The sequence below is a fragment of the Acanthopagrus latus genome, chromosome 7, assembly GCF_904848185.1.
Source record: "Acanthopagrus latus isolate v.2019 chromosome 7, fAcaLat1.1, whole genome shotgun sequence".
In the NCBI taxonomy this organism is placed as follows: Eukaryota; Metazoa; Chordata; class Actinopteri; order Spariformes; family Sparidae; genus Acanthopagrus; species Acanthopagrus latus.
Genome location: NC_051045.1, coordinates 4,853,356 through 5,087,045, shown reverse-complemented (window position 1 = coordinate 5,087,045; position 233,690 = coordinate 4,853,356). Strand labels below are relative to the sequence as shown.

General features: G+C 42.1%; 11 protein-coding genes, 1 long non-coding RNA gene and 2 other non-coding genes across 26 annotated transcripts; 4 read left to right on the top strand and 10 right to left on the bottom strand.

Moving 5' to 3' along the window:
* Positions 1–1,271: 1,271 nt before the first annotated feature.
* cbln4 (cerebellin 4 precursor) lies at positions 1,272–12,898 on the bottom strand. Its single transcript, XM_037102962.1, has 3 exons — positions 11,924–12,898; positions 10,648–10,764; positions 1,272–9,168 (listed from the first exon to the last, which is right to left on the bottom strand). The coding sequence occupies exons 1-3, from the start codon at positions 12,188–12,190 to the stop codon at positions 8,971–8,973; spliced, it is 582 nt and encodes a 193-aa protein (XP_036958857.1). The 5' UTR covers positions 12,191–12,898; the 3' UTR covers positions 1,272–8,970.
* An 8,447-nt stretch (positions 12,899–21,345) lies between these two features.
* Positions 21,346–58,426, bottom strand: LOC119022270 (formin-like protein 13). The gene is made up of 11 exons (XM_037102954.1): positions 57,832–58,426; positions 57,391–57,556; positions 48,950–49,061; positions 45,809–45,899; positions 43,245–43,331; positions 38,223–38,375; positions 34,352–34,481; positions 34,190–34,222; positions 33,704–33,801; positions 31,656–31,739; positions 21,346–23,274 (listed from the first exon to the last, which is right to left on the bottom strand). The coding sequence occupies exons 1-11, from the start codon at positions 58,318–58,320 to the stop codon at positions 23,173–23,175; spliced, it is 1,545 nt and encodes a 514-aa protein (XP_036958849.1). The 5' UTR covers positions 58,321–58,426; the 3' UTR covers positions 21,346–23,172.
* LOC119022276 lies at positions 45,959–47,420 on the top strand. Its single transcript, XR_005075874.1, has 3 exons — positions 45,959–46,214; positions 46,868–46,954; positions 47,337–47,420. It is a non-coding gene; the product is annotated as an uncharacterized LOC119022276 (long non-coding RNA).
* On the bottom strand, positions 58,292–63,225 carry LOC119022273. The gene is made up of 7 exons (XM_037102961.1): positions 62,925–63,225; positions 61,585–61,713; positions 60,317–60,391; positions 59,718–59,891; positions 59,352–59,509; positions 58,555–58,743; positions 58,292–58,432 (listed from the first exon to the last, which is right to left on the bottom strand). Exons 1-6 carry the CDS (start codon positions 62,994–62,996, stop codon positions 58,608–58,610), a joined length of 744 nt encoding a protein of 247 aa, XP_036958856.1. The 5' UTR covers positions 62,997–63,225; the 3' UTR covers positions 58,292–58,432; positions 58,555–58,607.
* A 3,302-nt stretch (positions 63,226–66,527) lies between these two features.
* cd40 (CD40 molecule, TNF receptor superfamily member 5) lies at positions 66,528–72,803 on the top strand. 2 transcript variants are annotated; one of them, XM_037105506.1, is made up of 9 exons: positions 66,528–66,712; positions 67,295–67,376; positions 68,877–68,999; positions 69,099–69,245; positions 69,339–69,432; positions 70,780–70,838; positions 71,331–71,423; positions 71,516–71,535; positions 72,155–72,803. In XM_037105506.1, the coding sequence occupies exons 1-9, from the start codon at positions 66,632–66,634 to the stop codon at positions 72,452–72,454; spliced, it is 999 nt and encodes a 332-aa protein (XP_036961401.1). In that variant the 5' UTR covers positions 66,528–66,631; the 3' UTR covers positions 72,455–72,803. The 2 variants fall into 2 exon arrangements, with proteins under 2 accessions (XP_036961401.1, XP_036961400.1); XM_037105505.1 differs by having other exon boundaries at positions 66,539–66,712; positions 71,516–71,541.
* A 127-nt stretch (positions 72,804–72,930) lies between these two features.
* Positions 72,931–99,746, top strand: LOC119022808 (tripartite motif-containing protein 16-like). Of its 2 annotated transcripts, none has more exons than XR_005076077.1 (3): positions 72,931–73,231; positions 73,776–73,856; positions 82,649–83,123. XR_005076077.1 is itself a non-coding variant. In XM_037104130.1 (3 exons), exon 3 carries the CDS (start codon positions 97,624–97,626, stop codon positions 99,292–99,294), a length of 1,671 nt encoding a protein of 556 aa, XP_036960025.1. In that variant the 5' UTR covers positions 72,931–73,231; positions 73,776–73,856; positions 97,459–97,623; the 3' UTR covers positions 99,295–99,746. The 2 variants fall into 2 exon arrangements, 1 of the variants encoding a protein (XP_036960025.1); XM_037104130.1 differs by lacking the exon at positions 82,649–83,123 and adding an exon at positions 97,459–99,746.
* Positions 74,910–76,515, bottom strand: irx7 (iroquois homeobox 7). Its single transcript, XM_037104135.1, has 2 exons — positions 76,233–76,515; positions 74,910–75,905 (listed from the first exon to the last, which is right to left on the bottom strand). Exons 1-2 carry the CDS (start codon positions 76,461–76,463, stop codon positions 75,156–75,158), a joined length of 981 nt encoding a protein of 326 aa, XP_036960030.1. The 5' UTR covers positions 76,464–76,515; the 3' UTR covers positions 74,910–75,155.
* On the bottom strand, positions 84,431–111,796 carry LOC119022809 (ankyrin repeat domain-containing protein SOWAHB). Of its 3 annotated transcripts, none has more exons than XM_037104131.1 (14): positions 111,495–111,796; positions 107,472–107,533; positions 106,770–106,982; positions 105,931–106,041; positions 101,720–101,776; positions 101,197–101,298; positions 95,912–95,923; positions 93,705–93,707; positions 90,430–90,516; positions 89,149–89,151; positions 88,741–88,743; positions 88,517–88,589; positions 88,057–88,152; positions 84,431–86,943 (listed from the first exon to the last, which is right to left on the bottom strand). In XM_037104131.1, the coding sequence occupies exons 1-14, from the start codon at positions 111,625–111,627 to the stop codon at positions 86,771–86,773; spliced, it is 1,128 nt and encodes a 375-aa protein (XP_036960026.1). In that variant the 5' UTR covers positions 111,628–111,796; the 3' UTR covers positions 84,431–86,770. The 3 variants fall into 3 exon arrangements, with proteins under 3 accessions (XP_036960026.1, XP_036960027.1, XP_036960029.1); XM_037104132.1 differs by lacking the exon at positions 111,495–111,796 and adding an exon at positions 110,955–111,328; XM_037104134.1 differs by lacking the exon at positions 105,931–106,041.
* A 9,790-nt stretch (positions 111,797–121,586) lies between these two features.
* Positions 121,587–194,548, bottom strand: plekhg5b (pleckstrin homology domain containing, family G (with RhoGef domain) member 5b). 5 transcript variants are annotated; one of them, XM_037104639.1, is made up of 22 exons: positions 194,411–194,548; positions 192,719–193,704; positions 175,131–175,207; positions 149,021–149,162; positions 148,021–148,120; positions 147,724–147,784; positions 147,252–147,343; positions 147,024–147,160; positions 144,438–144,604; positions 131,266–131,457; positions 129,839–130,012; positions 128,574–128,669; positions 128,139–128,339; positions 127,494–127,604; positions 127,227–127,376; positions 126,993–127,130; positions 126,769–126,888; positions 126,480–126,612; positions 125,846–125,961; positions 125,597–125,754; positions 123,860–124,939; positions 121,587–123,166 (listed from the first exon to the last, which is right to left on the bottom strand). In XM_037104639.1, exons 2-22 carry the CDS (start codon positions 192,798–192,800, stop codon positions 123,157–123,159), a joined length of 3,537 nt encoding a protein of 1,178 aa, XP_036960534.1. In that variant the 5' UTR covers positions 192,801–193,704; positions 194,411–194,548; the 3' UTR covers positions 121,587–123,156. The 5 variants fall into 5 exon arrangements, with proteins under 5 accessions (XP_036960534.1, XP_036960533.1, XP_036960536.1 ...); XM_037104638.1 differs by having other exon boundaries at positions 194,193–194,532; XM_037104641.1 differs by lacking the exons at positions 192,719–193,704; positions 194,411–194,548 and adding an exon at positions 190,946–190,964.
* Positions 194,549–196,560: 2,012 nt separating this feature from the next.
* nol9 (nucleolar protein 9) lies at positions 196,561–203,170 on the bottom strand. Its single transcript, XM_037104648.1, has 13 exons — positions 202,848–203,170; positions 201,904–202,431; positions 201,598–201,808; positions 201,356–201,486; positions 201,051–201,186; positions 200,330–200,426; positions 200,106–200,203; positions 199,505–199,672; positions 199,160–199,412; positions 198,948–199,062; positions 198,330–198,504; positions 197,766–197,899; positions 196,561–197,662 (listed from the first exon to the last, which is right to left on the bottom strand). Exons 2-13 carry the CDS (start codon positions 202,372–202,374, stop codon positions 197,546–197,548), a joined length of 2,106 nt encoding a protein of 701 aa, XP_036960543.1. The 5' UTR covers positions 202,375–202,431; positions 202,848–203,170; the 3' UTR covers positions 196,561–197,545.
* Positions 203,171–203,266: 96 nt separating this feature from the next.
* zbtb48 (zinc finger and BTB domain containing 48) lies at positions 203,267–211,929 on the top strand. Of its 4 annotated transcripts, none has more exons than XM_037104645.1 (11): positions 203,267–203,451; positions 204,727–205,493; positions 205,607–205,911; positions 205,981–206,086; positions 206,181–206,273; positions 206,344–206,430; positions 206,577–206,731; positions 206,848–206,984; positions 207,570–207,734; positions 207,813–207,901; positions 209,862–211,929. In XM_037104645.1, the coding sequence occupies exons 1-11, from the start codon at positions 203,439–203,441 to the stop codon at positions 210,270–210,272; spliced, it is 2,328 nt and encodes a 775-aa protein (XP_036960540.1). In that variant the 5' UTR covers positions 203,267–203,438; the 3' UTR covers positions 210,273–211,929. The 4 variants fall into 4 exon arrangements, with proteins under 4 accessions (XP_036960540.1, XP_036960539.1, XP_036960542.1 ...); XM_037104644.1 differs by having other exon boundaries at positions 203,267–203,454; XM_037104647.1 differs by having other exon boundaries at positions 203,268–203,451; positions 204,733–205,493.
* Positions 208,009–208,080, bottom strand: trnam-cau. The gene has a single exon. It is a non-coding gene; the product is annotated as a tRNA-Met (tRNA).
* On the bottom strand, positions 208,089–208,161 carry trnar-ccu. Its single transcript has one exon. It is a non-coding gene; the product is annotated as a tRNA-Arg (tRNA).
* A 55-nt stretch (positions 211,930–211,984) lies between the features above and the next one.
* On the bottom strand, positions 211,985–224,454 carry klhl21 (kelch-like family member 21). Of its 2 annotated transcripts, none has more exons than XM_037104649.1 (5): positions 224,316–224,454; positions 216,951–218,035; positions 215,127–215,532; positions 214,477–214,549; positions 211,985–214,355 (listed from the first exon to the last, which is right to left on the bottom strand). In XM_037104649.1, exons 2-5 carry the CDS (start codon positions 217,975–217,977, stop codon positions 214,020–214,022), a joined length of 1,842 nt encoding a protein of 613 aa, XP_036960544.1. In that variant the 5' UTR covers positions 217,978–218,035; positions 224,316–224,454; the 3' UTR covers positions 211,985–214,019. The 2 variants fall into 2 exon arrangements, with proteins under 2 accessions (XP_036960544.1, XP_036960545.1); XM_037104650.1 differs by lacking the exon at positions 224,316–224,454 and adding an exon at positions 218,879–219,034.
* Between the last annotated feature and the right edge of the window lie 9,236 nt (positions 224,455–233,690).

Genomic DNA, 233,690 nt, shown 5'->3' with positions numbered 1-233,690 from the left:
CTCTGGTCATACAAGAGAGGAGACGATTATGAGGACCTTTTAAAAAAAAAACACTGCTGGCATTGTCCTTGTTGTATTCCGTCATTGTCCCTAGATGTGTTGTTACCTAAATGGAAAGAAACTGCCACCATGCCAACGTGTGATCAGTGAACACATCTCAATGCCAACTTGTCAGCCACTATAAAGATTAAAATGTGCTTTATCGTAACAAAGTAGAAGAGTGATGAAGTGAAACAATGGGTTTTACGTTTTAAAAATAAGTGAACAAAAGCCCGCTCCTCATTTGTGGCCCACAGTGGAAGATTTTGTTGCCAGATTTAATCATCCTCCAGCTAATGTAAGCTAATACTAACAGTGTAATTTGAGTTCAGGAGCAGCAATGTTTTAGTTTTGCAGGGTGGCTAGTAGTCCTAACATTGTACTGTAAATAGAGTAGGGTAGTGTTACTTTCGAAAGTAACGTTAACTTTTTACATTACAAGATTACTGCCATTTAAAGTCACTTGTTACAACACTTGTCTTACCAGCAATGAAGACCCTTTTGTGATTCCTTGTGAAAGTTGTTGCTTATATTATCCAGAGGATGCAAGTCTACCTTTCAAATGTATTGACTCATGCATGACATTCACAGCTCTTTAATAATCTTTTTTTGTTTAATGCAGACCGTAAGATCAAGAGTGCACTTCGAGCGCATATAGCTCATACATTGTGCGTTTTCTTGAATTTAGTCTTAATGTTCTGCTTAGTAAGTAACGTAAGTGAAATAATTCTTCTCTTGTGACCTTTTTATGAGTTAATTTTTCACACTAAAAGCTAAAGAACTTGTAAAACATAGCCACTTGCTTACATCTACCAAATGAAACTACTGGGGCTGTCAGACTCTTGCCAATACGAAGCGGTATAATGAGAGACGACATGTTTCGGGCTAGCTGCTTAACAAGCTAACTTCAGTATAGACATCTCCGCAACACTGTATATAAAAATCTTTAACATAATGTCAACACTGTTGCTTCCTCACACGCTGCTCATAATGCTGATTCATTTTTTAAACATTGTAAGCTAAATTTCTGATGTGATTCTAATGTGTTACATATTGTCCCTTTTTAAATAACGTGTGCAGCTCGTTAGAGCTGCATAGCGTTTCTGTGTGTGACAGCTCTGCTGTGCCTAGTTATAGTTGCTGAGCCGTGATTGGACGAGTGCTTTAAGGGACCGAGTTCAGCAAACTGTCACTCGTTATTTATTTAGACATACAGTCAAACACCTGTGCCAGTGTAAAGCTCAGAAACAGCTTTACAATGTCCTTATTTTCACTTTTTTTAAAAAGAAACAATGTTTTCTTGTTGTTTGTATGAGTGTTTTTGGGTGTACATGACATGTTCAACGTTTTGTAAAGCAATGTGAGCAGAAATGCACCGAACCAACACAGCATGCAATATTCATTTCAGCAGATTTTTAAAAAACGAACTGCGGAAACCCACAATGTAATCCGACACTTGTGCTTGTGTTACTTAAAAGTGGGTATTGTTGACACCTTTTACCACACCTGGGATGAATGTTGTTTTTCTCTGTTGAGAGAAGGCTTATGTTTTGTTTTACTTGGATTAATGCTGAGTTATAATTCAGTTCAGGGGTTATGTGTCCCAGCGGATGCTCATCAAAGTGAACGGCACTCTGCATATCTCAGAATCGAGCGCTGGAATCAGTCCTTGTGAAGTGCTACACTGTTTAGAGAAAATATATTCAATCACACCTCAATATTCTCCTCTGAAATGCCAGTAGAAAGGTCAGAATTAAGTTTGAAATTCATCGCAGCACACCTGCCACCATATAGCTTTTATGCAGCAGAGTTTGTTCCCAAAAATACACGACCATAAAACCAAAGAGTATAAAAGTTCTCCGAATGACCTTCTGTTGGCTGTCTAATGAAATTCATGTAAAGTCGAGAGATATGCAGTTTACTTAAAATGACTTTCTAGCTGGATCTTTTCTTATCTCGTAAACAGTCAATCTGACAGCACGAACACAGCCGGGGAACAGATCAAGCTGCACCGGCAGATAATCTCCCAGCAAATGATTTTTGGATCAGATTCATTAACAGAGGGTATTACTGCTCTTTTCAAGATGTAACACACACATCAGAAAAACAGGCTTCAACACAGTTACCGCCACTTTTAATTCCAAATGAATACAACATGTTAGATAAAAGGCCATTGGAAACCTCTGTTCGTCCACTAATGATACCATGTAACAATTACTAATGAGACGGGTCGCATGTCTTTTTGAATTCAAAATGTACGACATGTTTGTTATTCGTGGAAGTGTAGCACCACAGTATATTCTGCACCAATCCACGCGACTGGTTATTGAGTTAAGACCGTGTTATGATGTAATTATAGATAGATTCGTCAATATATAGTTCTCATTTCTGAACCATTGTACAAACCAAAAGCGGAATATTTAGAGTGGTGATACAATTTCACGCATAACCAGCAGTCAGCTGTGTTAAACATCATCAGTTCAGCCTGTTTGCTCTGAACTTCACATCTGGCTTTTAATGGGTTTTTTGCTTTTTTTGTGTGCTTACAATTCTCCAAATATGCTTTAGATGATCGTACTTTCAATAAGTTGATGTCCACATCGTTTAGGAATCACAACATACAACAGTGAACATTTGATGTTTACTTTATATTTACACCATCCTGTGCGTTTCAAATATGACATGAAATTTATCTCCCGATGAGAAAAGAACTGCACAAAAGAAAAGCCATCAACAGCTTTAGGCGTCTGTTTTTAAGGCCTTTCGTACGATGATGAAATCGAGATAAGTGCACTGTTTTAAATTCCACAAAGGCTGAGTTCTCACACAGTAAAGTCTGAATTTATTTTAGGAAATCTTTTTTGCAGAGCCCCACCCCGACTCATCCTCTGTTGATGTGGAAGGACACAGAAATCAGAGAAGCAAAAAAGGAAATAAATTAAATTGGATTTCATGTGTTAAAGTGCTGATATCCAAACTGAAAACACAAAAACAGACACGATTATGTATTAGTTTGGTATGAATTTAAAAAAGGCTGGAAAATTAAGTTTGACATCTTTTTAACACATAATGACAGAAGAAATGTTGTGGTGTTAAAATGTGTTTTTTTTTTTAAAGTTCATGTAAATGTAAACCAACTCCTTTCAAGAATTTTCCAGCATCAGATATCTGTGATACTTCAGAGATAATCCTGTAATAATTGAGTTGAGTTATTGAGTAATGAATAGCTGTATATTGAGGACTATACAGTAGATAATGTTGAGTTATTACAGAACCCAATGGGGGAAACTATATTAATTAATCATTAGGTTTTAATTAGTTCGTAAGTATCTGTGAATCGACACACCAACCTTTTCTTGATTAACTGTGAGTGGAATCAGCTGCTAATGTCTCAATTAATTAGTTAATCATTAGTTACTGATTATGTAGCGAGTTGACATTTTTTGTAACTACTCGATATTATGTATCACTTTACTGGAGGCATCACTAAAAGAGTAACTAATGATTAATTAATTTGTAATTATAGAGTGCATGTGGTAAGTACTCAGTATCATGTATCATTTTACTTAAGAGTATAAAAAGAGTAACATATGATTAAGTTATTAATATATAATGAGTTGTCGTAGTAAAGAACTGGGTCAGTATGTTGAATCAAAGATATTTGTTAACTAATCATTACCTAATGATTCATAACTGCAGTACCTCCCAGTCTGTTCTGACTCGTTAATCGTCGTGTTTTTATTTAGTATACTTAGTAGTTACTCATTATCATTAAATTAGCAAGTCTTCTCCTCAGTAACTTCTCAATTTCTGTGTATCTTACGGCAAAGTGTTGCCAGTAATCTTGTCATAAATGAACCTGCACAAGGTGGATTGTTAGTTGAAATGAAGGTTCAGCTCAACTGTTCTGATTAGTTATTGTGCCTTCTCCATCATCTTCCACAAACTCCCAAACTGAAAATAATTTAAGCATATGAAATCATCTTTTTTTGTCTTGATTGGTTTCTACACACATTTTTAAAACACAAAACTTTTGAGTGATTCTTTAGATCGTTCCAATGAAAAGAAAAGACATCCCATCACCAACTGGCACATATTTCATATGACTTACTGTGGCGTAGCAGCATTTAAGAAATAAGGACAAACACACAATATATTCCAAACATTAAATATTACACACACATAGAAGAAGAAGAAGAAGAAGAAGAAGAAGAAGAAGAAGAGGTGGAAAAGGAAGAAAAAAAAAAACTAATTTGCTGTGAAAACAGACTGATCATACTGGCTCTGTTTCAGCTCTTTGATGATGCTGGAAAAGATCTTGAGTTCTACAGTCACAGACATTAATCCAAACTGCTGAAGTTCCTTTTCTGTTATGGACTAAATGAATTATGCATACACATACACCAAACTGAAGAGCATTGAAAATGAGGATGTAAAATAAGTGACCCAGAATTAGACGACTGCAACTTGTGGATCAATGTTGACATGTTAAATAAAAACTGGCATCTGCATGGAGGCTGGAGTGAGCCAGAAAGATTACAAATCATATTCATTCTCACATTTAAATAACCATTTATAAAGTTATTAATTCAATTTGCAATTAATTTATACAATAAGATAACTATCCAGGGCAAATATTAATCACATCTAAAGTGAATGAATGATGTATGCATTATTTTTTTCTTTAGTTGTTGGTAATTTGTGCTCGTATTTGTATCTTTAAATTAAAGAAAATTGTCAAAGCTTATGATGACACATTTTAAAAAAAAAAAAAAAAACCCTACTTTTTGGAATACATTTTAAAATATCACGATTTTATTCATCATTTATAGCCTGACTTCATTACATTAATTAATTTGAATATTTAATGATCACATTAAACAGCCCATTTGCCAGGATAAAACATTGATACGTACACATTTGCTTGTGTCAAAGGCTACAAACCACATTGACATTCATACAAAACGTGTCATATCAAAGGCATGGGGTGCGGGGATGGTGGTGGTGGAGTTTCAGGATAGGCAAGAAGGCTGGGAAGCCACTGACCACAGTCCGAGACTGTGTGTCAACATTTGAAAGCGTGAAACCAGTGGATATTTTTGACGACAGACCATCTCAAAGGACTAACAAGAAAGACATCTCCGGCCATGTTTGTGGCGAGAAAACCAGGTGTTTAAGCCAAAACATGGTCTTTTTACGAACTCAACCAGGTGGGTTTTTGTTCCTAAACCCCACAAGACCATCAGCACAGTGTTGTCAGAAGATAAAATGGGAAATGAATCTGAATAAATATAAAGTTGCAACATAAAAAGGCATGGAAAGTTTGAACTTATTACCGGTTTGAATAAACAGACATTGCCAATACTGCATTAGAACAATCTTAACCCACTGATTCACAAATGCATCATTTACAAAAATAGGTAATAGTGTAATTAAACCCACTTGAGCTTTAATCATTTCAGTGACACAATCCAGCCTCCTCAGTCATTCTGTGTCAAACCAAGCAAGACCAAATGTAACGGAATGTCAACCCAAAATATGTTTCAGTTTAGCAAAAAAGATTTGAAAGAAAGAAAAAATAGCAGGATGATTCAGGGAACGCCACCGTTTTCTGTCCCGCTATGTGTCCGTGAACATGTTTTCAGTGTTGGTTCTGAGTGAGAACATTTTCAGCCCTGTTTGAATTGAAACGCAGCTGTAAAACCTTCAAGCGGCTTTTTAATCTGCACGTTGCTTTCATTCTCACATTTGCCTCTTTTCAAACACCGGGAAGAACTAAAGAATCACTTCCATCAAGCAATTTCCCGTTCACAAAAAAATTATATCTGCGGTGCCATGGGCAACATATCAATCACCGACGAAAAAACGTCAGCAAACGGCACACAACGAAAATCTGATTGTGAAAGTGAGCGTCCCAAATAACACTTCAGAGAGGTTGGACCTGACGAGTGTGCAGATTATTATCTCAGGCTGAAATGATGATTAAAATAAGCTCTCCAGAAAAGCCTCTGCGAGCTTTAAGGTTGATTTTTCACAATGCAGCTGCAGACTGCAGCACCACACTGCAGTAAGGCAGACAGCAACTCTGCTGAAGACATGAAGGGGGAGAGCCATCACATACTGTAAGCGTGCGCTGAGCTCAAGAGCAACAATTAAGGAGTTTATTAATTCATCAGTTATCCCAGCTGCCCAGTGGAAGCTGTTTACGCTCACAGACTGTGACAGGAATCTGTCTATTATCAGCGTGTTAACCAATTATTGTTCTCAGATGCCCATTAAACTTAATCAAGGTCCATAAACCACAAACTGACTTGTGCAAGTCAATAAATAGACAGGGAGAAACTACATTTATACACTCCTAATTTTCGACAGCAAATTCATTTGGGGAGAAACGCTGCCTGGATCTCGTTTGTTTTTGTGAAACCGAGGTTTTTAATTAACTTATCTGACGAGTCACAAAATGAGATAGATTTACCCAAGTTTACCTACTGTAGCAGACTTTTGTGATGACGATTAAGCCGCAAAGCGTTTAGTGAAAAAAAATGTATCCAGGTTTTGGTTTGAACCTGAAAAACATAAATAACCAAACCTGTAACATTTCCCCAACTTTCAAGCTTAAAACCAGATTTTTGTGGCGTCTTGGTGTTGACAAGAAACAACCTATAATCTCTGACATATTATTGTGATTTAAGTTAATGTGGCTAATTTAGCAAGAAACAGTTGCCTTGTTACACGTCCAGGCAACATTAGCATTTATTCAGAGGCATCTTTGTGTCCAGCTGATGAATATTACTCAATATTTTGTATTTCTATGAGTCTCTATCTGGCTCTGTAGCTGCTAAATGCTCCATTATGCTCACCTGCCACTTGCTTAAATTGTCTGTCCGTCACTCGGTAGCTGGGAAAGTAGCGTACTATATGTTTATCGGAGCTCATTTGCTGAAAACAGCTGCTGCTACAGATAAAAACAACGTGATAAAAGCTGTGAGAGTGAAGCAAAACACAGCTGTTGTGAGCTGTAACACTACAACACACTCTGTAGAACTGAAGGGGAGCTGCAGAGAGACAGGCGATGAATCTGTATGCGTCTATCACCGCGAGCAACACAGGTCACATACAGATAGTCAAATGATTCATTATTGATATAGAAATATTGATTCTAGCCATTTCTATTGCTTAAACTCAACTCAGACATGGAACTTGGGATGCTAACTTAAGTCTCCAGAGGCAAAAGAGTCACAGTCTTGTACCAAAGTGCAAAATAACAATCCAGGCAAGTTTCCCTCAAAACATATTCAGCAAAACAAGTGGGTGGAATATAGGTGTAATTTCTGGGAGAAAAGGTTGACAGATAAAAATAAATAAATAAATAAATTGACCACAGTAATTCAACAAAAGTCAAAATGCCAGCATGAAGAAGCTTTACAAACTCTGATCATGGACACAATGGTCCTCTGGGCACAAACAGGTGATGTTAGCAGGACTTTAAACAGCAGATCACAATCACAATCAAATCTTTATTTGTCTATTCATGTTCAATTTGTTGTCAATTTTAATCTTTTTGTGGTTGATTTGTCATCGTTACCACAGAAAAGTTCATCAGGCAAATCAAAGCCCATCCTCGTCAGAAAAGACGACCAGATGAGTATGAAAGGAGGATATAACCACCTGAATTTACGTTTCTTGTTACGCAGCGACATCTAGTGGCTGTTCTAAGTATTACAGCTGCAAAGGAGGAAGCGAGGAGAAGTAATATAAAGTCTTGACGTGGAGGAAGTCGGGGAAAGACAGTCCAGTTAAACAGGCACAAGACGTTCGTTCAGGATGTTTGTGTCCAGTGTAAAACCAGAAGTTAACAGTGAGTTCTTTTAACTCATTATTTCGAACATAAGTTAAATGTAGTTTTCCTGAAACCAACACAGTAGTTTAAGTGCCGAAACCCGACCGAAGTTCAACCGTATGATGATTCCATTACATCTGTCGCTGGTACACTGCAGCGGTCGTGTTGTTTTGGGAACAGTGTCTAATTTTGGAAGTCACAGGCAAGTAGAGACAAAACAATGTTTTTGCATCTCGGTAGCTGTTTGTGGTCACTTAGCAACTTTGAGGTTATTTTACATCTCTTTGTTGTGGTTTTGGGGTCACTTTGCATTTTTTAAGGGGGTTTGTTTTGCACCTCTTTCAGTGGATATGCCCAGAGGCCCGATTGATCAGGGGGGCGCTTTACCCAGAGGACCTATTCAGTGATACATCCAGGCCTCTGCTCACTTAACACACTTTGCAAATTGCAGTAATTGCCTTTTTTTAATCAGCTTCAAAGTAATTTGCTCCATCAAGTAACTCCCGCAGACACTGCGTTGGTCATCAGTGACCTTCACCACTAATCACCCCTCTCATTGGACCAACACTCGGCCCGGAAACAATTAGACCAACAGAAGAAGCTCCCCCAACACTTCACAATGGGAATACTTTGGTGATGACAAGTCACACGAGTAACACAAGCATATACAGTTTACACGCAAGAAGGCAGATGTACTTGAATGCAACAGTTGCCATGATAAAAATCAGTATGCTAAGTATATTCCGACAAGTCAGAGTTTGAAAAGTACATCTGGGATGTTTGAGCGTTCCTCTCCGAAGCTGCTTGAGTGACGGGAACATACAGTAGCGATAGGGAACATTTTCAGGTCTCTCTCGTCTGGACGGGGACTCGGCACTTCCAGAGAATGAGAATGATTCGTGAAGTCTTTATGTCCTCTCTCCGTTCTGATCCAGCTCCATCTAAACTCTTTCAACCACTTGGCAAGATCCAACGGACGCAACAGCAGCAATGTTTTGATTATACAGTGACGACACAGTATGAAGAAGTCAGTGAGCCTTACAATCTTCTTTTTTTTTTTTTCCTTTTTCTTTTTTTTTTCTTTTTTCTTTTTACAGAGGGAACACGAGAAAGCCGGAGAATGTTGAATATTGCCATCCGCCAACTAGGTTCCCCTTCTCCAGCTTCAGGTAGACTTTGTCCTCTTTTTCGAGAAAGAGCAGAACTCCGTTGGTAGCCGCCTCGCGAGTTACGTCTTTGTCGCCGGCAAAGGCCGAGATGACCGGTTTCCCATTCAACATCAAGTTCACCTGGACGACAGAGATAACAGTTAGCAACGTGGAGAGGAACTGATACGTTTTGAGAACATAGTAACAGAGTTCATCCCGAATTTGTAACTTGACCTTGATAAAATAACTACCCATGAGGTATTTCAGGTTTAGTCTGCATCTTGCAATCAAGCATTTATTCTCATTCATGAATAATTTAAGCAAGCAGAAGGAAAAAAAGTAAATCCAACAGCTGCTTCTCAACAGTCAGTGAGTTCATATCAATGGTCTGTACGTTAATTATGAGAGAGAGGAAACTTTCTTTTTTGTTCTGAAATGAGGCTTGGCTGACTTTTTGGAAAAGCAGGGGGAGGGGATTCATCATCATCATCCCAGATTTCTATTTTATATTAATATTGATAAAAAATAAACTCTATTCACGCGGCACGTTTCTAAACAGCGTTAGATTAGGTTTTGACAAACTTTAAATTTAAGCAAAGTGCTTATTTAGTGAGCTGAAGTAGTCCAGTTTTCTTTGTGCGTGCCGGTCTTTCCCCAGTCAGTCGTCTGACATTTATGTATCTTGTGTTTATTTTTAAACATATACTTATTATTTTGTCTATTTTTTTCCGTTGCAGCCGAGACGTGTTCATCTACCCTTTTCTTTCTTTGTCTTTTTTTTTTTTAAAAATCTATTACTTTAATGCATAATGAGATATTTTGTGTGTCTTGTTATTTGTGCAAATATATCAGATCAACAAAATCAGTTTAGCACTACAATTTTCTTTTCTAATTCGATGACTAGTATCAACCAAAACTCAAGTGGAACAAACAGAACAAAAAAAAAACTGGAAAAATAATACTTGGGGATAATATTTGTAAAAGGCCTTTTTGAGAAATTGATTTGGAGAGTTAATTTCCCCTTTTTCATTGATTATAAAGATCGATCAAATAAGAAAACCTATGAAAACTGTTACTCCATGGACATTAACATGTCTGTGTGACACCAGGTCGGTTGTCTCAGGCCCTCACAAGTCATCCTCCAGTAGATCCACTGTGGTCTCTCTTTACAGCGGCCTTGGTAATGAACGCTGAAGCTCGGGGCAAGAAATGCCTCGTCGTATTTCCTCGTCTTTGTTTTGCTTGTTGACGTGTTCGGTGTAGAGTCGTCGCCCACGCCTGCCTCGACACACCCTGTTTCAACTCTGGGCCTTCCCTCGGGGGCGCTCCCCATCACTTTGGGAACCTCTGTGGTTCACCATCTTAAATAGTTTATCCTTTGCCTCTTTTAGTATTTAATGCTGAGGAGACAATGCTGTAATATTACTTTGCTGGAGGGTTTTGCAGTTGGTTTTCTAATGGGAGTGTCTAAATAGAATGAAAAGTAATGCTGTGTTCTATTTTAGTTTTTTTACCCCCAACAATAATTTCCCTACAGTCTCTGAAGTGAGACGTTTTGTTCCAACACTGAAACAGTTTTTACAACTCAATCAGCTGTGAAAGAAACGAAGCACTGATTACCTGTATGGTTTGGCTCTGGTACACTTTAATGACATGGAAGTTAAAACTGTAGACTCCTTTTCTCGGGGACAAAAAAACGGATTCCAACGTGAAGTAGTTTCCTATATTCACGAGAATCTACGAGAGAGGAAAAGGAAGAAGAAGCAGAGAAAGGCACCGTGAAAAGGTGTTTATATAGCCGGAGCCTCAACAAAGGCTTCCACTTCAATGGGGATTAAATATATAAATATTAAAATCAGGAGTCCCTATTGTGTCGACCAGACTCGTCCCTGCTCACACACAAACAGGGTGTGCGACACAATTTTTTTCCTGCAGTCAAACTTCCTCCATCACAGGAGACTGAAAATGATGCTTGATGACACAATTTAATCCACAGCACCCTCACTTTCCCTTTTCTTTTTTTTTTTTTCCTCCACATGTGAGTCCTCCACCTCTCCAACAGAATCACCTGATGAATGTCAAAATAATAAATTGAGTGTCACCCTCCTGTGATGTCAGACTTACTGTATTTACAGTAGCACATGAACATGGACTTCCTCCTGGCTGATGGAGGCAGCAGAGCCTCCGACACCTCAGGCTCCACCTGTTCAAGACCGAGGCTGAGCCGGGACCTTTGACAAAAACCACCTTTTTTTTTTTTTTGGCTTTCATAGCAACAGCGTGCACCAGATCCACACCAATCAGATCAGCTGTTATGACTGCGAGCGATCACGTTATGTAATTGAAACGAGAGTTCAGCGCATCAGCTGAGGGCTGTTGTTGTGAGCACCTTTGCGCTGCCCACCGCTGTATGACTAATCACAGTCTTCTTCTGATTTGTGTGTGTGGAGGTGAGGGTGGTGCGCGCGTGTCCGTGCTCGCGCGTGCACGGGGGGTTGGCTCGAGGGCAGAAAAAAACGAAAAAACAAAAAACAAAAAAAAAGCCAGATGAGTGCGTGTGCAGGCACCGCAGGATCGCAGCCAACTCTCCACAATCCCGCCTGCGCGCCAGAGGCCAGATGCGCGCCTGTAGCCGACTCCACATGCCAGCTGCAAACTAGGGCTCACACCGAAAACTCTGATGCACTTTAATGTACCTGCACCACAACAAGTCACAACTGAAGCGTCACGGATCAAACACAAACAGAGAGGACGGGGGATGACTTAGAAACTGACAGGTTTGGCAGGGGAGGAAAAGAACAGAATCATTAGGAAAAGTGCGATTAAGAGCGATTTTAACCTCTTTTTGACCTCATTAGCTCATTATATATTTAAAAAAAAAAAAAAATGTCTTCACCTGATCGAAGTAGATTATTCTCGTTTTGTTGCTCATCTCCGACGGCTCGTGGTTGTTGCTCCGGACTGCAGAGAAAGCCACCTTGGAGTTGGCGGCGCGCACCGAGATGCCGAGCGGAGAGGACGAAGCCTTCCAGTCCGTGGTCGGGTTCGAGTCGCACACCACGAGGCATTTCCCCTCCAGGACGATGGGCTCCGTGTCATTCTGAGCTCTCGCCACCTCAGAGATCACAGTCCAGCTGAGCACCAGTATGAGGGAGTTCACCATGGTTTTTTTTCCCCCTCTCTCTCTCACACTCTCTCTCTCTCCCTCTTTTTCTTTCTTTCTCTCCCCTCTCTGTCCCTCTCTGTGTGACAGCTGTGGCAGCGCCGACCGTCTCCTGCGCCACACCAAGTTTCCGAGTCCCTCCACTGGTCTCCCCCGCCTGCAGACGCCCTCTGACGCTCTGAGATTCTCTTACTGGGTCCAGAAATGTGCCATATCCGAGCGAGACGTGCACCCAAAAGAGGAAAAAAAAAAGGAAAGAAAGGAGAATCAAAACCCTCTAAAGAAAATTCAACGCGGAGATCTCCGATTGTTGTCTGCGCGCCTTATTTTCCGTCATACTTCATTCAAAACGCTGAAATCACACACAAGCAGAACATGTGGAGTGTTTGAGGGGAAGCGGTTCCAGTCCTCCAGTCGATGAATCGTCCATAGCCCTCACTGCCACTCCGAGCAGCGCGTCTGGCAGCAGATGTTCCCGCAGTGATGGTGCTGCGTGTGTGTGCGCGCCCCGGCATCCACTTTACGCACGCACAGAAGTTATAATTAACTTTCCCTGCGTAATTTGCCCAAAGCTTATGTTTCTCTAATTCCCTATAAAATATCTCCAAACTTAAACACACATTCATTATTGGACCGTGTTAATGACGCAGAGAGGATTCACTGAATCTACAGTTTCCAGCGGTCATTTTCTCCGATCTGAGGGGAACAAATAGGTAAAAGAATTATCTCCAGACACATTTTTCTGATGATTTTTTTTCCCTTCTACTTTTTGAAGGACTGGGATGTAGAAGTACAGAGCTGGAAATGCCCTCCAGCAAGAGTTTTTTTTACTGTGTTTCTCGCACTGCCTGAGCTCCTCTGACCGCCCGGCTGCAGGTTTCACAGTAATGCAGTGACTCATCATAATCTCATTGCACAGGTGGGCTGAAAATCTTTCAGGCTTCACTTTGAAAGAAAGTCAGAGATGGGACCTTTAGTCTCTATATGGTGTCATGTCTGCAGTCTGTGCCTCTCTCTCAGAGTTTGGCCTAACTTCACATGCATTAATCAAACCAATCTCCTCCCCGATCATGTGAGGAGGACACAAAAAGACGATGGATCCTGGGTTTAATGCATTTATATCGCTCAGCGTCAGCGGCTGTGGTCTGCACTTGTTTTGTCACCTCCTGCTGCACTAAATCAACAAGTCATTCCAAAGTGTCCTGTGAGAGTATTGACAAGAGATTAGAGATGAGAGCACATCAGTCCGTCCTTGTGTCACCACGGGCTCCCCACAAAGCAGCAGATCAATTTTAACGTCCTTCCTCTGACTTACAAAGTGCTACATGAGCTGGCAGCAGCACAGTTTAACCCACAGGACACCACTGCAGCTTCACAGAGCAGATGGATGGAAAGACATAGATAGATAGATAGATAGATAGATAGATAGATAGATAGATCAGTCAAAGCACAACACCTCAGCTGAATGTTGGTCTTGAATTAGACTGATGATTATCGCAGCATCAACAACTGTCTCTCCTCCTTTTCAGGGTCATGGGAGCTGATCCCAGCAGACACTGGGGCGATGGCGGGGTGCTCCCTGGATGAGTTGACACTTCATCACAGGCCTGTGACACACAGGTACAAACAACCGGTCACACTCGCAAACATTTGCAGATAAAGTTTAAAATGATTGATGAATGAAATCATATTGTTCAATCTCATTTTCCACGCTGGTCATTTAGCTCATCCACATCCCTTCTCACAGCACATGTTGCTTGTTTATGTGCCAAATAAACCTTTGAATACTTCAAAAGCTTCAATGAATAATGTAAACGACACTTGATGTAGTTTAAGGACACAAAGTGTTTTTTTCTTGTAGACATTTGTCAACAGTTATAACTCCTCAGGTCTTTACTCGCCTAGAAATACTTGCTGTTGCTGAAGGCCACGAGAAGAAATCCTTGGGTTAAGAAAAATCCACTTACTACAAACTACAATTTCTAACAACCTTCCACATCCACATCACATTCAGTTTTACACCCAATTAATTACAACCTGTGTAAAGTAACAAAAACTAGATTAAATCTGTTAAAAACTGTGTCCTCACTGCCTTTAAATATTAAGTTGAATGCATTTTAGAGGACAAGTTGAGATAATTATTTAGTGATTCAAAATAAATCAACTTTTATAGTTGTGTTGTTATTTTTTACTCAAAAACAGACCCAAACACGGGAGCCATTTGCAGGATTTTATTGGTTCTTGTAGCACAGGTGAACTGTCAAACAATGCATGATGGGAAGTCTGCTAATAGAAGCATTCTGGATGTTTTCTTTCGCAAACTTCACCCCCCAAACGAACGAATGATGAGATTCAGTGGTGTGTCATGCCCTGAGTTTGTTGGGATACGTATGACACACTACAAGATACAGCCAGTTTATATGTTTTACATCGTTTGGATGACACATGGAAGCTGTAAAGCCGATGTTTTTATTTAAAGGTTGTGTCATTTCTGTGGATGGACTCTTCTGCCGTGTGGCCGTTTTCCTCCAGGGCTGGTGTAACCTGACAGATTGAATACTCATGTCACAGATAATCACTGAGAGACGCTCCCACTGGAGGAGCTGACCTACACCCGAACACAATAAATGAGCGCAGAATTTTCCATTTAAGATCATTGTTGTCGGAATTGTTTGAAATATCTTGAGGAAGGTCCAGAGGGACCCAGAATTTAATGAATAAATTGTGTCGCGGGGTAAGAGCAGGGAGCGGACTCTTGTTTTTTTTTGTTTTTTTTTGAGACTGAATAGACTCACAAGTTAAAATATTCAAGGCAGTGCAAAGGTTTCACCACAACGATGAATGCTGAATGGGGTTTGTAATAAAATAGAGACAGACAGACCTCAGAAACCTGTTTTAATTCTTGGATTTATAAAGTTTCTATGTCCAGTGACATTAAAATGGATCCAAAAACAAATCCACGTACGGTGATGGGGATTTTTTGATCTCTGTGGCTGAACAACAACAAATCATTAGGTCACACTGCTGAGAGCGATGAAACGGTAGAATTTTAAACAACCCAGCAAGTAAATGGACCTGAACCCTGACACGAATCAGCCTGTGCCAACACACGAAGCGCTGAGAAGTGTTTGACAGATAAATGTTTGAAAACAGAACGTAGTGAGCAGTCAAGTGGAGCTTGTCATCAGCAGATTACAGGTGGTGGTCCGCAAGGAGAAAAAAAAAAAAAAAGAAAGACTGATATCGGTGAAATCAGAGCCGTGTTTATGTAACCACAGTCGCTGCCAGCACCGTTCGACAGGAATTTAAATCACGAAACAAATTTGTCACTCTATTTTCTCCATCTATTGGGTATCTGATACATTCCTTTGACTTCTTGAATGATACAAATGAATGACTGTTTGCTCTCTGGAATGGAAGCCCTCTGATCCTCGAATGCAAAATTGTACCGAACTGACTCCAATTATCGGAGGCTGTGTTGTTTTGGGCGCCGATCCATCTGTAAATGGAAGACAATCTGAGAGTATCACAACGACAGCCCTGAATAGCTGCCATTTTGTGAGATTTGTGTCATCACCCAGCTCTGACAAATGGTTTGTCGTGCCTAATGTGCATGTCAATATGTTTCCATGGCAATGGAGTTGTCAGGGATGAGAGGCGATGGCTCGCAATGTGCCAAGAAAACTCTTTTGGAATTGTGTCAGGGGGAAAAAAAAAAAAAAGTAACTTTAATTTGAAGGGATGCCTGTCTGACCCAGTGTTCCTGTACTGAGGAAACTTCAGCTGTTGATACGTCAGGTCGTGTGATTATCCAAATAATCCTGCACTGATAGCAAACAGCAGGTTTTCACATTTAGCTCTCAGTACTGGAGCCATGCTTTTGCAATGCATGATGGGTAATTATTTGGAATATTACAATACGATGTAAAGAAAATGGTACATTACAAGGAAATATTGTAATGATGCAATACAAATACTGTCGTTTTTACAACAAGATAAACATGCTGACAGGCAAAATATGGTTAGGTCAATGTGAAAACATAGTATTGCTGTAATATTACTGTGAATTTACTGTAAATTTGTACATTTATAAAAACTGCATATGCTCATTACAGTATCATATACAGTGTATTTTCACAGTAAAACGGTGTCTGAGTTAATGTAGAAACAGAATTCCTGTGATTTTCATCTTTATTACTGTTAGATAATTACAAATTGTCAAATTACAGTCATTTTTTTATAGTGTGGGAGTATCAGGTGACATTATGCAGATTTAAAGATGATCCCAGAAATACAAATCTAATGTACCAACCTGTGAAGATAGCAATGTAGGAAAAACATTTTGCCAGAATAGTACATTTCTAGAAAACCACTTGATTATGGTTTGGAAAATATCAGGTTTTTGCTTAAAATACCGCTTTTAGTCACAGCAAACAGTGCTGGAAATGTCCAGAAATGTCATTAAATACACCCAGATTTGTCAGGACAAACACAGCTGCAAATCATCCCAAGTTCTCCTAAAAAATATCTACAAATGTTGAAACGCAGACTCGAACTGCAGTCACCTGTTTGGCAGCCTGTAACTCCACCACCATCCTCTCCACCTCCCTCTGCCGACGTCAGCTCACGAGCATGTAACGCGAATGTGATGGCAGGTTTCATATGAACTTCATCAGGGTACGTGACGCGTACAAGTTTGGATGTAACTGCGGTTTGCAGAAATGTAACTGCTAACATAATAATCCTGTCAACTGGCCTGATGTTTCCATATAAGACAACTGAAACACATTTCTTTGATAACGTTTATTGTTGTTGTCACAGATCAAGTCAGTTGCTTCAATACAAAGTTAGGGGTAGACAGTCATAAATCTGTTTCTTTCAAGTAGCTTACTGCTCTTTATTTCCATTAAAAACTACTTGATTCTTCTACACGGCTGCATTTCAGAGGAAAACTTCACCTGACAGCCAGTTACTGTTTCCTTTTAGCTTCAGAAGCCGAGTAAAGTTATTCCCATCTGACGCTCTGCACTAACATGAGATTGTGACAGATCAGAGAAGTGGAGTGTTCTCTTTCAGTAGAGCTCCAAAATTGTAGTGTCATGAATGAAGCTCCTGATTAATATAAAAAAAAAAAAATGTGTTGGTTTCTTAGAATTGATAGAATTTGTAAATGGTTGGTCATTTTTTGCTGGAGGCGCACTGAGAGAACTGTCAAGCTACACCACCAAGACCTCAAAGGTCAAGAGACTCGCCGCCTTTCGTCTTTTTCGCAGCAACTTGTTATTTTCATTGAATAATTACTCCAGGATTTGAAATGCGGTGGAAAAACTTTCATTTCAAGGTGATATCGTCACAGTCTTTGTCTTCTCGAAGGACCTTGGAAACCTCGTTGAAAACTACTTCACCGTGAAACATACAAACATTATCTCCAGCACTCATGTGTCACCGTGTCAGGCGGAGTCAAAGTTCAATCATTAAATAACTAGAAAACCAGTTAAAGCAAAAAAAAAAATCCTTTCATCAGTTTGTGTGTGTGTGTGTGTGTGTACATCAATTTATGTCGCTGCCAACTCCGCCATCACGGTGAGACGACATCAGATAGCAGACGAAGCACATTAATATTTTACCTGCTCCCTCCAGCAATTACTTCCTTTTTAGACAAATTAATTCTATAGGGGACTCGTTTTATCATCTGAACGGGACAAATAAAAAAAAAAAAAGGGAAGAAAATAACTTCACACCCATCACTGGGTCTTGATAAAAAAAAGTATAAAAAAAAAAAGAACAAGTCTCTGAGGAATTTAATTAGTAGTCAAAAGGAGAGTATGTACTCTGCATATAACACACTGATCATGGCGGACAAGCCGTAATGAGCTGCGCTGGTAATCTTCAAAAAGGCACAGGCCTTTTTTTTGTATGAAGTCACTGTATATAGTTTTTACACTAATTAAACATACATCCAAAGTGGTGCTTTTTCAATGCAACAGGCCAGAGGCAACCGGAGATACGAGCTGCCAGTCACCGGCAGAGGCAGCGGCTATCCATCACATTTCAATGTTTTGTCTTAGAGAAAAGATAGAATGAGCTGGAATCAGCAGTAAAGTATATTTGTCTAAACTTCTTGGCCTGCAGTGCAAACAAGCTGTAAACACAGTATCGACACATTAACACCACTTAAACACACAAGATGCCATTTCATGTGTTTCTCAATCAAAAGAAAACAAATAATCTGGACCGCTCAGCTGATCAGAGTCGAGCAGAGCCAGAACCTTCTGGAGGAGGAAACACCCGAGTCACATCAGATCCTGCTCTGATCCGGATACTCTGCGGAGTATCCGTTTCAAAGGGAGAGAAAGAACAAGTCGAGTGTTGAGTGCTGAGTTTAGTGTGAGATTGACTTAAATTTAAACATACAAACTTGCGTTGCTGTTGCTCACAAGTTTACGGCAGATGTGCAATAAGATCGCTCTGATTGTTTGGGGTGAAAAAACACTCAAAAAAACACAAACGATCCCACTGTCTTGCACGAGTAATACGAGGCAAACGTGCTTTGCTGGTTGTGAACACACCATTAAATCATTTGACATTAAATGTTCATGGACGACTTTGAAAGTTTGACTCTCTGGACGCGACTAAATACACCGCATAGCTTGTGGATTTCTCTGGTCTTGTCATTTTTAGAGATTTCAATGCGGACATTTTACTTATTTACATATCTTATATCAAAGTTGATGCAGCAAAAGAGTTATCCTGGTTCTTTGAATAAGCAGCAGACATGTCGCAGGATTAACGCTCATTTGGAGGCGAGTTTCTGCCGATCTGATTAATCCATCTCAAAGTCCAATATTCCCTCTCATTTATAGAGTCAGTCCCCTCAAGTTATCTTAATTTTCAAAGCTCCGCTGTGTTCATCCGTTTGTTGTTTGGGGCTGAGCAGGTACCATACGGGGGATTTAACAGAGCTTATTTGCTGCGTGCCGCTGGAAACCGGGTTGACAAGAGCGGCGAGACTGAACCACAACACTGAATAAGCTGCTGACTGTAAAACAACAGCGAAACACAATCTGTAGTGCCGAGGTGAGCTGCAGTGTCTGTAGATGATTCCCTGCGGTTTGACTTCGAGCATACATCACAGAAGTCATTGAATCTTTGGCAACAGATTTGATCTGAGCGGCTTTGAATTAATAGGCAGGAACATCGACGCTGTTGAAACACGCGCGCTCTGATTAAATGTGAATTTGTTTAATTCCCTCAGCTGTCAGTTAAGCCGTATTCTTCTCGGGACGAGCTTGCACGTACACATTTACACATTTGGAGGGAGCTGTGACCCTGACAGCCGAACAATACAATACAATCTTTTCAGTGGCGGTGACGCGACGTCTCACAGTCAGAAAAGCCGCGGTGTGAACAAGAAAATGGTATTTTAGCTGCTTCAGTTTTAGTTTCCTGCTTTTGTTCACGCAGGCTTGTCGACACGCAGTCACAGCTGCCAGCCTGAAACTTGAATAAAACATTGTTAATGTTGTTAGTAACACCTCTGCGTTATAAGACCAGATAAGCCTTCAGTAATCCCCAGAGGGAGGAAAACTACGATGTCAACAGTGGAGGAAGAATTTCTCGGATCTTTCCCTCGATCAGAAGTACCAACGGACTGCTCTCCCTCCACACCTGCCCAGCGTCAGCCTCATTAGCCCTGTTCCCATAGTTCCTCAGCTTCAGCCCTGCTCACCTGTGTTCCTCCACCGCCTGCACCTCATCCTCTCACTGAAGCCCAGTCATTACTTCTTCGGTCTTGGTCGAGTCGTCTTGTTCTGTTTTCCCCTTCCTGCTGTTCTGGTGTGTTTGTTCGATCCCGCTGTTCAGGCATCTCGTTCCCGCGGTTTATTTGGAATAAGCATCCTCCAACTTGTGCCCGCCCGCCGTCTCCTGCGTTTGGGTCCAGCTCTTGTGAATCCGGAGAGGGATTTTTTCTTTTAATAGTTTATGTGGTTTAAGAAGTGGGAGAATTTTCTCAGCGCATGAAGGAACACTTGATCCTTCAGTGAATCACAAACATTACAGATCAGCACATTTGAAGAACATGAAGAAACTCACGCTGCACACTGTTCACCTCTCTTGCAATAAAGAATTGATTTTCATAACGTTGCCGTACAAAGACCTTCGTCGGGTGACAACCTGACTAACAATGTGATGAAGCCCTCTCCACCAAAACATTGTTATGAAGATCCAGTCTTGATTGTAAATGAGGTGATCAGTGTGTGTTGTGAGTTTGTGTCCTAAATTTGTCGGCACTTGGTCTTTTTCCTTCGTACCTGCCGATTCACAGGGGTCCATAAGTTTTACTCAAAGAACATGGCTAGAAATTTTGTTTTTCTGCTTCTATCAAAGCAGTGAAACAAATGTAGTCCAGTACAAGTATAGAGTATACACTGTGTTTGGAGTAAATGTACTTGGACATCATGATTACTTTTGTTCATAATGTGAAACCATGAGGCAGCTTGGAAGAAGTTGGTGAGCAATAATAACAAAAAGAGGCAACAGGAAAGCAGCATTTAAGACCACTGAGGGCCGAGATATAAACACTCCCAGCTGTCCGTACTGCAGATACTGGAAATATGAATCTTTGTTTCCAAGATGTTGTTCTCGCAGTCGGAGCCTCCTGCTGCGGCTGCTGGTCGATGAACTTTCTCACTGGGGCACTTAGAGGAAACCATCCCACCGGCGTTGCAAATACTTGTAAGCCTGGCAGATTTGAGTGTGTCACTGTCAGTCTGAATGAGTTGGAAACGTCATAGCTTTGAAAATTCACCCAAAATTGAATGGAAATATCCTGACGTGTGAAAAGAGAAACTGAAGTTAAAATGTATTATCTGTCTTAACCAGCAGTAAAGAAGGGCACAACACAGCCCAGACAAACTGAGGTTTCATTCTTCCGGAAAGAGAAATGTCGCACTTCAGACTGTGTCTTGTAAAGATGAGAAAATAAACGCTTAGATTTATCTCTGTCTCTTAAAACGTGAATCACAAAGTAAGAGAGACGCTGAAACCTCTTGTTAGTTTCAAAAGCGGTACAAAGACTCTACGTCGTCCCTTTTAATGAACCATCCGGCTACAATTTTTACAAATTAAAAAAAAATAATATAAAGACAAATCTCAGTGAGGGAATGAATGGGTTTCACACTTTTCCTGCTAATGAAACAAGTTTTTTGCAGATGTAAATTTTAATTAATATGAGTGTTTTCCTCTTTTACAAAGATGTGAAAGTGTGACTTATCCTGCTCGTCGTGAGGTTTCGTTCATCCTACTTCATTTCATAGTTACTAACTATCTACAGATAGTGTTGTTGCTGTCAACCAATTAAAATGTCAGACACATGACCTGTTTACCACATGAATCATTGCTAACCACTGACTAAGAATACCTTTCAACCTTTGGCAGGGGAATTCTCTGCTTTTCATCATGTCATTGCCACACTGCAGATGTGGTCCTTAATCAGAGGCGACCTTGGAGCTCGTCGTGGAGAGCAGGAGGGGAGGAAACGTCCCCGACCCACAGCAGGGTCGCATGTTCGAAATAATCAGACACTTCAGCCTCAGCTGCCCTCTGAAGTGATGTCTCCTCTGTTCCTCTGCCAGCGCCGAGCCGTTGGGTATTAGCGGCACACTTCAGCATCCGAGTGTTTCTTACAACCGAGAGCTTTCAAATCCTTCATTAGCGATTCATCTTTAAACAAGCATCCAGGAGTCATGGAGTCAACACAAATCACAACAACCTCTGACATGAAAAAGATGCCACAAGGATCAGTTTTTTTTTTATTCACAAAATTGATTTCCGCTGCCATTGTTGTCCTGTGCTCCAGGTGCATCACTTTACATTTCACACCGTACGTCTATACAATGAAGCACATCCAATGACTGAAATAAAATATCTGTACAACAAAACAGGGAGAAAAATACAGACAGTCACTGAAAATACAAATCCACACAACATTTTACTCTCTTAAACATAAAATGCTGCCTTTAAAAATACATATTTTTTTTGTATCTTAAAAGATAAGTACACGATTGAAAGTCAGGTCAAGTGTCATGGTCCAAAAAACATTTCTGACGCTTGAGCTGAAGTTGATTAAGACTGAAAAGACAAATCTCCAGAAGCCCAGAGATCCCAAATTGATTGAGAAGTCATTGTTTGCAACCTTTTTTAAACCGAAATCTTCCCTGCAGCTGCTGAGAGCTTGTCCTCATCAGAAAAAAACAGCATGAAGGTAAAAGAGGAAAGCAGTTTATTATGACCCATATTTATCTTGTCCTTCATTTAATTTTGTATTTCTAAATCAAGCCAGCTGACGAACAATTAGCATTGTATGACTAATATGACTTTTTGATGGGTATAAACTTTATTAAATGGTCTCGTTTCAGTTGAAATTGGGAAAATATCCGACTTTGGGTTAAAATAACCTCATTCAGTCTTGTAACGGACGTGACGTCGCTCTGATCTCGTATGTTACATCTATTCGGTTAAATTTATACATAAACTGACTTACTTTACATAAATGAAAATCAGTCTGGACTCTTGGTCACAACGAGGGGCGAACTCCAGTCCCTGAGGTCGCTACAGCTTCAAACTTTGAAGCGTAGGGCGACTGACCAGGCGGATGTATTAGACACGTTGGCTGCTAAGCTAACAGCATCTATGTGAAGTGGTTGAACAAGCTCGACTGTGCACAGAGGGTATAAATCCCGTTTTTTTAATTCTAGAGACAAGCTATATGAAGCCCTGTTCGGCTGTGAAGCTCCACAAATGTTTTGTGGATTTAAAAGAAAACACCTCACTGTCCGTCAGCATGAGGGGGGCTTGAGTTTCATTTTTGGGTGAACTTACCCTTTAATCTTCCCCAACTCTGACAAAGAACTTAGGATCAGTTCGGTTTGTTTCATAAGCACAGCTGCAGTATCACCGGTTACCAATATGTGCCCCGCAACTCATATGATTTCAGTGTGGGCCCTCTTGAAGTCGTGGATGAACTGGCAGATGAGCCCAAAGAGCTCCTCAGAGTCCTGATCCGCCGCCTCTCCGAATTTAACCTTGACAAGAGGGGGGAAAAAAACAAAAAAAAAAAAAAACACAGGATGAGCTGCTTGTGAATCAGAAACTTCAGCCTCACAGCAATTACATTCCTGGGACCTCGAACACATCTCACAATTAACAGCTGCATTCAGTTTCATTAGAGAACTGCTGCCGAGGTCATTCACATCCTTCTTAACGACGGACTTTTGATATAATCACCTCATATACTTTCTCAGCATGCGCTTCATTCCTTCAGTCTACTTAGACAGACTGCCGAATTAATGCTTATGCCGCGGTGGTGGTGAAGGGTCACTGGGCATATAAATGTTTGTAATTCTCAAGTCAGGCTTTATAGGGAGGGGTCGCAGTGGTTAAGCGCTGTAATTGAATGATTGCAATGCCGCTGACTGTGCAGGTTGAAGTTCAGGCTCAGACTGTGCCGCTGTCGCTCGCTCTTCATTTTCTTTACTTCTCACTTAAAGAGATTTAAACATTGTAGCTATACGTCCTAATTCTCTGAAGAACGGCTATCGATCTCGCGGCAGTCAAAGCGAGCTGCACTCCTTGAACTCTTGAGGATGTGTTCACTAATATGATGAAGTGGAGATTTGGGCTCCTTTTGCCTCAGTAACATGTCTTCTTTCAGGCTAGTGGGAGGAAAATGTTAAAAACACACATTTCAAGGTTTAATTTAGTTCAGATTTCTGGTTTTGGACATTTATGTAAATGTCACCGGCTTAAGTTACATTATTATCTGATTGTTGGAGTGATAGAAGAGAATTTTGAACTTTGGTTCATCCACTGTTCAGATTTCTATTCTGAGAATGCAAATTAGTTGTTTTTTAAATAGGTAACACTTCATTTGAATGTTTAAACATAACACCCTCACATAACTTGTAATGCAAATCATGAGTGTCTTAATGTAAATCAATCAACTGGATAAGTTCTGTGGTGATATCTCTTAATTAAACATTTGACCCTGTTCATCCACACTGTAACATCAGACCACGTGACTTTACCAATTACCTCAAGTCAAGCAGACAATTAAATATATGTTGTTAAAGCTTTCAAGCTCTTTAAACTTAAATTCTAATTGTCTACTTTACATATAATAATTCTGAGGTAATTAGTTTTCTGACTTTTTCAAAGTAAACAGTGTGTGGTGTCAAATCTTAAACAGCCTTTAGCTCAACTGGACTTCATTAACATCTGATTAGATTCACTTAAAGAAAAATGTTTTAAAGGAATATTGACACTTTGGGATAGATGTTTGTTTGCTTCCAAAATAGAGGAAGTTAGATTTTTACATTTACAAGTGATGTCCCCCCAACACATAGACATTACCTTCACTACCTTTGTTGGCCACTGACTGAATTTAATGTGGGTGATTATCTTCTCTCATCTCACCTGGTTGCTTTCTTTACTTTTGCTTTTCTTTTACTTCTTAACTATGTAGCTAGCAGACTGTTAGCTCAGCCAGCAGAAACCCCAGGAAGTCACTGCTCCCATCTAAGACATAATTTAGCACTTAAAATGTATGAATTGTTATTGTCTAAAAAGAGGAGATATAATGTGTTAGTTAGCAAGCTGTAGAGCTGCTGGAAGTCAGGTTTGTTACCTTTTGGACACAACCAGGCTAGCTGTTTTTGCCAGTTTCCCGTCTTTATGCTAAGCTAATCTATCTGGATGTGGGCTGCAGCTTAACATTTACCATTTAGGTGTCAAAGGGATAGAAAATATTCTCATCTGACTCTCAGCAAGAAAATGAATACGTTTAGTAATGTCAAATTATTCTTTTGTGTAATATTCATAGAAACAGCAGCTGGTTCTCGTTTGGTTTGGGGCAGATTGAGGTTTTCCGGAGGCAGAAATATTGTCAGTGGTCAATGACAGAGACGCACAGCTACAGTTTCAAGGTTTCTGAGTTTCAATGGGCCTGATCACATCAGCCAAATGTCTCTTCACGATGATGTTTCAGCTTTGATTACGAATTCAGCATCAGCCAATGTGCTGCTGTTAGCATGGTAACAGCCAGGAGGTGATTTCTATCATCGGGACTGAAGCGCTGAGGTCGAGCTTCATCCAGGCTCCGCAATCACTGGCTCGTCTTCAGCTCTACGGCTGTGAGCTGACTAATTAAACCCAATCACATGGATGCAGGTGTACAACACATCCATCTCAACGCTTCTTCTACCACCCAAACTTCCTCCATATTTATTATTCTATGTGTTTTCGATATTTAATTGATTTAATTAAGATTTAATGTACATAAATGTGTTCATAAAGGTGGGATACGTTCTCCACAACAGAGGCCTTGCTCCTGTTTTGGATTTTAGAGCTTTTTTTAAAAAAGCAGAACCTTTTCCGCCAACAGTCTATTTCTTAACATGCAGCAGAGAAATCTGTTTATTTTAAAAAAGATGAATAAATGGAAGACGGCACAAACAAATTCCTGCTGAGTAAAAAAACACACCTTGATTGAAAACTGCAATAGAAGAGATCCACCAGCGCCCACATTGGTATCTTTGTATTTTCTTATCACTCTGCAACTTATTTGAGTTATGTACATATTTGAGTTTTTGAGTACAAAGGTTTTGGTAGTTTCATCTGCAATAGAAATCCAGTTTTCCCACAGTGCCTACTTTGATATTTTTGCTTTTTGTCGTGTTATTTCATAGAGAATCTCACAACTACAACATACACTGTGCTCAAAGCTACTATCTCTGACAGCCATCAGCTCTCTGCACTCACTGGCACCATCAAACGCTGTCACCAAATATTACAATGCACGTCATGTGGTGCGATGACATCATCCCATGCGTGCGGCGTGATAGGCTAAAGACTTAAATCTGCTGCAGAGAGGGTGACGGCTCCAGCCACTGTGACGTTTAGATCGATTTAAACAGAATCACATGGCGACTACAGTCTTGTTTCCGTAAGATTAAAGGTCCAGTGTGTAGGATTTACTGACATCTAGCAGTGAGGTCACAGTTTGCGACCAACTGAACACCCCTCGTCTCACCCTTCCCTTCAATGGAAGCTAAAAATATTCCCGCTCTGTAGTCCGTGTTCGGTTTGTCCATCTTGGGCTACATGGTGGTGCAACTTCACTCCCTCTGTGGATAAAGGAGGCTCATTCTAAGTTAATCAAAAACACAATTATTCTCATTTTCAGGTTATTATGCTAATGAAAACATAACTATGATAAATCCTACAAACTTGACCTTTAAAACAGACCCGGGAGAAGATAACCATTTGCAAAATGATAAAAAATAAACAGGTATAATTGACTGAAAAGGTTTGAAGCTATTATTCAGAAGTGACTTGCATTATTTAATCTAATATGTACAAAGGGATTAAGTGATGATAAGTAATCACTTGACGAGTCCATGAGAGATTACACTGGCAGGGTGACACCTGCTGTATTGTAAGTAAAAAGTCTGTTAGTGTGTTCAAAGCCTCAGTTTGTCATTGCTGACAGTGAGTGTGTTTGTGTCAGTGTGTCCTTCTCGAAGGTTTACACAGCTGCAAGATGTCTGCTCTCAAAAAGTCCCTGAAAGCGAGACGGGGATGTCATCCGATTATTAACACCTGTTCGCTCTGTAATATATTACATACACTCTCGCATCAGATGTGCAAATCAGGCCATTTGCATTCTTTCCACCAAATATCTGCCAGGAATGTCCGATGTTACTCTTCGGGCGAGGCTCTTGAGTTCTCGTTTCACTCGGTTTGAGTGATGGAAGCTTGTGCAAAGCCTCTCAGTTGATCAGCAGGGTTGTTTTTTTTCTTTCTGTGCATGGTAAATATTTGCATACATTTTTACAAACACATGCCGTTCCCAGTAAAGTCAACAAATCCACAGCTGTGCTTCAAAATGGTTCAAGGAGAATGAAGGGATTCTGTCAGTCAGTGTTTCAGATGCTCCTTTATCTCCACACTGCCGTCAAAATGTATAACTGGTGATCAGAATCCACCAACGACAATATTGTAAAGTATTTCATTTAAAATATACGTTGGTAATTACACCACTATATAAAAGCACTATACAGTATAAACACTTAAAGGTGCAATGTGTAAGAATTGTCCACCAGTCCATACTGAAGACAAACAGGAGGCAATATTTCATCAGAGTAAAAGCTAACTGCTGCTGACTGTAACTACCACGAGCTAGTTAGCTCAGTTAGCCGTACAGCTAGTGGTTCAGAGCAGGAGCTCGGGAAGTGTTAGTGTTCACATCGCTGTGGACTGGGACGGGCCAAGGCTATCGATGTACATGTCGTGTAATTTGTTAGAAATGGCTAACATTCAAAAGTAGCTCCAAAAGTATACAGTGCTCACTGTACTGGACTTGCTACTCTTTGGCGGAAGCATCTCGCTGCCGTTAGCAAACGCCTCAGCTAGCCGTGGAGCTACTCGGCCCTTATTAGCCGACTGGCGTCTGATGCAACTCAACCTCCGCCCAGTTCGTCTTAGCACGTTTCAGGGGAGAAGTTGCAGCAGTGTGAACCGACATGTTGCAGCTGGACTCGGGGTGGTTGTCTGCGACTCAGCCTGTCAGGTCGCTGATGGCTGCTTTAACAGCATAATGCATGTAATCAATGTAATTAGCGCCTACCACTTAATTGGCAACTCTATATCTTTTCCTCCGCTCACATTCACAGCCACTCTGCACCTCTCCACTGTTCTTTCTCTTTCCCTCTCACACACTCGCTTCGAGACACACACGCCTCGTTTCCGCCTTTTCATCATTGCTAGTGAATGCGACTGTAGCATGCAACTCGCTATCACAGTGCTCATTCATATTTTAAGGCGCTACAAGTTATATCCAGCTGTAAAAAAAAAAAAAAAAAAAAGCCAGCGGTGAAGAGACACTGCAATTGAGATGATGCATCGTCTCGTCCAGTCACGTAGACTGTAGATGCAAGTTAAACTTGTCTCGTTGTGAATCTTTAGTCTTCTTTAGTGAATTCAGGATTTATTTCAAACAAGAAATCCAGACTGTTTTGCTGAGTTTATGTCGAGCTTGAATAGAGTCTGTTTCATGATGAGTTAACAAGGCAATTTAAGCTCATTTTATTTCACTAAAAGAGAGAAACTCATAGAGAACTCACTGTTTTTATATCTCCCAGCTGAAACTACACCTATCAGTTCTACCGGCTATCGGACTACCCAGTAGATATCTCTGGAACAACTCTGGTCGCATCTTATAAATCACCCCTTTACAATATTTATACCTCCTTATATTGGAGGCGAAGCTGGTGCACAAACAGACTACATGAACCATTTATTATTTATAAATGCTAAATAGTGAAAAGAAAAACACCTGTTAACATTATAGATAGAAAAACAAGTTACAAGACTAGATACTGAAATGACTGAAATGTTCAGAGCGCCCAACATCTGCATCATCTCTAATCTGCAGGTTTGAGCTCTTTGCTTGAAATGCAGGATTAAAAGCGGCTTATCGTGCAGACGCAGAGGTGGAATCAATTCTTCCTAACTAAAGATATGTGTTGAGGAGAAACTTCTGGCAGCGTGTCTTAGCTGTCAGCTGTTAGCGTTCGGTCGAGGCGTTAGACTTGTTATTTTTTCGGATATGTTACAGCAGAGCACGTTACATAAAACGTCTCCTTCTGTTTAACACTTTTTTTTTTTTTTTTGAAATCATGCCTCCAGAGTACCAAGAAAAAAATAAAATAAATAAAACGGCCTCTCCAAAATCAACCCACCAAAAATTTAATGAGCTCCTTCTATGTATAATAAATTAGCATGTTGGCTATTCGAGGACATCGTTATGAATTCTCCTCCCCCGCGACAGGATGGGACAAAATATGATGCCTTCTCCGCAACCTGCTGCTTCCATGCACAGCAACACAGCACGGTCAGTCTCAATCACATTTTTCCAGTGCCTCCAGAAAGGGTTCGTTACATGTGCTGGAGGGTTTTATGGACACAATATTCAGGAATCAGGGGAGCAGGTGAATCTGGAGACTCGGGACTGGGCTGCGTTCATCTGTACAAATCCCTCTGCTTTGATTCTGACTACATTTGTGATGCTTGAAAATACTGAAGAGGACACAGACTGGACCGATAAGGATGCTACCATTAAAAAAAAAAAAAAGAAAAAAAAACACTTCAAAGCTAATTATTAAAATCTAAAATAAATATATATATAAATATGTCTTGATTCCACTGGTCTAACTTTGATAAAAACACACAGGGATGATTCCTGGTGATTAAAAATAATCCCCAGCCTGAAGGTGACGCTACAGTTAAAAGGTCAAATTGTTTAAACTCTGAAAAAGGTCACAGCTGCTACACCACTAGACCCATTTTCTATAACATTTGGGATTATTCATCTATGCAGTCAGAAATAATTAAATGTGCTATCGGAATGTACAGCATGAAGCAAATGTGTGAGAAATTATGCAGTTGTTTCACTAAAAATAATCTCAAAAATTAAAAATAAACCTGTCTGGGGGGGGAAGAGATGCTCCCTGAAGTAATTTAGCTTCTCCGTATCTACAAATGATATCATTTACATAACAACTACTGTCTCATCTTGTTATTGATTTCTCAGTTGCTCTGAGTAAAAATAAGCTTTTGATTTAAACAGTCTTCTTTAATGAGTTTTAAAACTTCATACAAAAAATAACAATGCTGCAGTTCCCTCAACATTTTGACTTTATATATTTTTTTAAATGTATGGTAAGCAACTCGACAAACAGCCTTTGTCCAACTGGACTGTAACTTTATTTATCTAGCCTTTGAATAAACGAAGAAGGACGAAGATGAAGAATGTGCTTTCTTGCCCAATGCTGCACAGGTTACCCGTTTTCCAGTCTGTATGCTAAGCTAAGCTAAGCTAACCAACTAACATCTTCATTTTTACAGACGTGTGTGTCAGTTTTCTCATTTCTCATCTTACTTTTTGCAAGAAATCAGCAGTTTTTAACCAACATGTTGCCTTTTTCCTTTACTTGTGAAATAATTACCTCTTAGATAGATCTATTAAATCCACAGTCACAAAAGAAGAGAAGTAAATAAAGACTGTTAGAGAACAGACTGAGCATCAGAACGATTTCCTCACTCTTTCCATGGCGCTCACTTTATAGCACATTATCCCCCAGCCTCCCTTTTTTGCTCGCTTGTGTGCAAGTTGTGGGGAGAAAAAAGCCAAAACTCTGCAGTTCACAGGAATCTAATTGAGGGTCTAATATAACACAATTCCCCACCAGGCCTAAAGCTCATAGCTCAACACTGTAATATCTCAGGAAGGGTGAGGTGGACTCACTCTCCGATGATGGATCGTCCATAGAGATATGGGAGGGGTGAGAAAAATAAGCACTACTTTTGTATTGACTGTTTTTTCAGCGGGGAGTCCATAAGAAAAAAAAAGATGTAGCACCTGTTAAGATGTCAGAAGTGGGCTTGAGTTCAACAAACCTAATCTAACCAGGTTGGCGAGCAAAGAAAACGTCTCATCGTTATAGACGATGCGATAAAACAATACACAGGGACCAGTGGCACCAATAAATCTGATGATATGTGAGACGGAGGACTTTCCTATATGAGAGATCTGACGCTGAAGGCGAGTACAGCTCTCTGACTCATTAAACAATATCATCATTTTGGTCCCAGATTCCAGTCAACAGCGGCGAGAGCTTAAATCAGAAATAGCTCAAGTATGAATGAGGGGCGGTATATTTAAAAATGAGCTGTCAAGTACAACAAAAAAAAGCTTCCTCCGACTACTTTTTCTACTCAAGCACATAGAACTTCTCTGTATGTGTCCTTGTGTTAATACGCAGCTGTTTTACAAAGACGACATCAGAAACCCAGCGGGGTTCTCCTCCTGCTCCTCGTTTTTTAATCATGTCTAGACCATTCATTCATTCATTCATTCATTCATTCATTCATTCATTCATTCTTTCATTCATTCATTCATTCTTTCATTCATTCATTCGCTGATGTGAGATCGCACATCAAGGGTCAGCATGAACTTGTCTCTCACACTCTCTGGCGACATGAGACGGCGGCAATTGCTCACCAAATCCTGCAAAAAAAAATAGTAATAAATTATCCGCAGGAGTAAGTACGGCATCTCTCAAAGCTGCAAATCCCCGACGCTCGTCTGTTAAATGATGCGGAAGCCGCGGCCACACACACTATATATAAGATGCACTGTGTCCTTGTGTTAAAAAAATAAAAAAATAAAAAAGGAAGTAACCTTGGGGACTTCTCCGTTTGAATTATATGTTCTCACCCGGCGCAGGGTGGGGAGATACGATGACAAATAATTGAAGAGGGGCCATCTATACGCTACTGAGGGCTGAGGACGATCCATCTCTGAGGCTGTACAAAAGAGATATTGAAATAATAACTCAAGGATTACCAGCGTGACAGAGTAGAGTTTCTTCATCTCCTCACACGTCTTCGTCAATGCCGAGAGATCCGTGTTGTATTTCTCAATTGTCATCTGGGGGATAGAAAAAAAGAGAGAGCACAAGGAGCTCCTGTTGAGTTTGTTCAGTCATTTAACTTCACATTTGTCGCTGAGGGGTTAAACTCCACAGAGCCTCCCGAAGGGCCAGCACACACTTTATATAGTGGATTAAAAAAAAAAAAATCTTAAAAGTTTAGAATAAAAGGGAATCTCTGAACTGTAGATGGCCAACTGCAATAAAAAAAATAAAAAAAAAACCACTTACACGCTCATTTGTATGCTACAGCTGCGTCTGAGTAATTTAAAGGAGTAGTTTGACATTTTGGGATTTATTTTTTAATTTCCTGCCAATAAACTCTCTAACTCCGACTTCCACCAATCAAGTTCTGGTCGCGGTCAGTGGTGGAACACAACGGAGGTTGTAAAAACATATCAGAAGTGCACCGGGCTAAAGATAAACTGGAGGCTGTGATTACAATAGAAGAAGGCCCAGGGTCAAACTTTACAACAACATCATTAATAGAGCAAGTCTTAAACATTTATATACTATTAACCATTTGTTAAGCAACTGTAAAGGTTGATTAACATAAGACGGAACTTCATAATAACCATCCAAATAATGTTTATAGACACTACACAGTGTTTATTGACCATATAATTGCATAATAATCAGATTTTAAAGTGGCATATTGGTGTATTTCTGGACCTCACTGCTTTCCGTAGATCCAGTGTCACCTGCGTGATGCCACGCCTCCATAACATCATCACATGAAAGCTATTTACACCTTTTTTTATAAAGTTTAATCGCCCACTGTTATCTGTCTTTTTTTTGTTGGCTCATTCATGATCGTTAACAGCAACGTTAGCCGTTTACTCCCGTCGCTAGCAGAGACCAGGACAAACAAAACTGTTACGTCACATGTGAGTCGCCGACGCTCTCTGGCCGGCCGACCACTGCTGGGTGACTTGCTGCATCACTGGCTGTGCGCCACTTATGATATTGTCTGGGAAAATCGCCATCGACACCCAGTGGACGTCTTTGGTATTACAGCAGATGCAGGGGCTTATCGTAAGTGTTGTCCTCGCCATTTTGCATCCACTTTGGAGACGGCCCTTAACTTCAGCTCCTGAGTTTTCCATTTTCACATTCAGTCACCAGAGTGCAAGTCTGCACTCCAGAGATCATGAGGGTAAAATACTGACTCCCACCACATGGCTTTTCTGTAATTACCTCCACCATGAGGTTATGTTTTCCCCAGTGTCTGCTTGCTGGTTTGTTGGTTTGTCAGCGGGACAGAAACTACCAAACAGATTTCCACCAAACCTGTATGGAGGAAGGTTCACGGCCCAGAATGGACCCCATTAACTTGTGGTGCAGATCCAGATAAAGGGACAGAGGCGGGAACTCTTTCTCCAATTTCTTTTACCTCACAAGATAAGGTTTTTTTTCCAACATTGTCATTAATTTCTCAGGGATTAAGACATGAATCTTGATTAAAAAAAATATCTGGAATATTAAGGTGGTGGGTATCTTTGAGTGAGTACAGTTTGATGGAGGGGAGGGGACAGTTTTAAGGAGATTTAAGGACAGTTTTCCTCAATAGACATCAGCGCTCCTTTCAACATTGTTAAGAGTGCGTTATCAGCGTATGTGAGGCCTGTGTGAATGGAAGCGGCGTGAAGATTGTGTCAGTCCCAGACACGTCGGCTCACGGGGAGTGAAGGGTGTGACAAATGTTGCTGCAAGAATGCGGATGCTGCTCAGAGGACATTACCTGAGCACATCCAAATAATGCATTTGTTTACACGATGCTTCATGAAGCGGTGTGTGCCAATTAAAAGAAGAGAAAAAGACCACGAAGCAGATAGTTAGCAGATCCATTTGTGCAGGAAACAACGAGCGCAGTCGATACTGTGAGTGTTCACGAGAGGACGCATCGCTCCTTTTTAAATCAACGCATAAATAAATAACAAACGAGGAGGATTCGCCCGCTCACCTTCAGGTCTTTGGAGAAGTTCGGGTGTTGAACGCCAGCATTTCTCTTCTTGGATGTTTTTCTGTACTGAATGACTTTCTGCAGCTCATTCTTCAGCACTGAAACAGCACACACACACACACACACACGCACCTTGATTAACATCCATCACATTTGACCACTGAAGCAAATAGCTGCTTTAAATCGGAGGCTGTCTCCTGTGTGATGGCGGTGATCTGCGGTATTTGCGCTTGTGGCAACTGCTTGTAAGTCATCACACAGACAATATATTGGATTGAGGCCGTATGTTCCCTAGACAATGAGATCAGGGTGTTTTTCAGTGGAGTACACTGACACTACGACCACAGAAGGATCTAGTAAATGTTATCATCGCACTTCCCCCTCTTGAATAACTGCCGTTGCCGTGAAAGAGTGGGGTCGGTATTACAGCGGTCTCAGCAAACCGACTGAGTCGCTGGACTTGGTAGTAAAATGTGATCTACTCACCATCCACTTCTGCGGTCAGGCCTTTGATGGACGCTATCCAAGAAAACAGAAGTAAAAAAATAAAGTGACTCACAGAAAATGCACGTTTCACTTAGCAGACCACAACCGAACGGCACCACACAGATTTTTTACAGCTTTGATCAAATCTTGATTAGCGAATACCTCCAGGGACAGTTTCAAATTCTGCCAGCTCCTCGGTAAAAGCGGCCAGGCACGGTTCATGCAACATGATCTGCTCCACAAGGGCATGGAGCAAGGTGAACTTCCTGTCCCTCCCACGTAACTGGGAGAGCTGTGGACGGAGAGAAAAGATGGAGAAATAAACGGAGGTTTGACAAAAGGCGGCCACTACCCTGTAGTCTCCTGCTACACAGCTCAAGGACTTAAGAGTCGGACATAAAGGAAACAAGACAGATGTGTGTTGTGCTATCTGAAGGCCAAGGAGAGATAATGTGTAGAATCTGTTTCTGGCTCCTCCGGGGTTCCTTATTTATATTATCAACCTTGGGATTCCTATTTGAAAACCTTTTCTGTCAGCGTGAATACCGATGTAAACTCTAAACTACGTGTGTGACGGCTTGTTAACTGTTTGTATATGTTGTGTGACGGCTTGTTAACTGTTTGTATATGTTGTGTGACGGCTTGTTAACTGTTTGTATATGTTGTGTGACGGCTTGTTAACTGTTTGTATATGTTGTGTGACGGCTTGTTAACTGTTTGTATATGTTGTGTTTTAAGTGTTAAACTTACCTGAGTACTGTACTTAAGTGCGATTCTGAGGCACTTACATTATCATTTCCATTTTTCACGACTTGGAGTGTAACTTGCAGGTGAAATTCCTTTAGAAATGTATTCTTAACCTTGAAAATAGTTATTTCAAATATGAATGCCGGATTTTATGTTAAACTAGATTGAAGTACACAGAACCAGAGGTTTATTTAGAGGGAGTCTGAAAATCTGTAATTTAGTCTTTTTCTGTCGTTTTACATCACGTATCATTGTTTTAACATCATGTTGAATTATTGAGGTTGTTGCAGATTAGTTCGCTCGTTATGTTTGGTGCCTGCTGTGTTCTGTGCAGGTGAGAAGTCAAGACTTTCACAGCTGCATCTGCGACAAAGTGATGAGATTTTAATTTAAAAAATTGAATCTGATAGTCTGATGAAAGTTGAATATCTGATCCAATAATCTGTTGACCCGAAGACAGTTTATACATGTACATACTTAGACGTAGACATACGTATGATTTACTTTTACTTTTGATACTTAAGTAGATTAAATATCAGATACAATACTTCTACTCAAGTACTTTTCACAATGGTGACTGTCACCTTTACCAGAGTAACATTTTAACTTGATAACTTGATTTGTTCTGCTTCTAGTTGAGTATTTTAATTTTCTGCTTCTTTATACTTCTACTCTGATACAGTTCCGAGGCTTTTATGACACTATTAGTCGGTCGCTACACAACTTGAGTCAGTTGTAGTTATTTACAATTCATTTTATAACTGCAAAATATAAAACAGTGAAGAAATGTTGTGTGATCAGTGACTGAAGTTCTATCTTGCCGACCAGCTGCTCTTTTTTTTTTTTGCCCTCTACATTTTCTACTTGCCCTTTTTCTTTTTGCTTCTGGTGCCAAATCTACAGTAAACATCTATAATTATCTCAGTGGTTTTTCATACATACTTTTGTTAAAATACTTGTCTATTCACAGTTCGCTTGGTTCATATTATTAATAGATTACTGTCTGATTTGTACATAGAAAATTCAGTTAAAAACAGATTCATCTGAGTGACAGCTGACATCTTTTTCATCATGACTCATAGTTAGTCACAGCAGCAGTATCTGTGCTTTAATGTACTTGTATTAAAGGGCAATTGTGACTTTACAATTCAAGCCATGTTGCGCTATATAATTGACATGCGAGAAGGACCTCTCTCTCATCCAGTGATAAACACTCATGGTCTTTTTCTAGGTTAGGTTGTTTACCAATTTAAGGCCGCGGACGTCTCTGAGGATCGTAAGTATGCGCAAGACATGCACCGAGTATTGATGCGCGAGGGGAAGAAAAAAAGAAGCAAGAATCAAAAACTGAGACAAATTCGATAATTTTTTCTTGGAGGCAGCCGGCTATTAATTTGATGAGAGTCTGTCTGAAGCCGCAACAGTTTACTTCTCTCAATTAGACCTGGAAACACCTCTGAGGGGAGCGCGAGGCCTCGGCTTCATTAACGGAGCAGAGGACGTTTTACTTCAGTGCCGAGAGCACACTGCCCCTTAAAGCCTTCCCAGCAGACAGAGGAGTGGTTCAAACTTAATTCAGGGAAAGGGAAGAAAATACTCGCACGAACCTCAGACGACACTTAAAACAATACATCCAACGGCTGCTGAGCATTTAAAGGGACAGTTTGTAACATTTTTAGGGAACATGCTCATTCGCTTCCTCTTCGAGAGTTAGATGAAAAGACTGAGACTGTGATCTGTTCATATGGAGCATATGAAGCTTCATCCAGCAGCTTGAGGTGAGAACAAAGACCAGAAACAGGGTAAAACAGCTGGCCTGGCTCTGTCAGAGAGAAACAGATTCACCTCTGAAGCGCGCTCATTAACACTCTGGATCTTGTTTGACTCTGTATAAAAAGACGGGGTGTGAAAACAACACGCTGTGGTTTGACGAGCATTATTTTCCAATTTCACTGCTCCTCCGTGTTGTCTTGTTACCCTCTTCTTACCAATTTATAGGTGCGTTACCACCACCGTCGTCCCACCCCTGCCGGCGGGTCACCAAGGAACCTGTAGCCAGATCATATATGTGCAGTAAACTGACGGAGAAAGGCAAATGATTTCATGAGTCTGTGTATGTGACGTATGAAGTCCGTACACCGCACATCTATTTCACTGAAGGCCTTTGCACACCGAGTCCACTGCACGTTTAAAAATGAACACGACCTGATGTTCTGTGTCTGTACTCCCTACCTAGACGTTCAGGATCAACTGGGTTTGGAGAAATTGGTGAAGTTTTTGACATCCTGAAAAACACCCAGAAATGAGCGGGATAAATCCACAGCTTTGTTTTACAGCAGGTTGAAACTCTCCCCCGCTCTTGTCTTGCTTTCAGGATTGGATGGACCTAGTAGGCGATTGTCTTTTCCTTTATTCTCCCCTTCGCTGTTTGATGACTCTGTCTGGTCTTGTTTTTTATCCAATGACAGGCTTAAAAAAAAAAGTGTACAAAAAAAAAGCGGACTTGGTGTGCCAAGGCCTTAAAGGGTAGCTCCTGCTCCAGCTCCTGCTCCTGCTCCTAGACAGATATATATATATAGCGCCAATAACGCCTAACCCAGCTTTGGACGGAGTCTGGCAAACTGTTTCCCAGCATACTCTGCATTCTGGGCTAACCATTGCTGATTCCAGTTGCATGATGACTCGACTTGACCTAAAGGAGTCGAGGGAAATACTGTATATTGACAAAGGGATGTGAAATAAATGGATACATACAGGATGTGCAGTTTGCTACTCATTTTCATGCACTTTACATGTCTGACCGGGCTGTGATGACACTGATGATGGCTGCTACAGATGTTTAGCTACTGCTGTTTAATTGTGTTTTTAAGGTGCCCGTAGGCCTTTTGAGAGGGACATTAAAATATGAGAAAGGTATTAATCCTCTCATCCAACTCTTGGCCAGAAGTGTGTTTCTTTAAAGGTCAAACCGCTCCTTTAAATAAACCAGAAAACAGGCTCAGGCGTTTTGCTCCGACTGACTGCACTTAATGATGTTCATTTCTAAGAGATTCACCCACGAGTGGCCACGCTTTTTGTGCGAAGTTTAATTCCTCCGGTGACAGCAGGTAGCGACGCCATCACATCTGTCAGGAGGACTGTGTCAAGGATCTGAGCAGAACCTGAGCGGCCGACACAGGAAGCGGCTTGAAAGACGAGGAGCCCTCGCTGTGAATATCAGTGAGTCGTCTTATTAGCCTCGTGCCGCAACTCTATCAAAGGTCAGGCAACAGTGGTGGAGTCGTACTTTAGCTAAGGAGGAGAGGCGGAATCCCTTGGCCTTTTCCTTCCTGGCGTTCTCGTTGAGGTAATTGCCGATGGCGAGGAGGTACTCCAGCACGGATACAAATGACCTGCAGTTGTTGAGCTGTGTGCACATCCTGATCTTCTGGTTAATCAGCTGGAAGACAAACACAGGGGCACAGAGCAAAGTCATTTTTGATGTGTGAGCCAGTCGCACGGAGGCTGTGGCATTCATTTCTTCAGACAGCAACTGTGGAATTCAAGTGGAATGAGGGCTGAGGCGTGTGCTGACGGACTGGAGACCAAAAATAACTCAAGGCTTTTGTGTTTTACATTATAAAAGATAAACAGCCATCTCACAACACAACACCTTGTTTAACCTCATAAAATGAATAATCAGGGCTCGGATGTTTGGCAGGATTATTATCTGGTATGTAATTGTGTCAGGAACGAATATCCCTCTAGAATATCGCACCATTTCCTTGTTTAACCGGTTCTGATCCGGCACTGTTGGATATGGAAATTGTACTGATTTTTAGGCTTTGCCAAATGGTGTGCAGGAGGAAAAAGGAGTTGAAGCCGTGGGAATCATAAGTTAGCTATTTCCAAAATAAGGTCCACGCCAACCTGCAACAACACACCCACCATATGCTCCCGTTTTAAGAGGAGCTGTGTGCGGGAACCATCTGCACAGTGATGGAAAGCCACTGTGGTTTGTGTGAAAGATAATTGAAACAGCTCAGCTCGAGGCATCTGATTTCAGTACGGATGTTTAAAGCATCAAAATGTGAAGTCCTGGAGAGAGAGATGATGGTTGACTCTCGTCCACAGCTCGTCAAATACCAACGCGTCAGTATCTGACTGTGCGGGGACGAGACTCAACGATCAGCTGCGTCTCTGTTGGACTGTCACGTTAAAATAATGTCACATTAAAATAGTCAATTATTATCTACGTTATCTCCAAATGGAAAGTCTGATGTTCTTTCTCCTTCCTTCAAAGACAGTTACAAACTTTGTTTGCATGTCCCTAATAGCATGGTTCTGCTCTAATTTAATAATTCAAAACTAGTGTGGGTGTCCTTCTTCCACCACTTCCTGATCTAACAGTGTGGGTGGAGGCGAGACGTATTCAGGCCGTCAGAGACGTCCCTGGATGGCGGAGGCTGTGCACGGCGGTGAGGAAGTTAACCAGACTAAAAACAGAGCATGCCCGTCCAAATTATCAGCATAAATCTAGACTTTTCATCTGTGTGCTGCAACTTTTGTGCGTTTGTTTTTAGTTTCCATTTTCTGTTTTGTGTTGTGACAACGCTGTGCTGATGATCTGGTTCTGTTTAGGAACAAGTTCCACTTGGTTAGAGTCTGAAAAATATCATGTTTTGGCTCAAAATATTGGATTTTGCCTCCACAAACGTGGCTAGAAATTGTCTCACAGTCTCAGAAATATCCGGCGGTGTCACACTTTTGTCTCATCACAATTTCGAACTGTTGTCATGTCCACACCACCATCCCCTCCACCTCCCGAACAAAACAGTCATGCCCATAGCAGCCCGTGACACGTACAAATGTGAATCTAACAGTGGTTTGCACTGACGTTAACTGGCGATATTTTTATCTTGACCACTCGGCTGCGTTAGCTCTCCTGCTAGCTGCCAACAGCTGGCTGTGTTGCGAGACTCAACTCATTTCTGTGCAGGAAACATGAGAGAAAGTTTTTAGTTTGTTTTATCTCACTGTATTTGACTGCAAGTTACTGCTGGTGCAAATCCATCATTTCTTGATTTTGCTTATTATTCAAAGCTTTCAAATGATGGAGGAGTTTTATTGTGAATATTTGCCACCAAATCACCGGAACGGCTTTTCCCGATAGTGCTGCGGGGAGGAAGAGTGTTTACAGTCGCTTGTCTGACCGCTACACAAGCCAAGCACGTCATCAGCTAGAAACACACCTTCAAGCGGTTAGCCTCGTTCAGATGGAAATGCAAATCTCTGCGGCGGCGGCGGGCTGATGCGCTGAGGGCCCAACGATGAGCCCATTCCACACTCGAGAACACAGGTGAGGCTTTATGCTTTCTCAGAATTGTTTTCAAACAGTATTTTTTGTTTTGTTTTGCAGACGGAAAAACTTGAAGACAGGTCGATTCAGCAAATGCATGTCTGTCAGAGGCTTTCTTAAGGGACCCTCAGGGACGTAAACAGGACGAGAACAAATCTGCAGCCCAGTATCTCGCTACATATCGCTCTGTATTTGCATCCACGCTCATCTTTGAGCAATCAGATCTGAGGGACTTGACTTAAATCTCCTCTTGTGTACCAGCAACATTTTCTGTTCCACCTCTGTCAAAGCTGCAGAAGCTAAAGATGTTCTAACTTGAGTTTCGTCGCGACTTAATTGGAAAGCGAAGGTGTGATCGACAAAAAAACGCTGAAAAAGCTATGTTTAGTTTTTTTTCCATGCAGCACATCACAGCGTCAGCGGGTCCTGAGCACTTCCTCCTGTCTGCCGCATCACTGACTTCGCCGCTGTGTGTCTGCCTCGTATTTATATTTTCAAATGGCTTCACACCGAGTGCGGTAAACAGTCGATAATGCGGCGTAAAACCTGTCTGTGTCACCAGCGGTGCACATTGTAGGTGAGAAACATCTCCCAGTTGGTGACTTCTCCATTTTCTCTACCTCGAGCCCTGTCTGTCAGGTGGCAGGTAAATCCTCCTTAATGTTCGGGGCTTTACGGGAGTCTGCGGTGTCAGAGAATCAAAGGATTTAGAGTATTGTCCGACAGAGAGGACCCCGACCTCTCCATGTTTGAACATATTTCACTGTGAGACGGGGCCACACTCTGCTGTTGACAGTAGATTAGAAAGCAAAGTGCTTCTTGTACCTGCACAAAAATACCAAAGTTTGATCTAAAAGTGCCCTTTTTTTCCTAATAAATCTTGAGTAACAAGTAGGAAGGGAAACAACACCAGGGAGGGGGGAAAAAAAAGCCCAGAGTAAATTGAAACTTAATGAAATTGCTAATCTTTCTTGTCTTGTCATCTCGCTGGCACACGATATGTTTCCCTCCGCGGTTTAGACAAAGAAAAATTGCTGTCACAATCAATGGATTACAGTGCCATCATTCTTATCCATTGTTTCTCCTCATTCCCAGACAGTCAGCAGACAGGAGATTAGGGCTGAAGCACTGATGCTGAAAGGAACAGAAGCTTGAGAGAATCACATGAAAAAAAGAGCAGAAGAGCTGGGAGGTATTCTCGTCTGACTGCAATATCTTCGCACCCTGCGGTCCTCCATGCCAATAAACTGCAGCCGTCTATAGGAGAGCCAGCGATTAGTCTGACTCATGATGAACCTGCGACATCCGCTGCGCCGCCGAGCCTTAAACATACACGTGTAAGGGTTAAGAAAATGAAATATAAGCCAATCGATAAATTATATTCATCTTGTATCTATGTGTATTTTTTTTGTTGTTGTTGCGACAAAAGCAGTTGTTTTTGGCGACATTTTTCCAGAGATGTTTATGGTGAGCGACTGGCTATTTTTAATGAGACGGAAGGACATTTTCAATATTTATATTTACATATATTCATATTTTTAACAAGATGTCCCAACATTTTAAAGCCATCTTTGAGGCAACAAACTGCGTCATTGTACAGAACGTTTGTGTTTGGCAACAAACCAAATCATTTTTAAAAAGATGTTGGAACATTTAAAGCAGTTCTGGTCAAAACAACACCAAGTATTTTTAACAGGATGTTGGTAGCTGTGTTGATGAGATGTCTGAACATTTTCAAGCCATCTTCGTTGGCATAAAACAGGATATTGTAGATGAAATGTCAGGACATTTGTCAGGCATGTGTTTGGCAACAACACCAACCATCTTTAACGAGACATCGGGACATTTTCAAGCCGTCCTCTTGGATACGACACCTGGTATTTTTAATGAGACCTCAGGAAAGTGTTGAGGTGAAAAAAACATGAGATTTCAGCCAAAACATAAATTCCTAATAAACCAAGTGGTTTCTCTAGCGCAACCTAACCACAATTGAAGCACAGCGCCATTGCAACATAAAATTGGAAATGTACACTTAAGGAAATTCAAAGAAACATAAACTTCAGCATATCCAGAGTTTACAGAAACAACAAGAATCAATGACAATGTTTATTCTGGCTGCTGGGTTGAATCTTACTCAAGGTAACAGCTTGGACACCTCTCAGCGGTGATAAGATAACACCAGACAATACAGAGAGTGAAGAAGAAAGTCAGCAAACGTTACTGAACATAACGTCAAGAAATCTTTGATAGATTCCTTCAACCAAAACTTCTGCCTGACTCACCTCACATAGATCTCAATCTGCAATGGTGACTCTTTAACAATGAAGAAAACAACTCCCACGATCCCATGATACATCATGACATCATCAAACTCTCTCTCTTTTGTTTTCAGTGTTTTGTTAGATAGTGGGAGGAGTGATGTACGGTGCATTTAAGAGTGTTTGTCTTTTGCCAAAAGTTTTTATGGAGTTGAATTGATGAATATTTTCCACTCCGAAGTGAAAAACCCCCAAAGTGGGTTTCTGATAAATGTAAAATCTTTGTACAGAAAAATGGAACCTGATTTGATTAAGAAACATATTTTCTTGCCTCATCAAACGGTGAGCGACGTCTTAAAGTGCCTCTCATGCCTGTCTGTTTCCAAGACTCTTAAGCATCAGGAAAATAGAATAGAAACTACTTCACCAACCACTTCAAACACAAAGCTCGAAGCGAAGGGAGGAAAGCTTTTATGTATTAACGTCGGTTTGTTTCCAGATTGTCTTTTCATTTACGTCTCATGTCCGGATGTCACTGAACATTAGCATTTGCATTATGGAATAAATTTGCATGTTCGTGCTCGGCCGTGTGCTGTGGAGGCTGCAGGTTTCACCCATTTTGCAGGTCGTAGGAACGGAACAAACTTTTAAAAAAAACACTCTGATTCGACCTTTGATTGGACTCCATAGGTGGTCGAGGAACAGAACTCACCGGCTGCAGGTCGTTGATGCCGGTCGGGAGCTCCCTCAGCGTCAGCAGCAGGTCCAGTTGTGAGCTCAGGTAGGGCACGTTGCACATCTGTAGCGGAGAGAGAGGATGTGAGCGTAATGGGCTGTGTGTATACAGAAGAGAGCGCGATTATCACATCATTACACAACCTATTTCCATGTGATTATTCGGAATTATTTTTAAAAAAGCAGCAGTGCTGCAGGGAGATGCCGCAATAAGACACAGTCATCGGATGGCTGCGGTTTGTTCTCGCATTGGCTCAAGATCTTTGGCGAGAGAACCTCAGGCAGTAGTGGAGTGCTTCAGGCCCGTCGACTGGGCTGATTTAATAGAGAAACTGAAGGCTTGACACCTCGAAACGATTGGCTGAGCTGCCTAGTCGACCTTTGAGTCGGGGTAACCTCTAATAAATCACTCCACATTGTCAGACCGTCTCGCTCGTGCCCAGGTGCCATCTCCCAAAAAGCCAAAGGGCACTCGGTCTGACGGATGGTTAGGGCAAGATATTAGGATTAGCGATAGAAATCAAGGCCGTGTAATCATTTGGCTATTTATGAAAATAAATGTACCAGTATGTGTCATCCTCCGCACTCAGAAGATCCATTTTTCTTCATCTTATCACATTTTCTGACACATTTATGTTTGGTAATGGGGCGAGGAGGAGGTTAACAGATCACACTGATTCCACGCCAAGGTAACTCTGTTATAATTTTACTCGTCCTCGGCTAAAACTGTGTTCAGACGTTAGTCAGCGCGTTTAAAGTAAACACATTCTCTGACATTTCACCTGCCTTTTCTCAGATCCTTAACTGGAAACTGTCTTTAAATTTAAGATATGAAAAAGAATTCTTCGTGCTGTGGTACAGAGCAGGTGAAAAGCGTGACAGACATGATTTAAGAACATGCACAGACCTCATGTACAGCGCAGCGTAACAGAATGAAGCCTCCCGAAGCGTGATTATGATTTGTTTAATCTGGAGGAAAAGGTCAGAGCTTCACCGCTAATATATCAAGTGATCCTCTTTAATGATGGAAAATCTGTTCTCAGATGCCTCCACAGACAGTCTGAGAAAAGTGATTATTCAGAGGTGTTACACAGATAATAGGACACAATCACAGGCACAGGGGTGCTAAAGAAAGCATGCTAGCTTGCTCACAACTATAATGCAAACACAGATGCTAGCAGCTATAATGTTGACAACCCATCCTTGTCAGAAAAACAGCCATAAAGGTTGATTGTAAAAGCAGGTTATTAGGACCCATATTTACATTTCTTGTTAGGCGGCGCCCTCCAGTGGCTGCAGTAATTAATACAGCTGCAAAGGAGGAAGTCAGGTGCAGTCGTAGAAAGAAGGAAAATTGGAAAAGTAAGAATGTTGGTGTAAAATAGTCCAAAAATATGTTAAATTAACAACAGAGTTAAACGGTTTTCACGTTCCCCACTCAGGCATCCAAAGCTCCAGTGCTTGCAGTGTAAAACAACACCAACGCTCCCCCAGATCTCCAAGCCCCCAGACTGGGTTTTGTTGTGCAGATACCTATGATGGGACTGCTAGCTGCACAGCTAACTGTGCCAACTAGCCAACTGCAGCTACAGTTAGCAGCAGTTAGTAGTTACTCTGGTGATATGCTTAAATATTTTACAGGGTATTTTAAAATTGAGAAAACTATAGCAGTTTATATCGTGGATCATAATCGTGATTAATTTGATCATGGTGTTATTTTTTTGGCCCTAACAGCCACTCATACATCGTGGACATCTATTAAGCAATTTCTCAACCTAAGTTGTGGATCAACCGTCAACTTGCATGTTGGGATACACAATGCAGTGCAGACAGCAGCAGAGACAGACGAACCCGTGCAGCTCATGGAGGAAACACTCCGCTCTGAGTCATAACGACGCCACAGATTGTTAAACTGGGAGACGATTCAAAAATGAAATGTGTCAGCCTGTTCATTTTCTTTAATAATTTAATGTTTTTTTCTGGGGGGATATGTGTGAAATGACAATGTAATTGCCGAACATCACTCTTAACAGAAAAAAAAACCCTCGAAGGGTGAACCATCACCTCTAATCTTAAGAGTTTCAATTTCAGCCATTTCAGCTCCTATTAAGCGCAGCATTTGAATACCTGCTTGACTTTAGTGGCATTAAAGAGGACGGATTGTGTTGTGTGTTCAGCAGCATTCAGGGCGACTCAAGGTTACAGGAGAAGAGAAGCCGCCTTGTCTCATACATATGAAATCTTTAATCTGGAGTTAAATATTCCTGAATGGTACTGTAGAGTGATCCTGCTCCTCATCTGCTCCCCCTCCTGCAGCCTTTATCCAACCACACACTGGTCATCCGACTGCAGGCGTGCTGTGAGAGTGATAACCGCATGAATGCTAAGAGCTCGTCATGACAACCACAGTGTGTGAATGAGGAGGAGGAAGAGGCAGGTGAGCGGAAACTCAGCACACATGAGGACGAGCTGCATTAAGTTGTGCCGAGGTCACGGTCAAATCCTAAACTGTCTTGATTCTGGTGAGAAAACAAACTGTACCTCCATCATGTAGCGGTCCACTATGTGCAGTTCCTCCACAGGTCCTTTGTGGGATTTGTACATTTCCACATCGTCCATGGTCGGGACGTACCTGAAACATAAAAACATGCATAAAAATGTGACTTTTGTAGAGGCTAGGTTTGTTTTTAAAATGCCTTAAGGTCTTGAAAATCAGATTGTTCACATGAAAGGTTAATGTGATTTGAATCAGAGCAGATCAAACCCCACCCACACAGTTTCACTTGTGTTTTACAGTTTCACTTACAGCCCAACCACAGATCAGTTCACATTTGTATGTGTCATTGGCTGAAGTCCCACACTGACTTTCATATCAGGTGATCGTGACGGAATTACAGGCAAGAAGGCTGCCAAGCCAGTGACCACTGTTCAAGACTGTGTGACGTTTGTAAGTGTGAACGCAGAGACGGCTCCAGTCGTGTTTGTAGCGACCCAACACGTGTTTCTTTAAAGCAACAATATGTAACTTTTTGACCTTAAAATGACTTCAAAATCATTCTGTTTCCATATGGACAGATATCGTAACTTGTCGCTAATATAACTGCTAACTGAGCAAGTTACCTTATCTGACATTACAGCCAATAATATTGTCACAGAAACCCTGGATTTGCATTTACAGCTGTGGTGTTGTACTGAGAAACTGAGGGGTATAAAATCACACTGTACCAATTCCTACATACTGCTGCTTTAAACCAAAACATGATCTTTTTCCTAACACGAACCAAGTGTTTTCATTCATTTTCATCCTTTAATGGTCTTCCATTACGTCCGCATTTCAATAAAACTACTAGAAGGTAGTTGCATCATATCATGAGGAGGAAATCTCATCCAACCAGTGAGCCTTTTCTTTCCCGGCACCTCGAGGGGTGGCGCACAACTCGCATCTGCTAAATCTGGCATATAGATTAAGTCAAGTTAATGTTTTTACGGTGTGTAATCACTAAATCAGTGTCAGAGGTCTTCATCTGAACACTACTTGAAAATCTTGTCTTTGCTGCTCTCCAGTGGTTTAACTTCTCACCCTGCTGCACTCATGCACAGGTGTAAACCCTGAGTCCAGTGACATCACTTGTCGGTCGTCTCCGAGGTGACGGCGAGGTGAAGCAGACCGCTGTTGGACAGAACTGGGTAACTAAAGCAACTGTTGGAACATTTCCCGTCGTCTTTGTAGAAACAAAAGTGCGTATTTTAAGCCAAAAACACAATCTGTCTCCAACTCTGATCAAGTGTTTCTTAACCAGACCTCAAATTCAACATGTCTGTGGTTAAGGTGGTTAAATGGTGCCACTAAGTGCTAAGTTGTTAGCGATTATCTGCTTATTTGCAAACTCAGCAGTCACAGAGCAGTAGATGTGTCAATTTGAGGTCATGTTTGTGTCCAGAAAACAAAAAAAGAAACCTTTTAAGCTTGCAGATCTCAGAGACTTCACCTTTGCGCGTGACCCCTTTCACATTACACATGGCCACTGATACACTGTCATTATGAAATATTGATTGTATTTGCTCCAAGGCGCCGCATCAGACGGGAAACAAGCGGTGGTTAAGAATAAACACTGAGACAGAAACCTCAGCAGACAGAATACAGGAGAGCTTGACAACAATCGCAGAGAGCAGAAACTTTCGCTTCCATCTGCCGAATCTGTAGGTGCCACGCTGAATATTTTATCGCTGAGGGGGAAGAGTGCACGCTGGCAGGGTATATTGTCTGTACAGTCGACTGTATGTGCAGGGATGAGTTGGATTTCTGCTGCTGGAACACATTTATAGGCTTTCTGGCAAATAAATGACCCTTCAGCTTTATATTCTGAACTGATTGATTGATTGATGTTTATACTATTGACAGTGCTGCAACCAGTGTGCAAGAATTGCATTCATCTATATTGTATAGTTTATTGATTTTCATGTCATGTGGTGTTGGAAGGTGAGGAGCAGCGTAGACATGAAGCCACTGACGGTTCGCAGCTGCTGCGTCTGGCATCACTGCTGGGCCGACGATACATTAAGGCAAATGAATACGTTTAAACTATACGGTTGTTTTCCTCGTCTGCGCTATTGAACCAGCTAATCTCCCTCTGAAAGACCTATTAAACATAGATGAGACTAAATGTAAAAAAACTGTGCTTGTTTATCAGGCATGATCTATAGATCTGTTTAAAAATGTATGTGACGACTCTTTTCCACTCTATCAGAAAACACTTTCTCATTTTGACCTTTGCCTCTTTATGTCATCACGTGTATTTGTTTTTTAACCTCCCTCCCTCGGGTCTGATGCCATTACATGGATTTCCAATGGCCCGGAGGATGGCGAGTGATTAAAAGCCAAATATCGCTGATGGTCCTCGTCAGCGTCTATAAAGCAGCGAGACGCTGATGGGAGCCGCTGTTTACTCGCTCGCACTGAATTTGAACCCCCTGCTCGTCTTAAATCGGACTTCCTGCGTCTGTCATTTCTGACCTCAAACCCGAGGCGTTCACTTTTTCATGAGCCGGGCCGCGTGCCGCCGGAGGAGCACCGGTCATTAATATTGCAGCACCTGTTGGGAGTGGTTCTTTTCAAGATTGTATTCCTCAGGCCTACACCACAGTGCATTAAAATATATATTATGTTTTCATGGAATAAATAAAAATCCTCCACACAGCACATTAGATCACTCTCTCCTTCCAGGAGGTCAGCCTCCGAGGCCGCTGAGTAAATTGCAGGTAAGAATCAGGAAGCATTTTACCCGCTTTCAGTCTCATATTCCTGAGGGCATGTCGATAGTTTCCATCTCCGTAAATAACTGCAGATAAAACTTTTATTAGTGAGCTGCTCTGGTAAAAGGTTCTGGCATCTGCTCTTTAGTGTTAGCGCACCGTGAAAGACTGCGTGTCTTCCTCACATGAACTAGCCGCGGTTTCCCCTGTTTCACCTCGTCCTGTATTCACATCTGTTGTTGACGATTTGCTAAGCCGCTGGTTTCCAAAGGGTTTTTTTTTGTTGTTTTTTTTTTGGAGCCTCTGCCAATTCAAACACACATGAACCGCCCGCAGACTCCAGCTATGGAAAGTCATTCACCTCTCAGCTTCACTTGTCACAGCATCAGGAATGAATGCAAATCAGCGCTTTTTGGCACAAGTTCCTACCTCCTCAGAGAGGTGATGTGCTCATCAGACAGGCCTCCGTCTTCCTCATTAATGATGAACAGTTTGTCCTTCAGCTCTCCTGGTTGCACCGGAAAACTTTTGAGGAAAATGTCTGGAAGAACAAAAGATTAGGGGAAAAAAGTTAACACACTCAAAAGGACGTGAAAGCTTTCCTTTAGACAGATCTTCCTCTTATCCTGCGATGAAATGACTTTAAAAAAAGCATTCTGAAGACAAAGGGTCCTTTGCTTAATTACTTTCCTCCAAATGCCTAAGGGAAATGCACAAATTTGCATTCCATCAAGTCAAAGCTGATGGGACTTTCTTTTCTTTTCTTTTTTTTTTTTTTTGTTTTACAGAAAATTCCTCTGCATAATTCAGGAGCGCTGCAAAGCTTTCATTAGGATCCAGCTTCAGGAGTTGTTGACACGTATGTAAAATACCTGGAGAACGGGACAAAACTTCAGCCAGACAGACGCTCAGGCGCTGATTTGGAAATCGTCACATCTAAACTTCCTTTTCGTTAAAGTTGTGCGCTTTTCAGCCGGGCCTGTGGTCGAAACTTTTCCTGACGCGAAACTCTCTGTTCTTCCCCGCGTAATTTTTAAAAGCTGAAAGCTCTTTGTCAGACATGTGGAAGGAATTCTTTGACATGTTGTAAAATAAACTGTCTGGAGGAGATCGATGCTGCTGTCCATTAAATATTAAGCTGCAGCCAGGAGACGTTAGCCTCTGTTACACAGCCTCGCCTTTTCCTCAATATGGCAGGTTTTCTCGTCACTCGAATCGAGCGTTTAAGGACAAAGGATGTTGGAAATGTGATTGTGATTTTGGGCTATTTGATTTATTAAAATGTTTCTGGATGTTTTGGGAGGTCAGTGTTTTGACTCTGAGCTGGCGGTGGATGTACGAATCAACGTCTGTGTGAAAAGAGTGATCTGGATGAGACCATGAAGCTACTTTGCAGACCTGGATGTGAGGATGCTGCTCAGCTGTACTGTGAATTTCACCCAGTGGTGACTCGTGGTACTGCAGTGAAAAATGTCCCTTTGGCCCAAACAGCATCTTGCCCATACAGCAGCATTATAAGTCTGTAAAACTGTTGACGGGACACCTCAAACTGCAAGCAAGGTCATTTGTTGATACATGGAGGTTTCACATTTGTAAAGTTTCGTAGAGTTTCTGGGCTGAGCTGGAAGACAGAGACACTGCTGAGTATATTCAGTGGGCTTTATAACCAGGAAGTAAACCCAGAAAATAGAAAACCGTGCAATTCTCATTGGACAGAACAGACGCCATCTTTGCCTTCGTCGTCTGGTTGGAGGTGTGTGACATTTTGTGGGCGACTTAAAAGTGGCTATAAGCAGTTAGCAGCTAATTCATAGAAGAGGATCAGCAAATGAAATTTGTCTGCAAACTGAGGAGGCAACGTGGTCTGAGAGGAGAGCAGCAGAGGAGGAGATAACAGGAACGGTAAATTATGTTATTTCCATGGTGTGCTGCAGTTCAGAAAGGCACTGCCCACTGCATATATTTTTATTTCTTAGCTTAGCATAAACACTGGAAACAGAATGCCTGGTTCTGTCCAGACCAAGTAAAGAAAACTTCACACGCTGGTTGTTGTACAGATGGAAACAAACAAGACAAACACATTGGCGAGCATTTCAGGTGCTTGTTTCCTTCCAGCTGAGCAAGGCTAGCTTCTGCCACTCTTTATGCTAAGCTAAGATAACTGGCTGCTGACTGAAGCTTCAAACTGAATGGACTGATATGAGAGTGGTATTGATCCTCTCATCTAACTCTCAGCAGCAAAGCCGATAAGTACATTTCTCCAGATGTCAAACTTCTCCTTTAACTATCCTTTAAGGCTGACTTCCAAAATAAGGATTAAAATGTTCTAATCCCAATCACCAAACTGATTGAAAATCTGCTCATGACAAAGTGAATAGAATAATCAGGTGAAAGGAGAAGCATAGCCGTAATCAACACGTCTCTAAATCCTTGACATTAAAGACTTGAGACAGTTATTCCCCCGTCAGCACCAACAGAGGCCGTCGTGTCACATTTTTAAATGAGGATTCACGACATCAAACACCCGAATAATGCTGAGCGCTACAAGCGTCCTCGGGAGAGAAAGGGTTACGGCTTCTGGCTGGCAAAAAAAACAAAACAAAACACACAAGTACAAGTCGAGCCCTTTGTTGATTTGCACTCAGACTAACTGTGCATTGGCCGAGCAAATTAGAGTATAGAGGTGTAGAGAGTCTCCCACTGGGTGCCGGAAGCCACAGGTGGACTTTTAATTAGCAGTGCGACATTTCCAGACATTAAACAGGCAGCGTGCAACGGGGGCTCTCGATGAAGAACCGCATCAGTCGGACACACAGTCTCAACAGAAATGCACCGTGATCGTGCAAACCCACAGCGGCTCTCAGCGAGTGGGGGAAAGATTTACTCAAGCACCGAGCTTCAGTGCACTTTTGAGGTACTTGAATGTTTATGCTGCACAGTACTTCAGATCCAGAACACTGTAGAGGGAACATTATGTTTTGTTTTGTTTTTAAAAAAAATCCACTTCAATTATATGACATTTTATGAAATTAATCCAACTTGAGACCCAACACAAAGAAAGCTTGTTTGGGTTCTTGTAAGACACCCAGCTTTACAAATACGCCACATTCCCACCCAAACGACGCAGAACATTTAGTCCCAGTGTGATTGTTTTCAACAGACTAGTTAAAGTCCAAATCCTGCTGATGTGTGAAGAAGCATTTTTGCGCTAGATTATCCAACAGCGATGAAATGGTTCCATCGGTCATGTACTTTCTTCTGTAACCCTCGTCAGTAAGTTAATTGATTTGCAGCTGTATTTTCTTTTTTTGATTGGTGGTTAAGATGCAATGCTGGAAGTACTTTTGACCAATTGGAAATGTTCAGCCCCTCCCCCAAAGTTCCTGTTCTTTTGAGAGGTTCTTCCTTTTTTGGGAGGGGGGTAAAAGAAATTTGCTCCAGAGGTTCTTGCTCTCTGGGGAAAGTTCATACAGTTCAAACAGAGCTACAGTTGCATTTAAATAGCTGTTTGCCCGAAAAGGTCAGAATGTCACACATCCCCAAAAATCGGGCGGCTGAACTGAGCTGTTATTTCTTATTTCCTGCATCATTAATCATTCCTTATGGGTCGTAGGGGCGGAGCTACAACACACCAACATCACAACATCATTTGATAACATTCAACAGGGTGGATATACATGCTGTGTCTCAGGGTCTGCATCCTTCTAAGGACCCGACCTTTGCGGTCTTCGAAGGTGACTCCTTCAGCCGTTGTTAAATTGGACGGTCTAGCCTTTGGAGCATTTCCTGGTTGCGTCGCCAGATGTTTTACCCTTAGGTCACGATTTCTGCCATCCAGGCCCGCGAAAGTGACAATCTACGCCACGCGATGGCACCATTTTCTCTCTTTCTTTCTTCTTTTTCGGGCTTGCAAAGAATCTTGGGATATGTGAGGCCACGAAGTATAGTAGCAATGCATCCTCCAAAAACAGGGAAAAGAAGGCCGCTGCATTTGGAGGAGGCTTCGGATTGGGACAGCCTTCGTGCGGCGTTGTGACTTAAGTGACCTTCAAATGCGACCTCTGAAGGATACAGACCCTGAATTGAGACACAGCAACAGACTGTTGTAATGGCTGTTGTGCACCAGTCTCACTAACGTCTAATCGAGAATATGTCTGGTTAAAAAGTTGCAAATGACTCAGGCGTGTGTTGACCGCCATCCGATGTGATCTGTCTTTCTGTTGGGGGAACAAAGACAGGCGCCGACCCGAGTCCTTCAAAAAGACATCCACAGTCCAGATGTGTTCAACGTTCCTCAGGCATGTATAGGCAACAGAGAGACACGGGGAAGGTCTAATTTTGCATGTGGGCAATGAAAAAAGTGATTAATGCATTTAAACTTCTTCAACTTCAACTGTAGGAGCACTCAGCTCCACCTTGACCAGCTGCAACAGGATCTGAATTCGTCTTTCACCGCTGATCTCAACGAAGGTGACTCACACTCAGACATACTGCAGCAGCGCGTCTGTGTGAAGACATTTCATTTGATCAGGCTCTATTAAAACTTAAACTGATTTAAATGTGTGGTGGCGTGCAGAGAGGAGACACACACACACACACACACACAAGCTTCTCTATCTGTCTTTCATCTGCTCTGCTGGTAGTTTCTTTTTTAAAGAATCCAATCAGAAAAATCAATATGAGCTACAATCTCTTTGCCAAAGGTCTTTTCGGATTCTTGTCGAGCACTTAACATACAACGCTATAAATAAGCACACGGATCATTACCGCGTTGTCCTGTGCACTGTTGATGCACCAGAGGAAACCACTGAACAAACGCACAGCACGGCAGTAACACAACCACCCGCTCAACTCGTCCAACTCCATCTGCCTCAGCAAGCAGCAGCCAAACAACATGATGTTTTTAAAGTGAGACTCTCGCCAAAATGCAACCAAGTCAAACCTTTGTGTAAACGCATAATTACGACAAAAGAGGCACTCTTAAGATTTACCGTTTTTTCGTTTTCAGGTCAAACTCATTTTCAGTGCTCATGGGAGTGCTACGGGCACTTTTACAATAGCATCAAAATCTCTATTTTTAAAACAGTAAGAAGTCTCGACACAACAGGAAACTTTGCTGGTAGCATCACCAGGGTCTCTACACATGAACACCAGCATTGAGAACATTGTTTGTGTACACAGAGTTTACTAAAAAGAAAGTTTTTGAACAACTCATGTTAGCAGTAGCTTGTTCTGCTCGCCGCCGTCCTGTCGATCTCAGAATGTGACGTAACCTGGAGGACAGTTAAGGTGGAACTACTGTCTTTCAGCAACAACTATCCACACGAGATCTCACGTGACTTTTCCAGCTTTTGATTTTAGTATTGTTTCTTATGTGAGGCTCCTTTTTCAACCTCAAGGTCAATATTGTTTTTTGCTAATGACAAAACAACAAATTATCTGTGCATTTATATGGAACTAAGCTTCAGGAGCGTTCCACCTTAACATGTTACGTCACATTCAAAGATCATCACTTCACTGGCAGGAAGGCGTCTAGCAGAACAAGCAACTGCTAATGTGAATTGTTCAGAAACTTTCTTTTTAGTAAACTCTGTGTACACAAACAATGTTCTCGATGCTGGTGTTCATGTGAAGAGACCCGAGACCAGACAGAGTTCCCCCCCCCCACTTTAAACCTGACGCTAATCAACAGTTCTGACCTTGCGTATTAAATGACTGATCACACACGTGCGTCACATGTTATCTGACGGAGGTGTGGTCTTTACTGTCTGCTGAGGTTTCTCATGCTTACTGGCTCCAGGTGTAACGGGATCAAGATGAATTAATAGTGTGGCGACAAACGAGATACGAGCTGAATAAACAGCACAAATTTAGGCAGGTATGTGGTGATAAACAGGCAAACAGGTGCGGGGAGTGTGTGTGTGTGTGTGTGTGTGTGTGTGTGTGTGTGTGTGTGTGTGTGTGTGTGTGTGTGTGTGTGTGTGTGTGTGTGTGAGGGAGTGTAATCGTGTGGAGGATGCCAAGAGGGAAGTGGAGACCTATTAACAGATTTTATTCATAGATGATTTTATTCAGAGTGAGCTGAATCCTGATGGACTTGCTTGTGTTTTCTTAAAACGATCGTATTTTATTTATAGGTGGGTCATAACTGTAGGCCAATATCGTCAATACAGATGCAGCAATTTAATATAACTGGGCTTTTTATTTTCAGTCCAAAATGTAGATACTTTTCTTGGATATTAGCATTTACGCCCACAATGCTAGAATTCTTCTAATGTCTTCTGACAGTTTGGATACAAGTACATTAGATTTTACATATAAAACATAAGAGATTATAAAATATAATGAATGTAAACACTAAACCTAACAATAGGTGAGCACACATTAGACCAAAGACCCCAAAATTAGGAGGATTTTGTCTTAAGGAGCCCGCTCCTGTATTTTTAGTAACACTTTTAAACCAACATAATTAAATGGCAAATGTACTGTTAATTAAACTTTAGTTAATTATTTCACTGTTAACACATAATGCAATCTGTTATAAACCATTCATGAATCTGTTTTTTTATTGAAAAGTTGTGTTACCATATTTTTGTATTTCAAATTTTGCAGTAAAATAAAAAAAAAAATCTTCACAGTCAATCAACAATCAAACTAGAATCACTGTAATCTAAATTCTCGCTCCTGTTTTCTTTCCTCGAAGTTGTTCTGACTTTTACAAAATGTGAGAAAGGTAAAATATTCTCTTCCTCCTTTTGCCGCTGCACTGAACTACCCAGTAACTGTTGAAATCAGCTTCACCTTGAACAGAATCTAGAAGATGTGATAGATCATAGTAAAACACTCACAGGTGACTTTTCTCTGGATGATGAGAACTTCTACTCGGTTTAGTTTAGACGATAGTAAAAAAAACTCTTTTGCTTTAACTTGTCATTTGGAGTTAAACACTGACTGCACAGTGTAATGGTGTTCAAAAAATGACTCCATGGACCTACAGATTGGTTCCCTGCAAACCTCACTTTCACAAACAGGGCTGGATGTATCGCTTCTGCAGCCGAAACAGGAAGAGGCGTTGTTTGCCCCCGTTCACGATCCTCACGTGAGTCTACACCGCAAAAGAAAAACAACCCCATCGGTGGAGGAGGAGGGAAAGAAGGTGAAGAGGGAGCGTGATAGAAACGGAGGTGAAACAGGGGTGAACTTGATGGAGAGCGCACCGTGTGTTGTGTCAAAATCTGTCCCCTCGGCGATGCGCGTTTCCCCCTGATCGCCGGGATCTGAGAAGGTGTAACACCGTCTTTCCTCCCTCTGGATCAGTAACAAAACCTGCCCACTTATTAATACTGTCAAGGTGTTTTCACTCTGCCTGCTCATAGCACTGACATCACAGTTTCTGCTGCTAACGCTGCCTTTGTGACAGCAGTGCCAACGGTAACACTACAGGGAAACACTCGGAGGGAAGGACGCTGAAATGTTGTCTGCATCCACTTTAGGTGACATCTTCTATTTTCGTCATGGAGTTGTTGTTTTTTGTCATACATGAGTGTATCGTACATCTGATCCTTGCACGTCCGCTGTTGTTGGATTTAATTATCGGTCGCACGTGTCACCCGGTGTTCTCCTCACATCTCACGTCTTTCCTCCGTAGCACCGTCCGTTCGGATCTCATCTCAAGCTGATGTAATTCTATTATGTATTTCAATTTCCAGGGCACATTATCTGTGTGGTTGCACACTACAAAAAAACTCTGATCCTGCAACTTTATTAAGTTACAGATCTGAAGTCTTTCCTCCTCCACTGCTCTTCTCTGTGTCAGTGTTGATATGACCAGAGGAAGAGACGCAGCCTGACAGAGAGTTCCCCTTGTTTTTCAGATGTCTACAATTTTTCTAAAGCATGCAGCAGAAGGATGCCTGGCCTCGGGTTGCCTGCAGGCTGTCATCACTCAGCTGCTGCTCCCTGACACAACCAAAGTTTCCAGGTCAGGGGAGGAGCAGCAACTCCGACTGCTGAGGTATTCTGTATCAAGACGGGGGAAATCGCTGTCGCCGTCCCTCACATTTCCCATCTCCCATCTCCCATCCATATTTCATGACCAAGTGAACTCTAATTAAGTCGCCGGTCCGCGCGCTCACACTGATTCCATTTAGCAGCCCCGCCAACCAGCGCCGCGTCAGTATCGCCCTCACAGTTGGAGGAGCTCGCGAGGACGGAGGCTTCTGAAATGCCCCCCCGCCCTCCTCCTCCTCCCGGATTCTTGAAATATACAAAGCACGTACGCTCAGTTAATCAAAAGTGAAAAGCCATTAGGTGAGACGTAGAGTATGTTCCACTTCACAATAGCTCTTGTGGATTGTTTGGGCAGTTATGGCTTCTGCAGGACCGGTGACACACTGCCCCCTGCAGACACAGAGCGGGAACATCCATCTGCTCGCTCTGCAGCTGCTGCGGCATCGTTACACTGCCAATCGTCTTAAAAGAGCAAAGTGGCAACGTTTATAAGGTCCTCCTTAAAAGACCTCTCAGGTCAGCCTCTCTTTAACTGGGCATTTAAAGCCTGATTTATGAAAATTAATGAGGCTGATATTAACACCGCCTCTGCAGAGATCCTTCCATGTGGTGCCTCCCTCTGGTGGAGGTGCTTCTCTTCACACCACGGCCTCCAATCCACAGACGGATCGAGCTCCTTCTACTCGAGTTCATCCGGAAGAATGCTTTTTCATCACCACACGGAAATTAGACTTATTATTTTGCCGAGAAAATCCAATCTCCGTTGTAAAAGAGCTGAAAATGATCTGCTGCGGGGGACAGTATTTTATAAGCAACCTCACCTCGACACTCAGCAACACATCTATTGTCGGGCTACTCACTGAAGTTGTGTGCAATCTTCTGGTTGAGCATAATGTGCTGGGTATTACTCGGCTCCGGCGCGCCCGGCGTCCCCAGATCTTTAACGGCAAATTGCTCATATAAGCGGGATGTGTCGATTTCAATCCTCCTGGTGCTTCCTTGTTGTATCCAAAATGATTTTGCAATCTGCCGAGACACAAATTAATTCAGCAGTGTTTTATGAGGAAATCAATGTTAACATTACCAAAGAGCAACACCGGGGAAGCAATAACTGACAGACACAGCAAAGAATCATTCTCAGCAATGATGCAATGAGGAATAATGAACTGAAACCAAGCTGGAACTATCTTTTCTGTGTTGGCTCCTCAAAAAAACAAAAAACGCCTCATTAGAATATGACTAATTCCCACTGATGAGATCCTTTTCTTTGCTTTACACTGAACTGCAATCAAAAGTTTTACCTTCTCTCCGGCGACCACATCCCAGTGGAAAGCCTTGGTGCGTGCTTTTTTGAAAGGTGACTTCATTCTGAAGGGTAAAGGTGGGGCGGGTGGTGGTGGTACGATGGGCGGGGGTGGAGGCGCTCTCATGGAGGATGGGCTCTGGTACTGAGCCTCGGGGACCGTGGGGGAGGGTGTGAGGGCGGCGTGAGCAGGTGAGGGCCGAGGGGAGGCAGGTGAAGGAGAGGGTAATGACAGGACGGAAGGCAGAATATCAGAGGTCTTCCTGGGGCTGCGAGGTTTAGGGACGGGCTTTGAAGGATCAGTTTGACCTGCGTCACCGGCTTGTAATTGATCTCCACCACTTGAAGCAGAGTCTGCGTTTTCATTATCAACCGGAGGACTCGTATCTCCACCTCTGGGCTCTGGATCTGTGTCTGAGTCCTCTGACTCTTCGGCTATGCTGATGTTTCGCAGGCCCATCGTTTCCATGAACACGTGTTCACCCATGGACTTCCTCTTCCAGTCCGAACACAGTTTGTGGATGGCCTGGACCCAAGCATCTCGCTCCGTCTGGACGGACTCAGGGTCGGATGTTTGCTCGGGTAGAGGCACCCGGAACCTGCAATAAATCAGCTAAACTTAATTCAGCAGAGACAAGTGACTGAAAAGAAACACTTTGATAAAGCTGTAGATAAACACAGCTGATGTTGTAATTATTTCCTCGTCTTAATCTCCACTCACTGGTACTCATTTTTGTGGGTGATCAGAGTGAACGTGTCGAAGTTGGGAGGTTTCTACACTCTGGTGTCGCCGTCTGAAAGGTGAATCACGGTGGACACGGGCACCGTGGGCGGCGCCTCGCCATCTGCGGGGCCTCGTCGCCTGAAGGGGACCAGAGTTAGCTGGCCTGGGTGGAGCTTGACCTCATATCTGGGACAAAATAGAGAAGGAGCGTTATAAGCCACAACAACACCATGTACGAACACATGTGCCCAGAGTTAGAACAGAATCAGGCAACAAAACTTTTAAATATATCGCCCCTGATTCCTACAGAAGGACCTGAAATTGTCAGAGTTGATCAATTTTGAAATATCTCCAGATGTTCTCGATGTTTTAACGGAGACCTCGGGGCATTTTCCATTTCCAGTCGTGATTGTGTAGCGACTCAAACAGGAGGTTTTGGACGAGAAGTCAGCACATCTCCAGCCATGTTTCTGACAATCAAAAAGGTATTTTAAGCTAAATCGCGATGTTTTCCTAACCCTTACCAAGTGATTTCTGTGCCTAAACCTAACCAGAGCACGAGCACAGCTTTGTCACAAATTAATCTAACATTACGAATGTCGAGAACGCTGGATGACATCTGCAACCAGTAATCAAGTCTAACATCAGCGGAGGTGGAATCAAATCTGAACCTGAAGAAGCATAAAGTTTCAACATATCTGTCGGTTGCAGAAATGTTGAGTTGCCACAAATAATTTCTCATCACTGACAGCTTTTGCAGCTTTACATAACAGACATAAAAGACACGTCCGTACTTGACCCATCTGAAGGATGCCAGGCCGCCTCGGTGGAGCAACAAGACGCCTTCCCGAAGGCTCTGTGATGCTTGAGGCTGCTGGAGTGTTTCTGCATTTCCCTCTCCAGGGTCACTGTATATGTTCCCGTAAATGATTTGATTGATGAGCTGAATGATCTGCACAAAACAGAAAGAAACATCAGCAGGAAATGACATCAGTAACAAGTGGCCACAAAGGAAAACAAATAATTACGTCATTCATCGTCTTATAAGCATAAATTATTGGCATGTAAACGACAACGACTCGACAGAGTCTCAGCGAGTGAATATATTTAACATGGGTTTCCATCTGCTGCGGTTTAAACGCTCAGGGAAATAAATTCACCTTGTGTTTGTCCTCTAGTGAAGTGGCTTCCAACTCGTAGTCGTGGTGTCCTTTAAAGGAAATGGTGAACCTCGAACCTGTTCCATCATCACAACTCTTGACTTTGGAGAAGGGGAACTGTCGCTTGATGATGCCTTTCTCGATGTTGCACAGCATTTTGGTCTTGAAATCAATCTGGGTCGTCACAATGAGAAGGTATTTAATTGGAATTAGCACACATCTGCTGTTTAAGAGCTAATTTGATGTCCTGATACAGTTTTTTAGCCACATCTCAAGAACTATTGGATGGATTGCTATCGATTTTTTGACAGACACATTTCATGGCAGAGGATGAATCCTGACGTTTGCTCTGGAAAAATTATCTTAAAAGTGCATTACATAAGAATTAGCCACCTCTCTGGTTCATACTTAAAACAAATGGGGGGGCTGCATGTCACGCCACTAACTGCTGCTAACTGCAGCTGCAGTCAGCTAGTTAGCTCGGTTAGCGGCGCAGCTTGCAGTCTGGACTGGGTGCTCGGAGCAACGGGGGAAGTCATGTTGTTTCTACCACTTGCACAGGAGATGTTAGTCTCGTTTCCTGGTTTCTCTCAACTCACCTGAAAAACCCGCTTCTGCCACCTGTAGCGGCTGTGCTTGTGAACGCTGAAGTTGTACTGCGAGCGCTGCTGTTCCTGCAACGACACCCAGAAAAAAAGCCAATTGTCATTTGTTGTGGGAAAACACCTTTTAGTAATGCGAGGGATATTATCTTTTGTCCCCTGACAATTTCCTGGTAAGGTGAGGCATAATGTCTTGTAAAGAAAAGGTGGAGGATTCAGATACTTCCACTACTTGAGGAAATGTTCTTAGTTGCATTCCATCACTCATCAAAGTTTACTGGAACTGATTAAAGTGGTTAGCGACAAATTTTTTATTTTAAAACCGATCCAGCAGGCTGAGCAGCTTATCTACAAAACAACTACTGAGGAGCAGCACACACACACGCAAAAGGGAACAAGTGTGTTTGTTACAAGACAGGTTTCATGCAGAAAGTAGGTCATTCACAAAGCATAATAAACGACATCACAGCGAGAGTAAAATGAGGAGATGGATACCGCTCTCATGTCCGTGTGATTTAGTTTCACGTAAGCTTTGAAACTAGAGGCCGGAGGAAACAGTTCGCCCCACTCCCTCCAAATAAAGCTGACTAAATGATATGTTGTATTCGGTTTGTTTAATGAGCAAACAAGAACAATGTGGTCACAGTAACGTCTCTGAGTCTTGTCACTGTGAGGTTGTCAGATAAGAAGTGAGCTCCGTCTGAGGAGCAGCGATGCCATTTTTCCTCCACGGTGGGCGACTGGACGGGGAACTTGATCCCATTTTTCATCCAATTCTCCAGGAAAAAGTTGACACTGTATATTCATATTTCCATATCATGCAGATATGTTGAAACTGTTGAGGTGTGGTTAGGTTTAGGCACAATAACCACTCAGTAAAGGTTAGGCAAACAACATGATTTGGCTAAAATAACCTGCTTTTGTTGACCTAAAGACGGCTGCAACATCTCTTGACCTGCTGCTAAATTTACTCAGTTGAAGTGAAGCAGTGGTCTGTAAATTCTCAGTTGCTCATATACATGTCATGTAAATGTAATATGATAGGTAATGTAGAATATATGATAAAGATGTAACTTATCCATCAGTGGTGGACACAGAAAGGACACTTCATCATGTTTTATCTACCACAGGGGCATCTGAGAGGAGACCACCCAGCTCCAAACACTTCGCCTTTCTCCTCGAAATGAAATAGAAAACTGTGCCGAATGCAAACTCAGGTCAATGTGAGAAGTATGTGATCAAAGCTCAGGTCATGATAGTGATACCTCTTCAGCCAGACTCTTCTGATGGAGCAGCTTCTTCTCGTCCTTCCTGGCCAGGTTGAGCGCGTCCTCGATGGACAGCTCTCCGTTCTTCACCATGTTCATGATGCTCAGCTGCATCTCGTTGCTCAACTGAAAGCACAACGACAACAGGGAACAATGATGAGCTGCACTAACACACGTACGTGTGTCTAAGAAACTGATCTCTAAGTCTAACCTGGATGATAAAGATTAAATAGATTATGTTTACAAAATATTTCCCAAAGTATTCACGGTAAATAGACTAAATTTAGCCCTTTAAAGCGGCTCCGTGTTATGTGAAACTCAGTTTTAATAATCAGGATCAGAATCAGTATTCGTTTATTGTCCCACAAATGGGGAAATTTGTTTGCCACATCAGATATGATGCCACATACAAAAAGCCCAATAACAATAGCATAAAGATAAACAATATAACTAAAAAGATAGGGAATAGAATAGACTTGTATCTACATATAAACATGATATTGCCCAAATTAAAAGCTGATTTTTTTCTGCATAAACAAGCTGTTCTAGGAGGAAAACCCTGTTTGAGGCCAGAAAGGTGGCGGGGTCCGCCACATATAAACAAAGTAAAACAGCGTGACAGTTTGTTTATTCAGTTAATTCAGTCGTGAAAACCACAAGTTTGTTTATTTAGTTTCTTCTGTTGCTTCTGATTGAAACAACCTCCCTCAAATCTACACAGTGCAGCTTTAAAAGGAATAAATGGTGTGTGACCATTTTATAACTTCCTTCAGGGCTTTCCATGCTCTTCCATTTAGCTCTAACAAATACCACCCAGAAACACTCCCTCTGCGCTCTTCAAGAGATGTGCGAGGGTTGATAAAAAGGCCAAAGATTAGTCAGTATCAGCTCGGTGGAATTATAAAGAGGAACCACTATGTTAGCGAAGTACAATCAGGCGGTGCATCTTGTCAAACACATGCTGTTACAGGAACATGCTGCCTTCCGTAAATCACTCACTGTATGTCTGGTTTCTGGGTAAAAGCAAAAGGTCCCGTTGTGGGAAACTACTAACAGCAGGGAAGTCAGCTTGAATTGAGGAAGTGAAAAAATGCCACGAGAGTCTCCCCTCCTGCTGAGGCGAACCTTTGTATCCTCCTGAGGGCTCAGGAGTGACGTTAATGAAAGCGAGAGGACAGTTTTCCAAGGAGCTGAGTACAGTAAGGCTGTACAGTAAAGCCAGTGACAGCTGCAGAAACATTTCCAGCTCTCAAACAGATGGTGAAATAGAAATTGTCCACTTGCTATTTAAAGAATTTGCTGCTTTGTCTAAAAATATCTTAAAACTTCAGTCTTACCTGTGGCAGGTCCTCAGTGTGTCTGTCCATCCTGGACAGATTCTCTCTCTTTTTGGATCCTAAACTTGGCATTGTAACTTTTTTTTAGGTTTCCCCACAATAATCCATGCAAACGCTCAGTCCAAATCTGATCCTCTTTTACAGCAACGACCTGAAAGATATCTTGTTTTTGAGTGTGTCTGTGTGTTTTTTTTCCGCCTCATGCAACACCTGAACAAGGATCTTCCTCTCCGAAGGTAAACTGCTGTGATTTGTGTCACGCAGCTCAGGTTACATTTCTGCCAGGTGAAGGCAGGCAAGGGTTGTTTGAGCCACACCCACAACAACACAAAGGCTTTATCTCTTTTCCAAGTCAGCCTGCATGTTTCCACTTGCAGGACAATGTGTCTTATCAGCTGCACAGCCGGCTCTATCCAGCAGAGAGCGCCAAGAAACATGCGGCTCTTTCCCCCCAAAACCCATAATAATACAATACAACCTCTTATTTCAAGGTGTCATCACTCCATAATACAACTCTTAAGTATTGTAAGTGTTGCTGTTAAAGGATAATTAATTATTTTACTTTTCCTCTTATAAAAAAAACTGGAATCTTTAAGTTTAAGAAGAAAAATATTATTAGTATTAAATAGAAAACAAATTAAATCAATAATGTCAAATCAGACATTTTGGACACAGTACAGATTTTTTTTTTTTTTTTTTTTTTTTTTTTTTTTTTTTTGCTAAAACTCAAAGATTCAAGTTTTTCTATAAATGAATAAATAATGGTTTTAGTTTACTTCCAAACTTAAGAGATTGAATTTGACTTAAACTTTAAAAGACAGTGAAGACGTGAGTGGCCTTGAAACTGAGTTTTCTCAATTTTACTGTTTTTAACGTGCAATACAATTTATCTAATTGTCTTTATCCACAAGAAAGAAAACAATTTACTGTATGAGCCTTATTGTACATACAGGTAAACTCACCTGCATCACCTTCTCATTATTTGCCGATTGATGAATGCACATGTTAGTTTTCTAACTGGCAGATTGTGCAGGACACAAAGGTTGGAGTGGATTTTATGCCTCTTTAGACTGATTATACAACCCAAGAATATTATTATCTACATACCTAGAAAAAAAAAAAAAGCTCATTCTTCTAATCAGGTTGCACTGATGATCAGGTATTTGTCTCACAAGAGTGACGTTGGAGATTAAAATGAATGATTGGAGGAAGAATCAAGAGAAATGCACATCAGACATCTCAATAATTAAGTTGTGGCTTACTTGGTGTTAGTAATCAGTCTGACAGCTGATTTCCTGTTTGTTATGATTGTTTGTTTGTCTGCTGACTGCATGAACTACACCTGCTGGTTATCAGTGGCTGCATGTGGTTTGGTTTGCACCACAATTACTTAAGTAACTAATGAGTAAGTGAAAATATCACCTCATTCAACAGAAAGACACGGAGGGACTCCACCTATGAGATGTGGATTAACAACAACAACAGTGTCGTTTTATACTTTCATCAGTCAGTGAATAAATTTATGAGAAGTTACTCACTGATATTGGACTTTAATCTAAATTTTTACCTAGAAAAATTGTAAAAAAAAAAAAAAAGAAAAAGAAAAAAAAAGAATAGGTCAAATAAGTTCATTTTTCATCCTGGAACAGAGACGCATGAGTAGGAATACATCAGCTCAGGGATTTTTTTTTATTTTATTTTATTTTATTTTATTTTTTTATGTTCCAGTGAAAAGGGACGGAAATTTTCCAGTTTAACATTCCCTGACCCTTCACCCACCGTCATCATCCCTCCATCCACAGTATTAATTGTCAGATAGCATGAAAAGAGCTTATAGAAGAACAGACACACACACGTTAGTGCAAAGGATGAAAAATACTTTTAATTTAGAGGTAAAAAAAAAACAAACAAAAAAAAAAAACACTTAACAGTCTACTTCTTCTACTTCTTCCTCCCTCTTACAAAATCCACTGACTTGACATTGCAGCACAGAGTTCAGACGTGTCATTATGAAAATATTCCAATAAAAATGTTTACTGGAATGACTTCACTCTAAATGTTGGCATTCATGAGGAACGGGAATTTCCAGCGAGGAGACATCGGAGAAATCGAGTCCTCGTACTTTGTGGGTGCAACCGGCTCCTGTACCGTAACTGCAGGAATACGCGCGCAACACAAACTGAGAGGCAGCTTCTGTGACTCGGTGTGAGCAAACAAAAACAAATAAACACAAAACAAAACGCGCACAGGGCTCGCTTTCACCGCTGATGTCATGCGCATGCGCAGTGGAGCAGTCGAGCACCAGCAGCAGTTACACGGTGACCGTGCGGGAAAACCCCCGCGTGAAAAGTTCTCGGGGAATCCCTGGAACCGGTGGGACTCCAGGCCGAACCCGAGAACAGGGCTGGTCGACAACAATGACAAACAATCGATCCTTTCAGAAGCTTCACAAGAAATCAGACAGTTCACAGTAAAACAGTTTATTTATTTATTTCTAACTAATGTTTATGTTTTACTCCACCTCGGCCCAGTGTGACACCACAGAGCTGCTCATGTTCATGCATCAGTAATAATCCAACATGTATAGTATGATGCTGACAGTAGGGGCCACACCTGTCAGATACTTTAAAGGATAAGTACGCCCAAAAATGACAATTCAAACAGCTCGTCCAGCATAATCCAAGTCTCCAGAAGCCTCATTTGGAAAGACATCATTTACATGTTAAAGGTTAGTGCATCCACTTCAGACCGGGAGCACGCTGAAGCTTTTATCTCAGCAGCTACAGTGAAGATTTCGGCTTAAAAATTAGTATAATTTACAATTTTTTCAAGTCAATTTGGGATGTCGTGGCTCCTGTGGAGACTGATTACTCCAAACAAGCTCATAAAGCATTATTTTGGGGTTGTTTTCTTTTAGGATTTAAAGGTGCAATATGTAAAAAGAAAAAAAAAATGGCCACCAAATAAGGGGCAGCATATCAAAGTAACAGACAACTGCTGTTAGCCTGGTTATCTCAGCCAGCAGTCTGGACTGGTGTGCAACTCTCATCCAGAGGGATGAACAGCGGCGAGATGTCTCACTCTGTAGATAAAAAAAACAGGGCGTCCCTTTGTGAAAAGGGAGGCTGCAGCGACGCACCATTACAAAAAAAAAATGTGGTTTTGGTCGACCTGTCAGTTTTCGTTGAGTCTGGAATGAGACTCAAAATTCCACTTTTCTTACAAACTGCACCTTTAAGGTCAGTGAAGATCTTTCTCTCCTGATTAAAATGTCTACATAATGCACCTTTAAGTCAGCTGATACTGTTTACTTGTATGCATTTTAAACACCTGCACTTCTTTTGGAGTGTTCTCGCTGTGATTTTGCGGCTGAACTTTAACCTTCACTGCAGTTTGAAAATGCAGAAATAACTTCTTACTTCTAGTCTAAAAACTCCAGCCGTCGCTGCTGTGGTGGTGACATATGAGGAGAATCACATATCCCAAAAAAAACTGACGTAATTTAAGGGGAGGAACCAAACTCTGGGCTACAATTGGCCACTGTTACAGGAAATGGTCAAACAAGAGTAAACGTGTGAAACTCCCCTGCACAGCTCCAACTACTGGAGGAAATACCCAGTGAGGGGCTGAGTCTTTAAAGTGGGCTGAACTTGCCTCGGTGTCAGATTGCTGCTGGCTGCTGTCGGTGGAAGAGGACAGACACGATAATGCTGCGATTAATACGACTCACAAACACGGATCCATCTCCACTGAGGATGATGAAGATGATGGCGCTGATGTCTCTCGTGGTGAGTGGGCTGATTGCTGTGTTTTGTTCTGAAAAGGTTCGGGTTTGTTTTACTGTGAAGAGGTGGCTCAGCTCAGCTCAGGGTTCTGTCCGTTTGCACCGTCTGATCCAGATGTGTCGTCGCAGGCTTCAATTCAAACTTATTTCACTTTATTCTCTGTGTCTTTTACTCGGAAGTGTGTGTTAAATCACACATCTGCTCGAATTGTGCGCATTTTTTTTTAATTTTTTTTGCTTTTGCCTTTGAAGAGGATACGCCCAGTTGCGCACTTTCACTTTCGTTTTCTTGTACTGGGGGGGGTTAACACACGACTTCAGCTGAACCCTTCCTACGCAAATAATGATATTAACTGCAAAAAAAAAAAAACATGTGAGAGAAACAGCCAGTTACACCTGCTGCTGCTGGGTGTCAGTGAGTCTCAGTGTGTTTGAATGTTAGGGACTTTCCGTCACAAGAGAGACAGTCTGTGTGAGGAAGTGAGCCAACAGTCATCCAGAGAGAAAAACAACACTTCGCACTGAACTGAGGCTCTAAGTGGCTTTTTATTCAGGTGTATGTACGACACTCTCTGTTCCCCATCAGGTGCTGACCGCCGCTCAGCCCCAGTGCGACCCGGACACTCAGTATGTTGAAGGTGACCAGTGCTGCAAAATGTGTGGACCAGGTATGTGAACAACACCCCTTTCAAGAACATCATGTGAGGAAGTGATTTGTCTCATCTCTGTTACCAACCCTGAGACAGTTATAATGACCCCTTTTCCACTGAGGCAGTTCGGGTGCTGGTTCAGAGCCAGTTTCTACTCTGGAACCGGTTCCAGAGGTGAAGAAGTGGTTCTCGGGCAGGAAAACTGGCAGCAGCACTTTTTGGTCTATAACAAAGAAAAAAAAACGTACATCAGCATCAATTAAAAGCTTATAACCGTCTATGTTAGCGTGGACTGGTTTATGTATCGGAGAATGAACAAAAGATTTTCAATATGGACGCCAAAATCGACCGGTCATGTGTAAGAAAAAGTCGATGTAGTCCACCAGAGTTGTTTTGGGAAAAACAGAGACGTGGAAGACTGAATGTTGTGACTCTGTGACGGCTCTCGTGCCTGTGGAAGAGAAAACCGGTTCTTAAAAGGTTGTGCAGGTTGAACCAACTCTGGACCAGCACCAGGTCAAAAAGGGGGACTGGGGGACTTCAGCTCGTTCACTGAATATGAACAATATGGAGCCTCTTGTATCCAGCTGTAAATTTAGGCTTTTGAATCCCTCCGATGTGAGTTAAATAAACATTAAAAAAATATAAAAAGATGGCAAAAGGCAAAACATTTCAGGCTAACAGTCCTCAAACTGCATCAAAACTGATGTAAATACTTTTGCTTTCATTCAGCATCCTTCCTAACCTTCACTGGATTCTCTTTCACTTTCTCTGTCCTGACATCCACAGGAAGGAGCAGTTAGACATTCACTAACACACAAAGTTAAAAGGTTTGGGTTTTTTTTTTTTTTTTTAATATGGCTGTAAGGTTTGAAATAGTTAGAATAAGGGGTTGTGGTCGATGGATGATTGGGGGGGGAGAGAGGGACGAAGTGGGACCGATGGGAGCGGAGGCGTGGCCGGAGCATCTTGGACCTGAGGGGGTCTGGACTCAGGGTGGGGTCCGTCGCCTCTTGTGGTTCCTGCTCCTGAACCTTTAGTCATATTAACTTCATCAGAGGAGAAATCCATACCCTGAACCTTCTCTTGGCTTACTCTCATTTTTACTGTGTTACGGTGGAAGTGAACATCACCTCGTTTTGGACGCGGAACAAACAAGACATTTTAAGATGTCCCCTTGGACTCTAGGAAGTCGGAGTGGGTCCTTTTTCTTTGGTTGCTGAACTATTAATTGGAAATATAAGTATGTCAGGTGCAGTTGTAGGTTAGTCATTCCTCCTGGCCAAGAAATAAAACCTCTGGAAATTACAACTCCAGGCTCATTTATGCTCAACGTTAGAGGGAGTGTAGCAGTGTAGCCAATAGTTCAGGTGAGACGAGATCACTGGACGATAGGAAGGACTTTTTGAGGAGCGGTTACGCGAGTTGTTGAGAAGTTTTAAACACCTGTGTGACGTCACTTCGCACACTTGAGATAAATGCTTCTTCTCACGTTAAAGCCACACTCTTGTTTTTCAGGGACCAGCATGACGTCCCACGGCAGCTGTCTGGAGCCTCAATGCCAAGCATGCAATCATGATGAATACCGGGAGGGATACACGAAGGAATCCAAGTGTGAGCGTCAGCCGTACTGCGACAAAAGTAAGACTTTGTGACACATTTAACACAAACCGTTCCCGTGTTGATGGACGTTTTGTCTGACGCAGCACAATGTGCAACTTGTGCCCGCTCTCCTTTCAGATAACAACTTCGACACTCCTGAATACGACCCCAAGCAACGGAGCACCTGCCTGTGTAAACAGGGATTCCACTGCTCCGACCCCAAAGATTGTATAACCTGCGTGCCGCACACGACCTGCAAACCAGGTTATGGAGTTCAATCCACAGGTACGTCACATCTTTTACGACACTTGTAAAGGATGATCGGCTTTCTGTACACACTGTGCTGAACCTCTTGTTGCCATCATGATTGTCTTTCAGGCAGTCATTCACACGACACGGTGTGTGAGGTATGCCCTGACGGCACGTATTCTGATGAGGACTCACCGGTCGCCGCCTGTAAGAAACTGACAAAGTAAGTGTTGAAACTACGATACGTTAAATGTAAAGGCTCAGCAACACCCCATACACACGAGATCGGTATCAGTCTTGTTAGCCAAGTCTTGGCAAAAAGTGATGCTGAAGAGGTTAGAGGCCACAGTTTCGTGTGGTTTGGGGTCTTTATTTTCACTGTTGATTAAATTGTCGATTATTTTCAGCGTTACTCGATAAATTGGAAGGAAAACAAGAATGATTGGGGAGAGAGAGACTCAACAAATGCTTCTTAGGACCCTCTAATAATTTGTAATAATTGCAGAGGACGTCTGTGATCCTAATCCTGTGCGAATCAGCCATGTCCGTAAAAATCCACCAACATATGACCCAAATTATTTCACCAAGCACAGAGGATGTGTTTACTGTGATAATATCAGTCCCGTGTGAATCGTTAATCTGTGATCTGTGGTTGCACTACGTTGCAGTTTTTTTGTTGTTGTCAGACAACAGAAAAATTACGAAATTCGATCGCAGCTCATAACACATCGAACAGCAGGCAACAACTGTGCAGTGTGAGAAGGCGAAAGTATTTCATGACTCCATGCTTGTGCGGCGTACTCAATCCATCAGTCAGTAAATCAAACTTCAATCATACAACACCTGTCAAAATGCTTCACCACTGATTGAAAAGAACAACAATGGATTTACGCAGATTTATGCAAAATAACAAAAATATAAAGAATAAATAACGGATCTCAGGGATGTGTGAAGTCATTTCGGTGAAAGTTAGCCGCTGCACCGAAGGACCATGAAACTGAGCGCTAGGTTGTAGCTCGTCTTCGGTCATGAATGAATGAGACGTTGTTGGTGTTTTGACAACATTGTGCTGATAAGCTTCTGAGCATTGACGTTAAAATCTGTGAACATCATTACAACTTTACCGAAGTTGGCAACATATCCATGAGATCACATCAGTGAACACAAAGCGGAACACAGACGTGTCAGGTGCCGATGCGTCATCGAAACTCAGACATGAGGTGGTGATTTCTCAATCACCTGACGTCCCCTGATGATACGATTCTTTGTGGGAAAATGGCTATAAGAAGCAAGAGGGGGGTCACCAGAAGGTAGTAGGAGTATGAGAATGATTTGACTTGTGTGTCATTTCCACCACAATCGGAGATCTCAACCGAATCGAACAGGTGTCAGGGTGACTTGTCAGTGGCGTTGCTCTCCATCACCGTGATCAGGACACATCATATTAGGGAACGTGTCGTTGGCAGAAGGCTCCGGCAGAGCTCTGGATCTTTTCAGGACAAACAGTCGCCTGGATGTGAATCTACTGAACATTAAAAAACAGACATTAACGCTGTGAAATTCTTTGCAGATGTTGGCTCGGACAACACGTTGAAAAAAGCGGAACGAGCACATCCGACACCATCTGTGGTGAGTTCTGTGTGTGGGCTGATAAATTGAACAGTGTTCTCCCTTTTTTTTTTTTTTTTTTCACCCTCCCGACATCTGCAGCTGTGTGGTTAGTGGCACCTTGCTCAAAACGAAACTCTGCAGGCGGTGAGGTGTTACATCGCGTAAATCTATGTTGGTCTGTGGTTTCCACTGTGGCAGTCACAGCCTTCACCTACACAGTGTTTACAGTGCATGTGTTGTGTTTGGACTCCGCTATGTTTAAAAAGCTCAGGATTCACTTTATTTAGAGTTCAAATAGAAGCTTTCCTCTCTGAAAATCATCTTCCCTCCACTCCCTTTTATTGGTGCCTCCTCTGCTGAAGTGTAAGAGGATATGAAAGTTTTGTCGGTGATGAGCTGTGAACCGATTTCCTGTGTCACATTGTCTGGTTGACAGTAGATTGTGAGGTTGCTGACTTGTTGTGTATCCAGCATTCAGTCTGGTTGATGACTCTCTCTGTTGTCTTGCAGTGGGCACTTGGCGGACACATGCTGTGATCGCCGTGGTGGTTTCTATAATTGTGGCCATAGTTGTAGCTGCCGTCTTTGTTTATCTGTGCAGAGGTAAACTTTGCTCTGAATGCTCACTCTCACATGTTAACTGAGTTTACACTTGTTGTGCTCACGCTCTCCATCTTTCTCTCTTTCTGTGTTAGATAAATGCGGCGAAGAAAAGGTAAAGGTAAATGTGATTTTTTTTTTTTTTTGTCTCTCATGTAGTTTATTCACTTACATCACATTCATACTCTGTAAACAACACAAACACTTAAACTTGGCTCCATGTAGCTCCAACAGCTATATTGGTAATCATCTTAGCTTAGCATAAAGACTAGAAACATAAGGGGGAAACTGCTATCTCTGTCCAAAAGTAACAAAATTTGTATCTAAAGCTCGCTAATTTACATATTATTTAATCTGTGCAAATATTTAAGTATAATAAAACAAACTGGATATGTTTTCAATAGCCAAGCTAGCTGTTTCAAGTTGTTTGTGCCAAGCTAAGCCATCCGTCTTGTCTCAACAGAAAGCGATTTTCCAAAATGTCAGGATCTTTTTATTTTTTAACGACATTTAGTTTAGTGTCTGCAGGGTCTCTGGCACAGATTAATCTGTTTACAGGGTTCTTAATCCTGTAACCTGAAAAATTAAACCCGGTTTTATGTTAATTTGGATGATTCCCAAGTGGAGTGATCTCATTAATACAGTGCATTTAAACACACAGAGAAAACTACAAATTGTGACTGAAAACACAATATTCTATATTTCTAATATTTCTACATTCTTTCCTCTTGCAGGTCTGTTTCCAGTCATGCCGGGAACAGAAGAGCGAGCCGCTGCAAGAAGAGCGTATCTTCATACCGGAACAACCCGATCCTCTTGATGAAGAGGAGTCCACGTCGCCCGACATGCATTCGACGCAGGAGGAGGGATTCACGAGGACGCCGGAGGAAGACGATGAGCAAAGCGTGCCGATGTCACCGACGGCTTTAACCGATCGGGGGAACCTGGTGACACAAGAGAACGGGAAGACGGAGCAGCTCTCCCGACAGGAGTCACAAACACAGTGCACAGATAGTTTTGACACTAGCTTGTGATTCCGAATGTAGACTAATGTGTATTGTTGTAAATAATTCTCCACGTGAAGATGTATATAGTCGCCGGAAGTGTTAACAATAAATTAAAATGATGTTCTGTAGCGATGACATTAGGAAATAGACGTACTCCAGTACGTTCCTGGACTGCATTAGTTTTATGAGTCAGGGCTCATTTTTCACTGTGTGTTGATATTGTATTTACATGTGGTCGTCAATTTTCATGTGAGTTGTTTGCATGTACTTCTGTATATTTGCATGAGGCACTCTGGGATAACTATGCATGACAGCAGCGTGTAATTTAATAGCTTTTAATTTGCATTAATAAAATGTTTGCCACCAGTGAAGTGTGTACTTTTCCTGCTGGACGTCAGTGTGTGTTGTTTAATTCAGAGCTTTAAAAGTCAGGGGGGAAAAAAATAAAAAATTCCCATGAAGCTTTGGGGGGATGAAAACAGGAAGCATGTCATGGCTGTAGACTCAGCAGTCATCCATGCTGTGAGCTACACCTAGAGGCTAGTTATTTTAGCCTATATTTGTCTCCATTTTGGAATATTTGCAGCATTAATAGTATGCCGAATTAACTGTAAGCACTTCCTGTTTGCATTGTGCTCATGGCTGTACAGACGACTATCACTGCGTTGCTTTTATACGGAGGAAAACTTAAAAACGTGAGGATTCTCAAGGGAGTCTGGAATTACGCGAGGGGTCTGTGACTTCTAAGCGGATTTATGGACGTTTATGTGAAACTCATCGGAAATAATGACGTCGTCGGGAAGGGTAAGACACAATGAATCTGAAAAATCCTTGTTTTATAAATGTTTGTCATGATTTGAGTGAGTTATTGTTCCGAGAAGTGTCTGATATTTGACGCAAACAGCGCCCACTGGACGCAGAGGGCGTCTTGACCTATTTTAATTGTCTTTAATTGTGACATTTGCGTTTTTATGAGTTGGCCAAATTAGGCTAAAACAATTGACTTGCTTATTTTTTTTAAAACTCGGGCATCCACCTGTCCCCTTCACCTGTAGTCCTCCCACAGTTCAGACGATTAAATGCTGTAAACCGTGCTGTTCCTCCTGTTCTCCTCAGAGGGGCGCTGGAGGCTCATGGACCCTCACAGTCACTCTCCAATGAGCCAAGACTGAGAGTGTAATAATAAGAACCAGAGAGGAGTCATTAGGCAGCACTGTACAAGTCCAAATTAAAAGCAGACGCAGTGTGAAGTTGAATGCCTTTTATATTCTGTTGTATTCATGTGTTTGCTGTGAGAAAACAGGCTGAGATAGGAGCTAATCTCCCCTCTGTGTGTTCCTGTTTGTAGGGATTTGCATGGAGAGGTGAAGCAACAGCGTCCCGGGCCGGTTGCTGCAGGGGCTTTCTCATTATCCCCGGATTAATAGAGGTACGGCCCTTTGAATTTACATGGGAACCCGTGTGATTGATGGTGAAGAACCCCGAAAACATTACTGACCCTGTAAACGACCTCTGGGCCTGCTGCTGCTGCTGCTGCCAGCTAATGAAATACAACCAGTTTATAGACAATTAAAGGAACAAGTCACTTAAAAATGACAATTCAGCCATTATGTACTCCCCTCCGTGTAGATTTCAAAAGTTTTGTGGCGCACAAAACATTTCTGGGGCTTCACATGAAAACAGTGTTCCTCTAAACAGCTGAAGAAGATGGGGACTTGAACAAACAGAAACCTACAGTGACTTCTTGCACGACGTAATCCAAGCCCCAATTTGATTTGAAACTATGTAATTCACACCCTCGACTCGAGCTCTTACATCCACTTGAGACGGGATGCTCGTCAGTGCTTGAAGCTGAGCAGCTACAGCGGAACATTTATGTTTTGAAAAAGCAGGTAAATGACATTTTTTCATATCAACTTGGGATCTCAGGGCTTCCAGGAGCTCAGATTAACCCGACCCAAACATTTAATGTTTATTTTGGTCGTGTTTTATTTACATTTTAAAACAAGTCCCCGTCTATTTCAGTTGTTCAGGAGAAAACTGCGACACTCTGAAGCTCTACGATTGTTTTCCAGACTACAGAACTTCACCTGACTTTCCATCAGCAAGAAAGGGAGAGTAAGACTGAATCTTCATTTTGGGGTGAACTGTTCCTTTAAGAACTCTTGCGGTCTCATTCCTGAAGAATTAAAAAAGCAACAAAAATGACCAGAAACCAGTTTGAGGAGACTGAGCAGACGTGTGGTTTGATATGCAAAGTGAGGCCAATACTGTCTTTGTGCTCATCCGATTTACATGAACAACAGGAAACACAAGAAGTATTAGTTAATATGCTAAAGCAAAGACTTCCTTCTGTGCAAAGACTTTAAAACACAAACTTCTTCTTTTTTTCTTTTTTTTTTTTTTTTTTAGCATTTTCTGCGCCATGTTGCTTAATTTTCCATTTTTGCGCAAAGCAAGTGACAAGCAGAACACGCCAGGATTTCGCTAGAAGCTGAAGTTTATTTAAGCAAAAATATTTCTTCATGATTAGACAAAGGAGACATAATTTACAGGTCTGTGGTGGAAAAATACAGCTACATTTATTTACAGTAACACGGTAAGTCTTTGGTCTCAGAACAGAAATTCATTTCACTGCAAACTTCAGGAGGGGATCCCTGAGGTCTGAAGGTTTTAAAGTGCAAGACGATGTGGACAGTGTCTTTTCATTTGTGTCCAAAAGGACACGTTAGACGATTTCATGCTGCGTGGTGTAACACGAGGGAACAAACAGTCCGTTTCTGGAGGCCCACTCGGCCCACAGTCTCCCGGCCGGGTGGTAAAAACTGTCCAGAGGTTTCTTCACAGTCTCCGAGGTCGCGGTCTCAGCCAAAGACCAGATTTTGGGTTTCTGGCTGCTTATGTTTTCTTTACTTTCCAAAGCGGACGGCGCGTCGTCAGAGTCACTCTTCTCAGCTTTCTTGACAAGTGAAAGTTCCCTGTCTTCGCGCTCGCTGCTCGGCTGCATCTCCAAACGCGCGTCCACAGGTGCCGCGCCGTCCAACGCGCTCTCCACCTGCTCGTCGGCGCGCTCAGTCTGAGGCTCGTCCAGGTGACATTTCTGCAGAGGGACGTCGTCGTCGTCGCTCTCTCCCTCCTGCTCCTCGTCCTCCTCGTCCGATTTCCCCTTACACGCCCAGCTCACCCTGTTCTCCTTCTTCAGGCGTCGCCTCGCGTTGGCGAACCAGGTGGAGACCTGCGTGAGGCTCATTTTGGTGATGATGGCGAGCATGATTTTCTCGCCCTTGGTCGGATACGGGTTCTTCAGGTGCTCGTTCAGCCAGGCCTTCAGCGCCCCGGTGCTCTCTCGTGTGGCCACCTTGGCGACCCTGCCGGGGTCCTCGGCTGCTCCCGGACGGTATGGCGGGTAGAAAGCTCCTCCACGAGCCAGGAGCGCGTGATGGTAGGGGGAGGCGGCCTTCAAGTCGAAACCGGTGCTCTGGAAAACAGGAAGAAGGAACGTTAGGAGCGAGAAATTACGCACGAAGCTGGCGACCCTTGACCCAGGGCGCACAGGACAATGTGTTTGATTTATTAATAGAAACACAATAAAGTAGAAATCCTCTTTAATGAGTTAAAAAAAATGTTTTTTTTTTAGACTTTACAAGCTGAAATAGCAGAACATATCTGAGACGATGACGCTTTTTTCCCTGCACATTCAGCTTTGCAACATCAGATTTTACGCACATTTTTTGCAAAAGATTGCAGAAAAAGTTATAGCGTGAAGCTTCTCCTGTGGAAAATACTTTGCGAATGATCAACTCACCATGTGTGTGATGGGCCTGTGGTGCGTGTATGGGATAAAGTTGTATCCTTGTAGTCCTGAGTATGTGATGGGAACCCCAGCCGCCATCGCTGCCAGCTGCTGAGCCTGCTGCTGCTGCTGCTGCTGCTGCACAGCCGGCGGGCATCCCAGCACCGGGATCTGATATCCAGTCGGCATGCTGATGTTCCTCTCCAAGAAGTAGCTGCCAAATCCAGTTTGCGATGCGGGCATCTTTCCTGCGTCCCAGCGAGTCGAGGTTTGAGTGGCAATCCAGCCTCCCGGATCTATTTATACACACCCAACTGCCAGCGTGTGTGTGCCGGGGGGGAGGGCGGGGGAGGTCCCTCTGGTATTGACTGACAGCTACGCTCAAAAGACTCCACAGCTTTCACTGGCAATAAATCCCATCAAAGAAGCCCTCCGCTGTTCCTTTTAGCGTTTTCGTGGAGAGGCTAAATATGTGCTACTTATCCGCAACACAGCGATTTCTGGAGAGGACTGAAGTTTCAATTCAAATGCAGCTTTTTTTTCTTTGGAGAGGTGGAGAAAGACTCCGAGAATTAACTCCGCGCAACAACCAAACATCTTGTATTTCTGCCATAAAAACAAGACTTGTATTAAAAATATGTTTGTTTTTTCTACAATTGCAGTTCACAGAGTTTTTAGATTTCAAATCATTTCATGGCGTCCAGATCTTCATGTTTCGATCCTTTTTAATTATATTTCTGGCTTCTTATTTAATTTCCACGACGAGGAAGCTCTAACTTTCCTGACGGTTTCAACACTTCTCCTGTCTGGCACTGATCGGCGGAGACCTCAAAATAAAAACGAGCTGAATTCGGTTAACAACATCGTGCCAGTCTCTGCTGTCGCTTCTCACACTTCATCACCTACAGATCTGTAGTTCTCTTGAATTGAATTAACCCTCTCGATGGCATTATAAACCGCGCTAATATACAAAGTGCGTTTTTACGCACGCGTAAAAGTGTCGCTGGGAAATAAACCTCCCCGAAATAAACGTCTCGCAGTTTCTTTTTCTTAATTATTATTTAATCGACTTGAAATGAAACAGTTGACATTCAGGCTCCCTCTTTTTAGTTGTTAATTTATTGGCTGAAGCACAACAAACTGCCTTTTTTACATGTCGGATGGCTTTGTTTTGGCTGAAGCGCAACGTTTCAATGGCCCCTAATTAAACGAGGTTAAGTGAAACAGGTGTTGACTAATGTATATGATAATTGTGAGATAACAGATGCTAATGTGTGTGTGTGTGTGTGTGTGTGTGTGTGTGTTGTGGGGGTTGTTAGAGATAAGAGAAGAAGATTACACTTCTTATTCCACTGCCCCCCCCCCTCCCCCTCCTCCCCCTCCTCCCCCCACTCATGCCCTTCAAAAGCACCACAGTTAATCTCAGTGTCTGAGTTCAAAGGAGCAGCTCACCTCTTATCTCTGATCATTTTGATTATTATATTAACAGTGTGAAGAGGTCTGGTTCTGACGGTTCTGCTGATGGTTGAAGGAGTGTTGATTCAGAAGCTCAGGGATGATTCTTCAAGATGCTCCATTTAAATTCTCCTCGTTTTGATTTCACAACCTAAACTTTTTGTTTCAGTTTCATATATTTTTTCCTCCTTTTTGGTTTCTTCATTTAAACTCCTCCAACATGTAGCCACATGTCCAGTGGACCGACCCGTGACGGTGACATTAGTTTTTAATTTACTCAGTTTCTCTCACTTGCTCGGCTTCAGTAAGTCAGTTTTCACTAAATTTGCTTTTGATGACACTCGTTTAAAACAAAAAGCAGACACAGCGGCATAAAACATGTTTGAACTTCAAAAATATCTCTCCAATTTTTCCTGAATTTAAAGAAATCAAAATAACCAGGAATGAATCATGAACTCAAAACTGATTTGTAACACCTTTCAAAGTCTTCAGAGTAAAAGTAATCAGAGTCTGGGCTCGTGCATAAATCTGACTTTATACACTTTATACAAGCAACCATTTGTAGCTGAGAAATGTAAATCTTCCAAATGTAACAGGGATAAAAGTTCAACCATGCAGCTGTAAGACATTTGTTCCCTTGTTGCAGCAAAACTGGGTTACAGTCGCTCATTAAGAATTTACACGCAAAGTTGTGAGTTTATCAGGTACAACTAGCTGAAACTAATCCAGCCTAATGCAGCAGAGCTGCAGTAAATCCAACCGTCATCCAGGTTGTAATGCTGAAACCGTGTTAGAGAGGTGTGTATTCAACTCTCTGATCATTAGTTGTATTAATGGACTCTGATCCGTCTCTTTATAAGATGTAGAAGAGTGAATGAGACGCAGGAAAACAGAGAGATAGATCTGTGGATGTGAGATACACAAGGAGCGATTTGATTAAAAATGTGAAAGTAGAGAAATCCTGGATCTGCAGGGTGTTTCCAGCAAGTTAGGTGGATACAGATCTGCAACTGAGCACTGATTAGCTTTTCAGCAGCCTTAAGAAATGAACAGTGGTGGAATGTAATGAAGACGCCGGCAGTTACTCGAGAACTGTCACTGTATTATTTTACTCAGCTTTGGTTGCTAGTTACCTTCTTGTATAAAGTATTATAGATTTAAAATACTCAGCAGAACACAGAATAGTTGAAATTTGTACCACCTCAACCAGCAACATCAAAATTATGCCTACACACATTTCTGTATCAGTGATGATGCTCCAATAACACGGTGGATAATAATGAAACAAAAACAGTTTTCTGCTGCACAGTAAGTCCTTTTATTTTTCATAATGTTGCTGCTGATATTTCAGAACTTTTTTTTTTTTTTTACGCAGGTCAGGTTTGAATGCAGGACCTGAATACTTTCTTCCATCACTGTTGATAAGAAGTATTTCTTCTGTCATTTGCAGATTTCTGATCTGAAGTAAACAGTCGCAAAAAAACACAAAATGCAACAGAGAACTTGAACTACTCGAGGTGTTTTGGATGACCATCGTTAAAGTATCTGCTGAATGAATGTAATCCACTTTTCTATGTGTGTCTGAACCTTGAGAGTGATTCTGGAGGAAACACTGCCGACTGATCGCTGGTCATCTTTAACAGTAATTAGAGCCATTCACACAGTGGAAAACTAGTTGGAAATGATTTACGTTTCACTGGATAAACAGTCCCAACGACTGCAGTCAGCTCAGCTTGTGATTGGTTCAGAGGAACAACAGTCTGCGTTTTATCGTGCTCCTGTCGTATGTTTAAAGTATTTTGTTTTAATTTTTATCCTTTTTTTATTTGAAGAAGAACGTTTTCAGAAAGCACATTTTCAGGTTGCAGACTTGCTGCTTTGGTTTTTAGCACATAAAATGAATAAATCAGCTTCAGCTTTTGGGTTTTGCAGCATTTTTTTTAATAATAGTCTGGCATTTTGTTGACCTGCCAGTTAATTAATGAATCACACTGACAATCAGCAGAGTCATTGATCATCTCCCTGCATGTGTTGCGTCACCCCGAGAGGTTTCACTGATATAACTGAGTGTAAACTTGTGTACGACCGTCGTCCATGATGTGCAGAGAGGGCGAGAGAGGCAGATACTGTGGCCAGCCTCGGACACAAAGTGTCAGAGCTCGGAGGGGGGAAAAGAAGGAATTTATTTGGGTGGGGTCCACAGAACCTAAAGCAAATTTGAACAAGAGCAACAATGGGGGCCGAGCAGAGTGCAAAGAGAAGGAGGCTTAAAGCATCAGTAGTCGACATCTCACAACACAAACAGCTCAGGGCAGCGGCCTTTGTCCCCCCTCGCAGAACCTCTTTTCATTCCCCTTCCTCTTTTGGCAGCCCGGTCACAATGCAGGTGTTGGTCTTGCTCTGACAGGTTCAGTTTGTGCTGTTTGCCGTTAGGATGTCGGTCGTTTACAGGAGAGAGAGGAAAAAGAAAAAAAAAAGTGACCAAATGGAAAAGGCGATTGTCCCTCAGCGCCCCAAAGAGATACCGAGCTCAGATAGCAAACAGGATGAAATTATCTTTTATCTCCCCGAGTCTTTCCTCTGTATGGAAACATGTCTGCTATCTCCTCTATCTACAGATCCTCCTGCACATTCCACATCACAGCTCAAACATCTTCAGACGCTTCAGTTTAAACACGGTCCTGGCTTTGGGAGTCAAAAATGCAGAACGACAGCGTGACGGGCTAATGAGCAGGTCGGGACAAAAGGTTTTCGGTGTGACCTCAATTACAGGCAATCCCCCTACCTGCAGGCCCACAAAGGGACTGAACATGCAATTAGAACGGCTCATAGGTAGGTGTGAACAAGACAACAAAAGCCTGGAGAGAATCCACACAGTCCTCAACACCTATCGCTTGTTAGTTTATTTTTACTGCGGCAGATACCGAGAGGGGGGAAAGTCGACTCTTAGAAAGTGAGGACAATGACGAGGAGGAGGAGAGGGAATTAGATTTATTTTGGGTGCATCGTACGAATAATCCAGCGATGATGTCACGTCTCGTATGTCTTTTATTTAGGTTTTCAGGATTGTTTCATTATTTTTTTTTTTACATTTAAGGTCACAGAGTCTCTCTCTCCTCCCTGCACTTGTATTTATTTGCCCCCAAAAAAGGGGACAAAACTCACTTTCAACAAATTAACTGATGGATTTGATTGAATTTTTTGGGCCACGATAATCATGTTGGGGAAATCTGGAAAATTGTGACAGCTGGGACATTAAAAGAGATGAAAACGGTGAATTTAAAGATGTTTTCAGGATATATAGGGCGATGAATTATCAGCACGGTAACGCAAAATGTATATTATTATGTACTGCTCCGATAATCTGTCAAATCCAGCTCTGTTTGTCTGCTATGATTTAATTATGTCAAAACATTTCATTTTAATTTCTAAGTTTTGTGATGTTTTTTTGCAGCTTTGTAGTCAGAATCATTATTGATTTTGCTGCAGAAGTGATGATGATTAGTTAGATTTGGTTCAATCAGAGCCGTGGAATGTAAATCATACATCTTCTCTCACCACATCTAAGCCTTTTGTACCCTCTCAGTGCTAAAATACTGGTTATGAACTTAGATTTTTGACTTTCAGTCCCAACTAACACTTTGGGATGAAGGCCGACCCGACAAACAATCCCAAAGCGTCAGTGTATTTGTAGTCGGGAATGAGACTCTAAAATCTGCTTTCTTAGAGAAAAATAACAATCTTGTGTGTCATTGACTCACAATATGTTGACATTAAACTCAACAGAGAAGCATTTCAAGCTACATTTAAAAACAGGAGAATTTACATAGTCAAAGACACAGAGACACACATATAATGGTCTCCAGCCAGAACTGCAATTTTCCCCCCTAATGAGATTTTCCTGGGGCACCATCACAAATGGAGAGATGTAAGCAAAGTGTGAATGTTATCAAGCTCTCCCACCTCTTTACTATCTGACTCCCTCTTCCCAGACCCCCTTCCACTCTTTGTCCTTTGTCATTACTCTTATCAGGACCACTCTATCATTCTTTCAAAATAGTAGTGGCGCTGAAACCGCTTGCAAATGTAAGTATTTCTTTGTTTAGGGCCGGCCGGTGGCCCGCCTCCCAGCTCCCTCCTGGGTGCAGCCTGATTGACGGCCCTCCGCTGGGTGAGTGACAGGCGGCGTTGGGTTGGGCCCTGATGGCCGGTGTGACAGCTGGTGCTGCTGCTGCTGCTGGAGAGTCCCTGTATCGGGCCCCGGTAGGTGGGTGCTCAGCTAGAGCCCTGGCCCAGTTTGCATGAGCCCGGTCACAGCGGCCTCCCCAGCGTGCTCGTTGTTGCAGATCAGCTTGTTAGCTCGCTGCACCCTGTTTGTACACACGAGCTGCAGGTTCCTCTGCACGTACGTCAGGAAGCCCATTCTCATGCCAACAGTGTTTCCATCTGTGTTATTAATGAGTGTGACAATGTTGAATTAAATAATCTTCGCATTTATCATCTTAAACACAGAGTATGTAACTTCTGCTGTCAGGGTTCTACAGCCAAAACTATGAAAACAAGTTGTTTCTTTCGTCGTTAAACATCCATCTTCAATCTGATCAGAGACGAGGTGATCTGTAAAAGTTTTATTCACGTTCCTTCTTCACTTCCTGACTTTTTCCCCAGACGTTATAGCGATAGGTGGTCCAAATGAAACGTACCGTTACCTCAAACAGAGTTGTGGATTTCTCCCTGTGTTTGAACAAGGGACGGGACAATATAAGTAACGTGGAAGCTGCCTAGTTTTGCCCAAGTCGAGTCCTGGATTGATTTCTTGCTGAATATTGACGTGCCACAGGATGGGTATTTGTTTCTTTACAAAATGTCCAGTCAAGTGAATCCAGTGTGCTTTAAATGCCATTTTAACATTTTTAAACATATTGTGATGATTATCAGGATAATATTGTAAATCACAATTGTTTTTTTTCCAGATTATTGGGATATGAAATCTATAAATTTACATCCCATGCCGGGTTTGAACATTTTTAAAACACCTGGGATAATGCAAGTACACATTTAAACTAAATACACAACAAATTTTGTCATTTTAATGCATTTTGTCTGTTAAATTCTTTACACAGAAGTCCCCCTACTTAGCATTTATAAGAAGCATATAAGAGATTAATAACTAGTTTATAATTCACAATAAAGAGGTCGTATGCAGCTACAGAAGAGATCAAAACTCATAACATCTCCCATGATGACACATCTATATCCTCAGTTTATGAGATACAGTGATGTATTTTAACAGACAGCTGCATTACAAAATGTTATAAACAATTTATCAAATGTTTTAAATGCTGAATAAGGAGACGTAAAAGAAAAGTGTTGCTTTTTTTCACACTGTAAACATTATTATGGTGTTGCACAGTGTTTTCTTTACCTCAGCTGCACGTGTGTGGAGCATTAAAAAGGGGCAGATTTGTTGTTATTCTCTGACTAAGTTGCCATTTTTGTTTTTGTTCCTTCTCCTCCGTCAAGATATAAGTAGGAGGAAACATCCTCAGGTTGTGCATCTTTAGATTCTTTACCTCATTTTCCAGTTAATAAAAAGTTTTCAGAGAAGCGTTAACTAAACTTCGTGCACAAACTCCACAGCGAACGAACCGAAGCGGGTGCATTTATCATTTTCTTGTCTTCAGCCTCACAGCGAGCAGCTAATGAGGTTATTGGGCATCTGTGACGTGACATCTACATTTTGGCCTATTTGTGAAACAATGGTAACAAGGAAGCCGGGGACATTGGGCTCTGTGTTTTCCAACTCAAAATAACAAAGCCATGCAGCCGCTGGTGGGAGGCTGTGCTCTCATGGAAATGAGCAACTGAACCAACAATGTAGCGCCTAATCTCTACAGAGAGAGGAATCAGTTACACAGCAGTATGCACCCCTCAATGCTTTTCATTAGAGTCAGCGTGCTATTGAAACAGTCACTCCACCCCCCTGACTCACACACAAACACACACATATATACATGCACGCACACACACACACACACACACACACACACACACACACACACACAACCCTCGTGGGTAGCCACAGGCGCTGCTCATACATGCACCAGATACAAGGTAGCCCCCCCAACAACAGAGGGGCTGGAATAAGTGGGGCAGAGGGAGGTATGGGGGTGCGAGGCCTCAAAGCATCGGATTAGAGTTAATGTGCCCTCCCTGGGTTATAATCTCTTCAGAGGGGGACTTTGTTTGAGGGGCTTGAGGGCAGTAAGATAAGTATCTATTACAGAAACTCCCTCTTATCCCCCCCCTCCCGCCTCCCCAACATCCTCGCTTCAAAAATGAAGCACAAAAACACTTGCCTCTGTTCCCCTCTGTGTCGTCTGATATCCAGGACCCAAAAGCAAGTGCTGCCCTTTTCAGCTAATCAGGAATTAAGGTCTAAAGCCGTATGGAGAGTTAGGAGGGCCCATATTTACTCCATCTGTAGCCCGCAAAGTCAGGTAGTTAAAGCGACATCAAAGGCGGCTTAAAAAACTTTGGGGTTATTGTGCCGAATGAAAGAAAGAAGATGGAAAAAAACAACAAAAAAAAACGCATTATCACAAGTTGTTCTTCTCCGCTTTTGTGAGGAGAAGCTGCACATATGAGCAGCAAAGCCACTCAGCGCACACAGTGACGTTACTACTGTTATTTTTTCCAAACGATCACTGCAGGAGGAGAAAACAGAGCGCGTGACATTAAACACAGACGCACAGTTTGATTTATAAAATACAGATTTAATACCAAAATACCTTCATTATATAAATATTGTGCAAAAGATGTAACAGAGGCAGTTTTTTTTTCTCTTCCTTTTTTAAAGCTTAGATTACATGTTAAGTTGAAAAAAAAAAAAACATAACTAGCTTTTAAAAACGGCGGCAAAAATGATAAACAAATAGTTACAACGAGCATCGTTCACACAACAAAGGAGGCCGGGAGCAACACAACAAGGCCCTTTAAACCAAAGACACTTCATTCAGAATGTAATAGTGCAAGTTTCTTTTGCAAAGATTAACACTGGGACACACGAGAGGGTCGACAAATTAAAGTACAATCACCAGTTTGACACAAGAGTTTAAATGAAGTAGCAGAGCTGCAGAGTGGTGAAGTTACCTGCAGCCCAAAACACTCAAATCGTTAGAAAATGGCTCCAATTTAAAGGAACACGCTGATGTAACATTAAATACAAATCATAAACACGTTCCTGCCAACCGTTATACAAAACATCGTGTAACTTTCTCTAAACTCGTTTGTTCCCTTTTTCAAAGAGCATCTTCAGAACAGTTTGAAATTGAACTCGCAGGAAACTGAATCTTGCTTAAAAAATAGCAAATGAACCCACAACAAACATTTAACACTTATAGTTTTTCTACGTTTTATTTTATCCCGACCATCTATCAAAGTTATTGTCTCATAATAACTCCGTTCCTTGCTGGGGTTTGTTGCTGGTGCGTTCATGGACAATATATAATGTAGGAGAACTCATATTATCGAGTCAGTATTCAGCTTTTTGCAAAAACAAATTCACTAATTTATAAAAATGTGCCTCCTTGGCTCTAAAGCAACATCATCACACTGACAACACTATCTGATTGGTAACATATCACAACCTAAAAACAAAATCTGCAAAGTAACTAGTAACTAAATGTATCAAATAAATGACGAAATGAGGAAATGAGGAGGTATAAAGTAGCAGTAAATGGAAATACCTGACAGTAATGTACCTGAAAACTGTTCTTAACAACACTTTAATGACCTGAACTTTTTACTTAAAATGAAAATTGGTCCCAGCACAAATCTGCAGTAAACTAAATTAAAATCTTCCCTTGCAGATACATTGCAAAAAAGAAGAAATCAAATTCAGTCATCGTTAATTAAATGTAATGGTTAGATTTCTTCATTTAGACTGTTATATTGTTCTAAATCATTAGGGGCGGCTGCAGGGGTTTGTTTTTTTTTAGAGGACTACAAAGAAAAATAGAATAAACACTGTGAGCTGTGAACGGATTTCCACAGAACTTGAATTGAAGATGGATCTAGGCTCAGAATAGTTGGTAACTTTTGGGACAAATCCAGGGATTCTTCCATGCTGAGACTTTTTCCGCTAATTTCTCAGGAAATAGTGCATGAATCTTGAATAAAATTAGGTGTATTTAGGTGGCTGGTATCTGTGAGCGAGAACAAAAGTGGGTCTGATGTGCCTGGGTTGAGGTATGCGCTCCACTGACACACTTCACAAAATGAAGTGTCTCTGCATATCGACTACAGAGCCAAGCTGATGTGAATCTAAATCATCGGCTCTGTAAAAAGGGAAACTGGTCTGACAGCTGGTGTTTTATTGAGTGTGTTGAGCGCAGATGATTGTTAACGATTGTTAACACATAAATCATCTGAAAAATCAGCAAACCAAAAGAGCTCCACTGTTGTCTTACGACTATTTTAACACTCATCAATGAGCCACACGGTTGTGTTGAACTGAGGCATCGCTGATTATTTCCTGCCGACAAATACACAATACGATAAACTACAGTGTTCGGCTGTTTTAATGAAATATTTATCTTATCTAAATCAAGGAATGTGATTGTGACATGTTTGGTTGAAAGACTCTCAACGCTGTTGCCTTTGGTGTTTTCATTGGATTTGTTGACGGTAACAAAAGTCTTAATTATCTCCGTCCTCATTGTGAGAATCGATCTTCATCATCTGGACACATTTACAGTGCGGAGTTGTTCACTTCTTTAACACGAAGGCAGGATGTGGCCTGAGCTCGTTTTGAAATCATAAGGCATAAGTAACATTTAGCGACATTCATCAACGTTTAAAGGCTTCAAGAAAAATACTCTGGTAAGCATGAACATCGAGAGCACGCGTATCAACAACACATCCGTCGGACTGTGTCAGTAAGCGCAGGTATTAACAGCACAGGCTTCAATATGTGTGTGTGCGCATAATAAATACACATGTTAACACTTCCTTTGTATAAACATGTAACTGTAGGTTTACATTGCGTGTGTGTGAATATACGTGAGTGTAGCGGAGCGGCGTCTTGTTTCTCCTCAGCGGGAGAATTTTCTGGGTCTGAACGCAGGAAGGACGAGCTGATGCGTCGCCGTCCTCTCCTCCTCTATCGGAGCCAGCTCCTCCGCCGAGCCCCACTTCTTCTTGGAGTGGAACAACGACGCCAGCTTCCTGTTCCTGTTCCGCTCTCTGGCCTGAGTGACTTGAAAGGCTGGGGTGGATCACAACAAGGAAAAGTCCACTCATACAGGAGATTCCCACGTCACGATAAACAAAGTATTGCAGTATTCGATCGGGGATCTGTGGAGTTTTGCTGTTTGTTTTGTTAGGTTACAGGTTCCCTATAAAAGCTGTGAGGGACTCATTGGTTTCGATTGCTGTTTTCAGTCGCCAGTAGCAGGTACCAGTGCTACCAGTGAACACGGCCGGAAGGTGGAGGCCAGTATGACATCAAGGAATACAGAAGGGAGGTGGTTCTCTCACCCGGCTGAGGATGAGTCTGCAAATACAACAGCTAACTGTGCTAGCTACCTAACAGCAGCTACAGTTAGCAGTTACTTTAGCAATAAAGCTATAAGTATCAATCCATCAGGAAACTCCATAAATCACCTTGGTACTGTAACTGGCTTTTAATTGTTCCAGCTACAGAACAGGTTAATAAATATTTTTAATGTTTTATTTTTTTTAGGAGAGCGACAGTTGATATACAACTTTTAGACAGAAAACCAATTTAAGGGAAATGGCTGTTATAAATATATAGCTGAAGCCAGAACACAAAACTGCAAATTATTATACACATTAATTGAATGATATATAATTGGTTAATTGGTGCAATTTAAACCAGTTTACACTCTTTTTGCTAAGCTAATTTAAGCTAACTGGCTTCATAGTTTCTGGTCTTCTTATCCAACTTTCCCAAGAAATCACATATCCGAAAGAAATATTTTAACTTTGTTTTACAAATGTATTTAAATTTAAGTTTTGGTACTTAAGTCAGAGAACAATTCAAAGGCTTTATCTAATTCTTTGAGATGTGAGCCCAGAACACACATTGCATACAGAAAGCGTGTACTGTCCTTATAATATTCATTTAGTAGGAAAATAAATAAACTTCATTTCTAAAGTGTGTTTTTAAAATCACGCGGGCACATAAACTAAAATAAAAAAAAATCAGGGAACAGCCAAACTTTGAGAAATTCAACATAATAAATAGAATTTTAAAAATAGAAATAAACGGCATATAAATGCAGAAGTCAGAAATAATTAAAAAATGAATAAATCATTTGTTGTTCATAAATTAATTAGTAAGTTTTAAGAAACTCACGCAGCTCGCAGTCTTCCTCCGGACACTCTGGTTCCTTGACGTTCAGATAGTGGAGGGCGAGTCGACCGCTGTAGTCCCGTAAGTTTTCTTTGGCCCCTGATAAGAAGAAAAATGACATCTGTGAAGACTTGAGACTCGTCACGAGGGGGGGCGGCAGTATTTAAGCTTCTTCACTGACACCTCACACCTAAAGCGTTGAGAAACAAGCCGTGATCCAAAGGTAAACAAAACCTCCCACGTTCAGATTGGAACCGGCTGTCACTCTTACACTGATTGACTGCGCTTCAGATCCTGTATTTCACATTAAATCAAGGTTTTAATTCAGTAACTGACAGATTTACCAATAATTATTTTCAATATTGGCGTGAAAGAGGCTTAAATTCTGAATCACGTTACGTTTAAAAGCAAAAGCAGGATTTTTTAAAGGCACCAACAGGTTAAATAAAGGCATTTTTTTTACCATATGTTCCTACGAGCAGGTCTAGAATATGCCGATGACCGTGTAACGCTGCGATGTGTAAAGGTGTGTATCCCTGCAGAACAAGAACAAGAGTTAAAGGAGAACATGCATAAACAAAACCAAAAACATTTATTCTGAAGTTCTGCTCTCCGCTGACACATAAAGCAGTTTAAATCTGACATTTTTCACTTTGTGGCAAAGAGCTGGAAGGGTTTAGTACCTACCCCCTAGAGTTTCCCAGGCCCGAAGTACAGCCAGTGACAACAGCATGAAAAAAAACACACAAATTAGCAAAAAGGTTATGGAAACACGAGATAATGATAAAAACATAATTGCCTGGTAATTCTCCCCAAAATTGCAAAGTTCTCAAGTGGTGCATGCTCGCACATAGACGCACTGTTTTGGGAAACAATTAACATGACATGACATGATTTATTAGCTCCTGCAAGCCCGACAACACGTGCTGCTGTAATTCATTTGCACAGCTGGATTTTCATGGAGATCATTTTTCGGAGCATTACGTCACCGAGAGGCAAAGAAGAAGAAACCAGCAGCCTCGTTTTTGTCCGCTGAGATCGAACAAGTCACTGTACCAACCTTGTCACTCCTTGATTAAAAGACTGGATACTCACATGCTGCAAGAGAGAAGAAACAGGAAAGATTAATACGTTGGTGACACAGATAACTGAACTGTAGAATTAAAGGGGCACTCCACTGATCTGACACATTAAGTTTAGTTTGCTCATCATGACGAGCACTAACGGAAAAATACCCAGGAGCTGTCATCAGGGTTGGCTTGAGTTAGGATTAAACATCAGATACAAAAATCCCACAGACTAACATCTGGCTTTCATCTTCACGAGTAAAGGGCACAATTACTATTCAGTATTTAGAGTCAATGACCTCTGCAGTAGTCACAGGTGTTTACTGGCTCAAGCTTCGATCAGCAGGAATGGAAACGAGACATCGGGGTGGAGGAAACTAGGAAAGTTGTGATATTGTCCTATTCGCCTCTGTTTATGTAGTGCTCAAACTTTTTCCAGCTGCCGTTGAGGATCCAAGAAAGACTCAAGTAAAGGATCCAAAATGTAACCAGCGTCACCACATCAATCGTTTATTTTGCAGGTTAACGTGAACGCGATGAAACGGTTTTATAGTCTTTTGCAGGTTAAACGTCACAGCTCGACAGATGAATCCATGAGCGAGTCAAGATGTCGACCTTAACACAGACATGTCTGTAGTAACAGAAGGACAGAGAGAACCCAACACTGTGAATTAATTCAGACAGAAGTTGGAAAGATTATTGTAGAAGTCTTTTTATTGAATATGGAGGAATGGAACTCATGCTGCTGCACTGGTCTTCATGAGAGTGGGTTATTTTTGTACACTGACAAGAAATCGTTATTGTTGAAATCATCAACATTTGAACTTCCACAGCAACCTCACTGAGTTACAGAAGATACTGAAACAGAGACTAGCTGTCAGGGCTCTATCTGAAAGATGATGCTGAGTTGCATCATGGGAAATGTAGGATCCAGCATTTTAAGGAAACAGTGAGGATATCTTGACCTTTTGCTGCTTGATCATTGATCATTTCTCTGTCTTATGTAAACCCCTGCAATTTATTGATGTGCAGTACTAAACAGCTGGAACGCCCCTTTTAAAATCATCGTCCAAAACGTATATAATTAATATTTAGTATGATATTACAATCATACTATCAGCCTGTTCATCCAACTCTCATCCAGAATCCAATTACATATTTTTCCCAGAATGGAAAAAGTATTCCTGCGAGGAAATAGATGCGTATTTAGTTTTACAGTTGTATTCAAACCTACATCTTGTTCAGAGGTTATTAAAGAACTAAATAGGTGGAGTGCCCCTTTTTTAAAATCCTTGTGAACATCACTCACTGATTTGGTGTTGACGTCAGCACCGGCGTTCACCACCAGAGTGGCCATGTCCTCGCTGCCGTGTTTAGCCGCCCAGTGCAGCGCCGTCTGTGTGCAGCGGAGGAAACAAGAGTTACTCAGAACATTCCTGTGGACTATTGTCAGCAGCGATAATCACAGCAGCATCGTTAAGTCTCGTCTGAGCTCGAGGCCTCTCATTGGCTCCGTGAGAGGGCAGAGAGCCAGCTGCGCACAGAGGGGAGTGGGACGGATGGAGGGATCGGTGAGAAGGAGCGATGGAGAGATGGTTTCCTGCCATCTAACAGAGCCTAATTACAAAACAACACAGCACTGTGCCCACAGTTGGGGGGCCCGGCCGCCTGTCACCGGGGGGGAAGATTGATGATGTTAGTGTGACCTGCAGAGTGGAGACCCACCCAGACATCAGCGCACTACTGTCAGCACACGTCAAGGAGGAAAACACTGGGGGCCCCCGCGACACAACTCTTCACAAGAGATACACCCACACATGTCCACATGTAGAGCGACTCGGGGAAGGAAAAAAAAAAAAAAACACGAGTCACATGCAAACCACATCCACCTGTTGGACCAGAGCTGTGATCTCGTACGCACTTAAAGCTGCGTTAAGTATGGGCCGTCAACAGGTGAAAGCAGAGTGTAGGTGCAGATGTCGGCCGAGTAAAACCACATCTGCCTTTTCTCAGCCCGACCCTTAACACGGTAAATCAAACGAATTACCTGATGAAAACCTTATAACCTTCATTTCTGTTATTTCATGACAACTTCAGAAAGAAACTCTTAGATGAGAAACTCCTTTTTTCTTTTTTTTCTCTCTCGCTCTTTTTTTCTTTTTAAGCTCTACACCCTGTTCATCCAAGCATAACAATATTTAACTTTTAGGATAATTAAATAATTTTGAGGGCGTGCATCGGCAGAACTGGGAGTTTCTCAAGACCTGATTATGTGACAGAGAATGCTCCATTATGGAAAAAGTAAATATCCATAACGTTTGTAAACAGATTCACACCTTCCTCAAATAATGTTCTTAATTACTGAGCACTGAGTCCTAAAAACCATCGTGGCTTTGATAGCAGACTGAACAAGAAAACCCTGAGACCCTGAGAAAAATTGTAGTTTTGAGCCTTCATCAAGCTGAGAAAAGCTGTTTTCTCACCTCACCTATCTTTTGGTCTGGTACCTCGCTCTATAATGTGTCTATTATATTACCATTGCATCGGAGTCACAAAAAATATATAATAAAAATTACCTGTTGATGTTTGAAAGGCCCGGTAACACTCTTCAAAACAGCTGAATGTAAAATATTATTATTGCTGCATGAAACTAAAAGATTTCAAACATATTCGCAAAGTTGCTCCTATTTTTCCAAACAAAGCTGGCTTCAAGATGACTTATTAAGTGTCCTTTCTTAGTTTATTCACTGTGAACCAATATGTAAACATCTTACTATCAGTTGTATTTGTTGATATTGTTGTATTATTATAGAAAAAATAGGCTCACATTTATAATTTCTAGATGACTGGCTATGGAAATGTAGTCGTTACTAGGTTGAAAATGTCTTTTTTTTTGTCTTGTGACACAAGGCATTTTTTTTGTCTTGTGATGTGCAGAACATGTTGTGAAAATCTTCAGAACAGCTGTAAGTGTGATTAAACTACATCACGGGTCACTAAACAGATGTTCAGCTCTGTCACTTGAGTGTAATAACAACACGCGAGAGGAACCAACTGCGTCGAACGCGCTGCTTGAACGGGACACAAGTCCTTTTGTGTTGAGAGGCTATGACGCTAATTGTGCTAATCGGTGCACGCACGACGAGCCTGTCCAGCAGCTAGCAGGAGAAAAATGTCTGCTTGTACCCACTGAAGGGACTCTGGGAGCGATGCGTAGCTGCAGCTCTCTGTGTCGAGCGTCTGGCAGACAGATTGTGATAGATGCTGTCTGGCTCAAGTCTCTCCATCTCTTTTGTCCGTCCCCTGTCACATCTGAAGACAGATTGGCCGAAGGGATGTTTGACGGGCGGCTCGGCGGCTCTCCCAGTGGGCGCGGGTGATGGACGAGGCTGAACAGGATGCGGCGTCTTCCCTTCCTGCACCTCTCATTTCTGTTCCTGCCCACTGGGGTGCCCTCCACCCCCTCCACCTGTCCAATCACTCAGGGACGGCTCTGTCGCCGCCACGCGCTCCCCAGTGAGGGAAGCGGTGGCCAAAGAGGACTCGGATCAACAGCAGACACACAATGGCCAGTGTGCCTGACACTTGATGTGGTGGAAGACAGAGTAGGAGTGATGGGCTAATGATGTACTTACAAACTGTGTGGCAGAGGAAGTCCGTCACAGCAGGAACAGAGGCCCACGTCACGAGCAGCACAGGGAGAGAGAAAAAGAGACGGATCAGACGTGGTGTTCGTCATCTGTCGAGAGTTATCGGATCACAAGTGGACAGCTGCAAGTCCATCAGTTCACACCTGGTGTTAGGATGCGACTCCACATGCGGTTCAAGTGTCCACCTGTGATCAGAGCTCACTTCACAGCTCCATATGCAGATAAACAAGCACATCACCGGGACACACAAAGAAGGAAATATACTCATGGCCAAAATAATTAAGAAGTCGTCATAGGGAGGATTTCACATGAATACAGTTTTCATAGGAGTCTGGGGACTTTCTCAACAGGTGTTGCCTACACTGGCTGATGTTTACTGTATTGTTAAAATTTGGCATGTTTACTGTCAATAGAATCTCGTTTTCCTTGTACAAATTTAATGTAAACCAGTTGAAATGGTGCTGAAACATCTGCTGAGTGTTGGCAGGTAACGTGCACGTTAGACACAGAAGGAGTTTTTATGTTTTTCTTCGCTCAACAACTCGAAGATTTTAAAAGCAGTCTGGGAATATTTTAGTTTCTAGTTCAATAATTACATCGGCTGAAACGGACAGTGAGTTCCCAAACATCTGCTGCTGACAGAATTTGTCACTGACGGCGTTTCACACCCCATAAAAGTTTCTCTCAACTCAACCACACAAAAATTGTGACATGTTATATTGAACTCTGGGGACTTTTTCCACAGGAGATAAAAGAAGAAGCCTCCATCAGTGACTGTTTACTGTATTTGTAAAAATTGACACATTTGCTGTCAAATAAAATGTCGTCTCCTTTCATAAATCTATCGTACCTTATGAATTCAATTGTAACAGTTTGTTCAAGCAGCAGGATTTAAGTCACACAAGCAGACAGTCTGGTACAGTGATACTGCGACAAACTGACATTTTATACAAGGAAGGAAACAATTTAATGTGTTGCATTAAATGCCGAATTAACAAGAAAACCTGACTGACTTGGAATTTGCCGTAGCCATTTTGCAAAGTTTTACTTTACATTTATCCTCATGCAGTAACACTCAAAATTGCACGATTTGTTAAGGGAGTCTGGGGATTTTGCAACGACTATTTCAGTGATTAGATTATATCTACCGCTAACCGCTGTCTGTTGTTGTGGCTTCTACTTTTTGCTTCGTGGAGGATGTCGGCTGAGTGGGCGGTCCTTCACTCTGGCTCAGGACACGTCGTGTACATACTGCTAAAAGAATGTGGTCACATGCAGCCCAGACCACCTCTGAATGTGGTCTGAGTGATCACATCTCAAACGCGTCCTCGATGTGTACTCGCTGCGTCCACACCTGTACTCGCTCATTGATCGATGTCAATACCAGGTCTTAACAGGGCCGCGGAGACTTTGGAGGGACTCAGGTGAGATCTGGGTGTTTGAACCGCTGCTTGAAGTGCATATCTTTAAAAAAAAAAAAACCACCTGATCCTAACAAACATTTGGTCAGAACAGGAAACACTTAAGTCCTCCCAGGATGAAGAGTAATCCCTTCAGTCCTGCTCAAACATGTGATTTAGAGCCTGGCATTTGATACACTTAACATAACCTCTGTCGAGGTCGGGACGTGACGGCTGCAGATCAAATATAATAACTCTTTCTTTCACAGATTTGGTTCTCATGAGTCTTGTGACTTTTGTTCACTAACTCTGTATGTTATCTGTGGAAAGGCATCCATCTCTGCTGAACAGGGAAAGGCTGAGGGCTAAAGGGAACATCAAAGAGGCCTGAGGGGGACTTAACACCTTCCCAGAGACACAACCTGCATTGTTCTACAATTAATCCCAGCCTGCTCTATTACTTTCAGATTATCTTTAAGTGGGTGAAGTCTTTGTGGCGCATTAAGACTCTCCTTAATCTCCCCTCCACATCTCCCTACACTTCAATGGCGGCCATGCTATCTTGTCCGGGTGGGGATGGCAGAGGCTTAGGGCTACTCTTAGAAGGTGGTCTGCCGTGGCCACAGGACAGTGTGAGAACTGTGACACAGGGGAGGGACAACAAACATGAGCTCAAATCTCTTAAGCGCACAGGGAGACAAATAAAAGGATTTGGGTTGTCAGGCGGGCACAGGAGCTAAAAAGCTATCTTTCATAATCCTTTTGATAGTGGACCTTTGAAATGCATGATCTGGATGTTTTAACACAGGGTTCACAGAATACTATTAAAGGGAAAATCTCAGCAGAGTGAGCTTGTGAAAGTTACACAAGCAGAGGCGCAGGTCTGAGAGCGAGGAGTTTTGTGTCACAGATGAAAGATCAAGAAACGCGGAGTCGAATTATGGTCGGTTTTAATGCAGCTTGTCACCATTTCAACAGGCTACGGTAACCTAGCTGTTCGGTTATTACACACAAGGTGCTGACAGATGTACGAATGAGGAAACTCACCCCCTGAAGAGGACGGTCATGGTCACAGTCGGGAGACACGGTGTGTCAAAATGAAAAAAGAAATCAAAGTCAGACAAAAATCATGTAGTAACAGAGCTCAGCAGCAGCCTGACAGAGGTGAAAATCATATATTCTGGATCAAAGGTTTGGATTATTATCCATAAAGTTGTTACCATCCAAGAAAGACCTACAACGACATTTGAGATTGTGAAGATGATGGTATATGTTCTTGAAGACGCTATTAATCTGTATAATATCTAATATTCTTTTAATAACATCTAATATTCTTTTTGACGTCTCTGGTTTGGTCGAGCTCACAATTACTATTAAAATGTTCAACACAACCACAAAAGTCATGACTCACTGCGAACACGAACATTAATGTTACGTTTACCAGAGAGTGACCATGATTTCCCTTTGACATGCTGCATCTTCTGGATACGAGGAAAAGTGGCCCAAGTAGCGAAAATCACAATAGTTGTTTGGCTACGTTTCAGACTTAAAACTGTTTATGCATCTGAATTTTCTAAAAACATCATTTGGGGGAATTAATTGGAAATTCAATTCTGGAGCTGGAGACATTCAGAGAATAAGCAGTCACTGTTGAGCTCTATTAAAAAAAAAACACAAGATTGTGAGTCGACAATAAATATGGCTACTTCACGAAATGCAACATGCCACATCAAATACTCACCGAGGTGAAGTCCTGGTTCGACCCGACACAAAGTGACACAAAACACAAAAGCATACGTTAGTGAAACCTTGTATCCAACCACAAGAAACAGTTTTGTTTTAGTTTAGTTCACTTTGTATTGCTGTTACATTAAAGGATCATTCCAAAAAGACTAGCAAATGCAAACCACCAACTTGAGCACTAAGATGTTGAAACAGGGCGACATCGCTATAACAACAAATTCCAACGGGGCAAGAAGACTGTGGACCCAAACGAACTTAACTCGGAGCTTGAAAGTCCCTTTTGTACTTCTCTATTTGCGTGAAGAAACGGAGATGACATGAAAGAAAAACCTAAAGGCAAACTTGCTTTTTCAAGACGCAATAACAGACTGAATATCATGTTGTTCTTTGTTTGGACTGTGGCGTGACGCTAATGTTTGAACGCCAGAGAATCCAGATCAAATGGAGACTTAAAAACTCCCGACCCCCTCCCTTCCTCTCGTTCATTCCCCCTCAGTCACACACATCATGTAACTGTCTTGCTCTCGTTTAGTCAGGAAGCAATATAACAATATTACTGTGTTTTTCATGTCAGTAAACATCTCAAGAAACGCAGCGGAGGTGCAAAATACTTTCTTATTTTGTCAATAAATCTTTACACAAGTCGTTAACCAATCGGCATCATCCTGTACTTTAAACTCCAACCCAAAAGTTCACGAACTTTGAAAAGTACTAAACCCTGGAGTGGGGACTTTTTGGGGCGCTTGAAGCTACAGTAGGAAATGCAGTTCGTGTGATGCTCAAAGGGTTCTTTGTTCTTCGGCCCTGCGGTAGAAATGCTCAATATATCGTATTGTTTTATCAGTTTTGATTTTTTTAAAATGTTACCCTTAAGAAGATATTGGTTATTAAAAATATTTATTTTATTGATACAATTTGTCTCCCGTTTGAAAGAGACACAATTCAATACTTTATCACAACTGAATCATTTAACATGAATAAACAAGAAACACAGCAGACTGATTAACAAGTTCTGTTTTCACTGCTGTGGAGAGTTTTACTAAATGTTTCAGAGACAGATTAGGACGTAAGACATAATATAACTCATTGTCTCCTTACAATACAAGATGACAAGCTAATCAGGCTACTGAGAAGTAGCCTCACAACGACTTATTACACAAAAACTAAAAAATCTAATTGCCAAGGCCCCAATAATCCCATTAGGTCACCTATTGGACCAGAGCAGCTGCAGCATATCATGTCAACACATTCGTAGATAGATGATGTAGTTACATAATTATCATGATGATATTATTATTATTATTATTATTATCATTATTATTAGATGTTACTCCATCAGAGAATGATGCTGCTCTTGTTCTTCCACTTCCTTCCATCGACATCCTCACATGCTCTGCAGAGAGACAGAGACACAGTTTCTCTATCAATCCACTCCTCTTCCCATCGTGAATCATCAGCTTTCTACCCCTCCCTTCATCTTCCTGCTGTCAGACGGAGCAAGCTCCACTCTGTTCATTTCTTTTTTTCTTGATCCCTCCCCTTCAGATCTACAGTTTGAAGATGGGTGTGACTGACATAGTGGAAGAGCTCCAGCGTTGAGACCAGCAGAGACATGTTGTCCGGATCAGAACTTAAACTGGTTTCAGTTATACGAACGTGAAACTCAGACAGTAGTAGCAGTCGACAGTCGTTGTCAGACGTAGAGGTGAAATGGCGCAGAAAGGAGTTCAGCTGGACCGGGAAACTATTTCTTGTTCGATCTGTCTGGATGTGTTGAAGGATCCAGTGACTGTTCCCTGTGGACACAGCTACTGCATGAACTGTATTAACACCCACTGGGACAAAGAGGATGAGAGGAAAGTCTACAGCTGCCCTCAGTGTAGGCAGACCTACATGCCGAGACCCATCCTGATGAAAAACACAGTGTTAGCAGTTTTAGTGGAGGAGCTGAAGAAGACTGGACTCCAAGCCGCCCCTGCTCAGCACTGCTATGCTGGACCTGAAGATGTGGCCTGTGATTTCTGCACTGGGAGAAAACTGAGAGCACTCAAGTCCTGTGTGCAGTGTCTGGTCTCTTACTGCGAGAAACACCTCCAGCCTCATTATGACGCAGCGTCGTTATCCAAACACAAGCTGGTGGAACCGTCCCAGCACCTCCAGGAGAACCTCTGCCCTCATCACGAGGAGGTGATGAAGATGTTCTGCCGGACCGATCAGCAGTGCATTTGTTATATTTGCCCCCTGGATGAACACGAAGGCCACGACACGGTGTCAGCTGCAGCAGAAAGGACTGAGAGGCAGAGAGAGCTGGAGGTGCGTCGCCGAGACATCCAGCAGACGATCCAGGACAGAGAGAAAGATGTGAAGGTGCTTCAACAGGAGGTGGAGGCCATCAATCGCTCTGCTGATAGAACAGTGGAGGCCAGTGAGAAGAGCTTCACCGAACTGATCCGTCTCATGGAGAAAAGACGCTCTGATGTGAAGCAGCAGGTCCGATCGCAGCAGAAATCTGAAGTGAGTCGAGTCAAAGAGCTTCAGGAGAAGCTGAAGCAGGAGATCACTGAGCTGAAGCGGAAAGACGCTGAGCTCGACCAGCTCTCAAACACAGCGGATCACAACCAGTTTCTACACAAATACCCCTCGCTGTCAGCACTCGGTGACTCTGCAGACTCGTTGAGCTTCATTGACCGTCCTCTGCGGTACTTTGAGGATGTGACAGCAGCTATTACAGAGGTCAGAGACAAACTACAGGACGTTCTGAGTGAGAAATGGACAAACATCTCACTGACGGTGACTGAAGTGGATGTTTTACTGCCACAACCGGAGCCCGAGACCAGAGCTGAATTCTTAAAATACTGGCGTGAACTTACACTGGATCCAAACACAGCTAACGCATATCTCTTATTATCTGAGGACAACAGAAAGGCAACAACAATGGAAGAAGAACAGTCTTATTCTAGCCACCCGGACAGATTCACTCTACAATGTCAGGTCCTGAGTAGAGAGAGTCTGACAGGTCGTTGTTACTGGGAGGTGAAGTGGCGCGGAAAAGTTGATATCGCGGTCGCATACAAGAACATCAGCAGAGCAGGGAGGAGATATCAGTGTAAATTTGGTCACAACGATAAATCCTGGGCATTAAGATGTTCCGATACCTGGTATGTCTTTTGGCACAACTATGTCAACACTCAAGTCTCGTGTCTTCGGTCCTCCACAGTAGGAGTGTATCTCGACCACAGGGCAGGTATTCTGTCCTTCTACAGCGTCCGTGAGACCATGACCCTCATCTACAGAGTCCGGACCACGTTCACTGAGCCTCTCTATGCTGGTTTTTATCCTCTGAATACAGGAAACACTGCTGAGTTCTGTAAACTGGAATAACCTGGAAGTCGTGGATCGAATTCTGTGTTTAAATTCTGTCAATCAAACATTATGGGGCGGTACTTTGATGCGTTTCATTTGTAGCTCTGTAAATGACTGAGTTTCTTCATCACTGATCATTTCTGTTTGCCTGAACTGACATTTCTCTGAAGTCAAACGTAAACTTCTCTGTGCTCGACATCTGTGTGGAATATTTGTATTCATGCATGTGTGTGGTGGCGTTTGTCTTAAAGTGCATGAGTCCAATCTGGTACTTGGAGTTATAATTTTAAAAAAAAACTGTAATTGTCACAATCGTAATCAATAAGGAGATCATTCATTCTTTACGTTAACATTGCTGAAATTCTGCTCAAACTAATTAATTGAATCAGAATCAGAATCAGAAAAAGCTTTATTGCCAAGTACGATTTTACACATACGAGGAATTTGTTGTGGTGATGTTGGTGCATGCATCAAATAACTATTAAGTGAAAATATAACAAATTAACAATATAAACTATTTAAAGAATAGAAAATATAACAAGTTAACAATATAAACTATTTTAAAAAGTAGAAAATATAACTATACAATATAAATATATATACACAATCTGTTTTTTGGGTAAAAGGATAAAAGGGGCAGACCGGCTGGCAGTGAACAATTGTGTGGATGTTTATGAAAGCACTGAAAAAACAGTCGTTTAACAGACTTTACTCGTGGTCTGTGTAAATAAACTGAAGGTTTGCATTATGAATAAAAACATTTCTTCAAGAACGACCAAAGTGTTTTCCTCTTGTCTTAATTCCTGGGTATTTATCAAAGCTGATTCACTCGCACTTCTTTCCAGGATATCGACCAAATCAGTGTGAAGTCGCACTAACAACAACAGTCCAGACAGACAGACAGCTGGCAGTGTGTTTGCTTTGCAGAGATGTGAGACTGTTTATTTCTTGTTGTCATTTTCAGCTGAAACTGTGATGTTTAAAAATATAAAGTTCAACACAGGAGGACCAACAAATCTGATGTTTCTGCAGAACTATTTCTATATTACCACGGTGCTTCGCATTGTTAAAATTCTTAAACAGCAACAATCTCGGACTAAAAGTGACTCTGGATGAACTCAAGCTGTCGTTTCCTTTCGTCTGTGACTCAGCAGGTCAACTGGGCCTCGGACCCGGCGTGAAAATGTTATTAATGACGACTGAAAGTAGCAAATACGCTTTTTAGATGAATGAGATGAATGTACTTTGAAATAACATCATGAAAACGTCACTTAAAGAGCATGTAAGCCGAGGTTTTCTACCACAGTGTGATTGGTTCAATAACTGAGGCGGTTTTCTACCTGAAGCGCCACAAAGTTCATGTTCAGTGTTTATGTTGAGAGCAGACGTCCTTTCAACCTGGCTCACTAAAGCAACTTTGTCACGGAGAAATGAGCCGAGCTTTCTTTAAACTGTTTCTTTTGTTTGTTCATTTAGTCAATAAAGAGGTTCTATTAAGCAGTCTTGAAAAAAGTGGGGGTGGGGTAAAGTCAGAATGAATCTGGTCATGTTGGGGTGTGACAGACATTAGTTGAGTCCTGACACACATCAGTCATCAGATGATTACGAGTTAACTTGAGAGTGAGGCTGCTGTTACCAGCGCCGACAGTCGACTGGTGATGTTTTCACCTTGAGAGTCTGTTTGTTTTTTCGTGTGTGTGTCATCGTAGCAAACTGTGGTCCTGGATCAGTGGAACGTCTAACTTTTGACCTTGGTTTGATCGTTTGGCTGCTCGTGTTTCTTGCCCCATCAGACTTTGTGGTAGCGTTTTCTCACTACAAATTCCTCAACTCCTCACGACAGATGTCCACAGATATCAACATTTTTTTTTAAAAAGTACAGAATCATCCTTTAGGAGGTGGAGCAGTGGGCGGCGCTACCTTCTTGTTAGCCAGCGTGGGGTCCTGTCTGAGCAGCTGAGAGAGGTCAGGCACTCGAGCACCGGCAGCAGAGTAGATCCATTCCTTCTCTATTGGATCCAGCTATTACAGAGAGGGGGAGGAGGTGGAGCTCAGATGTGCACACACACACACACACACACACACACACACCAAACACACACCCTACTGTCCACATCCTGTTGTGGGCTCCCTTTGATAATGCTGATGCTACAAAACCAGTAATCCACTTCCTACGAACGACTGAGTCACTGCCGACTGACACATTGTGGGAGACACCCACGATCTCACTGCACACAGCTCACACTCCTACTTCTGTTAATGGTTCAAGGGAACGAGGACCGACAGCAGTGACACCAGAGTGGACGTGTGTTTCTGAAGATCAAAAGTTAATGATCGCCTAACACTGAGAGGATCTCTGGAGACTTGACTCTTTTAAATAATACCTCAAAGTGTTCATTAATAAGATAAAAATAAGAAAATACATTTAAAAAGAAGGACTTACAGCGACGGCCGCGGAGCCCATGCTGCCCGTACTCTCCTCGTCTTGCTCTGACTCGGACTGAAAAGACAGAAAAAACAGATGACTATTACTCAGTGGTGTGACACAAGTTAACTGCGCCGCATCAGCCATAACAGCACAGTCATAAAGCATGATCCGGCATCACAGGGTACACACAGACAGACACACACACACACACAGACAGACACACACTCATACATCCAGTTTTCACACACCGGTCACACTGCTGTGATGTTTTCCAGCTGACCAAAAGGGTGTCAGACAGATAGAGAGGTAATGAGACAAGCGCGACAGAGGTGGCGTTTTCACACTTCGGGGGTAATGAATAACAATCCAATTAACAATTAGCCCCCAAAAAAACAACACGCCTACAGTCAGGGTGTGTGTGTGTGTGTGTGTGTGTGTGTTTTTGTCACCATTTCTGCAAGGGTTCAACAGAAAAAACCCCTCTGGCGGTACGTAAAAGTGTCACTCCAGTTGATTTATGTGAGAGGTTTTTTTTTTTTTTTTTTTGAGGAGAAGCTGACTGCAAATTGTTCTCAGATCATACGGAGACATGATGTTAAAGACGTTCGGTCCTTTCATGTCTCCTGCACAGACTGTCACCCGTCAGCGTGCCGAACATGAAAAGTGGAGGGACTGTATTTATCCAGCCTATTCCGCTCCAGCACATGTCCATTTTTTTTTTTTTCCCTGCACTCTCGGTGGAGAGCAGTAATAACACGCAGAGGAAAAACATCATCGGGCATGAAAGGAAACACTGAGACATGACAACAACTCCAGACCCTCTTCCAGCACTTTATTTTTAGTAGCTTTTGGGCCTCAACTGTTATTTTCACACTCAATTCATGTGTTGATTTATTTTTGTGAAGTTTTTCATCTGGTCTGGAATCATCTCACGATTTTCCACAGCTCAGGGTTTCATCTGACCAGCCGTCCAAAACCAAAACAGTCACACAAAACAACAGTTTTGCTTGATACAGTGAATCATTACATCAATTACCAACGTAACTGGTGATTCAATTTAATGCTAGTCATCTTGTGTTTTAATCGACTAAACGTTACAGTCTGGATGTTTTGTCTCAGGTGAAGTCAAACTGTACATAAAAGAACTAAACTAATATGACGATGGTTTTCAAAGTGGATGGAGGCGTCAGCTGACCGCTTCTTTCTCACTTTATCAATGGTGATATGTTGTCGTGGTTTCTTTCTTGTGACAAATGTACGTCTTGTAAGTCGCTTCAGACAAAAGCGTCTGCTAAACGCCCTGAATGTAAAATGTCACCGTAGAAAAAAGGACACTAATGATATTCTATACTATTATTTCATTACATTTTTGTCTAAAGCGACTTACAAGACGTACATTTGTCACAAGAAAGAAACGACCATAACAACATCACCATCGATAAAGTAAGAAAGAAGCTGACGCCTCCATCCACTTTGAAAACTCTCGTCAGATTCTCCTCGTGTTCTTTACTCAAGTGGACTCATGACGTACGATAGTGAAACAACAATAAACATGCAGCTCTGTTAAACTGTTGTTCGGACAATTCGAACTTTTTCTTTCATCACAGTGTCTCCGCTCATTAACTACGACGGGGGAAGCACCAAGATGGCTCCAAAGATGAATTAGTTAAATTAACTTCAGCATGTTTGCAACAGAAACAAAACTCTTTTATGATATTGATTAAATTATGCTTAAATTATCTCTGGAAATGATGTGCTGCAGAGTATTTTTCATGTGCTCACATATATGACAGTATAGATATATTAACAATAAAGGTGGAGCTCAAATTAGAAACTGGATATTTAAGCTGATGACACCTCCAGCTGACTCAACTTTAAACAAACCTGCTCTCATCAGTGAGTCAGTCTTCATTTAGAGTCATTATGTTATAAATAATATTTCCCGTCAAAGCTTCCAGCCTCAGGTGTTGTGATGAAGAACAGTGTGTGAGAGTGAAGCGGCCAGGTGAGCTTCTGTAGTGTGAACCGTCTGTCAGCACACACAGTTCGCCGCTGTGACTCATTCTTCCAACAAACACACTTAATCTGATTGCGGGCGCTTCATTAACACCCTCCAACATATTTCATCTGTCTGCTGAGCGGGTCATCAAGGACGGCCACGTAGTATCTCTCCACTGGGATGAATCTCAATCTCTTTAATGGGCACACATGATTATTATCTTTCTAATGAGTTCCAACATGTTTGCTGCTTAACATAATAACAGAGGGCTTCATTTAAAATGCAGATTCCCTCCCCCCTGACCCGGCTCCCCCAACTGGTTCTCCTCCCACTCATATTCAACATACTGTAGCTTACAAATCCAGGTAATTTACTTGGCACCACCTGGTGGGTGAAGAGGGAAGCACGTGTGAGCAAGACGGTGGTTATCCCTTCAGTGACTCTTTGAGACAGGATTATGGCTGCGACTAACAATTTTACGCAACAATTCAGCTTTAAGGATTAATCGATGATATCTTTAAATAGCTTATTTTGTCCAAAATCCAACAACTCTTTATTTACTCACATACACGACAAATGAAAGCAACAAATCACTGAATTAAAAAAAAAAAAGTTTGATACTTTAGCTTGAAAAATGACAGAATTGATTAATAGATGAGGAAAATCACTAGTGATTAATTTTCCCGTGATTGACCGATTGATTAATCTGTATGTATGTCCAGGTTGGGTCCTTCCTCTGAGCACGTTCAGGGGAAATGCAATTAAAAAATGGGAATTCACCAACACTGACAGAAGAAATTACCCGCTAGCGACTCAAGAACTACCTACTGCTACTTGCTTCGATCACAAAATCACCTTATTGCTTCTATCAGAGTACAAACAGTCAGTTAAACGTTTTCAGTCCAAAACCGCCTTTTAAAATATTATTTTTCTTCCTTGTTTATTTGCTGCAAATCAGCCACAAACAACCTGGACTGTTTGGACCGAGTCGCTCCTGCGTCACGTCTTACAACAGTTCAGACAGTCATGTAGCGCGCAAACCAGAACGACTTCAAGACTCCAGAGCACGAGACAGACAGGTGTGAAAAAGCGACCTGAGGACTTGGAAGGTCATGTAGCGCAGCCGTGGCATGAGTAAACTGACGAACAACATCTGGTTGCGACTCAGAAAGTTAAAGTCTTCTCCAGCCTTGATTGACCAGAAATGGAGCGATCGAGCTTCAGACGTGTTATCAGTTAATTATAATTAACAGAGTGCAGGTGGGCAAAGAAAATACACTGCTGTTACTTTGTTCAGTGGAGGGTTGCAGCGGTAGACAGATTCTACCTTAAGAGCATTCTTAAAAATAGATAACAAGTTTGTATCAAGTTTCATGTCAGGAAATAATAATATTTAATAATATATTTTGTGCAATTATCCCCCAAAACCCTCTTTTTCATTCCTTTTAAGTGAAACTCTCGACAAAATGCAACCAAGGCTTTTTTTGTGAATGTACCTGAGTCAAACCTTCATGTAAAAAAAGCATAATTACGTCGAAAGAGGCATTTTTAAGATTTACCGTATTTTCGTTACGGTGGACCACTTCTGTCTTCCAGCAACAACTATCCACACAATATCTCCTCACGTGACTTTTCCAGCTTTTGATTTTAGTATTTTTTATTATATGAGGCTTTTTCAACTTCAAGCTCAATATTGTTTTTCGCTAACAACAAAAACAACAAATTATCTGTGCATTTATATGGAAATATAAGCTTTAGGAGCGTTCCACCTTAACTGTCCTCCAGGTTACGTCACATTCTGAGATCGACTCTTCTCCACTGGCAGGACGGCGGCGAGCAGAGGAAACATCTGCTAAAGTGAGTTGTCTGAAAACTTTCTTTTTTAGTAAACTCTGTGAACACTAACAATGTTCTCAATGCTGGTGTTCATGTGTAGAGACCCTGGTGATGCTACGAGCAAAGTTTCATGTTGTGTTGAGCCTTCTTATTGTTTTAAAATAAAATACGGTAAATCTTAAAAGTGCCTCTTTGGTTGTAATTATGCTTTTACACGAAGGTTTGACTCATATTCATTCACAAAAAGAGCCTTGGTTGCATTTTGGCGAGAGTCTCACATTAAGTGTAATTGTGTCTGAGATGGTTATCAAATCTCGTACTGCTGCAGCCCTCGTACAGTGAGAACCAGCTCAGTATCCAAACTCTGCCTCTCAATCAGCCATATTGTCACCTTTGACCCTGAATCTTTGTCCAGCTCATCCTCCTCGTTGCTCGGTGCTGAGGGCTCCTGGCCCGGCGCCACAGGATGTTGCTGCATGAGGGCTGATCCTGTCTGCAGGTCCTGCAGGAGCACAGACACAATGTGCCGTGAACTCAAACCGTCCACAGCGCGGCCAAACGTTCAGCCGTGTCGTGTGGCGGCTGAGGTTAACACACAGCATTAGCACTCTGCTTGCACTTAACTTCACCATCTGGGTGCAGACGAAACACTACTTAGCTTCAGTGCCGCCCGTCTGAACGCGTCGTATGCGGCGCAAAATGCATTAATCTTTCAAATCTATGATTAAATGCTTAAGTTTACTGCCGGAACAATATGTAAAATTGTACTTCCAAAGGATTATTGTGCATTAAACCTGCACCCAGTGTTTATTTTGACAACAGCAAAGTGCTTCCATGCATTAGTTTCAAACAGCTCCGCCCTTCTTTTAAGACAATAAACCCTTTGACCTTCCTTTTCTTCTCATAGCTTGATAACTTAGCTTAGCGGCGGGAGAGAGCGCATTTTATCTGCTGCACAGTGTCGCTCTGTGGAAGTGACCGCGCCACGCGACCGTCTTCGAATGCTGACACACTGCAGCAGAGAAAAGGCAGAGCGCACTCACAAAGACGGCCTTGTTTAGAGATGAATGCGTCATTCACACGAGGAGTAAACACACTGTGTGTGTGTGTGTGTCGGGGTGGAACCAGAGTCAGCAAGATGCATTTTAGCACCCAGTGTTGATGCTGAGTCACCCTCAGTTTGTCCCACAGGTTGTTTTAAGTAGAATAGATTGCTGATTTTAAATTCACCTCGGCGGCGCTGTCTGGTTCGCTGCACGACATCGGCTCATCCTGCTGCTCCTTCTGTCGGGGAGGAGAAGTCGAGGCGTCCCACCGCGCCGCGGCCGGAGCTCTGGCCGGGCTCGAGTGTCGCCGGCCGTCCACGTCTGCCGTCGGATGTTTGGCGTCTCGCTCTTGCAGCATTTGCCTGTATCGCTTCTTTAGGACGAGATACTTCTCACCCTGTGACGAACAAAAAAGCACAATATAACACTGAAAAGAAGAAAAAAAAACAACAGTACAGTGACTGGTGTACTTTTATTTGTGTTTCTATCCAATAATTGTTATTGTCTTTATCTAGGAGGCTCAAATATGTGTTTTTCGTCTTGTTCCTTCACTTGGATGTTCTGTGCAGAATGATTAATGTGTGCAGAGGTTTGTTTTCACGTTCATCTTTTGAAGAAGGACGTTGAAGGACGTTTCTTTGTACTCTCCTTACATATGTGTTCATACAAGTCTGATTTTTTGTGACATTCCAACCGTTTAAGAAGTCGGCAGAGGTCAAATATGCAGTTACAAACACACACCAGACCTTTCAGTGACGTGGGAAACATCTCGCGTACGTATGTATTCAGTATGTTTATGCCTCAGTGTTGAGATAAGGACACAGGACACAGTGGGAGCGCTGCGTTTTATCCACAAAAGGTAAAAATATGTGAACGGTTCACTCACATTTTCTGACTTCACCACAGCGATTCGGTCGATGATGAGCTTGAATTCCTCTCTGTATTTAGCTGCAGGGAAGAAAAAAACAACAACATCTGATGTGAAAAACTGAAAACTAAATATAGCTTCAAATATTTCACATGCTGTAATAATACACAAGTGGTTCCAACAATAAAAATGTCTGGGATCAGAAAATAAGGGGCATTAACTCAGACACAAACAGAGAAGGGACAGAGAGGAGCTTGAATTAAGTTTACTGTAAATATTTCCGAATAAAAGCGCGTCTAGAATGTACTTGTGTATGTTTACAATAGATGTGTGGAAACTGCAAACAACAGAGGAAAGAGAGGTTTCCCCCTCCAGCCAAGATACGATCAGATCCCAGTTCATCCCCACGAGGCAGAAACCTGAGTCATTTAAGACGTCGGGTAAATGTTTCCTGTGGGAACCAAACACAACTCCAGCTGACGAGCTGATCGACCTCAGCAGATAACGCCAACGCTCTTTTGTTTACGCCAGCGAGCGAGATATGCAGACGGTGTGATTAAGAGTCGACCCTTTCTGATTATCAGGGACACGAGCAACACGTTTTTTTTTTTTTTTTTTTTCCAAGGCGAAGGTATTCCATTCATGCTGCTTAGGTGTGTATGTGGACAATTGAAGTGCTTCCTTTTTCCTGACGTCGTACGGAAAAAGAACAACCGTGGCGAGATAGTTGCACGGCTCACAACAACAGGAAATCCAAAAGGAAGCTGCCACTTACATCTGTCTCAACAAAAGAATTCCTCGTCCACCCCAGCGACTGACACAGTATGCACACTAGTTATTTATTAGCCGAAGGTCTGCACAAACAACACCCCCCCACGACACCGCCACACTTCCCACCAATGCCCCAGTTTTTTGGTTTTTTGTTCCCCCCCCGATCTGATGAAAAGAAGCAAACCCCATTAGAGGTCCACATCCAGTCATGCATGTGGACTTAATTATGATTAAAACACTATCATCACAATTACGACGTGGAAATCTGTAACCACATGCTACGACAGCCCCCTTAACTGTGTGGGAAGCACTTTTTCTAATTGGACGGCCTCGTCAGATGGCAGAGTATCAAGGCAGCTCTCTCTAAACCTCTGTCAACAACTGCAGTGCTGACATAGCATCTGGACAGAACATGCTGGCAACGACACTACAAGGTCACTCTGGATAATCATTTAGAGGGAGGTTGAAAGGTAAAGGCGCGCTTCGGTGGACAGATAATGGATCGTCACACGCTCATATTTGTCTTCTGGGCCAAAAGTATTACAACATCTCGCTGCAGATATCTCTTAGTGTGTCAAAAAGACGTGTTTATTCTCGGTAGAGCTGGTTAAAACTAATGCAGGCAAAAACAACAGTGATGCAATAAATCCTGTCAGTCCAGCTCTATTCAGAGGAATCACTTGCGCAACGTTCCTGTTCTGATTTTTCTTTTCTTTTATGTGCAAAAATGCCTCATTGCTCAGCTAACACACTCTACCACAGTCTTTTGTCTGGTGTGATCTTAGCATGAACGTAAGTTCATGTTAGCAAAACGTAAGGTAAAGTTTCCTGTGTAACTAAGCAAAAGGAACATTGTGGTCTAACAGTTAAACAAAGAAGGGAAAAGTGAGACAACTTACTGTGTAATATATCCAATGTTTAGTAACATTAACACTGGTGCTCCAACCAGCGATTATTCTCTCAATTGACTGGATAATAGTTGTTTTATAAAACTGTAAAACTGTTAAAAAAAATGGCATCCAGGTTTGCCAAAGTCAAATGTGACTCTTCAAATGGTTTGTTTGTCCAACAGTCCACAATCCAAAGATGCCAAGAAACAGCAAATGTGAGAACCTGATAAAAGTTATCATTTTGAATATAGAAAGCAAAGTAGGCGACTCTATTAGCAAAATCTTCCAGTTGAGTTTCTGTTGATCATCTCAGTGATTGCCCGACTATTAGCCGCCGCTCTAGCTACTGTTTGACAAAAAAATGTCAATTACGCTATTAACAAAAACTAGCTTTTTTGTTTCTGTTTATTAACTAAATGATTAACCGACTCTTGCTAACTTTAGCTAACGTTAGCCACCAGAAACAATTTCTCATACCAGACTAGCGACCAGCAATTATCGCTATTAAATTTAACTTTTCCTTTTGTAACAGAAATGTGTGAAATTTCTTCCTTTTGAAAGTGACGAGTCAATGGAAGATATATGATATATTAGCCTACAGGGCTGTTAGCCTACATTAGCAAGGTGTAGCTAGCAAAAGTGCACATATCACGCCAAAACCCAAGAATAAAAAATAAAAAAAAGGACAAATTACAATTACTTTGTATTTAAAATCTGTGAACTGAGTTGAAAATGTAAATACTTGAGTGTGATGGACTGGAGCAGTGTTAGCTGTGTTTGCTTGGTATAGCAAGCAAAGCTGCACATAATGCTAACACCCCAAAACAACAATAAAAATGACTGAAACATGACTTTAATCAAAATCTGTAAATCTAGTTCCTATTCATTGACGAACTGATTAACTGACTATTAGTTGCAGCTCTAGCTAGCATTAGCTACCAGAAGCAATTGATCATACCAGACCAAAAGCTCGAGCAGAATTTAACTGTTTACATTTGTAACGATAAGATTTGTTATTTCTTCTTTTAAAATTGATATAGTTGATTTTTAAAGTGTGGTGGTAAGGGGCAGTGTTAGCTGTGTTAGCTCAGTGTAGCTAGCCAAAATGTACATAACACTACCACTCAAAAACAACAAAAAATGACTGAAACATGATTGCTATCAAAATCTGTAAATGCAGTTCCTGTTCCTTAACGACCTGATTAACTGACTACTGCAGCTCTAGCTAGCATTAGCTAAAGTTACGTTAACCACCAGAACTAATTGATCATACCACACCAAACGCTGGTGTTGTATTTACTTTTTTTACATTTGTAACAGAAAGATTTGTGTTATTCCTTCTTTCAATATTGATATAGTTGAGTTTTAAAGTGTGGTGGTAAGGGGCAGTATTAGCTGTGTTAGCTTGGTGGTGCTAGCCAAAGTGCACATAACGCTAACAACCAAAAACAACCAAAAATTACTGAAACAATGACTTATAAAAATCTGTAAATGTAGTTCCTGTTCATTAACAAACTGATAAAGACTTGCAGCTCTAGCTAGTGTTAGCTAACGTAACGTTAGCCTCCAGAGGCAACTGATCATACCAGACCAAAGGCTGGTGTTGAATTTGACTTTTTACATTTGTAGCAGAAAGATTTGTTTTGTAATTTCTTCTTTTAAAACCAACATAATTGTAATAACATACGTTGATGGTGTGATGGACAGGATTTATAACAGATCTGTGTTTAGCTAGGTGTACCTAGCAAAAGTGAGCATAACATTACACCAAAAAAAAAACATTAATCTCAGAGGCCAAATATGAGAGGAATGTAGGTGTTATGATTCAGAAGAGGATTACATAAGCATCGTGTACAGTAGGTGGGTGGGGAGGAGCAGCACAGAGCTGGTGAATCTGTAACAGGGTCTCCAGCTCTCTGTGAGGAGCCTCCATGACACTCAGCTCGGTGACATGTTGTGGTGATCATGGTGATGGCGTTGTGTTGCGTTCAGGGACCAGGCAGCTTCAACTGGCCCGAGGGGAGGAAATGACACAATCCTCCTGCTGGAGCTGGAGCTGCAGCTCTGTGGAGGGGCTCCTAATGCAAACCAGATGTCTGCCTTCAACGGGGAACAATGAGGGGACAGAAAAATAACCCAGCTTTGTTGATGCAGACTGGAGGAATGCTGCGTTCAAATACAAAATCATACCAATCCAAGTATGAGATCTGTCAGGGAAAACACGCGGTCGATTTTTTTTTTTTTTTTTTTTTTTTTTTGGGAGTGGGGGGGTTTATATGAAAGCCACCCAACAAGCACCGAGAATAATCCCATTCCCCTCCCATTTTCTGTCGCATATTTTCATCTGTTTTCACCCGCAACACATCGACAGGTTACTCACCCCGCAGCTGCAGGTCACTGTGGCCAATAAAAGGCTTAAATGTCCTCAGTAAGTCTGCGTTTCTGACTCTGCCGGAGCTGCCTCCGGTGGAGCAGAAGTAATCCAGCAGCGACTCTTCACTCACATCACTCATCTCAGCCCAGCTCAGCGTTCACACAGTCTACAGAGAAGTGTGTTTTCATGTAGATATATAATCCTTGCTGTACAGTTTCAGTGGGCCATCCTGCAGCAGCAGCAGAGTCCTCTGGGCTAATTAGTTGTATCGTACATGTCTGAACTTCACTCCACCCAGACGAGCTGACCGCTGCTGCGCCTCCTCCTGTTAACCCTTCAAACACTCAGCGTCTTATTCTCACACCATCGTGTTCATTTACACCGCATCTGATTTTATTTTTATTCATTTGTAACCGATACTTGTCTGTCAGTATGAACTCACATTGCAGGATTTATTTATTTATTTATTTATTTATTTATTTATTGCCATGTTTAATAGTTTATGTAATATAGCCGCACTACACTTGTCTACATATAATTTTATACAGTTTTAGTACATTATGTACATTATTATTTTTCTTTTATAGTGTCATTACTTTTACATATATCCTACTATACTAACTATTAATCACACAGTTCTACTTAACCCTTATATTTTTTTTTCAAATTTTTATTTTTGCTTCTATGATTTTATTGGATTTCAGAGGTTTTTTTTTATTCATTTTTTCAATATTTTTAATACAAATTAATTTTATTTATTTATTTATTTATTTATTTATTTTAAATATTTTACTTCCGAGGACTCAAAAGCTAAAATATCTCCCTGTACTGGTTGAATGAAGCTCATCTCTTTCTAAATATCATTTTATAATGTTTTCAGATTCAGAATCAGAAACTCTTTATTGATCCCAGAGGAGAAAATCGCCTGTGTTACAGCTGCTGTTGTTCAAAAGTCTTAGAAAATATGCAGGGAAAAAAAAAAACTATAAGTAAGCAAGAATAATAAAAATGGAATCAATATATAAGAAAATGTCCATTCTAATAGAAACATATATCTATTCATATACAGTGTGATAATAACGTTATAGTTGAAATTTGGGTTTTTCATATTACTCATTAATACTTTAGTTGCAAGGTCATGTGACTCCATTTAACCTAAAAGCTGAACTGTACTGTACTGCTTGAATGAGACGCACCTCTTTTACATTTATCTTAGTGACTTTTCATTTTTATTGTTCAATATTCTTTAAAGAAAGACATCATTTATTTTCAGTAGCTTTCAGTTCATGTGACCCAGTGACTCACAGATAACACCAGCATGACTTCCTGTACTGGTTGAATGTGACACTGAGTGTTGAGGCCAGAGGTGAAATAAAAATGAGAGCAGGAGGCTTTTTTTTAATTATTATTATTCTTCTGCACTTTAAAGTGAAACTCTCACCAAAATCCAACCTTGGCTTTTGTTGTCAGTGTACCCGAGTCAAACCTTTGTGTAAAAGCATAATTACGACGAAAGAGGCACTTTTAAGATTTACTGTATTTTCGGTTTTGGTTTCAATGCTAATTTTCAATGGAAGTGCTACGGGCACTTTTATGATAGCATCAAAATCTCTATTTTTAAAACACTAAGAAGGCTCGACACAACATGAAACTTTGCTGGTAGTATCACCAGGGTCTCTATGCATGAACACCAGCATTGATAAGATTGTTTGTGTACACAGAGTTTACTAAAAAGAAAGTTTTTGAACAACTCACGTTAGCAGTAGCTTGTTCCACTCGCCGCCGTCCTGCCAGTGGAGAAGTGTCGATCTCCGAATGAGGCGTAACATGGTGGAGAGTTATGAAAATATGGTAAATCTTAAAAGTGCCTCTTTCATCATAATTATGCTTTTACACAAAGGTTTGTTTTGGGTACATTCACAAAATTGACAAAAGTTTTGCTTTAAGAGAAAAGTGTCGAGAATAAACTTGACATTTCAAGACTGAGGTCAGTCTTTCCTGAAAATGTGTCTTATTTTTATCAATATTTTTTATGAAAAATTGTCATTAATTGTCAAAAGCTTCCAGGTGATGTGACCCAGCAACTCACAATCAAAGCCAAAATGTCTTTACTGGTTGAATTAGACACATTTTTAATGGGTTGTCATGCTTTTCCATTTTTTTTTTTTTACTTCTTACTAAGCAAGTATTTTGTATTAGATGAGTACTACTGAGTATGACTAGGTGTCAGTCTAATATCCATGGATGGCAAATGACCAAGCAATCTTTTTTTCAGCCATTTTGTGCCTTTCTCTCTCACAAACTAGTCTAGTCAAACTAGCGCTAGTCATAAGGGTTAACTAACACTTAGTTCCTCATTTGTTTCCCAGTAACTCTTCAGAACGTCGTGACCTTTGTCGTAAAGTGTCGCCTCTCTGTTTGTCTGTTCATCGTTCAGTTCTTGTGTTGCTGCAGCAGCCAAACTTCCCCTCTGAGGATCAATCAATAGCTGATCTTATGTTATCAATTCTTGTCTTGTAGCCTTCATGAAAACGCATGAGCGCACAACTGAAGAAGGTGTTCCTCATACTCAGTATTTAAAGAGATTTGTAAATGTCAAATATTCATATCGCACTCAAAAAGAGATGATTGTGGGTTTGCAATTTAAGTTTTCTTCTCAAAATGTTTTAAATATCGTCGATAAACTGTAATACAGAAAAAAGCATGCTTTCATTATCTTATTTAAGGAAAAGCATTACCAGCTAATCCAAGAAGGTATTTTAATAGTTTTATACTTCAGTACTTGTGTGAATTACTTCATTAAATCCGGTCTTTACCCTTGTCATCATTATCACTTATGTGTTGATGATATTTTGTGGTATTTATCTGCGAAGTTTCTCCTGTGAGATTAGTTTGAACCATGAAGCAACATTTCTTGAGGTCCAGTCAACCGTTCAAGTCGTTTTGAAGCCGACATTTTTAGAACTAAACCGTCGTCTCAAACATGAAGATAAAATAAGATATGTCTTTGTTTTTTTTTTAGTCAGCTGAATAACTTTGGATTTTGAACTTTGGGCCGGATGAAACGAGGATGGCACTTGAAGATGTCACCTTGGACTCTGTAGGCGTGTGACGTGGCTTTTTTAAAATTTAAAGATGAAATTATGATTGAATTCAATCTCATGTTTATTGTCATTACACTCTGTCTCATCTGTTATTCATCCGACAGCTAGAAAACAACACTATAGAGGAAACAAGCGTTGTTAGTCACAAGTTCTCCTTGTTTAGTCTCGCTGGCTTCATTTAAACATTCTTGGCAGAGTTTGTCATGTGGCCCCATTTTTAAGAGCCAGCAGCTCTACTCTTATGTTTTACAGCCCATGTTTAGATCTATAAAACCAGTCGTCACAGTGAGGCTGAGTAAAGAATCAACCTACTTTAAAAGTGGAAGTTGTTTTTGGGTTACAGCGCACACACACACTTTGGACCGGCAGCCTCCCTCCTCCTCCCCCCTGCAGTGCACACAGTGATAATGGTCCGGGACCAGTCGGCTCAGGTATTAGACACAGAACACATTGTCAGATTAATTGCGCGATTGTGCTGTAAATATTAAATGTGGTGGACTTACATGTTAATCCCTCTGTCCTCCTCTCGTATAGCTTCCCCTTTGAACGAGCCTCCATTTAATTTAGAAATGGGTGATTTGTATTTCGTGTTTTAGGCCGTTGCTCTAAGAAGACAATATTGTAATTACAGTAAGCTTCTTATAAGCTGATACAATTATTGAGGTGGGGAGTTTTTTATATTGTCGCGTGAAAGTGGGACCTTATGCTCTTTTAATTTAGAAAACAACACAACTTTTACCGGGATAAAGACATTTGATCCTCGAGCATATGCCGCGTCTTTGTGGAATGAATTTATGCCAGAGAGCAGCTGGCAATACATCATCACCTTTCTGCTGCTGGCGGGGACTGTGTGGACAGACAGACCTGTGGTGGAGGAAGAAACAGTGCTGGGACAGAAATATAAAAAATAATATACACATCACTATATATAACATTTATTCTGATTCATCAGCAGCCTTGCTCTGTTGTAGCTGTTGCTTGGTGGAGCTGTTTTACATACAGTAAGTTTAGCCTAGTAAGTCTGAGGGGTTTTGAGATGATTAATAAAACAGAGAAGTTGAATTCAATTCAAAATAATTTATTTGTCCCCGCGGGGGGCAACTTAAGCCAGATGATGACAAAAAAGAAAATGTTCCTCTAAATATAACTGTTCCCTTTATTTATTTATTTTTGTAATCTTTGCTGTTGTGTGAAACATTTAATAATCTTCTCTCCTTGCGTCTGCTTCGGTTGTTTTGTGAGAACGTCGCAAAGCTCCAGAAATGTTTTCTGAACTACGAATCTGAAACTTGACTTTCCATCAGCACGAGGGTGTGTAGATAATCATTAGATGTTCATTTTTGGGTGAAGTTGTCCTTTAATTTACACTTGGAGAAATCTGAGGAGCGGTGCATTTACTCTGAATTCTGAAAATCTGAATCGACTTGGCAGAAGAACAACTCAGATCCAGTTCTTCAGTAAAAGTAGTCACAGGTAAAAGTCCTGCATTCATAAAAGTACACAAGTGAAGGCATCAAAACATACTGAAAGTACCAACATATATATATATATAATATATATAATGTTGCAGCTTGTAAACGTAGAGCAGATTTTAATTTACTTTATATACTTCTGGGTAACTTCGTACTCTAACCTGTAACAATACAAACAACTTCTATAATATAACAATAATAACAATAATAATAATAATAATAATGTAATGTGATTGTCGTTTGTATTATTAATCAGAATCTGCCAGGTAAATAAAGTTATTTTTAAATGTAATGGGGTTAAAAATGGCCCTATAAGATTTGCCATCAAATTGTAGTGGAGTGCAAGTATTGACTTATATTGAGACGTATACTCGACTACATATACTTAGTTACTTTTCACCACTGATCTAATCCGACTCGTGCTGCTGAACCTGCATCATCGTCACCTTTAGTTTAAACCTCCCTCGTCGGTCTCTGCAGCCATCTGTGTGTGCAAATGCTGCGTTCAGGGGACGTCGAGAGCAGAGGACGTCCAGATGTTCCCGTGAAGGTCAGACCCACCGGTGTAATGTCGGTTGCTGCGGTCCTGATCGAGGGCAGATGTTCACAGGGTTATCCATTCCATATGGCTGCCGCTCGTCCGTGGGCCTTTTCACAGCACAGCTCTTGTAAACACGTTTTATTTCGCTGTTCTCTTTTTTTTTTCCGCCCCTGTAAAACATGTCCTAAATCCAATCACCTAGTCGCTTCTAAAGGGGATGATGTTGATGAATGGGAATGTGTAGTGGTTGTAGTGACCTATAAGCCCCTACTGAGATTACAGGCAGGCGACCAGCCAGCCGGGCCTGTCCAGGGCACCAGGAAACCGCTAGAGCTTAAAGGGGGATTGTTTAGATAGACAATGGTGTCTACCTGGTTTTAATCCCCGCTCAGAAAGAGTTCAGGGGATTGGCAGAGTTTAATAAATGAAAGTGCTCCTATAATCAGGATTTGCCAAAGTGCCCCTTTGTGTTAATCGGACATTTTTTACAGCATGGTTTTTGACATCTGCCACAGCAGGTGGTGTTAACCCCTCCGCCGCCCCCCAGCTGTGTGCAGCGTACGTCTGCAGCCTACTGCAGAGAAATGCACCGACGACCAGCACGCGATGTAAACAACAACACGGAGGATGAGCGTGTGATACATGCACACACACACACACACACACACACACACATCATGTGTCTGAAATCGATTCTTTTTAAATTACTTTATTTAGCATTTGCAGCAGGGCTAAGACTTAAAGGAACAGTTCGCTTGAAGAATGAAACTGTAGTCGTTGCGCAGTCACCACCATGTTGATGGAAAGTCAGGTGAAGTTTTCTAGTCTGTTGCAGCGTTTTCCTGAACAACTGAAGTGAATGGGGACTTATTTTAAAGCATAAAATGCAGCTTGTCCGACATGATTTTAAACTTTGGAAGCCTCGAGGTCCGAAAAAGATTTGCAAAGTTGTCTCAGGTTGTGCTAACGCTTTTAGCTTATTCGCTAAAGTGAAGAATCAACTTTAACAAAGTTGTACATTAAGTCTTTTCAAATGAATTCAGGGCTTCTTGGGGCTTCTGGAGTCTTGGATTACACCAGGCGAGCCGTGTGGAGCCATGTTATGTTTCTTCTTCAGTTTATTTTTTTAGCGTTTTAAAACAAGTCCCCATCTGCTTCAGCTGTTCAGGAGAAACGCTGCAGCGCTGTTTTTTTTTCTGTGCAGCTCACAACAAAAAATAAGGATGTGCAGAGAACAACACGATTTTCAGATTGTGGGTGAATTCACCAGCTTCCTGGAAAGGATACAATCACTTCACAATACACGACTTCTGCAAAAGCTTCTTACCATCGACCTGCTTTCATCCGCTGAAAGACATAAAACATTAACATCCATTTGTATTGTAATTACTAAAAATAATAATAACAATTTCGGGGAACACCTGGCTGACTTTGTTCAACGACCCCAACTTTAAGCAACCTTGATTCATTGTGTTATTTGATAGATATTCATCAGGACTTGATGATACGGCCGAATCATATGTCATTATTATAAGGCTAATTCTGAAATACACAATAGATGTTGTCGTATTTTGAAATTGCCTTTAAAAAACACATCATAAATGCTAAAACGAGACAAAAATCGAATCGCTTTTTGACAAAATACCTCAGGATGTTGCGATAATGTTGCAGGGACGATAAATAATCAACAGTAATGCTAATATAATGACAAAGTAGATGAAGGAAAATATCAGAGCAAGTAGAATAATCTGATATATTCAGAAAATGACATCACTTTACTGTTATATGGCCTTTAAAACACGATATATATATTATCACGATACAAATGCATCATATCAAGATAACAATATGATACCGTTATCCTCTTGCAAGCAGTGAAATGCATCAGATTTCTCCCAGACGGCAGCCTGACCTGCCTCGTCTCATCATCACACACCTGAATATATAACCTGTGGGACGTGTCCGGCCTGCAGCCGTCACGCAGCCACAGCTGACTGCGGCACAACCTCATTACTTACTTAGCGAAGGCTAATAGAACACGGATGTGTAATTATTTCATTGCTAAAGTAGAAAGCTGCATTTTAATAATTAAAGTCCAGCGTATCAGCCATGAAGCATAATAAAATTGTTTTAAAATCGAGGATTACAAGAGTAAATCCTGCCGGGCCAGATGTGAGGGCGGGAGGGGCCGCTGCATTCTGGGACCAGATTAAACAGAAAATCCCACCGGACCGCGCTGTCTTTTCTCTGCAGCTTAGAGGCTTGTGTGGACTCAACATGCTGTAATCCACCGATTAGCTGATATAATCACCTGTAAATACACCTTGGCCACGATGTTACTGCGGGACATCGGGCCCTGCCTCTGCCCTGCATGTGTGCCGGACACTTTGTTATCAGGTCGGGTCAGATTTGAGCTCACAGGAACTTTCTGGGAACCAGAAGCAGACGGTCGGACCAGACAGACAGCTGGACAAGATATGTGATCTGACTGAGTTCCCAGAAACTGAACTGAGCAGATGAACGCTGTTAAACTCCAAGTAACCCTGAATAATTCCATGATAAGTGCTTCAAAACAGCAGTTTGCTACTTTAACCACATATCTAGTATTTATAAGCAGTTTAGAAACATTTAATAAATGGTTTATAGGAACATTTTTAAGTATTAATTCATGTATATCAACAACTTGAACTCCTCCTGTGAGCACATTTAATCCGAGACTGATGTATAAACAGATATTCAGTAACAATATAGTAAATATAGCTACATGTTATTAACAGATACTGTACATTAACAAACATCTGCTTTCATAGACATTATCTTGTGGTATGAACCATTTATCAAACAGTAACTTAGTGCTAAGAGATGCTAAATATGGAGGACTGAAACTGCCAAAATCAAATCTGCGTGACTTGTGACATGAGTGAAACATTTTTAGGATAATTTTTTCATGTTTCATGTTTTAAGCTGAGTGAAAGTGTTGTTCAACAGAACATTTTTTTTTGCCAGAAAAATAAATAAATAAATAAAAAATTAAAAAATATATTCATGTGAAAAAAAACAGTCAGAATTTTTTTTTTTTTTGAGTGACAAAAACAGTTTTTGGCTAAAAAAGTTTCTACACTTTTTTCCCTCTGTCTGTGCAAACATGTGAAACTGAGTGAAAACAGTTTTTTTTCCAAGATTTTTTTTTTTTTTTTCATGTAGGACACTAAGAGAAAAACTTTTTTTTTTCCCCAGGAAAATTTGTTTGTTTTTTCGTGTGTAAAACAAAGTGAAACATTTTTTAGAAATTATTTTTCATGTTTGAAATTGAGTGAAAAACGTTTTTTCAAGAGAAATGTCTTTTCTTATTTAAATATTTTAAAAATATTTTTGGCAGGATATAAAATTACAATTATTTCCATCTGTAAAATGAATTAAACTGGGAGAACATTTAGTTGTTCAAAGGAAAATCTTTCATTCCAGGAAAATGTATTCTTTTAGAAGAATTTTAGAGGAAGCTAAAAAATGTCCTTGTGTTTTTCTTATCTATCTGTGAAAATGTGTGAAACTGAGTCAAAAAATTGGGTGAAAACTTTTTTGTTTCCAGGAGAAACTGCTTGCTATAATTCATAATAATTTTATTTTTTTTTTATTTTTTATTTTTCCAGAGTGAACAAATATTTTTGGCAGAAAAAAAAAAGTTTTTTTCTATGTGTGAAACCAAATGACATTTTTTAGAAGAATGTTTTTTCAGGATATTTCCTTTTTTTCATGTGAAAAAAATGTTTCAGAATTTTATTTTTTTATTTTTTTTTTGGAAAAAAAAGTTCCATTTTTTTTGTCTGTGAAAACCTGTGAAACCTGTAAGAAAAGTTTTTTTCAGGAGGATTTATTTTTCATGTCTGAATCAGTGAAAATGTTCATACACGTGTGAAACAGTGAAAGAATATAATTTCAAGACAGCTTTTTTTTTCCAATTTTTGGTAGTAGAAAAGATTACTTATTTTTATTTTTGCCATCTGTGAAAACATGTAGAAAACAATTAGTGGAAAATTATTTTTGGCAGGATAAAACAGTTCTTTCTGTGAAACCAAACCAAGTAAAAAAGTTTTTTCCAGGAGAACATTTTCTCTTTCATGTATAATACAAAGTTATTTTTTCATGACTGAAAAATGTTTTGCAGGACAAAAAAAAGTTCCAAAAGTTCCATAAGTGTTTTATTTTTCTCTGAAAACTTAGTGAACCTGAGTGAAAATGTTTTTAGAAGATGCAGAAACCACATTGGGGAAAAAACTAAACAATTAAACAATACCATAAGTTAATTTAATAATTTCCATTTTTCCAAATTCATGAGTTTTATTATTTCTGATTTTGGCAGCATGTAAGAATTCAAAATGTCACCTAAACAAGTGCATCAGTCATAATATCAGTGAAAAAGATAATGTTGGAAATAATGTATCATTAATGTAAATTATATGGCATATTAATTATGTTATATATTAATGAATATATTTGTCGACCAAATTAATTGCCACTCAAATAATTACATTACAAAAAAAAAACATGTAACTTGCACTCAAGAAATCTGTATGAAGCTTAACTATAGTTAAAAAAAAACTTCACAACGTACAACATTTGCCACCAAAATCTAACTCCTATGTAGGTAAAGATATCAGTGCAGCTCTTCACCTTTATAACAAGTTATTGCTACTTGTATTGCTGCGCAGCTCAGAGCCACAGCTCCAGTTTTAACATCATGACGTCAGAAGGACGATGTGATGAATTACCGCCTGGCGCGGTCGCGACCTCTCCGCTGTAACTCTTCTTCACCCTCGAACACGTTCTTTTGCCACCTGCTGTCTGCGTTAATGAGAGACGAGAGCGGTACGGCCAGTTCACGTCGTTTTAATGCCACACCATTCAGCTTTTCCCCTCCTCAAATCACTCCATTACAACGGATTAAACCATTAAAACATGAGCAAAAAAAAAGGAGGGATTGTAAAGTATTTTAGCCTTTTAATTTTTTTAAGACACTTTAAAGTCATTCCTGAAAGAGGAAAACACATGATTTTGGTTCATAGCACATTCATGCCTGGCAAAAATTATTAAGACTACATCCACAAAAAAAAATGTACAAATCATAGAAGCAAAAACAATATAAACAATATCTTATATATAAAACATAGCAGGCATAATAAATATTACACATAAACAAAAAAACTAAAAGTAAACAGAGTTAACCTTTTTGGTTTGGGCGATGTTTGGAGTAGGGTAATAAAATCAGTGATCTGAAAAAGCTGAACGTCAGCACGAATGTTTGTTTCTGTGGTGGTCGATCAAAAAAAGACAAAAACCTAAAGCAGCTCTGCAGATTCACTCAGAACAGAATATCCAACCCAAACCTTTTTGTTTTCTTAAATCTCTTACTAGTGTTACAAAAACACAGAGAAAAAAAAAAAACAGGCAAGTGTCTCTTTTTTTGTTTTTTGTGCACTTGTGTTTCTTTGTTTTGCTTTTGTAATACATGTCGGCCTCCAGAGGGAGCAGCTGCTCCAGCCATAATACAGATAGTGCAGGACGTTTCCTCAAAACACCTGTTCGCCAGCCATGTTCAGTCACTGTTGTTGTTGTTGTTCAGGAGAAAAAAAAATCACCTCATCATCTCGTTAGTTCCACAAACCAAATGGCGTTTGTTAGTTCACCCCAGATTAACAGTGAAGGAGGAAGCTGTTCCGTGAAAAACGTGATCGCCTGGTTGTTTTTTGTTTGTTTTTTCTGGACCTTTGGGTGCACGTTCGTGTTCCGTTAGGGTGGAGGGGGGGAATCTACTCGGGTCTTCCATCTTTGGCTGTGTTAGCGTATTCACAGGAGATGGGAGATCTGTTTTGGTTCAGTCAGGAAATCGAGGACCGTGTGTCATTCGAACACGCACATTCACTCACATACAGACACACACACAGATACATACACACACATCTGTACACGAGCAAACAGCAAACAATAAATTCAAATTCATTGCGTGACTGTAAATGTAAATTCACTCCGTAGTGATTCTTCTACTTAACATAGATAACTGTGCAATTTTACATTTTCTTTTCTTTTCTTGAAGCAAACCAGGAGTAGTACAAATGTTAAGAGGACGTCCGTGTTGCAGAGATTTTCAAGACTTTGTGTCCCTCTTTCTTCTTTGACTCGACGGAGACGGAGAAGACGCAGGATTCAGCTCCACCTCCTCTCCTCCAGGGGGCGCCCACAGGTCCGCCCACCATTATGCTACTTCCGTTGCAAAGTGCAATCAGTTAATGTTCCTCTCTGCCTCTCCCTTCCATTGGAGTAAATTGGAAAACCATGGCAACAGCAAAAAAAAAAAGAAAAAAGACTGTTATTGTCCAAATGCAAAAAAAAAAAAAAAAAAGGTTTAATCAGAGTCCAGAACGCATCAGGAAGGGAGAGGGCGGCGAGAGAGAGAGAGTGCATTTGTGTCTCGACAAGTTCAGTCACATCGAAGCAAAACAAGTGTTGTTCCTCATCGTGCCCACACGACACCGATCAGCTGTTTGGAAGAGTGGTTATACCTCCCTGCAACAGACACAACATACAGTAACATTAATACACACGTTCTCAACATAACATTAAATAATGATGCATCTACAACCAAATTCAATATGATTACCTTCAAATTAAAGGAATGAAATGAGAAATGTACTTTAACATGATGCTACAGCCAGTTAGCTTAGTGTCTGTGTGACAAAATCCACTAAAGATCCCTGATTAACACGTTATATCTCATTTGTTTCACCCTCAAAGACCTGGAAAACCAGCGATGGTGAAACCTTTTAGTTCTTCTTACACAGAACCACGTCAGATTTTTTCTAGGCTGGGCACACTGACTTCCAGGAACTTTAGTACAAACAAACACGATGCAGCATGTCGAAGGAGGGCTGAGCCATTCTGAAGAAAAAAACACTTGATTGTTGAGACACTTTCCCAGGACGGACAGACTCAATAATCAACTATTTTTCTCCAGAATCGCTCACCGTGCCTTTCATGGATGAGCTCACAAAAGATGCTTGAAGTGGGATTTCCTATTGTTTCTGTAATAATGCTTAGTTAAGTTATCTAAAGCTGCTGTTGCTTCATATTTTCTGTGCAGACATGAGAGTGGTAGAGATCTTCTCATCTAACACTGCAACAAAACTACAAGCCAGCTCTCAAACTGTGGAACTACTCCTTTAAATCTAGTCGTCTGGTCTGACTCTAGTGATGACTTACGATGCAGTGAGGGTGGAGTTGAGGACCAGAGTGGTGCGTATCCTGTACAGCTGAGCCAGGGTCAGCTTCTTGTGCTGCTGCGCCGGTGATTTCCTCTTTTTGGGCGTCACTTCCCCTGAATCACCGCCGGCTGTTGAGTCTTTCTTCCTCTCGACGCGGGCAGATGGAGCCGTTTCCCCGTCCGAGCCGTTGCTTTGGGACCTGTTGCTCTTGCGCGGTCCAGCCGGCGCCGTGTGGCCGTGCCTGGCCTCCGCCCTCCTCAGGGAGGCACATAGTTTGTCGGCGGGCATGCTGACGCTCAGGCAGTCGTCAGACTGGTCGAGGTCGTCGGAGAGCAGCTCCAGGCAGTTCTGGCCCAGTTCTGTCAGGCTCTGGCTGTGTGGCAACGCTGGCGTGTCCACGTTCCTACAATTTGGTTGGTCCTGCTCCTCAGAGCTCAGTGAGTGTGTGTGAGATTCGGGGGTTTTACCGTGGAAGCGCTGCAGCAGATTGTCCTCCGAGCGGGATAAGGTCAGAGAGGAGAGCCTCTGGAGGCAGTTGAGTCGTGGCTGAACGTGAGGCCGCCGGCGAGGTTTACAGGACTGGATTACTGACAGCTGGGACCCCAGCGAGGCAGCATCCTCCTCTTCCTCCTCTTCTTCTTCTTCTTCTTCTTCCTCTTCCTCTTCTTCTTCTTCTGCCTCCTTAATCCCTGCTTCTTCCTCCTCGCCCTCCCTGTCTCCCTCCTCCTCCTCTGTCTCCTCTCCTTCACTCTGGCCGGGATGTGGTTGAAGTTCTCTCAGGAGGGACACGGGCGAAAGGGTACCGTAGGCGCTGTCCATAGAGAGAGATCGACACACGGGGTCCAGCTCCTCGCCGTCCAGCCCCGTCTCCTCACACTCAGAGTAAACGATGGAGGGAACTCTGCAGGGGCTGGTGGTCTGAGGCTGCTGCACCTCAGAGCTCTCAGAGAGAGGAGCCACATCAGAGTCTGTTTTAGTGGTTCCCTCGAGGTTCATGTTGAGGGATGGAGGCTCTGACTGCTCGCCTGGTTCATCGATGTCCATCACTGACAGGGTCTCAGTGGAGCCATCCGATTGGCTGAAAGCAGAGTGTTTGGTTAATTAAATAATTAAGTTTGTCTATCCACAGTAAGGATTTCAGAATGTTTTACTTTTTTCAGTACAATGATAAAAATATATAGAAAAATATTTAGATTTATTTTACTTTTTTTATTAAAGACCAGCACCAAGTTCAGAGAGTCAGTGAACACATACAAACACAGTTATTGTTTTATTGTTCACATATTTGCAGCCTTGAACTCAAACTCTGATTGTAGATCTGTTTTTTTAATAGCTTTGTAACTTTTAACACTATCAAATAGGGATACTGTATTGATTTAATCACATAGTATCAAAAATGTATCAAAGTACAAACACTGTTGTCTCTCTTACATGTTAGATCTTGTGTGTTTATTCAACTAGTGGTTTTTCTAGTGGATATCTGCAGGAGAATATTGTCTTCACTGTGAGGTAAACAAATCCTCTCATCCAACTCGTGGGAAGAAAGCAAATTTTCCAAAATGTGGATTATTCCTTTTAGCCAATGAGGATTTCAGTCTTTTGATCAGAATATGATTCCATTTGTATCAAAACTAAGTTAAGAAAACAAGTTAAGTTGGCGTGCATGACATTTACAGGCCGGCTCTTCTTCTTTTAAATTAGTGATATATTAGATCTTAGTTTTGTATTTCAGTACCTTGAGTTCTGCTGGTCTTTGTGCCTCAGGCATGGGGAGCTGGTGGTGGAGTTGCTGCTCTCATCTTCCTCCTCCTCTTCTTCCTCACCCACCGGACAGCTCTTCAGATTGCTCTGCTGCCGGAGCACCTCCTCAGTGCGGAGCCTCTGGAGCTGGTTCTGCAGGTACAATCACACCGCCACATTAGAAACAACCTCTCTCTGCTCCGTGTTGTTAAACATTTAGTAAGATATGGAGTGTTTCTCCAACCTGGACATTGCAGATTGCATCGATCCAGCTTCGCCCCTGGGCGGCGCTGTTGGCTTGGAAAGTGTAGGCTGCCACTGCACTCTTAAACTCGTTGAGGTAGATGAGGATGAACGAACCTGCAGAGACAAAAGACACAAAAGCTCAAGTTCAGCTGGAAAAAAGGCATCAGCTGATTAATCCAGTTTCATTCAGGTTTTTGTCGTAGAACTCTAAATTATTAAGCTTCATTCAGTTACATCAGATCATTTATGTTATGCTGCGATAAACAGGAAGAGGAGGAGGAGAAGAAGAAGGAAAAGGAGACTGATGAGCAGGAGAAGACAAAGATGAAATAAAGGGAAGACAAGAAGGAGACAAAGAGAAGAAGAAGTAGGAGACAGTAGAAGAGGAGGAGAGAGATGAAGGAGAAGTACAAGAACAAAAAGAAGTAGGAGATGAAGAAGAAAAGGACGAAGCAGAAATAGAAGATGGAAAAGGAGATTTTCTGCCGTATCATGCTTGGGCTACGATTATTTTTGAATGATTTTAAGATTGTGGTGTGAACTCTCAGACATTATTAGCAATTACATTTCTTAATGTATCAAAAACATGTCTCAGTTATGAAAATGATCAGCTGCTCTCTCTGAACACTCACCAGGGTCTTTGAGCTCCTTACAGACGACGTTGTGAATGAGGAGAGGCTGGCGGATGATTTTAACTTTCTCCACTCGTTTCACTGGCTTGGTGATTAGCAGCAGGTCAGTGAACAGGACACAGTAGACCTCCATCTACAGAGGAAACAAATAAACTCATCTCAACTTTTTGTTCAACCGTTTTATGTGACATGTGAGGCGACGGCGGCGCAGACGTGAGAAACCAGATGTTGAGCATCGAGATAAAAAGCCTGTCGCGTGTTTACAAGCAGCCATGTGAGTCGCTCGTACCCTACTGTCTTTGCCCTCTTTCATCCTCAGCGCTCCCTCCAGATGCAGCTGGCGGATCTCCTCCGGTGACGTTCCTCTCATGGGAGCCATCAGGTCGAAGCGGTTGTACTCTTTGAGGATCTGAGGGGGGGAAAAAAAGATGAGAGCATGAAGCCGACTCTTACATCGAGCGTGGCGTCAGAGCTGGGAAGGCAATCGAGCCTCCTAAAAAAAAGGATTCTTACCTTCTCCACCTCTTCACTGCTGCCCTCTACAGCCTCGTACGAGTCGATACGGGCAGAGATGGTGGTGAGCTTCTGATGGTCCTGACGCTGTCGCATCTGTGAGTCCACGCTGTTGATGAAGCCCTCTACAGCCGCCACCTAGAGGAGGAAACACACAGAAATACACTCCTGTTAATCATTATTTGATAAATTTGAAAATGTAGAATTCGTTATCCATTTTTCCTTCATCCTCACCATGCTGTTGACGATGTCGCGGGCCGACGGCTCATCCGTCTTCTTGAGAATGCTCTTCAGTAGGAGTGGGTACTTGGTCAGTCTCTGGTGAGGCTTCGCCACCATGTCTGCCAGCTTCAGACGGTTACACTGCTTGTGCGTCTCTCCCCACTGCATCGAGCCAGACAAAGAGAGGAAATGAAACTTTTTACGAGCCAGAAAATCTCAAACTAACCAGCACTGTTATCGGCACACGGCGTACTGAAGGTGTCTGGGATGAGAACTGACCGTGACGTAGGTCCTGAAGAGCTCGTTGTCCCTGAGAAGTGTGCGCATGTACTCCATGCAGCCCTCCTCCTCCATGCAGTAACGGATGTAGGGCTGGAACCTGGAGCCGAACTGAATACACAAACATAAACAAAGACATGCGTCAGAGAAATTACTCACATCGTCAGCAGGGAAAACATATTTACTTCTGCCACAGTCTCACAACACGATGGAATTTGGAATTGGGTCATGAGAAACACAGGCAGCGAAGATGCAGAGAAAGAATGTGGACTGTAGGTTACATGGAGACAAAGTAATCCAAAAAAGTAATTTCCAATAAGATGGAAAAAGAGAGGAGCAGGGAGGAGAAGGAGATAACATGGGATTTATTCAGTTATATTTTTTGGGACTCCATATTATTAACCTTTAATTCATAATGTCTGTTACACAGTTTTCTCTATGATACCCACTCAGAAGATATGACTATGACCTTCAGTCCAGGCATTCATCAGCCTGTTAAATGACTTATTAGCCTGCGTATTTGGTCAAAGCTACAAACTAATCAGTGTTCTGTGGTAAAGTCCACATCTGCGGACGGGGTCACGGTTTCCTTGATAACCTTTCCATGCGAGGATGGAGTATATTTACAATGCGGGCACAACTGACCGTCCTGAAGCCGTGGTGGAGGTCAGTGGGGTCGAGCAGCGCCCGGGCCTGCCTGGCCTTCTTCAGGACCGGCAGCATGACGTCGTTCCACAGGGAGGTGTGGAGGAGGACGATCTCCTGGATGTTACTGAACGCCTTGGCGGGCTCCACCTCCGTCAGCAGGCCGCTCTCCTGCAGGTTCAGCAGCCCACACAGGAACAGCTGGAGGAGGTGACAGAGAAGATCATGAGTTGGAGGTTATCAGAGCTGAGGTTAAAACACAAATCTTTGTCTCGCTGAGCAGAGATAAAAGACGTCTCTCTTTTCTGACACAATAAGAGGCTCTTTGTGTTCGTATCTCTCTCAGTACAGAAGCCGGTTCATCTTACACAACAGACAGACTTGTATCAGAACATTATCTGTGTGTGTGTCAGCAGACTTCAGTAGTTCTCTTACATCAGTGATGACTCGCAGCTTCTTTATGTAGGTGGCCTCCGTGTGCAGCAGCTCCCATATCGCCTCCTGCTGGTGGAACTGTCGCCTCGTCAGCGTCTGTCGAGCACAGATGAAACGATTTAATGGAGCAGAAACATTTCCAGATTCTTCTTGATGAATACAGTATTTCAGCAATCATTTCATTCACCAGCCCAGTCCTGTTTACGGTTAGAGTGCACGAACGTTGATAATTGACATTTTCCATTTATAGCAACCAGTCTGTCAAGAAATAGTCTATTTTATAAATACACACAGCAAGAAATGTTGTGTAGTGGTTGAAAGCACGTTGGTTACTGGACAACATCTGGAATTTACTGGCAGTAATATGCGTATTATGTAACTTAACCGTCTGGGCTGCATGTACAGTAAAGAGGCGTCACAGCAGCTGAGCAGTGATAGTCACTGTCTGACTGCCCTGATTAGTTGTGCACACATTAACAGGTGGAAGTCACGAAGGCAGTGTGTGATAATTTACACAGGCTTGAACAGTTCCTGTCAGGGCTGCAATTCCGTTTTTTTTTTTTTTTTTTTTTTTTGGTCAGCATCGTTCTGGGAAGTCAGACATCAGGACAGGTGTGACAAGTGATACACTAAGAAGGAAGTGAGACTCAGGTGCAGAGCAGGAAGCAGGATGCAAATATGTATGTGCAGGAGACAATCAGCTGTCCGTGTTTATCAATGTGAACACTGATAAGGGACTGAATAAGAATTATTAAGGAGGGAGACGGTTGTAAAAACGGTTTTACTGTGATTTTTTGGGGAAAACAGGGAGGATCTTAAAATGTTGCCTCATCATATACTTGAAAGGAAGCACAGCACCTCTGAAGCTTCATATAAAAATCTTTATTTCGCTTTTTTCCCCTTCATGTCTTTATTGAAGTGTGTCTACGCTATCATTCTCGATCGGTTGTGTTTGTGTAGGGCCGCCCTTCTTAAATGTTGGGAGCGATGCACGATAACAGCACAGCAGGCCATAAACTTTTACAAACCTCGCTCACAGGACTTGTTTCAAAATGGTGCAACTTGTTTCTGCTTGCTGCTCGATGCCAGGTGTTAGTAAAATCAGTTACTTTTAAACCAGACTAGAATAAGAGTGTAGTAATTGTAAGTAAGGTGTATTAGAGAAGAAACCTCTCATTAAAACAAAAACACATCTATCGATGTAATTAGCAAGAGCCACATGCACCCCTGCACACACACACATTGTCTGTCAGTGTTTGTTTTACCTCTGAGTTGTCGAGCAGCATCTGCCAGCTGTCCTCCATGGCTAGGTTGGTCTCCTCCTCCTCCTCCTCCTCCCAGGAGTCCTGGTGGAAGGAGAGCTGCCGCGGCACCTTGGGCAACCCGAACATCGTGTAGGAGTGCAGTTTGCTCTGGAGCTGCTCCAGACGGTCCACCTCCTGTGACGAGATGGAGACGGGGCCTAATTAGTTCAAAAACGAGGTTAACGGCGTGACAGCTAGAAGAGATAGGCAGAGGAGCTGTCCATCTCTTGTCTTTTGTCCATCCACTTATTGTTACATTTAAACTGTAAGTAAAGATGAGTCCACGCATTAGCATATAAATCCTGTCCGTACTGGCGCCTTAATTCTTAAATCCAACAGTAGCTGCTATTCAGGCCTTTGTTCAGCCTGGCAGGCCTTATGTAGTTATGAAAATGAGCTCTGTGCATTGAGACCACTTTAACAATAGAGGACAAGGGGAGTGGAGGGCAAGAGCTACAGCGAGGAGGGGGGAGATGGACCCGTGGTTATGCTTCATGAAACCAAAGCGTAGTGACAAATTGTACAACAGCTCCAGGAATAAAAGTGATCGGCGACCACCCTTTCCCGTTCTTTCCAGTTCTGTGAAAAGAGGTTTTGACAGTGGTTCATCTCAACAATATGGAGGGTGCAAGAGGTCCAGGTCCTGGTGAGGGATCTCTGGCCCTGAGGGGGTTATGGGGGACACTCTGGGTCAATAGAGATGAGCTGGGCAGTGACAGGTGACTGACAGATTCTGTCTCTATGTGACATCTGCTACTGTGTAGGATGTGACCTCAGGAGGGGAGAAACAATAGAAGTGTGTGTGTGTGTTTGCTTTAGTCGAATAAAAGTGGATTATTATTATTGTTGAAAACCTCTGATTTAACCGTTAAAGGAAATGTTCGGCGTTTAAGGAGTTCAGAGGAGCTGGAAGTCAGATTTTGTTTGCCAGCTTAGTTGTTTCTTCCTGTTATGTTAAGCTGAGCTGATTGTTGGCCAAGAGGAGTATCAATCTTTTCCTGTAATTCTCTGCAAAAAAAAAAAAAAGCCAACAAGCGTATTTTTTAAGCCATTCCTTTGGGCTTTTTTCTTGTGTGAGAAAGTCGAGTTTTAAAATTAGCACTGGATAGAATTAAGCGAGGCTTGTCCCTCCACCTACTCATTTCCACCGTTGCTGGGAGGAAAGCATGTGAGTCAGGAGAGGCTGAAGGGAAATTGCCTCACCAGGACTCAGGGGGATTTGGCCTTCCGACCTCCTCCCACTGCTGCCGCTACTGTTTTGTTTGCTTTTTAATGTGTTTTTAAAATCTGAGACATGTTTGGGCAATATTACTGTTCCCTGCAGCTTTTAAAATCTCAGTTTTATGGCCTTTACTTTCACGTGCTTCATGTTGCCCGATCAGCGTTACCTTGACGAAGGGTCCTGCTCCAGCGTTGGAGCTGAAGAAGCCGCTGAAACGGCTGGCAGCGCGGTTCTTCCAGCTGTCCGGCCCGGCCCCGACGCTGGGCAGCGAGCCACCCATCTGTCCCAGAGCCTCTGGCGTAGGAATATTGGTCTCCCCTAGGAACTCCGTCATGTTCTTCCTCCTTCTCGCCTGACCCTGCAGGGCAGAGAGAAAAATTAAGAATTATGTCAGCATAAAAAGAAACAATGAAATGACAGAAAACAGAAAATGAAAGGAGACTGGCTGGCACGAGTGATACTTGTCACTGTAAGAGGAAGGACAAAAGTTTCCAGTCGGACGGATGGAAAGAGACAATGAAGGAAAGAGAGAAACATACAAAGACAGGATAAACAGGAAATCAGAGGGGAATTCTGAACGAGGGATGACATCAGCAGGACCATTACAGGCACCCTAATGATCAGACACAAACAGGAGAGGGAAGGACGGCCACTTCCTCGTACTGAACGCTCATTACATCACAAGGAGCGGGCAGGAGGTTGTTCCATAAGAACAGACGGCCCGAGTCTGGCCATTGTTCCCCCCTCCATTGTCAGGCTGTCAACAGGCCCTGCTGCGCGCCCTCACTCATGCAATCCCTGTCCACTTTATGAGCAACCAGCAAAGCAAACAAACAGGGACCACCTCAGTATCTGAGGAAACAGTTGTTTTTGCCGTTAGAGTGAGGAATCTGCCGGTGGGGAGTCAGTCGCCAGCAGGGCCATCGACCCCCACACCCCTTCAAACGCAGTGACAAGGAAACTTACATTCCAGGACACTGACGATGTTTGTGACCGACCATTCCAATGAAATTCTTTCGCTGCCCCCCCCAACGTAAACACACACACAATACAATCAAAACACCTATGCCCTTTGCCCAAAGCTGATAGACTGTTGGTCATCAGACACACAGAGGTGCAGCTTTGGTTTCAGAGGCGATCCTCACACAACCCTGAAACCAAAAATGCAACGTCAGTAAAGTAAATCACACATAATTTCATGGGTTAAAGAGCTTTCCAACTGAATGCAATCTCATGAAATACTCTTAATTGTTAAGTCAACTGCTGTACTAACCACACTGAAAAGAGGGCCTCCCTGTCAGACTGACAACGGGGAAGATGTTTGAAAAAATCGGTATCAACGAACACCAACAGGTCGCTCTGATACCAGCGGAGGTTAACGTAGCCTCCAGCTGCAGAGGTCTGCTAAAGGTCTCGCTTCTTTCTAACGCTCCAGCAACAGAGTTCATACTTGTAGTCCTCAGCACAAGTCAAACAACAATCGGACTTCACACAGCTCAAAAACCACAAAAGACTTGATATAACTTTTGTCACATGCAATTGTTCAACCAAACACTTGTAAAAAGTCTTTAATGTGTGTTTTTAATGTTCCCCTTTAAAAACACATTCAGTTTTCTTCACAGAGGCCTCATACTTAATGATAATCGTTTGCAGCTTTGCTAAAGGATCCTACTTCACTGCACTTTACTTTGAACTGCAGTCAATTCTACCATCTTTGTAGCAGAATAATGACTAATAATCATTTTTACGCCCCCCCCCAAAAAAACACATGCTGCATGCAGTTTTCCATTCCCAGCATTCATCTCTCAGATTTGTATCAACCCCTCGCTAACATCCTCTGAATTCAAACTTGGGAAGGATAAATAGAGGGGCACTGCCCAGGACAGGAAGGCTCTGCAGCGCTTGATTAAAACCACCCAGAAGATCGTTGGAGCGCATCATCTGAGAATCAGCGATATTGCTGAAGTGAGATGTCTGCACAGAGCCCGAAGGAGACTAAAACACAACACCAACCCCGGCCACCGACTGTTCACGCTGCTAGTAAAAGACACTGAAGTATCCACAACAACGGCATCTCATTGTAAAATGTCAATAAAAAAAGTCCTTTGAATTACAGCAGCCGGATAGAAAGAAGAAGTTAAAAAAATCAAACTTAAAACTGTAAAACTGAGAGCAACGATGGCTGAAGCAGGACAGTCGAAGACAAACAACATGAACAAGAACAGAGAATAAAAAAAAGACAAAAGAAGAAAGTTGAGGTTTCTGCATTCCAGCTATAAAGAGTAAACAACTTTCACTTCACCGTCGATAATGACTTATCAGTGTATATACAGTGAGTTTGCAGCATGTGTATGTAACAAAATGAAATGTAAATATTATGAACAGCTCTGGTCAAATTGTTCTGCACTACACAGGATCCCATTTTAGGAAGAATGTCGCAAAGTCTTTGTGAAACCACTTAACTGGAGAAAAAAGGCACATAAGTGTTCTGAACAGGGTTACATAATGAGATAGTAAATCTGACTCGGGGGGTCCTGCAGGTTTTCAAACAGCTTTTAGTCCTTTTATCTTTTTTAACTGATTACCACAGAGGAGAGTGACTGAACTGCAAATAGACACGTTGGCTTTTAGACAAAAACTCGAGTGAAAGGGGACAAATTTACTGTCGCTTCAGTGAAAGGGAAACGAGCTCGGACCCATTTAGGGATTTTTCTCTTTTGAGGGGGAAAATCTGGGCCAACCGGTCAAGGACACAGGTGTCAGGAAGTGTTCGGTCTCCGTGGGCAAACAGAGTCTGGACCCTGAGCCGCTGACGGCAAATGAGTGGGCGAACCGAAAGCCTGTTAGTTTAGCCTATGTGAAAGCTTTTACCTTTCAATGGAAACTAGGTGTGATGATGACAGAAAAACAGAAAAAAATTCAGCAATTACATGAGAAAAAGTCTGACAAACTTAGAAATTAATGTTTAGCAGCTTTGAATAAAGGGAGCAAACATCTTGATTATCACTTACTCATTAAAATTCTTGAGACAAAGACAAGGCCAGGAAGTTGTAATTAAAAAGGACACAGGGATAGAAGCTACCAGCAGTTTCCCACCACATTAACAGTGCTCACCATTGAAGCCAGAGGCATGTCAAAAGTAACAAAAACCATCCTAATCCTCCAATTGGATTCATGGATCGCAGCCCATTCTGGAGCCAGCTGCTGCGCTCTCTCAACTTCCAGCCTCCTCTCTCCCTGCGGAACAAACACATCCACGCCGTCCGGACTCAAAGATGCACAGATCAGTCCAGAGAGGCTGAGCGACAACTTCAACACTGCCCCGTTACTCCCCCATCTAGAGTCTCTCGTTGAACTTCAGTCACTCTTGAAAACGTCCCGTTCCAGCTGACGGGGTCCGGGTTGCTCACCGAGCGTGGTGTCTGGGTGCCGCGTCCCGCCGTGCCCGACTGCAGCTTCTCTTTGAACCGGGACGTATCTCTGTCCTGTCCTGCTGTCCAAACAGTCAGTGGGTGCATTTCATACAGACACTGGACTGAAGTCATAGCAACCAGGAGGATCCTGCCTCATTGTGTTGGGCAGGAAAAGAGGAGGCAGGGCCGGGGCGAGAAAAAAAAAGGGGGGGAGGTGGAGTCAGGGTGACAGCTTGTGGGGAGCTCCCTGATTCAAACACACATCCTGGTGCTTGAAGCTGCCAAATGCGGTTTCGTTTATTCGTCTCAACAGGCTGGCAGATATAGAAATCACTCACTTCTTGGAAATACACACCTTTTTTTGTTGTTTCACTATCAGCCATCTTTTTTCCATCTAATGTAAGATTAGCGTCATTCCAAACCACCACCCATACAAGACCACGACATTCACACGGTGTCTTGACGCGGATGGGACGCTTCATTCCTTTCTCTTATTTGAAGTCGGTCCACTATTCTTCGTGCTATCTCAAATCAACTGTTTTGCCTGGAGACCTTCAAACAATGCCATGCTAGCTGACCAAAACAAGGAAAAGAAAATGCCCCGATAAAGGCCGAACGGGAAATTCCCTTTGTTTACTTTTGCATGTTTCAGCACATTTAGCAGGCTTCTTATGCCGCCGCAGATAAGCACGAGCACAACTCCTCCTTCAGGAGCAGCACAGAAGTCTGAAAAATTAGTAGAGGTGAAAAAAAAAATCCGTTGCTTTTTTGATAATCCAGCGTTTTCATCTTTCCAAATGTGTAGTTTTGCTGTCTTTATATGTCTAATATCTTTTTTTGACTCAATATCATTTGGTTTTGGACAAGAAATTCTATTTATAAATAATCATCTTAAGCATGTTCCTCAAGGTATTTGACATTCATAGATCAGGAAAATGATAATTAGTTGGAGCACTAAAACATTCTAGTTATTTTTAGTTGGTTTCCTGCAGGTAACAATCCTGAAACACTTTACTTTAGCTCCAGCAAATAGACCCTTGTAGTAAACACTAAGCCACTCTAGTCGGGTCTGCTCAACTTATTATGTTTACAAGGTTTCCCTTGTGCCTCCTGTGTAAACCTGTCAGTCAGGACAGAGGGCAGCGAGCTGTCTTTACAAAGCTACTCGCTCTGGGAACTGCCACTTGTGCTGGAGGGGGGTGGTGGGGGGGTGCAGTCAGGTTAACGATATCAAGCCATGTGTCCTTATCTTATCACTGAGGTTTGTGGCATTAACCTTGGCCTGAAAAGGAGAAAATCTTTAAAAAGGAGGGATTGTATTAAAATAAGTGTTGACAAAGAAAGACCCCCCCCCAACACAATCGCCCCCTTTGGTCCTTCTGCCCTCTGCTACTGCCTTTATGTTAGCCCACTGATAACGGCTCTCCTTGATCAGGTGGGTTGATTAACGATGGGAAAACAGCGTGCACTGACCTTCCTCAAATCCTGAACGTGCACAAGCACACGCACACACACACTCACAAACCAGGAAATGGAAACTGCAAGAAATCCCCCCGCAGTGAACAACATGTGGCACGTTTCAAGGCCGCCTCAGTTTCAAATAACCAAACAGATGACCGCCACAAGCCTCAGCCTGAGGTGAGAGATACTGCTGTTACTCGACATCCCCCCACCATCATTCAAGCTGCTGATGCAGTGAGGCCCCAGCCACCATTACACTTCAACCTAATACACACTGACACACATGCACAGAAACATTTGAACTCTGATGCTTCAAGCAGAGCGGATGAGATTAGATTGTTTTCAGTTTGGATTAATCGGCTGATTATTTCTCACTTTATCATTAGGTCAATAAAATGTGTGAAGAACGGCTGTTAGATTTTCTCACAGTCTTTCTTTTGTCCGACCAACAATCAAAAATTCAAATATATTCACTTTACTAACACACATGACAAGGAAAATAACAAATCCCTGCATTTGGGAAGCTTAGGTGTCAACAAATGCAGCAAGAAATGACACCTAATCACGATATCGTAATGCACACAGACGTGTCAGCAGATGTCTCACCTGACAGTCACTTGGTGTTGGTTTCATATCTGAAGGAGGCGACTCAGGAATCTCTGAGTCCACATGCAGCAGGTCCCAGCTGCGCCAGGATGTCAGACGACCAAAACGAACCATTTTTTTACACAGACGCAAAAATTTTTTTTAAAAAATCACAAATCTGGAAAAGCCTCAAAAAAAAAAAGTCCTGAGTGAAATACAAGAGGTGCAGAGGTAGATCCAAAAGTCAGGATGAATCCATAATTAAGAAGTCACTATCCGGACTGAAGCATCGCAGCGACTTCTCTCGTGTCTGACTGCCTTACCTGAACCTGCAGGCCAACGGTCACACAAATAACAACCATAAAGGTGCGTGTGTGCTCAGCCTGCAGTAATCTCCACCTTTAGGCATCAGGGGAAGTTCTTTGTCCTTCCAGCACACACACACACACACACACAGAAACAAACTCACGCACACACACACACACCTCCTTCTCAGCATGTAGCTCCTCCCACACCACATGGGGAACACGTAAATGGTCTCCTAACACCTTGAGTAATTAGTTTAATTATAGAGTGAGCTGCAAAAACACACGTCATTTAAATTCTTTACGTACTCGACCAGACAAGTTGAATTTAGCAATCAGAGAGGACTGAATCGAATATACGTAGGAGTGAAACAGTATCACAGGCACGAGTGAGTATTGTGAGCTTAATTTTCAATAGTCACAGAGTTATGTTACATATAAAACACCCAAAAAACAGTTATGAGCAAAACAGTAAAAGTGAAACATTTTATTTACCGTTTCCAGGAACCCTTGTGTCCAAAACCCTAAGATACTCACTTTAAAATGATATAAAACCAAGAATTCTCAGACTGGAGAAGCAAAAATCAGAGAATATCTTGTATTTTTTGACTTATCAATCACTGCAGCTCTGATATGCTATGACTAATCTAGTTTGTAAGTCTAAACAATGCATGATGAATATTGTATCATTAACTCACATGTGAGTATTTTCTTTCTGTCTTACTTTACAAACTACCCCTGATGTCAGAGAATCTGTTCTGATGATTGATTAATGGTTATTAACGTTAAATAATTACAACTGATTTTTTCAAGCAAACTCATACATTTGCTGCTTTTCTCTGTCATTTATTAGCGTAAATAAAGTCTCTCTGGACTTTTGGACTGTTGTGTTGACGTCACGATCAATCGATAATGAAAATAATCATCAGTTGTGGCCCTCACGCACGCACGGAAGCAAGGAATTAAGTCTAACAAATATGCCAGAGACATTATCAACTCAATGACTGATACTTCTCACTCTATTAACAAACTATACTGACTGTTGTACAGAAACACCTCTTCAGCTCTTCAGATCAGCCGTGATGATGAGGTATTCAAAGTGACTCTGTACTGATTGTCCCTATTGTGAGCCATCAGAGACAAAAGAGGGGGAACAATGTCCACACATTACCATCCACAGGCCGAAACACACCGCCTGAGCCGCAAAGAGGAAACAAGTGACACTTGCTTCTGCCTTTCATGACAAAGCACACTGAGTGCACTGTATGAGCTGAATCCAGCCACGTGAATACAGTGTCATTCAAACTTTAATCCCTCAGTGCTGAAGAAAATACATGTGTTGCTCTGTTTTAGGCTCATTACACAAAGGCTAAGAATTCAAGACACTTGCCACTCCTCGTCTCGTCAGCTCACTGCGTCATCACAGTCTTCAGCCCTGAAGGCTTTCATCAGCTACAGTATTTCCAAAGCACACAGTTGTTGTCTGTTATGAAACAATACTATTTACCTCCCTGTGTCTTTTACATAACAAACTCCTCCGGCCCCGAGGCGAAGACAGGAGGCTCGGTTTAGATGTGTGAACAAAAGCTGCGGTAAAAGTTTATCTCCATTATCGACTCCTATGTGTTTGTCGTTTGGTCTACAAATGGTCAGAAAAAAAAGAAGATTTCTTTTTTCGGAATCGCAATTTTCTCCCAACTGTCACGTTTCAAGAGCAGGAAATGAAAACTGGTTTGAAGATAGATGGATATATACTGTATATTTAATTTAGTAATGTTAGAAATGGTCAATATTGGTGTACCAAGAGTTTCAGTTGCACTACCAAAATAATACTTTTCGGATATGAGATCCCTTTTTCATTTAGCCAAAAAAAAAAAACAAAAAAAAAAAAACCGAATAAAAAAACTTTTTTATATCTAATCATTAATGTTCCAAATACAAGCAAATTAAAATAAACTGATAAATGACTTATTTATTTTTTAAACCAGAAAGTATCTGATTGAACGCTGAAACTTAGTGTTTCAATATCAAATCATTTGCTGATTATCATCTCAAGTTATTGATTATTAGTTTGGTCTGTAAAAGGTCAGTAAACAGGAAGAGTAGTAACTGAACCTCTTCCTTGCTTCTCCATGCATGCACAAGAGAATGTTTGGCATTTTTTGCTTCAAAAAGAATAATTCATTGATTATTAACATAGTTGAAGATTCATTTTCTGTCGATTCATAATATCAAAAAATCATTTCAGGATCAATGTGAAGCCTGAAGTTATTGTTGAATCGCTCCAGTGTTAACAAAAGTTTTCTGGTTACATCATTTTCAACATAAGTGAGTAAACAACACGAAGGTTACCCAATTTAGTCCTGCTTTTTAATTAAATAATACGGTAAATGTCTCACAACGACCAACACAATGATTTTGACGGAATAAAACTGGCAAACTGGTCAATAGGAACACAGTTTTTGAAGCATTAAAATCTTTAAAAACTTTGTGTTGAAGACAAATTTGTCTGACAGCCTCAGGCCTTAGAACTGAGGGCATTATGGGAAGTGTGCGCACTGACACACGGAGGATCAATTACTTCACGTTAACTCTGTGGAAAAGCCTGAACTGTCTTCCTGCAAACTGTCATATGATCCTGGTCACTGTGATTAACAAGCTCTGGTTTAAATAATCTTACAGGAAATTATTACACTTTGCACTGTTACGTGGGTTTTTATCTCTTTAACTTGACTCAGAGATCGTCAGTGGACTGGGACAGAGTGGCAGTGTTGTTCAGTGTGCTATGGCAACTGATGGCCTTTTGTTATATAAAAAAAAAAAGGCGACAGAGAGCGAGGATCAATGTACTGTATGTGCTTACTGGAAATCACAAAGTCCCAGACAGCCACTTATCTTTATGACGACTGTAAAAGTTGCAGTTTCTCTTCTCGGCAAAAAGGAAAGTCAAGCGAGTGCCTGAATTGTCTGCTGTGATATTGTCAAAGCAATGTCAGTATTTAGCATGTATACAAAGTTTTATTTTTGCTTTTTTTGCGAGCTGATGTCACACTGGTGTCGCAAATGGAACAAGAGCTTCCTGAGCCCCAACCCCGGGGGAGAAATGACTTCAACATGCCAAACAGGTTAAATGAGTCACAGCTCCTACAGAATAGACAGGAGGGGGATCCCAACTCTTAGATGTAGTTTTAGTTTTGTTAAGTCATCTGACTGTAAACAGTTGAGTTAACAGCAAAGGTTTAAACTGAGGCCATTGGATTTTTCCTTCCTGTTATAAAGCTGTTTTGTTCTGATCGCACGCCGAGTCTAGCGGGTTAAAAGTTGAAAATATTTCAGGTCAGTATCAAAGGTGATTTGATGCCCTGCTGATATTTTAAGGGCGTCAAAGGATGCATTATTTGCTGATACTGCACAGACGGGCAGCAGTGCTTTATGGGAACTATCAGCGAGGTTGGAATGCGCCTTTGACCAATCGGAGAGCTTGGCCGAGGCGCCCTGTCGTAAAATAATCAATCTGGATCATCAAAGCTCTCTGCGGCGTATCGCGACCCTGCCAGAGCCTATAAAATGTAACATGCACGCAATAATAAACTTGAAATACCTCAACGAAAACAAAAGAGTAACTGGACACAGAAAAGGACAGGACTTGGCTGAGTTTCCTCCGGAGCCTGGCACAAGCCGCTGCCATGCCAGGCCGCGAGTCCGGTCACTAGGCAAATATCTGAACTTCTTTTGCGCAAAGCTCTTGATTCCATAAAGAGGAGGCACGCATGCTTTTTACAACGAGTGCCAAAGCTGCTGCCATAGAAACTCCAAGACCTCACTCAGTGCCCACATGTCCAAGTAGAGCTTTTGTCCTCCTGGGAGCTTTCATAAAACACGGGCTGGCACCCAAAACGGATCACAGAGTTTCTGATGTTGAGTCTGTTAAAAGACAAAAAGTATCAAGAGGCTTCAGTGAGCTTTGGTTCTATAGTAAGAGACTTTTATTTGGGTCCAAGATTTAAATAATTCATGAGTCATTCTTACCAAATAGTTTCCACAGACAGTGAAATGGAGATTCAGGGCTTCAACTCACAATTTCACATTTTCTTTAGCAGATTATCTGCTGAGTATTTTCTCGGTTTAGCCAATTCAAGTATCAAAATAGTTTTTCAACAACTTCCAAGAGCCCAGGTTGACATTTTTGTACAGCTTGTTTTGTACTGGCAGTTTACTAATATATATATTTACCATCATGAAAGAATACAAAAAACAGCAAATATTGCCAGTTGTGTCAGTGCTATTTTGTTTAAATACCCTCCGCAAACATGTTTAAAGGGGATCTGGGGAAATCTCTGTGAACTCTGTTTCTAAACTAACATTAGTGACTGTTGCTCTCTGTTAGTGAAGAAAGATGGGCTCTGACACCGGGCACTTCAGAACACGAATAAAGTCACATCCTTTGGATTTTCCCAGACAATCTGACCCGAGTCCTTCACGAGGAAATCCACAGTCAAACCGAGAAATGACGGTGAAAGTCGTGTTTTTCCTGTCACGTTTACAATCTGCTTACATATGTCCAACAAAAAGGTGATAATACATGTAAATTACAGGAAAGTGTTACATAAAGCCCCTATAAAACAGAAAATACTCTAATTTGAGTGGTAAATACCTTGTTAGAAACTGTTAAAAAATGCATCTGTGTGTTCCCCTTTATTGAAAAAATCCAGAATCTACGAAAATGTAAACAACAACAAGATGTCTCCTGCTTCATTCTAAGTGTATACACTCTTAAAGTTTCTACATCACCCTCATGTATTGTACATACTAAACCATGATTGGGTCCAAACTGGTTGTGATGTCACCTTCGTCAGATCTAGGTGTTTAACTTATCTTCAAGCTGAGCACAGAGAAACGTTTCTCCTTCAGGGAAAACAAGCCTCTGTTGTCAAACGCAGTGAAGCTTAAACATCCAAGTGAAGAAACAAGAGCAACAGCTCCATCAGTGAGAGGCTGGATGTGTTTTACCAGATTTCCAACAGACGTATCAGACGCAGCTCTTCACTGCCCCCCTGAGGACTGCACTGCCACTGATTTTATCACTCACATCACTCTTTCCATGTTCACAGCCCATAAAACTGACAAGTCATTACCTGCTGTGCGGCAACAGTGAAGTTCTCTCTTTAAGAGGAATCACACTGCCTGTAGCTTGATGGCGCAAACTCGACAAAGCACCACACTGCACAAGTTGGCTAGAAATGACTGCATGACTAAAACTCTGCTTTCCTCAGTGACCTCCAGCGTTTGTGTGTCTGCTTGATGACTCACTTAGTGACTTATTGCCACAGATGGCTTTAAAATGCTTTAACCGAGCTGCTACCTGTTCCCCTGCCTGAAGCAACGGTGACATCAACACCAGTCTGTTTACAGTGTGTGCACGAGCGCGCACACACACACACAGAGTCAAACTCACCTGTAGGTGGGTCTAGACTTGCCAGAAGGGTATTTTAACGATCAATGACTTGTTTCAAGCACGTAACAGGGCCGCTCACAAGCTAAATGCACAAACCTGTGAACAGTGAACAAATGAGAATACACACAACATCTGCAGAGCAGTGCAGATAATCACGCAGAGACAAAGACAGATGGTTTAGGTTATAGGGAAGGATCCCCGTCTGCGTGGACATGGCGCATTTATCTCTTACATGACAGCTCATTATTGCCTTTTAACCATTGATGGATTGCGATTGATATCTGTGATCCTGGTTTTACTTGGTATCAGATGAGAACTAAATTCTCTCCCTAATCATTCGTATCAACACTTGGTGGGGTTTGATCTGCGTGTTTGAGTTCTACCAAACAGGAAGTACACTCACAATAGTAGAGGGCACATGGATGACTCCATCATGATGATTCAAGTTTGAGCAACTGTTGAACACCTGGCATCGATACACAGCAGTGACAACACAACTGTTCATGTGGTTAATATTTTGTGCGGGGCAACAATCACCGCTCATTTTGTTCAGCTCCTCTTCAGAAACGATGACGTGCAGAGGAAGCAATTTCAAATGCTGATTATGAGCCGTGAAAGCATCAGCTGGTATCGTTTGTTCTTGTGTGCCTGGATTCTAAAATATGACACATTTGTTAGCATAAAATGTGACCAAAAAAAAGCTAGTTATGCTCGATACAACATAGTCTTAACTGGCTCCACACTGCCATTACAGAACCAGAGTTACTTAGCTTTAACTTCAGTCTTTTAGCACACAATCATGCACGTAGCCATTACTGTAACTGCACAGTTAAGGTTCTGTTTCAAAATGAGTCAACTGGAAACATTTAAAAGTCAGCTGGAGGAAGCGCTTCAATAAACTCATGGAGCAGAAGTTTATTTGAAGGGTTAGCTTGCTGCAGCTGATTAGATTTGCTACTGCCTGTTATCATTCCAAACTGTCAGCTAGAAAAGAGAAGCCTACTTATTTTTCAAATCAAATGCTGCTTGTTTAGAACATTAATAAACATTTTAAGGTTGTAAATCATTACCGCTGCACAGTGTACGTTTGCAAAATCAACATAGGGAGGTAAGCATGCAGAAGAGTCACGTCAGAGAGGTGAAATGTAAAGTAATGCAAATTAACGCAGCTGTGTCATCGTTTCAGATTTGTTTTTACTATATTCAAGCTGAACGTTAAGATGGCATCATTTGATACCTTCCACCTATGACGACATTGCCTCCTCTGCTGAGATATTCAAGCTACCAGGTGAAATTTCCTGTTTTTTTCATATCACAATTTATCAATCGCAGTAAACCACAATTTTGTACACCTGATCAGTTCATGAAAAGAAATAACTGATAGATAAAGGGCTAAAAAAAAAAGACTATGGCTAAATAATGGTCAATGCTGAATTGCTCAGTCCAGTCCGAGGCGGCGCGCTGAAAATCAGCTTTATCGTGTCTATGAGCCAGACCTCCAGGCCCGTGTCACTACAGTATACACCACAATGTGAACCTGATGACTGTCTGCCCTGTTTCTCCCCTGCTCCAGGCTACATTCAGCCTCTCAGCATCTCTCATCAGTAGCAAAACAGCCACTTCCTGTAGCCACAGGAAGTGCTGAAGTGGCACAGAGTGTTCCTGAGTGAACTCATCACCGTACGAGATTCGAGGGATCAGTCGGCAGCACCGAGCAGGCATGCTGGCAGGCACATACACCAGCGTGCACACAAAGGCAAACACACAGCTGGCAGTAGACTGAAGCGGAAATCCAAAAATACATTCCCAGGGTTCTGCTGGACAGATAAAGGTAATGCAATGCGATGAGGTCATGATGGGATTACCATGAGATAGTGCAGTGTCACAAGGCATCATGGGAGTGAAGGAAGAGGAGGTTAAGTTATGGAAAACAGTGAAGGGTGTGGCAGAGCAGTGCGAGTCACTGGGTGTGTCCCTGTCTGTGTCTGTGTTTGGCTTAAAGGGGTGGTTTATTTTGATTTGATGAGTCTGAGAGACAGTTTCGTATGTAATGAGCCACAGCGTCACATTACATGTAACCACCGTCAAATGAAATTCTGTTCAGACCGATGCAACTCACCAACAGATCCACGCTTTCTTTGCGTCCCAGGGATCCGTGCTCCACCTTCTCGCTGCCCGGGGTTAGGATGTAGGGGCTCTGACCTGCAGAGGGCTTCATGTTGGGCAGACTGAGCGACCGCATGTCCTTCACACCCTGCTCCACCTTCAGCTCATCACCTAGACGTGCTGAAGAAAACGAAAAAAAAACAAAAACAGGAGATTTAGCAGTCCGGGGAATAATCCTGTAAAACTTGAAAACTTGCACAATCTGCTCATCATAATTTGTTTATTTTTTCAATGCGCAGGAAGAGACTTGCAAGTTCACTTTTTTTTTTTTTTTTTTTTTGGTTTTGAGTCATTTTCAACACCACACCCAAAGTATTCAGCTCAGTGTTTTTGCTTGAAGTCGAAGCCTTAAACAGACTCTTGTGAACATCGTCAAAGAAAAAAACTTGGACAAACTTGGACTTTGACTGGCCACTCCATGGCAGCTGAATATAGTTGTGGACAAAGCAGAAGCAAAGTGACATTTTTATCAACTTGTTGTTATTAAACACTTTGTCCAATCACACATCCAGTGTTTATTTAGTTGAGTTTCTCGCCATCTGATACATTTTATTCTGATATTCCCTCTATTTTAGCTCCGTTTTTGGTCTCCATGAACTCCTGAGGGAAATATGTGTGTCTTTAGGCTGCTAAATGCTACAACTACTTGCTTACTTTGCGTGGTCGGGGTAGCGCGCAGACATTTTTAAAGCATTTTTTGCTGAAAAACGTGGAAAAAAACAACACTGAGATAGATGAGAGTGAAAGAAAACAAGTTACTTGCAAAAAACAAAAAAAGAGCTGATAACATGTTGAAAATGCTCCATCTAGCTGAGTGGCTTCATCAGTAAATGTGACCCTTCTAACAGTAGTAATGTGATCTGTTGTTAAAATTAAAATCTTGGTTGTGGCTGCTTTCATTTTAGAGGGAAAAAAAAGAGGTTTAATGGAAAGTGTTAACCATACAGAACCAAACAGAGCCGAACACGTGACTAAACAGCTGTAGACTGTTTGCCCTCGACCTCTGTGTTTCAGACTGTGTGTAACTCCAGACTGTGGTCAAGAGGTGTGAGTCGGGGTGGTGGCGATTTCAAAAGAAATAGCAGTTAGTCATGGCATAGGATCTCTTTTATGGAAAGCTTAAATGGGCCTTTGATCCAGAGGCTGCAACACAAACTGCAGCGATCGCAGAGGAGAGGCACCATTCCCAGTTTCCACTGGGGAAAGAAAGCTGGCAGAGTCATCAAGCTGCTGCTGCTGTATTATTAAGAGTCATGGGAATCTTAATGATCTTCTGGAACAAAGTTGAGCAGGAAAGTGACAATTTTTCGTTAGGATGTCTTCCAAGGATGTAGTCCACTCCTTTTCCTCCTCGTCAGAAACAAGGATGCAAGAGGAAACTGGCCAACGCCATCTGTAGCCCTTAGTCATTGTTGGAGGAACAAAGATAAGAATAGCGTGATGTCTAAAATACAGAATGACTTTGATCTACAAGACTAAAAGGCTTCACACTTTCTATTAACAAAGTGAAAGATTAACACTTTCTAAAGCTGTCGTTACAATTTAAGTTTATGGTGTGAATGTTTGCCCATATTCTATTCACGAAGGACAGTTATGATTGAATTAGAAATGCCAACATGTCCTACCATGCTACCAGCCACGTATTTAGAAATATCTCACCAACACATACCACTGAACTGCTATTCAAACTATTATGTGTCACTGACGGACTCGTGAAGTCAAATACATTTTCTGTGGAATCATTATGGGTATTCATTCCTGCTGCAATTTAACATCTAGAATGCAAAATTGATGGAAAATGCAAAAGACTACAAACATAATAGAGTCCAGGTGCAGCTCATCTGATTTGCATCTTTTTTGATACGTTACCAATGGATTGCTAATGAAAGTGTTTTCTGCTGCAGCATGTGACATACGTGAATGAACAGAAGACACTTTTGGAGGTGAACATGCTTCTCAATCTCCCCTCTGCTAGAGGAAAGCTGGATTTGTGTTACTGGCTGCTTCAAACAATAAATTAGACCTGCTGTGGGTCGATTAAGGTCAGAAAAAAATACATATTCGAGCAGGAGCCCACTGAGGGAAACAGAGAGGTCAGGTTAAATCCAAACTCTCACATAGTTGCTTTTGGATGAAAACCCTCTGTAAAGTTTCTATCTTTACATCTTCTCATTTCCTGCAATTTGTCCGAGGCCTCACTGTTCTGATCTGGCTTGTGTTTCTCCCACAGTGTGCGTCCAATAAAATACATTTTGCACCTGCTTTTCTCAGAAAAGGCAGTGATAAATCAGGTTGGTATGAACTTCCACTCCCGATCCTCCCATCCGGCCATATTTTGTGCTTCTAGACCAGAACGGCTTAGTATACACTTTGAATGAGTGCAACCAGTGCTCTGCTGCTTTTCTTTCATTTTACCAGAGACGAAGCCAGATGCAGTTTTTCTATTTACTATAAATTATACTGTAAAGAATAGGGCTTAATTGCAAGGTGGGGTTGAATCTTTGCTGAAATCCATGAATGTGTCACGTGTTGTTTTTACCTTTGACTTTGAGGTAGTGTCCTCCAAACCGGTAGGCCTCGAAGTTGAGGGACAGCGGCGTGTTGGACTGATCCAGGAACAAGTTGACCCGGGACAGCTCAATGCCGTTCCTCTCAAACACTGGACCTAAAACCTCTCTGGTTAAGTTCAGATAAACAGGAAGCTGTTAATTATGGTTCAAACTCTTGCAAAACATTCTGTGTAGCTGCGCCTCCTCCCTCCTCTCACCTCAGGGTTTTCTTTTTCATTGCAGGTACAATTTCTGTGTTGATGTCCACGTTGAGATCAAACTTTAGGCTGAAGCACTCCTTACTGGGGTCCTGCAGGGGGCACAGACACGCTGTTAGTTTACTCAGGTGGGGTTGTAGCTTTGCTGGCCCACCCTGTGCTCAAGCTGTATGCAAGCTGTATGCAAGCTCTCAGCAGATCCACAGGGGGGCTCCTTCTCACTACACTGCCTGACTGAGACAAAGAGCAGCCTGGGAGACCATTATGTTATATCAGCGCGGCGGAGAATAATAGTAGCTGTGCTTGTATCAAACACACGCAAATAAGTGAAAAAGACGGTTAATTTCCCTCAAAATATCTTGAGGTGAAGTACCAGTATCCTCCTTGCAGGAACAGAAATGAATCTGCAGTTTCAGGGGGCGACTTTTTTTACGTTGCACACAGCGGCCCATGAGTCCGTATGATTACTTACATCAGTGTGTCGTCTCCGTGGTTTCTTTTTCACCAACTTCATTCCCCCTGTTTTACGCTCCCTGCAAAACAGTTACACACACATTAACATACCTTTTTATATCCCATTTCTTCAAAAGAACCCAACATGTGAGAATGTTTTATGTTACCATGGGGACCTGGAAATAAGTGATCAGAAACTGTCAGCAGAGACACATTACACAGCTGTAAATCATCCTCCAGCGTAAAAGGAAAAGACTTCTACTGACAGGCAGGACTACATGAGTGCTAGCACATGATATAACAAAGGGTTACTGACGCGCGGTCATTGCTCCCCTCATCTTCTTCCTCCAGGTCGGAGGGGGGGCTGGTGCGCGGGGGACAGGAGCGCGTGGACACGTTCCGGGCCAGGATGGAGGCTAAAGGTCAAGAACACAACAGTCATTCCATCTGTTGGATCACAACTTTTAATATCAAGCTTTAAATGGTCAGTTCATCCAAAGGAAAAAGAAACTTTCACTCACACTTGCTGTGGTACATCGCCATGCAAAGAGATTTACTTTACTTTATCTTTATCTGAGATTCCACTCTTTCTGGAGTCAGTGTCCTTGTTTGTCTAGATCCAAGGTTTATTGTGATGATTATCTCTGATGTATATCTTGAATAAATACCCGTAAATCTGCTTAGAATTTATATAGAAAACACACTCCTCTCTAACTCTGGAGCTTGCCTGAGATCCTCATGTCTTTAAATTTGCTTCAGTCTCAGACAAATCCAGTTATAGTGGCATGTGCATTCATAGGTAGCCAGATTCAATGAACCTCTATTCTCATGAGGCGTGAACAAAAAATCTTAAACACTCTGCACGGCTCATTAGCATTAGCCTGGTTTGCATTGCGTCCAATGATGTCAGTTCCTACCAGCTGGAGAAAACAGTCAACCAATTAGAGCTGACAACGTCATTTTCCTACATAGCTTGCTTCTTACGCCAGAGCCGTGGAAGAGATCAACACGGCTGTACAGGTTGTTGTGAGTCAATTCAAAGACATAACAACTCCTGTGCTGTGAAAATGTCTTTGTTTTGAAGAATGTAAAGCTACTTGCTCGGAACAACACGTACTTCAGCTTCCAAGTCATCTCTAAATGACATTAACAGGATGGATTATGGGACAAGATGTTTTACATGATTTGCCTTATGTAGACAACAGCTCGTCTCAGTGTCCTTGATAATTACACAGTGACATCCTGCAATGAGGCAATGGGTATGACATGACTAGAAGAGGCAAATACCAAATAAAGAAATATAGCAGCAGGTCTACCTTGAGGTTGCAAGTCAAATCGGGGGTGCCGGTCAAAGTGCATGTTGTCTGTGTTCTCTGAATGGCAGCGTGAGTCACATGACTCACACAGGTGAAGGGGGCTTTTGCTATTCAGGTCTAGGCAGTCTGGGTGGTGGCAAACCTAAGAGCAGAAACAGAGACACAGAGGGGAAAAAGAGGACAAGAGAAAGTTAAATCACAGGACTGCCAAGTACACGAGGTCCCTGCATTAAAATACAAAAGCATTTTTAACAGACTGGGCCAAAGTGAAAGGGTACAGCAGTCACACACATTTAGAATAAACAGCTCCCTGCCTCACTATTGTTTCTGCCACAATTAAATGACCACAGAGGCTGCCACGGGCATTCCTGAGGTTCGGTGACTCCCACCCTCCCGCCATCTGTCCCCCTCTGCGGGAGGACAACTAATTGACTTAAAGTTAGTTTTTCACCTTCTGTGCTGATCTGGGACAAGCTTACACTTACGTAATCTGAAATCGTATTCCAGGAGGTGAAACAATGAAACTGACCACAGGTCAGCAACTGGGACACTTTTCGGCGACGGGCAGCAGAAGGCTGCAGGATTAAGGATCTCTGTCTCGGCCCAGACAGATTCGCCCCGTCCTCCCCCTTCTTACTATTCTTTCCCTCACCTCAGCGGTGGCTGGGTGGCACCAGAGGGCTCTGCTACATCTAGTCACTCCACCCTGTGTCCCCCCTTGCCATCACCCACACCCGGCTCAGGAAGTGAGGACGTATGGGGAGATACAATGGAGGTCCCGCTAATGTACTTCCTGTCATTGTTTCCATGTACTCAAGAGGAGCAGTGTGTCTGTGCATGCGAGTGTGTGTAAATATGTGTGTATGTGCACAACGGGGGTTTGAGCTCGGGAATGCAGCTTTCATGTAAACACTCTAGATATGGACGCCATCCTCTGACAAAACGCTGCGACATAGGTCCGTCCTGAGTAGCTATATTGTTAATATACATGCATATGCACTGCCAAATGCTCCTGCTAGACATAACAGAGTTTAAGTGCCATCAAGTAACGTAGAATTCAACAAAAAATGACTCTCTCTCTCTGCCCTCCCCTGGTACTCTACCGTCATATTCTGCAGACCGGAGGAGGAGTCGCCCCCGCTCCTGCAAATCGCCTCTGTATCCATGCCAGCAGGCTCCAAGGACCCCAATAAACATCCGACTCGCCACCACGTTGGCCTGCTAATTCACTCTGCGAGTGCACCCCCGTCAAGCCACACTGTCGAGCTGCCTTATTAATCCACTCCTCTCAATGTCTAGCCAGGTATAATCGCAGATTTCAAGGAGCAGGTCGCAGGGCTTGAAGAGGACAGAAGGAGTGAGGGAGGGAAGGAGGGAGGGATAAGGTTATTGGAGGGTGAGGAGTCCCAGTAAAGATATAAACCCAAAGCAGGAAGGAAGAAAAAAAAAAAAAGAAGGTCCATCCAGAAGCTTTTCAGAAGTACAAAGCCCCCCTAATCTTGCAGCCTAATTGGTGCCTGTGCTCTGTCAAAGCCATCTGACGGTCCTGCAGAGATTAAACAGCCCCACTCTGAGCTCCACGAGCCAGGGTCCTCTCCTCTTTTTCCTCTCTCTCCCCCTCTTCTCGGTCGGCCGCCACCACCACCGACTCCTCCCTTCCTCTCATACATCCAGGGTCACCATACCCAGGCAGAGCCCCCCACCGGGTTTTAAATAGAAAGAGACTGAGACCAGAGTCAGTGAGGCTACGAGAAACGGCCTCGTTTGTTGACACGCTCTCCTCCCACAACTGCATTCCACTTTATTATAACTTTAGTCTTATTTTCATAGTTTTGGCTCGTCTCTATCAGTTATGATAATATTGTACTGAAAAAAGGTAACCGCTGAGATATGGGAACATGGGGACACAACTAAAACAAAGTGTGACACAGCAAGAAACATGAGCAGTGGACTGCTCCAATATTGTAATCATTACCAAGTCTACTAAAACAAGATCCAAGTTTTAATTAGTATTCATCTTGGAGCCAGTCTTACCAATATTTTGATATGAACTACGGATCAAATGACCACTCACATATGGAAGGAATCTCTCATAGTGATGAAGCAAGAAAATTATCACCTGGGAAATCTTTTAGCATCTTTTAGTTCATTGTTTTGAATTTCCAGCAATCTTCCTCTCATTTTGGTTGAAGCAGTTGTGAAATATAAGAGGTATTGCTTAAAATCGGCCCCTATGTAAAGGGACAACCCTTCAACACCATGATATGTCATCATTTGCCATTGATGGCGTTTAGATAAACAGATGCCAGTAGGTATTTCCAACATGCAGTCTTCAGCTGTGGTGATCCTGGCATTATCACAAAGCTATCTGCCATTCAACCGATGGACATAAAAAAAGCATGGACGCAATCTGTTCACGACTTCTCGCCATCAATCATGTCATCAAATAAAAAAAGAATACTGTGTCATTACCTGGCAATTAGCAATAATTTACCATCTGACATTAGAACAATACACTGATATCGTAGGAGTGGTAACAATGTGACACCTGTCATGTTCAACATCTCATATTGACATTTAACAAAGCAGAGCTGAGTAATAAGGCCTAAAAAGACACCACAATATTTTTGGACATTATACACCATACCTCAATATTTAAAAATAGCCCAAAATGACAAAATCAAACATCACAATACCTTGAACGAATGCCCTGATATTAATGTTGCGAGAATATTGTTGGCATGGCTACTGCTACTTCACTAATGTTATAATGATATAATAACTAAGCAGGTAAAGGGAAGTATTAAAACAAGTAGAACAGTCTGATAAGTTCAGAAAATGGCATCACTTTACTCTTCATGAGCTTTTAAAACCAGGAAAAGACTTGTGCCAGATCCCAAAATAACAATATCCAAAAGATGATATATATATATATATAGTCTTATATCACGATGACAAAATGCCACAACCAACCACAAAGTACAGCTGAGGGCAAAACTCAGGCGATTACCGAAGTCAGTAGGATTCGTTTTGGCAAAATATGCCAAATATGTCATTGCAACCCATCCAATAGTTGTTGAGATATTTCAAGCCAGAACAAAAGGTGTGTTCTACCTTTTTTTCAACACACTGGGATCCTGTTCAGTCCTGTGCTCACCGTGACTATGGTGCTACTCAGTTCAAGACATTTCTTAACAGCTGCAGTTGACGTTAACTGTGACGTTCAACGAGTTGCAGGTACAGAGGAGTGAAGTGTTTCACCTCCAACTGAGTCACTGACCTTATCTTACCACTTGACGGCCACGCCGCCACAGAGGCAGCTTCATGGCAGAAGCAGACAAGTCACAGAAAGCTGTTACAACATCACCCACTTATGCTCTTCTGAAGTCAACACATGCTCGCACATTTTCGTGTAGCAAAGTCAAATGTCCCATCGCACAGAGGTGGTATGTTCCCCCTGAGGTGCGGAGACAGACGGCCGGGCCAGGGAAATCTAAGCAAATCAGATGCCATATTTAGACAATAGTCTAGATCGGTAGGCCCTCCTCACTATCAAGTTGGGGTGTTCACATTCCTGCTGCAACAAAAGTAGCTGAAAATATCTGACAGCTAGCCAAGACAAACGAGTGCATCACAGGATGAAGAAAAGGCCCTACGATTTACCAGAAAGCACCAAAATGAAAAAAAAAAGAAAAGCTTATAATCTCAGATGCATGGCAGATACCTGAAAATGGACCTAAAATAACTGACTTTGAGCTCCGGATTTGTCCAACAGAGATTTTTGCAATACTGAACATTCCTATCAATAAGATGGATGATTGATACTCAGGTATGAGGACAACCTGACTTTCATTACTCCGGCCGTTACTGGATCTGGATCAGTTTTCTCAATACAAACGAAAAGTAGGAGAGTGTAAGTGAAGCTGACTGCAGGAGAATGTGACCGTGCCGAACAGCTGACGGGAGGCCATGCGTGCCTTGTACTGCGAGTGTATGAATGTGTGTGAGACAACACTTGTCATGTGAGTGTGTGTCGCGTGTCGCCCCTGCATGCTGCTCTCAGATCCGGATTGCCGGATTAGTGGGGAGGGTCGGGAGAGCATGAGTGACTAGATCAAAATCACACACACACACACACACACACACACACACACACACACACACACACACACACACACACACACACACACACACACACACACACAAACACAGCCCCACCTTCATCCCCCTTCCCCAACAGCTGAGAACACACACTGGCCCCACAGCGGCCCTCGACTTGGCTTTGCACATCCAATGCCACGTGGCACCTGCTTATGAACCCTTGTTTCCACACATCCTGCAAACACGGCATCACTTCCACTCACATCTACATACATGGACTTGCAAAGGCAGGCATGCCCGCTGCAAGGCTGTGTCATCGATGAAATGCGCACCAGCCGCTCGGCTGTAATAAAATCGTTCTTGTTTGGAAGGAGACGACTGGAGTCTTCTGAGGTGAATCAGGATTATTACCTTAACACTTAAATCCCTCAAACTCTGGCACACAACATGTGAGGGCCCTTCCAGCACACTTTGAAACACATCCTGTAGCCACTCACTTACATCAAATCACTTTAATAATTAATTTTCCTTTGGTGCAAACAAATAGCTTTACAGAGCACAAGACGACTACAAACAGCTGATGCTAAAGACATTAAAATGGGGGAATAGTTATATTGGCTTTCGATTCATATGTCTTAAATGTGATTTATAATTAAGGATGGAAACTGCGGGTTTACAGAAACAGCCTGGCACTTCAATTTGGCTGCGACGTCCTCACCACCATCACAATTTTGGCTCCTGCGTAAAACATTTAAAATACATTTTGTCAGCTTGCCACATCCTCGCAGACTGGAAAATCTGTGGGTAATCAGTCTTTGTGTACGGAATTATGTGACACGCTGAGGGAAAGGCCGTAGATAAATTCAAACCCAGATTACAGATATGACTCGATGTGATACAAGGCCCATCCATCACAGGGCTGCAGTGAGGAGCAGAGAGACAATCTGCTCAGTAATGATCTCCACATCTTATCAGTCTGCAACCTGACCACATTTCCCCTCCTCTAACCTTACCCAGCCCTCCTCCGGAACAGCTTGTCCTGCCAGAGCACACCTAGCAGTTATGTAACGGCATGCATCACCCTGAACACATGTGTGTGAGGAGCAAAAAAGACAAAAGGGTATTCAAGCCATAGGCTATAGTTTCTGTCACAACTAATTATTATGGTGGTGTATCTTTACAGAGATAATGGGCTGTTCTTGTTTTGTTGCGTAACGCATGAGGGGGATTAAGTTTGACAGCATTGTTATCAAAACTGAATCTCTGATCATGTCTGGATACGTTTAGTTTTCAAAATCTGTAACTAAAGTCTTAAATAAAGAAAACTTAAAAGACTCCATTAGATATACAAATCTAATCTACAAATCAGAAAATAGACAGAAAGACAAACTGCACAAAATATGAAATACAAATCAATTTTATTGGGAATTTTACTTACTTGCTTCAAATACACGAGACAATGATGGAGCACTGCAGAGTCGATAAGACCTGGTATTGACAGGACTAAACTACAAAGTTCACTCACGGTCAATGGTATTACAGAGTGATGACAAACTTTGGTTCCCATAGAAAAGCTCACAAAAGGTGAGATTTATTCTTTATTGGAAGTGTTTCCAAACAATCCTTCATGACAAGACTTTCATGTTGAGGACTAAGAGGTTGGTTTGGCAGTTCTGGTTAACTGCTCTGAGCTTTTCTATTGGGACCATCCCACACAGTGACAATGAGGCTAAGCCCAGTGCAGACGCCACGTTCGCAGAGAGTACATTTACCAGACAACAAAAGCCAAAAGTTTCATTTTAGGTGTTCTGAAATGAATGTTAATTAGTGCATCGTCCAAACAACTTCAGAGTCAACTTCCTTGGGTTCGCAGCAATGAACCATGTGTGCTGTTGTTGAGAAACTCAAAGGTCAAACCTACACAAATTTCTTCCATTTTAGTTAGATTAGCTACAAATGATCTGCTGCTGGTGGCAGTCTGGGCATGCTAAAATTAGTATTACTGCACCAGGCTTGTATGCTGTAATATCACAGTGTTGTTGACCTTTCACCACCGAATTCTCACCAGTTCTTTCTTGAAGCCCAGTCGACTTCAGCGCCTGATTTGAAGTAATTCCATCAGAGCGTTTAACTAGAGCGCGATGGATGGTCAACGCAAAAACATAATGTGTCGGGCATCAATGTGAAGGTGATTTCTACATTGCGTGTGTCTGACAAAAAAAGGGGAGGGAGAGGTAAAAGGTTTGACAAGAGGTTCGTCATTGTCTGAGCATAACAAATCTGGGTATTTTACCTGGTTGGACGGGTTTAAAAATAAAGACCTGGCTATGAAAACCGACCCCTGATGTGGAGAAATTAGTGTCAACACGAGACAATAAGTAGCCAACCAGATGTATAATAATAGGATAGGTATTATACAACAGAGCTGGCCAAGAGAGGAAACATGCTCCAGCTCGAGTTTTTTAATTAAGCTTTTACTTTGTAATGTTTACTGTTGTGTGTTTGTGTCGGAATTGAGGACGTGTAGCTGGGTTCATAAACAACACATGCATTAACTGAATCTAACAGAAAAAAAAAAAATTCTGCAAGAGAATGCAAAAATCTTATCTTTTATTGACTTATTGTGAAAACACAAGTTCCCACAAATGCACTGCTCTGTAACACACACACACACGCACAAACACACACACAAACACACACACAGCTGTTTGTCATAGTGGTGCCCACACCCATAGAACACACTCATTGTTCCCAGCGGCCATCGTCACGCACACACACACACGCGCTCTATAGAAAAGACGAAATCAAAGCGAACCTGAATCAACACAAAGAACAACGGTCTTACCAGTGCTTCATAACTGGGGACAATAGAGGATTTTGTTTGGTTAAGTTGAGCTAAAACCTTATTGTTTAGGCCGCTGAAATGTTTTTTCTGTACTTCAGTCTGTGTTGAGACTGCCGGTGACATCCAGGTACACTGTGTTTAACTGCATGGGCCAACTTTAATGCTTACCATCACTCCACTCCCACAGAGAAGGCTGCTTTAAGGTCCTGTCCCAACATGAATGTCATCACCGATTTGGCAACAGGGTTGAGATTCTCCTCAGCAGTGAGTTATGATAGCATTAACACCACTCCTCCTCATCAGTCATGAGGGGCAGGAGGAGTCCGCTCATGGAAGCTTTGAGCCAACAAGCTCGCCCTCTTGTTTTCCCTACAAAAACCCGCCCGGGCTTTGTTGTTGTTGTTTTTTTGTCTCTTTCTTAACAGAAAAACACACAGAAAGAGAAAAGCAGCAAAGCTTCAGTGCATCCCAATAAACACACCCACGCTCGCAAATGATTGGTTAGCACTAGACGAGGCAGAGTCATGCACAGTCTTGTTCAAATAGTATGACTGCAGTGAAGTCAGTCAAACATCCAGACAGACTTTGGTCAGAGCAACTCATACGGTCTACAGCGTCGAACTAATCAAAGACGACCCAAAAGTCAGACACCAGTACACATCATCAGTGGTTCATAGTCTACGACTCGAAGGAAGACAACCACCGTCTCATTTTCACAGTCAGATACACTCGAGTGCTGACCTTTGACCCGTGCATGCGTCAATACACCAAAGTACACAGTGCAGAGACTACACAAACACGAGTGTACCATCCTGTGTCTACATGCACGTAAAGCTAAATGTTTCTCTGTCAAATGCCAACTCTTTCTGCTGTAATCCTTCAGATCATTACGAGTCATTTTCCTTTATAGTCCACTAAGTAAGTGGAGCACAATACACCGGATCTGGAATCACCGCGCTGGCTTCCTGTGTGTCAAAGGAATGATTTTTGAAAACCCCATCACCTGTTCACAGAGCAATAAACGGGCTCGGGCCTGAATACATCTCTGATTTACTCATAGTTTATGAAGAATCCAGGTCCCTCAGGTCATCTGGGACAGGTTTATTCAGTGTTCCCAGGATCAAAACCAAGCAGTGGGAAGCAGATTTTAGTTTTTAATGTTCTCAAACTGTGGAAAAAGCTGTCTGAACACCTGAGGTCTGCTCAAACTGTGCTTAAACCGTGACTGTTGAGGATCATCCAATAATTGAAAGGTTGGTGGTTTGATCCCAGGATCCACACTTCATGCTAAGTATGACTGACTGTCAAAGAAAAGGTTTAAGAATCTAAAAATGTTCTTCATCAAACATGTCAAACTCACGTGCCACATGTGATGTTTTTGCTACCTTTACCTAAGAGCCTGTTTTCCCTGTCGTCCTGGGAGCGAGATCTGGACCCCACAGGGCCTCCCTACGTACTCTGGAGAGGGCCTGCTTTCCTAAACATTACACAGAGTTGCCATTAGCTGTGGGCCAGTAGGTGGGATTAGAAACAGCGGCCAGTGAGGCTGCAGGAGATCAAAGAGGCGAGCTGGGCTGGCCTGGCCCGAGTCTGATTTATTTTTCAATAAATAAACGATGCATCTGTTGAGGAGTGGCATGGGAGAGAGCCACTGACGCGCGCTCGCTTTACTCTGCCGCCATCTGTCCTCTGGCTCGGCAAGGAGGCTTTTTTTTTACTGCCGCCGTTATGCAACAAGACTGCCTGCCTGTCTGCATGGCTGTTCCCTATTAACCGACTCTCCCTTTTTCTGGTACCGTACGCCTCGCTCACATATGGATTTACTCAAACGGAGGCACTTGTTGTGTTTCTCCCTCTCAGGAGAGTGTGTGTGTGAGTGTGTGTTACTCCAACACATGTTGAGTGTGTTCATCAAAAGGAGCCGCGGTGCTAAACTCTGGTGAGCATTCATTCACGAGCGGATTTCAAATGTGGGATGAGGAGGGTGTTTAATGGGGGATGAAGTCATCCAAAGCTAATAACTGCAAGTGAAAATAAAAAGGATGACAGCAGGTGTACGTAATGATCCCCATAAGTCACAGTGAACATTTAAACACATGTAACCGACACTGTGAAGGATCATTTCTGCTCATTACAACTTCATTTCTGAGAGCTTTGAATACAGCCTCATCAAATCCAATAGGTTGAGAAACAGTTGACCGCTCGCTAAGCCCCGCCTTCCTCGGTTACTGTTGCGATGCCACTTTTCACTTACGTAACTGACGAGTGTGTGAGTGTGAGGACTAATGGATGAATTTGGGAAATGTAGTGTAAAGCTGTCTTGGATCACAAGTTTGGCTGAAGTCTTAACTTCTTCGAACCGGATTAAGAGCAGCACAGAGTCGCTAATGTTAGCCTAAATGCTAATACAGTAGTAGCATCTAATCTGCCACACAGGTGATGTGTACAGGTCCTGATCAGAGCTTCTTCTCATGTAACCTGTAACTCCAGTCAGCAAATCAGATTGCTGTGGAAGTGATGCCAGGTAGGCATTTATAAGTGGCGAGCTATCTAAGCCAGGCATGCTAACATCTGCAGCTTTAACACACTTTTAATCAGTTTCTTTACACTTTTGCTGTTTTGTGTTTTGCAAAGGCCAAAGATGACATCACCTTTGAATCTCTTTAAATACACGTGTGAGGTACCAAAAGCTCGATTGGTCAGCCATGCCAAGAGTAATCCACGATAGATCACGGTTTGCTGCGGAAACCTGTTCAAGCCAGGTTTCCACTGCATCGTAACGGCTCGGCTTGAATCCACTTGCCCATTTTCTGTTTTTAACCATCAGCGAGTCATTTCTCTGTTTGGTTTCCCAGTGAAGAGATCTCAATAACAAAAGCATATTTAACCTCTATTGTTCCTTTAGCTTTGTGTTGTTTCATGCGTCAATGCCAAGAATCCCACCTACGTTGAGAAGGGACCAGCCGCAGTGGGAAACAAAACAGAGAAAGGTGCCAGGTACCAAATCGTATCGAGAGCGAGTCGTATCATGCAGTGGAAATGCATCCTTAGCGAGCCAGTGGTTTAGTCAGTTTACATAAATCACTTTTTTTGTTGTTTACTTAAATGTCCCAGCTTTCCACAGATCTTTGCAGCTACAAAGGTCGTCAACACTCTGAGAACAGCTCTGAGAACATATCATATGTAGTATATCAGGTTCATATGACACTGAGGAACAGTTTGAGTGATTAATTTGCTTTGGATATAATCTGGACGTCAGATTACAAACATTTCATAATGTCATCCTCCTCTGCACTGTGACACATGAAAGAGGAGGAGGGTTTTTTCCCAGATTACACACTACAGACATTTAGGAGAAATGGGCTCATTTTATACTATTTGCTCAGTGACATCACTTTCATGCTCATCCTGCAGCACGGCAAGAAGTTAATAACTCCAAAGTCCATCATGGAGCATTTTGCATTTTCTCCGCTGGCAATAAATATGCAAAAGACTGATGGTGAGTCACTGACTTTGTCACACCTCATTTTATCTGTTATCCCCTGCCAATATCACATACGGCAGAGAGCAATGCAAATACTCACAGAACGAAATAAAGACAGGTCCATCTGACAGCGCACATACATACACACACACACACACACACACACACACACACACACTACACTTCAGGATTTGCCACAAAAAGAAACAAACTCAGGAACAAACATGCTCACAGGAAATACTGTAGCTCCTCTCTGGTGAAGCAGACTATGCATTCCAGTGAAAGGTATGTTTCAACATGCAGCAAAGTTTGCCCCAGAAAAATATTACCTCCTCATCTTCCTTCAGGACAACGAAACACAGTCCACAACATTTTTTTCCCCCCAACTGAATCCAAATGTAAACAAAAACTGCAACAATTACGGGAAACAGGAAATTCTTCTGTAATTTTGTTATAGGTTGTATTTCGGATGATTTTTTTAGAGCAGGAGCTGAAGAGATTTCAGTTTTCTTTAATTGTTTATGACATTCCACTTCAGCTGAAACACGTCTGACCCCCACACAGCACAGTCAAATATTTACGTGACACCCAAATGACACATGCCACTGTCACGGTGTCGTCACTGAGAGAAGGAAAAAAACAACACACTCGAGCTGCCTCTTAAGGAGATGAACACCACTAAATCCTCTAAGGAGTGAAGAACTGCACACAGCCCCGCTCGACACTCTTCAGTTCTGGGATGATCAATATGAGCTCGTGAGTAAAGCACCACTCACCGGCAGCTGGTCTCTCTCTCTCCCTCTCTCTCTCTCGGCTCTAACAAAGTCAAGTGTACCGACCACTGTCTCACCCGATGTTGGCTGGACTGTGACGCAACCAGCCTTCCTATCCATAGCTTCAGGGCAGGAGAAGAAGAGAGAGACATAGACAGGAGGGCGGTGAACCAGACCAAAAAAGGAGGAAGTGAGAGGAAAAAAAAAGAACTGAGTATTCAGAGTTAAATTAGAAATGTGATTTGGACACAGGCTGCTCCAAATATGACATGGAAATTGATTATTTGGAAACCACCTCCAATGAAAGAATATGGAAAGGAGAGAAGGCTGGCGGGTGCCAGGGGGTACAAGGGTGTGTTGATATGAGAAACAGATGTGAAATCTGCAGACACAGGAGGAAAAAGAGACTTAAAGTGCCGGTCTGTACAGATGTTAGTGTGCACTACATTCATGGCCTCACGCAGACAGAAAAAACAGGTATTTCACAAAAAACACAACCAGTCATTAGCCGCACTTTGAATTTTTGCAGTAGAAAAGGTCAATGGCAACGGGAACATTTCATCCGCTTGGGTTCTGATGCAACATTTAACTCTTTTATGGTAATAAAATAGCGGCAGATGTCCCCTCATCGATCCACACAGATGTGATGTGACCTTCCATACACATGAAACTAACTAGAAATGTCATATTTCCAGTGTGTTTTTCTACATTGTATTTCATCATTTCATAAACGGTAACGGTAACGGTATGATGATTTTCCAAACTAAGAATTAGCGCCACCTGTCGCCTATCTCGATGAAAACACTCCTAATAATTGCATAACTGTACTGGAAACAAGCAAGGAAACGTTAATCATTTGCCTTTTTTTTTCTTTCTTAACATTAGTTTAAAATTTGCAATGCAACTGGATGGAAACAGTAAATATCTCATGATGTAAATGGTGAATGTTCAGCTTCAAATTACAACAACTACAGACAAATTGATAACTGGATCCTTAAAAAAATTATTATCAAATTAACCATTTGAGTCATTTGACAGTTTGGAGAACCTGCTGCTTTTCCTTTTCTTATAATACAATCAAGTCCATACCTTTGACAAAACAAGACACTTGATGTTTCCTTGGGGACTTTTCTGATGTTTTGTAGCTGTAACATATAACCGATTAATTGAGGAAAGACTTCCTTCAGCTCTGTAATCCATTGTTTTTATAGAGAATGAATGAAGATTCACAAAACACAACACAATGCTATTGAAGAGAAAAAGTGTCATCATATCAGACTCCAGGATAAAGCTTGTTCTACATTATATTTACCCACCATAGAAAAACTCCACTTCCCAGGAAAGGAAACGTCTTTGAGCTTCAGTAGAAGAACCAGTCAATATCTCCAAGGTCCAATAGACAGCAGGTGGTGACAGTTGTAGTCCCAAACTGAATCGAATTTGTTCTGTAGTCCCTCTGATGAGTGAACGTGTGTCAGAGTGGTTCAAAATAATCCCAATCTTTCAGTGACAACTGACGGAGTAAACCCGACAGTTTTGGTGGAACTGAACAGACGGTGACAGAGTTGAGAAGCACACTCTGTTTACTACAGCGGTCTACTGGGGAAGACACACACAGGCGCTTAAAATCAACCCCGCCCACCTTCTCAATCACACCCCCACAAGCTCACACACATCCTGGCTGACTCATGAAAACTCCCACTGAAACTGATCTTTTTTCCCCCTGAGAAATAACAATGTTTTTTTTCAGTCTGATAAACAGTTTTGTTACAGCTGATCCTGGTGAAACTCAGAAAAAAAGTGTGATGTTTGCTCACTGGATTTCTAGTCCGTGTCCATGCCGAACGCCCCCCCACCCCTGCCTGATTTAGCAGCTCATTTGAACTTTGGCCCAGAGGTTCAAGGAGGTTAAATGAGGGAGTTCAGCCGGGTTTATGACCAGCAGCAGAGGGGGAAGTAAATCTGTTCAAACACAACCAACACACAAACAACATCAACATACAGATCATCTCCAATCTATCAAAGAAAAGACAAGAAAGTCAAACAAGGAATACTGAAAAAAATCATCTGATATTCCATCCTAAGATAAATGCCTTGGGTATGGTGTTTAACAATTACTCCACTGACTAAATATTAATCTGCAATAAGTTCATAAAACATGTTTATCATGCCAAAGTCAACTTGCTTTTCATATTGCCTCTAAGAAGACAGTTTTGTAAAGCCCTCTGTGGCTCGTGAGGAGTTTTGTCTCGTACGACCGCCAACATGATGATGTCACAGTTCAATTAATCATCATTTCTTTTAGCAGAAACAATAAAGTATCAGTTTATTCCAGCCTATCAAATATGACAACATGCAGCTTGTTTTTATAATATCTGAAAGTTAATCAAGTAGGTTTTGTGGGTGTCTGCCTGGCAGGGAGGGTTTAAGGCCAATAACACACCGGCTGATGACTGTGGCTCTGGTTTTTGCGGTGTGTTCCAGACAGTCAGTGCCGGTCTGTCCTTGTCGGCTAAGCGAACAAGACCCGAGAAGAGAAACACAAAAGGAAAAAGAAACTACTTTGAGCCTGTCGCTGTTGTATCCACGATTTTGTGGGCCAACTTAGCGTGACTTATAGTTGTTCTTCTTCCTCGTCGCCAGTGCCCTTTGCAGCTTGATCTTAACAACATATTGCAGATCCACAATCTTCTGGTTTCCTTTTTTGAAAGGACCATAACAGGCTACGACCACCTGGTGATTTGGAGAGCTATTTCCTCTCAGACAGGCGCACAACATACAAGCTAGTTCGCTGTCGGCTGCAGTATTTGTGGTTTGTTTAAGTGCAGCTTTTTGACACAGGTGACTTGAGGCCACAGTCAGCCTTCTTCACCACATCGGTTTTAAGGGACAGGATGGTCTGAAAATTAACATTTATCATACTTTGTACATTCGCTCGCCTTGGTATTGAATTCTACTGTGTTAGTGTTAATAAAAATATAGGTATTTGATGTTCACAACCAGTTTTATGTATGTCGGGAAATATTATTTACTAATTATAATAATGATTGTCCAACACCCTTCTGTTATCATTATTAAACCATTATTTGGGGAAATGTAAGATCAATAGACCTTGGGATTAAAAGTAATAATCACTGTAATGAGCTAACTATTCTCTGTTTTATATCATTGTCAACTGTATGTTTTTTCCTATCAGTTTTGTACTATTTCTCAGATGAGACAAGGTATCTCTAGGCGTTACCTGCAATCGTGCAAATCATCGGGCGAATAATTGTGACATAAAGCAAAAAAATGGTAATAATCACTAGTTGCATCAATGGTGTGGTGTGGTGCAAGTAGGAGAGCGCAGTGCTGTGTGGGTGTATGGTGTAAGAGCTGAGTATACTTAGTATGATTTATGGCCTAATGTCCTGTTAGAGTCTGTTGCACTGACCACAAACACTCAGCCCACTACTCTCCGTTCTTTTGTCATTCAGGTTAATCCAAGATGAACCACGTTTAAATCCCCCGCAATTAGCTAGCTCACAAAAACGATCTAAACCCCTGAGGCTGGGGGGCCTCATGTTTGGAGTAAGATGAAGGGGGGGAGGTTTTTAAAACCCAGACCCCACCTCTCCTTGTCCCGTGTCTTCAAACCACGGCGACCTGTTGAATCCATGTCTGCCCTGCCACCCCCCGCTGTCAGCCTTAATTAGAAGAGGTTATATTTAAAAGAGTGGACGGCACAATGCAATTACTCTAAAAGGATTAGACCCCACTGGTACTGCCATTGTTAAAGGCAGAGATGGGGGAGGTGGGGCTGGGCTGAACACGAGTGACCCTCTCTTGATGCCTGACCTTGGCATTAACCCCTCGATAACCATAAGCTCTGAATTCTTTCACATCTTCAAGGGGAGCGGTTCAATAAGGGGGAAAAACAAAGGGAAATGTGAGCGTGAAGATAACGAGGATGAGCAAGCCGGTGTGAGAAAAAAGACGTTTAAGGAGAGGAGAGAGGATTACATGAAATATTTCCCCCGTGATGCTGCTGGAAGTTCCACGGTTTCGTGGCTGGCTTCAGTTAAGAGTGATTTAGGGAGCAAGTGTTTCCACAGCCATAATAACACGTTCTGAATTGGAGATCTTTTCAAAGCTTATTATCGCCTCTCTAACTAAGCTGCACTGGCTGCCATTCTCACAGCATTTCATTAAGGAGCGGCTGTTTACACTCTCGAAACACGGAGAGCAAACCAACAATTAGTGGGGTTTGCCATGAGAAGGCTCTTCGCATGCGAGGGATTTAGGGGGGTTGTTTTCTCGATCCGTCTCCTCACTGGGGGCCTTCTCTTAAGTCTTTGAACCCCAGCTATATTGGTCGGCCCATACAAGGTCGTTTCCATCACAGCGTCCATCAGGTACCTTCTTCCTGTTATTCCCCTGTCTGCCGCGATGCTGCTTCCTGACTGGGATGCTCCTGGGGGGTTGGACTGGCGTCACTGGTACGATCCTCATACTAGTGTTTGTATTTCCCTGATGAGACATTGTATGGATGGACACATATGTCAGTGTCCAGCTTGTTTGTTATCACTGGAAGCGTGTCAAACGGATTTTCTTTCCTCTAACCCTGACGGACAGACACCCCCCTTTTTCCACATTTCAGTAGTGTTACATCATTATTTTGAGTATCAGTATTTGATCTCAAAGGGCAATTCCGTTTCTTTTTTCCCCCCCCAATCATTATGTTTTGGGGCCTTTCCATGGCTTTATTAGATAGGACAGCTTAGAGAGATGACAGGAAATGGGATGAGAGGGGGGACGACAGGCAGCAAAGGGTCACAGGATGGACTTGAACCCTGGGATACTTTGGCAAGAGTCCCCAGTACGGCCTCGTATTTACACATGTTGATGTTCAACATGGTTTTAGTGGCTGCTATGTAACCTTTTGGGGCAACCGCAACTGTCAAACTCACGTCCACTGAAAGTGCTTGTTTATGCCACTGACAGGCTGAGTTTATGGAGATAGAAGTTTTTGTTAAATAATAAGATATTTGAAAATCAGTTATATATTCAGCCAAGGCGCTGTACATAAATTATTGTGGGCAGTTCCTCTCTGTAAACTCTAAACATCTCTCTACAATTCTGACTCATGATTCCACCATCGTCTTCCTGCAACAACTCACCTCCTTTTTAGCTCAGAGGAATACTTCTAGTTGAGTCAGTAAGTATGAATCATGTAAATATAAAAAGAACACGTAAACAACCGGCCTGGGTTTAAAATTGAAGGAGTTCCCCTATAAAGCTGAGTGGTGAATCTTACAACAAAGTAAGATAAGTTGAGTTTTTGCACAAATGATGGCAGTGGTGATGGTGAATAGACATACAAGCCAGAGGAAGGGTTACTCTTGGACAAACCCAAGGGATCTCACTTACATCTTACTCGGCAGTCAAGCATCTTTCCACAAACTCTTTTGTTTTTACAGCCTGTAACTGCAACTGACTTACACTAACTGCTTTCGTTAGCAGAAAAAACCTGTTTGCTAAAAATCTCTCAATCACCTGTACAGTACCTGCCCAACAACAGGCAGACACAGGTAGAGACTAGCAGGCGGTTGGTGGAGACCAAAAACAGAGCTTAAAGGAGAGTAAATATTGAAATTACATTCACTAAAAGGGCACAGACATGACTCCAAATGAACAATACCGTTGGTTCATATCTACTGGATGTGTACACGGCGACTGTTTGCCAACATGTTCACCATTAACTAACATTCCATGACAGTAGCCGCTGTAAACAACTGGACAGTCATGCTGTAGCAGCCACAACACAGAAGCTTTTGAGTTTAAAAGGTGTGTATTCTCTACTTGTTAAATCTACTCCTTATTTGTAAGAGAAAGATTGTGTAATGTCTTCTTTTAAAAAGTCACGTAGACTCATTTTGAGATCACACACACACACACACACACACAATATTAAGCACGCAGTTTACTCTCACCAGATTCCTCAGAGTCTACAGGTGTCACTGAATTATGATTAAACACGTCTTCCATTGGCGTGTATTGTTTAGATTTTCACCAGAATCAACAAATTACATATAGTCACCTCTTCATAAATCCTTGGTGACTGTGGTCTGACGTAAAATGAGTCACCGTCTAAGATTCATTTGGCTTCTCTTCATGGATTAACACATCTCGTAGGGTTGGAAAACTACAGCTGAGTGGAAGACACTCTGATTGGTTGACTGCTGTGTGTCTGTACACGAGGGAGCTGCCAGCCTGTCGTAGCCTGCTGGAGGGGCTGGGATCCAGTCTTACAATACTGCAGAGAAATGTCCACATAAACATGGGAATGCATTGTCTGAGTTTCTGTCTGTGACAGGATTAAAAGGACAAGTTGTGTTACATACGCTTCATGCGTAAAGATCGCTTATCATCAGCTGACGTGTGTCGTATGATGGGATGAGGCTTGCTGGCACTCAATTTACCAGCTTATTCTTTAGAAAGAGTGATGAACAAGTCAGTGTTTCCATGTAGTGAAATTATTTACAAGATGTCTCAGGATGTCGTGACAAATCAACCTACTGTAAACTCACACTGGTCATAGTCACAAAAATATGATGTAAACGAACGATGAGTGTTTCTCAAACTCAGGCTGGTCAATCACGGAACAAACTGGATTCTTCCAGGGATTTTTGATGATTAACAGTGATGTGCAGGCGAGGCCTGATCCAGGTTTTTTTTTTCCAACAAACAAAAAACTTTTAAGTTCAAATATAGCAGCCCGAGTCCACCATTACTGGACAACAGTAATATGTTAGTGATGAGCTTTGAATGCACTTCAGTTTTCCTGGACAGTTTACAGGTGTAATTAAAGCCTGACCCATCAGCCAACTGGGCCACAAAATGCTCACTTAACCTAGCACGCTTATCCAAATCCTTTTAACAACACTTGCAAAATTGGCAAGTGTGTTAATCTGTACACCATTTCGGCCCAGACTGAAATTTCTCATCCACTATTGCAGTATTGCACACTATTGCCTAAAAATTTTGTAGACATCCATCCAGCTCTGAGAGAACAATCTTGACAACAACTAGATGCATCATCCTGAAATTTGGGGCAGTTATACACGAGACGAACTGAGAAAATTTGGTGACCCATTGACTTTATTTCGTATTTTGTGCCATGATCAGGTCAAAATTTAAATCTGTCCCATACTTTATAGTGATTAAAAATCAGCATGTGTGCATTGTCATTGCGAGCTTTGTAGCTTGCTAATGATTAATATATGATTAATGATTAATATACAACAAGACAACGTTAAGCTGATTATAAAATCATGTCATGTTCTTGTTCTACTTGTGTTTTATGTTGGAGACAATTAAAAGTATCAAAATCAATATGCATAACAATTATAACACTGATATCATCAACATGTCACAGCCTGACAGATACTCTGATATAAATATTTTGATGTAGATGCCATTATTAGAAAATAATAACAATCTGATATCATTAATCAGTCGCTATACACACCTTTTTTACTTTGATTCCTCATATGTGGTAATCAAACAAAAGATAACAACAGTAAACATTACAGTGTAAAATAACAACAGTTCACTGGGAATTTAATAACTATAAATCACTCCAAGCATCTGTTTCTGCATGATAATCTCGAAACATATCAGACAGCTGATACTGTTATATGATAGGCCAATATCAGCCAATAATGGGGGCCAACTGATATATCGGCTGGCTCTATTACAAGTAGTCTAGCTCTTAGCAGTCGAACAAAACTGCACCAGTGAGTCCCACCAAACTCAGCAGACAGTCAGAAACAGTATCCACAGACTGATGAGCACTGAGTGTACTGTCTGACACTGGTACATGAACAAATCTTAGCATGAAGCTACCTTTGTCACATAGTGCTCCTGTGAGTTGCTGAAAACGGCTAGCTAGTTCGATTTTACAGCTGCTTCCTTACAGAAGAGTCACTTTTCTTACTACTTCACAGACAGTGAAACCCCCAGAAAACTGTCCCCAGTGCAGCTGCTGTGTGAGCAAGTACTTCTGGGAGTGTTTAGCAGAAGGGATGAAATGCTGGAAAAAGAACCTGCCCGCTCTCCCTTCCCTTCATAAACACATTAACACCAGAGTATCTCAGCAGTCGGTTTCCTGTTGAAAAAGCGATTAGGTAACTTTTCCTCTGCTCCCCTGATGACTTAACGACTCCAGAGTCATCAGAGCAACTGCAGACTATTTCCATTAGTGGGCTTGCATTACTTCATAAAGTCAGAAATTTACAGTTATAACTGAGGTCACTTCCTTTTTTTCCCCAGAAAACTTATTTAAGGACTCTGTAGTCTGCAGTCACTCCAGTCACTTAAGTAAAATACAAGATGCGAGAAATACATGTGGGTAGCAATTGAGCATAGCTGAGGAACATATAGTATTTTCCCCTTTTTCAAATTAATCAACTGTGACAGCTTACTTTTGAAGACGACGGAAATATTTGCACAGAGAGAAAAAAGGCAAAGAAAGACAACATAGGCAGAAAGAAAAACAAGTGGCTGAGTGGAGCCATAAAATGCACAGCAGTTCTGCCTTCCAGGACCTTTTGAACGGTAACAGAATATTCCTCAAAAGAGCAAAAGAAAGATAAGGACGAGAAGCAGGTAAGAGTAGAGGACACACACAGCTGTTTTAAATAGTCCCACAGTCCATACATGCTGAGTGACTGACTGCTCCCACTTTGCAAGGAGAAGTGATCTGGCCCTGGACTGAGTGTACAGGAAGTTGGTGTCGTCAAACTGTGCACATGCGCAATAATATAAGTGAGTATAACTTCTAAGAAAAAGCTTGAGAGCAGTTTTTATCATATCTGACTAGTGATTCTACACATCCAGTTTCTCTCCTCTTTAGATAGAGGCCTGGTCTTGTTAACTGCTCGAGGGGGGTTGCCAAGATGGATGCCAACTGGCAAGACTTGCCGAAAAGGACTTTAACTACAGTCAGGCCGATGAGAAGGTGTTAGACTGTTAGTGTATCTGGATGACACCCAAAACTTAATCCATCTCTACCAGTAAATGGCACCTAATACCTTGGGCACCCGTCAGCCTTTTGACACATATAGAAAGTGGGCATCCGGCCTAAATGAGAGTGTTTACTTAGCAGCGTTAGCAGCTCCCTGTCAGTGTCAGTTAGGTGAGATTTCTTGGCAGAGCAGGTCAGCGGAAAGAAAGGTTACAGCTGAGTCAGTTCGGCCAGTGCATCGGTCTTTGTACAAAAGCAAAAAAGATGCATGAAAAGAAAAGAATATATAACATGACAACTATAACTACAGAGCGTTGGGATCACACAAGCTGCAAAGCCCGTCAACATGTTGATGTTTTGACCCGTGATTACTCAGTAGTCATTACTACATTATTACATGATTTATGCCCATCTTCAAGATCGGCTTTCATTGTAAAAGTTTCATGACTGCATCAAAATAAATGTGGGCCAGGGAAATTAAGTGTGGCCAAGTGTGTCTAATCTGGGCTTCCTTGCGTGGACCATCCCCAACTGAACTCAGCCTTCCTTGTGATCTAAACTACAAAACTAATACGTTTCATGAAGGTATCTTGCACAACTGTGGTGTTATCACGCTGACTATCTACCCACTGACAGACCGAAATATAAACACCTCGGGAAAAACTCAAAATCACTTCTATGTTAGTAGTTAGTTCCCACTACAGTCTGTGGCTCAAGGAACACATTTCAAAATTATGAAACCCACATACACAGTCTCACAAACCAAAAACACTACCAGCCCAATGCTCGAGCTTAAATAATTCAGTTCTAGTAATAAGGTCATCTTTGTGGATGCGTCTATGCTTGTCTGACTAACATCATACAACTTCCCCTAAAACCTCAGCAAATGATTACTCATAATATGTGACTGAATGGGGACAGAAAAGATGTGAAGAGAAAGGAGTGAATGGGAGCCAAGCAAAAACACAAAAGGGGGGTGAGGAGTGAGTAACGGCGTGAGACACAGATGCCAGGTTTCCACTGAAACGCAGCAAAGGTTTTAACAGAATCTCCAGAGAAACTGTATAAGAAAAGGCAAGTTATTGTTTGCCTCCATTATACTGACATAGAGTTGGTGGTAAACCATTGCAGAAGAAAGAGGCACTAGAGATGACGGATTTAAAAGAATGGGAGTCAAACATTAGATGGTGTGAATTCATGTCATGAATGTTACAGTATGGATAATATATATTTTCAAGCAATTCACTGTTTGTTCCCTAAAAAAACATTTTGGCATCTTTTAAAAAACATTCTGTTGTTTCCTGTCCCAATTTTGTATGTGCATAATGAAACATTAAAAAAAATGAGACCGAGATTGAGAACAAAAATTCAAAGCCAGCTGAGTGAAACTTCTCTTCATCCTTTCCGTCTCAGCTGAATCCACTCGCTTTTCACATTATCCCTGTGCCTCCAGCTGTTTGGGCTGGGAGGGGCCCGTTGCCAAGACGACCCGCACCTTACCAGTTGTCTTGTCTGGTCCTGTCTTGTCAGAGCTGAGTGAGGAAGGGAGTGAGGGAGGGAGGGAGGGAAATGAGGGAGACAGGGATAGATACAAAGAGGAGGGAGGAGGGGGGCAAAGCAATCAGGGATAATAAGCCTTTCCATGTTGGAGTCTAGATCCAGGGAGCAAGCTCAGACTAGCATCCAGCGCTAACCAACATAATCTGAAATGAATCCCACCACCTCAAGCCAAGAAATAACTTTGGATTGAAGGCATCTGCCAGTGAGACACCTGCAGACTGACTTTAAATCCCACTGGCTTGCAGGAACCCACAGCAGAAGTATCCGAAAACACCAGCAAGCCCTGTTGGAAACACATGTGTCGGGCCATCTGAAAGCCTCCTAGTAGACTTTGAGTGGTGTTGTGTAATGTGGTGACAGCGCTGAGCTACGGCAGCGCGAGTACAGAGGCTGACACCTGGTGTGATTTCAGTAAATTATGGTGCAGGTGAACTCATTCAGTTCCAGGCCAGTCATGCCGAGACTGGAAGAGACGCAGCCCCGTCGGGAGCTGATATATGGCAGTAGGAGACCAAAGGCAGTCCTGTCTGGGAATAAAATGGTTTAAATGCAGCGCAGGACTGGCCTTAGATTCTCTCTCTGTGTCCGTCTGTGTTTGTGTCTGCTCTGTGTCGTGCTGCCAAGCCGCCGGCATATCAAAGAGCCTATTCGTATTGCTTTACTCTTTAAACTCTTAAAATGAAATATAAAAGTTTAATGTTTTTCATTTTCTGGGTAAAAAAATATGCCTTCTTTGATGCATCTAAATCTGTTTGGTGGGTGGACTTGGCTAAAGTCAAAAGGATACATTTATGCTTCTCATTCTTCCAAGAAATGTGCCTCTCACTTGTGAAACAAATGCAGAACGAAAGAGTGAGCTCTGAACGAGGATAAGCAGGCTTGTCATGACATTGCCCCCTGCTGCTTAAAGCTTGGTACAGGCGATACATGTGTAACTATTGAGCAACAGCCTTCAGGTCGAGCTAAGTGAGAAAAACACCATCAGGAACAAGAACACGGCACAATACATTCTGGGCTGAAATGCCCGAACTATCATGAGTCATTTGTTCACTGTTCTCACTTCACATCTTACAGTAATGCAAAAAATATATCAGAAGAAATATTGTGAAATCATGGGATATCCTGTCTTTACTAGAACAGAAAAGATCAATGTGGGGTCGAAGCAAAGAAAAGAAATTGGCATGATGCAATAATCTGAGCGCTGAAAGCCAAAATCTGAAAATATCACTGACTGACTGCACAGCTGAGGAACAGCTGAACAGTAGGAATAAATCATAGGAAAGAGTGAAACCTAAAGAAAACGCAGCGTCTGTGAACAGTTTTCATCCCCCCGGAAGCTTTTTGTTATTGTTTGACAACATTAAATTACAGTAGGTTTATGGTGACACCGATCAACAGGAAGACTCTTTAATGTTTAAGTGAAAACAGCTCTCCACAAAGTGACTTAAATTAATAACTAACATGCAAAACATTTATAACTTGAAATACGAGTGCATCTGTGTCCAATATGCACTCTAAGCAGAGCTGCTGGTGTTTGAGTCTAAAGAATAACATTTTAAATAAGTTGCCATCAGAGCGCTACAGTGTTTAAAGCTAAACACTTTCATACTGACAAGGGACAAAAAAAATATTTTCATTTGAAACAGGGTCGCTTGTCGCTGTGGCTTGTTGCTTTAATGGTGTCCAGCCTTAATGTTTTGATACACTGTCAATGCTCTTGTCAGCGTTTTTAGCAGATGCAGGCAGCTGTTTCAGCAAAATGGCTCTGATAAACCACCTGCACCCTACCTGACCAGCAGCATACAGATGCGTTGAGGAGGTTGCAGCTGAAGAGCCAGATATTTCCTTCAGGAGTTGGTAAAGACACGACTCCAATATATACATCAACTTCATAAGGCGATATTAATGTTAATGTTGTGTTTTGAGCTTGTTCGGCTGCCACAAATTCACCAAAAACATCAATGAACTGAAATGCAATCTCTCAAAGAACAAATTCAGTCATTGCTAATGGTCTTCACTAGTCTTCTTTTTCTGTTTTCAACCTGTCCTCCTCCTCCTCCCTGTCCATCTGTCCCAGTCCACACTGGGCCACCAGTCTTTCCCTAATCTCCTTACATAACACCATCAACCTTGACCCTGACCAAGGAGACTGGTGGCGTCAGACATGTTTTGTCCTGCACTGCCTCCCTCCCTGTGTGACAGCAGGTCAAACAAACACAAAAGGCTACTTTAAAATACTGAGAAACTTAAACCCACCTTCTACCTTATTATTAACAACTCAGCAAAACCATCTTTAAAAAAGAGGGTCCTTGTCATTTGAGAGGGGGCCAGAGAAAGTGGAGTTGGAAGACTAAATAACGTGAGGAGCAGGGGAAAAAGCAGGAGGATAGCTCCGGTTAAGCTCTTTGGCTCTCTTCTTCCCCCACTTTATTATTCTGGGTTGTCATGGAGAAAAACTATATTTAACCGCCTCTCTCTCGACATGTGCCGACTGAATTCACCGTGTCTTCTCTCTGTCATTTTCCCTTCCTTTTGTTTCCGTATCGAGGACGGCAAAGGACAACATCTTGATTCAATGGAAAAATCCGTCTAATGCCCGGCTCTTGTGGCGGGAGAGAGCTCACAAACCCAAACAGTCAAGGGACAGACAGACAGACAGACAGACAGACAGACAGACCAGACACTATGTCGGTTTCCCCTGGTCTCCTGGCCAGACTCCCATTTTCAGAAACCAGTGGCTTCAAAGGAATAATTCATTTCACAGTCTAGTGGCCAGACACAGAGCCCCGACACTCACGCCCCTTTTAACACCTAAAAGAAGAAAAGCAGCTTTGCCACTCGCTGCTTCACCTTCACTGTGTGGTAATGCAACACACAAGAGATCCAGTGACCTCTGGGGACATCCGATGGAGCCAAAAGCTTAAGGGGACCGTCATGAGTTACGTCAGGGTGTGTGCACCTTCATTTTGAAGCCGTTTGATTTTTTTAGTTCCTGTTAAAGTGGCAGTAAAAAGCACTTTCTGAGGGGTTTTTCGGTGGCTTCAGGGGTTTGAGATGCTGACCATGTCAAAGGTTCTGCAAATTACTTCCATGTATCTAATCGCTCCCAAAACAACAAGTGTTTTTTCTGATCTGATGTCTCTATCTGCAGGATGTCATCATCTGTCAATGTCTCCCAAAACCATTGCAAACCACTGATGCAAAAAAGCATTTTAAGGTTGAAGCTTGGTTAGTTTAAGGGAGAGATCACGGCTCGGGTTAAAATAACTACTTGGTTAAGGTCGTTTGTCATCATGGTGACAATAATAACCACTTGGTTAGGATTCGGGAACAATTGTGGTCACCGTTGAAGGAAACCATAGTTGCCTTTTGGTATGAAACAGGAAACGAAAAGCAGTGACGCGTGGCAAAGTTTGACATTTTGTTAACCCTTTCAACCACCCAGACCTCTCCTCACTGCACTCTCTATAAGAACATCACACTACTTACTCTTTTGGTCCTGATGAGACTCCTAATTCTGACGGCCCCACACAGTTTTTGTCACTCGAATGTGTAATTATGTGGTATTAAATTAAACTATCTCTAATTGCAATATTCCTGGTTTGAATCCGGGTTAGGGTTAGGGTTAATGTCGTTCCCGATCTTTCTTTTCTGCATCCTCATTTACTCTTATCTGTATGCTGTCTAACAAAAATCTCAAAACACTTCTTATCATTACTTAAATGGAAAATAAAGATTTCAACCATAATGACAGTTAAATTTGATCTATCACAACTCTCAAAATTATCTCACAATTTTACTTTGTCAGAAGAACAACAGCTCCAAGTAGTTCAACGTGTTGGGAATCACACTGATTCGCTTTCTAGCGGAGCACTAGATAAGTTCATTGATACCACTCTCTTGTGTACTTGTGTACTGTGAGTTAAGCACAAAGTTAATTAAATTCTGAACAAAGTCACTTAGCTTTGAGAGTTACAAATGGCTGTTGAACCAAAACAAACAACAGTTTACCGGGCAACTTGTTTAATGCTGAATTGATGTTGAAACAGGAGTTGTCACCAACTTCTCAAAAGCTGCTGCAGTAGCACCTTTTGTTAGCACTCCTCCATAGCATTGCTTGCATATGGACATTCTTGTAAGAAAGCAAATAAGTACATTTACCTCAAGGTATTGCTTACACTGAGACTTTAAGTAAAAAATATTAGTTAGGACAGGCGATAAGGAGATTGTCCAGGACGGGAAGACTCTCAAGATAAGCCTGCTGAGTGTCGTACTTGTCAGTGAAATCAGTCCCGGCACAGACCTTCTTTGAGTTGACCTGGCAGATTTAAGGGTCTTACCTTAGAAGCCCTCCGGCGCTCAGGACACTCAGGGTGCTGGCACGCCACCCAGTCCTCCTCCTGGACAGGCTTGTCGTCTGAAACAGAACACACAAGTCATTGAGACATCGCTCTTTATCACATCAAACACCAAACCAGCCACCCAGCAGGCCACACATCCATTAACACACCTTTCTTGGTAAAGCTGTAAAAACAAACTGTAGACACGAAGACTGAAGTGACTGCATGTGTTTATATAAGGATGGGGTGAAAGAGAGGGAGGGAGAGTGACTATGAGCACAAAAAACACTCTCACACCATCACAGAGGTCCAAGAAGCCATGTCATAAAGTGAAAAAAGACAACTCTGGTTAGAGAGATTTCTCGGAGAAAGGTAAACAGAGGGAAGAGGGTGGGGTGTGTCGCTGGGAGGAGATCAGAGAGAAATGAAAAAACGACCAAAGAGACGGGGGAAAAAATGGAGCAAATGAGAGGAAGCCTCGTACTGGTTTTTGTACCAAAGTGCACTCATCGTGTACTCCACTCCACAGTAACAAATCACCGTTGTCAAATAAACCTCTGAAATCTACTTGACTAGTTAGCCAGCGCTGCATTGAGGGTATGATAAAAGGCAGTGTTTGGGTCTACATCTTCTACATGTACACACACGATAAAGATATCATAACACAGAGCCTGAGCGCAACAATATTTATCTGTGTGCCTAATGACAAAAACAGAATACATGTGCAGGAAGGAGAAGGTAAGAGCTGGGATGAGGAGCAGAAACAGCCGGAGGGGGGTCGGTGCAGACGGTAAAGGTGCTAGATCCAAAAAGTCTCCAGTTTCTGAGCATGACGGGACTTTGTAGTAAACCTTTCCAGCGAGATCAGATAACTTGTTCATTGTAATGTCACATCCCCCTGTTTGGCTGAGCTGTGCTTGTAGCATCATTACAAAATCAATAATAGAGACAGGCTTCTACTAGAAAATGAAGGCAATTGATGGCTGAAATTTAAGGCCAAACAATCTGACATCATGAAAGAAATGATAAAACAGCCAAGGCTCTTGTCTGAGCTGGTGTATGGAAACAAGTCACCTTGAGTCATCCACTTGGCTTCAGCTACACAGGTCAAGGGTGCTTGTGGGGAAGAGGGAAAAACACTGTAATTGGTGCATACCACAGAGCCCATGGCTTCCCCACTGGGAAGAGAAGGGTCAACCTGCCTGCAATGAATTTGCTCAATGGGAGTAGAAACAAGGCAGAGTCCACAACTATGTTAGCTGCTCTGTGAGACTGTACGTAGGCACAGTGATGCTTTGAGCTACATGCTAACCGTGAAGGGAATGCTAACAAGCTGATGTTTAGCAGGTGTAAAGTTAACCCTTTCACCATCTTACATAACTTTCACCGCACTAATTACAGCAGAGGCTGATGGGAAAGTCATGACATTTAACATGAGTATTGACTATTTCGACCTGATGATAGCACTGTATTTAAAGTTAAAGGATCATCCAAGATATTACAATTCATCTTGAAGGGAACATGAATGTTTCTAACAAATTTCTCAGAAATTCATCTAATAGCTGTCAAGACATTCACTCAAAGCCAAAAAGGTAAAGTTCCTGGCAGCATTAAATGCAAAGTCAGGAAGATCTACCCTCTGGGGACCATGAATGTCTGTACAAAGTTTTGTGCCAATCCATAAAATTAATTTGACTTTAAACTGCTGGAGGTGCTCAAAAGAAAGTCAGGAAATCACTACAGTCCGCAGGATTCATCCTCTGTGGACCAACCAAATTTCATGCCAGTCCATTATTGATTTGTTCAGTCTGAACCAAAGTGGCGGACCAACCAGCATCGCCATCCCTAATACCATGACACTAGCATGACCTAAAAAGTCCATTTGAACACTTTCAATAATTCCTCCAAGGCAGAGTGTACTTTGTCAAACTTGTGCTGCGTCTCTGCTGTGCTGGGAGCAGGCCGAGACGCACTCTCAGCCCCGACTGTTGCCTCTGCCAAGCGGGGCCTCAAGCTAATGGCTCCCTCAGGGTTTACAAGCAGCAGGCTGCAGAGGGAGCCTCCAGCTTTTATGGAGTGTTTCCCAAAGAGGCAGAACCATCTTTACCGCAAGTGGAACTTCACACATGAATTACATTCATCAGGTGGAAAGAAAGAAAAGGGCCAATATTGCTCTGTATCAGATGGACTTGGTGATAAGCAAGTATTTGCCAAGAAGTCAGCCATATTCAGTTAAAAGGTGTCAACATGTCATTGTCTCTTCAGCCCGTTTCCGAGGCCCCCAAGTGGCCACAAAATAAGAAACTGCGGGTTAAAACAAAAAGGCTCCATACAGCTCCTTTACTTGAATCCAAGTTTCCTGAAGCCACAAGATCACATTTGACTTCAAATTCTCAAATATTTTAATTTAGCGACTATAGTAGAGATTTGGAGAGTCCTGGATTATGCAGGACGAGCTTTACGGGAATATTTTCTGTTTTTTCATTCAGTCTTCTTTTAACATTTTAAAACAAATCCCTGTGAACTTAAGTTGTTAAAGAGCGAATGCAAAAATGCCGTTTAGCTCTGAAGCTTCAGCATTCTTTTGTAGACTACAAAACGTCACACTATTTTCAATTGGCAGGAGTTTGAGTAGATAATGACCGAAGATTCAAGAATGAGATTCAAAGAGCTAAAACTTAAGTTGTGTCAGATAGATTACATTTGCTATTTAGCTACATAACCACAAAGACTTGCGCCAATAGACAAATCTGCATACTTGGAAATGGAAATGGTTATCAGAGCACAACTGATGAAATGTGAAGATAAATAAGCATTTGATCTGTCGCGATAAGTCAGACTTCAAAATTGGGTTTATAGCAGGCCGTATAGTATTCCAGTTGGGGGCGACCATTGGCTTGTCATGCACAAGGTTTACTGGAGGCACCACAAATAAACTGGCCTGCATGGTTTACTTAAAGTGTTACTACCTTCATTCAACTTGATTTTAAAAAAACGCTATCACACAAACTACGCAATGACCTCAAATCCACTCTATCTCCTTCTCCTTCGCCCCTCAAACTCTTTGCCCTTTTTTAACTACCTGTCCATCCTGTTGTATCATAAAATCACTGTATTATCTGCTGAGCTCCATCTTCCGTCCTACTTGCTCATATCTTGCTGACTCTCCCGCTTTCTCTCTCTGATGAACTGGAATTCCTGAACTCAGCAGTGCTGATTAAGCCAAAAGCAAACACAAGCACACACACTATACACGAACACACGTGACAGCAGACAATGAGCTTGCACACTAAAGAGACAGTGGAGCATCCCATCTACACAGCTCTCTGCTGGCTTGTTCACCATAGAGAGACACTGCCTGGGGCAAAGACCCATTAGGTACCCATAAATAAGCCACAGCAGTGGAGGGGGGTGAGTTCGTAATGATGCACACTTGAACACGCAAGATGTACTCCAAGTATTCCAACTTGTCAAACTCTAGTCAGTTTTTGACCATCGTGCAACTAAGTTTAGTTGTAGAATTAAGTCAGGGTTCTTGCATTTTCTAGTAAGTTGGACTTTCTTTCCTTACTCTACTTTCATGTGTGCAAGCTCCACGGGAATGTTAAAGCACTGTAGTGCTGAAACGATAAGTCGACTGATCACAAGGTCAATCCCCAAGAACTCAAGCAAAAAGCACCAGAAATGTGACGATTTATGTTTCTCTCCCTTTTGTCTTCTGGTGACTTGAATACCTTTAAACTTGGAACTGCTGGTAAGGGAAAACAAGCTATTTAAAGATGTCACTTCATGCTCTGGGGAAATTAATTATTAAGTAACTGATTAAAATAACTGAGCGACTAATTAATAATGAATACAGCCATTAGTTTCAGCCCTCAAGCAGTCAGTGTCTGGGTGCATTTGTAGTAGCTTTGACAGAAAAAGGAGAGCACAATAAACAAGGCAATACTTTACGGAATATCCAGATTCTTTGTCTAAAGCAATAGTTATCCAAGTGCACAACCCTGTAATGTTGAGTGACAACCAAATAAGCCCGGTATAGCATCACTTATTCGTTCAATAATTGAGCACTTACCAAAACTCTAGCCGGCTACAGCTGTGATGTCAGCCGACAAAATCGACTGTTGCTGACATAAGAGGCCTGCTGCTGTTCAAAGCCAAGGGACCATTATTTCAAATACTCCAAATACCTAGTACTATTTCAAGTGGTACATTTGCTACTGTTATCATTGTACACTGGAGAGCTTGACAGATGCAGCAGAGGCAATGTAGGGGTTGCAGATCATAGTAGTGCTGGGTATCGTGAAGTGTCTTCTAATTTAATACCAAATTTCAATACCTAAGGAGTAAATCTCATCATCAGCAGTGAGCTAATAAGTATGCAGCATGCTTGTTGTTCCAAGATCTAATAATGCTGTTGAGTGGTTGTCTTGGGGCACGGGAATAACACTAGGTTACGCCTAGAGACAGGGCTCATCGCGTGCATTTGTAATGTGATCTTAAGCTAAAGATAGATTCCATTAAAGTGATACCGAAAAAAGTATTGTTCAGGATCTGTTATTGAAGTCAATGTAAGGGTACTAAAGTTTGTTTAGGGATACGCAGCCGTAGAAATCTCTTACAATGCAAACCAAACCAATCTCCCAAAAGGTTCCACCAAGTCGTCGCCATGTTCACTAGCTGTACTCATCTCGTCTCGCACCACCGCCTCCCTCAGAGCCTCATCAGTACTCCACGTTGAGGCTGGGAGAGACTGAGCCAAGTACACGTTTAGCTGTGAGCCTCACACACGTTTTTATGAGGAATGTTAAGAATGCCTAACTCTGCCCTTCTATTTGGTGAGATCGCATCATGGCACATGAAGACGGGGTGAGATTATTCTTTTGACGGCACTCCTCATTTTCACATCATGTTTTTCAAGAACCCCATCACCCTGTATGTAATGTGACATGCAACTCCTTGGCAGGAGGTGTCTACGAAAAGGGCTCCTGAGAGACGATCACAGATGGCAGGCAGGCGGGAGGCATACGGACTGGGGAACCTGGCGGAGCGAAAACCATATCAGCACACGCAGGTAAGGAGAGAGACAGGAAAGTGAGACCACACGAAACATAAATGTGGAATGAGATGACAGGGATGTAAGAAAGGTGGGGATGTTTGACCCATCAGGAGGGTCAGATCAATAGATGGGCAGATTGGGAGCATGCCTATGTTTCCACAGCTGTATGTTCCCACATTTCCAAGATTTCTTTTTCAAAATTAGGCCCTATGTTCCCACAGTTCCCACATTTCTGAGATTTATTTTTCCAAATTTAGGCCCCATGTTCCCACATTTCCTCTTTCATGAATTTGTATCTGATTTTATCCCCCTTTCTCCGAATTTGGTAGCCAATTACACCCAACCTATTATCAAGTAGCAATGGACTACAGATGGAATGTAGCTTCCTAACCCTAGTTAACCCTAACACAAGACCTCATTTTGAAAATGTCCTACAATTGTGGGAACATAGGGCTGTGGGATCATTGGGCTGTGGGAACACAGGGATGACCCCGGCAGATCAAGAGGCGGCCAGAGCAAGAGAAGGAAAAAAGATATAATGTTTTATGTAAAATAAATTAAAAATAAGTCACTTGTGATAAACTGGGGTTAGTCCTAATTACAGAGCACAACATTTGCCTTGATTCATTCCTGTAGCCCAAACTTTTACACTTGAACCCAATTCTACAGGTGAATGAGTCTGGGCCTGGTGAGGAGACGTTAAAGCACGAGCAGGTTGCAGCTGTTTCCAATGCTGAGGGTTCAGTGGCAGCGGGGGCAGGACGCAGCCCTCCTGCTTAATGTTGTTTTACCCCCATAGCGGTTAAATCACACACATGTGCATCACACACTCTGCTACCCCCCCTCCCTACGTCTCTCTCCCTCCAAGACCACATCTGAGCGAACCCGAGGTCCCCACGTATAAAACTAAAAACCACCAAACAACAAGTGTAAACTGTTCCAGAGAGGGGTGGAGGAGCCGTCGACAATTTTCAACTTACAAGATGAAGAAAACCAAAAAATAACCCATTTATTCTGCTGACTCATTTGGGAATCATCTGATGGCGAAGACAGTTTACAAAACAGAGCTTTCCTCAGTCTCACCGCGCACATCAGGGGACTACACGACGGTAGAACATTAAGGTAGAGTATTAGTCAAAAACTCAATACCCTGTCACCATATTTAAGAAGGGTCATGAGGGGATTACTGCATTTCTTGAATTTTTTAGGGCATTTATGTCAGAAGTACAGTAATTGGTCGAGTACATACTGACTGTTGTGTAACAGTGTGGCTTTTTTTGTGTCAGACTATTCTTTTTATGGGCTTTATTGGTGCTAAACTCCAAGCAAAATAGCAGCATGTTCTGCTGTTACTGGAACTCGTGGCTGACTATGACCTGAGGAATTCCAGCATGTGCTCATACACTGGAGATATTTTGGACCTGCCTGGTGAATGCAGTGTATGGCGGGAAGTAAGAGCTGGGATAAAGCCATGATCTGATATTTCAACTGAAACCCAAATTAGGACTCGCAAAACAACCTAATTTTGTTCACGTCTATAGTTTTTCCCTGGTGCAGTCACTCGAACAGCAAGTCCACCTACAGTCCTCAGAACCATGTGCAGTCCTGTAGTTGTTCATGAGCCGTTATGGTAGAAATAAATATATTGCTAAAGCCTTTCATTTTCAGTATCAATGTTAATACTGTACGTCAAATTATCATGCTATTGAAAGTTTAATGTGTCGCCTGATGTGCTAAAGAAATAAAACTCTACTAAAAAATATTCAAACTTTTCCAAATAAAAATAAATGTTTAAGCTTCCACAAACAATTGTTTTACTTATTGGATAATCTGACCATTGTTCCTGACAAATCTATAAACTGTATATCCACACCTTATTCCTCGCCCTCAGGATACCTACCTTATGTGATTAATGGCTGTGGCGTCCGATGATTCCTTTCACTGAACAAGTGTCTGCAAGATTTAGTGGTTTGTGCAAGTGTCTTTACTTACGAAATTTCAAGGAAAACATGATGTGAGAACACAACCAGTCACACCTCAATTGTTAGAATGTGATCACACACAAAAGCTCTGAGGAACAGCACCTGTGGTTTGTTGCTAACTCTAACACAGTGGTGAGCTTGTGATTTCACATTAGATACTGTTGTTTTTGACAAAACCCAAACGTGTTCCCAAGAAGATGAAGAAGAACTCCCAAATATTGACGAATAAAAAGGAGTGCAAATTTTTATTTATTAACTGGAACGAGAAAATGTTTAGCGCTGGCTGATTAAATGCTTCAGCTTGACAAAGACCCAAACATTTTTTGTATTTTGCTGGCTTCTGAGGTAAAATTTAAGGCATGTTGACACACATATCTAATGGCCAACACTGAGGATGACTTTCTGTAAAATGAAGACTGCTTTAAAAAAGGCAGAAAACAGATCAGTTACCTCAGGTCTGTATGTGTCTAGCCTTGTTAAAGTTTCACAAAGAAACAACTACAAATCTCAATTTTCAATTTCATTTCCAGCACTGAAGTTTCATGGTGTTTCAAGGGCAGGGAATATAGTCGTGGTTCTAATTATGAAGCATAAATGAGTTTTGTGTTGGATTCTGTTCTATTTTGGAGAAAATAAAAGGGCATCTTTAAGCTGAGAAGCTCCGACAGTGTTGGGAAATGTTTTCTGTAGAAGTTGGGGCTTAATTACAGAGATGGTGAAAAGGTAAGGATCAAAGCCTCACTGTTCCATCTGTGGCATTCCTCTTTTTGGTCTCTGCCAAGCAGGTCTGCCTCAGCAGGCAGTGTCCTTAAGCTGACCAGAAAGTAGCCGGATTTCCAAGAGTCTGGCTGGCAGGGAGGAGAGGATGAAGAACATTCCTCCCCAGCCCTGTGTTATCACTTCCCCTTCACTAATGGCATAAATCGGGCGGCACAGCGGAAAGCAAGTGCCCCTGTGCCACGTCAAAAAAGCACTGAGAGGAGACAGGGAAGCATTTCAGTTCAGCTATGCACTTCTTCAGTGGTAAATATTTCATCGGTGGAGCTGGTCTCATCCGCTCTTTGCCTCTCTTCTCTCTCATGTGAGGTTGTCTTTATGCCAGGTCACTGAGTGCTTTCCACGGAGGAACAGAGCAACGGAAAAGAAAAACAACCTCTCCATGGTGGTGCCTAAATTCTGAGCTCATGTGCAAGTGAGCCAGTTAATCATCCGCTTGAAGTAAAGTCGCGTGTAACAATGTCAAGTCACGTCTGATCAATGTTAAGTGTCATGCTGGAACACCCCTGTCATGTTAGATGAATGAGGATGAGACACGGTCGAGGAGGTCTGAACCACACACAGGGTTTCTACTACTTCTTTTATTAAGCTGAATATTGTCGTTGTGTTAGAAATAAAGAGATTTCAAAGATGAGAAAAAGGTCAAACCGAACCAGGTTTATGACTTGTTGGTTCCTCTCAACCATGAAAACCATGTAGAGTCTATAGCTGGTCTAGCGGCTCCGTTGGACTGGACGGTGGTCAGCATGCTAACGTAATAGAACCTGATGTTTAGCATGTTATGTTTGCCATGTTCATCATCTGACCTTGGTATGTTTACATGTTAGAATTTGCTAATAAGCACTTAACGCTGAGTACAGGTGAGGAGGGTGGAAATGTGATATGTGAATGTGACATTATGGAAGCACATTGGTGATGGAGGTAGATTAACTGGCATTTGTGCAAAAATCTAAGTCAACTAGCATGGCACTCATTAGAGTGCGTAACTCCGCCAAGGCCCAACAGTCAAAGGGACAAAAAAAATCCCGGATCCGTCCCCTTTATACGGCCAAAAGCAAAAAGTCGATAGGGTCTGTTCTGGGGCGAGACCCACCCTTTATCCAAGATTCGAGGAAATCTGTTTTGCAGTTTTCTTGTAATCTTGCTGACAAACCAGCCAACCAACCAACAAACAACCTCGGCGGGGGTCATTAAAGTAGGTGAAGTGTACACCTCTTACTTATTTATCACTGTTTTTGAAATATGTTCACTCCCCAAAACGACCTAATTGTTGGCATCAGAACAGCAATTCAGAATAAAATAATAAGAACCAAACCACCGCCCAGCCTCACACTCATATGCGCGCGCGCACACACACACACACACACACACCTTATACAGGCGCTTACCACACAGATCATGGATGACGTCCAGGGATGAGGACCAGGAGTAGCGCTCTATTCCCATTTGGTTGAGAGAGGGCGGCAGTGCCTCCAGCTCATATGCTCCACGCTTCTTCCAGTACGTGAACATTATGACTAATGACTAATCAGCTAATGCTAATTAGAATGAAACTCATCTCACGGCGTCTCTTGTAACCAATATGTCTAAGCAGCCCCTGACCCACCCAAAAAACAATGACCTGAACTTCTGCAGACAATCAACAACTCAACCTTCTCATCAGCCATCTTTTTAATTCAAACCATGCCAGCCCAACTCAACTCTAGACTCTGCCAACTACCGGCACCTGCACAATTACCTCATCCAGCTAAACCTCAAAACACTTTACTTTGAACCTTCTGTCCAAGTCTGATTCTGCTTCGAGGCTGGTCCAAGAGAGCAAACACACTTTCCTCAAGTACAATCCATTATGCCTCCAGGCAGGGGGCCATATTATTGATTCTAAATCTGGAATAAGCTCTACCTCTGCCATCCAGGTTTTTTGAATTAGTAACAGGTAATATCATTGAAAACACGTCGCTCCACGAAGCAAAAGACTAGCACATTTCTCTCAACCTTAATTTCAATGCCTCTTTCAGTTAAATCAGTAGATTTTCTCCACTAATCATCCACTAAAAGCCACCCACCAAGTGCTGCTGACAAGCACCAAATGCTGCCCTCCTCTAATCCATTTAACAGAGCTATTCCTGACTAAATTACAGACGCCCAGCAGCTAAAAAGATGTTGCAAACTTATCTCCAGCAGCAAGTTAAATGTCCTGTGCAGTTGCCTTCCTTCAGCCCCGACTTCATCCATGGCAAAGTTTTTCAAACTGTACAAAAGTTGTGTGTGAGGCAAGCTGCTCATGTTAAAGCCCTGTGTAGGATCTCCTGGCGATAGGGGGGCTTTCTGCCCACTCCATCAGACAAGTGTTGTATTCATGCAGAGGTGCGTTGCATGCTGGGACAGGCAATCTGGGCCAATGGCTTTTGGGCCGGGTGACACAAAGATCTCTTTTAAACCTCCTCCCACATCCAGAGTGGACTCGCTTTATGTTTTGCGCAAATTGTAAAAGGCTGACATTTTTCTGCATTAATCAGTGCCCGCGCCCTTTATGTCTCCTCAAAGATTTATTCCTTTTTATGAATGCACCAGCTCTGTGGTGACTGAGCTCAGTTATTTCTGTGGAGGTACAATGCACACATTGGCCTCTTGGAGATGAAAAAATGACCGAGAGGGGTTTGATTAGAGGATGCTTGTCCGAGACAATGCGCTCCACTTCTGTTAATATCGTTGAGAAACAGCTCAAGGGTTAAAACAACACGGAGTTAGATATCTCAACTCAAGGCATAATATTTTCCCCAGTGTCGCTTAAAGGCTGATGCACTGCTATTATGCATCTAAAATGGGAGAAGAAATACTGTGAGAATGTGCTGCACCGGCCGGGGGAAGGGAGGGACGTTGTCACACACAACGACCCACATGTCCAATTTTGGGATAAGAAATTAGAGGGTAGGATGGGAGCCGGTTTGCTGCTCAGCTCTGGGCTTTGCAGACATATGGTAATAATCTGAAGCAGCTTTGAGCACGCGGCTTCCCTTTTAATGAAGAGAGCAGTCGTGCAGCATGAGAACTGGCCTACAAATACGAGGGCCAATTTCCACCTACTGCAGAAACAAAGAGCAAAGCAGAGGAGGTATTAGACAGCCTTGCTCTCATCAGCATCTGTCAGATCACCTTTTAATAAAAAAAAGGTGCTTTTTTTAGACGCCGTAAGGCCAGAAAGTACCTGCCTCCACTTTGGCACTCGAACTGACATTCAAAGGTATTTTGATCTGACCTCACACAGAAAATATTTTGGTTATGAAACAAAATCGTATTACATTAATTTAGGAATGGACTGAATGATAACACCGACACGTATTTTTTCCACAGCGAGAGGCTCTGGCAGCTGTGTGCTGGCACACATGATCTAGATCCAGTCATCCGATTAAGCTAAAGTCTGACCACGACAAGGATGTAGGTGAATCTAGTCTGTCAAGTTAGAACGTTTAGAACTCCAGCAATTTAGTTTTCTCAATTTGGGATACTCATGAAAGACAATTACACTCCCTTCACACTGGACAAAAATAACACTTGCATCTGGCTTTTGTCCTTAATGAGAAAGGGTACAATCTTCATTCATTCAAGGGGTGAAATGACTCAATAGTTGTGTGTTTGTCGGCTCACCAGGGTGGACACACTAATTGTTCCCCCTTTTGCGGCAAGATGCTATGACGTGTATTTACTGACACCAGCTTGTTAATGCTTTTCCCTCTGTTTCTGTTCAAGCAGCTCTTAAACGTGGTACAGTTGAAGTCTAGTTTGAAACAGAGCCTGAAGTAAATGATAGAAGCACTACATTGCTGGAGGCCAACACGTCAGTACCTGATCCTTGCCAGCTGCCTGAATGGTGCTGCACATGTGCAACTATGAACACAGATGAGAAAGAAGTGAGGTGCCTTATGTCTTAACTTATTTCATCCTCAGCTCCAGACGGTGTGTCTCAATTTGAATATTATTGATCAGGACATTTTTAAAGCAGGTTTTTAAAAAATCTGGTTTACCCACTAATTCTGGTGTAAAAAACGCTGGTTCCTACATTTCATGATGCAACTCAATCTTTTAATTAGGCTCGTCCCACCTCCTAAACGCCCTCATCGCTCAAACCCCTCACTGCCAGTTTTTATAATGGATGTAACTAGCGGTTCGGTGTGTTGTTAGCATAATTATTTTAGTGAAAAACCTTTGATGTCGCCTGCCTGCACATTAAAAGAACAGTCCGACAAAAGCACACGTTTAATTTTCAAACCATCACTCATTTGTTGCCCTTACACAAAGCAAGGCCAGGTGTTTCCCTCTGCTTCCAGTCTTTATGCTAAGCTAAGCTAATAACTCTAACTGCAGCTTCATATTTAAGGGACACACGTGACAGAGGTATCTATGTTCTCATCTAACTCTTGGCAAGGTATGAGGGTGCATAAGTATTTCTAAAAAAGCCAATATGTCATATGTTTGCCATTAAATATGACTAAAACATCTGAGTTCTTTGTTACAAACATATTTAATTCATTCTGAGGCTCATTAACAAAGGACCAATGTCGACTCAACTTCCTCCCATTTGTTTTAGTGTGAGCCAGAAACGGCACGCAAAACCTCTTCGTGTGCTGAGCATGAATGAACTAACTTCTCAGTAGAATCACACTCTCTAAAGTATTAATGGTGTGTTGAGAAATGAGTGTGTGAGTGGGTGTATGACAAGACTGTAAATGAGCCTTTTGGAGTGTGTGTGCGCTGCAGGGAGGAAAAAAAAAATGTGTGTGCGGCAGAGTGTTGACAGAGGGAGTGCAGTTGAAGGCTTGTGCGTGCCCATATGGAGGAGGTTTTGGGTTATATTTAGTAAGGTGGCCCATCAAACGGGCTGAGGTTAACCCTTCACCGGCAAACTTAAGAGTGGGAGAAGTTCAAGACTTCTCGGTGTGAATCCGAGAAGAGGAAAAGATCCAAAGATTTAGATCTGTTTAACACACGTTTAAACTTCTTCTAGCCTGAATGTTTATACCTCTATCTCATTATTGATAATCGATACTGATTATCAATAACGAAGAAGACAGATATCTGATATTTGGATATACATTTACAACAAAAATTTAAATCTTACCATCAAAATTTAGAATAACCAACAATGTAATAAAATAAACTCAAGTGAAATACTTGGAATTGGAATTTTACAGAACTTTATTTGAATATTTACATTTTCTATTATTTTATACATCTATCATGTCAACCAATTTGATGCCTTTAGTTACTAGTTACTTGGCCAATTTAGATTATTCAGTGTTTAACGGTTATTACTCATGAAATGTGAGTAATCAGATAGTGTTGTGGGCGGGACATTAGGTGAAACCACAGACGAAGGAAGACTGTTGCATCAGAGCCAAAATAGCACATTTTAAAATAACCAAAAAACCCACCGGCAGCGATAATGCTCAATATCTGCCCCAATAATCTGTCTATCTCTAATAGCTGCAGCCTGTGCCTGCTCACTTACTCATCTGTATAACCCACATCTTTGCCAAATATTTGCTTGGTCAAGTGAGTAGATTTTTTTTTTTCGGTCACATTTTTGACCATATGATGGCGGTAAAAACTTACTGGATCCCCTCAGTTTATCCTGAGGGGATCCAGTAAGTTTATAATATCTGAAGCCAAATGTGTTGTCAATTCATTAATAGCCATTGAGCCACATCAATCAAGTTTTCATGAAGCTAAATCCAAGAAGGGATAGGGTACCTAGATTTAAAATACAACTTCAAAAACCCTAAACAGATTTTAACATAATATCAACTGATGTATTCCAATATACCCTAACCACGCTGCTGAAAGAAGAGCATGTGCACGACCATCTATGAATTACTACGAGCTGTCATGTAATTTAACTGTCCATCCTTAAACCAGCAGTTCACATAGGACAAACAGCCACTCTTCAAAACTTGTTGATATGAATAATCCCATAATTGAAACAATCTGGTTAAAATTGTAGTGGGGGCCGCCGTTGAGAAGCCAATAACAGAGTCGACAGGAATCAAAAACACTTATTCCCAAAAAGTACAGTTATTGTCATGTGGAAGGCAGCAATACACATAAACAGTCATTTAGCAAGGGTGGAGGTTAAAAATGTGGAAGGACACGTTCGGAGATAAACATTTGCTGTTACGTTTCTTAAGGAGGTGTGTGTGTGTGTGTGTGTGTGTTTTGTGTGTGTGACCTTAACGTAGCCCCTCTAATTATCTGCTGCACAGTATGAAAAGGAGCAGCTCACCGTTGGTCTATTCTCATCACGGAGCCCGAAGGGTGACAGACATCGTGGGGTTTTGTCGATCATATCAAAATGTAAAGACAAACACTGAACGATGAACAAACACACAAGCCGGCGTTAGATTAAAAAGATTCTGCACACAAATTAAATGAGAAGGCAAACAGAGCCAGACAGATTGTTTTTCTGTCTGATGATGCCAAACAGCGGATGGGACGAGGACAGAGGAGAAGAACCCTCAGGGTTATGAAAACAGCGCATCATCTGAAATCTGAACCGAGAAACACGTCTTCTGTAGTGAAGTGATGTCCCACAAAAATGAGAATATCAGCTATACAATGCGCTGAGAATGGGGGGTAATAAGAGCCGGAGAGTTAAGAGCAGCAGAACAGTCTCAGCTTCTGCTAACGATCCGTCAGTGTTCTGGAAGAGAAAGAAAGAACGATGGAGGCCTCGAGCTATAAGCACGTTCATGACTTCATTGGTGACTGAAAACAACAACACTGATACTCGACTGATGTGTAGAAGACCAAAACACCTGTTGTACCTGAGTATTGTGGTGTTCACGTGCGCTCAGCAAGCCTCAAGGAATAGTTCCAGATTGAGCGAGTACTTTGCTTTGTTGCTGAGGGTCGTATGATTGTTGCTGATACCTTTCTTATCTAGATCTAGGTGTTTAGCATAGCATTAACACTGGCTGCAACTAGCTTGGGTCTGTTCAAAGCTCAAAAATATGAATGAATCATCTGATTGTTAATATGTACATAAAACATTGTGGTTTTATGGGACATCCTATCCTTTTATTCTTTAGACTTAAAAACGCTTCAGAAAATTAACTGAAAAAAACTTAAAACTGGCCAGCTCTGGAGGAAGAGCCAGACCTTTCTGGGGGAATAAACACCCAGAGTCACACTGGATTCTTCTCCGGAGCCATTTACTGACAGGAGTGGAGCTTATATTTGAGATAATGTAAGCACGCAACTCAACAAATAAACAGATAGAGAGAGGTCTGCTTCCATTCTTCCATATCATATCTTTAAGTTGAACTGTTGGTTGAAAAAAATTCTATGACGTCTGAGCTTATAAAAAGTGTTTTTGCGTGTTATATGACCTATAGGTTATCCCTGCTGTAGTGAAGCTCATGTACAGGAAGCACAGTACAGAATGTATATGATGCAGGGAAGGAAATGAATTTTCTGTCCGATACCAGGAAGAGGATCAGAGAGCCACTGCATCAGTGCTCAGTTTGTTTTCCGTCGTAATTTGTAACACATATCTCATTCAACCAGAGAGAAAACAAGCTGCATTTCGATGGCTGACCAGTATTTACTGTGGTACATGGGAAGGCAAACTTCCAGTCTCCAAGTCATTTTTAAAACCAAGACTACAATCAAAAATCACTACTAGCCATGAAACAGTTACAGCCTGGTCTGTTAGCAACAACACATGCAGTGCATATCCTCCATGAAACAAGTAATGTGTGCAAATGTAAAGATAACTTGCAACATTGCACATGAAGCTGGATACAACAGAGAAAAGACATGAAACAGAGCAAACTGTGACCCGGAGCACCATCAGGAAAAGGCAGAAGTGCAAAGAGTGGAAAAGAGAAAGGAAATTACTGCCGGGAAAAAAACATAACAATGGAAAGAGAGTCTGAAGAAGGAAGTTTGAACTGTAACAAGCCACGAGCCAGGCAGAATTCACTGACACACACACACACCCAGTTTATACCAGTCTACTCAGGATCAAGCCGTGCAGCAGGAAGACTAAACACTCCAAACGTTCCCTCTGACATCTGCAGCTTTGTCGCCTTAAAACACCCAGAATCCTGCCAAGAGAACCACCTCACCACAAGGTCCATTTAGTGGCTGTTCTGGAGCACTCGGTTGTATCACATGACCTCCAGGGGCATGATGGGAGTGTGCCCAGCTGTCGGCTAATTGGAGATGTTCAGATTTCCATTTTTTCAGCACCTTCTGAGGAAACTCCATCAGCTAATGAAGGTCATGTGGTGGAACTTTAGCACCACAGCGCACATTTAATGGACCTGGTGCCGACAACATTTTCTCAAGCACCGAAACAAAATGAGCCTCATCTTCATGAACCAGAACTCCTTCTACAGCTCCAACCAAACTCAATCTTCTGATTAAGATCTCGTGGTTCGATATAGAGCTCCTAAAAAGGGCCACATTCATAATGAAGCCTTTCTACAAACGACTTCCTTTATGACAGTTGACACTTTAACATCCTGACGGATCATCAAAGAGTGTCAGCTGAGATTTTTCGTCCCCTTGTTTTTGTTTTTTTTCAGTGGTGGACAGAGACCAGACAAGACATCTGGTCCCAGATTAGACCCGTGTGTTTAAGACTGGCTTAAGACTCTGGTGGCCTGGAACACTGAAGGGTACCAGACTCAACCAATTAAGGCTGCTAAACTTTAACTCCGTGCTTACAGTATGAACCCATGACCTGCCAAGCACTGCTGCATACATCACACATATGAGGCCTCTACGAGAGAGAAAGACAGCTAAAACTACAGACAACTAGACACTAAAATGTCCTCTATTTATGCTGATAAGCATGATAAGCGTAAATGGAACCTTTTTGTAGCCGATTTCTTTGGTCAAGCTAAGGTGGGAAAAGGCGGATTATCATGTTTTTTATGTCGAGCTGCAAAATAACCTATAATTTATTCACATTTAATGTTCAACCACTGAAACAGCACATCTGGTGTCCTGAGGGGCTGGACACTCGCATGGCGTGGAAATAAAATAAACCAATCAATCAGTCAATCAGTCCAGTAAATGATTAGTGGATGGACAGAATATTACATGGACAGTTTTGAGAGTTAAGAAGCCAAACTGAGCAGGATTCACTCGTTAAATCTTGTTAAATGTGACTATTTGTTCGTTATTCTTCTTCCTGTTTTTATCAACTCATTCTCGGACTCTGGGCATTTTTCACACTGCAGATTAATAACTTAATTTTTAGCTACAGCCCTTAAATGCTAACATTTTCACTTTGATCTGACTGATGTGCTGGGAAAGAGAGAGGGAGCAGAGATAGCACACAATAAATAGTGCCGGTTGGAGATTTACAGGACATAATATCTATCATCTGAGTTTACACTGAGTTGTCAGAGGAGCCCTTCATCATGGAGGAGAAGCTCAGATCGGAGTGTACTGTCCTCCTTCTCCGGCCTCCAGCTGGGATAATCACTCAGCTCATTTATCCAAATCCAGCCATTAACTTTGATGACAGAGAGAGAGAAAAAAAGCATGAAACAAAGATCTGCTTGCTGGAGGATCAAAGTCACAGAGGGAGAGCTCCTCTGGTCTCCTTCCTATCTGACTCCTCAGTGCACACAATGACTAACACACAAGGTGATTTAAGATGCTGACTTCTCCAACAGCTGCTGATATGATACAAGGCAACGAGTCTGGAAAAAAGAGGGGGCTGATCAGTAGCCTGGACTTCATTAATTTTTACTTACTGAGTCGTAATCTGAGACCAAGCCAGCTCCTCGGTGGCGATTTGTGCAGAACTGAATTCATGGTCCACTTGTTCGGCACCATCTATGCATGCAGTCCCTCTCCTCTGGAAGAGTCCCCCTCCACCCCTCTCCTCTCCTCTCCCTCGCACACCAACACCAGCTCCCTTCGCAGTGGTCTTGTCGGTGGTGGGCAGGTTTTTTTCACGGCTGATCAACCCGGCGATGTTTAATTAGCAGTCTTCCTCTATGGCATCCTCTCCGTCGCCCCCTTCCTCTTCCAATAACACGTTCAGTCGTGTAGGATCTGCTCGGTGGCGAGCACAAAGCTGCGGCTCACATCCCGGTGGACGCACGGAGGACAAGAGTGCCCAAAAATCATCCCCCCCTTTCTCTCTTCTTCTGCTTCCACACGACGGAGGAAAAAAAAAAAGTTACCCGCCGAGCTGCAGCTGCAAGTTGGACGCCGTGCTAAAAGCTGTAAATAACCTGTTGCTTGCTGCACAACATGCGAGGAAAGCGAAAAAAGCTCCCTCTCGACGTCCAGAGGAGGGGGAGAAAAAAAAACACCCCGTCTGGTGACTGTGAAGCTCGGTCGGTTTTACGCGGAGGAGCAACACTTCTCTCCGGCCTTTAAATCAGCAGATCCGTGAATGGAGCTCCGCGTCTATCAACTTCACAACAGCCGAAGTTGTACGTGTATTGTCGGCTGCTTCGTCTCGCCGCCCCTCTCTCTCTCTCTCTCTGTGACCAACCATCGGCTCTGCTCCATTCATTCAGACAACCTGGATCCACAAAGACTGAGTGCGGTTTGGTGTCTCTCAAGTGGCGCAGTGTTTCAGCTAGAGGCGCCAGAGACACAGGCAGCACATCAGCTCAGCAGCACAGGAACCTGAACGCACCTCTGAGCCAGAGGTGCGTTCAGGTTCCGGCTCATTCAGTCCAGAGAGCGCTCAGGTGTCCGTACCGAGCGAGTCACAATGTGGTAGCTGAAACACACAAATAAAATAACATCCACCTTTCGTCATTACACCTTAAATGATTGGAGATACATCTAGAAATATGTGCAGTTTCTCAGAAACATCACAATTGTTGGCTGAAGTGACGAACGCTGCAAAAGATGCGATGCCGTTGCGAGCAGATTTTAGCTAGTGTGAGCTAATGCTAGCGCTAAAACATTTTCGAGTCCTTTAACATTCAGGTGTCTGTCCCGTTAGATATCACAAACAAGCCACAATGTATCAGCGAAGGGAAACTGAACTTAATCTTCACAGTCTCTCGGTAAATTATTGAATTAACCGACAAGGGTTTTTGATTTTTCGCTAGCAGATTTTAGCTAGTTTGGGCTAATACGAGCGCTAGAACTTTGAGTCGGTTAGACGTTCAGGCGTCTTTCCTGTCAGTTGTACCAAGCAAGTTATAGCATGATAGCTAAATAAAGTCAAAATTAGTGAATAGATTAACAAAAAACACTTACCTTTCTTCATTTCATCTTAAAGAAGGGGAAATTCAACTAAGTCTTCGCAGTTTCTCATTATTAACGGTTAACGTTACTGACAAAGATTGTTGCTAGCAGAGTTAATGCTAGCACTAAAACTTTGTGGGTCGGTTAAACAGCCGGTTTTTTTTCCCCCCGTCGGATATCCCAAGCAAGTTACAATGTATTAGCTGAAACAAATGATTTGAAACACCAACCTGTCTTCATTCCTCCTTTTAAATTAAGGGAGATGAAACTAGAAATATTTGCAGTTTTAGCAACTGTGAGCTAATGCTAGCACAACATTTTTGAGTAAGTCAAACATTTATTTGCTGCTGGTTGTGAGTGAGTTATGTGTGTTAGCTAAAAAATCAAAATGAATGAAAACATTAATGAAGAAAAACCTTATTTTCTTCATTCCACCTTTAGCAAAAGGGAATTTAACTAAATATTAGTGGTTTCTCAATATTAACTGACAATGGTTGATTTTTAAAAAAAAAAAAATTCTTTGCTAGTACTAAAACCCTCAGAGTCCGTTAAAACATTTTCTAGGTCACTTATTAGTCTTAAGAAAATCGAAAACCATTAAAAAAAAGTTGGACAAAGTTGCAAAAATTCAGCATATTTAAAAGTTAAGTTATTGTTAAGCTACATGGAAATATAGGAGCTGGTTAGCCATAGCATAATTCACACCAGTACAGTATTTTTAAAAAAATGTTATTTATTCTACCTTTGAATTGTCTGGGCGTTTAGTAACATTGCAGAAAACAAATGGGACACCAAAAGGTTTCGATTTATGCATCAGTATTTGCATTTTTTAACGGAAATGTTAGCAGTTAGCTAGGCTTAAGTTTCACTTTACAGGAGAAAAGGACTTAAGCATGAAGAATAAAAGAGTTTGACAAATGTAACTGTGCACTGTAAACATTAACACACCGAATACAATGCAGTGTCATTATATTAAAACTTGATATACTCTTGGGTACCATTATACTTTAGATTTCTCAGTCAAAAACAGATCTAATGACATGTCCCTTGCCTTTGGAAATTAATATTTACTACCTGATGAACACACACCACTGGTGTTCAATATCAACTGACTTAATAAATAATGTATTGCCTAATCTGAGAGAGGGGCCCAAAGTCAGCCAAACAAAAGTAGTTTTGTGTGGTTTCAAAAGTCAAGCCATACTGTGACACCGCCTGCTAAATCTCTCTGAATCTCCCATGTATTTTTGAGCTGTAGCTAACAGGAGGGGGGATTTAAGCGGTTATAATGGCACACTGCCTCTGTATTGTTACTTTACTCAGCACAATTGTCTTTGCAGGCAACAGATGCACCGTTTGTTTGGGAGCCACGGCGTCACAAAAAGTTTGGCACAGATGGAGGGTTGAAGTGGAGGCACACAAACAAGATCTCTGCAGAACTTTGTCTGATGTGTCCATAACACATTTTCTTGACAATGTTAAGGAAAAACTGCAGATCTGCATAATTGAGAGGCAACAATCCAGGGACTGTTTATTTGTAGTGATGTTTCTGAGCCGTCTGAGGGCTAACAGGTTCTTAGCTGTGTTTGATGTGCATACAAGCGTCCTCTTTCCACTTTCAAATCAGGCAACAGGTACGTTTAACATACTCTAAGCCTTCATTTGAAGTTTGCAAATAAATGGCAGCTGCATCAAATAAATCCAAAGGGTGAAAAACTCTCATTTAAAAAGTCTGATTTGTGCTCCCTCGTTATAAAATAAACAGCCGTTTTAATTTGTTTTCTGCGAAGAAACGCATCTCGTGAAGTGTGCTGTTATTTCCAATCATTAGGGTTCATGTTGACCGTGTCTCCTGGCGTCTCTACAGAGAGATCACTCTTTGGGGTTTGCATGAGGTCTATGGGAAAACATCTGACCTGACAAAGCCAAAACAATGACTCTGCCAAAATGTAGCCGTGTTGTGTTTGTCTGCTCCCACACCCTCAATAAAGAGGCGGGGAGCAGCGAACAAAGAGCAGCGAGGGGGCAGAGAGGGGATGTTAAAACAGCCCACTTAACAAATTAGCAATTCTTCGCTGCGTGAGTGGATGTTTACGGCCGAGTCACGCTTCAATTCCTCCACTCAGATAATTTGAAGGGTCAGTTGCAAATTGTCAGGCGAGGCTGGTCATTTTCTTAAATTAAGTCTCGATTTTCGAGGCATAATGAAACATTAGGAGTTATTCAGTATTACAGGCCAGCGTCTGGACGGCTTTTATTGCAGGCTTCCTGCCCTCCAGACTTTCTGTTAGGTGAACATCTGCTATTGTTCAGCGCAAGATCCCAACGTACATACACTGCCCCCTGGAGGTTTCAAAAAAGTAGCACTAACAAGCAAAACGGTGTTCAAATTTTTTTTTTTTCTTTTATATTCAACAAAAGGCCTACATAAGAAATCGTAAACAGGCGGCATTTACAAAACATCTCCAATGACCTACAAGTGCAGGAAATACTACTGCGTCCCTTTAACATGATACCAAATGTACAACAGTTAAAGCAGAGAGAGTCGGCAATAAAAATAGCTATTTCAGTAAAACATAATACTGAGAGAATGGGCTTCTTTCTTTAGTAAGTCCATCAGGTTTTACAGAGAGTGTCATGAGAAAGATCCGTCCTGTTCTGTCCTTCACGTGATTGTTGGATGCAAGCATTAAAAAAAAAAAAAAACCCTGATCCCTTGGCAGTGGCCATTTTCTCCAATGATACAACTGTCACAAATAAACTCTGGTCTGAATCGGTTACCACACCGAGCACTGTGAAATACTGATTTAAATGGCTGAGGCTTGACTGAAATCTACACGGATGTATAAATATGCGACTTTGAAAAGAAACAAACACGGGTCTAAAATGCACTTGAAAGCAAGAAAAAGCACAAAATCTGAGCTACTGTTTTTCTTTAATATCTGGCAGCTTTTTTTTTCTCACTTGCAGCTTTTTGGATTTTCACCTACGATGTAGAGACACCAAACAAGAGCATAAACTACAAATAGTGATATTATTGTCCATGTGACAGAAAAAAATGAAAAAACTCCTTTGTAGCGGCTTCAACATGTACATACAGTAGGAGGCTGTGAGACGTGAAGGGAACACCCAGAGCTTTCGGAGAGGAAGTCCAGTAACAGGAAGGCAGCCGTCTCCTCCTGCAGAGTCTGTGATACCGGCAGCTCCACCAGACTGAAATTTGACTTTTTTTCTTTTTTTTTTTTTAAAAAGCTCGAGCCTAGTTCTGGACATTCAAAAGGCCATCACTGGTCACTTGGTTTGGCTTCAGACACCAGTCAAAAAAAAGTAAAGGGCAATAAAACGACGGCGTGTTGAAAATGTCTTTACATCCCTATCTGGCTGGGTCTCTGGAGGCCCTTGAAGACTCGCAGCTTTCCTGCGCCGTTGAGATCAAAACTGTAGTCTGTAGTGACGTAGGGCCTCTCTCCTTCAAAGCCATGCTGAAACACAGACAAAGGCAACGTAAATCAAGGTAAAAAAAGATACCATTTGGACAAATGTTTTCAGTGTATTATGTATCAGACAACCATGCTATCTTCTGACCTGTGTTGTGAGGATGCAGGAAGGCAGCGATATCGCCCCCAAGAGGAGACAGTTGACCTTACGGAGGATGGAGGGATCTACAGGTGTCAGCAGGAAGTACAGCCCTCGCTCCATGTCAATACCTCGAAGCACACCTGGAACACATTTCCATGTACACTTGAATAGTTTTTAATCCCTTTGAGGCTTTATACTCGGCACTGTTTTATCACCTAGATACTACAAGATAAAATGCTATCCATTTTTTTATGACTGACTTTTTGGCAAACAAATAGCATATGTTTCTTCACACAGCCCATATTTCTTTATAAAGCCTTAAGTGTTTGCTTTTTTGGTGTAAGTATAACGCTTCATGAGCATGTGGTACACGGAAGAGAGCAGAGATAACTGACCGTAACCTGTCAGACAAAGAGTTTATTCCTGTAATGACTATTCCTACAACTATTGCAGCGCTGTGTCTTTGGGACCCAAAACAATGAGAAATGAAGTCAAAGTCAACAAAAATATTCAAGCATCAAACTACAAATGAATTTGGCCGTTCATACAACACGCTGGCAGGACACGTACCAAAACCCACACATGGGCAGATGGGTGCCTGTGACAGCAGCACTGGGCCTCCCCTGCTCGTTACTTTCTCTCCCAGGCAGCAGAGTCCCACCAGATTGGCATTGGCAGCGTAAAACATGTGACTGGGCGCGATCTCACAGTGGATCACACCTAAAGCCAGCGCAGTGTGCGGCACCTGCAGGCCAGACGAGGGAGAACAGTTAGGTGTTTAATTAAAACAATAATTCTGTTTAATCTGTGAAATAATGTGAATGGGCTAGCTGACTTTTACTGCTTCTAGCATTTATGCTAATCAGAGTTAACTGCTAACTAAGGATCAGTCAATCATTTGCTTTATTAATCCAAAGTAAAAATAAGTTATGAAGTATTCTGAGTATTGATTAATCGTTAAAGTTCTTTTTAGAGCAAAGATGGCAAACATTTTCTACTTCCAGCCTTTTACATGAAAGGATTTTCTCTGCCATTTATGACTGTAGACAATGTTTACCAAGTCAACAAAGAGTCTTTGGGTTTTGGACAAAATAAGTTATTTTAAGAAGTCACTTGGAAAATTTTGCAGGCCTTTTTCACACATTTATAACAGTTCATAAACTGAGCAGGATCCTGACTCTCATGTACCTGATAAGGGGTGAGGCTGTGCAGAGGTCTAACTGGTCCAGGGTCAGGAGACTGCAGCTGGCTCAGGTAGGCCAGCAGTGACAGCTCTCTGTGCTCATTACTGCGCTGGTGTTTCCTGCAAATGGCAACGTATCTACGTAAGACTACGTCAGAAGGAAAGTGTTTAGCTGTTAATGCCAACACAATCTGATCATTTGATATTTTTAACTTACGCTGTTCCTTGGCGCGCCACTCCTTGAAACTCTGACTGGACGATGAGGTGAGTGTAACTTCTCGGGGGAATGTGGCTCTCTGTGAACTCGTCCAGAGCGGTCTGGGCAGGTGGGTGCGTCTGGAAGCCCTGTGCCGTCCTCAGAAACTCCGGAGTGAGAGATGGACACTGTGTGATGCCACTGTGACCGAGCTGGACGACATGCGAGACCGGGAAGAAGCGGATCATGTCCACCAGCAGCTGAAATCCAAACCCTGCGGACAGCCGAGACACGCACATGTTCAGACACTGTTCACAATTAGTACATTTAAAGTTCCACTGCTGTCAGGGACTGGTGTGAGCTGACCTTTGACCCAGCCCATGGTGTTGATAATGACTGGAGTCTCTCTGCTCTGGGAGCGTCTGCGCCACAAAGACTTCAGGGATTCCAGGTAGCGGTCCAGGTCTGATTCGCATGACGACTGACCGTAGTAAATCATGTGCTCTGGTGCGCACTGATGTGTGAAAGGAGGACCTGAAACATAAGACAACATGAGTCCACTAATCCCATTTTACAATATAGAAATTTAAATAACACATGTGCAAAAAATGGTTCAGAAAATAGTTCAACATTTTGGAAAATGTGCAGTAAATTCAGTGAAGCTGCAGCTAAGAAACAGTCTGGAACAAACCCAGAGAAAAGATTTTTAATGTTTTCTTTCTGATTTTGTTATGACTGAACAAGAGAGGCATGCTGTTTTCAATTTTTCTTGGCAAGAAATGGAATAAACATAATTCCCCAAACGTTCCTCTAACATTTAACACTCAAAGGAAGTGCTGAACCATGTGTTTAAAATCTTAATCGCATTTCAAACAGTTCTGAGTCCTCAACCATAGATGACTACTACCTTAAATAGTTAACCATGGATGCTCACAACCACTGTAAGTTTTATTATTATAAAACGTACCCAGAAGTGGTTCTCTGACAGTCGACAAAGACAGGCAACCAGCAGGAGTGAACTCTGTTTGTCCCAGGTCACCTTCCAAATAATCCACACTTGTTGTGCTACACACACACACACAAATATACACATTATAAATTTATATACTCAAATATCAAACAAACTCCTAAATATGAAGATATAAATAATTGTTTGATATAACAAATAAGTATGTACAGAGGAGAACTCACTGATTTAGTAAGGTGTTGATGAGGACGCGGACAAACGTCGACTTGCCCACATTCCTGGTGCCACATACGAGGATAACTGCACAACCGTCCATGTCTCCTGCGAACGAAAGACAATTGTCAAGTCATTTTCCATCAGATGTGAGTATTTGTACATCCAGATCTTGAAGACATTACACTGCTGTCTCAATCGTTCTGTTAACGTATAAGTTTCTTAATATTTAGACATAGGTGTCTGTTACTTTAATGTTTGTTTGGTTTTATGGTTTGGTTTGGTGCGGCTGTTTTAACGCCTGGGAATGAAGATGAGGTAAGAAAGTTTAATTATATGAATAAAGAAGAGGGTTTTTATTTTTCCCTCTACATCAAATGATGGACTTTTTTCATTCATTTCGCCTCCTGGGTATTAATTAATGACAATCTAGAGTGCAAGGGACCTTCGCTTCCGAAAGGAGTGTCCCTTGCGCTGAATTTTCTAATAATGTTTTTCATCAATTTAATTTTTCAGGAGCCATTCTGTGCCTTTATTAGGGAGTGAGAAGACTGATAAGATATAAAAGTGATGAGAGATTTAACAAAGGTCCCCTTTTGGACTTAACATACATGGTCATTGTTTTAACTATTAAACTATGTGGACCCAGTTAATTTCTTCTCATTTCAGAATATTACATACTCAATTTGGCTATCACATATGTAACGAAGTGCTCGTGTAGGAAGAACTGACCTCTGCAGGCGCTGACCACCGTGTTGAGAGCATCTCTGCAGCTCTGTGAGATATTCAGCCCCTCGACGGTTCTGACCAGGGGGATCATACCCAAACCGTTGAGTGGAGTGTCGAGAACAGCTGACATGAGTTCAGTCTACAGAACAAAACAAGGTGGAAAAACCTTCTGTTAGACATGTGTAAGACTGACCTTCCCAAAATTAACAATCCTCTCCTGAATGCAGTTCTAAGACAAATTCAGTGGAGTTTAATTTCTTGTGATTAGGAGAATATCGAGCTTAATGTAGAAATATCAGTCAACCTACCATTGGGGGGCTGAATAATTCACTGAGATCAGTGAAACTTCCTAGAAATCGTGTCAGAGGCGTCTCCATGGGCTCCAGGAGGATGACGGCCGAGTTTGACATGATCCTTTTTAGCAAGTTCTTTCGTGCCGCTGCAAAATGCACAATCCAATCATAAAAATACAGTCCATACAATAACACAAAAGGACATTATACGAATGTTACATCATTCTCTTATAAACATTGCAGGCTCATGTGTTTACCTGCTGGCAGATACTTCTGTAGGATGATTGAAGCCTCGTTTCTGCCGTCTCTGGAGCGAACGGGGCTTTCCAGTGCTCTAATGGTCAGCGGACAATGTGAGGCTGGGGAGAAGAGAGGATACGACTCCTGGCCTTCTTCAATGGTGAACCCCATCACTTCTACCCGACCGTACAGACAGGTCAAAAAGCACTTCCCGCGGAAACACAGGGTCTGCCGGAGAGTCATGTAAAGCTCAGTCACAGAAATTACATAGTTATACGTCTCAAATGTTGCCAGATCTGTGCCTAAATATCTTAAAAGTCTACCTGATCCTTCTGCATGACAAGCACTGCATGGTTTTGTCGATCGTCCCTCGCTGCACAGTAATGGAGGGCCTCTCCCTCCAGTCTACCTGGCTTTACATCTTCCACGACACCTGAGGTCTCCACGCCGTTCCCATAGGCGGACTGGGAATACTCCTTCCAGTCCTGCGAGTCATTTGACTCATTGTCCATCGCAAATGCAGCACTCCCATTAGCCTGTGTGTGGGATTTATTTAATCCAGCCTCAGTAGTTTCTTTTTTCTTGGAGTTGGAGATTGCTTTTGCTCTATTCTTCAGTCTCTTCACGTTGGGTTTCTTCTTCACAGAGGCTTGGTGCTCCTTGATCATCCTGGCCATGACAGGACTGGAGTTGAGCTCTGAGGAGTTGATGGGAGGCCTGGAGCGTTTGCCCCTCACATCCGCCCACTTCAGAGATTTACCCTTAGCCTTAGCCTGTTTGGGTTTGTTCTTCATGGTTGTGTGATCAGTGACTATTCATGTGAATGGTGATGAAATACAAAAGGGGGGAGCCTGCAGGGAGAGATGCAACACAATTAGCATCTGAAGGGGACAGGTGTCAACAAGAAGTTGAAAGAATGTCAACAAATTAACATTCAATAATTCATTCGGCGACCACAATGTTTATTTTCACAACATGTAAGCTATAGCTAGCTTAATTTGCAAGTAAAAGCGATAGCAATTAAAAGCTAGGCTAATCACGAGCTAGCTAACATGTACCGTATATTTTTTATGTGTAAATTTCTCAATATGTGAGACTGAGTAATACTAAATGAATGCATTGTATATAAAATGAGGAACCAGCTGACAAGACAACAAAACAGCGTGAATTTTAAACTTGGCGTGAACTTACCACGGCTAACGTCACTTGTCAAAGCTAAAAGCTAACTGCTAGCTAACGTTGTTGCACTCCGATGTACAAAACTTACCCCCCGCTGCTGAGAGGACAACGCAGAACCGTCGAGGTGACCCTTAATGACTTTCCTAAATGGACAGCATTGATAATTGGCAAAAGATGAATCCAGGAAGCTGGCCGGCTGCTACTACAACACAGCTAGCATGCTAGCTTGGTTACATGTGTGAGGCACAAACAGACGCCGCTTCTCGATGGTCGACTATGATCTTACCCGGAGTTTATAATAATTACGATGTCGTTATTAAACAAAACGTTTACACTTCATCCCTATAATCACAAGGAAGTTAAAAGCAGCTTAAAGTATTATAGTCTAACATAACAGTTTTGTTTGAGGAGGTTTTATTTTCACTGTTGTGCGTGTTGACGTTTAACAACGGACAACAAAAAACCTATCCCGGAGTTCCATCGCGTAACCGACGTCACATCCGGTTCCTTTTGCAGTTTTTTTTTAGGGGCCTATAAGAAAACGAAAAAGAAGAAGCTGCATGTTGCGGCTTTCCTAACTATTATTACTCTTCCAGCTCACCTGGAGCCGATGCAGCTCCTCGAGCAGATACGAGTGAACACCTGGTTTTCATCGACTCCGCAGATGTGAGTCTCCCAGATGCAGCTCGCGGGTGAGCAACGTATAATGCTAAGGGAGCGTCTTAAAATATGTGCTAGGAGATAAACGTCGAGGTGCGCAGGTAGCCAGGGGTTTGCGATAATTTAAAGGAAGCAGTGCCGAGACTTGAAATGTGATGTTCACAGCATATTTGACGTGTAGCTAGTGTGCTTCACTTAGCTTTATTTTCAAGAGGTTGACCTGATGTTAGTGATCTGAAGCTCAACTCACTTACAGATAAATGTTCATGTCTGGTGTTGCAAGGTAAGATAATCCTTTTATTAGTGCCACAACAGGGAGACTTGCAATATTAAAACACTTTTACAATTCTAATTTCATTGATATATTCTATCATAATGTACATTTCTTGTATTTTTGTTCTGTTTTTGTTGTTCTTGCTCATGTAGAGTTTTTATTTTTCTGCAAATTTCTGGGACTTTGAATGGGATCAGCTGTAACGTAAGAAATTTCCCCTCAGGGATCAATAAAAAGTATTTCTAATTATGTTAAATAAGTAAAATAATATAGAAAAATAAGTAAAACATTTACATCATTGCACACGGAGATGCAGAAATTGCACACTGGGATAATAAGATTTAGTGTGTGTGTGTGTGTGTGTGTGTGTGTGTGTGTGTGTGTGTGTGTGTGTGGTCTGATTTTTGTCACTGATAAATTTCCCTTTTTCTGATTAATCTTCATGACTTTAAAATGTCAGAAAAATGGTTAAAAGTTCATCACATCCTCTTGTATTTATCTAATTGTTTGTATCATGATAAGGACACTAAACATTATTCATAAAGCTGCACTCAAACCCAGAGTTACAACGTGCTGTACAATGTAAACAAAGGATCATCATTAAGGATGACAGAGAATTACAACAGGAAATGACATGAAACAAAGCAGTACACGTTAAGTTGGCGCAACACACAAGCAGGTGCACAGTCCAAAACCCCAACACGTTCAGTTCTCTGTCACATAAGACAAAAAAACATTTGAGAAGATGAAACCACCATCTTTGTTTCTGAAAAACATTAGTCGATCATCAGAAAATGAATCTGCAGCTGCTCAGATCTTTGTTTTATTGCCCCCTTTTTTTAATAGTTAATTTTCTCATATGTGACTATAAACGGAACACCTGAAACTGAACTGATGGGCAGATAAAACATGGAAGGGTTATGCAAAAAAACTTGTGAAATAAATATTTGCATTTGTAAGTCACTTTATTTACATACAGTGTGGTGTGTGTGTGTGTGTGTGTGTGTGTGTGTGTGTGTGTGTGTGTGTGTCTCAGCAGCAGCAGTCCGCGGTGAAGCTGGAGGGATGCCTGCAGCCGAGAGCAGCCATGCACAGCGTGTCCTGGCCTCCCTGAACCAGCAGAGGGCGGTAGGGAGGTTCTGTGATGCAGTCTTGAATGTGGGAGGTGGGGTGGTCTACCTCGCCCACCGCAACATCCTCGCCTGTTTCAGCGAACTGTTCCAGCAGCCCAGCATGCCGGCCGCTCCCTGCATGGAGTTCTGCCTGCAGCAGTGCCCAGACGACGGCCTGGAGCTGCTTCTGAACTTTGTCTACACCGGAGAGCTGAAGCTGGATCCCGACAACCTGGAGAAGGTGCAGCACGCCGCCGCCAGCCTGTGTGTACCAGAAGCACTCGCACTCTGTCAGCAGTTCAAGGAAACCTCTGAGGATCCCGCTCCTTTCAAGCGTAAGAGAGGCCGACCTAGAAAGTCGACATCAGACGCCAACCCTCCCTGTTCAGTCAAGGAAGAGAACTTGCTCACAGGCACAACAGACAATTCCAGCTTAGAACCCACCACAGCAACTTCTAGCATCACCACCGCTTCCACCACCACCACCTGCAGTGCCACTGCGACCACCACCCGCTCTGGCCGGATTGTGAAGGGCCCGAGGCGGCTGGTGACTGATGAGAGTCCCTCCAATGATTTTACAGCCCCTGATAAATCCAGCAAGAGACCTTCAGGCGCTCCCACGGAGAGAGAAAGTGGTGATGATGCTGCAGAGAGCCAAAACCAAGATCAGCCGACTGGTGAAACTGAGGTAGGATACATTAGTGCATGAAGGGAAAAGCAGGACAGTGATTGGGTACCAATAATTCATGGTTTTAAAGATGAATATTGGTAATTATGGCAGATGTCTTTGTGTTTTTGCAGGTAACCGAGGCGCAGACTGATGTGACTGACAACGGTGTCCGGCAGGCTGTTGAGGAGGTGGAAGAAGAAGACGATGTGGGGGACTTTGAGGGCATCGCTGAAGACACAGACGAGGAGTACGTGCCCATTGAAGAGCCCAGTTCATTATCTCCATCCACGTCGACGGTGCGGAAGCGCAAGGCCCAAAAAACTGACAAGAACGAGAACGGTGAGGCCGTGGGGGAAGACTCCAGGAAGGACTCTGTTCAGTGTCCCATCTGTGACAAATCCTTCAAGAGCAAATACTATCTCAAAGTCCACAACAGGTAAAAAAGCTCCAGTGTGTTTTCCTTTTGATTATGAAGAGAACAGCCGCTAATGAGTCTTCTTCACAGGCGACATACAGGCGAGAGGCCGTTCGGCTGTGTGAAGTGTGGAAAGAGATACTTCAGGAAGGAGAATCTGTTAATACACGAGGTCAGAGACTGTGCCAAAGTACAGGTGAGTGAGATACACATTCATTCAGTTCAGTGTGTCGGTGCTGTACGATCCTACAAAGTTAAACATCAGCGTCTGTGCCGTGTTTGAATCACAGACGTACACCTGCGTGACGTGCTCCGCGACGTTCGGTGGAAAAGAAGAGCTGCGTGTGCACGTCGTCTCCCACACAGGAGACATGCCGCACAAGGTCCGTATCATTTATTATTATAATGACAAATCAATAATGAGATCTTGAATATATCTTCATTTGTTTTCAGTGTACAACGTGTCCTGAACAGTTCATGCACAAGAAAAACTTGACGAATCACATGATGAAGGTCCACGGGTATCCAAAACCACACGCAGTGAGTTTTCCTGACTGTTTCGACTTCCTGGTGATGAATATTGATTTCATGGTTAAAATTGTGTTTCAGAATATCATGATTGAATTCCAGATAGAAGCCTGTGATCTCGTTAAAACATATCTTTATTTTTTTTGTTTACTCTTTAGTGTCCACAGTGCCCCAAAACCTTCTTAACACGGACGGAGCTGCGTGTGCACGAAGCGGCCAAACATCGAGGCGAGAAGCCGTTCGTGTGCGAGGAGTGCGGCCACCGAGCGTCGAGTCGGAACGGCCTGCAGATGCACATCAAAGCCATTCACAGGTGCTGCAACGCGTTTGACTTCATCTGTTTTTGTGCTCAGACCAGACTTAGCAAGTAAAAACTGTGATGGCGTCAGTGCAGATTGTTTGAGGCTTTCCATCTGTTCTGCTTTACAGGAACGAGCGGCCTTTTGTTTGTAACTTATGTGGCCATGCGTTCTCCCAGAAGAACAACCTGAACATGCACCTGCGTATACACAGCGGGGAGAGGCCGTACCAGTGTCACCTCTGTGGCAAAACCTTCAGGACACAAGGTAATCCTCCATCACTGTGAACAAAACCACGAGGCTGTCCTGAGCGATCCGATCAGACACATAAAGTTGAGCAATATTTCTGAGGAGTTTGGGTTTTTTCTCCACAGGTGAGAACTAAGTTTTTTGTAAAATCTGACATAGTGTCAATGGTGACATCAGTTGAAATAGTGTGTTCAAACAGCTTCTTCATGTTGAGCGAAGTGACGCTCCTGAGGCCGGTGCAGCGATGCTGTGACGCTCTGACACTTTTTACAACAAATGAAACAACTTAATTTTTTGCTTTTGATGCTGAATTTACAAGAAGGCCTGAGTGAGAATTAGAATTTGCCATTAGACTTTTTGCGACGTTTGTTAAGTTCATCCTCATGAGACAACTCTCAGAATTGTGCAGTTTGTTAAGGGAGTCTGGGGATATTGTAATCACTCTTTGTGAACATGTTCTGTGGTCGGATGGGTTGAAACAGACATCTGCCGTTTACTTTGGCTGGTTAAGAGAGCCGAGACCAGAACCAGAAATCAGACAGCATGTAATCCATTTTGCCTCCATGTTAATCATTCTATTATTCATCATCATTGTGTCACCAGCCAGCCTAGATAAACACAACCGGACACACACCGGCGAGCGTCCTTTCAGCTGTGATATTTGTGATCAGCGCTTCACTGAGAAAGGCGCCCTCGTCCGCCACAAGGCCAGCAAGCACGAGGAGGGCCGACCCCACTGCTGCCACATCTGTGGCAAAACCTTCAAAGGTGAGAAACGCCATGATGTCCTTTATTATCAGTCAAACGCATCATGATGGACTCACTGATGTGTTTCTTCTTCATCAGCGAGGGAGCAGCTTCGTGTTCACCTGCGTCGCCACAAGGGCATGAGGAAGTTTGAGTGTGTTGATTGTGGATACAAGTTCACTCGACAGGTATGCTAATATCATTCACACTATGAGTTTATCAGCATTACACCTACAGCACTCTTTACGGCCTTTCCACATTGTTGTCTCGATCAGAGTATTTGGGCTATAAAAGTTAGCAGAGGATGGTTTCGATCCATCGACCTCTGGGTTATGGGCCCAGCACGCTTCCGCTGCGCCACTCTGCTAATGTTCACACCTCAGATGGGACTCGAACCCACAATCCCTGGCTTAGGAGGCCAGTGCCTTATCCATTAGGCCACTGAGGCTGCTGTCCTACAACACCAGTTATTCAGCATCCCGTCACTCTTCTATGGATCGGGCTGAATGCCTTTGTTTGAGATGAATGTGTTCAGTGCCTGTTCATTGTGTCTAAATCCTCAAGCTGATAGTTTAGTCTAAAAAAAAACAAAAAAAACGACCTCAACGGTTTCCCAAAACTCCAGATGTTGTCTACAGATGTTTTGATTTGCCTGACAAACAGTCCCAAACCCAAATATATCCAGTTAACCGTCACCAAATTACAAGAAAAATGGCAATTTTTTGCATTTGTGAAGCTACAACCAGTGAATTTGGGGGGCATTTCTGTTTAAAAAATGACTTAATCCAGTCATCAATTTAAAAAATAGGTTTCTAAGATGTGGAATGATGTGAAAAGTCACGATTATCTTCAACATAATTACAATTGATGATATTATCCTAATTATCATTAAGATATTCTTAAAGCTTGGAAACAAAAAAAACAAAACAAAGTGGAATCACTTTAAAACCCAGAATTTAAAGATTTACAACATTAATGAGGTTATGATACAAACTCATAAATATAAATTTTTCCATGAGTGAATAAACAAGCTGTTCTCAGAAGAAAATCAGGTCAGAACACTGTTTGAAGCTAGAAAGGTGGCAGGGTCCGCCATATATAAACAAAGTAAAACAGAATGAAACTGCGTCGTCTTTTAAGGTCAGTTTGTTTATTCAGTCGTGAAAACAAAGACAGTTTGTTTATTCAGGTTGTTTAGCTGATAAAGAGCTTCCTCTTCTGATTAAAAGATCTTCTCCAAAACTACACAAGTGCACCTTTAACTTTTAAATTTGGGTCAGGGAACAGATGTAGGACTGTACGTCAATGAGCTTGACAGCTTTTTCAAGTCCTTCATGTGAGGATATTCAGGATTATCCAGATTCATGATCAACTGAAAATATGACAAAATCTATTGTCGTCCCTAAAAGTTGATAAGATTCCTCTTGTCCACACATCTTGAAGCACACAATGCTTAATCACATTATTGATAAATGTGCTTAAATCTTAGCAGAGGATGGTTTCGATCCATCGACCTCTGGGTTATGGGCCCAGCACGCTTCCGCTGCGCCACTCTGCTGGTGATCACATAGTCGATGGGACTTTAACAGTGTCTGGTCTCATCCACTCAGCCAGTGAAGCTGTGGGGAGCTCCAGTGTTCAGCGTGTTTATTTGTATTGACACGTAATTCTTTTTGAGTCATGTTCCAGATATTTGTCACTACGGCATCATCGTGCACTTGACGTCTTATCAGTTAAACACGTGTAGTGTTTATTTTTCACCACTAGAGGTCAGGAATTAGTGTGAGATCATGGGAGTTGTCCTCATAAATAAAACACTAAAGCCATCAGATGTGAGTCAGCGAGAAGTGAGAGGTCACAGACAAGACAGTGTGTTCAAGTTTTATACTAACTTTAGTCAGACTCACCGGCTTCCCCCCTCACTCTGACACATCATCTGGGGTTTCCTCAGAACTTACAGTAACAGGCGACCGAATGAAACGCACCCTGACCTTGTATGAGCATTGTTCGATCTATTTAAGATTAAGTGAACAACTCAAAATATAGAACGAAGGTCTTGTTGTTTTATTGACATTTGAATGAACAAATGTGAAACAATATATCTTTAATCCTGACTTGTGGATTCTCTCCACCTGCTCTGTCTTCCAGGCACACCTACGACGACACATTCAGATCCACAAACGCACCGAGAACTACAACCCCCGGCAGAGAAAACTGAGGAACGTGATCGTGCAGGATGTGGACCGGAGTTCTGGTGAGAACGAGGCGACTGACGCAGGCGAGACAGATTCCTTCGCAGACACCATCCAGGAAGCCACAAACCCGGGACCTGAGTCCGGGAACGGCCTCGGCTCTAGCTGCATAGTGAGGGTGGTGATTGGGTCGGGCAACGCGGGGATGGAGGAGGTGGTGTCCAACCAGAACCTGGGACATGTCGCGGCAGCCGAGAGTTTCTCGGTGCCAGAGGTCCTGCAGCAAACACAGCTGGTCCCCGAGGCATACGAGTCCTCGATGGACATGGAGGGAATGGTTGAGAATATATCAGAGAGTAAGACCTGAACACTGAAAGACCAGACTGTTACTGTGAAGACCGCTTCCTGAATAAGACCTTAAATGTGATTTAAGAGATGCTGGGGCAGAGCTGAAGATAAAGGAACCACATCAGAGTGAGCTACTGTTGAGTCTCTGACTGCAGGAGAGGAGCAGCGATGATCCGTCGTGCTTTATTAGTTTACACAGTAAGAGAGCTGCATGCTTGTGACGGCTGCTTGAATGTGAAATAATGTTTGCGGCTTGTTTTATTAAGCCTCTTTTCATCAATGTGCCTACTGCAGCCCTCAAAGACGTCTCGGTTTTGTTACCGAAGGGAAATACAGTCACTCATTCTGGCTCAGAGTCAGATGAGAAGATGGTTACCACTCTCACATCCCCTCGGCGTCCTCGGCAACAATGCCGTCCGCCTAAAGATATTAGCATAGCTGCAGCTAGCGTCGGTTATCAGAGCTGGAGAGTATGTTTAATTGAAAGGAGATAAAAAAGAACTGCACTGCGAGCTTTTCTTGATGGAAAAGATGAGTTTGCTCTCCTCCCGACTGCCTTTAGTAAGAGTCTGATTCAGTGCTCTCCTACTGTTTTATCTGATTGGTTGAAGTTAGCCCGTCATGTACTGATGGTTCGTCCAATCACCTGCCAAGTATTTTTTGAAAGTGCCTCCTCTTTTCATTTAACCGTCTAGCTGCTCCTTTCAGTGTTCTCTGTTAGCTTATATTAGCTTAGCACAAAAACCTAAAACAGGGAAATGATAACAAGAACTGCCGTTGGAAGCGACCGCTACCTGGAGCTTCACAATCTGAGTTCCTGCCCATAATTCACCTTAAATTATTTTCCCCTATAACCTCTCTCAACATTTTTATTTAATTTTTTGTACATATGAAACAAACAATATATAACGTCCTAATGAGAGAGCTGTAGTTTAGTAAAGCTGGTGGCCAGGCTAGCCGTTTCTCTGCTCCCAGTTTTCATGCTAAGCTAAACTAAACCCAAACAGATGAGAGTGGTATCAATCTTTTTATCTCTCAGCACAGAACAAACAAGCATATTTGTCAATGTCAAACTTTTGCTTTGAGACTCTGACTAGAGGAGATGTTGATTATTTTCATTGTAGAGATCTTGGTTTAAAGGTGCCCTGTTGTCTTTCTGACTACTAGTATAACGTGGGTAGCAACAATCATGCATAGATTAAACATAGATACAAATAATTTCAAATTAGCTTTACAGATATTCACTTTTGCAGAAGGAAATACATTCAACTCATCTGTTAGATCTAAATATAAATGTAAAGTGTTTTTTGTGAGGATCACTTAATGTAAATGCTCATTTTGTTTGTTGACTCCATGGGGCACCTTTATAATGTGTGGTAGTGTTTGCTTTACCATCTCCTCAGTGAACATGTGGGAACAGACGCACATTCTTTACAGTCATCAGAACATTCTTACTTGGAATTAAGACGCTACACAGGTTAATGCTTTAGTGTTAAAATATTCAGCTTTATATAAGTGGACACATCAGCTTCCTCTCGCTATTCATAACAAACTAAACACATTTGTCTTTTCACTCTCAGCAACAACTACTGTCCATCGTTTGTAAGAAATACGTTTAGCAACCTGCTAACAAAGCTCATCAAATGTGACTCTGCAAAATAAAACTTTCAGACCTGCCTGCGGTTTTCATTTCAGGTAACCACTCTGTAAACATTATACAAACACAGTACGTAAGGTTAAGAATATACTGTATTTACAAAACCGATTCAACAACACAAACTCGTATGAAAACTAAGAAAAACAAGAATGCATCAACGTCACCGTAAAAACACTCAAAAAAATACTATCACCAGTAAAGCAAAAGAAATCATTTTACATGAGAACAAACTGAGATTCTTCTGCACTTCCAGTTGAGACATTTGTAACTAATAGGTAGAGACATCGTAAGCAACCACAGCACAAATATATTCATAAATAAAACATACAAAACATCCATAAATACAATTTTTAAAGAAAATATTTCATGCACATTTGAATGGTGGTTACAAAGGCTGATGAAGCCCAGTTTGAGGGTTTGGGAGGGACACAGGGAGATGCTGCGCAGCGTATTTATCGCTAGCAGGTTAACATCGAATGCATCCTGAAGTTCTACTATGATGACAGAGGATTACTCAGCACACCTGTGAGTACAACATATCCCAACCCATCCTGCTCAGCAATATGATCTGTTTAGTGTTTGATGTCGATTGTGAGTGCCGTCCATTTTGGAATGTAAACAGATTATTGCTGTTTCTGACCGAACATTGGTCTCCTTCTTTGGGATTCAAACTGATAAAAGATATATAAAATTGTACTCTAACTCTTTAGCATCACACTCCTATAACAATGTCAGATTCTTGGTGAAAAAAAAGGATAAAAATCAAAGCAGCAGAACCACAGATTGTCTTGTCCAAACTACAGAACCCAGAATGCAACTTGACACTTGAGGCAAATCAGTTGGACTCAGAATCAAATTTTGTGCAGCTCATTCTGAGAGAATAAGCTTTATGCAACTTTTTTCACAGATGCAGTAGTACCTCAAAACTGCTAACAAGATATGTATGTTTCCCTTCAAGAATGTCAAATGTAAATGTCTGTGTTTTTACAGAAAACTCTGGAACTCACTGCCAACACAATGATGTCCATACGCAGAAACACCCGACCGTATTCGGCTCTGTTTCTTCTGTAAGTCCTGGATGGTTCACAGAGAAAACATCGGGGAACAGACATCTTTTTCTCGTAACCCAAACAGGCAGTTTGGAAACAGACATCGAGCATAAATCTTGTAGTGTAGAATGGAGTACAGCGGGTGTCGTCTGTCCTCCTGCCTCAGGGGACAACGATAAGCTCATCACCATCACTGCTTGATGCAGTAAAATGAGGCAGTGAGAAGAGTTTTCATTATTCAGTGATAACCTTTTGTCTAGTGTGAAGTACTTTTAATATCTCAGTCATAATTTTGGTGAAAATCATCCCCTCTAAGCATAATTTGAATTGTATTAAGAATTGGGTGATGGGTAGTTTATAGCTCAGGAAACACAGATAATGTCTGACTAGAATTTTTCCCACTTGTCCAGGACACTGAAGTCTTCTGGGACGATGGCTTTACAAGACAAAACTCCAGTTCGGATGAAGCTGCCAGTTTACTTCTTCAGAATTGTCAGATTCGGACGCCCTCCACTGCAACAATTTCTGTAACTTTCCAAAATCTAAAAATCTGATATTTACACCCACGACATGCTGTGATTGGTCAGCTGTGGGACAGAAGCCACCACTTCAACTTCTCTCTCTAGCTCTCCTTTTTCATTCTTCACACTTCTACTTCTCTCACGTTCCATGAGAACAATCCAGTCCAACACAACGAGGCACAGTCTGAAAGTTTACAGTTATCCCTGTATTTCAATCATATCACGACAGCCTTTCACTCTGCCTTTGGTTGTAGCCGTTCTGAACAACTAAAAACATTTCCAGCGAGGTCGTACACTAGTTCTGTTCGAGCCTATCCCGACCCTGTGAACTAACCCTTTGGTTTGGTTATCTTCTCCAACCATGAACAAATATCAGGTCATCATCTGTTCAACAGACTTGAATGAGTGTCAGTATGACAGCGTGGTAGTCAAGTGGATCAGAAGGAGCTCAGGCTTCTTCTCCTTCAGCATAGTGATGAGGTAAAACTACTCATGACACAAATGACGGAGAGCAGGCTGAAAATGTCACAGGTCCAAACTCAGTGCGCTGGGTTCACATCCTGGTTCTGGTTCTGGTTGATATTGTTGTTGAGATTGTGGAGCGCTTGGTGGCGCTGGTGCCGATGCAGGTGGATGGCGTTTGACTCGGGGATGTCAGTGGGCTCGAAGGCGCTGGACACCTGTGGCATGAACTGTCGGAAAATGCTGACACTGCCGTGCCAGAAGGTCGGCTGAGGTAGTCGTCCAGCGAGAGACCACGAGCGGGTGGTCGGGTCGTAGGCTTCCACCACGTCTGACAGCTCAAACGTGTTGTCGTAACCACCAGAGACGTATAATTTACCGCCCAGGACTGCCACACTGCCACCAACATGGACCTGGATAAACGATTGTTTTGGGAGACAGGAAATACATTAATGATTATTCAAGACTATTAGAGATCACAAATGGTCATTACTAAAACAAGCCATCAGACTGTGTCATGCGTGAAACACAAACCTGGGTCATCGGACTAATCTTGTCCCACTCGTTCTTCTGAGGATTATAAACATCGACCTCAGCTGAGTCATCCCTACAAATAGAAACACACCGAAGTCACACTGCTGCCAAAACAGTTACTGCTTAAGATGGTTTAAAGCGAATGTTACGTAACAATATCGCAACGCAAATATACAAGTAAAATTTGACATTTACAGTTCTTCTAAAGTAAATGTAGTTGTACTAAAATAAGCAGCATTTTATGCTTCTTTCTAGTTGCTGTGGCTACTTTTAACATGTTTATATAAATATAATATATTATGCCTAGATTAGTCAGGTGGATGACACTCAGAAGTCAAAATGGTTGGTAAACGACTCGTACAATCTTTCGTAATGGGATGTATGTTATTTTCTTATCAGTAGACTATTTCTCTTTTTAGATGAGGATTAGAAGTTCAAGAGGCATTAAAATGGAAATACTCAAGTTAACTACAAAACTGTATGTCGGCACAATACTGGAATAAATGTACTTATTTTACACCACTGGTGTTTACAATTAGTATCTCTTCTAAAATGAAGCCATTCAGTTTCAGGAGCTGATCGTCCTCCTATGTGCACTGTAAACAATGTTAAATCAAAGTATAAAGATCTGGTTTGGATGTGTATCTCACCTGATGAAGTAGATGAGGCTTTTGAGGGTCACAGTTTTGGGTGTGAAGGACCATGGCGGCAGCTGTCCGCAGCTGACCATGGACCAGCGGTTGGTGTCTGCGTCATAGCACTGGATGGCCATGGTGTCCTCCCCGGTCAGAGAGCCTATAGCATACAGGCGTCCGCTGCACGTGGTGGTGGAGCAGTTGTCCATGGCGTGCTGCATGGGCGGTAAGGCCTCCCAGCAGTCCAGAGCGTGATCGTAGCGCTCGGTGCTGTCAGACGCCACCACGTACAGCTGACCTTTCAGCACACAGGAGCTGTGGTACTCGCGAGCCTTCAGCATGGGCGACACCTCCGTCCACTCGTTCACACTGGAGTTGTAGCGCCACACGCCGTCATAGAGGCGAGAGCCGTCAGAGCCACCTGGAGGATGCAGATAGGATGTCTCAATAGTTAGTGCTGTGAGGCTGAACAGTATGCTCTTCAGTAGTCATATTATTACTTCCTTCCTTTGTTTTGCTAGCTGGTAGTGCATGAGACTTATCTATTAACCCAGTGGATTCTGGGTAATATCATCAAGTGTGGATTTTGGCACTCAACCACTGTGAGAGACTGGACAAGGGAAACGTTTTGTTTTGGCGCCAACCTCTGCCAAGAAAAAAACTTGATCGATAAACTGTATTGACATTGCCTGGGCTGGCTCTTCATGGAGAGCTGATGGTTGGAGCTAGCCCCTGTTTTCTGTCTGAAGAGGAGGAGCTGATACCAATAACACAACCAAACAATTTCTATTTTTTATAATTAATAAAGATTTCCTAACCTGTATTTTATGCACACCTGAGGACAAGAAAGAAAACTGTTGTTGCTGGAAATTGCAATTTTGTCAACTTCCTATATATTGTCAAATCTCTTATCTGTTTTGACATCCTGTAATAAGCAGTACTTCAGAAACATTAGGACTCTTTAGAGGATCTGTGGACTCTCTCTTCATTCCATATTTTTACAGTAAATAGTCTGTGATGAAAATATTTGGCAGTCTTCCTCCTCTATCAGTCTACATGCAAAGATTTTAAAATGTCAACCTTCTCCGTTGCCATTAAAAACCCAATGTACTCTGAAGTTTCTATTACATTTTCATTGAAAATTTAAATATCCCTAGCACCAAATACATAAATAATCATATCTCAAATCTTATTCCACAGAAACTGTATCTGAGGCTATAAAAACAAAATCTACCCGTGGACATTATGCAATCATATGCTGCTGTTATTTCTGTCATCGAGGGAGTGAACTACATTTATGGCCCACCACCAAAGTCTTAAAGGAAACACAAGCTCTGTGTGAAGCTCTGGGATGATTTCTCAGGGGAAACACACTCTCTCCAGGATAGGCCAGTCCACTGGGTGATGAAGATGAGGAAGAAGATGGTGGTGATAGCACCACTGCTGTCCTGGCAGCACACCATGTCCTGCCTCTCTTTGCCTTGTTCACACATAGAGCCACTAGCCAAAGAGCTGCAGTTTATTTATAAGCACAGTCAGACGGCCATTTCATAAGATGAAGGAGCGGGAATGGAAATCTACCGACTCAAGCTTTCACACCACAGTGATTCTAATATACACAGTAATGGTAACCACTGCACGTCTGTGACTTTTCCAACAGTACGTGGGACACAAGTTAACTATTCAAGTGCCTCAAGAAACTCACAAGAATCGGATAGAACATCATTAGTTTGGGGATTTTAGGATCATCCTCAGTGCTTCATTTCAGTTTTTTCCACAACACAAATTTCCATTCACAATAAAGATATCTGATGCAAAATATCTGTTAAAATAACTTACCTGAGACATACATATCGTTTCCAAGGGCAGCGATGCTGTAACCTCCGCCAAGGTGGTCAGGGAACTCAGCCAGGTAGCGCCACTGTCCGGTCTGAGGGTTGTAACAGTCCACTGTGACCAGCTCATCACAGTCCTGGTCGCAACCTCCGACCACCACCAAGATTTCTGCCAGTCCGGTGGATGGCCGCGGCCGCATGCGATGGCAGGGCCTGTCATGGCGGTCGTACTCACAGGACTGGAAGCTGCGAGCTTCGTTCACCATGCGGAGACAGGTGGGTGAAAGGTAGACGAGTGGGTCGCTCTCCACGCGAGCCAACAGAAAGAACCTCCTGACGAAAGGCAGTCGGACCTGCTGGAGGAGTTCGGGCCAGTAGTGAAGTCTCCGCTGGAGGTCAGCCTTAACCCAGCGCACTGCAATCTGATAAACTGTCTCCTCCTTGTCCACAGAAAGCTCATCGTCTGACACAAACTCAAGCAAGCGCTTCCACGGCAACCGCTCAAAGTCTGTTCCTTTAGCCAGCTCCATTATGTTTTTTAGGACAAAGCGGCGAGCACTGGACGCTAGCTCTCTGCAAGCGTAGGCCTCTGCAAAGTCCTGGATCTCTAAGCAGTTGGAAACATCCAGCCGCTGCTCCAGAAAGGCACAGCAGGCCTCTTTGACGGAGGGGAACTGAAACAGGTCGGCCGTCTTCAGCAGGACGTCCACGTTGTCCTGAGTGACGGTCACTCGTCCAGTGTAGCAGAAGTCCACCAGAAGGCCTAAAAGCTCAGCTGACACCTCGTGAAGAACCACTCGGTCCATAGCACTCTCCCTCAGCGTTCCTGCGAACATAGCCCTGAAGTAGGTGCTGGCAGCGGCTAACACTGTGCGGTGACAGTGGAACTCGCGGCCCTCAGCGCAGAGAGTCACATCGAAAAACTTCCGTTCGGCGCGGAGTTCATGGATCCCCCGCAGCAGGTTGAAGGCATGGGCCGTGTCGAAGAAAGGCAGGGTGGACGGTTGTGTCTGCAGGACTGGCTTTTCCATGTCTCCTCTCTCTGAAAGTCTCAGTTTCTGTTGGTTGTGCTCAGAATTCTGTTTCTATCTAGAAGAGATGCACAACAGAAACATATGTCAAATTCCAAACCAACACATGTTACATACATTTGTATGTTATGTAATATGTACCGAGTGCAGCTGGGCCATATGGCCTCAAACTAATGTTGCAATATTCTTAGGCTAAGACAAAATCAAATATCACAATAGCTGTTTAGTATTTTCCTCGATATTTCTATTACTATAATATTGTAGGGATGCCCATAAGTACTATTAACTTAAATTACTATCTTAATTCATTAACTGGGCAATAATCAAGTTGTTTGAGCTTTAAAATGTCAAAAAGTTTGACAATCTAAAATAGCTTTTTATGACAGGCAATAACCCAAAACCTCCAAATAATCAGTTTACAATCATTCAAGAACAAGACACTTATGCTCAAAAATAGCAGAAGTAAAGGAGTTTTGCTTGAAAAATGTATTAAATGGTGAATGTACTAATTATAATAATCAATAATAATTGACAAATCAATAAACCCGACTAATCCTGACAGCTTTATAACATGCATACAACAGTGGTCTATAATGGTGACAGAAATGAGAAATGGCTATGATGACTTTCAACAACATTCAAGAAAGTTTCACAGTTAAAAAAAGGTCCTAACATAAGTTCAAACATGAGAGACATGCTTGAAGTTCAGTTTCTATAATGTCAGTGTCAGATGAAAATACCTAAAAGCAAACACTCGATTCATTAATTCATTCATTGAGCTAATTTCACTGGTCAGCAGTGGTAATTTTGGGAAATGACGCAACCAAATATGAAACAGGTCGTTAACTGAAACAAATCATTACATTTTGATTAAATAAACCCAAACTGTTCCTTCCCTTACCTGACGAGCCCCTTCGAGTGCGTTTCACAAGCAAAGTGACAGCAGACAACAGTCTAGAATATACGACAGCCAAGCTCAGCACGACTCTTATGAATATGACCAGCTCCTCACTCGCGTTTAAGAAAGAGAGCTCGCTTGTGCTCAGGGGCTATAAATACACCAGCAGTGTCCATTTCCAGGCAGGGGTGGGGGGGGGATTTTGAGAGAACACCTAACATACCATAAGCTGTCGCTGTAGGGAGAGTATAACCTCTCCCCTCCCCACTGGTATGACTCTGTGGTCAGTCAGCGTAAGTGAGTGGTCTTTGAGAAAGTAACCAGCTGAGCCCGGGCCTCCTTACCACCATCAGACCAAAACACAGAGTCCTGTCATAATATTCAGCAGTGAGTTTCCACAGAACCACAGTGTTCCTCCGATGGCAGCAGACAAACAGGAGGAGCAGCTCGTCTGTCAAAAACATACTCATAATCAACATGTTCAAATTAATGATACGAGTGTAGCTTGTTCAAACCACATAGCACAACATATCATGAGAATTTTTACAATTTAAAATCTGGATGATTACATTTTTAACATCCAAGCTGGACCACAACAACCGATGAGAGAGGCTCCCCAGAGCAAGCATACTGCTGTTGACAGAAACTTAAAATCTCCTCTGCTGTTCTCGCTGAAGAGAAAGAAAACCCGTGCTGACCACGTCTCCCCCCTCATCCAGACTCATTTGTCCTGCTGCTTTTGTTTTTTCACAATGCCAAGCGTTGCTACAGCAAGTTGTTGCAACATGCTACTTTCCATTTTGTTTACGTCTCCTTCCACAACAGTACTTAAGGGGGGATCATGTGGGAGCCCAGCTTCTGTCTGCAGAGCAGCAAACAGCGACGTTCACTGTTTATTCAGAATGTATTCATGTTGAACATCATGTCGTCGTGTGTCCAAATAGCACCAAATTCTACACTGCACTTACTTGGATTCTCAGAAACAAACCTGCCAAGTGTGCAGCAGAGATTCACTATTCCTAAATTGTGTTTTTGTGCATTTATTATTGGATAGAACAGCTGAAATTATGACCGGAAAGATAAAGGAGAGAAGGCGGACAACATGACAACAACTTTTCTGCCTCCTGTTTGTGTCTGACTTCTAATTGTGATGATTCTGATTGTCATCTTACCAAGTGACCCGTCCTCCAGTACCAGCACTGTTATGAGCTGTGTGCTTTATCTCCAATAAATACAGTTAATCATAAACCTTTGTTTGACTGGTTTATTACTGGACCTGCCCATCACATACCGTGCCACCTACCACCACAGTACACTGAGAACCTGTGGGGCACACTGGAAGGCCTATTGAGGATTTGTGTCAATATTTGGAGATGATCATTCCTTCTCAAAATACACAGGTATCTTCTTTCAGAGATTTGTTTAAAGGTTGTAATAAAGCCCCTGGTCCTCTGGCCAAAAGACTTAGTGCACATTCCACACAGGGGTTCAACAATGCAGCGGTGCACATAGAGTCTGTGAGGGATCAAACTGCTCTTCTGAAGGGCAAACAGACTTTACAACCCGACCTGCACTGAAAAAAACCCCCCCCAAAAAACACATCTTCATAACTTCTCTGGAAGTCCTAACTTTAGAAGTGATAATGGCATTTCCATATATAGCGCTGACGAGCTTTCCTTTCACTCATTCGACTGAAAATGTTATTTTAAAAAAAAAGTTACTGTCACATCTATTCTTTCACTGTTTTATAATTTACTACACTTTACAAGAAGAGGAAAATATATCAAAATCCTTCAGTAGAGAGTGGATTCATACGCTAACTGTGAGTTTAGTATTGAGCAACTTTTAATCAGTGTGTTTACCAACCAGCTCCCAGAATAGCTGACAGAAATGTATACTCTCAAAGGAACAACATGAGAGTAGGTGAGAGGGAGGGAAACAGTGGAGAGTGGAAACAATGTCACTGCTGTGAGTGAGGAGCACAGAGAGAGACCTGTGTAACAGCCAATATATCACCTACACAGGATGGTGATATCGGTGAAAGAGACCCTATGCCCCCCTTTCATCACATACCATAACAGCATTAACCTGTCTGCCCCCTGGAGCTAAACCCATGACCTGCAGTTACATTCAGGACGAAAACACTCAGAGAGGTACAATGCTGTTAGTCACAGTACTTCAGAAACGTCCTGGCAAAAACTCCAGAGGATTGGTGGCGAACGTTATGTTCTATTCCTTAAAAAGGTTAGGGCTGGTGAATCAATCATAATCACTGTAAATAGAAAGTCTGCTTTTACTTTGTTTGTCAGGCGCTGACTAAATAAAGCAACTGAATCAGATTTAAAACATCCAACAACAACAGTCTACAGACAAGCCAGCAGCTCTGTGAGACTGTAACAGGGTACAGTGGTGATTGAAACTATTTGCAGTGAATGTCAGCATGCTACCATGCTCATGACAACATTTACATGCTGATATTGAGGTAAATGTTTACCATTGTTATCTCCTGAGTTTTACAGGTCAGCATGCCAACTTTTGCCAATTACAAGCAAACACAATGTACAACTGAGTGACAGGTAATGGGAGAAGACATGCAGCAAAGGGCAACATGCTGGAATTGATCCTGGGCCACGGCTGAGGACTCAGTAGGTCTGAGTACACAGGCCCTACCACGTGACCTGTCACAAAGGGCAAAGTATATTTTGACCTGATTAATGTGCTAGATATAAAAATTGAGGATTAAGTAAGAATTTCATATAAATCTATATGCTAGTTAATGAGATCGGGGCCATCTGAGGGCAGATTAGTCTGAAATATAACAGGTAGTAGTTTTAGTAGTTATTTGTGGGAATAATAGACGAGAAGCAGCTCAGCTGGATGTTTGGTGAACAGCTGCAGATGACAGGCTGCACATCTCCAACTTCTTAGTGAGGTAACCAACTCCTTTCCCCTCACTAATGTTATCAGGTTCTTTATTTACATTGGGTTAAAATCTGCAATATTGCAAAATAGGCGCCTTTTCTTTTTTGCTTTGCTGCAACAACAAATCCTCCCCCATCATCTTGTTGGTCAACCATCCAGTCCTTACTCTGTGCCTTGACTCTGCTGTATGTAACAGGTGCTTTCTGCTTGTGATTGTAGCGTCTGTTGTCGAAGTAATCACTGATTAAAAAAGGTTGGATTCCTTCATTTGGGGACATCAATGTTTTTTACAAAATGTCACCACAATCCATCACATTGTTGCTGACATAATTAAATGTGGACCAAGTGGTTGACCGACAAACCAACAGATCAAGATCCATATCAGTAGAGTAAAAAAGAAAGAAATTCAAAAGGCAGAAGACTCAGTGCAACAGAAACATAATACAAACATAAAAAAGGATCATCATCATCTTGATGACATTGTACGAGTCTTTGTAGAGCTGTTCTGTGCCTGTAAACAGGGTAAATCAAAAACAGGCTCATCTTACATGTACCAGCTTACAGTCTGGTCTCTGTCTCTTGGTTTGACTGCTAGCATTGCCCCTTGCTGGTGTGAGCTTGCAATTACTTCCAAAAGACAATCTGCATAAAGGCTTCAACACTGTTTTGCAATTTTTCCGTTTCCGTATCAGTCATCCTTACAGAACAATAGCTCTACTGTCTGCAGAATTACCTTGCTGAAGCTTGGCTATTCATATTCAGGTTTTTAGAATGCAAATCTTAAGCGTGGAGTGATGAACAGCTGCATATAACCTGGAAGGTTATTTTCTGCAGCAACACAGACCTCACATCCTCAACACGCTGACCCATTCTGGGAAAAAACAGTACTCAGAACTATGTGGCCCAGAACAGCACCTGGTATTCTAACAGCCACACTAAGACAGCTGCTCTCTGTGCTGTCGCTACGGGCTGCTGGGGCCGAGGCAACCATCAGAGCGGAGTGACATAAACCCCTTGGTTCTCCACAGCTGAGCCTGGCCTGGCCATAAAAAGGCAACCACGCCACACTCCTCTCATTCCCCACGGAGGAGGAACAGCACGAGGACACTGGCGGCAGCAGCAGCAGCAGCAGCTCTGATAAGGAGACGGTGTTCGAATGGACGCATCACTGGTGTGGTGATAGAGCAGTGTCTCATCTGAACCTTGCTCTTTTGTTGTTGTTGTTGTTGAACACACATAGAAAGAGGCCTAATTGATTATTGGTTTCAATCACCTCCCTTTAAAATCAACAACCCATTATCAAGCTTGGTCTCAGCCAGCGCATATCCAGCGAAGTATAAACAAGTAATCTCTGAATATTTATCAAATAAATGAAGAGGAGAGGGAGTATAACTTTGCAGAAAAAGGAAAAAGTTATACCTGAATGAATCTGTGCTTAGGTTTCTGCATCACTGGTTGTCTAAATTTTGACACATTTTTTAATTTTTTTTTTTACTTTAAATGAATATTCCGTCCCATGTATCATATCAGCCCTGAAAAAACCATATGGATTGACTCCAAACCTTGTCTGCCAGGTCAAGTAAAACTTTTGTGGCTGAGCCTGTAGTCTGTATACTGCCAAACAATTACAATACTCACAATCAATAAGGGACATCGGGATATGGGTACAAATACACAAAAGTTTTCTCCAGATGTAATAAAACATGTATGTTTGGCAGAGACCAGGAGAAATGCCACATCATCATCAAGTGAAAACACTAAAATATCCCAATATCTCTGACCAATTTTGAGAGATGTAAAACAGATTAGTAGTACTGATTAGTCCTGTCTAGAAACACAGGGCTGAACAGCATTGTAGTTCCAACCACAAGGCTTATTTTCACGGTATGTCTGAGACTTCACCACCATGTCAAATACCAGGCAGTGAGCTCCCTCTGACTCTCACATTCCTCCAACTCCTCCTGCTCCTGTAACGAGGCTTACAGTTGGAAATGATTATAAACATTTGCATCATGCAGCCCAGACATGCCGAGCACAGTGAGGCCTCAGTCTGTAGCTGCTCTGGAAAAAAACCACATGATTGGCCCATGATGAAGATATTCAAATGTACTCAAAATACAAAACTAGGCCCGAAGCAACAGACAGAGATCAAGTGTCACTACAACCTGAGGCTAACTCATTATGCTAATGACACAACAACACGACGAGGTGAAAACTGTTTAGCAACTTCTGTCTAGCTAGCTTAATCAACTTTCAACAACATGACGACTTCATTCGCAAAGTGATATAAAAAGGGTATTTCTATAATGTTAATAACGGACCAGATTACACTATGAAGAGCTCCATTTTACAGCCAACACTACAGTAATGTCATCTTTTAACGAAGCTCGTCAGGTTATTTTATTTTATTTTTTTCTAACGGACGTACGTTGACGTCGCTGCTAACATTAACCGTCCTCCGCTTCGAGAAAACAACCACCTTCACACAAACACGCCGACACACTTTTAGACAACTTACCAGTACTTGTCTTCGTCTGATGTGAACGCGTTTAAAGAGTAGGAGGCGTTAACACGGTATAAATCGAGCTGGACTGAAAGTTTGACGCCGCGGATCTGTTCGGCCTCCTCTGCGCCATGACACCCCGCACTGTAACAGTGATGCTTTCATGTGCTGTCGGAAATATTAAACTCAACATGCAGACAAGCCCATCAACTCAGCTCATCAACTAACAGTGCTGGAATAATCTATTAATTAATCAGCTCGTTAACTGTGTACAACAGTCTATTTATAGTAAAGTCCTACATTTACAAAGGGACAGCCTTTTAATTTGTTTTAGCATATACCAAAACATACGCTACTAAATGTACACCTGCCATTTCAAGGGCACGCCATACTTATAAGATTAAATTTTTTATTTTTATTTCTATATCCTAGTTTATCCAAATTAAACCGTGTATAACCAAAATGGGCGATTTTGAAAATTGTTTCTAATTTATTTCAGATCATAATTACACAAAAACTAACTTGTAAAACTTTCAGAAAGAGTACCTGAACGCAACTTTGGGCAGGATTTTCATCTAAAGGGGCATTTCGTAGTTTTGGAGAAGTTCAAACTCAGAATTTGAATATTTGTAATAATAGTGAGGTAATAATGCAAATATAATGTGTATAAAATTAATAAAGAAGCTTATGTTATGAATTATCAATTATGTCCCCAGAACCCTGAAACTAGAAAGGTGGCAGGGTCCACCAGACGTAAACAAAGTGACGACCCACCTGTCTGATACTGGGTGACCATTTTTCCTCAGGTTTTTCAGGTTTACTGAAGGATTACTGTTTGTGTGAAGTTTCTCTTTTCTGTAAAACACCATTAGGCAACACAATGACGGAACTGGCTATAATGTACCAAATGTTTGGTGTCAAGGTTACATATACACGCATATCAAGGTGACGTGTGCGTGAGATTTTAACTGTCTGCAGTTACTGAACCATTTATATTGTATGGAGACCTCTGGTGGTAGTGTTGGAGAATAAGACAAAAAGGTTAAAATGAGATAGAACATGTTTTGACTGGCTAAGAGAAGAAAAACATGTGCAAGAAGAAAATTAATGAATGATGCCTGGAATCCCACCAGATAACATGTGACCAGATCAGAAAACTGTAAATTTATACGGTGTGAGACGAAGCTTTAAGGGTGAGAAAGAGGGAATTAAATTAGCATTTGATTCACTGTTAGGCTACCGTGTTAAAGCTGAGCTGCTGTTATGTTTCCGTAATGACAAGATGATTATGAGAATCAACATCAACAGACAAATCTGTGGGAGAAAGTGGGATTCAGTGGGATTCATTTAACGCTGTGTATCAAGCTTTCCTTGCTTATATTTTCTTCGACTCTCACAAACATCTCTGGCATTCTCCTTTAAAAGTTGTTTTTAAGTAATCTTTTAAGGGATGCTGTGTTTGCAAGCCGCGCTGTGTGATCAGCGAGACAAGCTCATATTTCAAAAAGTCTGAGCTTGAAATTATGAAAATCCCAGCAGCCCTCCTCCGTGCCTCGGAGTGTTGGCCATTCTCTCTCTCATCTTTTAATTAAAACTAAACCCAGCCATCGTTAACATTTTCCATCTCCCGGTGGTCACATTTGGAAAATAACTGTTTGCAAGGAGAAATACTCAGAACTAATCTTTGTGCAAATAAACCTTGAACATGAGGTGTTTGCTCGAAGCAATGGAGACTCATTTCTTAAACAAAGTTATTTCTCGACCCAAGCAAACAAACACCGCCACAAAAATGTGAAACTGGCCTTAAAATCAAAATGATTCTTGTATGAATCAATAAATGAATCCCTCGGCCGCTTTGCACCAATTTTTAAGCAGCAGAGCACTGACAGGGGATTTCCTTGCTTAAAATTCAGACCACCAAGGACACATGTACATCCATCTACCTCCATCTCTCAGAGGGGTGGATAATGAGGAGGCAAGAAGGACGTGATGGTGTGGAATTTAAAATAAAGGGTGAAACACCCTTTGCAGTGCAATTAAGAGTGACCTGCGGACGAACTTTCTCTGGCCTCATTGTGTCCCTCAGGCAGTGTGAGAACTGCTGACGGACGTCTTCCAAAGGGGGGTCACAGTGACATTGAAGGAGTCCTGCTAAATGAGGTGCTAACAGAGGATGTTCTCACACTGTAGCTGACATTTTGTATCACCCCACTGAGGTTTAGTAATTCAGTTTCGACTGACATTTGATTATCGCCCCCAGTGTGATGTATTAGAGCCATAAGTCTGAACACGTGCTTGTAAAATAAACAGTAGAGTTTTACTGACATTGACACCACTCTTACTTTAGCTTAGCCTAGCAGACAAACTGAAATCAGTGGGACACATCTAGCCTGGCTCTGTCCAAGGGGGAGCAGAATCTACCTACAGCACATTTAAAGCTCCCTAACATGTTATATAATGTTTGCTTAAAAGCAGAGAAGACTCACTGATGAGAGCAGGGTGTTGCCGTCCAGCTCTCAGTGAGAAAGTGAGCAAGTTGATGTGCAATAAAGGTGAAATATGTTGGAATTTTAATTGAAAACATCCCAAATTTGTTGACAGATAATGATAGACTGATGATTATCTGTGGGGGTCGGCAGTCAAACATGATCACCAAACATAATCATAGTACAAATCATTAACTTATTTACGATCCTGTGGTCAATCAACTCCTTTATTATCCTTAATGGCTTCAAATATTATATAAATCAGTGATGGAGCCAAGATGTCACAGTGCTCCACAGTCAAACACGGTTAGAAATAAAACTGAATGTCTTACAGCCCTTCAATCACTAGATGGAGACATTTTCACAGTTTTTATGTTACAGCCACACTCGTAACTGTTGACAACAGCTTTCTGCAAAAAAAAAAAAAAAAAAGGAAAAAAAAAACCCCTCATATCTCCCTCATTAATTTATAATGGAAAGTTTTTGGCACGTCTGGGGTATGCCTGTCCAAATTGTGCTGGCTGGCTGTAAACAAAGCTTTGCTGCTGGTAAAACGATACATTCAGAGGGGTTAGATTATGTAGTGGCAGGGCTGTGACGCACCCCGCCGGTTTACTGTACATCAGGCCTGCTGTGACTCTGCTGTATAGGGAAAATTAATTTAAAGCTTCCTCGCTTTACTTTTTAAATCCATTATTTAACAACAGGTATGTGTGTCAGGTCCTTTAAGTAACTACCAACTAGTTTCACCAATGTTGATGAAGGTTCTCAGTCATCCAGGAGGCTTCTTCAGTTCTAACTGGAGGGGAGTTGGCATGTTTTTAAGGCTGGGGTAAAGCTAACAACCCACATGAAGGTCGGTTTGACCAACGGCCCACAAGTGGCTCTAACGACTCTGAAACTCAGAGCCCACACGTGTCCTTAACGACTCTGTGAGGACACTCCCACACAGGGTTTAAAAGCCTGTCAACTCCCCCCCAGTTAGTTTCAAGAAACTGAAACAAGTCCAGTTGCCTTCATTCATTCATACACTCATACACTGATGGTGGTTGCCTCCATGTAAGATGCCGACGAGCACATCAGGAGCAGTTACCCAAGGACACTTCGACATGCAGACCGAGGGAATCGAACCAGCAACCTTCTGATAACAAGATCGTGGCTCTCCCCCCTGAGCCACAATAGTAATAACAGTTTTGCGTCACAACCAGTGTTTGGCAAGTTACTTACAAAATGCACAACATTACATATTACTTGTCACCTTTATTTAAAAGTAATGCATTACATTACAATGTTAACGTCTGCGTAGAGAAATAATTTACTTAATACACTTCTTTGCAGTTAGTAGTCAGACTTCATTTGACATCAACTGCGACACAGAAGCTAAAATAATTCCCATCAGATTTTGAGTTATTACAGCTTCTGTGCTGCGGTTGTGTTTATACAAGCTCAGTTAAAAAGTTCCCATCCATCATGCCGATGTGGCGTCAACTCTCACTTGAATGAATTAACCCATAGCTGGCTGGCTTAGTCAAATATCAAATGACCCTGTGTTTGCTTTCTTCACTAGCACAGAGACGAAAATGAAGAGAGGGGAAACTGCACAGCAAACACACTTTGAGGATCGCATGCGTCAGTCCTTTGAGTTCGCAAGATGTCTTGATTCACACACTTCAGTTCAGGCTCAGGAGCTGCAGCAGGTGATGCTACCTCATGCACATGCAGGAGTGGCCCCAGTGCTCTCTGGGTAAGAAATACATTTCACAATAAAACCGAAAGACCCGCCAGAGATTCAGCAGAGAATGTGTCCAAAACCTGCTGGAAAGGAACGAGAACAATATGCTGAGCGAGGAGCTGAAAGATTCAGCCGGACGGACTTTTTCATACAAGATCAGAACAGTGAGCCAGATGCTAACAACATTTACTAATCCTTCCTCCAGTGCGAGCAAGAGTAGGTGTGAGTTTGTACCTGTGGGTAGAGAAAAGCCAAGACAATGGAAGTTGGCAATGAAATACTTTTGGCACAGTCTTCCATTGCATTTTTACATTTGCTTTACATCCACACCTGTCTGTTAAATTAGTACTGAAACACTGATTGGTTGCTCTTTTATATTTAAGGAAAACAAACCCATCAACTTCTCTTTCATATTCAGCTGGTGTCTGCTAAAACAGCCTGTGCCAAGCTGGGGAGGGATTTCAAACAAAGACACGGGAAATGGACAAGATTTGTGGAAGATGCTGGCGGATGAGTGAAACATGAGGTCAGTCATGGACACACAGCGTCAGCAGCAGCAGCTGGTACAAGAACAGAGACATCAAGAGAAGTTTGTTTATAGCTGTTAGAAAATGTACATCTCTTTGTAGATACATGAATATTTATGAAATCTTCTCTTCTATATTTTCTTTTTTCCCCCTCCTTTGTACATCCAGCGACAGAACAAAGCCTGACAATTCAACAGAATGAAATAAAAAAACTTAAAAACATGAAACACATCACATCTTCCAATGTGATTAAACTCCCTGAGAATGACATTTCATTTTTTTAGATAATAAGCTAACCTGCTGCAGGGTAAGCTAGCGTAAAGCATGCTAAGCAATAAACCACGTTGTTTATGAAAGGTTTAACTTTACCGGGTATGTCAAGCATAGTTTGACAACAAAGTTTACTCACTGAATTATATTTCATATGACAAAAGGCTGTAATGTCATATTATGTGTCGAAGTCTATGTGTCGAAAACTAAACTAACCAGCCCACTTTCTGCAATATTACTAACAAAACATGCCTAAAATATTACTGGATTCTACAGGGAATTAATAAAATTATATCTGGAATCTTTTGGTCTTCACCAAGATTTAAACTGAGTCCAGAATATATCTGGAAAATGTATCTTTCATCCATATTTGACCAGATGTGGTATGTGAACATGCAGAGGATGTTCCTGGTTTGTTTTTATGTGATTTCCTGTTTTATTTTGAAATCCTGCCCTCATGTTATTGAATTTCCTTTTTTTATGGTTGTACTTTGTTTATGCGTTTAGGATGCTACTTTATATTTTCTGTATTCACACCTACTGGTTTTTCTCTTAGATTTTAGTTTTCAATCCTGCTTCCCTCTTGTGTGTTTCCGTATTTGGATCCTCACCAATTTCAGCGAAACGTAGCAGAGGAAATGATCTGTAGAGAATCCAGAGTTATGATATGAAATGAATATGGACTGTATTTGTTTGTGCAGTGACACTTACGGATGTGCCATAGATACAGTCGGCATTCTGAAAACCTATTGACCTTAGATATTTCCATATGTGTCTGATATTCTAGAATACAATATGTCCTCACCATGTATATTGCCTCCATAATTGACGAGATATGGCTCATATCAACAAAACTATCCTCAGAGTTTTTCACCACAGAATCCTTATGATATCCGTCTGTAATATATCAATGTCTTTTTGGCGCAGTGTTCAAAAGTATGAAGGGTCATTATGTCACCGAATCTCACTTTGAGGCCCGACCGTCATACCAAATGTATTGAAGTCAGTGGGAGATGCAGGAAGAAACAGACTAAAACCCAACACATCTGCTTCATACGACTTCTGATGAAGAAAAGCCTCCAGAAAATGAAGGACCAAACCTCAGAGAGCAGGTTAGCTACTGATTTCTTTATCACCATGTCGTTTGTTCAACCGGTTGTGTGTAGCAAAGTATCGTGTTGCTGTTCATGGTGTAAGTGCAGGTTCATCAGCAGAAATCGGTCGGACCTGCCCAGTTTGATCACAGCATGATCAGTATCAGGAAGTGTCATCGCGTCACTTTGCGAGCAGTACAATTTGTTATTCTGAGAGAAATGATCTCCCACTGCCACCAGCTACACTACTGTGGATCTTAACAATCCTCGATTGTCATGTTATCATAATAGAACCACCTCTTACCTAACCACCATCCATCATGAGCGCTGAGTGACACTGTCTGGTCATAGAAGACGAGAACAGCAATTAATTATCATAGCATAGAGTTTGGTACATTGATCATTGATCATTATCCAGCCATCGGTATCAGTGAACCAGTAACCCTAAAAAAATCAACTCATGATGGAGCATCTTCTCAAACACTGTATATACAACACTATCTGATTGTTAACACATCATGGTTAATAACCTATAAACACTAAATAATCTTAATCTGCAAAGTTACTATTATTTAAATGTATCACATACATGTAGAGGAAGTATAAACAGAACATGGAAATACTCAAGTCAAGTCCCTCATAACTGTACTAAGAACAGTTCTTGGGTTTATTTTGTCACCGGTAGTTTGAAATCTTGACAGTTTCATTTTTTACCGCAAATGAATATCAGGGTGTCTGTAATAAATAACAGATTCTGCCTGAATAACAGCTTTTTATTCCAAAATGCTGTTTTGGATCTGATGCCTGCAGTGCGCCTTAAATGAGACGTGTCAATTATCCCTCTCAGTGTTTGGGCCTGTGGAAATAAAAATGGATTCACGTTAATAACTCAGACGCAACAGTGACTGAACTCCTCCGAGCACTGTATGATGTTGATTTTTTTTAAAGAGCAGAAGTCATCAATTAATCCATCAACCATTTCCATATCATCTGTTGCCATGGGCGTAAATGTAGACAAGCATTCAGTTTATGAAGCGCTCTCGTGGCGCAGCACTTAATCGACTGGACAGTAGTTACAGACACAACATCCACACGTCAGGAACATTTGTTTCATGTGTGTTCTGATGTATATTTAATGGCACAGCACAGTCGCTGTGTAAATTATTGATATGACGGATCGCGGCTTTGAGTGTCAATACATCTCCCCGGAGACAGAAAGTGAAGGAAAGGCCTGACGAAGAAGTTTGATCAATGGCTCGAGAGAGAAAGCGAAAAGAAATAACACAGAGAGAGCAAGAAGAGGTGTAGAAACGACAAACGCAGAGCTGCTGATGACGGCAGAAAAAAAGTTTGGAAAAAAAAAAAGTTTGAATGTGTTCGGGAAAACAAAGCTGTGTCTTGCACACGCGTACAGTTTTGCATGTTGCACCAGGACACAGTTATATAACACACCATAATAACTCCCCTCTCGTGCTGTGCGACAATATCAAAGGTCAAGATGTGCTTTAGTTAATTGAATTCCAAATTCATTGTTGCACAGCGGAGCCTCTCCGCGGGGTGACAGCTTTGAAGAGCTCTGTAATAAAGCACCCCGGCCGTGTTGAATAAGTAGGTGTGTTATTTGTGGATCCAGCCGTCGGAGAAAAGCACAACATTCAGCTGCGGCTCGAGATACTGAACAAACTCATCTTCATGGTCAACACGTTCTCACTCGTAGCTTGTCAAACATGGCGGCTTATACAGCAGCCTTAAGTTAACTCCACTGGGCGTAGTTCTGTTACGTCCTCTACGTGACTTAGTTTTGCTTATTTTGCTGTTGCTCAGATTGTTTATTTTGTCATTTTGCCTTAATTTTTGTACTTCTGCTGTGGTTGAGTAGGCTTCGTAGTTAAATCGTTTAGTTATTTGTTTATTTTAAGTGTGTTTGTGCTTAATATTTCCAGATCCCGAGTCGCCACAGGCTGTTATTTTGAAAACTGCACTATGCCGTTCCGCAGTCTGACTTCCTGTCTGGCTCGATCTGCTCTGTGCAGCTTGACGTGGCTGCGGTCCACTTCCGTCAAAAATAGACTTGGCGCGGACAGTTGCGGACAGTCGCTGCTGAAAACGTGCGGTGGAGCAGCTGGTGGAACCAACTGCTCAGGCAGCCGTATCGCGACCATCAGGCGATTTAAAACGGGCTTCAAACTATGACGCTCTATATACTATCACTTTATATTCAAGTGTGACACTGAGGAGTAACTCCACCTCACTGTGAGTCCACAGCTATGACTCTCCCCTGCCAGGCGCCATTGTTGTGCGTCTCAGTCTACAAAGCCTTCGCTGGATAAATTAAGCTTCTTAACTTTTTCTACACAAGTTCTTTTTAAAGTCATTACTATTCATGCATTCAAAATCGTATCATTATTCATTACCTTTTATTTGCAGGGTTATTTATGATTGTCTACAGCGCCTGGAAACACACCTGAGAGTAGATTTATTCCAGTTAACAGCCTGAATATTTGCATTCGGCATTGTTACATCAGGTTCCCACCATCCATTTATCTGTCTGCGATAATTAGGTTGATTCACACGGAGCGGGAGCCGTATCTTAGCACATCCGTGAAATTACTTTGACTTCCCCAAAGCAAAATCAAAACATCCATTATTTCTTAAAATGCTGCTTCATGACTCCCCGCTGCACTCTCTCCGACATGTATATCTGAAGTCGCCGTGTATTTTACACATTTCTCTAACACCTCAGAGTTTGTGCTCTCGAGTTAACGTCTCGCAGCCGCCGTCCTGTTGATGTGTAGCGATGGAGACGTGGTGGATCGCTGCAGTGGACTCCCCTCTGCTCAAAGGTGATCCGCACGAGCCACGTTTTATTTGTTGGTCCACGTTGCAAGAGTACAGCTCCAGTGTTCATGTGCTGTCAGCTGCGGCGCAAAGACCGTCTTTCAAATGGGCGTCACAGTGTGTGCGCATTAGAATCCCCATCACAGACTGAAAATCCGTTGTTAAACATTCGCTTGTCAGGGTTATTTCCATGAGTCACACGTAATACGCGGTTAATGCCAAATTACACATTGAGGCCACCTCTGTGTTCCTAAAGCGCGCTGTCTCTCTCTCCCTCCCTCTCTCTCTCTTTTTCATCCAGCCTGTGTTTACATGCCCTGGTGAGATTACAACCAAATTGGAAAAGTAAAACACACCCATCGGCGGTCAGTCATCTGCGAGTCTTGATCGTTATCCACTGTCATCTCTCTCATCTCTGAGCAATTCTGCCCAGCGAAATTGCA

Excerpts from the sequence above, each read along its gene's own strand:
- LOC119022809 (XM_037104131.1), bottom strand. The coding sequence starts at position 111,627 with ATGAGTGATGTGAGTGAAGAGTCGCTGCTGGATTACTTCTGCTCCACC. Across the intron at positions 101,777-105,930 it reads ACAAAGATTCAGGGTCAAAG|TCCGAGTCAGAGCAAGACGA; the intron begins GTGACAATATGG and ends CTGTCTTTTCAG. Across the intron at positions 86,944-88,056 it reads GGAGGAAGACTGCGAGCTGC|CCTTTCAAGTCACTCAGGCC; the intron begins GTGAGTTTCTTA and ends GATCCACCCCAG.
- zbtb48 (XM_037104644.1), top strand. Across the intron at positions 205,912-205,980 it reads TATCTCAAAGTCCACAACAG|GCGACATACAGGCGAGAGGC; the intron begins GTAAAAAAGCTC and ends TCTTCTTCACAG. Across the intron at positions 206,431-206,576 it reads GGTATCCAAAACCACACGCA|TGTCCACAGTGCCCCAAAAC; the intron begins GTGAGTTTTCCT and ends TTTACTCTTTAG.
- plekhg5b (XM_037104639.1), bottom strand. The coding sequence starts at position 192,800 with ATGGTGCCGAACAAGTGGACCATGAATTCAGTTCTGCACAAATCGCCA. Across the intron at positions 147,785-148,020 it reads GAGGGGAGCAATGACCGCGC|GGAGCGTAAAACAGGGGGAA; the intron begins GTCAGTAACCCT and ends ACTGTTTTGCAG. Across the intron at positions 130,013-131,265 it reads GAGCAGGACCCTTCGTCAAG|GAGGTGGACCGTCTGGAGCA; the intron begins GTAACGCTGATC and ends ATCTCGTCACAG.
- LOC119022273 (XM_037102961.1), bottom strand. The coding sequence starts at position 62,996 with ATGCCAAGTTTAGGATCCAAAAAGAGAGAGAATCTGTCCAGGATGGAC. Across the intron at positions 61,714-62,924 it reads ACACTGAGGACCTGCCACAG|TTGAGCAACGAGATGCAGCT; the intron begins GTAAGACTGAAG and ends TTGTGCTTTCAG. Across the intron at positions 59,510-59,717 it reads CACTAGAGGACAAACACAAG|ATCATTCAGCTCATCAATCA; the intron begins GTGAATTTATTT and ends TGTTTTGTGCAG.
- irx7 (XM_037104135.1), bottom strand. The coding sequence starts at position 76,463 with ATGCCCGCATCGCAAACTGGATTTGGCAGCTACTTCTTGGAGAGGAAC. Across the intron at positions 75,906-76,232 it reads ACAGGCCCATCACACACATG|AGCACCGGTTTCGACTTGAA; the intron begins GTGAGTTGATCA and ends CCTGTTTTCCAG.
- nol9 (XM_037104648.1), bottom strand. The coding sequence starts at position 202,374 with ATGAAGAACAAACCCAAACAGGCTAAGGCTAAGGGTAAATCTCTGAAG. Across the intron at positions 201,487-201,597 it reads ACAGAAGTATCTGCCAGCAG|CGGCACGAAAGAACTTGCTA; the intron begins GTAAACACATGA and ends TGCATTTTGCAG. Across the intron at positions 197,663-197,765 it reads CCTGCATCCTCACAACACAG|CATGGCTTTGAAGGAGAGAG; the intron begins GTCAGAAGATAG and ends TCTGTGTTTCAG.
- cbln4 (XM_037102962.1), bottom strand. The coding sequence starts at position 12,190 with ATGGTGAACTCCCTCATACTGGTGCTCAGCTGGACTGTGATCTCTGAG. Across the intron at positions 10,765-11,923 it reads GAATAATCTACTTCGATCAG|ATTCTCGTGAATATAGGAAA; the intron begins GTGAAGACATTT and ends CCTCTCTCGTAG. Across the intron at positions 9,169-10,647 it reads ACCAGAGCCAAACCATACAG|GTGAACTTGATGTTGAATGG; the intron begins GTAATCAGTGCT and ends TCTGTCGTCCAG.
- klhl21 (XM_037104649.1), bottom strand. The coding sequence starts at position 217,977 with ATGGAAAAGCCAGTCCTGCAGACACAACCGTCCACCCTGCCTTTCTTC. Across the intron at positions 214,550-215,126 it reads AGCCTCATCTACTTCATCAG|GGATGACTCAGCTGAGGTCG; the intron begins GTGAGATACACA and ends TTCTATTTGTAG. Across the intron at positions 214,356-214,476 it reads AGATTAGTCCGATGACCCAG|GTCCATGTTGGTGGCAGTGT; the intron begins GTTTGTGTTTCA and ends TCGTTTATCCAG.
- LOC119022270 (XM_037102954.1), bottom strand. The coding sequence starts at position 58,320 with ATGGGTGAACACGTGTTCATGGAAACGATGGGCCTGCGAAACATCAGC. Across the intron at positions 43,332-45,808 it reads TGGACCGCTACATGATGGAG|ATGTGCAACGTGCCCTACCT; the intron begins GTACAGTTTGTT and ends TCTCCGCTACAG. Across the intron at positions 34,482-38,222 it reads GCCTCTCCTCCTTAGCTAAA|CTCTCCCAGTTACGTGGGAG; the intron begins GTACGACTCCAC and ends CTCCGTCCACAG.
- cd40 (XM_037105505.1), top strand. The coding sequence starts at position 66,632 with ATGCTGCGATTAATACGACTCACAAACACGGATCCATCTCCACTGAGG. Across the intron at positions 67,377-68,876 it reads CTGCAAAATGTGTGGACCAG|GGACCAGCATGACGTCCCAC; the intron begins GTATGTGAACAA and ends CTTGTTTTTCAG. Across the intron at positions 70,839-71,330 it reads CACATCCGACACCATCTGTG|TGGGCACTTGGCGGACACAT; the intron begins GTGAGTTCTGTG and ends GTTGTCTTGCAG.
- LOC119022808 (XM_037104130.1), top strand. The coding sequence starts at position 97,624 with ATGGCGCAGAAAGGAGTTCAGCTGGACCGGGAAACTATTTCTTGTTCG.